The sequence below is a fragment of the Nuphar pumila genome, chromosome 1, assembly GCF_984573655.1.
Source record: "Nuphar pumila chromosome 1, dmNupPumi1.hap1.1, whole genome shotgun sequence".
Lineage (NCBI taxonomy): Eukaryota > Viridiplantae > Streptophyta > Magnoliopsida > Nymphaeales > Nymphaeaceae > Nuphar > Nuphar pumila.
Genome location: NC_143249.1, coordinates 20,313,083 through 20,601,440, shown reverse-complemented (window position 1 = coordinate 20,601,440; position 288,358 = coordinate 20,313,083). Strand labels below are relative to the sequence as shown.

Sequence of the window (288,358 nt, the reverse complement as noted above, 5' to 3'; positions counted from 1 at the left end):
GTTCAGTTCATTCAGCTGGTTTACCAGCCCTAAACATGGCATTGAAACTGTTTAATATATATAGTTTGGTTCTGCCCCTTTAAAATCATGGTTTTTGGTATTTTTTCTCACATCTAACACCGTAGGTGTGATCTATAGGTTTTGTTTAGTGGGAATCAGCTTTTGGATCACCTAAATCTGACCTGTATATAGGTTTTTTCAGTGATCCAAAATCAATGGCTATGAAGGCACATAAAAATATATTTTTTGCAGAAAAACATGATCCAAGAGTCGATTCCCACTAAATTGAGCATGCTAAACACATCTACTGATTCAGATCTATCATAAAACACTTGGCCTAACAGGGCAGAACGAGAAAAATGGTTCTAATATGTTCAATTCTCTCTTTCTCTCTCTCTTTATATATATATATATATATATATATATATATATATATATATAAGCTCATCAATTTGAGCATTTGGGGATGGAGTTCATAAAATTAATCACCTTCTCTTTGTGATGCCATTAATTTTAGAAATAGGTCGCATTTTTCATGATACAAGATGAGGTGAGAGAACTGTCAAGACGTCTACATCTTGGTTACTAAAGGACTCCTCACGTAAAGCTGCCCGTGTACGATGAACCTCCGAGATCATTGTTGACGTCTACTATTGTCCACAATGTAGAATAACAATCACTAGATCTACAAACAATAATAGTTGATTTAGTTGGTCACATTATGCAGGATGATGTGACTTTTGAACTACCAACTTATACAAATGGAAATACAAAGTTTACGCAACCATATTTGGAACTTGTTTTCCAATTCAGATAAGTCATTTCCTATTCTAAACAAACCACGCACTTAAAAGCATCGAGTTTCATAAACTTGGTCACATTCTAAATAGTAATAGCTGAACCTAATTTGATCCCTATCTTCCAAATTACAGCATCTTATAAACTAATTAAACGTTTCATTGTAGTCCTGTTTGATTATAGACAATACCAATTGTTGGGAGGCAGTATCTACGTGATTTTGAAATGCCACACTCGGCATTCTTTTCTTTTTGATATTTGATGATATATGAGAAAACCAGTTCAAGTGGCCCTATGGTCTACCTCTAAACAATTAGAAGTAATGCTCATCCATCAGGGAGCCTGCTGCATTGGCGTTACATGCAGGTACTCTTATTCAAAAAGATACTGAGACATCGCTTCTTTCCATTGTTTAAGGTCCCTTTAGAGGGACACCCTACAAGAGAAATTTCATCACTTTTCTCTTTTGATTGTCTTTATTATTTTACTATATATGCCAATCATATACAAGTTAAAATTTTGCAGATATTGTGCTTGTTTGTGGACGTGGTGGCGGCGGCGGCGATCAACATGGTTGCAACCTGTGGCGGAGCCAGGGGTGGGCATGGGTGGGCGGTCGCCCACCCCAAAAATTCGTATTGGCACGAAAATCCTGAAACTTAGTTGTTGGCAATGACTTGGTGAGTCTATTTGCAAGTTGATTACAAGAGGAGATGAACTAAATTTGAAGATTGCTAGTGCGAACATGATCCTGAACAAAGTAAAAATTAATCTCAACATGTTTCGTGCAAGTATGAAACACTGAATTAGCTGCTAAGAATAATGCGTCAATATTATCACACCATAGAATTGACGGATTGTGCAGAGGAACACCAAGTTCCATGAGTAAGGACTTTAACCATAGCAGGTCAGAGGTGGCACTTGCAAGGGACTTGTACTCGGCTTTAGTGCTGGACCTGGCAATTGTACGTTATTTGCGGGAGGATCAAGAAATAACATTGTTGCCTAAGAAAATGACAAAGCCTCCAGTGGATTTGCGATCATCCGGGCATCCTGCCCAATCAACATAAAAAAGGCACTTAGTGCAACAGATAAAGACGAACAAATAAGGAGACCATATTCAATGGTGTCCTTCAAGTAGCGAAGGATGCGCTTGACAGCAGACCAATGATCCTCTTGAGGCTGGTGCATGTACTGACAAACTTTATTGACTGCGAATACAATATCCAGACGAGTGAGAGACAAATATTGCAGACCTCTCACGATACTGCGATACATCATTGCATCTGAAAAGAACGCAATCCCAGTTTTGGTGAGCTTCAAAGAGGAACTCATCAGAGTGGCAACCGACTTTGCATCAACCATGGAGGCTTTCTTGAGGAGATTAAGAATGTACAACCGTTGAGATAGATGCACAAAATTGTTGAGATAGTGAACTTCAAGACCTAGAAAGTAACTCAAACACCCAAGATCTTTGACTGAGAAGGTAGAGCCAAGATTGTTGTCCATCCGGGTGATGGCCTCTGGAGAGTTACCTGTAATGATAAGATTGTCTACATAGACTAGTAAAAACATAATGAGATGATGATATTTATAAATGAAAAGAGAGGCATCAAATTGAGACATGACAAATCCATGGGACAGTAAGTATATGCTCAGATGTTGGTACCACACTCGGAGAGCTTGCTTGAGCCCATAGATGGCACAATTCAGTTTGCAAACATGGTGAGAAATCTTGGCATCTTTGAAGCCTGGTGGCTAGCTCATGTACATGTCTTCATCGAGATAGCCATTTAGGAAGGTATTGTTGAAGTCAAGTTGATGCATGATCCATTTAGAGGAGACATCAAGAGAGAGAATAACCCGAATAGTAGTTGGCTTTGACAAGACTGAAAGTCTCAAAGAAATCAAGTCCTTCCTTCTGATGAAATTCTTTTGCAACATGACAAGCTTTGTAACGAGTAATATTACCATTCGAGTGTCTTTTGATGCAATAAACCCACTTGCATCCGACCACATTAAGGTGAGATTGTGGGAGAACCAGGTGCGATTGCTTATAAGAGCATCATATTTAGCTTGCATAGCTTTCTGTCAGTGGAAAAGTTGAGACACTTGTTTAAAGGTAGTAGGTTCAGGTTCAATAAGAGAGGCATGAAAACCGATAAGGACAAGTCGATAGAAAGAGGTCATGAATGTTTTTGGTTTTAAGGATCTAGTGATGGACCAAGTGACCATGGGATGGGAATGATCCAGTGGATGATGAACACCAGAGCTAGATGCAGGTACGAGAGGAGCAATAGGTAATATAGAGATAGGGAAACAAGATGGAGAGGAATCAAGGGATGCTAAGGTATCAGGTGAAGGAGTAGGGGTAGGGGTAGGGGTAGGGGTAGGAGAACTAGGCTGGGATGGTGAATCATGCATAGTGTTCACAACAAGGACAGAGGAAGGAGTAGAAGATTCGGGGAGGGACTGACAGAGAGAGAAGACAGACTAGGTTGGACCAGTGAAGGTGAGATGGTGGGGGTAATTGACAGGGAAAGGCCCCATTGGGATAAGTTTGGGTATGGCAGGGAAGACAAAGTCGATATGACTCTGGAACTGTGAAGGGGGAACTCGTTAAAATATACATGTCGATAGATATATGTTCGACCGGTTTGAGGATGAAAACAAATATAACCTTTATGATAAGATGCATAACCAAGAAAAAGACAAGGTAAAGTTTTAGGCTAAAATTTTGATTTGTTGTAGGGTGTGAGTAGAGGGTAGCAAAGGCTGCCAAATATGCGCAAGTGAGAGTAATCAGGCAGGCTTGCAGTGAAAAAGAAGCTCATATGGTGTGCGACATCTCAGGACCATGGTTGGTAGTCGGTTAATGATGTAGGTAGTCGTTTAGAATGCATCAACTCAGTATTTAGAGGCTATACTTGTACCACTTAGCATGCTAAGGCCGATTTTAACAACGTGGCGGTGCTTGTTTTCAACAAGACCATTATGCTCAGGTGTATGCGAACACGAGAGACAATGAAATATACCATGATGTTGAAGATAACTTTTGAATTCAGAACTTGTAAATTCACCACCATTGTCAGACTGAAAAGATTTGATAGCAAAGCCAACTTGGTTTTCAACACTACGATTAAAAATTTTGAAGCATTCAAAAACTTGAGATTTATTTCTCATAGAGAATAACCAACAAAATCTCGAATAATCATCAACTAATAACAAATAGTATAAAAAACCTTCTCGAGAATCCAGATGTACAGGGCCCAGACATCTGCATGTAAGAGTTCTAGAGCACGTAAACTATAAGATTGTGAGTGACCAAAAGGCTGTTTTATGAGCATTTCCAATGAGGCAGTCAATGCAAGTTTTTATTTGCCTATCTTTATTTAGAGAAATACTATTGTTGGATCTAAGGAATGACACAATAGCCTTGTTGGCATGTCCGAGCCGCCGATGCCATATGTCAAAAGATTCATATTTTCTTGCATATGCTGCCAACAATGATGAGTCAGTGCTTGCCTTGATGGGATATAGTCCTGCGCTGGTTTTCAGACCCTGAAACTGAATTTTGCCTGTTTGACGATCCTTAATAATAAAGTGAGATGAGGTAAATTAAAAAATACAATCATTTTCTTGAGTAAAGTGAGATGGGTAAATTAAAAAATATAATCATTTTCTTGAGTAAATTGACTAACATATAATAAGTTCTTTGTAATAACAGAAACATGAAGAACATTCTTTAGTGAGAACTGAGATCCTTTAGATGAGAGAACTATGTCTCCTGTATGACAAATAAGGAGAGTCTTACCATTTCCTATCATGATGGAATCACTCTCAAGATATGGAGATTTATTGGTAAGGTGTTGCATATTCATTGTCAGATGATTAGTAGCTCCTGTGTCAGGGTACCGATAGTCATCCCCTCCTTGTTGCATAGACATCGTTGAAAAAGCTTTTGAAATGTTCTAACAATCCTTTGCAATGTGACTACGCTTGCCACAATATTGGTAGGTCACAGGTACTCGTGGATTAGAGGTGCCTTGATTGAGGTTGTTGTTCAATGCAGAACTGCGTTCGTTCCCCCTTCCTTGATTTCAGCGTCCTCTGTGGGGGGTCATATCCACGTCCCCTACCTCGAGTGGTAGAGAACACAATTTGGCTGGATTCTTGGACTTCAGATGGTTTTGAGTGGAACAAGAGCACTCTCTTTTCTTGATTTATGAGTAAATCATATGAATTAGCAAAATCATGAATAATAGAGTCTGTCGTGATAGACGTTACAAAACTTTCATACTCGTTGGGCAACCTATTGAGCGTTATCTGAATAAGATCTGAGTCATCAACTAGATGACTTGAGGCCACTAATGAATTAGATAAAAATATGATTTTGTCGAGATATGCCAACATGTCCATCGATTTCTTCTTAATAAAGGTTAGTTCTTTCTTCAACATCATGATTCACAAGGGTGATTGCGAACCATAGGCCTTTTCCAACATTGTCCAGGCTTCACATGTAGACTTAGTTCTTATTATTTGCCCAATGACCGCTTCACTGTAGCTTTGATCCAACTCAGAGCAAGTTGATCGACTTTTTGCAAGTGTGGTAGTCAGGGTTGACTACCTGCCTCCCTTCCTTATCAATGACATATTCGATTGGTTGAGAAGATGACCCATCAACGAAACCTAATAAATCTTGGCTCACCATGACAGACTCGATCGCTAGAGAAGATAGTTTTCTTGATTCAATTTGTTCGAGACTAGACTAGCTACTACGTTCCACTGAGTTGTTGATGCAGTCGGTACCATTGAGGCAGACGAGTTGGATACGGTGTACGCCATTCAACTGCTCGTTGGAGTGGAAGGCTCTGATACCATGAAAGTTTGATAAACAATGATTGAAACCAGTAAACTAAACACTCGATGAGAGAGAACAAAAAGTACACTGTCTTACGCACACTGCTGAGACGTTTGTTCTTTGATATTAATAATTATCTTCAGTTGTACACTGTTTACACGATAAGATAAAATTGATTTACAGGATATTCGGTTACCTATCTTATCTCATCTGTACATATACGATAACTAATTTTATCTAAATAGCAACACACAAGATATGCGGTGATCTGTTAGTTGTTACATTTGCCGAGTATTGAGGAGTCCATAGTCAACACACAAGATATGCGGTGATCTGTTAGTTGTTACATTTGCCGAGTATTGAGGAGTGTATAGTCAACACACAAGATATGCGGTGATCGGTTAGCGGTTACATTTGCCGAGTATTGAGGAGTCCACAAAATTGAGATATAACGATTTCTCGTTATCCTCGGTTTGACTATTATCCTTAACAAAACCATCATTTTCCTTTTAGGAAAAGCAGGATGAGGGGACGCCACTTTATGAGTAGTGATCTAAGAGCCCTTTTGCTATATTAGTGAAATTTTGCCAATTCACAATTGCATTCAGCCCCATGAAGTACCTTCTCACATGATTCTTTAGATTAACACTGCACTGTTGGGGTTTTGGAATTATAAGGAGATATACTGTTCACCTGATCACATCTCTATTAGAAAATGGGAGGTTTGATTGGATCAAACTCTAGCAATTGCTGCCCACAATAACTTCTCTTAGGATCTTGTGTCAAGCTGAAGGCCCAGAATCGAATCCACTTGAGAGTTGCCGTCTGGGTGGTCATGTTCTTGATCCAGAGTTTTACCTCACAGGGAACAAGTGACCTGGTCCACGGTGAGGGTTTTCCTTTGTCATAAATCTCTCTCTCTCTCTCTCTCTCTCTCTCTTTGCTGCATTGGGACCTGGTTATATTGCAAGGCTCCCAAACAGAGGCTTCAACAAGATGTGAGTAAAATGAGATTATCTTTTAAGAGTTTTATTTGGGAATCTCAGTCAACTACTCATATAACTTGTTTATGCAGCTATGCAAGGAAGGGCAACCAGTTAAACAATGCCTGCACTACTGTTTCTGTCTGTAGATAGCCTTATTTTTCTTATAGAACTCTTACTTTAAATGGAAGTTTCATTTGTTTAGTGGCACATACTATAGAACCAATGACTAAGGGGCATTGTTAATAATGCACTTAATTCAAGTTAGAAGATGCTTTCAACCAACAATATCTTACAATAAATGATTGACCTAATTCATTAAAACAAGGAAATATCTGCAGTCACATCTTTAAACTCTTAAAGAGCACACACAGTCAGATACCCAAATCTGAATTTGACTTTATTTTCGCGTTGGGATCCATAAAGCGGGATTCCAATGAGCATTTGGATTTGGAGATTGAATCATAGATCAGCATTTTAGTGGATCTAATTTGGATTCAGGTCAAAATCTGATCTGACCCTAGAGGATCAGGTACAGGTCGGGATCAGGTCATACCTGATCCGTTGACACTCCAGATAGATCGGCTTGGAAAAAAAAAGTCTTCATACCCCAGATAGATCCGCTTGGGTCAGGGTTTGGTTACAAAGAAGGGGTTCCGATATTAACTATCTGGGACGGACCCATGAGGTCTATTAATCAAATCTGTCGGGTGTGGTTTATGAAATCTTATACCAAACCCGGTTCAACCTGAGTTCCAATTAAGATCCACAAAATTTCAATGTAAAAACCATTAAAAATCATTATTTTATGGGGTATGGACAGAGCTGGTTTATGTAATTCTTATCAGATCCAGGTATGTTTTTTCTTATGAAAATCGGGGAATTGAAGACCCAAATCCAGATCTGATACCTTAATCACTTAGTCAGATACGGGTTTGGATCCACCCCATTTTAGCGGGGGTCCAACCCATTGACACCCCTACCAACATATATTACTGATCAAAATTTCAACCTACCTCTTCAGATCTGATTTGAATCTAGACTCAGTTTGGGATCTACTGTTTGCATTTTCAATTTGGATTCATATCTGGCATGATTCAGCCCGTATCCTATTGGTTTGTATCCCTGCGATGAGAAGCATGACCAGGTTCATGAAATTTGATCATTCTTTTGCAACAACCACAAATACATTTGGGAACCACCTAAAACATGGCCAAAATCATGCTATTTAGTGTTTCTCTTCTATAAACTGGGGAGCTCACGATCTTGATCATGTTTACCACACAAATGACCTTGAGTTTTTTGATTTTTGATAAACAAGCAGGGCAATAACCTTCATGGGATTGAACCCGAAACCCCTAGGTTATGATAGTATGACCTAACCATCCAACTATCGCATTTGAAACCAATTAGCCATGAGTCTGAACAAGGAATACAAAACTTGCCAATCTCATAAAGCAACCTGAGTAGGCCAATCTCCCCAAGGGGGTTTGGGGTAGTGGGGGTGGGGCCTTGGTTATTAGACAGGCAGTCAAGGTTAGATTCTCATGTGCATTGCCCCTCTGCACAAGCCAACACATAGCATAGGCCCCGGGGGCAGGGGTCCTAGCCTCGGAGTTTTATGCTACCGGTACCATAGGTATGGCAGGCTGAACCAGCGTGACCAGGTCTTCGTGCCGGGTGCGGTTTTTTCGGGTTATAAATAAAAAATAAAAAACCCCAATAGGCCGATCTGTTGGATTAAGTGGGACCCACTGCTCACCTGCAGCCGGGCCAATGTCATGATAGCCATTTGATTATCATTATGAGATTACTGATGCTAGAATCCCTGTCTAATGCATGTTAGAAAAACAGACGACTAGGTTAAACAATGTGATTCCTTGCTGTATATGAGTTGCCAATGGAATCTTCAAACCTTGTGTATGCCCACACGCACTGTAGGCATATAGTAGGGAATAACAGGCAGCCACAGAGTGGAGCTTTGGGGGGTGTCAGAAGATAACTTGCCATAAGGAAGAGTACAACAAACACATGCATCCCTGCACGTTATTGTGCAGACACACACAAAGTAGATAGCTCTATGAAAACCAATGGGCCCGTTTTTCCTTCTAGTTTTAACTGAGGCTTGTTTGTAGCAGATCTCACTGAAAAAAATTAACTATACTTTTTATGTATCTGTCAAGCATGCTGATATGTTGATTTTGAGTCTAGGATCCGTGCAAGTAGGAATAAGATACAAGAGAAAAGCATTGGGATAAGTCAAGAAGAGAGAAAAGAAAGAAAGAAGACAAGCTTGAACCGCAGTTTTTAGTTTTGTCACCTTATTATTATTATTGCATATTATAATAATAATATTAGAAACACCAGAGGGGATGATATTTTGGTAAAATCCATGTATATCTAGCTTGGAACTAGAACAAATGGAACCACACTTGGTAAAATTATGATAACATCCTACTACATTTTCTGTAGGTTTTAACACACATTTATATATTGTAGGAAAAATTAGAGGGGTCTTACGGATCTGGAACAGCTAAATGCATGAGAGAGTCGGATCCAGTCAAATCTGGAAAGCCAAAAATTGCAAAAGCTCCATATCATATCAGACCCATTTGCATCCCTAGGGTTGACCGAGGGCCTTTATCTGCTTGGGGATGAGCTACAAGGTAAAGCATCAATCTCTCCCAGGCCCAAATATTGAGAGAGAGAGAGAGAGAGAGAGAGAGAGAGAGAGAGAGAGAGAGAGAGAGGCTAATCAGTTTAATCATCTAACTGTACTCCTAATTAAGGATGACAGTGGACCGGGGAAAACGGCCCCGCCCTGCCTCGCCCCGTTTGAACTAGGGATGGAGGACATTAAACAGGATGGACGTTAAAATAAAAACTTGTGCGAGGATGGAGGCGGGGATGGACTTACGCTTTTTTCCGCCCCGCCTTGCCAGCCCCACCCCGTCCCCCATCCCCGTTAGTAAACCTTCCTCTGCTTCTTTAAGGATGCCATTGAACAGAGGGGAAACAGAACTCCCTCCACCTTGCCCCATTTGGACCGGGGATGGAGGATGTGAAACAGGGATGTAGGTTAAAATCAAAACCCATGCAGGAATAAAGGCAGGGGTGGAAGGCAGAATTTTGAGACGGGGCGGGGGTGCAGACCTTGTCCCCTGCCCCGGTCCACTGCCATCCCTACTCCTAATCACTACAAAAAGAATAATTGCAACTGTGAATATGGACCTACAGATACATTTATGACTGTTTCCCGATCAATGAGCCATGTCCAATGCATTTGTGAAATTTGGCCAAATAAAACTCATACCTATGATTTCTTTTGTTACATAGTAGTATGGCATACACATATAATTGTGGTAATTTGGCCTACCGTGGTGTTCTCAAACTCATGAATTGACCGAATGGGCTCACCCCTCGGGTTGGGTCACCTACACCTAGGGGTGGCAATCGTGTCGGGTTGGCGGGTCAGCATACCTCAACCCGAACCCGACCCGTTTATTAAACGGGTTGGCTGTGGCAAACACGAACCCAGCCCGTCTAATAAACGGGTAACCTGACACCACCCGCCAACCCATTTAATAAATGGGTTGGGTTGGGTAAACAGGTTCTTAGGTTGGTGGGTTGACCCATCGGCCTAACCCGTTTATTAAACTGGTCAGTCGGATTGGCGGGTCGTGTCAGGTTTTGCCACCCCTACCTACAACCAAGCTCTTATAGAATCCACCAATTAAAGTTACCCCTACACCAGGTAGGAGTCGAACCTGCGATAAAGGTGTCAACACCTTTTCTCCCAAGGCTGACTGCCACTCAGACGGGTGTAAGACGATAGTTATGAATCTTATGATTGTCATTTTCTATAAAGTCATGGGCATGATGTATCGTACAAATTACAACTGTGAAATTATACCTATAAAATTCTCTGGGAACACGATGGGATACCCATCGTAATAGTTTCGAAATTTGGTCCGCATAATAATGAAAATGACCAAGATGCCCATTCTCCGTAACCTTTTCAAGTTTTCAACAGCCATCTGTTTTACCATTTTGGTGTGCCATTTTTCTCAAGTTTCAAGGTTAGTATTGTCAACTTTTGTTGTGAACATGGGCCACTGCTCGTGCTTCGATCCTTTTTTTGCTCACGAGCCCTCGCCGGGACACATTGGCAGGTTGCACTTGTCAATGTTGCCATCACCCAAGCAGGCTCGTGACACAAACTCCAAATTCCTACTTCCAAGAACCAAGACCACTGACCCACATGGGCTCGGTTCGAGCACTGCCCAGATAGGTCCACCCCGATCCCAGTAATTCCATTGCCCATCTCAACTGATCATTAGCTTTCACTGGCTAAGTGAGTCAGCTTAAGGTGTTCAAGTCCAAGGATGTTGTGGGTTCTATAACCTGAGTGTTCATCTCTTATCCCAAACCAAAAACTATCTTTGGTGAGGAGAGGGGGAGAAATTATTAGTGGAGTTTTATACTAAAGATACATTTGAAAGCCAGAAAAACTCTCATAAAAAAAATTTTGCCTATGAGAAGGTTTTCAAAAGAAAAAAATTATCTTGTTTGTGGATCATGAGAAAAACAAAGTGAAAAAAATTGTCGGAGGTGAGATGGGTGGTGGCTGCGATGGTAAGTTGGTGGTGGTGGTGAGATGGGGAGTGTAAAAATAAATTTTTTTTATAGGAAACATTCCTACCTCGTCCCTACCATATGAGTGAAGCTGCTTGTGGGCACCATCCACCCTGAACTGCAGAGTGCTATGTCCATCACAAGGACAGTCAATCGCTCAAAAACCGTCGATTTTCTGTTTGCTGGATGGTAGTTGCTATTTTTGCTTACGATTTTCTGTTGACTACATTGTTATATCTTAGAGTTTAAGACTTAATTACTTGTGAGATCTGGTGGTATCTTCCTTCACTAGTCTCCAATATTGCACCTATTTATCATAGTCATCCTGGGGTTCATCAACTTGTTGGAATGAGTAATTGACTTGGTAAGTTTGGATCCATATTAGAGTTTTTTTCAAAAGTATTTTTTCACGTAAAAATTCATGGTCTAAACTTTTTCATCAAAAATAAATAAATTTTTTCTGCCATTATTCTAAAAAAGATGGAGTTTCATATAGAGTTGGCAGTCGAGAAAACGAAAAGTGAAAGCAGAAAGCGAGGCACTTTCAAAATTTTAAAAAGTGAAAAGCATGAGACGACTTAGAAACGAGCTAAGAATCATCTCAGAAGCGACCTAAAAAGCGAACCTGAAGCGACTTGAAAGCAACCTAAGAAATGAACCAGAAACGACCTAGGAAGCTAGAGAAAAACGAGAGAGAAGCGAAGGGAAAATAAAAAAAAAAGCGAAAAAAATAAAAAAATAAAGAACCCTAAATGGGAAGTGCGCTTCCTCTTTTTTTTGCGCTTTTCAACACATTTCGAAAGCACAACATTTCATGTCTCCGAAACGCATTTCAGAGAAGCGAACTTCTCCATTCCCTATGATGCTTCTGGTAACTCTGGTTTCATCTGTTTTACGGTTTTTAGAGTTTGGTGCACTGGGTCAAGGGGTGCACCCAAGTTTACACTCCTCTGGAGTGATTTTTCGTTCTTATATGAAAAAAAAAAGGTTTTTCTAACTATATATGATTGGTACCTGTGACAATTCTCAACAGGTTTTTGACATTGCATTGGTGCTTCCTAATGAAAACTGGCATCTCAATTTTGTGGACCCCCTTATCATAAAAATGAAATATAACCAACTAAGCAATGAGTGAAACCATACAAGGGCCTGTTTGAAATATGTAGCTGGGATGAGCATTCATGGAGTTTATGCATTTGAAGAAGTTGCAGCTGCCAAATTCACGAAGAATTAGTGTAAATACAAAGGAGAAAGAGCCTCGCTTCTCATCTCAGATGCATAAACACCCATCTCTGCACCGAGATTCCAAAAACACCAAATGCATAATAAACACTCATCCCAGCGCCGAGATTCCAAACAGGCCCTGAAAGAAATTGACTGCAAAACCCATGAAGCATCCCTTGCCGCAAGGTTGAAGCTAGGTGAAATCGGGGACCTTGTCAACTGAGAGCCTGACAATGTACGGTCAAAAATTAACAGCTCCATGCAAACCTTTAATACAATTTATTAACTGGAAATCATTGTTAAGCATTTACACATACACCAATAGAAGTGCAATTTTCACACACATCTAAATTACATTTTAGATCTAATAACTTTACCGATAGACATGGCATGAGTGGGAAGCTCAAATGGATCGATTTGCCAATAGTCCATAAGAGCTTCTGTAGGGTCGAGGAAGTAACACCTGAGACTCTGAAACAACACAATTGGTCTTACATGAAGGGTGGAACAGATCCAAGTTCAGCAACCTGGTCCAAGTTTTGCATGCTTTCGGTGCTTGCCAGCAATTCTCAACCATCTGATCTTTGGAGCACTCCACTAGTGCCTTGAAGAATGGATCATGAGCCCTCCCTGAGGATTTCTTCTTGCAAATCGGGAAAACCGAATCGAGATTGAACCGGTTCGACGAGCCAGTAGGCAGTGAAGAGAGAGGGGGAGGTGGTAGAATGTTGCCAATCACATAGAAGTGCCTTGATCTAGAAGTTGACAAGGAAGGGGAGGTACTCTGTAGGTGTTTGGGAACACCAGGTTGGTGCTCCCATGAGAAGGGGATGCCAGAGGACTGGAGTGCACTTGTAGGAGAATCTCTCACTGATGGGCAGGAACTCAAGGATGAAGAAGAAGAGGACCTTGACCTGTTTTTCGATGTCGAAAGCCGCCTTCCGGTGGTCGGTAAAGGATTCTCTGGTGGGGAATCCTTCTCATGGTTGGGGGAATTCATTGAAGGGAGAAGAAGCTGAAATTTTAAGTGTGGGTAGCAACTAGCAAAACCAAGAGTGTGTGTGGAAGGGAAGGAGATAAGAGTACCAAGGATTTAATGAAGGGAAGATGGAATATGACTTTATAGATAGATACATGGCAGAAAAGGCCTCACAAGTTGAGACTTGTAGTTGTGACTTGTGAGAATAAACTATAGAAAGAGAAGGACAATGTCCCCTATGTCCTCTGTTTAAAGATTGCTTTACATGTCCCAAGTTATTCTACATTTACATTAATGCCCAAGTCAGGGATGTAATCAGATTGGACTCGGGTCGGGTCTAGGCATTACTAAGTCTGACCTTGTCGGTTATCGCATTGGGAGTCGGATGGAATCAGATAAAAGTGAATCCAGATCCGACTAATCAGATTCAGGTTCAATGTCGGGTTACATCCAGCCTGTTGACATCCCTAGCCCAAGATCTGCGAACTTGTGCATCGGATCCGGACCTGACTCTGACCCCAAAATGCTGGGTAGACTTTACCGGCAAGCTGCAGAACCAGCCAACACAGAGTGTCCTCATTACTGGTCGAATTATTTGAGGTCCACTAGTTGGAAAAACATGACCAATTTGTGCCAATTGCTCTCGGATCCTATGTTACAAAGACACGGTATTGGACATGCAGTTTGAATTTTGTTTTTGAAAAACAGGATATGTTAACATGGTTTTTTTTAATTTTTAAATTAATAGAAAACTTTTTATGATGTTCTAATATATAAAAATGAATATTATTGAAATATTATTAAAAATATTAAAATCACATTAAAAATATTAAAATGATGTCTGCACGCTTCAGAGTCATGTCAGCATGTCAATAGTGTGATCGACTTGTGCACCCTCTAAACAGCGTGTCACTGTGACATAGCCTGAATCTGATGATTTAAAAAACCATCATATTGGCTAGAAATATGCACAAACATAAGGAAATGTATTCATAAAGATTTACGATCCACATTAAGCTGTCATATTATGGTAGATCTGGACACAGTTATGCATAAGGATCTAAGAGTACTGAATCTCAGTTGGGGCTTAAGTTGGGCCAACTTAATTTGGCACAGTTTGTTAATAAAACATGTTATATATTTGATATTACTTTTAATCTTTGGATATATAAGTGGTTAAATTTACTGCACGTTTGCTTGCATTATCATCTTCAAAATCATATGTAATTCCATCTCGTGTGATTTGAAACTATCTGATTCTGGATCACAACATGGGCAATGTGATTTGAAATCACATGACAAGTGAGAAAAGTGACCTCAATTGTGATTTTGAATCTCAACACCGTAGTTTCTCGCGTTTGCTTGCACAAGATGAATGAAGTAAATGAGAATCGTTCTCGCGCAACCGCGAGATAAACAACAATATTTAGTTTTTTTTTTCTCGAGACGGCAAATTCGACACCTAAAGAAACATCATGATCTTGTTAAGGACCTCTTGTAACTTTGTGTCATTTTCATTTGACCTAAGCAGAGGGCCCAAAGAGACATCTTGTGATCATGTGGTGCTATGAAGATTGGATGATGCCCCATATTGCATGTGCCGCAAGGTCGAAGCTGGGTGTATTCTTGGGTGGGGGTGGGGACCTCAAGGGTTTTGCCAACCAGAGGTCAGCCAATGTGAGGTCAGTGATGGTTTTTTTTTTCTTGGACTTAAAAAAATGTTAAGGGTATATTTGACATTTTCTAAAATGTTAGGCCATCTTTTTCATTCAATTAATGAACAAAGATAAAATTACAAGTTTTCTTTTTATGAATATATGCCACGCGCCAATAATTTTGATCACATCAATAGCAAACTGTCATTTTTAGCAAGCATGAGCAGATAAGTCTATACGCAGAAGGCTTAAAAAATCAATGGTCCATAATGCACGTGTTCTCATGACTCATAAAATTGTATTTTTTTTTTGGTTGTTGAGTTTTAGTTTTCACCATTTGAATTATGCTGAATACATCTATTTAGTCAAAACAACCTGTACCTATGATTTCCACAAGCCACATGCTATTATCTCTCTCACACATAGAGATGGCAGTGGACCGGGGCAGGGACAAGGTCTTCATCCCTGCCCCGTCTCAAAATTCTGCACTTCATCCCCATCTTCATTCTCTCACGGGTTTTGATTTTAACCTTCATCCCTGTTTCATGTCCTCCATCCAGGTCCAAACGGGGCAAGGCAGGGCAGGGCAGGGCCCCATTTCCTCTCGATCGACTGCCATCTCTAAAGAGTATTTTAGCATTTTACTAACGAAGATCAGGGACATGGCGGGGTGGGGGAAAGTGTAAGTCCATCCCCGCAAGAGTTTTGATTTTAACCTCCATTCCCGCCTCCATCCTCGTTTCATGTCCTCCATCCCCGATCCAAATAGGGGGAGGCAGGGCGAGAACGGTTTCCCCCCTTTCCACTGCCATCCCTACTCTCTCTCTCTCTCTCACACACACACACACACACACACACACATAATTCTCATGACTAGACTCAAAAGCCATTTCCCAACATTTGAACTATGCTAAATACATCTATTCAGTCAAAACAACCTACACCTAAAATAATGTGAACTGTGCATTTTGACACTTTTTAGCAACCCTGATATTGCATATATGTTAGAAAATGTGAATCAACTGTTGGATAATGTTTTTTCAATGAAAAATATGACTTTTGAATGCTTGAATATTTACAAAAAAATTTGGCCATTGATTTCAAGCCCTACATATCCTGCTTACATGGTGTAATTGGACAATCCAAGTGTTGATTCCTATAGAACCAAACATATCACATCCATATGGTGAGATTTTAAGAAAAAAAAAAACTCATGAATTCTCAGCTAACAAGAAAGTTTACATATTTCCAATTTACATGGTTGAGTTACTCTATAAAGTAATGACACGAACTTAAACAGAATGTCCTAAACCATTCTAAACTGTTCTTAAAAACATAGTTGCATGTGATTTTTACTTAATCAAATCCCATAAATATGTTTATCATTGCTTATTCACTAAAAACCATATTTTACATATTAATCTAAAGAGAAACCTTTATTTTTATTTCGCCAAGTTTTTAGTGCAACATGGGGCATTGATTTTTTTATTGTTCTAAAAGCATATCTAAACATGAAAAATGCTTAATCGGATGATAGTTTAAAAGATGAGACTGTTTAGAAACTATTAATTGCTCTCTCTCTCTCTCTCTTGATAGGAATATAGGAGATAATTACACTGGTTGGTCACAAACCTGAGATCCATTACCTTAATTTCAAAAAATTAGCATGCTGACAATATCAAATTGAGATTTCCGTGCTTCAATGGGCAAGATATCATGAAATCAAGTATAGATTTGCGTTTGATATCACTGGAAAGAAGACAGAGTTCATGATCTCAAAAGGTTTCATCTAATAGGCAGGTAGCTTTTTCCAAATTTGATGCTTCAACGAACTAAAACCAGTGCACCATATATTCCACAAGAACCTTGAAATTAGAAGCCTGATTGGAACCACTGGAAAGAAGACCAAGTTCCTGATCTCAAAAGGTTTCTTCTACTAAGACTTGGAGTTTTCCCCCGTCCAAAATTGACTCTTCAGCCACTTAATTATATATAACCAGTGCTCCATGTTCCACACCAACCAGGAAATTAGACTTCCTCTGGGACCCACTTGGGTGCATGAGATAGAGATAACTTGTCTGACTAGTTACCGAGAGCAGATCAGGTGATCTGCCAAATCACTTTAAGGAAAGTGATTTGGCATCCTCACCGTCCACAAATTGCATAAAGACCATGCGGGTCCTTGTAGCTCAAGGACTTAAAGGATGATCACCTTTCCCTACTGACTATTATCTTATCTGTTGTAATTAATTTTTACGTTGTGTCCATGTACATTGGGTAACTCCTAGAGATTACATTTAAGTTCATAATACAACTGCATGCCTTGCACTCACGGTGGACTAGTGAGCAAGCAAGCTTATCTCATTGTGCATCTTTATTACTTTCAGTCCTCACATATGACAATCTCATTAACTAATTAGGTAGAATAAGATTAACTGGACTGGTTAGAGTTACACCATCCTAACCAAAGGGTCTCCAGTTCGAAACCCAATAAAGAATATTTCACAACTTGTTTATCTTAAAAAGAAAAACAGAAAGAAAATCAATAACTAATTTTCCAAAAAATGAGAATCGAAAGTAATTGGATTGCATCCTTTTAGGGATGTGAATGGGTGAAAATTGGGTTAGATATAATTCTGAGCCAAAAGCAATCAATTAAACATGGATGCTGGGAGGACCACTCTAACCTGATCCGATAATTTATTTGATTGGACCTTGTAGGGCCATACCAAATCCAACCAACAGATTCAGGTCGGTGCAATATCTAACCCAGATCTGTACCATTAACATCTCTGATATCCGCCTATGAAAAAAAAACATTTGTATTGGTTTCTCCATTTCCATTACGAATTAGTTTTTATTATATACGTGAAAACAAGTTTCCCCACCTCCTACCAGTCAAAATCTTGCACCATGATGGATAAGTTGATAAGACGTATGACCCTTAAAATAGCGCCAGTGAAATGCTCTTTTACTGATGTGCGCCAGTAAAAGATCTTTGTCTTGTGAAGCTTCACTCAGGAGCGAGTACTCCTAATTCGTTTACTAACCTTCACTGACATGTTTACTTCTCATTGTTCCAGGGATGTTGATATGAATCAGAAACAACTTGAAGAACCTTTGAGTTGCTTGCAGGATTTCATCCTATATATGAGTGTATTCAGGTTTCGATCCTAGGACATGAGACTTTACCATCACAGAAGGGCTGCAATGTAGCCTTTGATGTTGACTAGGTAGGCCTCCAGCCCCGACCTCTCTTCTCTCTCCTGCAGGCGAAACAGAGCCTCTGATATCAACTAGGTGTGCGGTTTCAATGAAACTCAAGTGATTCAAGTTGTTCAAAATAACTTGAAATATGGCATTCCTATGCCATTCAATAAAGCCTAGAAAAGAAAAACTGGTTTGATGTTTGGTGCCATTAAAGGCACAAAACTATTGAGTATAAATCACTTTCTTTTGGCAAGTTTTAGATGTTTTTTTTATAGATCAAACCTTACAATGTGGTCTACAAGGTTCATTTAGTAGAAAATGAGTTTTGAGTAATGTGATTCAAATATATAAGTATATTTTTCAAGGGATTCAAAAATCAATAGTCCACAATGCATCAAAATTTCATGACTCAACAATTCATACTTTTAAATCAAAATAACACAATCCAAAGTTTTATCCTTGGCAAACAAACCATGCTGAACATATCTATGTGCCTTCAATAGTACCAAATATGTGTGCATGTGTGTGTGCGCGCATGCTAGACTAAGTGAAAACGTCCCTCTTTACTCTTCTTCACTGATAACATATTGGTAGACATATGGCTGCTAAACCCTTGGGGTCTCCCTGTTCATTGGGGGTATACTCAGCTTAGATCTTGTGGCAAGGGATGCTCCTCGTGGGTTTTGAACTGTGGTCATTCTAAGGCCACAAACTTTGGTTGCTGCTTGCCTGAAAGCAGAGCCCTCGTGGGCTGATATATTTTGACTGTAGTAGTTATCACTATGATGACGATGTTGATACTTGCAGTATGAGATAGGGAAAAGAAGGGAGGTCGGATGGTCCTGTTGAAGTTGATTGTTAGGCAAAGTGAATTATGGGAGGGGACTGGAAAATTTCTTTCATCCAAAGCAAATAGCATATGACCAACCAACACCATAGGATAAAAAAATATTCAAGCCCCATTAATGACCTAAGTTGATCAAATCTTCTACAGTATCAATGAAATAATCTTTTACAAAACAAAGAAAGAAAGAAAGAAAGAAAAGATTGTGGGGGAACTGAGAATTGCTCAAATCATTTTATCACTTTTTTCCTGTTTCTTCTTTCTCACCAAAATGGATGAGCTATCATTTCTCCTTTGTGATAAGTGGAAAGTGAAGATACTCTTTTTTGTCATCATTCAAGGTGAGGCATTTTTGTGATGCGGTTAGCCTTACCCTCACCTACTCCCACCACTTTTCCCCTCTCACACTATCATTGCCTTATTTATTTTTTTGTTTTTTAAATTGTAATATTTTATTAACAAAAATATGGTGGTCCTTGGAGAACCAGAATGAAATAATGAGGCTTACCCAAAAACTAAATGCTGCAGCCGATGTATTGGACTAGCTGGTTGGACTTGAACCCAAAGGCTATCTGTTTCCAATAGTTGCAAGAATCAGAGTCACATACCAATGGGGGCTCCACTTGTTTGGTAGGAGCTGTTAGTGCACGTTACCTTGTGTTGGGATGTAGCAAGTTCAAATCTCAATGGTATGATGTATAACTGGTGGGGGTCTACCTAACCCCAGCTTGCCATAAAAAAAAAAGAATCAGTCACTTTTCTACTTATCCCTAAAGTCACTGTTAACTTACTGCAATCTCTTATGGATGTACCAGGTAAGGTTGGACATTGGATAGCTACGTACCCAATGGGCCACTGGGTACCCGACATAGGGATGTCAACAATTGGATTCGGATCTGATATATGACCGACTCAGCTTCTAATAAGTTGGATTTAGTAAAGAGAGTTGAACCCGATTAATAGATTCAGATTTGGTTTGGGATTTTAAAAAATCCAAAATATGTGATGTATCCGATTAGCAATTTTAAGCCAGTTGAATCAGGATGTTGTGCTACCCTTTTCCATCTAAATATGAATCCAACTCAGAATCCAGTTGGCTAGTATCTGAATTAGGTCAAATTCAGTAAAAGCTACATCTGAAACAAATCTGACTCATTTACATCCCTGAACCTGGTCCAGCTGCACTCTAAAGGCCTGAGCCAACTCGGTTCTGATTGGGTCCAAATGCGACTAGGCATCAACCGGCTAGTCTCATAAATTTGGTCGGAAAAGGACTTTGGTTATGAATTTTCCTGCAATTACACTGGGGTTATGCTGCAGATCCAATGGGATATATAAAGCCTGATTCCACCGGAGCCACTAAGCCAACCAAACTTCACTAGTGAAACGTCCGTGTCCAGTCTTTGTTGGAGTGACAATTCTTTCTTTCTTTTGCCTCATTAAAACCAGTTATGGGCTTTGCCGGTTGTCCTAAGGAAGATGCATAATCTCAATTATTGGCAAGAATTTGAATTCATTTTAATTATGATCATATGGTCAGAGGGGCTTGTGAATGTCACCAAGTGCTGGGATGTCATGATTTCCATACCCATAGGGCATATAGCTTGTTGTATAACTGGTAGGGTTCCTGCCTAACCCCAGCTTGACTATGAAAAAAAAATGGAATTTGAATTGATCACAATTTTGCAATAATAAATTCATAAAATATGAACTTCCCATTAAATTGCAATAAATTTAATTTATTTTGCTTATGAATATATCATGTTGTTTATTATATTTAGGTAGTCGATAATTTCATTTATTTTTATAGTTTTTTACTTTCTTTTGAATTTCATTAAGTTGTTTATAATATTTTTGCATTTTTTTTTGAAATCTCACAAGGCTTTCTTTTTTGAGAAGATCCCAAAATTGTGGGATTTATGTCTAATGTAAGCGCCATGGAACTCACCCAGGGTTACACAATTTTAGACCCCACCTTGGGTGGTAAACCTTGGGAGTGAGATTGGCTCCACAATCGTGCTCCTAGTAAAGTTGTGGGCAGACTCTCTGGTGGTTCGACCTTGAGACATCTGGGGCGATCCAGACTCGTAACCCTAGCTCCTAGTCAAGAGGACCTCAATTACGGGGGTAAACGTTGGGGATTAACCCCAAATTCTATTAATCATGATCAAGAAGAAACAATTACAAACGATCCCCTATATCAGGAGGTAAACGTTGGACCAAGGCATTGCTTAACTCATGGAAATAGTCTCGTGGTGCCTGTTAGGACCTATATAATGCTTTCTTAAGTTTGCACAAATAATTAGGAATGCTAGTTTTCAAAGCCAGAGGTGGCTGAACCATTTACACCTTTTATTCTAATGTACCATTAAGAAACATATTGTTAACGTCAAGCTATCTGACTTCCCATCCTACACTCAAAGCAAGGGATAAAACAATGCCAATAGTGGTTGGCTTAACTATTGGGTTGAATGTCTCAAAAAAATCAATTTCTTTTTTTTGATGAAAGCCCTTGGCAATTAAACATGCCTTATAACGATCAAAGGGTTCCATGTTGGCGAATCTTGTAAAACAAACATTGACAGGAAGCGTACCTGAATTCGCCATAGTGCGTGTAGGAAATTCGGCGTTCTCCTCAGCCGGTCGACGCCCACAATGAGCAGGACCCTGTTCTGCTGTATCCGAATGCGGAACTGAATTTGGCAGAGTAAATGCTATGAATGTCTCATCATCCTCATAGCCCCTAACCCCTTATGTAATGGGAGATTAAGTAGTTACGTGAATGTGGTTACTCCACATTCACGTAACTCCCACCCACTATCCCCATTAGGTGGCCACTAACGTGACCCACTAATGAGTGTCAATCCGGGTCACACTGTGGGTTGGACCCATAACCCATAATGTCCAACATTCCATCGGTCCACCCTTCCATTGATCTTCGTCAACCTACTTGCATCTTACAAGGTTACTAGACTTATCTAGAGGAACAAGCTGCCATGTGTTATTTCTGAGAAAGGCATCATATTCTTCATTCATGGCTTGGCACCACCTAGGGTCCTTAACAAACTGTTTATAGGTAGAAGGTTCTTCATCTTGGATAAGTTCGCTCAACAAGGCTGCTGTAGAAAGAGAGTATTTGGACAAGTGAAAAACGTTGGGCTTGAGAGTTCCATCTTGAGCATGAGTGATTATGTGATGGGTTCATTGAGGGAGGATATCATGGGTTGACAAGGATACTTCAGATAGGACTCGATCACCTATAAGACCAATCACCTATAAGACTACTGCAATGTGAATTAAGAGTAATATTGGACGACTCAGTCTAAACTCTTGGAGAGGTTGAGAACGGTTCATGTTATAGGGTTTTTTGTGAGGGTGTCATGGTTTCTAGGTCAATAGAGATAATAACAAGGGAATCAATGTGACTAGGTAGGCTATGATTTTCTTGAGTTTCTAGGTCAAGACATTGGCTTGTACCATCAGAGTTAAGCAAGTGTCAACAACATGTCTATGCTTACATTCTGAAACACCATTTTGTTCATATGTATGAGGAAAGGAGACACGATGGCCAATACCGGATTCTTTCGAAAAGGGATCAAGAGCTTTATATTCACCACCACCATTATTGTGTAAATATTTTATTTTCTTTCCAATCAGATTTTCAACCAGCACCTTGCAAAAAATATGAGTAACATCATATTTATAATTCATCAGATATAACCAAGAATACTTTGAGAAAGCATATATACATGAAGACTATATAATATCTGTAGTTGTTTTCACCAATCACCGGAGCTAGACTCCATACATCAGAAAAAACAATCTGTAAATGTTCGAGATTATCATAAGAGATATGAGAAAATGATAATTTATGATGCTTACCCATAGTATCAAAATAAGCATTTTCACCTACATAAACACTTTTATTGTCAAGTTTTCTAAAAGAATCAATAAAATAAAGACCATCCTTCGCTTTTCCACGAAAAAGCTCTTGCCTAGATTTACCGTCATTCACACTGCAGCAGGATGGGTGAAAATTAATGTTATTCCATTGTCTTGAGCGAATCTTTGCACAAAAAGTAATTTCTTAGTTATTAGATAATATTAACAAGAAACATAGATTTTCTAGACTAAAAGGTAGAATTAAAATTGTGAGAGATTTCCAAACCTTTACCTATACCAATCTACATCGAGTCCGAGCCTTGGTACTCTGATATAGACGATAGGGCATTGAGGTTTGGGGAGATGTGATGTGAGACCCCTGAATAAGGATACCATGCATCTTCTTCTAAAACGAAAGGCGTAACGTGGTAGGCATGAGGTGGCATGCTTTGAGTTTCACCTATAATCAGCTTGTAGGTCTTGGCAGTGTCTTGGCTTGTCACAGAACTAACACACAAGGTATTGCTTTCCTTCGTTCCCATGTATAATCATTGCACAAAAAATGCCCTTTAGATTGGTTGGATGGTCTTCTATAAAACCAACAACCTCTTTCATGGCCTCTGAACCTGCCTTGATCGCCTAGGCCTCCACGAAAGTTTCTCCACTTACCTCCTCGACTTCGAACAAAATTTGCCTCATAAAATTATTTTTTTTACCAGTTTCAGAAAAGTGAACTTTTTTGCAAAATAAGAAGATTATGGAGTTCTGTCAATTTCATTGGGGCAAATTCAGCTTAAGTACTAACAGGCACACTAGATGAATCATATTCATGGGGAAGACCCCAAAGAACATTGAGAATGAGATCTTCTTGAATCAGTTTGCCAGCAACAACAAGTTGATGGACAATCAACTTAATTTTCTAGATATATTCATCAATTCTTTTGCCTTCCTTTTTGAAGCACTGAAGTTGCTTTGCTCCTTCAATTGCATAACTTTCTCACGAGAATGCGCAACATATGTTTGTTTGAGAGATTGTCATACCTCGTATGATTAGGGATGACAATGGAACGCGGGAAAATGGGCCCTGCTCTGCCTCGCCCCGTTTGGATTGGGGATGGAGAATATGAAACAGGGAATGGAGTGGGGATTGAGGTTAAAATCAAAACCCGTGTGGGTATGGAGGCAGGGATGGACTTACTCTTGCCCCCGCCTCGCCCTGTCCTCGATTCTTGTTAAAGAAATTATTATTATACCCATATATATATTATAAAATCCTATATATATATTTATAACCCTAACATAAAGCCCTTTTTCTCATCTCTCTTTCCTCTAATGAGTCACATGAGCTCCCATTTCTCTCCTTTCTCTCACTTTGAAAGGCGAAAAGACCAAAAAAATGGGGCCCCACCTCACCTCACCCTGTTTGGACTGGGAATGAAGGACATGAAACATGAAATAGACCGCGGATGGAGGTTAAAATCAAAACTCATACGAGAATGGAGGCGGGGATGGAGGGCACAATTTTGAGAAGGGGCGGGGGTTGAGACCTTGTACCTTGCCCCAGTCCATTGCCTTCCCTACATATGATGTGTTCATGTCCATGATTTTGGTGTGCATGACTTCAGTAAGGGATGAAACAATCTAGCTTAGCAGAAGCTGGTCGTGCCTTTTTCACACTAAAAATTTAGGATTTGGGTCATGCTTTCCATCCTCGCTAATGAATTTAGCTGGTTTGGTCTTCGAACTATCTATGTACCCTTAGGTGTTTGAACTGGGAGGCCCACAACACAGTTATTTGCAATAAGCTTGGTATTGCAAAAATATTGGAATGTGTTTAGAGCAAGAAGGGTTGGAAGAAGAGAGGAGGACAATTTACTGCTTTTACTCTAGTTGCTCTCTATGAGGACTTAAATGCTTAACTTAGGCACACAATAGGAGGCTAGGGGCTATGGTTCAAATACCATGAAAATGCACCAGATTTGCCAAAGCATACCAAACACATGCTCACAAAAATAAAAGAATTTTTAACGTTGTTTGATCATGAGCTTCTACGTCCATGGTTGGTCGTCTCCCTTTTCTCTCTTATTATTTAAGGAGAGAGGATCAAGCTTTATCTATAGAGAGGTAATCAAGGGGGGAATCCCATGTAGAGTCCCACTCGGGATACAACAAGAGCCTTTCTCAGTTACAAATTCTTCTCGAATATTCTTTCTGGAGACTTTTTGAGTCTTCTTGATTATTCTTGTAGGACTCTCAACCTTAAGGAGTCTTCTTATGTCACCAATGTGACTGAATACACGTATGTTGTCAAAATTTTATACTATCATACAGTTTAAGCCGATATCTACATTGTACTTAGATTCATGAAACGATAAATGACCCAAAGATAGTTTTATCGTGTTTGGAATTTAAGTAGGATAGAATAAGGTAAATGTGTCAAGATACATCACACATGTGTATCCAAAGGTACCTTATGTCGATGGTCTAACTTCACAAGAACCTTAGTTTTACTGAATATGGTCGGTAGGTGAAGTGGTTTTGCGTGTTAGAGCTCTTACCGAAGCAGGACTCCGATGACCCCCTTCACTCGCCTGAAAATAAGCATATTAAGGGCCTTTATTCTTTTGCTTTTTCCATTAAAGTTTTAGTCTTATAAGAATGTTTCTTGATACGTGTCTTTTGTCGTGCAGTTTCTAGTTATGTGATTTTAGATGTCTCAAGCTCTATACATTTTCTTGATGGATCTAACTTTAGTGATTGGAAAGAAACTGTTTTTTTTTTACATTAGGTTATATGGATTTAGATCTGGCCCTAAGGATAGATGAACTTACTGCCCTCACTGATCAAAACACTTCTGATTAAAAGATTGCTTTTGAGAAGTGGGGGCGCTCGAATAGGCTTAGCTTGTTGCTTTTGCAATCTAAAGTAGCTAAGAATATTCACAGTACTATCCCACAATGCAGAACAGTGAAAAAATTCCTGAATGCCATTGAGATACAGTTTGTGAGTTCAAACAAGGCCAGAGCCAGTACCTTAATGTCAAAGCTTATAACTATGAAATATTTTGAAGGAGAAAATATTCTCCAACACATTTTGGAGATGAGGAATATAGCGTCTCAACTAAATAACATAAATCTCACCATCTCTGATTCTTTCCTAGTGCATTTAGTTCTAGCGTCCTTACCCTTGGAATACTGACCTTTTAAAATCTCTTACAACACACATAATGATGAATGGACATTTAATGAACTTATGCCCAAGTGTGTTGAAGAAGAAGAGAGGTTGAAAGGAGAGAAGGTGCAGAGTGCACATATGACTTCTCATGCATCCAAGGTAAGACAAAGGAATAATGCATTTAAGAGAAATGCTAGGAAGAAGCCAACTGAGGATAAGTCATCCCAAGGCAAACAATCTGACTCTGGTCCCATAGTGTTTCTTTTGTAAAAAGAAGAAATACATAAAGGCAGATTGCATAAAGTACAAGAAGTGGTTAGAAAAAAGAGGTAATTTATCATTTGTTTCTCATGAATGCAATTTATTATATATTCCTGAAAATAGTTGATGAATTAAATCTTACATGCTTTGGCACCGAAGGATGGGTCATATCTCTGAAAAGAGAATAAAGAGACTCGTAAATGAAGGGATCTTGAAATCTCTGAATTTTATCGACAATAACCCTTGTGTTGACTGCATAAATGCTAAGCATACAAACACATATAAAGAGGGTGTCAAACGCAGTAATGAGATATTAGAGATAGTCCATACGGATGTATGTGGATCGTTTACCTCCTATTACACATGTGAGAAATATTTTATCACTTTTATTGATGACTATTCATGGTATATGTATCTCTACTTGATTTTTGAAAAATCTGATGTTTTTCAGTTATTTAAAAATTTTTAAAAAAAAGTAGAGAAACAAACCAATAAAGTTGTTAAAATAGTCAAATCTGATAGAGGTGGCAAACATTATGGTAGGTTTACTGAGATGGGGAAAATGAAAGGACCATTAGCGTAATTTCTCAAAGAGAAAGGCATTGTGCTTCAATATACCATGTCTGGTAGTGCCTATCAGAATGGTGTAGCTGAAAGGAGAAATCATACACTTAAAGAAATGGTCAGGGCCATGTTGAATTATTCAACACTTTTCGTAAAGTTTTGGGGTGAAGCCTTAAGAACTGTTGTGCATATTTTGAATAAGTTTCTACAAAATCTGTGCCTAAAACTCCTTGTGAGTTATGGACATGTAGAAAACCATCACTGTCTTATATGCACATATGGGGATGTCCTACAAAGGCTAAGTTGTATAACCCCCACATTAAAGCCTTTGATCCAAGAACAACCAATAGATATTTTATTGGTTATCCAGAAAGATCAAAAGGGTACATGTTTTATTGTTCATCTCACTCACCACAGATTGTTGAAACGGATAAGGAAAAATTCTTAGAAGATGGTTCAGTAGGATTAAGTACACTTCAAAGCTTTGGTTTTGAGAAAGTACAGGATCCAGTTTTGTCACTTGTTAAGGAAAATACCGAAAGATACCATATTATTATTCCTAATGATGATATGGTTGATCATTCAGTTGTTGATGCATAAATCCAAAATGAACCTATTGTGGACAATGCAGAAGAGCATGAACATGATGATCAGGTTCAATGTGAACTTGAAGAACGACCTGTTTGGAGATCCACAAGGATTAGGAGATCTGTCATATATCCTGATTATGTGGTGTACCTTCAGGAGCTTGGTGATCTCATAGATATGGATGATGACCTGTTGACTTTTATAGAATCTGTGAAAAGCAAATAATCTACACACTGGATAGAAGCCATGAAAGAAGAGTTAGACTCTATGGCTAAAAATCAAGTGTGAGATCTTGTCGAGTTACCTAAAGGAGTAAATCCCGTAGGGTGTAAATGGGTCTTTAAGACCAAGAAGAACTCCAAAGGTAACATAGAGAGACATAAAACAAGATTGGTTGCTAAAGGATTTACCCAGATGGAGGGCATTGACTACAATGAGACATTTTCTCCTCTCTCAACTAAAGAGTCAATAAGAATAATTTTGGCCCTTATAGTTCATTATGACTTAGAACTACATCAGATGGATGTGAAAACAACGTTCCTCAACGAGGATCTGAATGAAGAGGTATACATGGAACAACCTCTTGGTTTCTTTAAAAATGATCGTCTGATTTGCAAGCTCAACAAATCAATATATGGACTTAAACAGGCCTCCCGATAGTGGTATATTAAATTTTCTCAAGTCATTGTGACTTTTAGGTTTACAGAAAATATTATTGATCAATGTATATACCTTAAGGAAAGTGGGAGTAAGTTCATTATATTGATGTTGTATGCGAATGACATTTTACTTACAACCGACGATTTAAAGTTGCTTTCAGAGACAAAACAGTTTTTTGCATCACATTTTGATATGAAAGATATGGGTGAGTCTGCTTATGTTCTTGGCATTGAGATCCATCAAGACAAAGCAAAAGGTTTTTTAGGCCTCTCCCAAAGATCCTACATAGATAAGGTGTTAAAGCGATATGGGATGGAGAATTGTTCTCCTAGTTCAACACCCATATCAAAGGGTGACAAGCTGAGCCTAAAGGATTGTCCACAGAACAATATTGATAAAGCACATATGAGTGCTTATCCATATGCATCAGTTTTTGGCAGCTTGCAGTTCACGCAGACATGTTCTCGACCAGATATTTTTTTTGCAGTAGGGGTGCTTGGAAGATTTCAGTCTAACCCATGTTTACCCCATTGGAAGGCTGCCAAGAAAGTCTTGCGGTACTTGCAAGGGACAAAAGACTATATGTTGACGTATCATAAAGTTGATCACCTCAAGGTCATTGGCTACTCAGATGCGGACTTAGGAGGATGCCTTGATAGTAGAAAGTCTACTACTGGGTACATCTTTTTACTTGCTGGGGACACGATCTCTTAGAGGAGTGGGAAGCAGACGACCATTGCTGCCCACACCATGGAGGCAGAATTCATAGCATTAGACGAGAATACTCCGCATGCTATATGGTTAAAGAACTTCATATCACAGTTAAATGTGGTTGATTCCATTGGGAAGCCACTGAAGGTCTACTGTGATAATGAAGTTGCAGTGTTCTTTTCGAACAACAACAAAAGTACTACGTCATGTAAGCAAATGAAATTGAAGTATTTTGTTGTTAAAGAAAGGATGAAGAATCATTTAGTGCATATTGTTAATATCGATACTAAAGAAATGATCGTTGATCCTCTTACTAAAAGACTAGCACCGGGATTATATTTCGAACATGTAATGAGGATAGGATTGTTAAACTCTTTTTGACATATGCATATAAATAAAGTGATCACTTACAGTTCATGATTTTCATTATTTTTTGTTGTTAATCTCATAAGGATTAGAGATTCAACTAAGGACCTATAGAATAGATTATAAAGGCCAATCTATTCATCAAGTTATTCCCATAAGGTTTTTTGGTTAAATGGGTTTATCGTCAGAACAAGTGGGAGAATGTTGGGATAAACCACTACATTGGTGGTGGTTACCCACATTGTATAACGCTTCCCCCACGAAAATGTGCTCCTTCCGTTAAACCTGCACAAAATTAAGGGGGAACGGTTACTCAAACTGCTTCCACTTTGTGCTTATAAAAGGGGGTTTCATGAGCAACCCCAATACGGTGAAACAGTGAGAAAAACAAGCATACAGGATTAAGCAGTGAGAATCGGTCTTGCTCACCGACTGCATCCGATAGTCTGCGCTCGTGGAGGGCCGCAGTCCGGTTGAGGAGAAGCCCTTCCCTTTCCTTTATCAACCACCACCACCAGTACGACTTCTGCTCTAGCCGATCTCCACCACCTACAACAAACCGTCAATGGCTGCCTCAGGTACGCAGTCCTTCTGTGTTTTACTGTTTTTGAAAACAGTTTTCTATGTTTTTGCTTTGTCATAGGGGAAACATTGATGGACCAGTCCCAACACTATATGCTTGAAAAATGAGCCCCACGATGGTCTACTTCCATATATAACGGTAACCATTTTCTTCCAAGTGCTGCTCCAACTTTTTGTAAAGATGGCAGCATGCATGGTAGCTTAATTTTTAGATTAATGTTGAATAATAATCCCATCTTTTTGTAACATCTGACATTTTTTTTTCTCTGAAATAAAAGTGAATAAAGATGAACTTTTGTGCAATCATGGCTTGAATGCAATTTTTGAATTTCTTGGAATTCTTGATTTTTATTGATATTCTTGATTTGCTTGAGTTAATGATGAATTTACTCTTAATTGATGTTGAATTGTATTAAATATTCTTGTTTAATGTAATGTTCAATTGAAGTGAGTGAAAATAAATTATATGTTGGTTTGAGAATAAATATAAAGTAAATGATAATTTAGTGATAATGTGAATTTAATTATGGTTTTAATTATAGAACTTGGATCTTTTTTAAAATTAGATCTAATTGGATCTATAATATATCCTATGACACTCTTAGGGTGGGACCCCCTATGTGGGCCCCACTTGGATCCAATTTATCACTTGGCAATTGGATGGTTGTAATGAACTCTAGAACCCAAGAAGGTGGGACGTCCCTACCTCTCTTTGATAATAACTAATAAAGAAAATTAAAAGGGGTGATTATAAATTAAAAATGATATAAATCAAGTTAAGACCATGTGAAAACTGAAACATAGATTAATAAAAAGGTTTTTTAAAAAAAAAGGCTCAAGAAGGTTTTTGAAACTTGAATTTTGTTTCTTTTTAAAAAAAGATGAGGGGTAGTATTCCTAACCCTAATAGGAAACCCACATGGAACATGAGAGAAACCTTTAATAAGGCCTCTCCCATCACACACCTCTCACTTCTCTCTTTTGTTGTTGAGAAAAGGTTTTTGGTTTTCTTCTTTTTTTTTCTTTTATCTTCACGCCCCCCTAGAAACCCTCTTGTTGTGGAGGTTCAACCATTTGGTGCTGCACTTGGGTGGAGGATCATCACTTTCTTCAAAGCATCTTTTTCTCTTTCAATCAAGTTTTCATAGGTAGGGTTTTACATGGCTTGATTGTGTGCATGACCTCAAGGATGCCAAACATATGGGATATTCTAGATCTGATGATGATCTGAACATCAACCATGGAACCACCATGGACGTGTGCAGTTAGTTTTTGAAAGGATTTCCAAGATGTGTGATGTTTATCAAAAACCATTTTGGAGGAAAAACCTCAAAAACCCACTATTTCTTATGTATTATTTTTTGTATGATTCAAGCATGATTTGTGATGGTTTTTGTATGTTAAATCAATGTTTGATCTGAATGATGTGAATCTATAATGATTTTGTAGTGTTTTGATAGATCTACATAGATTTTGAGAAAAACATTTTTGAAGAATCTTAAAAAAATACAAGATTTTGATTTACATGCAAAATATGATGATTTTGGTTTTGGGTTTAATCACAGAGGTTCGTGTTGATTTTAGAAAGCTTATGAAACAATTTATTTATGTAAAAACCAAAATAAAAAGGTTTATAATGGTATTCGATTAAATAAACATGCCCTGTGAAAAATGTTTTTTGTGTTTGATCTTTATTTTGGAAAAAACTTGATATGTATTGCATAAACTATTCAAAAGTTGTATTTATAAAGCATATTTAGCATAATCTATAATTTATTTAGGTCCATAATGTGTTTATGCATGTCTGAAATATTCGGTAGCCAATTAAAAATCCAAATTCGATTAGAAAGTGAATTTGGGTTCGTTATTGAGTTTTTTCTTTGAAACCCAATCAGAATCCAATTAAAATCCAAATCTGAATAAACTCAAACATGATTAAGTGTAAATATAGGGTTTTAGGCTAGTCAGATCTAGATTCGATTTTAACTTTTTCCATCCAACTCCAAATCCGATTAGGTCGAATCTGATTCGGTTTTATCTTTTTTCTTTTTAATTCAACTCGAATCCATAACATCGACACCCCTAGGTGTGGGGGTGGGGAAGGGTGAAATGACATAAAATGATGATGCCAAATGTTTGAGAGGGAGACGGATCAACACGTATCCTTGGAGTTCCATTATGGATTCAAATGTCTCTTAGGAGGTGTTTGAAATGCTTAGAACTTAGATATGAGGATCTCCCCTCGTGTACTCTCTCTTAGATCTGAAGATCTCATAGGCTCAAACATCCCCTTAAGGGTGTTGTTTGACTCATCAAGACATGTGAGCCTCACCCCACTGGTTCCCCTCCTGCCCATGTTAAATACAAAGGGGAGTGAACCAAACTAGTTCCCACATATCAAACATGGGATGACACCTGGCAGGGGCTGGTCAGTCCCCCCTTGAGTGTGTCCCATTTCAAACATGCTCTTAGGGCACATTTGGAAGAGAGAAAAATGTAAGAAAAGTAATAGAAAATGAAAAATGCATGCAAAATTTTTGACCCTTCAAATTGAGAGGGGGTGTAAGCTTTTTTATTAAGGTTTATGAAAGTTTTTTTTTTTCGAGAAATACAGGTTTACATGACTCTTATTTGGGGATTTGATTTCAAAATAGAGATGATCCACTTATGTGGCTTGGATACATGCTTAATCACTGTGCTTAGTATGCATGTATATGCTTTTTTTGAATTTTTACGGAGCCAAATTCATTTAGATGACTTTCTTGATTTGGTTCTTAATTTTAAAAAACCCCTAATTTTTGTTTTTCACTTGTTTGTGATCTGACCAAACTCAATGTAAAATATGTCGCTCTCAAGCTAGGAACTCATAATTTGCCAAAATTTAGTATGTAATTTTAGAAATTATGAAGATCAATGAAGAAAAATCATGTCAAACTAACTTGTGGGTAGGGAGATATGATCTCTTTAATTTCAGCATATTTTCTGCCCTGACAGGGAAGAAAAATGACCTATCAGATTTTGTTAGAATTGTTTCTCTTAATCTGTTCATGATCCATGGTTTACATTTTTATAACTGTTAGTATTGTTATACTGAGCACACACAAAAATTTTGGTGCACTGATTCAATATAGATTAAAAATAAAAAATACAAAAAATTGGCTACAAAACCAGAAATTTTCTGTAACTGTTCTACAAATTTGTAAACAATGGATGATTGAAATATATTTTTGAAATTCTATAGGAATATGTTTTGGACCAAGTTTTTTATGAAATATTTATAATCTTGTAAATCTAATTACTATAAAAATATGAGAATTTGCCTGCATTGGAATAATTCCTGAGTGATTTATTATTTAAGAACCTTTTATGGACATGTATGTTTTTGTGAAAGAAAATAGACATGGGTGTAGGAATTTTAATTTCCTCATCTGAAGTCTAAATGAGGCAAGGTTTTTTTTTTTGTGTTTTTGTAACGTCTTCATAGATCTCTCATAAAATTTTGATGATTTGATCTATTATGTAAAATTCATGGGTAATTTTATATTGACATATTACTTTTTGCAGTTAAAGTTTTTATGCTTAGACTGTTCGGGTGATATGCTTGATATGCTATGTCCGAGATATGATGAAGTTTAATTTATGCATGTTGTTATGATATGATGTTCAATATGTATGAATGTTATAATACCTATGTCCATGATGATTAACATGATGTGAATGTTATGCATATTGTGTGATATTGCCTACAATGCTCAGACACATGCCATTTTGCCTGTGATACATATGGGGTTGTAAGTGCATGCATTTTTTAAATTGTAACATGCATTAGGTTGTGTCACCTTAAATGTAAATTGATGCTATGACTTATGAACTTATGAAAAGATAACCCTATAATTATTTCTAGGTATGCCTTAATGTAAGAAAGGTATAATAGAAATCTTGGGTCCTGGTACTCTGATATAAAAAGGGTATACCCCGATGTAAAGAGGGTATAATTTCAGTCAACCCAAGCTACCCAAAGAGGGTAGGGGTACACACTCCTTGACCACTACTTTTTTAGGACGAAATGTATTACTGATTCATGCAGACTTAGAGTTAGGGAACCTAGACTACCAATACAGTTTGTCCTTGAATCGATCTCCAGTTGTCACCACTTATAGAATCTCTCCCGATCATGGACCACTATAGTGAGAACCTTCCTTTGAGGCCACCCGGTTAAAATTAAGAATTTTGGCATAATAAATGCCACAATCGACCAGACTGGGAAGGTAGACTATCTCTCACGTACCCCGAAAGGTATTAATCTTATATAAAACAATTTATACCTAAGTTAGAACATGGTCTCTGATATCGCAAGTGTAGCTGTGTAATGACATCTGTGTTTGTAAATTTGTTATGGTTATCATTATGATTATGTTATTTTGAATTGATTTGTTGTAATTATTCAGATGTATACATGTTGTTGTGAACCTGTATAATTATTTGATACATGTGTATTCTGGATGTTGTGTATACACTCATTGTCATTATCTTATCCTACTGTGACTAGTGTAGTCTGACGGAATTTTTTCCAATAACTTACATGTGATCAAGAATGAACATAGGAGCGGTTGCGAGAATGCTGCAGAAGGGTTCTATGCGATCCATTTGATTAAGCTTAGTTTGATATTTGTTTTGGGACTGTAATAAAATATTTGCATAATTCATTTTGTTAAAGGATTTATATTGTTGTGAAGTTTAATAATATTGATTCTTTGTTCTCTTTAACCTACTCAAGGTGTATAATGCACACAATGGTTGTATTTTACTGTTTAAAAAAAAAATTACCCATTTTTTTTTATAACTTTGGGGTGTTACACTTTTGCCTTCACTTGTATGAAAAATTTCTATGGTTTGGACTTTCTGCAAAGAAAATATCAAGATATAATTGCAACCTTGGAATCCCTAAATCCCACCCTAAAGCAATAACCACAAACATGAAAGCGACAATCAGAAAGCTGACAAATAGATTTATTCCAACAGTGTAGCATTTCTTCCTCTTACGGATAAAAGAAAAGATTTGTAAATCACATTGATCATGAATCCACTATAATTATTGGCTTGAGATACAGTTAACTACATGCATTCACCAAAATTTCCGGCATGTTATTGGCTTCCCACATTCTATATATGATCATGCCATCAACACAAGCTAGAACTCTATTGTACAAAATGTAGGTCAGCTCAATGGTCAAACAAAGCTGGGTAAATACAACATTATGCTCGTAGGGCATGCCAGCCAATCTGGCAAAGACGAAGTTGAAAGTACACGCTCAATGATGAAGGATGCATTTCACCTACATTACATGATACTGCAAAAGAGATGAGTTAGCAGTTATAGCGTATCATTTGTCTCCATGAAAAGGGAGAGCTTAAGATTACAGATAATAAGGTTCATGAGCCAATGAACAGTACACTAAGCGTAAAAGATAAAGTTGGTTCATCATTTATTCGAGGTGCAAGAGAAGAAACTCAAACAAATAAATATGAATGAAAGAGTACAACATTTTAATATGTGAGAAACTGTTTCCTTGTAAAACCCACCTGACGTAGTCAGGTGAGGAAGATAAGGTTAAAAAAAAGAAAGGAAAGTGGTGAGAGTAGGGAAAACGGTTCCCCAAGTTGAGGAACCTCTTTCCCCTATTGACGGTAGGAGATAATGATAAACCTCATCCCCCCCCCCCCCCCCACCCCAATTAAGGGGAGGGTGAGGCTTATCCTCACCTATCGTGAGGGCTTTATAAATAGCCCTCACAATGAGCCTCTCAGCTCCACCAAAATAAGAGAGTCGAGAGAGAGAGAGTTTGAGAGTGAGAGAGAGAGGAAGGCAGCTGCCGGAGCATCGCCGACGGCCACTGCACAGGTAACAACCGCTCCTCCCCCGTGTTTTGATGCCCCAAAGAGAGACACAACTGCCGGCAAGTTTAGGGAGAGATAGCCCGTAGCCATGGCTGCCGACATTGTTGCAGAAAGAGGGAGAGAGAGAGAGGAAGTTGGCAACCTCGACCCTCCACTAGATCAGTCGGTAGAGCTGACTCAAGTCTAGTGGTAAACCAGAACGAGTCGGGGTCTTTCAGGACTCAAATGAGTCGTTCACCCAAGAAAAAAAAAGTGGGACTCGGCCAGTCGAACCTGTTCGGACCGACTCGGTCTGACCAAATTGGTCTAGGTGTGAACCCAGGGCTAAGACCAACTCGGTCCAGGTCAATCCAGACCGAGTCTGGTCAATGAGTCTTGAACTGGACTTGGTCAACCGAACCAGGCCGAATCAATCTGTCGGGTCAGATAGGGTCTCGGATCTCTGTTTGAGCCTGGATTAAAATGGACCAGACTGAGTTTGGGTTCAATTTGATCCAACTAATCTGCACCGATCCAAGTTGAACCAGATCCAAACAGAACTGGGTCTGAATCCAGTTCAAATTTATATGGATCAGGCATGGATCCAAATCAGAACTAGATCTGAATCTAGTTGGAGACTATTCAGATTAGTTCTGAATCAAGAATGCAATAGGATCTAGATCCAGTCACTAAATGGTTTCAGTAATATATATACAACAAGAGCTTACTTACAATGTTTAATGAATGTTTGTTTCTAAAGCAGTGTTGTGAGAGGCGTACACCTCAGTACTTGAAGCGTACACCTCACAGGCGAGGCGCACACTCAAGGTACTGAGGTGCACACTCAGTACCTAAGTGCTGCCTCCTCAACCGGGATTTTGAGATTTTCTTTTTTTAACAGTCATGGTCAGGTAAAAAATGACTAAGATATCAAGCATTAAATTCAATCCATTAACATCCCTACAAAAATGCCACATATTTTTACGATATTTTAGATATACCACGGATACTTGAGAGTCTCACGGTGTGAGAGGCGAATGCCTCAGTACCTGAGGCGTACGCCTCAGAGGCAAAGCGCAGGCTCAACGCCTCGCTTGGCCTCATCGCATTTAGCAACCTTGCTTGAAAGCATACCATTAGTTAGAGGACTCTTCTAATCACAATAAAAAGTGAGTGCACAATTTATCTAATGATATTGGTCTTATATTCTATAAGATATCCAGCGCGCAGTATGCCACCAATATGCTAGTAATACAGCAAGAACGCCAATGGACCCTTCAGTGAAAATGTACAAGAGGCATTCCCCTGCCCCACCACCAAAACTCTCTCTCTCTCTCTCTCTCTCTCTCTCTCTCTCTCTCTCTCTATATATATATATATATATATATATATATATATATATATATATATATATATATATATATATATATATATATATATATAGTGGAGTACTTCATAGGCCCGTGTCTCTTTGTCTGTTCCTTCCTAGTGCTTATGCATGTGGGGCGCGAGTCATTCAGCAGCCTACTTGTTAAAGAAAAGATCACCCACCTCCATTTCTACTTCCATGTCGTTGCCAGTGGAAGGGTGAATGCGGCTTCCTCTGCAAGTGCACCAAAACCAGGGTTGGGTTCACTTATGGTTGATGACCCCTTAACAGAAGGGCCAGACCCAACCTCAAGGTTGATAGGAAGAGCCCAATGGATGTATGCATTTGCAGGGAAAACGAAAGGACTGAGCTTGTTAATGGTGCTCAACTATGCCTTTTTGGAAGGAAAGCACCAGGGGAGCACTCTTAGCATATTGGGGAGAAATGATGTGTTTAATAGAGTGAGAGAGATGTTTGTGGTTGGGGTACTGGGCAGTTCCGGTTAGCTCGTGGCTATGCACTGGCTAAGACTGTTTGGATTAATGATACAAGTGGTAATGCAATTGTAGAATATGATATCTGTGTAATTCATCGCTGAGAAAGAATACCGCAAGTGTTGTCAGTTTGGCACTTCAATGCTTCAACTGCAATAGATCATTTCTGTAGCTTAACTTTGTGATGATCTAAAGAATGTGTCATATCTGATGGAAGTATAGTAAATGTAATAGGATGACGCTAGGAGGTTGATGATAGGAGTTTAATTAGATGGCATGCTAAATTCTCAAGCTAAGTTATGCGCTTAATTAGATAGTATTCAGTTAGTTGCACCAATTATGCGGTTGGTGTGATTAACTTGATTGGCACCGAGTCTGGGTGACGAGAGAGAGAGAGAGAGAGAGAGAGAGAGAGAGAGAGAGAGAGAGAGAGAGAGAGAGAGAGAGTCTTATAATTTCTCTTTGTTTTTGTCTTGGAAGTAAATAACTAAAACTGGGAAGCTTATTGACTTGGAATGAAAAAAATAAAGATGGTGATGACAATGACACTAAAAAGGCCCCCAAGTTGGGAGAGCTGATCAAGTTTTCGGGCTGAGTACTTTGTCAAGTACTCGGCATACACAAAACACAGAAAATTACAGAACACAATGGGCACATTTGGTACGCAGTGATTTTCTCTGTTTCATGGGGTGATTTTCTGTTTTTTGTAGACCCAATACTAAACAAAGACCTGAGCCCCGAGTACTGGATCTGCTCTCCAAGTTAGAGTTTTTTATCTTTTCATGAAATTTTCCACCCATCTCGTGCAACGATAATAATTCCCTATTGTTGGACGATGAATATTATAAAAATTTGCTGGTTCTATGGCAACCCCACTAGAATGGGCCCCAAAGGGGTTTGACGTAGTGGTATGGGGCCTGAGCTGCTAGGCAGGCTGTCTAGGTTCAAATCCCATTGGCATCACTCCTTGTGCAAGCTGAAGCGTGGCGACTCCTTGAGGGCAAGGGGTAAACCCACACAGTTTTATGCTGTCAGGACAGTGATTGCCAGGCAGAGCCAGGGTGGCTAGGTCTCTGATCCTGAGGGCGGTTTCTCCGTGTAAATATATAAAAAAAAATATTAGAATGGGATCCAGAGCTTGTGCAAACAATTTGCCAACTGATAGAAATTAAGCTAAAGGACCTGTCTAATTAATAAAAAACCAAAGGACCACTTTGCTAATTGGTTTTAATGAAGCTATTTGAGGCTTTGGAAGCTCGTGTACTGCACAGTCTACACCCCAAACAGCGAGCAATCACAGGGACATGCTAGTTGGGGTCACACGTCTCGGGGACATGACAAGACACGTTTGATATCGTTTATACAATTTAATCATTTTTCTTTCATCATAAATATAGTTTTATGCATTAAAACTGTAAAAAGGTACTTTATAAATATTAAAAGGTATATATCCTCGTGTGCTACTTTTAATAAAAAAAACACGTATTCGTGCCTCAAACCCATATTGCATCCGTGTCTACACCCATCTGACATAGTTGCCAACAAGCATTCGAGTATCTCAATCCTCTTATGATGGTTTGGACGCACCAATTTACCAAGATAACTGCAACAAGTTGGGAGCTTGCATTATGAAGCACGACTCCAAGTGGCTTAGTTATACTCATTTTCTGCACAGGTGCGTGACTTGGACACTCTTTAAGGTGTTGGCTACACTACAAAAGCAATTAAGAAAAAAAGTTAAAAACTAGAAGAAATCAACAGTCAACTACAAGATCAAATACATCACCAACAAAACCAATAGATTAAATATGACCCTGTATATGAACAAATAAAATCACCTCCCACCCAAAACAAACACAAACTTCCCCACAGAACCCTTCTTTAAGAGAGACCAAGCAACCCTTTTTATAATACAGATTTCCCACCATCATCTCTACAATTACTTACAAAAATGCCTTCCCCACACCATTCATCCCCCACCTACCCCACCCATCACATACCATTGTTGCCGCCATTTACTTGCAGAGGATTCCTCTCCTCCACACATGAAAACCAGCCATAGATATGAATGAGTCAAAATCAAGTAGAATTGATGCATTAGATCAAGTGCTACCAAATGCGAGAAGTGGACTGCCACACCAAAATTTCATTCATAAGCTTTTGATGGTGTCGACTCTGTCAATGACATCCAAGGCTTTCAACTTGTCAATGTCGAAATCGATAACAGGTAGAGTGGAAGGCCTTCTCAAAGGTGGAAAGAAATCCTTCTTGCCCAGAGGAAAGAACTCCTTACACCCACTACTTGCAGAATGGCTACTGCTTTTAGTCAACTTATAAGACCTACTGCACCTGGTCTTTGAAGGTTCAAACTCTTGGCTTTTACTAATTCCAGGGGTCAACTTTCTTGAAGTGACTTTCCGCAGCATATCCCGATCTTCTTGGGACAGACGAGATGATTTTTCTGTTTTATTTGTCTCTGGCAGCAAGGCTGGAGGTGCCTTTGTGGGAGATCGGATGGGTGATTTGATAGCATTGAGACCAGGTCTAGCACGGCTGACCAGATGATGGAGCCACACAACTAGCTCAAGAATGTATGACTCAGTCTTCTCCTTGTCAGCATGGTATAGAGTCTCTATGCGGGTAAGGTCAGCTTGACCAGCCGGTTTACGGTTCACCTCAGACCTGTTCAAGGATATTATACATAAGCTCACGTGTATGCAAAACAGATAAAGTGAAAGGATAATGCTACCGGTATAATAAGCCCGACTTACCCAGTGCTTGCCCATTCACCAACCCAACCAAAACCATGATGTGCTCTAGTAAGATTAATAATTGAGTCACAAACAAAGAAAAAGATTAGATTATAAAATGATAAGTTTCCGATAAATAAAATATTATGAATTGATATTGCTTAGTATCAGTAAAGATTGAACAGTAAAAAGAAATTTCTTGTGCATTACTTGGTTGTATTAGCAGCAATCGGGACCAGCCACTGCAAAGTTTTCTCCATCTCTGATTTGATCTGAGGAACAGTAAGCTGCCATCATTCATGTACATGGAAACATTAGTTCTTGAACTATAATCAACTGAACTTTCTGACCAACACAGTCTATTAGTAGATTATTATTGAGAAAAAAAATGCATATCTCAACTGATCTCAACAGCCAGCATTCATGTGCATGGAAATATTGAGAACTATAACTAACATTTGCATGATTCCATAAGCAACACATCTGCTTAGAGAACCAAAACAACACAAAACCATGAAACTGTGCATGCCGAATTGCATTGTTGTATCTAAAACATTCAACTGGTTCTGCCAAATAGGGATCTTATAGTTGCTCCATTATACTGGGTACACTAATGGTTTACAAATAGGGATCTGTGTAGAGCTTAAGCAGTTTTTTTATTGTGTTACGAATAAAGGCTGTTCAATTAGGAACTCTTGGATTCAGCTTCGATATGGACAAATACTAAATCAGACTAATCAGATGTGATTTAATCAGATTCAGCTGCATATTTGGAGTCAAATGTGTGATTATTCCAACCAAATACCAAGTCTGAAAACAGTAATAAGATCTGGAGCCTGACTGAAATCCATTACATTAGTCAAATTCTGTCAGATCCAAATTGAACTTGTATCTATCCTTGTTAGTTAGCATTTAAGACACTTATTACAAACTTTAAGGTTGGACGCATGGTTAGTTGGTCTTCGTAGTTGTTTCCACATTCTTCAGTTACAGGTTCTAACTCAAAACAAACACTTTTAAACCTATCTAAGGATCCAATCAGATTCATTCAGAAAACTGAACACAAATCTGAGCCCTCAGATTCAACCATGCAAAACTGAATCCCTACTATGCATTCAGCTGTAATTTTTTTATCAAACCCATCTAGACAGGTTCAAGTCAGTCAGCTATCCGACCCAAACCTGTACAATTGACATCCCCATATTCAATGAGAACCACACCTTCTCAACTTACTGGTCTTTGAAAGGACAAGCAATATGGACACATTGGCAAATCTATGACTAAGCCATGGAGCTCGCATGAAAGAGAAATAATACAATCAAGGATTCATGCCAGTGCATATTCACTAAGAAATGGCCATTCTTTTTTATCTCTCACTGGTATTAGCCTCAATATGCCTAGACAAGTAAAGATGCAGTGTTTCAGAGTTACTAAAATACAGCATTCATAAATCGTAATTGAAGAAAAACAGAACCATTGAAACTTCATGTTTATCATCATCTTTTGTTATCATGAGACTACATGGTATCAGCTTGTAGATGAGACAGGGCATGAATACACGATGGTGATGCTGATGTACCATGCAAGTCAGATCATAGGACTTTTAACTTTTATCAACCGTCTGATTTTTAGGATTTTCATTGACAATGACACTGCATGTAAATAAAACTGGTCTGCTCTATTCATTGCATCCAGAAGCCACAAACGGAATAACTGACATATGCCATGTGTAACTAAGAAAGCTGGAACTTTCCAATATATCCATATGGTGCAGGGAAATAAATGTACAATAAGAATACTAAAGAAGGGGCACTGTCATAGGATTGAGAAAAAATGAAAATAATCATAAATTATGTTTTGTGGGTTAGAGATGCTAAGGGTTTGGAGTGGCATACCTCTTCACTGACATGAAATGATTGTAACTTTGGGCGCAAAGCTGATTTTATGCTGGGTGGCAGTCCTTGATATAATGTATCTCTTGTGTTTGGGGGAATAGAACTTGGCCGTGATACCTGCATATTCACAATTTTCGTCGGCAATATTATATGAAAATATAAAATAACATTATGTTTTTTCTTGAATAAACCTATTTGAAATAAAATGTAGGAAAGTGTCGACTCTGCAGCAAAAAATATTTGAGCACCAACTCGGAAGCAAAAATCCATGCCTTCAAATATTTAGTTGAAGCAAAAATCCATGCTTTAAAAATTTGAGTAGAAAATGACATTGACAAATGCATACTGTTGAAATGAAAACCAAGCAACAAAACAAAATTTAAACATTAAAATAATGTGGAGAAAGAATTTGCCAAGAAAAAAGGAAGCAGCACAAATGTATCAACCATATTTGAATATGTTGGAAATTCGATACAAAAGAAGCAAAAGTTTTGGCCTTTGCAACAAACACATCCTGTCGAAAGTAATCTTCTACGTGGCCTGTAATGGGGCTCATGTTGGCCTCACATTTTCCCGTAGAGTCCCTATTTCGTATGAAAGGTCTTCCCCAAGATTCCCCATAGAGAAGCATTGTCCCTGGCTTCATGGGGGTTGATGGTGTTAAATTATATGTATGTAATTTCTGTTTCGAGTCAGGGGTATTTTGGTCTTTTCCCTTGTAATAAATAATCCACTAGGGATAATAGTTTTTAGCATTTTTATTTTTATTGTTTTAATTTTTGTCTTTTATCAAAAGACTAGGGGCTCTTTGGGCATTGGCCCAAAGAGTCGTTGGTGGTGCCCACAGTTGGGAGCTCCCAACAGCCCCTCCTACTTGGGTCACTTTGTGTATAAATAGGGGTTAAAAACCCCTTGTTCTTTAATGCATGTGTTAATCATTTGGTGAATAATATTCTATATTCTTACACTCTTGTTATTGCCTTATTGGCTTTTGTTTAGTTCCATGGTGAACTTGTGCATATGCACGTGTGTAAGTGTGATCTTGTAAGCCCTTGGTGGCTAGTATTTGTGCTTCCGCATATTTCATTACGGATGGCAGTATTTTGAGGGGAGTAACTTTCCTTTGAAAGGCGCTTCTCAGTTTGCCCATGAAATAAACAGGCCCTAAGATTCCCATCCCCCCTACACCAATTCTGGCACTTTTCCACTCATTTGACTAGGTTCCCACCCAGCCTGTTTGGTAGGATCTTAACCAATTAAGTTCCACTTAACCCCTATGTCATCCCTATTGTTATACTCCATCTTGGGATCTCTTATTGTTGCAAGTTGTTTTGGCCAAATATGACCCATAATCACAAATATTGGTATCGGCTATATCTCGGTGACGCTATTTCTCGCGATATTATAGGTTAGGTGATAAATCTTGGGAAAATCTTGAGGCTTAAAAAATAAAAAAATAATAAAATATCATTTTTAGACAAAAAATACATAAATACTAAAAGAAATAAGTAAAAAATGTAAAAGAAAGAATAAAAACATATTTAAAATGTAAAAAATAAATAAAAACAGTAAAACTAATTGATAATATCAGAAGAATATCAGGATATTCTTGTGATAATACCACAATATTATCAAATTGGTGATATTTTCAAATATTGTGGTATTTTACCTATATTATCGTTTGCTGAATTTACAGTGACAATATCGGCGATATCTGTGACTATGATCTGACCCCATAGACATGATCTACGTGGTCCATTTAGTGAACATTGGAATTTGAATGCTAAAATCCCGCCTATGTGCAGGATTTTGTGGCAATTCAAAGATTGATGATTGTAAAAATATCAAAATTTCTTGATTTAAAGAATCACAGTTATGTCAGAACAATGCAATCCAAGAGTCTATTCCTATCAAATTGACAAGAAAACATATTTTTGTTATAATAGCTCTACCTTTCATTACTATTCCCAAAATGCCCTCAAAGCATTTTATGTCCAATGAAATAAAAAAATTACACACAGTAGTTAACTTGGACACTTGTGTGTAGGGCTGGGAAATAACCCGAGCCGCTCGTGGTTCGACATGGTTTGGCTCGTCATGAACTCGAGTGTGTTCAATTCATGTAGATGGCGAGCCGAGCCACAAGAAGCTCGTTAATAAAAAACAAGCCAAGCGTGAACAAAGGGTGCTCGGCTTGGTTCAGCGCGTGTAAGCTTGTACTAATATAAGATATAGAATTTTTGTTCCATATCTGTCACAAGAAGTGGTTTTGTACTGTTGGTAAGGACATATGTCATGTAACAAAGAGGTCTTCAGTTCAAATCCTATTGTTATCGATGTTAAAATACAAGCTTTTTTTTAAACGAGCCAGCTCTTGATTGAGCTCAGCTCGTCTAGTTATGAACATGAGTTGAGCTCGACCTGAGCTAAATGATAAACGAGCTAAGCCTGAACAAGATGGGCTAGACTCGTTCAGCTCATTTACCAGCCCTACTTGTGTGATTGGTACGCACAACCAAATGACCATGTTTTTGTTTTGGAGAGCATGGCATCTCTGTGGTCCCCAAATCACCAGTCCTAGGAGGCATGTGGCCTAGGTGGTATGTCTAGAATCTCTGCAGAGTACGAATCAATTTCGTGTTGTACTACTAGAAGATTTTCTCTGTCACAGACTGCTCCAGTGGTACGCCAAGGGCGTTTAGACTCTTTAATTCAATCCATTGGATTGAATCAAAGAGTGAATTAATATCAAACTCTAGCATTAATCTAATATCTAACTAATCTAATTACAGAATTGAATCAAAGAAACAACAATTAACTTGCTGGAATTGAAATCTAAAATATGAGAAGGAATGATCTAAAGCTATAATTGAATTGAAATCAATTAAGCATAAATCACTTCTTATTTTTTGGATTTTCTTAAGAACAAAAAGAAAGAAAAATTCAGATTAGATATAGATCCATTGATAATACATCTCAGGAATGCACCTAGGGTGCATTGAGGGATCTCAATGGAGATCCTCAGCTTTGAGATCTGAGGATCCATGGATTTGAGCGGCTTTCAGGCCAAAACATGAGATCCTTTGTTTGAGAGGGAGATAGATCTAGGAATGGGGCACATGCCTTGATCCACATGTCCTTGGATCTCCATCCAAGGCATTCAAATGCGCCCTTAGGGAATCATATACTCTAAATTAGTTCAATAGTGATCATTTTAATGATTCTTGAGCCTCAAACTAATATTTTTAAATACAAACCAAAAATTTGAAATATAAAACTGATAAATTGTTTTGCCTTTTTTAATCAAATCAAATGGTTTTGACCTGTGTTTTCATTGTCTTAGATACTTTTTCCATGTCCTTGTTAAGAGTTTAAAACAAAAAGCCCTTTCCAATCAAGATAATGTAAGAAAATTTTGAAGTGTCAACATATCACCTTCAATATCATTTCCTAATTTGGTGTAAAAGTACCATGATATATTGAACGTATCAACAATACTTATGACAACAATTGCATTATACACATACACATGAGCTATGATGCATCATAGACAGTACACTGATGATTAAACTGAAGTTCTTCTAGCATCTTCTATATGATGGCAAGTAACAGATATACCACTAATACTAGACAAAAGAAGCACATGCACACAAAAACATTAAAAATGGATGCAGTAACTCACAAGAGTATCGATTTGAGTGATAATATTTGCATAGTGCAATGCAAGACCAGCAGAACCTAGTCTTTGATGATTGCTTGAGGATCCCTTAATTTCTGCTTTAAGGCCTCCTACACAGAGCAGAGTGCAACACATGATTAATGATATTATCCAATTGAATAATGCCAACAGTGCCACATGCTTGTAGCCTATATATTTTCTGTTTTTAACACAAAAGGTTGCTTGGTTCTCAAAAAATTAAATCAAAGGGCACATTGCATTCAAAATTGTTCGAGAAAACTTTCAGAAAATATGTGCATGTATACTCAAGCCAAAATGTGTGAAAAAGGTGCACTTAAATTATAACAATCACATAATGCATTCATTAATCAGATAGAATCCACTTCAAAAACTTAGTGTTAACTTTTGGGTTCTCATCTTACCTAGGGTTGGGATTGCACAGGATACCGGTCAAAGATAGACATGGGCCATATAGTTTTAAACTTATTTCCCCACTACAGAAAGTTTGTGATTGTTGATTAAGTGCTTAGTTGCTTGGTAATACTTTTCCCTTGCAACAAGGCTGGATGCAACCAACCATGTAGGCTCTCTTGAAAGTTGTATTGCTGTCCTTAGCATGTGTTCCCTTCTGTAGCTCTGCATGTTCTGCAGAAGACTTTGTGCAAGAGGTGAAGCAGTTAACAGCAGGCAGTTCTGCCCCTCCCCCCACAGACAAATCTCCCACCCCCACAAAGATGGAAAAGATTAAAATAAATAAAAAAGAAGTTATGGGTAAGGTCATCAGGGGGCTTCCTTGGCACCTGGCATTGTTCTCTTTGAGCTAGTGGAGCCATGGTAGAATAGCATGCTTTCAAATGTAAGAAATGAACAGTAGTACACAATGACAGGTCAATTATGGTAGTGTCACAATGACAAAGGTCAATTATGGTAGTGCACTTTATGGAAGTGCTTTGATGCTTGTCGATGTAGAGGAATGTGTACAATGTTGCAGCCATTGAATTTATTGGCAGTGTAATTAAAGTCGTTAGAGCACTGTGTTTCCTTCTTTTCTTTCTGTAGTCATTTACTTTATACTTTCATAGAGTGAAGTTAGTTTCCATTTACTATCAAACAAAATAAAGGATATCAAGAAAACCCCTCATTAAGCTAAAACAAAAGGTTGCAATCATAGTCAAATATCAGTATCGACTCTCAACTATATCTCAGTGAGGAAAAATCTCGGGATATTAATCATTTTTCTGATAAATATCGAGAAAATCTCAGAAATTTAGAAAAAGAAAAATATGTGTGAAGCAAAGAAGCAATAAAACATGAATATATATACAAAAAGAAAAAAAACATTGTTAAGCAAACAAGCAATAAAACATGAACATAAAAAATAAATATAAATTCCTAAGATTTTTCCAATATTATTGCGATAAATTGAAATTCCTGATATTTTCACAATATTGCGAGAATTTTCCTGTAAAATTGTTTTTTTGATTTTACAGTGATAATACCGTAATATTTTAAAATTATCGCTGATATATGTGACTATGGTTGCAATACACTCAAACAACCCATACAGATGGAGAAATATATTTTCTACAATATATGGCCTATGACACATACCATCACCCCCAAAAGCTTCATGGATTTCAAGATGTAAGAAGTGGACAATGTCCACAAGTTTCTCCATAACCTGCAGCAAAGATGATGATAGTCCTTTCTGTTAAATTTCACTTTGTAAATAGGACATCTCAGAAAAGAAGAGAAAAATAAGAAACTTCGGAAATGCAGATTTTAGTGATGAATTTACGCCACTTAATCACCAATGACAGAGAAAGCTGCCATGTATACATGAGCCAAATCAAAATAATCAACTATTGCATTTTAATTTTGCAAGCATATATAGCATAAAAGAAGCAAATGGTAGCATACGGACACCCACACATTCCTATTGCCCAAACAGATTCACATACAACTCATGCAGACTTGCTTATTCATTAGTCACTAAATGTGATGACAAAAAATATGGTGATAATTTTCTTATCAGGTGAGGAACAACACATGTGGGTTGATGGATGGTAGTTTGGATGATCATGTAATGAAGTATGCGGAATTACAAATAACAAAGTGCAAAGCACATACAAGTCCAATAATGGATAATTACAAAAAAGATAGACAAGCACTCAATTGCATAAATAAAAGTCCACTAAGGGACAACGCCAATAGCTAATAAAAAGTTAATATTATTGAAATGAGAAGGGAAAAGTAATAAGCTACATGTCGGGATTACTCCCCTATTTATATACAAAAGAAGAGAGGGAGACCATTGGGAGCTCCCCTTTCATAGAGTCGTTGGGGAGCTCCCAACGGTCATATTTATGACCGTTGGGGCCCCAACGACTCCATGAAATGGGGGCCCCAATGCAAATAAAGGTGAAAAATAAAAATAGTTGTTTCTAATAAACAACTATTATTACATGTAAAAAGACAAAAAAGCCCCTATCGGGCAATTTATTATAATACAGGTTTATATATATAATTGAAGAAATTAAAATTATACTTAAGAAATCTTTTGATATGACTGACCTTGATTTTTTGAGGTATTTTTTAAGTATTGAAGTAGCATATTCACCAAGAGGATACATTTTGTCTCAAATAAAGTTTGCAACTGATATTATTGCACGTTCGGGAATCACAAACACAAAATATGCTGAACACTCCTAGACTGATAAATGTCAAAATGAGAACTGAAGACGGAGTTTTATTAGATGATCCAACTCCTTATAGACAACTTATTGGATCACTAATGTACTTATCTATTACTAGACTAAATACAACGCATACAGTGCAAACTACAAGTCAGTTTCAGCATGCACCTACGTCAGTTCACATGAGTGTCATGTTAAAAATAGTACGATACATCAAGAAGACTATATCTAAAGGGTTATTTTTATCATCTTCTTCATCTTTAAATCTTATTACTTATACTGATTCTGACTGGTGAGGAGATCCCAATAACCGACACTCAACTCAAGGTTTTTGTGAGTTTACAGGTGATTTCCTCATTTTCTGAAAATGCAAAAAACAGCAGAAAGTGTCTTTATCTTCCACAAAAACTGAATATAGAGCGATAACTACAGCAACAACTGAGGTCGTGTGGATGAGATCGTTACTTTCAAATTTGGGTGTTGATGTTTCAGAACCTTCAAAGTTATGCTGCGATAACAAAATTGCCATATACATAGTCAACAATCACACATTTCATGAACGAACAAAATATATCGAAATGGATTGTCACTATGTTTGAGAAGAATACTTGAAAGAGACGAGTACTCTATCATATGTTCAGTCTGAATTTCAGATTGCGGACTTCACCAAAGCTCTTCCTCTACCACGTTTATTGTTTCTTCTTAACAAACTTTCGGTGATCTCATCATACGTTTGAGAGAGTGTGTTAAAATACATTGTATATATATCTATATATATAATATCAAGGGTATTTTGATATTTTTATGAATTGTAATATATACAATCCAATAGGGATTATAGTCTTTTTTGTTTTTTATTTTTCTATTTATTTCAGTATGTAAATCAGTGTTGACTGATTGGGAGCAGTCCAACTAGTCGTTGGACTGCTCCCAACGGTCTTAATTATGACTGTTGGAAGAAGTCCAATGACTATTGGACTGCCTCCCTTTTCTCCTTTTTGAACTACATGTATTTCTCTATAAATAGAGCCTCTTGTAAATGTAGAGATATGCTTTTCTAAGCATATTTGTTGAGAATACAAAGATCATTATTTTTACATTGTGTTCTATTGAAGTTTGTAGTTTAGATATCTCTTTTATGAGATTGTAATCGGTCCATTAGAGACCATATTGTATTTGTGCACTTGTGTAGCCCTTTGTTGGCATTGTGATTATGCACATCTTGTTTTATTTCAGTAGATACTCCTCTCGTATGTAGTTAAATTATATGTTATTGTACATATATATAAATACAACAACAACAACAACAACTATGCCTTCATCCCAAAACAATTGGGGTCAGCGATATGAACCAAAAAAGAAATTCATTTTGGGTCTTCCACATGAATCCTTTTCCTCCAATCATTTCTATCCAACGCCATGTCCTCAGTGAGGTTCAAAGCATTCATATCCTTTCCTATCATCTCCATCCAAGTCTTCCTAGGCCTACCCCGACCTCTTTTAACTAATATATTTTCCCATTTCTCCAACCTTCTAACTGGAGCATCATTAGGCCTTCGCCGAATATGTCCAAACCACCGTAAACGATTCTCTCGCATCTTATTTTCAATGGGTGCAACACCTACCTTCTTACGTATCTCTTCGTTCTGAATCTTATCTTTTATTGTATTTCCACACATCCATCTAAGCATCCGCATCTCAGCTACACTCATTTTTTGAATATGATGTCTCTTGGCAGCCCAACATTCCGTACCATATAGTAAAGCGGGTCTAATAGTCGTCCTATAAAACTTTCCCTTCAACCGCAATGGCATTCTACGATCGCACAGCACTCCAGTAGCACTTTTCCATTTCATCCACCCAACCTTTATCCTATGATTTACATCTCCATCAATTTCTCCATACTTTTGAATGATGGATCCCAAATATTTGAAATAATCATTCACCGGTATATCTTGCTCACCAAGCTTCACTACACTCCCATCACTACTTCGTTGCTTACTAAACCGACATTCCATATATTCAGTCTTACTCTTACTCAACTTAAAACCTCTAGCTTCCAATGTCTGTCTCCATAATTCTAACTTAGCATTAACCCCAGCTCTAGACTCATCAATCAAAACAATATCATCAGCAAACAACATACACCACGGTACATTTTCTTGAATTGATCTCGTAAGCTCATCCATCACTATCGCAAATAGGAAAGGGCTTAAAGCAGATCCTTGATGTAACCCAACCGTTATCGGGAAATTGGTTGTCACCCCTCCACAAGTGCGGACATTGGTTACTACTCCTTCATACATATCTTTAATTATACTAATGTACTTGAGAGAAACACCTTTCTTCATCATTGTCCACCAGAGAACGTCCCTAGGTACTCTATCGTATGCCTTCTCTAAATCAATAAAAACCATATGCAAATCTTTGTTCCTCTCTCTATATCTTTCAATAAGTTGTCTAAGAAGATGTATAGCTTCCATAGTTGATCTTCCAGGCATAAAACCAAATTGATTCTCCGATATCATGACAACCTTCCTCAACCTAGACTCAATCACCCTCTCCCAAAGTTTCATAGTATGACTCATGAGTTTTATACCACGATAGTTTGTGCAATCTTGTATATCACCCTTATTCTTATATAAAGGCACCAAAGTACTCTTCCTCCACTCATTAGGCATCTTATTGTACATATATATAAATATATATATATAATTATGTTCTATGTAAACTGAAATAGACATCAGGAGTATTTCAGTCATTCCACTCATGTAATAAGTACCAGCCTTGTAGAGGCTTTTTTCTTTTTTTCTTTTTGTGAGATATGGCTGATGGCTGCCCCCCTTTCCCTCTCTCTTGTATTACAAATAAGGGTTCTACCCCTTGTATCTTTTAATACATTTCTAAGCATTTGATCAAGAAAACATTTATTTTTTACTTTGTGTTGGCCTTTAGTGTCTCTTGTTGTGCATTTGTATTTGTTCTTTTTTTGTGATTGTAATATCCTTTGGTGGATTAGTGCTTGTGTACTTTTGTATTCTTGTTAACCCATATTAGGCACTCTATTGTATTTTCGAGTGTTTCATTACAATAGTGACAATCCATCTTGATATGTTTGGTGCATTCGTACGTACAATTGTTGGTAATGTAGATTGCACTTTTATTGTCACAACACATTTTTGAGGCTCCTGATAGTTTAATTCTCATATATGTCAGCAATCTCTTTAGCCAGATCACCTCCATCGTGGTAGTAGTCATGACCCGGTATTTAGCTTCTGTTGACGAAAGAGACCTGTTGTTTTTTTATCGTCACAAAATTAAGAATTCACCTAAAAAAACACAAAAACCCATGGTTGAGTGCCTGTTATTGGGATCACCTACCAGTCGGCATCAGTATAATCAATTAAATCAAATGTATACGAAGCATACAAGAAGAGGCCTCGAGAAAGAAAAGTTTTAATATATCTAATAATTCGCAAAACTGCTCCCATATGAACAGAAGTAAGAGCGTGTTGAAATTGACTAGTTATGTATTCAATGTGTGTTATATCAGGTCTAGTAATTAAAGGTAAAAGAGTGTTCTGATAAGTTGTCTGTAAGGAGTTGGTTTTCAATAGGTTCTCTATCATCGATTCTTATCTAAATATTGACAACCTCGGGAGTGTTAACTCTCTTATCATCTGTGATTCCAGACCTGAAAACAATATCGAAAGCAAATTTAGATTGAGCCAACAAATATCTTATAGGGGAATACACAACTTCAATCCCTAGACAGTATCTTAAGAAACCCAAATCAGTCATTTTAAAATTGTTTTTAAGAAATTTGTTGATGTTTTCTACTCCATGTTTGTCTCCTCCAATGATGATCATGTCGTCCATATACAAGAGGATAACAATAATAATACCTGCATGAGTTCTCTTAACAAATAAAGTTGTGTCAGTCAAATAAGATCTAAAACAAATATCAAGCATAACTTTGCTAAACCTGACATATCAAGTTTTTGACGCTTGTCTAAGACTATAAAGTGTTTTATTTAAACGAAAAGTTTTTTCCTTAAGAATGTTAACACCAGACAACTCCTTTATGTACACTTCTTCAACTAAATTCTCGTTAAGAAATGCATTTTTGAGATCCATTTGATATATAGGCCAATTTCTAATAGAGGCTACAGCTACTAAGGTCCTAAAGGTGGTCATCCTAGCGACAGAAGTGAAAATTTCTTTATAATCTATACCATATTCTTGAAAATATCCCATGGCAACTAATTTGGCTTTATATCTCTCTAAGGTCTCATCACTCTTGGTCTTCACCTTATATACCCACCTACAGCTTATAGGTTTCTTGCCCTGTGGAATGTTTTGAAGTGTCCAAGTGTTGGCTTTCTCTAAAGCTTCTAACTCTACCCTCATGGCTTCTACCCACTCAGAATATCCCTTGGCTTGGCATAGGTTGAAGGTTCTACATAAGAATGAATTAACGCAATATAGGCCTTGTACTTTGATGAAAATAATTCATAAGACACTTTTTTGGCGGCTTGGGAGTTCTAGATGATCTTGATTGCACTTCATGTTGATCAGAATATTTTCAAGTGCACATGGAGATTGAGAAACACTATGCCTAGAATATTACAAGTAATTTTTATCACTATGGGATTGCTCTTCACTATTCATGCCATTTTTAATCTCGTTATTGTCAGGATCAAATTCGCAATCACAACCATTCGAAACAAAATCTAACAAAAAGGAATACTCAATTACTTCCTTAGACATTTCAAAATGAAAGAAACTTTCTTTTTCTAAGAAGGATACATTTATTGAAACTATAATTTTTTATTTTTAAAATCAAAACACCTATAACGTTTTTTATTATCTGCATAACCTAAAAAGGCACAAGAAATGGCATGAAGAGAAAGTTTGTCATTTTTGTTAATAAAGACAAAGTATTTGCACCCAAAAACTCTTAGTTTGGAATACTCAAGGACTAGCTTGAAAAGTTTTCAACGGGTGACATATTCTGCAAAGAAGAAGATGGCATTCTGTTAATAAGGTACACATCGGCACATCGGTTAAAGCAACGTCAGCCCAAAAATCTTTTGGTATTGGGTTTGCTATAAGGTCTTTGTGGTTTCGATAACATGCCTGTGTTTTCTTTCAACCAAACTATTTTGTTGTAGTGTGTGTAGACAAGATCTTTGGTGTATAATGCCATGCAAATCAAGGTAATTTTTAAATTCTTTTGATAGAAACTCTTTCCCTAGATCAGTACGAAAAATAGAAATATCATTTTAAAACTTATTTTTGACTAAGTTGTGAAATAATTGAAAATATAAGAAAACCTCAAATTTATGTCTGAGGAAATAGATCAAAGTATACCTAGAAAAATCGTCTATAAAGATTACATAATATGTATATCCACCTTTTGACAAAACCGGTGTCAGACCCCAAACATTCGAATGTACTAACTCAAGTGGTCTAGTAGAAACAAAAGTTATCTCTTGAAATGGTAATCTCTTTATTTTACCAAGATTTATAAGTAAAATTTTCAGTATTACAAAAAAAAAATCAAATTTGAAAAGTATTGAATTTTGGATACATTAAGATGACCAAGCATTTTGTGCCACAAGTCCAAATTCAATTTCTAAACATTACAACAAAATACATTCTTGGGTATTTTCAAAAAATCCATACAGTAGAGCCCTCCTTCTTTATGGCCTTCCCCAATTAGCTTCCTTAACTGACGATCTTTCAACCAACAACTATCAGATGAAAAGGAGATGTTACATTCATGGTCCGATATTTGAAAAACGGAAAAAAGGTATAAATTTAATTTATGAATATATCTAATTTTTTAGAGTTTTGAAGATTATTTTTCAAAATTCCCTATTATTTTATCTCAAGAGATATACCATCGGCAATAACAACATTTGAGTTGGTATGACATTCGAACAAAATATCAATATTGGAGGGGTCATATGGAATGATGCATCGAAATCGAGAAGCCAATGAGACTTACCAGGATCGGAGAAGGATGAGACTGAGGCTCCAATTGAAGATGATGCCCCTTTGAGAAGAGGTTGAAGCGCCTCCATTAATTGAGACAAGGACATGCTTACAATTGATGAATCTTGTAGGTTACTTATGTCATTAATCTCTTGAGGTGGTCCAATTGAAGCCACATTTTTCTCTTCCCTCCTTTTTAATTTAGGACATAGAGGCTTGATGTGTCCCGGTTCATGGCAATAGTGACAAGTGATTTTTTTTTATTGTCATATTCATTGCCTTGTCTCCCAAAGTGAGGTGGATTGTATGTGCATCTTTTTAACTTATTCTCCTCCATGCTTAGCACAAAAGTGGGCACTAAGGGCACACACAAAGAAGGCTCACAATATAAAAATATTATTTTATTGATAGAACACAAGTATGCAAGAAGCATACCTCAAATAAGGGGGGCACCCCTATTTATATACAAGAGGGGGAGAGTGAATGAGAGAGTAAAGTGAGGGAAGAAAGAACCCTTCTAACGACTAATCTAGTCAGCCATGGTTGACTAAAATAAATAATAAAAATAATAAACAAAAAGTAAAATATATATTATATATACATATATGTACACATACGTATGTATATAGTATAATATATATATATACAATGTTTTTACATATTTTAACAATATACACTACTACAATTTCATACGCCTTGAACCCAAAGATGTGTGACGTTAGTGATACAATCTGAAGAGGAATTTGAAAACCAGTCATCACTCATAAGAAAAGATTCAGTAAAGAAGAAGGTGCTAATAATGACACAATATAGGTAAGAAAAATGGCTCTCACTAAATACCCTTGCAAGAAACTGCAGGTACCCCTCAATAAGATTGGTCCTCTCAATGTTCTTTGTAATATTGTTTGATTTTTCTTTTTTACAACATAAGAGAGCACACCCATCAATAGTAACACTAACAATCAATTAAAAAAAAAACTCTGAAATAATGTATCAAAGCCTAAGGCCAATTACATGGTGAACAAGGCAATCCTTTGGACTAAGCCAAGTGAGCCAGTGTCCCCAAGATACAACTCAAATTATTGAAGTCTAAGCTCCACAGGAGAGGAGGACGATTGTCATAATGCTAGTATCATCAATACAAAGAGTTGCAGTCTGTATGTATTGTTTCCACTTGTAAGATGACTAACTTAAACAAATTAAATTTTAGACAAGGAATTGACAAGCAATGGAAGCTTCCATCAATCCATACGCTAACTGTAGGATATGAGAGGAGCTCTATGATGAAAGTGAATTGCCTGTTAAATCTAGTTAGAAATAACTCAATAATTACTGACATTTACATCATCATGAATGATTAGAAGTGAACATATACCTCTTCCAAAATCTTGAACCAAAGCGATTTCTTCTTCAAATTTCTTACATGCTTCTTTTCGCTTTTTAACTCTGCTCTTAAAATTGCAAGGCCATCTCCTACAGATCACAAAAGAGAAAGTTGTTTACACATTTATAAACAGCAGCAAGCAGATGCAATTATATTAATAGACAAACAGACGATACCACATTTAAAAACAGCCGAGAGCAGATGCAATTATATTAATATACAAACAGACGATACCACTTATATTTAATAAACATGAGTTTTAGCTCACACAAAAGCAAAAACGGACAAATAGTTCTCAAGATAAAAAAAAGCAGCATGTTCAACAATTTATGTAAAACCAAAAAAAAAAAAACATTTTTAACAGCAAGCCTTTAGAAAATAAAAACATATCACATATTTGAATGCACCAAAAACTGGTATCAGCAACTTTAAGTGAGAATTAGCAAAACGTTTTCTTTTTTGGGAAAATCTTAGGAAGGTCTAACAATTTTGAACCAAAGAAATGGAAAGCACAAAACCATTGATGCTTCTTGTCATTAATGGAAAATAAGGAATTGAAAAAAAGCGTTTTTATTCAATTTAGAGGATTTTAAAGATCATACCATAATAAAATTTGCTGATATTTTGAAAAGCATCCTGATACACAACCATCAGAACCATTTTATGAAAATATCCTGATAATACATTATTTTGAAAACATCAGTTGTACCTGTAATTCCATTTTTGGTTATGCAAGATAGATGCATCCTCTTAGTATATTAAAAAGATATGGCAAAACCCATTCCATCTGTTTGAGAAGATGCTCTTCAAGTGAAAAAGAAAAAGAAAAAGAAAAAAAGGCAACCTCTCTGAGATGCATTCATATTCTCTTCTTCTTGAAGCTTCCGCCTATAATCCTGGTCAAATCTGTCCAAGGCATGCAATTCATGATACAATTCCTACAAAAAGTAAGGAAACCAGTCTTTACTTATCTATGTAACCAACATTTGAATACATAACAGCAAGGTCCAGCATAAAAGTTAAATTCCAATCAAAGACATGCATGCTAAAAGCCAATAGCAACCTCTAACAGAAACACTAAAGAAAGCCAAAGATTCATTGAAGTGCATTTATGAATTAGAATGCACAAGATATGTGCAAACATCTCTCTAAAAGGAACAATGCAGCGTACACATAATACAATACACATCCACCAAAATGCATCAACAGTGCGCTATAAACGTAGACAAATAACTAAAGGTAACCATCTACCATGGGTTGGCTGTTGAATATGCTATCATCTGATCTAGGACAACAGTGTCTGGACATCATCTACTATCTCTCCAAAGTCAGCCCAACTAAATTGCATCTACAAATACATTGAGACACCTAAGTCTACAGTTACCAGGAGTGACAAGAGCAAAAAATGGGAGCATATGATGCAGAGAGAGAGAGAGAGAGTTTCAGAAAATGGAGTTATATAATGAACATTCTAAAATCATCATGTGTCTACATACATAGATACATACATATATATATATATATAGAGGGCATATCTGAATGCCAAAATTAATGAACTTGCTATCTACTCAATATCACCATATATATGTCAACTATGCTGTATATCCCATAAGCCATATTCACATATATCTTCTACTGTCTACTGTACCACACTATGTAGTCAGAAATCAAAATGAAAGCTTTGTCCCATTAATCTGAAGCGCAAAATGAATTCAGCATGATTCATTTTGTCAGGATTTTGCATTTTGGATCATGTCATTTCAACGTAAAAGCATATTTTTCTGAATCATGCAATTTTAGTGCAATGTGAGCCATTAATTTTTTTAAAACTTGGAAAACCTGCTTACATGGCAGAGACACAAGATCCAAGATTTTTTTCCATTAAACAAACCATGTAGATCACATCTGTAAGGTTAGATTCATAAAAATAAAATAAAATAAATGTAAAAACACGTTTTTTACTAAGTTTTACATATTCTTTATGGTAGCAAATATATGCCATATATATAGCATATATTTGGCACCCTAGAGACCATAGACTCTAGTGACTTCAGGTTCTTTTAATAACACACACGCAAGCCCAGCAGCATCAGGTTATTTTCATAACCCTTGCACTGAGTTTCAAATCCTACTCTTTGTCCTGTTCACTTTCATTCTTTCAGAGGGGGTTGTTACTGTTAAATTATGTAATTAATCATGTAATGTAATATATATATTTTATATATATAAGGTAATACATATACATATATTAATATATATGTATATGTATCTACTTATTATATATATATATATAAAATATATATTTCTTTTTGTTTAGCCGTAGGGGTAGTTTAGTCTTTTCCACTGTTTTGCGCACATTCACTTTTATGAACGTGATTGTAAATTAATTTTATTTTTTCTTTCTTTTTATTTTTTATTTCTTTTCTTAAAGTACCAAAAGGTACCTTGGGGGGCCCACTCAAATAGACGTTGGGCCCCTCCAACGGTCACATTTGTGACCGTTGGAGGGGCTCCAACGTCTATGAGTGGAGCCCCTCCAAGGCTCCTTTTGGTGGTTATAAATAGGAGCTCTCCCCTTTGTATTTTCTTATGGCTTTGAGTCAAAGCCCAAGTGCTCAATAAAGTGATTCCAATATTTTTTATGCCTTTGTGCATTTGTGAGTTTTTGTGAGTTGTGCTTTTGTGCACAAGTGTTCTAAAGTGTTCTTATTGTGCATGTGTGCCGAATTTATTATCAAGAATATTAAGGTCTTGATCTTAGTATCTTGTTTGGAGATACTTTTACAGTTTACATAGCAGGAGGTGGGAAGGTGGTTTCATGTGAAACTCTTCCCTATGCAGGAAAATGTTTTCCCAAGAAGGGAGGTTCAAAACGCCACTTTAATACAGAACAGCATGTTTTGTATGAAAGAGATGGGCCCCATTTCTTTCTCACAGAGTGTTTATTTCACCACCTGTGACAAAAGGGGCCCTCTTTTATGTGAAAGAGGCCTCTTTCCCACTTTTGGGGTGAAAAAAATGCCCCCTCAAGAGAATGAAAAAGAAGCTGGTTTCAGCCAGCCACAAGCTCAAATAATTTAGAGCAAGCAGCCAGATACTTTGCTCAGGTAAGCCCATTTACTCTCCTTGGAATGAACAAATAAGTCACACCAATACTGGTTCATCATGCCTAAAGGCAAGCTAATGGTGTGCCCTGGCTGTTAAAATTCCAAGTATAAAACAATGCCTGGTACTTTCCTAGTTAATGAATTCATAATATATATACTCACAGCTGTATACTGAACCAAAGTCATTAGCTGCTGCATGACAGTTTCTGCCTCTTCCTTCAATTGCTTTTGAGGTGTAAGTTCTGAACCAAGCCTGGTATATCATTGCAAAAACATTAGATAATCAATAAAATTTTAAATTAGATAATTTAATATATGAAATGAAGAAAAATGAAAATAGAAGATATACTATCTGAATTACTTATCAAAATAGCGGTCTAAATTATGCCATTGAGGGTCTTTACAACGATTTCCGAAACGTACTACTTCTCCAGCAAAGATACTCAATTCTTCTCTGCAATGCATCGCAAATTTCCAAATCAGCTGTAAATAGTTATTAGAAGGCAAAGAAGATGGATAGCTCCAAAACTTGTAGGATCTAGTACAAATTAAATAAAATGTAGAGAAACACAATATGTATCTCTGTAACTTATATTCACCTTCTGTCAGCAGCTGCAATTCTTAGTAGCTCATTCATGTCCGAAGAGACTAGATGCTTGACACCCTCTGAACGCAGAACCACTTCTTTCAGGTACTTTATATTTTCCTTTGAAAGAGACTGCATAAGGTTTGCGCCTCTCACTATTGTATTGGCAACCTCAAATGACAAAATAGATATTTTGTTTCCTTTTGATGTAGCCCCTGAGGCAAACCCGCTGCTCAGGTTCAAATTAGTCATGCTACTTCCAAGTGTGTCCAAAACCTCTACTGCCTTGCCAAGTCCAACAGTGCCAGCTCTTCCCAAAAGTGAGCTCACTTCTGATACCTGTGATGGGCTTAAGTGTTAAAAAGGCATCACCATTATTGCATTTGTAGAAAAAAAAAAGAATAATTCATAGTAGGACTGGTACCAGCCAAACCACCATCCAACAAAAAGCAGTACCAATGGAAGTTCATTATAAATATTTTATCACATCCATAAAAAAAGACCACTCTTGATAGTGACATCAAGCTTGTAAAACTAACTGATATCTATGTTACAGAGGCATAGGTGCAGGTACAGGGTACAACACAGGTACGATGGGTATGAGTAGGGCTGCACAACGAGCTCGAGCTCGGCTCAGGCTCGACTCGTTTAAACCCGACTCGGACTTGTCCGAGTAAGTAAATGAGTCGAGATTGATTAGGCATTCAAGCTTGATTAGCCCTATTAAGCTCGTCTAATTGTGTCATATGGCGACTAATTTTAGGATATCTATTATTTTTGTTGACTTATAATCACAAAATCTGCTTTTAGCTAAGTGGGTAACATGTATAGCGTGTATGTGTGAGGTTTTTGTTAATATATATATATATATATATATAATACTTGATAGGGTATTTTTGTCTTTTTACATAGTTGTTTATAGAAACAACTATTTATTAATTAGGTTATTTTATCTTTTTTTATTTTTATTTTTTAATCCTTTTTTTGAACACACATTGGGGGTCCCACATAGAGTCGTTGGGATCTCCAATGGTCGCAAATGTGACCGTTGGGGGCTCCCAACGTCTCTATAGGGAGCCCCCAATGGCTCTCCCTTTTGCTCTTTTTTGTTGTATAAATAGGGGTCATTCCCCCTTGTAATTGTTATGCTTTTTGAGCTCTCATTCAATAAAGATCCTATATTTTTTATGTGTAGCCTTTTAAAGGCCTCTTGTATTGTCCCTTAGTGGACTATTTCTATATTACCTCTTGTGGGTTAGTGCTTGTCCATTATTGAACCTTGTGAATGCATTAAGCATTCTTGTTCTACATTTCCGCATACTTTATTATAGTCTTGGGATCAAATCCCGCCCTCTATGCAATTGATTTTTTTTAAATGTAAGTTAATGCGGCTCAAGCCGAGCTGATCCAGGCTTGAGCCGAGCCGAGTTTGTACACAACTTTTCTTTTTGAGCTTGAGCCCGGCTCGTGTGCATCCCTAGGTATGAGAGAGAATTTCTAAAATATGCATAGAAAAAATGTAAAACTACAGTGCATTTTACAAAATGCTCTACATATGAAGTTGTAGACTGTCAATTACAAAACTTAAAAACTAAAACATGTTAAAGATATACAAGTATAACAGTTAATGATAAAAAAAAGTATACAGTTTACATGGGATGCTTTTAGTCCAGAGTCTCGACTACATGTTGACTGGATGATAAAATGGATAAAGTGGGTTGAGTCCATGCCAAAAGTACTCAAGTACCAATGCCAGTATAACATGCATAAGAAAGGCTGGTAGAAGTACCCATGTTACAAAGACTGATATTTATGATGTAATCCAATAGCACAAAGAAGTGAAGAATAACTTGCAGATGGTCTTAAAAGACAACTTGTTGCAACATATTAGTGCAAGAATAATCAACAAATGAGATCAGTCATCACATCGAGATCATCTTATGAGGAAAACATAAAGCTGTCTTTCAAAAAAGGCACTAAAGTTTTGGATTTTTTCCAAAATTTTACATCTTATTCTTGACAAATGCAAGCCTACTTTTTTCTCACTGTTAGTTACAAATTTGTCCTTCTAACTCAAGCTGCAAAAGATAGTGGTCCAGGATGACAATCCAAGTCCAAGTTGTTGGAATAGGTCCAGCATTTGGCAGCAGATCACAAAATCTTGGTGACCTTTCATTAGTTATATTAGGGCTCCTTCCTTGCCTGAATTTTATCAAGCAAGAACAGACACAAAGTAAAACCCCAGGAGATGAATTGGAAAAAGGATAAATGGAACCAAAACAACTGATCCAATTCCCTCTAATGAAGAACAGAGTTTGAATTCCTATAGCAATTTCCTGGACCAAAAGAAAATAGAGTTTGAAATTTCAACACCAAAGTCGTCAATGTGGTATTCCATTGAATACCAATAAAGCCTCTAATAACTTCACCAATTGAGGCACAAAGCCCGCATACTCAAGGTCTACATTCAAAAAATCATGCTCTCTTTCATCTAGGTCCAATATAAACTATTCCATTTGTGAACCACAGCACATTAAGTCTCGATATTAAGCTCATTTATACATCTAATTCAAGCCTACTCTAACTGGTCATGGCTCATATGACACACAAACCGTACATGTGAGGGACCAATTCATTTCTATGCCACATGGACACAGCTAAAATAATACAGGATATGCTATTTTTGTGCAGTTTTTATTAAGAATAATATATAAGAGGACACAACATGACAGTGAATTGAAATATCCCGGTCTACGTCACACAGATACTCCATTTTGGCTCCCGTTCTATATCCCCTTATATACTAGTCATATTGAAAACTTCATAAAAATGCTGTATCCATGTGACAGATCCCTGTAACATAGGTTCCTTTGCTAGACCGCTTTGGTCACGTTATTTGATGGGCATTAATATTTCTTATTCCTTAGAATCAGCCAAACAGAGAGCAGAACATGGCAAGGAGCATATTCATAGAATTTTGCATAAGGGGATAACTGGATAAGGCACTAGTCTGTAATAAGAAAAAAGATGAACAGTTATAAGATCTTTTTCTACCATTTTGCTCATAAGGATTGCATTAAAGGACCGAGGTACAATTATTACATACTTAACAATACCTGAGAAAATGAACTGCATCCTTGACTACCCGCTGTTTCGATATCTAGAGTCTCCAAAAGGATGGAGTTCTCCATTGTGCAAACAATTGGAAACATATTCAGGCTGAAAAGACATTTCAAGCAACCACAAATAGGCATCAACTTTTTCATCTCTGAATTCTCACAAACTTAGGGCATGTTTGGTTGAGCCTCATGAGATTCAGACTCTCATGCAAATGAGAGTCCAAATCTCATTTGGCTTCGGTTTCTCACGGCAACCAAACCGCATTGAAATTGGGCTGTGAGAAACCAAATCGTTTTGATTCTGTTTCTCACCATCCCATGAGATTTCAAATCTCACAGGGGCAGAAGAAGCACTCTGGAGGATGACAGCAGAAATGAGATTCTGCCTGTGGAGGTTGGAGGCATCCCACTACAACCATGTTGTGTTAAATTGTATCTCATATATATATTTATACATATATATGTATATGTATCTTTCTATATGTATATATATATACTTTTTCTTTTGTAAATACCCACCAGGGGTAAAATGGTCATTTCACCCATTCACGAATATTCACTTTTGAATATGCCTTTTTCTTCTTTTTCTTTTCTTTAATTTTGAAGTTGGAGGGGTCCACCATATAGGCATTGGACCCTCCAACAGTCACAAATGTGACCATTGGAGGGGCTCCAATGTCTATATGAAGCCCCTCCTTGGGTTCAATTTTGTCTATAAATAATGGGGTCTTCCCCCTTGTAAAGTAATCCTTTTGTAACATGTTCTTTCATTCTTCAATAAAGTAATTTATTATTTTTTCATGCCTTTGTGCATGTATGCTCCTTTGTAAGTGTTCATCTTGTCTTTGTGCACATATCGATCCATTGTGAATCTAGTGCCTTCGTGCACGTAGCTCTAGTGTTGAAGATATTTTTACATGGTATCAAAGCTTGGTCTCTAGAATAATAGCTTGTGTATTGTGTCATCATGGTGGTTGCCCCGAAAGTCGTGCCCACACTTCATTCTTGTGTTTTGGTGTGGAGAGCTTGTGCAATCTGCATCTAGTGAAGACATGCTATATCAATTAAGCATAAAGAAGACCCGTTGTGGTAAGTGTTCTATTTGATTAAGGCTCTTTTTGTCTCTCATAAAAAACTTCTCAATGGCCAAAAAAGACTCACATTTTTCCCTTGGTTTCAAACTTAATAGGTCAAACTATCATGTTTGGGCCAGTAATATGGAAGCTCACATCAAGGGTAAGGGATTTTGGGGTTACATCCAAGGTACGATTCTGAAACCCGAGTCTAAAATTACTATAGTGGAAAAAGAAAAAATAAAGGTCCTTGATGGAAAAGAGAGAGCAAAAACATTTGAAAAATATAACAAAAAGCATGAAGAATGGGAGATGAAAAATTACAAAATTCTCTCATGGATCTTTTCTATGGTTGAGACTAGGATCAATGCAAATATTTTGAAGTTCAAGAAAGCGTCTCAAGTATGGGAATATCTTGAGAGGATGTATACCTCAAGAGATTTATCCCACAAATATTATCTTAAAAAAAGGGCTTTGACTCTTCAACAAGGCGAATTGTCTATTAGAGAATATTTCGCCGAATTGTCTTCTATTTGGGATGAGCTTGCAATGTTTGAACCAAAGTGGAGTGGAGAAGCCATTGAGCTTCAACACAAACAATTGGAAGATGATTGGTTCTTTAACTTCTTGAATGGGCTTAGACCCGAATTCGAACAAATAAGATCTTTTTTATCTTCTTTTACTTCTTCACCTCTTGAAGATGTTCTTACTAAGTTAAGTGGAGAAGAAACTCGTATGGGCATGAGTAAAACCATTCCGAGTGTTCTTGCTACACCTTCAAACAAAGATGAAGATGAAGGAGCCTATGTTGTTTCTAGACCAGGGAATAACTTGAAAACATACAAACCTCCGCATTTTAAAAATCAAAATCAAGGAGCAAGAGAAAATTGTGGTCAAAATGAAAGGTATCAAGGAAGAGATTATAGCAAAATTATATCTCATTTTTGTAAAGAACCAGGACACATTAAACCGGTGTGTCCAAAATAGAAGAAGATGATGGTCATGTCTACAACATTTTAACCGCATAAAGAGGAGGGTCCATCTACTTCCACTAATGGAGCTCTATCCCTAAGCCAAATTATGGAAGCTCTTCAACCACTTCTCAAGGAATCTATTTTCGGGGCCGTCAAGTCAACCTTCTCTCCTCCCGATAAGACTTCTTGGCTTTTAGATTTGAGTGCCTCCTTTCACTCTAAATATTTTTTTTCTTTCCGAATATACAAAAAAATCATCTCCTTTTGTTTCAACTGCGGATGAAGCTTCTCTTTAAATCAAAGGGATTGAAAATTTTGAAAAGCAAAGCTTTTCTATTCCCAAAATTAGATTTATACCAAAATTAAATTTAAACTTTCTTTCGATCTCTCAACTCTCGAACCATGGATGTGATATTAAATTCTCATCTAATAAATGTTTGATACAGGATTGTCGGTCCGGAAAGTTGATTGGAGAAAGCTCTAGGAAGGGAGAATTATACTATGTGAAATTTCTTCAAATTTCAAAGAACTATTTTTGTAATGTTGCCCAACATAAAGATATAAATGTTTGGCACAAGAGACTTGGGCATCCCAATGTCATCAAACTTTTTTATTTACATTTTGTTAAAGATCTTTGTAAAAATAACTTCACTTGTAATGATTGTATTCTTGGACAAATGAGAAGCTTGCCTTTTGAACAAAGATCTATGTTTTCAACAAAATCATTTGAACTCATTCATTCGGACGTATGGGGACCGACAACCGTTAGATCAAAAGGAGGGTTTGCATATTATGTTATTTTTGTTGATGATTACTCTAAATATTGTCGGATTTACTTTCTTAAACATAAGCATAAGGTTTTTGCATCATTTAAGGCATATCATATGATGATTAAGAATCAATTCAATGGAAATTTAAAGATTCTTAGGACCGACTCCGAAGGTGAGTATCATTCTAATGAATTCAAAAATTATCTTGAAAATTATGGAATTGTTCATCAAAAGTCTTGTCCTAAAACACTTCAACAAAATGGTTTAGTCGAAAGAAAACATAGGCACATTATTGAAACTACTAAAACCTTACTTATTTCTCAATACATTCCAAAAAGATTTTTGGCCAAGGCGGCTCATGCATCCGTTTATCTTATAAATCATCTTTCATTCAAAAACTTAAATAAAATCTCTCTTTTTGAAATTTTATATAAAAAAGAACCTGACTATAATAGATTGAGAGTTTTTTAATGCAAATGTTTTGTTCTTACGGATAAAAACGACAAACTCTCACCAAAAGTCATCCCTTGTGCATTTCTTGGATAATCCAAAACTCAAAAAAGGGTTTAGATGCTATGATATTAAAAATGATAAATTCTATGTTTCTAGAAATGTAACTTTTTTGAAAAATGTTAGTGGTTTTGAAAAATGTGAACCTCATGAAGAAAATGTAGATTATTCTTTCTTATTTGACTTATTATTTAGAAATAATGATATTTTTAGTGATGAATTCACATATAATGATCTTAGTGATAATGAAGTAGAAGAAAATAACAACTCTTCTCATCAATTTACCGATCATCATATTGAATAAAGAGCATTTAGTGATCCTATCACTTATACACAGAGATAAAAGAATTTTTAGAAGTGCAATTGAAAAATATAGTGAGCCTAGTGAATCTACCTCTTCATATGATGTAAATCTTCGAAGAACCGAAAAGACTATACGAATCTACCTCTATATTTGGGTGAGAAGGAATCATAGGATAATGAACTTAGAGCTCTTAGGAAAGCTAAAACATGAGAATTTCAAAATCTTTCTAGTGGTAAGAAAACTATACGATGTAGATAGATTTTCAAGGTCAAGACCAAGAGTAATGAGTCTCTTGAAAGGTATAAATCTTGTCTAGTTGCCAAAGGGTATAGTCAAGAATATGAAATAGACTATGATTAAACCTTTGCCCCTGTTGCATGTATGGTTACTGTTAGATGTCTTATTACCATTACCTCAATTAAAAAATGAAACATTTATCAAATAGATGTCAAACTATGTCACATGGGTGCGGGTGCGGCACTTTCAAAAAACTTGGGTGCGGGGGTGTGGCAATATATATATATATATATATATATATATAAAAAAAACTCCGCCTGGGTATAACTGTTTAGTTATACAGTGCCGGTCCCAAGCCCGGATAGAGGAGGAGGGTTGCGGTAGGCCTGTGACAGCCAGCATAAAAACTTAGTCATACCCTATGAAAATGAACCAATATGAGAATTTCGTTGGGACGTTCCCTACTGAGCGACGCGCTGTACTCTCAAGGCCCGGAGGCAGTGATAAATGGGCAAGGGTTGCTAGGTCGTCGCCCAGAAGCGACGTGTCACACCGGCGCCCGGGTGTGGTGTCAAATAGGCAAGGGTTCCCTCACTTTGTTGGACGGGTGGGGGTAAAGAAGTTAGTCCAAGACCATAAAATTAGGTTAGCCACTTGGAACATAGGGTCTTTAACTGGTAAGTTGGTAGAGTTAGTAGATGTTATGTGTAGGAGAAAGATTGATATTTTATGTCTACAAGAGACCAAATGGGTAGGTGAGAAAGCAAAAGTGATAGAACCTTGGGGATATAAGATTTGGTATAAAGGAATAAATAGGAATAGGAATGGAGTAGGGATTGTTATGAGTCGTCAGTTTATAGATAATGTAGTTGAGGTCCGTAGGAAGGGTGATAGAATTTTACTTATTAAATTAGTATTAGGTACATATATTATTAATATTATTAGTGTTTATGCACCTCAAGTAGGTTTAGATGATTACATTAAGCATCAATTTTGGGAAGATTTAGATGGAGTAGTACAAGGGATATCTTATGGAGAAAAGTTTTTCATCGGCGGTGACCTTAATGGACATGTAGGCATTAGTAGGGATGGATTTGAGAGTATCCATGGAGGTTATGGTATAGGAGAAAGAAATGAAAGTGGAAAAAGGATTTTAGATTTTTGTTTGTCCTATGATATGATCTTAGCAAACACTTGGTTTAGGAAGAGGGAGTCTCACCTAGTAACATTTAAAAGTGGGGTTAATACGAGTCAGATAGATTTTTTCCTACTTAGAAAGAGAGATAGGGGTTGTTGCATCGATTGTAAGGTTATACCGGGAGAAAGTGTACCTACACAACATAGAGTCTTAATTTTAGATCTTAGAATTAGACAATGCCGCAAAAGGGATAGACATAGGATAGATCCTAGAATTAAGTGATGGGCACTGAAAGGAGCTAAACAAGGAATGTTTGTAGAGCAGGTAGTTAAGGAAGTTGATTGGTGTCTCGAGGAGGATTCAGAATCAATGTGGAATAAGATAGCGGGTGGCATGAGAAAAGTGGCTAAGGAGGTATTGGGTGAGTCTAAAGGCGGTGCACCACTAGGTAAGGATACATCATGGTGGAACGAGGATGTCAAATTAGCTATTAAGGTTAAAAGAGAGTGTTATAGAAATCTAAGTAAGAGTCGTGATAATGAGAATTTGGAGAAGTATATGATAGCAAAGAAGGAAGCTAAAAAAGTAGTTCGAAACGCGAGGGCTAAGGTATATAAGGGGGTTTATGACAAGTTGGATACCAAAGAAGGCGAGAAGGATATTTATAGGCTTGCAAAGATGAGAGATAGGAAATCGAGAGATTTGGGTATGGTTAGATGTATCAAAGATAAAATACAAAGGGTTTTAGTCAAAGATTAGGAGATTAAGGAGAGATCGAAAGATTATTTTGATAAGCTATTTAATGATAGTCATGCTCAAGATCTTTGAGACTTCTCCATTCCTTTTCATGAGATAAATCGTGACTTCATGCGCAAGATTCAAAAGAAAGAAATTGCAGAGGCTTTGAAGAAAATGAAATCAAGAAGGGCACAATACCTATCGAGGCTTGGAAATGCTTGGGAGAGAAAGGTTTAGAATGGTTGACAAATCTTTTTAACTTGATTTGGGGAACAAATAAGATGCCTAATGAGTGGAGGAAGAGTACTTTGGTGCCTTTATATAAGAATAAGGGTGATATACAAGATTGCACAAACTATCGTGGTATAAAACTCATGAGTCATACTATGAAACTTTGGGAGAGGGTGATTGAGTCTAGGTTGAGGAAGATTGTCATGATATCGGAGAATCAATTTGGTTTTATGCCTGGAAGATCAACTATGGAAGCTATACATCTTCTTAGACAACTTATTGAAAGATATAGAGAGAGGAACAAAGATTTGCATATGGTTTTTATTGATTTAGAGAAGGCATACGATAGAGTACCTAGGGAAGTTCTCTGGTGGACAATGATGAAGAAAGGTGTTTCTCTCAAGTACATTAGTATAATTTAAGATATGTATGAAGGAGTAGTAACCAATGTCCGCACTTGTGGAGGGGTGACAACCAATTTTCCGATAACGGTTGGGTTACATCAAGGATCTGCTTTAAGCCCTTTCCTATTTGCGATAGTGATAGATGAGCTTACGAGATCAATTCAAGAAAATGTACCGTGGTGTATGTTGTTTGCTGATGATATTGTTTTGATTGATGAGTCTAGAGCTGGGGTTAATGCTAAGTTAGAATTATGGAGACAGACATTGGAAGCTAGAAGTTTTAAGTTGAGTAAGAGTAAGACTGTATATATGGAATGTCGGTTTAGTAAGCAACGAAGTAGTGATGGGAGTGTAGTGAAGCTTGGTGAGCAAGAAATACCGGTGAATGATTATTTCAAATATTTGGGATCCATCATTCAAAAGTATGGAGAAATTGATGGAGATGTAAATCATAGGATAAAGGTTGGGTGGATGAAATGGAAAAGTGCAACTGGAGTGTTCTGCGATCGTAGAATGCCATTGCGGTTGAAGAGAAAGTTTTATAGGACAACTATTAGACCCGCTTTACTATATGGTACGGAATGTTGGGCTGCCAAGAGACATCATATTCAAAAAATGAGTGTAGCTAAGATGCGGATGCTTAGATGGATGTGTGGAAATACAATAAAAGATAAGATTCAGAACGAGGAGATACGTAAGAAGGTAGGTGTTGCACCCATTGAAAATAAGATGCGAGAGAATCGTTTACGGTGGTTTGGACATATTCGGCGAAGGCCTAATGATGCTCCAGTTAGAAGGTTGGAGAAATGGGAAAATATATTAGTTAAAAGAGGTCGGGGTAGACCTAGGAAGACTAGGATGGAGATGATAGGAAAGGATATGAATGCTTTGAACCTCACCGAGGACATGGCATTGGATATAAATGATTGGAGGAAAAGGATTCATGTGGAAGACCCAAAATGAATTTCTTTTTTGGTTCATATCGTTGACCCCAATTGTTTTGGGATGAAGGCGTAGTTGTTGTTGTTGTTGTTGTTGTATATATATATATAGTCTAAAAGTTGGACATAAATGACCACACCCAAGGCCAGGTTGACCGCATTGGGTGCCGCACCCACATCGACGCGTCGCGTCGTGTCGATGCGGGTGCGACACCCAGTTGGCCGAGTCCCTGTGACATAGATGTCAAAAATGCCTTTTTGAATGGTGATCTTTGTGAGCGATCACGCACCTTCGACCAGTCTTCATCCACTGCATAGGAGAAAGGGATTTGCAAGAGGGAGAGGCAGCAATGATTGGCATCGTGCCCTATATTCAGTATTATATGTGATACAAACTGGATCGGGTCTGTTGGCTCAGATCCGATAACATCAACCTGTAAATATAATACAAGGAAAACGATTTGGGTCTAGAACTAGACCCATACACTTTATTCTCAATACGCTCCTTCAAGTTGTGCATGGTTTTGCACCATGGACAACTTGTTCTTCAAGAACCAAAAACGCATGTTGGTAAGGCCCTTAGTGAACAAATCGGCCACTTGATCAGCCGTAGGAACATAAGCACGATCAATTTATCTATCTTCTATCTTTTGTTGAATAAAGTGTTGATCAATTTCTATATGGTTTGTGCGACCATGATGAATAGGATTAAAAGCAATTTGTATGACACTTTGATTATCACACAAGAGAGTGATGGGTAAAATGGATTCTCCGACTTCAGTCAAAAGATGTCTCAGCCATGTGGCCTCTGTCGTAGCAGCCGCCATAGATCGATACTCAGCTTCAGTACTAGATCGTGCAACTGCACGTTGTTTCTTGCTACTCCACACTATCAAGTTCCCATCAAGAAAGACACAATATCTAGAAATCAACCGCCTGTCATCTGGATCTCCAACCCAATCTACATCTGTGTATACATCCAGGCGATGTTGTTCCCCTTTGGACTTGGACCGATGAAAAACTAGACCATCTCCAAGGGTTCCTTTTAAGTATTGAAGAATTCTCTTGACAGCATTCATATGCTCTGTTCCTGGGTCATGCATGAATTGAGAGACTTGATTCACTGCATATACAATGTCTGGTCTAGTGAAGGTGAGATATTGAAGCATACCCACAAGGCTCCGATATTGCTTGAAATCTTCGTATGCTTCCCCACCCTGGGAACTGAGTTTATGGTTGAGGACACTAGGAGTGGATAGTGGTTTACAATCTTTCATGTCTGCCTTATCCAATAGGTCTAAAGTATATTTGTGTTGGGTTAGTGAAAGAGCTTCATCCTCTCGATCCACCTCAACCCCCAAGAAATAACGCAAAACCCTCAAATCTTTCATTTTGAACTGGCGACTCAGTAAAATCTTAGTAGCTTTTATATGTTCATCAGAGTTCCCAGTAATAATAATATTGTCCACATATATTAGAATCAAGATGCATACTTGACGATCGCGAAAAATAAAAAGCGAATGATCAAGATGAGATCGAACGAATCCATGTCTCTGAACTTCCACAGAGAAACTATCAAACCATGAATGGGAGGCTTGTTTTAGCCCATAGATGGCTCTTCGTAGCTTGCAAACATGTGTGTTGGGGCTATGTTCTGTATAACCAGAGGGTTGCTCCATATACACCTCTTCTTTGAGCCTGCCATGCAAAAAAGCATTTTTGACATCAAGTTGGCTTAGAGTCTATCCATACTGAACTGATAAGGACAAAACTAATCGAATAGTTTCCATCTTGATCACAGGACTGAAAGTTTCGTCATAATCTTGCCCATATTCTTGAGTGAACCGTTTCGCTACTAGTCTCGCCTTATAGCATTCAATGGATCCATCGGGTTTATACTTAATTTTATAGACCCATTTAGATCCTACAACATTCTTATTTGATGGTCTGTGAACAATCTCCCAAGTCCCACACTCATGTAAAGCTTTTATTTCCTCATTCATGGCCTCAACCCATTTGATTGACATGGATGCTTGTGAGAAACTGATAGGTTCATCATGCTTTTCAATCTGGGAGATGAACAACTATAAGTTTGTAGAGAAGTTGTCATAACTTACCCATCTTTCAATGGGATGGCAAATTCTCTCAGGCCTCCTGGATTGCACAATAGGTCGCTGAACATTGTCGTTGTTTCACCGCACATAGGTAATCCCTTGAAACTTTGTGACATCTGAAACGACAGGCATAGTACTATCTTGTGTGCTTGCCGACTTTTCCTTTTCTGGATATACATTCGTACTATGTTGTTATACAGATAGTGTGTGACATGAGAGTACGCCATGCGTCGCCATTTGATCAAGCACCTCAGCAACAAGCCATGGCTGATAACTTTCAGCATCCTTACTTTGTCCCTCTGCACTTCCGGAATCATCAGTATGAGTCTCGTCAAATACGACATTCTGTAAAACTCTGATGCAACTGGTAGTGGTGTCATAGCACCGATATCCTCTATATTGATTGGCATATCCAATAAACTTGCACTTGCATGCCTTGTTTTGAAACTTATCATGTTGAGAACTATCAATGTGAACATAACATATGCAACCAAACACACGCAACTCATTATATTTAGGATGAACCCCAAAGAGTGTAAAATAAGTGAATTGGTCTGCTAGCAATTTCATTGGTAGTCGATTTATGACATAGACAACTGAATGAAAGGCTTCCATCCATAAATTTAAAGGAATATGAGTGGCATGTAACATACTCAGCGCACTTTCTACAATGTGCCGGTGTTTTCTTTCCGCCACACCATTTTGTTGTGGTGTGTGTGGACAAGATATTCGTTGACCTATTCCATTATCTTGGAGAAATTCAACAAATTCCTTCGATGAGTACTCTCATCCACCGTCACAATGAAAATATTGAATTTTAGTTGAAAATTGATTACCAACTAAAGCACAAAACAAGCAGAAAAGCTTGAAAACTTCATATTTATGTTTCATAAAGTAAATTCAGGTGTATCTGGAATAACTATTAATGAAGGTAACATAATAACGATTGTCCGATAAAGAAGGTTGCGGAACAGGTCCCCAGACATCAGAATAAACAATTTCAAAAGGCACAGAAGCTCTTTGATTTATTGAGTGAAATGAAAGAACATGAATCTTACATAATTAACAACTGGAACAAAGATGAAGATCAACTTCAACATTCAAACTAGATTGTGGAACAAGTCCTCTGGACACAAGCTTCTCAATAAATGAATGATTATAAATGATTATAATGACCAAGACAACGATGCTAAATTTCTGGCTTATTACATTAAGATAGACTAAAACAATTTTTGAATGACACTGAACGAACTGGCTGTGAATTTATTGATGCATCACGAACTGAAAGAGACTCCTTGAAGACAAACATGTTTCCATGTCGTTCTCCTTCAACGAGTGTCTTCTTCGTGAGAAGATCCTTGACACATACAGAAAAAGAAGTAAATTCGACAAAAGAATTAGTATCATCGACAAGTTTAGAAACAGAAACAATGTTTTTAACAATGCTAGGAGAATGGTAAACATCAGATAAAGGTAATAAGGAATCGAGAAGTGGAAGAAAAATATTTCCAACATGGGAGATAGGATGAAGAGCATCATCTCCAGTTTTAATACTAGATTTACCACGATAAGGTATGGGTTTCAAAATCTTACCAACATCACCTGTCACATGTGCAGCAGCCCCGGAGTCAATGTACCAAGTCCCCTGCTCAGTTTGTTTGAAGCTCAACTCTGAAAGAGCAGAATCAGGAGATTCTTCACATTTTCCTTTTCATCACCTTTAGGACCACCCCCTACTTGTCCTCTAGTAGAAGACCCGACACCATTAAATCTGCCTCTGTTTTGCGGATTATGCCAGCAATTTGCTTTAATATGCCCCCTTTTATTATACTGAAAACATGTCGGTATATTTTTAGAGTATTGGTTCCCTGGATACGAGTTAGGTGACATGTTGGGTGTGGGAAGTAACCCACGACCTCCTTGGTTACCTCTTTCGCATCCACGTCCGCCTCGAAAACCCGCACGTCCTCGCCCTGACGCTATCCCTGTGACAAGTACCTCATGATTGTTGGAATTCAGGGCCATCTCCTCACCTCTAATGGTAACCTCATATTGCAGTAGCTTAGCCCGTAGATCTTCAAAACAGGGCAATGAAGGAAGACATAGAAGAGAGGTGACTAACATGTGGTAGTCAGATCCCAAACCATTCAGTGCCTGTTGAACCTTTTCTTTGTCAGGAATTACGCAACCCACCATGGCTAGTTGATCTGTAATACTCTTGACTTTGTTCATGTACTCTGTAACTGATACACTCTCTTTCTTCAAGAGCTGAAAATCTCTCTTTAAATGCAAAATCCTAGCTTCTAAAATCTGTGAATAAGTCTGAGCCAATATCTGCCACAACTCTCTGGCTGAACATTCATCTAGAATGGCCACTAGTACCTCTTGGGAAAGCGTAGAGGTAATGTAAGCTACAACCGCTTGATATTTTCTTCTCCATGTTGCAAACTCTGAATTACAAACCAGTTTATTGGAAACCTCCCCTTTATCATCTTGTTCTTCCTGCAAGACAAATTCTGGTGGTGCATGAATCATTCCATCAAGATATCCAGAGAGATCCAAACTCTTAATAAAAGGCAAAATTTGTCGCTTCCAGGTCAAGTAGTTTGAGTTGTTTAATTTCTCAGATATGAGTTGTCCAAGGAAACTGGAAGGAAGGGAAGGAGAATCCATGTGAAAGATAAGAAGAAAAGATAACAAGGAAACACTCTGACCAGCAGTTAGATTTTTCAGCAATGTAAATTTGTATTTCCTTTTTTTTTGCTGCAAAAAATTAAATTGCTGCAAATAGTCAAAAGTAATCAATAGAACAAGACAAGATAATGATTTGAAATTTTTGTTGAATCAAAACTTTGATTAGGTTTTAGGAGTAACAAATGTGAAGATGAGAGGAAATTTCACGTTAAAGCAGAGAACTAGAACAGGTCGGATTTCACTATGGGGCGTTGAAATCTTATTTAGATTTGATTCAACGTTCTGAACAAGGAAGAATAATTAGATAAAAAAAATTGAAGAACAAGGTTTGACTGATATAATCAGATTTGATAAAAGACAAGAGAGATTTAGATTTAAATGGAAACCCAAATCTAATCTGATACGATCAAATTCAATTTAACTCTACTGAAGAAAGAAAAATCAATTTGTCACGACCAGATTTAATTTAATCTGGCTTGGAATGAAAGCACTAGATCGGAAACGATCCAATCCAGCGCTAGAGAAGAAAAGAATAACCGAGTTCTAAGTTTTTTTTGCAAGGAAACACGTGACCAGGTTGTTAGGCGTGAACAGATTCAATATTGAGAGACTGAAAACTTGAAAAAGAAAGAGGGAAGTTTCAGCCTGATACGATGAAATCGATTTTTCAGAACAGCAAAAGGATGAAATCTAATCTGACGAGATCAGATTTAGAATCAAAGAAAAGAAGAAGAGAATCTCGATCTGGAACTTACTTCTCAACCCGCTCTGATACCATGTGAGCGATCACGCACCTTCGACCAGTCTTCATCCACTATAGAGGAGAAAGGGATTTGCAAGAGGGAGAGGCGGCAATGACGGGCACAATTCACTTATGATGAATCGTGCCCTATATTCAGTATTATATGTGATACAAACTGGATCAGGTCTGTTGGCCCAAATCCGATAACATCAACCTGTAAATATAATACAAGAAAAACGATTTAGGTAATTTGGGTCTAGAACCAGACCCGTACACTTCATTCTCAATAATCTTAACGAATAAGTCTATATGGATGCTCCTCCAGGTACGAAGATTCTTAAAGGGAAAGTACTTCGCCTACGAAAAGCTCTTTATGGTTTGAAACAAGCTTCCAAGGCTTGGTATGATAATTTAATAATATAATGTTGAAAAATGGATTTTCTTCATGTTTCACTGACCCAACCTTGTTTGTCAGGAAATTCAATGCAGGGATAGTGATTTTATTGTTGTATGTTGAAGATATGTTAATAACAGGTGACGATACTAAGGGTATTAAGAGATAAATTTAAAATGTCCGACTTAGGATTTCTAACGTATTTTTTAAGCATTGAAGTTGCCTATTCTCATAGAGGTTATTTTTTATCTCAAACTAAACTTGTATTTGAGATTATTGACATGTCAGGAATTACAGATGATAAAATTTGTTTAACTCCTGAAGTAGTAGAAACAAAGATGAAAATCAATGATGGGATTCTTATAAAAGACCTCACTCCTTATAGGCAACTTGTTGGATCTCTAATGTATCTTAGTATCACTACACCTGATATTTCACATGATGTTCATATTGCAAGCCAATTCCAACATGCGCTTACATCAGTTCATATGAGTGCAATTCTCCGGATCATCAGATATATAAAGGGATCTTTAAATAAGGGAGTATTTCTATCTTCTTCTTCTGAATTAAATTTAATAGCTTATACAGACTCTGATTGGGGAGGTGATCTAAATAATCGTCACTCCACCACTGTTTTTTGTGTGTTTTTAGGAGAATCATTGTTTTTTTGAAGATGCAAGAAGCAACAAAAGGTGTCACTATCATCTACTGAAGCCAAATACCGAGCCATGACAACTACTACTATGGAGATTATCTGGATTCGCCAACTACTGAAAATATGAAGATTCATATTCAAAGGTCTACGAAGTTGTGTTGTGATAACAAGAGTTCAATCTATATTGCCAAAAATCACATATTTCATGAGCGCACAAAGCATATTGAGATGGACTGTCACTATATTAGAGAAGAATATATGAAGAGAGTTATAGATCTTCCTTATGTAACGTCAGAATATCAATTGACGGACTTCTTCACCAAGGCGCGTTGTTCCCCTAGATTTAACTTTGTCCTTGGCAAACTTTCGGTCATTATGCCCTAAGTTTGAGTGGGGGTGTTAAATTGTATATCATATATATATATATATATATATATATATATATATATATATATATATATATATATACTTTTCCTTTTGTAAATACCCACCAGGGGTAAAATGGTCATTTCACTCATTCACGAATATTCACTTTTGAATATGCCTTTTTCTTCTTTTTCTTTTCTTTATTTTTGAAGTTGAAGGGGTCCACTATATAGGCGTTGGACCCTCCAACGATCACAAATGTGACCATTGGAGGGGCTCCAATGTCTATATGGAGCCTCTCCTTGGGTTCCATTTTGTCTATAAATAATGGGGTCTTCCTCCTTGTAAAGTAATCCTTTTGTAACAGGTTCTTTCATTCTTCAATAAAGTAATTTATTAATTTTTCATGCCTTTGTGCATGTATGCTCCTTTGTGAGTGTTCATCTTGTCTTTGTGCACATATCGATCCATTGTGAATCTAGTGCCTTCGTGCACATAGCTCTAGTGTTGAAGATATTTTTACAATCTATGCTGTGAAGGATACCCCGGCAGTCAGGTCGTGGCAACAGGCAGCATCTTCGCAGAGCGGAAGTTCATGCATGGTTGTTGGAGCTTGCTGGATCCCACCTCCGGCATGTTCTACCGGCCTCTCTGTGACCCAAACAGGGGCTCACGAGCTAGCGAGCGAGCCCTTGTTTGCCTTTTTTTGTTAGGTTTCCTTTTTTTATGCATCCATCCAAAGGAATGGCAGCAGGGGAGTAGAGCTTGCCGGAGTCCCACCTACGGCGAGTTCCACTGGCCTCTTTGCGACACAAACAGGGACTCGCTGGCGAGCCCTTGTTTGCCCTTTTTTGTTTTGGGTTTTGATGCAGCCATCCAAAGGAATGGCAGCAGGGGAATGGAGCTCGCCGGAGTCCTACTTCCAACGAGTTCCACTGGCCTCTTTGTGACTCAAACAGGGAAAATGAGATTTGCTTGCTCACACTAAACAAACATGAGAAATGAAATCTCATAAGATTCAAAATCACATGATTTTAAATTTGATGAGATTCCAAATCGCATGTGATTTCTTTTGACTTTTGAAAAGAAAAACCAAACATACCCTTAATGTCTATATTGCACAATTGATTGGATAAAACTGTATCAAATAATGTAAGCACAAGTATCTCAAACTCTATAGCACTGAATGCAAAATCTAGCAAAAACATAAAATTTTGAATTATAAGGTTGGCTCTATTCTTCCTCAAAAGGCAAACAAAAATGAAGGAAGAAAGGATACCAAGAAAAGAAGTACCTTGGTTGCACCGATTTTGGCTGCTGTTGCTGGCCTCAACTTAGACTTCTGAGACTGTGACCTAGTCAACTGTGGTTCCTTCACCTCTTCCTCAAACTGATTATTGCCATACTCAGGCATGTCAGGGAAGGCAAAAGGATCTCGCAACTGTTTCTGCATGTTATTCGCCGTCATGGGAGAGGCTGCATTGTTCTGTCCAGGTAAGCTGGTGTGAAAACTAATGCCGTCAGGATCATTCAATAGAGCATGGCCATTGGAACGCAGGAAGGACCCTCCAATCGAACTATCATCAGAGGATCTCCTAGAGCAAATTCCTCCCATTTTTCTTCCAATATATTCCTAACTGATCCTAGTTATTTGAATAAGCACAAACACCACCACCCTTCAAATTGTACGTATATGTTTACTATAGCCAGATGATGACTTGAGGCTAGAACCAAATTTTCCAACAAGGCATCAAGCTCACTTTTATGTCGATCTGGACTGGTTCGATTTCAACCTCCCAATTTTTTTATGCAAAGTGGTTGGATGTTTCTCACGACTGCAGGCGGTATCGAATTTTGATTAGCATCTATGCTAGAGAAACAGAAACTTCACCAAACTTATACTTCAGAAGGACTTATTCTTGAATCGACTTGATTTATCACTAATTTGTCTATGAGACAGTTATTATCCAAATAACACAAACGAGAGTTTTCCCACATCTGATTCAACAGCAGCAGAAATAGTTCTTTCAGTTAACAACCATCAACCCAGAACTCCAAAAACCAAACAAAAAAATCACAATCCTGCAAACAATAACGAAAAAAAAAGAAACATGGTTGATTTCCTAAGGCAAATTAAACGCTAAAACAACTCAACTTTGATTGCAGGAGAACAAAAGCCTGATCAATAAAACAAAAGAAGATCACATAATAGATCTCCAAGGAAAACGACTATCATTCCTTTGAAGAGAAGAAAGAATCATAAAGACTGCAGAAGACGAAGATCAGAAATTCCCGATTAGCACAGGGAAAACCAAATTTCACCATGAACACAAGGACTTCAGAAGATCCATCTCCCGCACCAAACAGAGAAACCAACACAACAAAATCAAAAATTTCCAAAGACCCAGAAAATCACACGCAGATCCATCATCAAAACAAAAAACAAACGCTCACCAACCAGATTTTCCCGCACAGAATCATGAACCCATAAAAATAGAGAGGCAGAATTGCAACCAAGCTTAGATTTTCCTCAGATAGATCAAAGCCCGAAAAAAAAAATTGGCAAACAAAATATCACCCAATAAAATATGAGAGAGAGAGAGAGAGAGCTGACGATCTTTAAGGTAAAACCCAAAGAAGAGGAGCAGCAGCAGCCCCCAAGTCCACCCACCAAATAGCCAGCGTGACGCCAAAGAGAGCTCAGTCAAACACCCCCACCATGGTTAAATGCTAACCATGGTTAACCCCTTAACCCCTCTCCAGTTTCCACAAAGAGCCATTTTTAATTTTTTACAATATATATATATGGGGAATATATTTACTCTTTTTTCTATATGGTGAGTATATTTATTACAAAAGTTTGAATGCACAATCGAGTGACAGATGCAAATTTTCTTTTTCCGCAAACCCAACGATTTAGATATAATCTACATAGTTAATATAATGTGATAGGTGCTTTGATCGCCTTTAAAATTCTACGGCCATAAAAACACGCCAAAATCTTTTAATTTATCAAATCATGTTTTTCATTAAAAAACATATTATCCAATTCGCAACAAATCAACCACGCTAAGCACACCTGCAATGAGAGACCGAGTAAAAACAACTTGCAACTATGATTTCCCAAGTCTCAACTAGCTTTGCACATACAAAACTTCGGTAGTAAATATATTCTCTTTAAGTAGGGAAACGCGTCTCTCATACATTTGTTGGTGTTCCCTACACTGTTTGGAAACACGCTCGGTTCCTAAATTATTTTCCAAGAAATGCATTTTCCATCCTCCTGTAGCGTTTCGGATAACCCTGCCCCCAAACTAAGCTCAGAATTGGAACTCCACTAACCAAGAACGAACTAAAAGAAAATTTTGAGAAAAATGACAACGAAAACAGTCATTTTTTTTTATGACGAGGAATCCTCTCACCAAAGTGAGAAAAAACCCTGGTGAAGCCCCACTACCACTTTGCTTTACGTGGCTTAACTTTGAAAGTTATGGACACAGCCATGCGCCAGCAGGGTTTGATAGGTGGGGTGCCTTCATCTCAGCACACTGACAAGAGTCACCAACCACCCTTCTGTGGGTATGGTGGTTTATTTCAGTCCTTGGTTGGCTGAGTTTTACTTACTTTTCTTTTTCTTTTTTGTTGGTCTTTTATGAGGAAGCTGGGGTTGGACAGACCCTACCAGTTATACAACAAGCTATATACTCGTGAGCACAGACAAACGTTAAAAATGGTAAAAATCTTGTTTTTCAAAAACTCGTGAGAATTTGAAATTTTTTCATAAATCTTTGCATTTTTTCAGCAAAATCTCAGAAATAAAAAAATAATCAAAATTACAAAAATTATTTTTTATAAAAAAATATTAATAAAATTTAATTAAAATAAAAATACATGGTTTTTCATGATAAATAGCCATTTAAAACGTAAATATCGCGTTTAAATCATAGTATTTATTTTTTCATAAATCTCGTGATATTTTGAAAATCTCGCAAGAAATTGCGAGTTTTAAGCTGGATTTTTTCATAAATCTCAAATGAGTGAAACGCCGATCCCTCGTAGGTAGTTGACCCTACCTATTTTGCTTACTATACCCCCCACCTAAATTTAGTTCTAAGCATGTAAGATAACCTAAGTAGAGGAGTGGCGTGTTCATTTGAAGGGTTTGGAAAGTTTAGAATTGTTTAAGCACGCTAAATACCTTTGATAATTGACCTGGTCTAGTCCTCTTAAAATATGTTGTTTTTTTATAAAAAATGATTAAGGACGTCTTATTGGAGATTCATTTTATCGCCCAATACCTAATGGCCTATAAGAAGAAAAGGGGTTGTTTATATCTAGCACAATTATGCAACTGCATTAAATGATAGTCCTGACAATTAAACAAAGAGGACATGAAATTTGCTCTTATTAGAAGCCACCCCTATTTGCAAATTTTATATCTTTTAAAGTAGTGTGGAGTTATAGGGCAGTTCCCTTCTTGATTGTGGGAGGTTGCAAGTTCTATATTTGAAGTGTGTGCTTTTTTTTTAAAGGCAATCTCGGTTAGGCAGACCCCTACCAGTACCATTGGGATTTGATTTTGCAATAGCTCCTGTTGGTGAAGTGTGTGTTTCTTGCCACCAGTAGGGATGGCAGTGGACGGGGGAAACAAGCAGAGCCGTACCTGTGTTTTATGGGGCTTGAGGCGAGGGAAAAAATGGCCCCCCTATTAATAGTAGGAGTTCGGTGGCAGTGCCTCCGATTTTTTTTTTAAAGAATCAAAATATCAATAAATTTGCATTCACATTAAACAAATATAATATTCCAAATATGTATATTATATTAAATAAAAATGTATAAAATATTTATATAAACTACCCGGGCCCCTAAAATCTTTTTGGGCCCAGGGGCCCTGAGGCTCAAGCCTCATTGGCCTCTTTACAGGTCCGGCTCTGGAAACAAGGCCCCACCCCGCCTTGCCCCTTGAGGTTAAAATCAAAACCCATGCGGAGATAGAAGCGGGGATGGACTTATGCTTTTCCTTGCCTTGTCGCACCCCACTCCGTCCTTATCATTCTTTAAGGATGACAGTGGATAGAGGAGAAATGAGGTCCTGCCTTGTTCCATTTGGACCGGGGATGGAAGACATGAAAGAGGGGACGGAGGTTAAAATCAAGACCCGTGTCGAGATAAAGGTGGGGATGGAGGAAAGGATTTTGAGACGAAGCAAGGGTAGAAACCTTGTCCTCCGCCCCCATCACGGTCCACTGTCGTCCCTAGCCACAAAGCTGAAGCCAAAAGAATACTAACTTCAGTGTGTAAGCGTAGTAGTACACATCGAGTTTTATACACATATTAGGGATGCAAATGGGTCGGATCCAGGATGAAGGTTTTGCAATTTTTGGCTGTCCCCGATCCGAGAGATGAGTCTCCCCGCGTGTTTAGCTGTTTTGGATCGGATCCGTTTGCATCTCCATTACATGATGTACCAAAACAAGATCGTGGTCAACATGGCACCTGTATTGGGACATCCAAACTAGAACGGTGGTTTCTCCCCGTTGTTGGGAAAAAAAAGGTAATGTGATGGCAAAACAAGCAGCAGGGCGCAAGGTTTTGACTATTCTTCGGGATATTTAAGCAGACATCGAATGGTTTCAACATTATTGAAATTTTGTACAAAGTCAAATGTATTAATAATATGTGGAATCATGAAAAGTATAAATTAGCTATAGAACGTGTGATCCTTTGAAACCATGACCGGGGACAATCATCTATCCAATTCATGCAGAAAAAGGCAGTGACCGGAAGTACGGCTGGCAGAGCCAGACCGGCCAAGTCTTTGTTCCTGGGGCGGTTTCTCTGTGTAAATATAAAAAAAAATATGCAGAAATGAGCATCTTCCGCTTGAGATTGGTTATGTTGCTCCCAATACGCAGCAATGCCATTGGATGAGAGTCACATATCTCCGTGTCGGGAGAATATCAATGAAGAAGAATCTTGTGGTATTTTAAAATTTTTTGAGAAAATATCAATATATGCAAAATTATAAAATGTATATAAAATATAAGTAAGAATGTGAGTAATATAAAAAACTTCTGCAAAATATGTTTTTGCCTATACTTCTAGTTTTCATATATATATATATATATATATATATATATATATATATATATATATATATATATATATATATATATATATATATATATATATATATATATATAGGGTTACTTAAATTTGTTTACCAACCAAATATGTTTACTGGTATGAACCAAGATTTTCATTAGTTTTTTAAGTCTCTAGAAAATTTCACCGTTCAATTATGATGTATAAAAATGATCTTTTAAGGGTTGAAAATCAATGGCTTAAAAATTTTTTAAATATTAAACATAAAAATCACATTTCTTGATCAAAATTAGGATGATTCAAGAGTTGATGTTTTGCAAATGGATCACACTGAATGCATATCTAGGGTTAGATTTGCAAAAAAACTATGAAAATCTTGATTAATGCCACCAAACATATTTGGTTGGCAAACATATATATATATATATATATATATATGTGTGTGTGTGGGGGGGGGGGGTGAATGATGCATTTTCAATATGTTTTTGCAAATTCAACCTTGTAGATGCATTTGGCATGGTCCATTTGTTAGGAATTGACTGTTGAATTATGTATTTTTTATAAAAAATATAATTTTGAATGCTTGAATATTTATGAAAATTTTGAGCTGTTGATTTTCAAGCCTTAAAATATCTTTCTTATGCATCGTACTTGGATAATCCAAGAATCTGCTTTTATAAAACAAAGCATCTAAATCACATCTGTATGGTGAAATTTAAGAAAACAAAACAAACCATAAAAATCTTAGTTCATACTTCAGTTCACATATTTCCAATTAACATATTCTAGTGGTGTGTGTATATATATATATATATATATATATATAGAGAGAGAGAGAGAGAGAGCAACGTCGAACGATGTTACTCCATCGAACAAGTGGAGACATGGTCACATGATGCACGTCTGCTCATAAAGGCTTTAGTGACAGTCTTTTCTGCCACTAAAGGTCCCATAGTTATAATAGATTACAACTATGGGCGAAAAAATGTGCATCGTTGATCGTGCATGCAATCAACTGCTCACGCTCGTATGAATTGGGCATCCAAGTGTTACTCTTATATATATAGTAAGGGGTAGGTGGCTGACATTTTTTGTGCCTATCGCCTGCCTACTGAGCTTTGAAAAAATTGTTTCTATTTTTTCTAAAATCTTATTAGACAGATGTGATTTACATGCTTGATTTTGTGGGAATCGAATTTTGGATCATCTGATTCCAACACCAAGTTAAGTTTTTATAAGATTAAAAAATCAATGGTTTATAATTTCCAAAAATAATAAATGCTTAAAAAATATTTTTTTCTTCAAAAAAACATGATCCAAGTGTAATTTCCTAGTAAAACAATCATGCAGAACACATTTGTAGGGTCAGATTTTAAAAAAACAATATGAAAACCTGTATCCAAACTTGATAAGCACAAAAAAGGTCAGACACCTACCCTTTTTCACACACACACACACACACACACATATATATATATATATATTGTCATAAAAATAGCTAGCCAAATACAAAAGGGTTCTCTCTTGTAAATTCTAACTGAGAGTTATGGATATTTGAAGGATTTTTCTCCATCACATGCGTTTTGTGAACTGAACGATGCTTTGCAACAAGAAATTGATGGGTACTAACTAGTTTTCTATGAACAAAACCATAAAAAAGTTATTTTTTTGACACTCGAGCTTTGCCGATGCTATTCACACTTTATCTTTTTAAAGTTGAAAAATTACACATCTTAATCAAAACTTGGGTTGGGCCAGGTCTGGCATGAAATTTCACAAACCATACTTGGATGCATATATTAATCTGATTCTTCAGGTCCGACCCAGATTTTAATTGGACCTTCTTGTTTATCACCAAACCATGACCCTAAAGGGTATGGTATGGGTCAAGTCGGGTCAAATCGGCCTGATCATGCATACATATTTGCATTTTATTCATCTTATTTATGCATGATACATGATAAAATTGCTTTAAAACCCCATATTTATCGTTAGTTTTGAGAAATTGCATTGGAATTAAAAATATCGAAAAAATCATGAATTTTAATCCATGTCCTGCATTTTTAGTGTTTTTATTAGTTTAGGAATTTTCTTAGTTATATTTTAATTAGATTAGGTTTTAATTAGTTTAGGAAGTCTGAATTTTGAGAAACACGTTTTTCTAAAATAAGGCCTTTATGAGAAATTATGGAAAATTCTTGGACTTGTTTTAAAAAATTGGTTTAAACTAATTATAATATTATAAATAGTAGGTGAGAAAGGTAGAACACATTTTTCCCCAGCAGCTCCCGCCCCCCCCCCCCCCCTCCGGGTTCTCTCACTCATCTCTCTCTCTTGCTCCCTCTCTGTGAAAGCCAATTTTCTCTTCTTCTTCTTCTTCTTCTTCTTCTTCTTCTTCTTTCTCTTCTTCTTCTTGCTTCTAGCCTCTTTCATCATCGGCAATCTCATCTTCTTCATCAGGGAGGTGCATCTACAGCATGTGAATAACCATTTTTCTTCTCATCCAATTTGTCGAAAGCGGATCGTCAGGTTCGTTTCTTTCTTCCTCGTTTCACGTAGTTTTAGATTTTTGCATTGCATAAAGCATATCATTACACCATCAACATATTTAGATTAGTTTTTTGCACTACAAGAAATCTATAGATTAGCGACGGTCGTAATCCATCGTTAATCCGTCACTGAACAGTTTAGCGACAGATAACTTTTATCACAATTTTCTAGTCGCTAATTAGCGATGAAACATATTTGTCACTACTTTCGTTGCTAATTTACGATGGATTAGCGAATGCCATGATTCATCGCAAGGTCGTCGCTAATCCACAAAGATTTGGTTTTGCAACATATATACATTTGTCGCTAATTCCGTCGCTGATTCCGTCGCTATTGTAGCGACAAATTTATGATGAATTACAATCCGTCTCAAAACATCGGTCGATTCAATTTTGCAATGGATAAATATTCATCTCTAATCCATTGCTAAATTGGAGGCCGATACTAATTAGTGTCAGATATTATCTGTCACTAATCCATCACAAAAAAAAAAATGAAATATAAATATCAAGAAAAATTTTCTCGTTACCTGTGTATAAAAAATAAAGTACACATACAAAATACAAATAAAAAGCAGTTGAAACAAATTTAACACAAGATACAAGGTAAACAAAATTATCGATCTACTATAATTCTCGTCAAGTTCTAATCATTTACAAGTGAACATATACAAAGAGTTTCTTTTGAAACAACAAGAAAGTGCAACAAATTCAACACATGAATCTAATCATCACTAAGATTCTGAGCATCATTCTCTTCATTGTCTCGATCTGCCCCTTCATCCATGCTTCCATCAGCTCCTCTACGCTGATTATCTTCAGTGTCCTACAAGAGAACCAAAATGTTAGTATTGATAAACAAAATATAATGAAATAAATTATATGCAATGCACCTAATCAAAGGCAATCAAAGTAATATGAATAAATTACACATAGACTAGCTAGCAATAAAGTGAAGGACATTAACTGAATTCAAATATGTGTTCTAAGGCTGACAAAAAAAAATCATAGTGATTCAATCATGCAGATGTGTATTCTAAGGTTGTCAAAAAAATGTCATAGTGATTTAAGCATGCATATATGTGTTATAAGGCTGTCAAATAAATGTGTTTTGTATCACAATCATGCATATGTATGTTATAAGGCAGTAAAAAAAAATCATAGTGATTCAATCATGCAGATATGTGTTCTAAGGTTGTCAAAAAACATTCACAGTGATTCAATAATGCATATATGTGTTATAAGGTAGTCAAACAATTTTATATTGATGAAATCATGCTTATATATGTGTTCTAAGGTTGTAAAAAAACTTTCATAGTGATGAGATCATGCTTATATATGTGTTCTAAGGTCGTCAAAAAACCTTTATAGTGATTCAATCATGCATATATGTGTTATAAAGCAGTAAAAAAACTTTCATGGTGATGAAATCATGCTTATATGTGTTCTAATGTTGTCAAAAAACCTTCATAGTGATTCAATCATACATATATGTGTTATAAAGAAGTCAAAAAACTTTCATAGTGATGAAATCATGCTTATATATTTCTAATGTTGTCAAAAAACTCTCATAGTGATTCAATCATGCATATATATGTTCTAAAGTTGTCAAAAAACTTTCATAGTGATTCAATCATGCATATATGTGTTCTAAGGCAGTAAAAAACTTTTATAATGATGAAATCATGCTAATGTGTGTTCTAAGGTTGTCAAAAAACTTTTATAGTGATTCAATCATGCATATATGTGTTATAAGGCAGTAAAAAAACTTTCATAATGATGAAATCATGCATATACTAGCTTGAAATATAACGACATGAAACAAATGACATGAAACTTTCATACCTAACATGCATCTGCAAACGAAGTTTCCCTATCCCAAAAAAAGTTTCACAACTCATTACGGACAATGTCGGAAATGACTTCATGTAAATAGTCACGCATTGTGTCCTTAACAAGCTGGCGGACACCATCCCAAGAATTAGCAGGGTCAATCGGACGTTGGGAGTTGATGCTGGCGGGAGAACTCTGAGAGCCCTGTCTAGAGGAGGCAACGACTGGTGTGGTGTTCATATTACTCCCAAACCCAAACACATGATCCTTTTTTGGTTCACCGGTTGCAGTCACCCAAGCTGTAGGTTCAAAAGGCGGATGCTGAGTGGAGTCATCACCATATCGCTCTACCATCTGTTGCTCGTATGACTTCTACAAAGTAACGATTACAGTATGAATTAATAATTAAGAATTACAATGTTCATGGTAACTTGTCTATTACAATGTTTATTAATACAATAAATACATACCATTGTCGCTCTTGCCTTCTCTGATACGAACTCTTCTGTGCTCTTACATTTATGTGTTTCAACAAACACATCCTTGTAAGGCACAATGCCTCCTTTTTCTGCTTCCTGCGAGGTTAAATGGTAACTTATTTTCATATTCTTTTTGTACTTCTAAATCAGTGAGATGTGGAAGTTCTCTTCGCAACTCCAGATCAAATCGTCTATACTTAACAAATATTTATATTACTGAACCATGTACACACGTATAGAACTTAGTGTTACATATTAAGTATACTTACTTGATGTAGGGGTCGATCGCTGAGCAATTGAAAATGTTATAGATTTGTGTTGCGTCATGCTCTCGATCTTTCAAGAGTCTTGACCGATAACTGTCAAAGGCATGCCCAAGTGATTGAAATATCGACAGTTTATCAGCTATAGTAAATTGTTCTCCATCATCATTATAAGGTGGGCAAGTGTAACGTGTTGGAATGTGAGATTCAAAGTAAATAGATGAGAAATTTGAAATCTCTTGTAAAGTGTATGCCTCACAAATAGAACCCTTCACTCTTGCTTTATTTTGAACCTTTTTTTGAGGTCAAACATGCATCTGTCAACAATATATATCTCATAATACAATAAATTTTAATAACATTGAAGAGCAAAATATTAAAAAAATATGTCTTTCAAATGGGTACATCCATCGATATTACACAGAACCATCAACCCTAAGTTCATATGGCAAATGTATGATCATATGTTTCATAACATCGAAAAATGCTGGCGAAATTATCTTATATAGCTGAAAAATAGTAGTAACGGAAAAATCCTCAAGATTCTTTACCTCAGTTAGTACAACTTTTGATGCAACAATGTTCTAAAAAATCTACTTAACTCAGATAATACTCCCCATATAGGTTTGTCTAACATATCATGGAATACTAGAGGAATCAACCGTTGCATAATGACACGACACACGATATATGGTGGCACACGATGATGTCAGTGCTCAGGGGTCGTCGGGAGGCGGCACACAGTGGTGAGAGATAGAGTGAGGGAAGGAGAGTGCGACGATCTACATGCAACGAGAGAAGGAGGAGGTGAAAGATAGTGCGACGGGCAGCAAGAGAAGGAGGAGGTGAAGGAGAGTGCGGTGGGCGAGGGACGGCGAGAGAAGGAGGAGATGAAGGAGAATGCGGTGGGCGATGGTCGGTGAGAGAAGGAGAATGTGATGGGTGACGGGCGACGAGAGAAGGAGGAGGTGAAGGAGAGTGCGGAGGGTGACGGGTGGCGGCCGACGGGAGACGGGCGACGGGTGATGGGCGACAGGCAGTGGATGATGGGCGACAGACGGTGGGCGAAGGGTGATTGTCGGTGTGCGACGAGCAACAAAATCAAACAGAAAGAGAAAAGAAAGGGGCTCGCATTAGGGTTTTACGGGAAATTTAGCGACAGAAAAATTCCATCGCAAACGCCATCGCAAATTTGTGATGGAGTAGCAAAAAAAAAAATGGTGTCGCTCATCCGTCGTGAAGTTGCGACGGAGTGTGAAACAGAATTTGTTCATCGCTAATCTGTCGTAAATTAGCGATAACATTGGCGATAAAATTTTTTCGTCATAAATTCTACAACTAATTCCAATTTTAGGGACAAATAGTTTCTGCTCTTTAATCTGTCGCAACGTTGCGACAGATTATTTTCGTCGCTAAATAACATTTTTCTTGTAGTGTTGCATCAAAAAATTAAAAAGAAAAAAATATTTTGTTTTGATAGTTTCAACGTTTCTTGATTTAAATATTAGATAATCTGGATTTCATTGGATCGTTAGTTTTAGCATAGAGTTTCATATATTTTTGTGTTTCTTGATTAAGTTTTGGATTAGTTTAGTTTAGATCTAGTTTAGAATAACCTGTTTCATTTTTTTATTTTGGTGTTTTTTTAGATCTAGTAAATAATAATTTTTTTCTTAGCCGATAGGCTTTATTTTGTCAAGTTATCATTTTTTTAGAATAACTTAGATTAAATTCTATTTTGTTTTTTTTCAACAGTCAAATAGTTAGTTTTATTTTACTTCCAGAAAATTTTCTTTTCATAGATTAGAGTAGAAATAATCATTTTTTATTATCATTTTTAATTAGTTGGATTTCATTTAGCTGATTTTGAATAGTTGTGTTTTTCTTGTTGATTCAATTCACATTTTTTCCAGCTTAGATTAGGAATAACTTTAGTCAGTGTACATTAATAGCAATTCACGTATTTATTTAGGATAGTGTTTTATTTATCATGCACATGTAGTTGAATTAGGATAGTCGGTTTTGCTTTACTGTTTCATTTGAATTTCTTTTGCACAGCTATGTGATTTTCATTGTGTTTTGGCTGTAGCTTAGGATAGTTTTTATTTCGTTAGTTTACATCATATTAGTTTACATCATATTGAATTCATGTGAGTTGCTTTAGAGTTATAATGGTTATTAAGCATGCATATGTAGTTGAATTAGGGTAGTCGATTTTTATGTTATCATTGCATTTGTTTTTTTTTAGTATAGTTTAGGCTAATTTTATGTTTTCAGTTTTATTCAGTAGTTTACCTTCATATTCCGTACAACATAGAGTTTTAGCAGGTTCAGTTAGTTTATTTTGTCATGAGTTAGTTGTTTTAATCTTGCATAAAGTCTAATAACTAGATTTAATTAATTCTTGTTAGTTGATTAGTATTAGTTAATTAATTAATTTTCTTGCTTTAGTTCTTGTTAATTTTATTATTTGTTGATGCTAGATTGATTAGTTAGTCAGTTTATCATGTTAGTTTGTGAGTTCTTGACCATTAAGTTTAGTTAAGTTATTGATTTCTTGAATTAGTTAAACTTAGTTTATTACATTTGCTTTCTTGAATTATAGTTAGTTAGGTTGTTTTGCTATTTTGTCTTTTAGTGTTAGTTGTTACATGAATTGATTTATAGTTAGTTCTTATTTTAGTTTGTTTTTAGTTAGTTTAATTCTTATTTTGCTGAAATTTTTTTAGTCATTAATTAGTAAATTCTTATTTAGATCTATTCGTACTGCTTTGTTTCTTGCATGAAAGCATTTGGGCGTATGGTGAAGCTATTTTCGTGCCCTCAAAATACCCTCTGAGGTCCTCTCAAGCCCTCAGAAGTGTCCTCAGAAAGCTCTTTAGCAAATCATACAAAAGTGTTCAACCTAGTTACCCAAAAGATACACAAAGGGAATGGTAAAAGGAAGCAAATCAATCAAGAAGGGACAAAAAGACTCAAGCACTGAAGCTTTTCTTTCATTTTAGATTAGGATTTTATTTCTTTAATTCATTAAATTCATTATTTGTTTAAACCCTTTCTAGGAGCAGCACTCTTTTGTTTATTTAGTTAATTAATATTTTATTTTTTAATGCAATAAAACGTACTTTAGATTGTGTGCTTGAATACAAAGTATTTTTCGTTCCCGGAGTTCGACCCGGACTCCACCACTCGTATGAGCCGGTTTTTATTATTTGGTGTTTGGCTTTCATTTAGTTTGCATTAAAAATATTATTTTAAAAATTATTTTTTAAAACTCACACCAGGCCCATTGACATCTTTAGGTCTGATTGAGAAGGTGCAGTCTGCACTTGCTCACACATGCTGACAAGGACATCGATGCATAGGAAAATGTTTTAAATAATATTTAATACTTCTGATATTTTTAATAAAAATACAATTTGTTACTAAAATATCAAAAACAGTTTTTTATTGATTAAAAAATTACAAAAACTTTGTGCGTCTGTGTCCTGTTTTCAGAAAAAAAAAGTTGAACTTGCGAGTTGAAGTACATGTCCTTATATGAACTAATCTTTGTGACATATGTATGGACCCATGATTTTTACTAGGTGAGTTGGGCCCGATTTCGGTATAAAATTTCATAAACCATACCCGGCCCATTTAATAATCGGACCTCATGGGTCTGACCCCGATAATTAATTGGACACCTCTTTTGTAACCAAACCCTGACCATATAGGATCTGGTACAGTTCGAATTTGGGTCATACCCAATCCATTAGCATCCCTAATTACAGCCAACTAAAAAATTTTAAATAATATGTACACATGAACAATTATTGTTCTTGTTATGCCTTCTGTATTGATTTGCATGAGGAATTCTGTAGGATCCGGGTTTGTTCTCAGTGCAGAGGGTCCGATTAGTTTCTTGGGTCTAAACAGAGTTCCATTAAAATCCAAAAAATATAGTATAAATATAATATAATATAAAAAAAAATCTTACCAGTTCAAGGTTTTGGCTATCTAAATAGTGATCCAAATTCTTGTTTCTTAAGCCAAGTCCAATTGGGCACGGATTTGATGCAGACTAAGGTCATAAATCCCTTTAACAAAATTTTCTTGGCGAGGGATAATATTGCAATAAATCAAAAAAATCATTTTCTTGGAAAAGTTTCGGAAAATGACAACATATATAGGAATGCATTTAAAATGGTAAAAAATTAAGAAAGTATAGAAGTTTAACAGAGTTTTTAACATTGGCTTAATAGCACAACATCTAGCATATGAGACATATGAATAATATACCTTTTTTTTTTAAAAAAAATCTCTGCTTTCGAAAATGTAATCGGAAAATCTTGAGATTTTTTTCAAAATATTGCCAATATTTATGACTGACCCAGAGTCCACATCCACGTTCAATGCCAGTGCCACTTGTGAAATTGGAACATGAGCAGGTTCATGTGCTGCAATTAATTCTTCCTAAGGACAGGTTGGAATTCATGAACTTAGTCATACTACATGCCCCAAGGCCCCAAACAAGTCCTTGTACGACTCTCTCTCTCTCTCTCTCTCTCAAAAACTACTAGAGGCTAGCACCAGCCCAGTAGGCTCACGGGTTGGCCCGACTCAGCCTGCTGTGGGCCGGACTTGGGCCTTCATTTTTTACCTAGCCTAGGCCTGAACCAGGCTTTTGTCCCAACCTGGCCCAAAGCGAGCTGACACTGGCTGGGACGCGGGCTGACTCGGCCCACCCTGAATATATATGTGTGAGTGTGTGTGAATATATTTGCATATATGAAAAAATACATTATATATTAATTTCATAACTTACATGGAGTAATGTGTATCTTCCACCCCATTTATCTTTCAAACCGTTTTGAATCCTTTTAGAACATATGCACGTGTTTTTTCTTAATATAAACCGTGATCTTTATGCTTTATTTAAAAGAAATACACCAAAAAACTTGATTAATTAAAAATCAAGAATTCTTCTTAAATTGAAGCATAGTTTGATAAAACACATTAAGGGAAAAACGTATACATGTTTTTTAAAAGAGTATGAGACGGTTTTGGAGACAAATGGTTTGGAAAATATACATTGCTCAAAACACACATTTATATTCACAAGCTAGCCAAGCCCAGGCCATGGGCCTAACGGGTGGGCCATGGGCGAAACACTCGGCAATCGGCCAGCTCATCAATTAAGGGGCCGAGCTTGACAGCCCGGTCAACAACTTGATCTGCCTGTTCATTAGCGAGCTGAGCCAAGCAGGCTGGCCCATTGCCTACTTTCAAAAACCCATTCCTGTGCTTAAACCAAGAAACCATGTGCAAAATAGTCAATTTGCCTTGAGTCCTACCATCATCTTAGAAGATGGTTGTTTCCTATTTACTAAAATATCTTTAAAATAATAACATTTTTTAAAATACAAAATTATTAGGTTAAAAAGGTAACTTTGATAGTTTGATAAAGTTACTTTTTTGAAAAAATTGTTGTTTGACAACAACCAAAATACAAGAATGGTATTTTTATAAAATGTATGGTTTTAATTTTTGGCATTATAAGTCTTTTGAACTTATTTAATGTAAGATTAGACCCGCGCGTGTATATATATATATATATATATATATATATATATATATATATATATATATATATATATATATATATATATATATATATATGGGTCGTGCTAAATGAGTACATATATATATATATATGTAAGGATCTCGTTAAGATCTAACGGCATGAACACAATATACTTAAAGCATTGCATTTTGGGATTTGGAATCATTATCTCTTCTCCTGCTCTCCTCTCCGTCGAATCCTCCGCCTTCTCCTCTCTATCCCTCTCCTTCTCCCGCTCTCCTCTTCGACCAATCCCTCTCCTCTCCTCTCTTGCTCTCCTTTTGGTCAAATCCCTCTCCCTCTCTCTCGCTGTCGCTGCGCTACAGCTATGTGGGTTCCTCTCTTGCCTTCTACAACAAAAGGAAGGCTTCCCATTGATCAAAAAGAGGTTCCTCTCTCTCTCTCTCTCTTTTGGGTCTGTTGTTTTTTTTGTTTTTGTGGGCTCAACTTTTTGTTGATCCCCTGCTTTAGTAATGATGATGTTTCTTTGGGCTCTCTCTCTCTCTCTCTCTCTTCCCTAGCTGCGCCCAGAGAGTCATTAAACCTCTCTGTCCCCCTCGCTGCGCCCAGAGACGGTTCTATCGTCTTAGGTCATCATTCTTTTTTTTCTGTCTGGTTTCTTTGGTTCCAATCACTCCATTATCCTTTTAAAGCTTAAGCTTGTCCGTTTAGACATGTCATTAACTCAGTCATCCACAAAAACAAAATAAGTGAGGCTTGGATTGGACTGAGATGGACCCTGGACACCATAAAATGTTATTTCTATTGCTAAAATGAATTTCAGGTTACTTATCAAATTGGATTCTAGTGAATAAGATTTCATAGCTTTGTTTGTAGAACATGAAACCAATGAAGTTGACTGTTCAAAAACTATAAAAAAAAGATGTCAGTCAAGCTGATCTCCCATATTGTCCGGCCCCAAGTGTTTTCTTTTGATAAAAGCCATCACAAATGAATATAAATAAAATTTGTCTAATCTCCTTTTCGCTTCATCTCAAGTGCAATTTGTTAGGTTTTAGGAACAAGAAAAAGGAACTGTTGCAAGATGATACCAGAGTAATTTGGGAAGAAGCCAATCAAGAGTCCTGTTTTAACCCTGTCGAATGATATAAGGACTCAAGAAGGAGAGTTTAATTGTCTCTAAGATTATCTCTTTATATATGATACATGTTCGAAATTGGTATTTGTCAGGTGGGGTTGAGATAACGTAGATTTAGAAATAAGTATGGGCATGAGCTACTTGAAATTTTAGATTATTGCTATAAAAGATTCAGGGAGCAGTTTGCTCTCCTATTTTCCCCTGATGGCGTAAAGTCCGCAAATTTTGTGGGCTTTTCATAAATGATTCAGAATTATTCTCAGTAATTTTTTATGAGAAACTCATCAAATGGGGATGAACTTTTGGATGTTAAAAAGGTATCTAGATTATACTAACTTTTTATGGATCTGGATTTCAGTAGAAGATTCACAAGGATCATCCTCCCTAAACCCATTTCCAACTATACATTTAAAAATATGAAGCACCCGCTGGATTTCCTGAGATAGACAGATTTGGATAGACCCGATCTGGGTACATAATAATTCAGTAATAGATCACTGGAGAGATCGGGATCACTCAAAACCTGAGAGACATAATATTGGATCCATTAGAGGGATCCAACCTCAAACCTGAATTTGGATCCAAATGAGATCCATATTAAACATTACGAGTCTTGAAATTGATTCAGAAAGTTGAATAAGTTATCAAATATGAATATATATATATATTATGGAGTTGGGTCTAATCAGATCCAACCCAATCCAGAATGAACACACACACACACACACACACACATATATATATATATATATATATATATATATATATATATATATATATATATATATATATATATATATATATATTGGATCAAGTTGGGTCCAATTGGACCCAACCTGATCCAATCCTCACTAACCGGGTTGGATCCAATCGAATCACCGACCAACCCTCCCTCTGATTCTCTTTCTATAAAACCCCCTTAAGGGGTTCTCCTCAGGCTCATTTCTCTTCTTCTTATGTTTTTTTTTTCTCTCTCCCCCCGCCCCTCGGTTCTTGCCAGCGCCAGCAATAGCAAATTGCTGCCACTGGCCAGGCGGAAGGGGGCTGGTCGGAGGCCCCAAGCTCGGGTTCCTCCGCTGCCATACCTCCCTCTCAGAAGGGTCTTCCGGCTGAGCCCAGTGGCAGCAACCCAAGGCTATTGCCGATCTGAGTTGGCCCAAGTGGAGCTCGGGTTCTCATCCCCTTGTCACGTCACTTGTGGCATACAGGGCCTTTGCCCATGGAAGAGGAGCCATGACGACACCCTCCCCCGCCACCTTTCCCGTTAGGCTTCTCAAGGAGGCCGATAGCAGCAGCATGGTTGCTGCTACTGCGAGGGTCAAATGATTGGGGCTGGCAAGAGGCCACCCAAGTTTGGGTGCCTCTGACCCCCCCCCCCCCCCCCCCCCCCCCCGTTGTGCCTTCCTTCCCTCTCTGATCTTCCTCCCAGGCAGATCAACTGAGCTGAGCTCAGTTCCTTTCATAGTGGGGACCGAGCCTACCTCAGTCGAAGCTGCCCCCACGCCCTTGTGCCCCGTAATCGAGCTCAGCTCGGTTTGATCTAACCGGACCGCCTCAGTCAAGCCCCCCCTAACCGAGACACGACTTGGTTAAATACAACCGAGCCCAACTCGGTCATGGACCCTTGGGATCCCTTTGTCTTGTTGGACCGAGCCCACTCAGCCATTGGGCCACAACCCCTCCTTTTCTGTTAGGCTCGACTCGGGCTCAACCAAGCTCAGCTCAGTTGAGTCCAGGCCCCTCCCCTTCTTGTTTCGGGTTTGGCTCGGTAAAGACTGAGCTGGTTTCGTCATGAAATTTATTGCACATTAACCAAGCTTGACTCAGTTTCCCTAAACTTAGCCAAGTTCGAGGTTTTTTTTGCACAAACTCGACTTAAATAAGTCCTAGTCAAGCCGTGTATGGGCTTACAAATGCTTCAGAGCCAACTCAGTAATAACCAAGTCACTCGGATTAGTCACAAAAATACAATCAAGGGAAGAACCATTTTGATGAGAGTTGAATCCGTTTTAAGAGAAATCCCTGTTCTTTAATGAGTAATGCAATGATATGCTTAGCATTATAATGGAGTTTTGTCATCTTCCTATGACTATGAGAGTCAAGATAAAATGGACTGTCAATACTATTGTGGGTCTTACCAAACGAGGTTGGATCAGTTCAAGGACAACTGAGGCATCAAGACCGTTTGCGGTCTCGCTAAACAAGGTCAAGCCAGTGTCTGAGACAACTAGGATGTAGAGACCGTTATGAGTCCGTCCGAACGAGGTCGGGCCGTCTAAAGGTAAACCAGGCCTTCAAGACCATTTGGGTCTCGTCGAACAAGGTCAAGCCGATTTGGTATTAGATGTTTTGATGCTTAGTTGTTAGAGGTTCTTTTTTGAATGAGAGGTTTGAACTTTGGATGACTTTGCAATATCATATCTCTGGGTTCTCGATAGGTTCGAAATCTTTTGAATTTACCCCACATGATTTTGTCAAAAAGATATCATTAGAAATGGTCTGAAAACATAAGCTTCTTTAGTCTCACCGACATGAATAACATGCCCCTACAACGAAGGGGGTAGCTTGGAGCTTGAAAATTTTTTTAATTTTTTTTGGATTTTTGAGAATTTATATATAGATTTTTTTCTTTTTTATTTATTTTTCTTTTTTTCAATTTTTTTTAGAAACTATTTACTAAGTACAGGTTTTGGAGACTTACCTGGGTTGTGGGATGGTGATTCATGTTGAAGATCCTTCCTTCTCCAGACCATTGTAGTTCTGCCCTGGGTCTTATTTTGAGTACACTCACCCTTTTCAGATAGAGACAAAAGAGTAAAAGTTGCCTTGAAGCTTTTTCTGTCCTTGTGGAGAGAGAGTTCATCTCGTGTTTTCTGATGTGATCTTTTTTTTGGAATAGTCCTTCCAGACCTAAGAGAGTTTTTCTTTTTTGGTTTTTTTCTACATTTTAGACCATTTATGATTGAGACCCTAGGTTTTTATTTTGGGTGCAGCTGAAAGAGGTTCTCTCATGACCTTGGACCTTCTAGAGAATAAAAATGCACAGGGAGGCCATCCTTTTCTGTAATGGACTTCGAGAGAGAAACCTTGGTGTGATTGTCGACTAGTGGATTCAGATAGATCACATTTATTTGACTGACTTTTTTATTTTCTCATGGCATTCCTTTTCCTTGAACCCTTATCCCCCATTGATAATAGTCTTAGGGTACTAGAGTCATCAACATGAACAATTACTATAGATGAGGGGTCGTGGAATGCAAATCATTGTGTTGCCAGATGACTCTTATCCCGTATTGTTCCCTGAAAACCCGTTCTCATTCACTTCATATGTCTGAACCATTTTGTATGATCATTGTTGCTAGTCTCGAGTTGTTCCTCATTCAGAAACAGTTCTCCACTATCTATGTTGTCCTAGATAATGTGCTTTAAGATAAAACAATCCTCAGTGTCGTGCCCCACAACTTTGTGATATCAACAATACTTAGCTGGGTTGTTTTCTTTCATCTGTGGTGGGTTAGACACTTCAAGTAGCTTGAGTAGGCCATTTTATAGCAGCAAATCCATGACCTGTAACTGAGACTATTCAAACTTGGCGAATGTCCGATCCCTAGTCCACTTAGGATTGCCTTTGTATCTGTTTTTGTTATGCTTTTTAAGGCCTTCTCATTACCTGCCTTCTGCCCCTTTTTGTTGGAGTTCTATCCCGAGGTCTTTATGGCATCGACCTGGCCTTTAAACGGGTTTGTCTTCTTGTAGATGTTATTCTTTTTACTGTTCTTCAAAAACTCGTCGTACACTCCTCTTTTTATGCCTACCTCAAAGGTTGAAACCTTCTTGATGAGTCTGACATACATTTCAACCTGAGCCGTGTTGATAATGCTTTGTAGAGGTTGAGAGAAGTTGTCTATCAAGATGACCAATGCATGAAAGTTCACTATAGACTCTTTCATCATATTGGTCGTAGACCGCCACCAATTGATGAGCTCTTAAGTGTCTTCCTCCTTTTGTTTCAAATCATACAATTGGTTTATAGTAGAAAGGGCCTCAACATTGATTCTAAACCTCTCCATGAACAAATTGATTATCTGTTTGAACTCTATGATGTTATGAAGGGTTTGGATGAAAAACCATTTGAAAGCTTCTCCTTTCAAGCTTCGGGGGAACCAATTGATCAACCTTTTATTGTTGTTTCGATATTTGACCATACTGCTCATGAACAAGGACAAGTGAGTCCTTGTGTCCTCTTTCCCACTAAACTTTAGGAACTTGAAAGATGTATCATCGTTATCGTCACATCCCTCAAGTAAAAAGTTGTTCATTGAGTATTCTCTCATGTCCATGTCTATATATGTCGTTCTGGACATTAAGCTCTAGACCATGTCTTCTAAGGATTTAATTTTTTTGTCTGAATCAGACGACATGGTTTGGATTGGACTTATCAACCTAGATATGTGAACTCTCCTCTACAGATCAAATACTTAAGACTCTCCCCACTAACTGTACTTCTCTTGTGACTCTAAAGTTTGTCTGTTTCTTCTTTTGGCCTCTCTATCTGATCGAGCCATCTCATATTCTGACTCCTAAGCTCTCCTCTCGACTCTGATCTGCTCTTGTCCCAACTATTCTTAGATCTCTCTCATTTGTTTCTTCATTCTCTTCATATTTTATTTTCTTAAACCGAGCTTTGAAATGCAGGGTCCTAAGGGTTCGTATCTTGGTGAACTCACTTATGCTAGATTTATTTATCTCGTAACTAGTGTGAAGGACTTTACAAGACTGATAGGGGTGTCATTTTTCAGACCAAACTTTAAAATATAAGGTCTTGTTGACTCATCTTTTGGTAGACTTGTTCGTGCTAGAACTACCTGTCTCGTAATCTGCATAAAAAAAACTTTACAAGATTGACAGGGGTAATGAGTGAGTTGAACTGATGAAGCATCATGGCCTTTTCCCCTTTTTCGATCATCCATAAACTCAACAAGAGCGTTTGTGTGAGTCCTTTCATCTGGATCCTCATCAAATATGATATTTTGTATCATATGGGGTGACATCTCATAGATAGGATTCTCTAGAGGTGGTTCTTTTGAGATGAATTAGATTTTAAGTTAGTGAGCTTTGGATCGGGTAAGCATTATACTCAAAACAATTGTTCACATAAGCCCAAACAATTAATGAAAGATTTTAAAAACACTTACAACAATTTTATCTGCGAGGTCTCTTCGAGTTTTAGGGTTTTTAGCTCCCTTCCGAGTTCACACCGATATACTTGAACTAACAACAAAAAGATACTAGTGTTGAGAATCAGGCTCCAATGGTACCACCACCGATATATCCCAATTAACAACTGAAAGGTACAGGTGAGGGATCCAAATTATAGGACAAAAGATTTTTTAAAATTCGTAATAAACAAAATAATTCTTTCCCTAAGAGAGAAGAGAGATAAAACGAGCACACAATAAGAATCATGTAATGTCTCACACAAAGCCCTAACTTGTTGGAGGTTGAGTTTTCGTATTTTCTACATAAGCATGCAAGTCTCCAGCAATGGTTTTTAAATGTGATATAGCCTAACCTTAAATAGAATGCATGTAACTAATGTAAAACCAATATACTCATAGGAAAAGACAAGTTATACCGACCAAAAAAGAGTCAAAAGAAGGCTATAAGCACAAGATTCTAAAAGCGACTTTGATTGTCAATGGATGACAGACCGATTCGAGGAATCTATGAACAACAGAGTCTGCAGATGCAAGGATCTGCAGATGACCAAACATGCAGAAACAAGGTTTGTTGGACGACCAAAGGTTACCAGACGATGCTCTCAGAGAACGACACTATATGGGAAAATCTATCAAAAAGGGTTGTCTAACGACAAATATTGGATGGCAAATGCTAGACGGCTAAAGGTCGAGGAACGACCAAACGTGCCGAATGACCAAACAAGTATTTTGCATATTCGTGAATAATGCAAGCAGTGACCAGTAAACGACGCTATCACTAGATGGTCAATCCGTAGCAAAGAGCCAAACAGATAGATGGTCAAAGTTGAGGTTTTGCAAAAACGCAGCTCTGCGAGCAGTGGCCAACAGACAGTGTTATCAATGAACGACCAAAGTTAGGCGAACAACCAAACAGACGAACGGTCAAACCTAAGGTTTTGCAGAAACACAATTCTACAAGCAGTGGCCAACAGACGACGCTATCACTGACAACCACAAACTGGCGAACGACCAAGACCTAAGGTATTACAAAAACACAGTTCTTCAGGCAGTGACCAACAAACGACATTGCCAATGGACGACCACACAGATAGACAATCAAACTTGAGGTTTTACATAAATGCATTTTTGCAAACAATGGCCAGCAGACGACACTGTCACTAACGACCAAAGCATAGCGAATGATAAAACAAGCCAAACAAAAAACCCAAAAATCAAAGTTTTCAAAAATTTTCTACAATACAAATCTAGCTATAAAAACTCAAGAAAATATACAGGGTCCCACCGTAATTGCAAAAAAAAGTTGATGATTAAATTAGTACACGGGAAGATGAAACTTACTTGGATTATTCTTTAAAACATAAGGATGCGTTACAAGTCTCGACCATCGTTTACCTTGCAAAAAGGTAAAGACCAAAATATTTTCTCAATCCTCCTAGCTCGAATTGCTTTGTCATGGATTGCAATATGCAAAACAAAAATAAAATTATGCATAAATACCTAATAGAAGATTAAATAAGGTTGAAATAACTGAATTAAGGATTTGGAGAAAGTACTCAGACTTATCAGCATCTGTTGGGTATATTGGACAACGATCTGGTTGTGTCATCTCTCTATCGAAGGATACCCGTTCTGCTGTCTACAGTGGATGACCATACTGTTCTGTCATCCATCACTAAACGGCTAAATTGGTTATGTAGTTCATCTGATTTTTGTACCTGCACACTTAAAAAAAAAACATTAGAGATTGAATATCATACAAATTTTGATGTCTAAATAACCTTTCATTAGACTCCACAAAATCCTCCTTTAAGATCACAGGCTCAATTATAGATCTCAATATAGGGACTATTGATGACTATGCTGAACTAGTGAAATACCTGCAGGTATGAAAAACACTTGCAAACAGTTTTGATTCAAAGCAACACAAGTGAAATGAATGGAATAACAGAAAACATAAAGCAGCTCTGTAGTGATGATGATGCGAAACATCATCTTGGCAGTAGATAAGCTCACCATCCAAATGGCCGAATTGGGCAATTCATGTTTGAAGATATTCAATACATTTGCAGTCCCTAGCTCTAACAATAAATTTTCCGCAAGTTATCAAATTGTGCATATCATGTTTGAAGAATAACACAAATAATGACATTGCAATACCGTTTAGCATGAAATGTATTGACACTCAGATGACATAGGTACCACATCACTCTTGTAGGTTTTGACAAGTGTGTTCAAGATATGCAAAAAAAACAAAGAAAACAGATTAAACTTTTGGGTTTTGAGAAGACCAATATAAATGCTCAGATACAACTAATGGACATTATTTAGGATGCGAATCATATAAAACGAAGATGAGTACCCTTCATTATCCCTTGGAAGAGACCGCATCCAAGATTCCCTACTTGCTTATTGAAGATTTGCTCTTGGCTGAAGCATTCTCCTACATCGTTGAACCCCATAACCAAAAGCTTCCCTCTCCCTTTCTGTAGCCCTATCCCCAGAAAATCCATCATCTGATTCTTTCTCAAAAGACCTGCCACGTTTTTTGTCTATCTCCTTCAGTATCTTGATCTCTTTCCCTCTTCCTGTCTTTGGAATCCCTTTCACCATCTTTCCATATGTCAAATACTTTTGTTCGACGAAGAGGGGAGAAGAGGGACGGTCGACGGAGAGGGGGATCTGGGGAAACGCTCAGGTGCTGAGCAGAAGAGGGACGCACGCTGAGGCTCAGGGGAGACGCTCCTCCGACATGCTAAACTTGTGTTCGGCAGGGGGGTGCGGGACGAAGAGGGGAGTGGGAGAGGGAGACGAGAGGGATTCGACCGAGAGGTGAGCGAGAGAAGGAGAGGGAGAGAGGAGAAGAGGGAAGATTCGACAGATGAGAGGGATTCAAAATCCCCATATATGCGATGCTTAAAGTACATTGTGTTATCACCGTTGGATCTAAACGAGATCCAACGATATACATCATTTAGCACAGACCCATTACAATATATATATATATATATATATATATATATATATATATATATATATATATATATATATATATATATATATATATAGTAAATCTTCCTGTTTTAGTATCCAATGCCATTGTAACAAACAGTCCAAATTTGAGTTTTCATTTTTGGATTGGCATCTAAAGAAACATTGGTGCTAGCCTATGTCACAAGGATTCTTTAACTTGCCCTCGTGTCATGTCACTCTATATAAATCGCACAAAAATATCATGTCTCATGTCCTTTTACGAGTGTTCTTGTGACATAGGTGATAGTCAACTATGCTCTAAGGTGTGAGTGGGGCCCAACTAAACCTTGTGAGTGGAGGTCCAATTAAATGCCTTATTATTTTCTTTTAAAAAAAATTAGATGCCTCATTATAAAAGCTTTGAGTTTTTTTTTAAATAAAATTTATTTAAAAAAGATTAAAAACATGGGGTGAACAAACACCCTATTTACATAAGAAAAAACATGAGAAGGCAGGATACACAAATCTCACACTAATATGGAATGGCTAGTGGGATATATCTCAAGCCCAATTAGTATGACACCAAAACGGGGTTTTTTCATGGAAATGTGTACTGGCCCATGCCATTTTCATGGGTTCCATTGTAAAACCCGTAATTTTTAAAGATTATTAATAAATAAAGAACTCATTTTTTTATCTCCAAATTAGAAATGTGTTTCTAGCTTTTGAATTTCATTTATTTATTTATTACATATTCATTTGTTCATTTAAGCCAATCAGGGTATAATTTACATTTATAGAACTATTTTAGGCTATAAATCACTATATATATATTATATTTAAATATATTTTTGATGAAGTTTGTAATTTATTGGAGTGTATTTGTGTGTTATTTGGCTTTTGGTAATGATTTATAGGGTAATTTACTATTTTTGGCTAATCTTGTTATAATTGGCAATTTTTTAGTTTTTGGCATTTGCGATCGCACACAAAGGGTTCATTGTAGTGCTTGGATAGCGGTCTTTGCAGACTTCAAAACTTCCCGATCTTTTAAATTTTGATTCATTGTTCTTCACATTATTAAGGTAAGATACCTTAACTGAACTTATAAAGAGCATGTTTAGGCACTAATTGTGTCGGCATGATGTTGCACTGAATATCTAAATGAATTGCAAATACAAGTTATGCTCACACACTTCACTTAGTTGTGAATATCTAAGACTCTTGTTATTGTAGTTCGGAGATCATGCTTGTCATGATTGTAATTAGCAGAATATGAAGTGTGTTTGCTTTACGTACACTTGTGTGTGTGTTTGAATGCATATGCATTTATGAATGCATATGCATTTATGAATGCATAATATGTACACAATGTGTGTCATCATACTTTGGTTTGCGCATACTATGTTGTTTTGTGTGTTTGTATGAATTTGATACATGGTACACATATAACTACTATGGATATGTATAAGTCGTGTTCGATGCATATTGTGAATGTTATATATATTGTCTTATCATATGATGGACTCATTTATTCTTGTATAGAAGAAAACATGTGAATGTTATAAATTATTTTGAACTTGTATGTCTTGTTTGCTTGAGAAATATATGCGTATGATGTACGGTAGGATGGTCAATGAGATTTTAGCCAACCCTTACACAATTATATCTAAGGTAATATATCAATTCATGTGGTGAAAAATGCATATGACTTTTATCATGTGTGCAAATCTCGAACTACGTAAGAGTTATGTATATTGAGGTTTAGTTGCTTTGTATTATGAAATATGCATATTCACGTATACATGCATAGAACTCATGTTTTGTTTACGCATGCTTCAAAGTTCAATTTATGAAGTGCAATGTTCGTTGTAGCGATGATATGATGCGCAGGATAATATGCTTATGTATGATATGAATTAAATGCCATGTGAAATGAAATTATGAATGCATGCGATAAATGTTTAAGTTCAATAGTGAACTTTGGTTCATGAAGCCTTATTGGTTAAATGTGTGATTTTATAATTTTAATGCCATATGAAGTGATGTATGGTGTGATGCTTTGATTGTATACATCTTATGCCCGTTTTGATGACTGTCGACCCTAAGAGTGGTCAATTGTATTGATGCATGTATCACAATAGTTTTCACTGGACATGGTACCCATTGAGGAACTGTTCCCAAAGGATTCTCTGTGAGGGTGTGCATGACCAGATCAGGTAATCCGGCTAGAGCGGTAAGTCTCTATGAGAAAGTGCATTGTCCAAGAGCGGATAGTCCGCGAAGATGGTATATTCCTGTGAAAAAGTGCATTGTCAAAGATCAGGCAAACCATCCGTCTAGGGCAGTAACTGCTTGTGAGGTTGTACATTTTTCAGACTAGGTGATCTGACGTGGATTTTGTAAATCTTTATTATGAATAAATGAAATGTTATGATGAATTATGATGATCTTCTGAGTTGATTGAGATAGTCAGTTATGAATCTATAGATTTGACTTTTCTATTATAGCATGATTATATATTGAACTCAGATATGATAATCAGATCTTTATTGATTTTAGGTCATGATATGAGGTTATGATTGTGACACTTATGTTAGCGTATAGGTGAATAACACATCACGCCTACAAATGACTAATTTTGACTTATTAGGTAAATGATACATCACACCTACATAGTTTCATTTCAAATGATTGCATTATGATTGTTTGAGTAAATATATCACACCTATGTATCATGATTGATGTGTATCATGAATATCTAACTAAATTACTTATAAGGTATGTGCGTGTGTTTCACGTTGAAATGGTCAAATGTGATTTGACTTATTATTTATAAGAATTATGAATGCATATGAAAATGATGCAATGATCTGAATGTCTTATATATATATATTTATTTATTTATGCGATGACTTGTATGACTTGAATGCATATAGATTATGCTTTATTACGTGAGTCAAGGTTGAATAGAATATTAAGTGATGAAATACTTTTAAATGTTTTATGTTCGAATGCTTGAAATGAATGACTCATAGGACGTTGTTCCCTTGTCTATCACATGACTAATATATCTTTACATTTAAATGCTTGATATGTTTTTTTTAAGTTTGAGTTTTGGTTGCTTTACCAGAACTTTAGCGAGTCTGACCCCGTTTTATGGGGGACAAGTAATATAGGTAAAGTATGATGAGTAGTTGGAGCGAAGAGCTAGTCGAGCTGCATCTTCGAGGGTCAACTCTTACCTTGCGATCTTGGTATTCATGATCTTTTCATTTTAAGTACTTGATCATCTAGAGACTGAAGTATTGTTTTCATACACTGATTTGAATATATTGTACGTGGTTTGAAATGTGTATATCCCATACATTTTGATTTGATTGTTATCTTTAGTATAACCGCGCCCAAAGTCTTAACCATTTTTAAAAAACGTTTCCGCATTATAAGATCTGATTTACTTATACTTATAAAAAAAATGGTCTCGAAATTTAAATATTTACACTATAATTAAGGTTAAAATTTTTAAGAAGTTACATCCACAATGCAATACAAACATGAGAGCTACTTTCCACTATTTTTACATGCTGAACCTCCCTTTCTATGGATTCCATTATCGTGGGAGGGGCACAACACCTTCCTAGACAAGCAAATGCACTCCTAGAGCCCATTTGCATGTCATAAAAAATGAAGGCTTTTGGTGAAAATGCCCCATTTCTGTGGGCCTCACCACCATGATGCAACTACGAGCTCTTTTTTCACCGTGGAAAGAGGAGCTTGTTTTCAACATTTCATCCCCCTTTCTGCGGTAATTAATGGTTCCCGTGAAGTAGTGGTAAGACTCATGGAAAGGAGAGGGTTGTGTATGTTCGCCCCCGATGATTCACTGAATCCCACGTCTGTGTTTGGGGCTTTGAATGAGCACCACGTATACAAGCACATGGGGCTCGTATTCCCGTGTATGTTGACATAACTTTGCATCGGACTCTGGTGTTGTTGCAAAGACTTAAGTACCCTTTCTTGCTATTCTTCTCATAAAGTGATGGTTTGAGAAAATAACAAAAATGCCCTTCATTTAAAAAAGAAAAAACAAACAGTTCAAAAAAAGGACAAACATGTCCTCCATCCAGAAAGTCGAGGATGATGTTGACTCTTCAAAGTCTTCTTCTTTTTCTGTTCAAAAAAAGGACAAACATGTCTTCTTCTTCTTTCTCCGTAAAACACTGTAAAACCCTCTCTCTCTCTAGAGAAGAAATCAAGGGAAACAAATAGTTCTTCCTGGAGAAGGCCATGAACATCAACCCTCTCACTCTCTCTCCCTTCTCTCTCTACTTCTGTGCACATCCAACAGACGATCCTACATTGCTCCATCGTCATCTTCTTATTCTTCATTCTTCGTAAAACACTGTAAAACTCTCTCTCTCTCTCTAGAGAAGAAATCAAGGGAGGTAAAGAGTTCCTCCTGGAGAAGGCCATGAACACCAACCCTCTCACTCTCTCTCCCTTCTCTCTCTACTTATGTGCCCTTACAGGAGGGGGGTCCGGGGGCTCCCCCCCGGCGCGGATCCCGGACCAAAATTTTTTTGGGCCTTCCAACAATGATTTGTAGTATTATCGGGCTTTCCTACAGCAATTTGTAGTATTTTCGGGTCTCCAACGAAACGCTATAGTGATTTGCAGAAGACACTACAAATCGCTATAGCGATTTGCGGAAGACACTACAAATTGCTATAGCGATTTGCGGAAGACACTACAAATCGCAAATCGCTATAGCGATTTGTAGTGTCTTCCGTGAATCGCTATAGCGATTTGTAGATTCTTCCGCAAATCGCTATAGCGATTTGTAGTGTTTTCCGTGAATCGCTATAGCGATTTGTAGATTCTTCCGCAAATCGCTATAGCGATTTGTAGTGTTTTCCGTAAATCGCTATAGCGATTTGTAGTGTTATTCAGTAAGCAAATCACTGTAAATCGCTACCTGAATTAGGACCAACTTGTCAGGGCCATATCTCTCTAACCGGAGGTCATATTCCAAATCCGTAAAAAGTGGTGTCTTCGTTATTGAGTCTAGTTTATTTTTGTAAATTTTCAGCAATTTCTATTGTCATTTCATTCCCCATTTTAACTTCAACGATACATTACAACCACAATCATCAAAAGAAAGATTGCCCAAGCTAAGAGTCACCGTTCTCGCCCTCCTCCTCGACAGCAACTCAGTCGGTGCAGTCGCGCTGAGGATGGCCAGCAGAAGCTCCACCACGTCGTCTTCCTCTCCCTAGCGAGGAGGTCTCAGCGGAGCCGTCGTTCCGGTGACGGGTGTTTATCTCGTTCCGGTGATGGGTGTTCTACGAAATGTAAATCCCCCCTCTTGTAAGGGCAAAAGACCATGAACACGCTGGGAGGAGCCCTCAGACCCCCCTTCTGTAAGGGTAAAAGCTCTGAATCAGACTCCATAACTCTTCAAGTTGAATGATGCTACCCACACTGGTGATGCTACCCACGCTGGGAGGAGCCCCCAGACCCTCCTCCTGTAAGGGTAAAAACTTTGAATCAGCCTCCACAACAGTCAATGTGCAGGTCAGTCGGTGCTTGATGGAGCAATGTATGATCTTCTAATGGATGTGCACAGAAGCAGAAATAGAAGGGAGAGAGAGAGAGTAAGAGGGTTGATGTTCATGACCTCCTCCAGGAGAGATTTCTTTCTCGGATAATCCTGCAGTGCAGAGACTGGGTCTTAAATAATCATCTTCGGGGCACTTAAGTCTTTACAACCACTCCTTTTCAAGAACCGTTATTTTTTTTGCACCAATGGAGGAGAGGGTACTTAAGTCTTTGCAATCGCATCAAACTCCAACGCTAATTAATGCTGACAAACATGGGGATACAAGACGCACATGCTTACATACGTGGTGCTCTTTGGGACCCCGATCATGAGATGTAGCTAACTGCCCTGTTCGGAGGGGGAACATATAACCTGCTTCGCATGGAAAGGCTTCCTTGGAGTTGTCTTCCATGACACACAAACGACCCCTTAGAGTATGTTTGATGCACCATTTCCAGTGGAATTTAGACAGAAATCTCGCTGGGAACAACGATTTCCAACAAAGTTTGGATGCGGCAGATGGTGTTCTAAGTGTCTGCCGCATCCATAATAGTATGTAATTTTTTATCCACCTCCTCTCCTGTTACAAAATGAACAGGAACTAAGGAGACAAAAAAAAATGCATCGACTGGCGCTTCGTTTTCCTAATTTCAATCCTCCCCTCCAAAATTTTGCTGGAATCCAATGCCGATCTGGTCGCCGACCTCCTCACGCTGCAGCAATGGTCCCCTTCAGGCGTCATCCATCTCGATGACCACATCCACTGCAACATGCCCATGTGCATCATCGATCGCAACGACCCCTCAAAGTTTATCTTTTTCTACTAGGGCTCCGAAATGCAGCTCGGGGCTGAAGGATTTTTGGTCGGGTTCCTTTACACCATCGTGGGGGTGCTCTTGGCGCTAGTCGTTAATGCGAAGAATGCAAATTTGCAGAGGGCATTAATGTTCGTTGCGATGTTGGTGTCGTTCTGGGCAGTGAAGAAGGTGATTTATCTGGACAATTGGAAGACGGGGTACAAGATTCATGCTTTCTAGCCTTCTCTGAGGCATTAAAGGTTATTTTTGCTTGCTTTCAAAATCCTTGTTTCTTGTTTCATCTTTGGATTCAGAATGATGACTGAGTTTCAAAACAATGTTATGAAGGATTCGGTGAGACAATTTTGTGAGATTTAGTAGCCTCAAAGTTGTAATTTTTATATTTGATGTGCCTTTGTTTGATGAGGGTGGTTTCTCCTGTTGAGATATTGAAATAGAATATACTTTGTCTAGATGGTGTTTGATATTGAATTAATTCTTAACGGCATAGTCACTTAAACATAGTTCTGATCAACGATTTGATTGTCTACTTGTTTCAGCAAGATTTGTGGCATCACAATCTTTTCTGACCATGCAGTTGGATCGGAGCGTCATGTTGTGATTCATTCTCTCTTTTTTCCTGTAGATTCTTTAGTCTACACTGCTTTCTGAATCTGATCCAATTCTCTCTGTAGTTCAGTTAATAAATTTTTAAATACCCATATCTGGTGGTCAAGTGTTGTTACACTATATATTCAGGTTGTAATCTCCTGATGATGAGAATCAAATTGCCAAAGAGGTGGACGCAGCTCTTTGTGATATTGATTAAAGGGAATGAACAAGATTAGATATAGGATCCACAGGAGCAGAGGCCTTTGCTGGGAGCGCTGGGATAATTAAGCATGGTAACCCTTAATTATTTTTACCATGAGTTTATTCCTTATCCAATTGGTGCAGTTCAGATCAGTAAAGAAATAATTATACAATATAACCAGTAAATTAATCAAAATATATGCAAACAAAGGAATAGCCACTATAAAATTTTGAGATGTGTATTTAGGTGAGGAATTTCTCTTTTATCAAAGGATTTTGACTTTGGATGTTGAAAATAGTTGCCTTTTTCTTTTATTTTGATGCTTCCTTATTTGATGAAAATATCATTGCTCTTGTCTAGTGAGCCTAGTATCAATTAGTGAAAAAAAAATTATGCGTATAGCTATATACCATAGGCTAGCATTATCAATGTGAAAAGGATTGTTTGAGAAATGTCACCATCTCTAATTTGTAGTTGGGACATTGATTTTTTTAGTTTTGTAATATGAGAATTGCATCATAAAAAAGAGAAAAAAAGTTGAGAATTAGAGAGATGGAAACTCAAATGTTGAGAATTACATACTGTAAGTTTCTCATATTCTGTAACTTTCTCTCTCTCTTTATATATATATATATATATATATATATATATATATATATATATATATATATATATATATATATATATATATATATATATGTGTGTGTGTGTGTGTGTGTGTGTGTGTGTGTGTGTGTGGAGAGTTTGGTGATTTAGCAGGCCAGACCTTTGACCGAAGGATCACTAACTAATGCAACTGACTTTTTCTACTTGACTCGGTAAGATCCACTACTCAAAAATGGATTTTGGAGAGAAATGCCCTTAATTTTAAGAGGTAGGCACGTGCAACTCTAAGTCGTCCATCTGTAGATCTAATGACCAGGAGGGTGATGCATCTACAAGTGACATGAGGGTCTTTGAAAGCGTCCTTGTGAAGCTTCGTTCCTGCAGGCGTATCCGTCCGCTACCAGCCTACCACTCCTTGCTGACTAGGTAAGTCAAAGAAGTTTTTAGAAGAAACAGAAAAACAAAAAAATTCCATAACTCACTACAGGTGTTAGACCTGCCAACTGATCGCACCTGCACCGGACCAGGTCTTGCTCGCCCCACAGGGAGCCACCAGCTTCGGCTAGTGCAACGAGAGTGACTCTCATAAGATTTAAACCTAAATCATCGAACTAGGGGCCCAAGTCCCATCCCACCCCTTGAGGCTAGCTGCAGACAGTTGCAGCTCAGCTGCATATAGGGTGAAGAATGTGAGGAATGCATTATCTTTTGAATAAATGTTTTACCTGCACCCACTGAGATACGACCAACTCACAAGGCTAGTTGGGCAAATGGCCCAAGTGTATGGTCATGGGCTGCTTTTGATTATCGAATCCACTAAAAACTAGACAAAAGCCCCGACCCATATTAATAATGGGCTAGGTCCGGGTCACATACGAAATTGTAAGGGCCAAAGGCAAATGGGTTAAATCGGGCCACATCAGGTACCCATAGTTGTGTACACATAGTGTCAAACGTTGAAAACGGCAAAATCTAGTTTTTCAAAAACTCCCAAGAATTTGAAATTTTTTCATAAATGTTACATTTTTTGGCAAAATCTCGGCAATAAAAAAATAAAAAATAAAAAAATTATAAGAAAATATTAATACAAGTCATTTAAAAAGAAAAATACATGCCTTTTTTCACGATAAATAGTTGTTTAAAATGTAATTACTGCATTTAAATAGCGGTATTTATGTTTTTCATAAATCTCCTAATATTTTGAAAATCTCGCGAGAAATTGTCGTTTTAAACTTTTAGACAATTTTTTGAGATATTTGTCACTATGGTTGTACAAAATGAATTGCACTCCACCAGTCAGAGACCTTTCCCTCAATTTGGTCTAAGCCTTGAGCCAGTTGACTTTACAAAGTCAAGTCTTCATGTTCATATCATTGCATTCTAACCCTACGTTGGATCTTGATTCTTAAAATAACAACCCCAACTCATACCCAAGAAAAAATATAATTTTTTTTTACCATTACAAAAGTATTCTCAGAGACCCGGGGGGAGGGGGCTTTATAGTTTCACTCACAATTGGATAACTCAACCAACCATAAGAAATCTTACACTTATCATTCAAACCATAGTAAACCAAATTTTATTAATTAAGAAATAATAGTCATACGATAATTGCATAAGAAATCAGAGTGCATAGACAATTAAATGTAAAAAAAAAATAGAGCCACATTGTCCATCTGTGAAGCTGTCTAGCAACCGTGTAGCGGTCGTAGCTCTCCCAGAAGTAAGTCACTTCACTGATTCTCTGCGGCTGCAAAAACCACAAAAGTAAGGGTGTCAGGAATTCGAGAAATTATGTGTACGAATCTCTCTAATGAAACAAATGAGCATAAAAAATACATATAAGAATTCATGCAATTTTTTAGAGAAAATGCATTTATGACAGATTCATAATTTAGGCAAGCATGTAATTAACATTGAGCAACTGCTAAACAAGAGGAAACATCTTATATCAATAGGAAACATTAACCAAGCATTAAAGACATGCTATTATGCGAAAGAAAATACATATCATGCATTCATCCATATATCATATATAAATATGCATGATCTAATATATAGAAGAAATATGCATAACTTTAGTGCAATGCATAAGTAAATTATTATATTTTATTAGAGTTTTTTTTCATATGCATATCCCTATTAAATGCACACAATTAAGTTTCTCTTTTTAATTACTGTTGCCCGCAGATACACCAAACGGGTAAAATATTCTGAGGTCAAGTATGGTTCTCAGGACAACTTAGCACACAAGTTGTATTTTATTACTAGGTCTCATTTAGATTCAAAAGAAGAGACCCGTACTTTTGCGTAAAATAAAAATAAAAATAATGAAAATAATGGTGGAAAGACCGGATGGGCTGGAGAAGAAGGTCTTCATTTTTTCTCTTTTTTCCTCTTCCTCTCTTTCCCTCTTTCCTCTCTCTTTCTTTTCCTTTCTCTCTATTTCTTCCTTTTTCTTTCTTTCCCAATCTTCCTTTTTTTTATATATATAAAGCGGGTGTACAACCTCTTCTCCAGCCCTTTCTAAATGGGTTGGAGAAGGCGAGTTTCTAAAATTTTGAAACTCCCTCTCTTGTTGCCAAAATTTTTTCAACTCCTCTATGTTGACTTTTCTAAAACTTTTAAATTCTTTTAAAACTCTCTCTTAACCTCTACTAGGTAAGAATAAGGACTCTTTTAAGAAGTTCTACTCAGCCCTAAAATAAAATTCGTAATGAATACAATTTAATTAATTAATTAATTATTAGATATTAATTAATTAATTATTAAATATTAATTAATTAAAAATTATCTAAAAGCTTTCAAAAATAGCCAAATTAACTCAGAAGGCTTATTAACCTTATTAAACTCCAAATTAAAGCTTTTTATTGAATTTAAAGCTAGAAAAATGTTGGGCTTGGATTTGGATCCGGATTTGGATCCATGATCCAAACCCATCTTTAGAAATCCAAATAGATTTTGGATTGGACCAAATCCAGATTAATATGGGTCATAAATATGATCCAAATCCATAATAATTTGGATCATATGCATTAGATCCAATCCGATCCACTTCGGATCCAGTTCCACAAACTTCTCAATTTTTGAAAAAATATGATCTTCGGGCCAACCAGAACTCGAATTCAGAAAAGTAAAATATCATTGCTTTCAAAATTCTAAGACTTATCCAACGACATATTACATGAATATTGAATTCTGAATTTTACCAAAAAATAACCTGAATTTTGCTCGAATTTTGCTTGAATTTAAAGGTCGAAAATACAACTCTTTCTTACCCTTCGATTGGTCCGCCTTGACCTTTCGATGAGACCTAGGTCAACCCTAGACTTAAAAGCATTGGTAAAAAATCAAGGTTCAATTGTTTTTTCTCCTAAACTTAGCCATTTTTTTGGTAAAATCAGAAAATAACTAAGTATAAAAATACGTGATATTGCATCCCTACCCCCTTAAAAGAATTTCGTCCCCAAAATTAGAATCTACCAAAACGGTTTAGGTAGCTCAAGAATCAAATATCACACAAGCCTAATGATTGGTAACTAAGACGATACCTTCGATCAGACGAGTCTGATCTTCCTGCGTGGTAGTTGTAATGACATAAACTCTCTCGTTGATTATTCGCTAACCCTGTTGCTCCTGATGCCTCTGATGTTGTTGATGTCCTCTCAGAGACGCTGGCTTGTTTGGACAGTAGGGAGCAATGTGCCAAGGCTGCTGGCACTGGAAGCAAACTCTCTTGAACATCGGACAAAAGCCCAAAGGATGGCTCTTGCCGCACTTATGACATACTAACTGGGCCTCTCCTTGCTGTCGCCCCTCACGGGTCCGCTCCCTCTTGCCACCTTGCATCTTTTCGCCTGAAGGTGGAATCTTCCTTGCTCCGCCCGGAGAACTATCATTGTTGCCACTGCCCTTCTGAAATACATTCTTGGACCTCTCTTAGTCCTTCGTCAGGACTGTAGCGAACTCTATCACGTCAGCTCATCAGTCATGGGGCCCACAACCCATCTTTCAGCTCGCGCACAAACTTGGTCACCCTTGCTTTCTCACCAGCGAACAAGTTCGGACAGTACTGCTCTAAGCTTCTGAATTTAGTGGTGTAGTCCACCAAACTCATGCTTCCCTGAGCAAGCCCAAGGAAATGTTGTTGCATCTGCTCCCTAGCATAGGAAGGGAAGTAGGTATCGAGGAACTCCTCCCTAAACACCTCCTAGGGAACCATGTCCAACTCAGCATACTTTACCCTTTGTAAGGTGTCCCACCACTTTTTGGCATTGCCCTTCAGATGGCACATGCCAAAAGGAATCTTCCTGTCCTCGGGGACAGGTAGGACGTCAAACGCCCGCTCAATCTCCTCGACCCAGCTCTCAGTTGTCTCTGGGTCGACCTTTCTTGAAAAAGTTGGTGGGTTCATCTTCAAGAATCTCTCAAAAGAAATGCCGCATGTGTTTAGAACAACCTCGGTGGGGTAGACACAGGTAGCTGCCTGCATCGCCTGTGTCGCCTACACCGTCATCGTCTCGGTTAGAGTGTTGAGGGCATTCATCATAAAATCTCTCTGCTTCTGCCAATCCTCGGAAGCACAAGCAGAAGTCAAAGCACCTCTGCATCAATACATCTACAATATGCAAAATTTTGAAAAATTACATCCTGACCGATCCTACCCTCTTAAGATTGATCCTTAACCAAAACATTCATACAATCACACCAATGATATTAATTCACACCAGAAGAAAATTAAACTATGAATGCAATCAAGCATAAGAAATTTACATACTTAGATAAAAGTATTAAATAACATTACCAGTGAAGGAGACTGCTCTGGAGCACTAGGCACGACTTGTTGGCACTTCAGAACAGGGCTCACTTACTAAAATTTAAAAACTTAATGCTAATAAGATAATAAAAGTGTAAGATTTTATGGTGGTTCTGATACCAAACCTGTAATGACCCCAACTCATACGCAAGAAAAAATCTATTTTTTTTTTGTCATTGAGAAAGTATTACAAGAGACCCGAGACCTTTACAGTTTCACTCATAATTGGATAACTCAACCAACCATAAGGGATCTTACACTTATCATCCAAACCATAGCAAACCAAATTTTATTAATTAAGAAATAATAGTCATGAGACAATTGCATAAGAAATCAGAGTGCATAGACAATTAAATGTAAAGAAAAAGAAAAGAAAAACAGAGCCACACTGTCCATCTGTGAAGCTATCTAGCAACCGTGTAGCGGTCATAACTTTCTTAAAAAGCAGTCACTTCATTGATCTCCTATGGCTACAAAACCCACAAAAGTAGGGGTGTCAGAAATCCGAAGAATTTTGTGTACAAATTTCTTTAATGAAACAAATGAGCATTAATAATAAAGATAATAATTCATGTAATTTTTTAGAGAAAATGCATTTATGACAGATTTATAATTTAGGCATACATGTAATTAACATTGAGCAATTGCTAAACAAGAGGAAACATCTTATATCAATAGAAAATATTAACCAAGCATTAAAGACATGCTATTATGCGAAAGAAAATACATATCATGCATTCATCCATATATCATACGTAAACATGCATGATCTAGTGTATAGCAGAAATATGCATGACTTCAATGTAATGCATGAGTAAATTATTATCTTTTATTAAGTTTTTTTTCATATGTGTGTCTATATTAAATGTATAGAATTAAGTTCTTTTTAAATGCCGTTGCTCGCGGTAGATACACCAAACGGGTAAAATTTCTTGAGGTTATGTATGGTTCTCAGGGTAACTTAGTACACAAGTTGTATTTTATTACTGGGTTTCAAACTTAGCCCTCGACCGAATCACCTTCCAAATATTAGACCTTCACATCTAATGTCGGGACACTAAAGACTTACACATCCAATAGTGTCACTTTCTTGGTATACAAAAATAATAGTTGTGTCTACACACCGCCCTCAGGTAAAGTGTTGGACTCTTCCTAAAACCATGGTTAGGAGAAAGAACCTCAATATCGGGTTCAGGGGTAATCAATAACACACAGAGTTTTTGTATCCTCGTGGTCTCCCAAAACCAAAACTCTAAGATTCTCATTCTAATGACGGGAGACCTCAAAACGTATATTACACTATTCTTTTCATTATCCTTTTATCAAAAGTCGATTATTAAGTTTTACAATTCAGCATGCAAAAGCAAAGACAAACAACTCACATATCCCTCGACGAGAACCATCACAGAACCAACGCCTACAGAAAAGCGTAGAACAGTGCAATACAAATGCAACAGTAATAATATAATTTTTGTGATGCATTATACCCAAGTAAAGAAAAAGCAACCAAATGCTCAAGTCTCTCCAGGCCTGCGATAATTCATTTAGATCATCGATGCACCACATGCAAAAACCTTATAAATATGTCATATATGAAATAAATTACATGCCTTTCAAATGCACATTCATATATGAAAATCTTTAACTATGCACATGATACAAATATATTCATAAGCATGTTTTATTTCATTTCATATGCTAGTGACAAATATAAGCTTTCATTTAATGCTCATCTTTAAATCAACTACATACTTTCATTCATTACACTTACTCATGTCAATTGCATACTTGCATTGTATACATATATTCACATCAAGGCATAATTTCTGTAAGTATACATACACATGTCAATACATGATTCCTTTTGAATATGCATATACATATCAATGCATAATTTCATCAAGTGTATACATAATTTTTCTTTTGTATATGCATATACCTGTAAATGCATGTTTTCATTAAGTTTGCATATACCGAAAAAATACATGTTTTCATTTATAAATTTTACATGGAAACACTCAACGGTTCTACACATGTAAGCCCATAAAAGTCTCATATACACTCATGCAATGTGCACCCACTTTGTGCTTATCATAATGCTTAGGCATGTCACCTTCCTCCTAGTTACATGCACAATTATGCTCATACTGTAAATCACAATTCAATGTATATGTTCGCTCAACTTCTATGATTAAAAACACACACACCCAACTGTTTTTATTCATTATATATATATATAAACCCGTGACCCAGTCGATTGGGTCTGGCATGCAGCCAAACCCACCCAATCGACTGGATCAGTCACTCAGCCCAACCGACCTAGTTGGCTGGGGCTGACTGCCCAAAGGCTCAGCCGACTGCAGGTCGGATGCAACCCAACAATTTTAAAAACAAAATTTTTCTTTCTCTTTTTTAACCTGGGCCTGCTCAGCAAGCTTGTCAGACTTGTCAAAACAATGATAGGTCTGGCCCCAGTTTGGCCAAACTGTGAGGTCCCAAAACAAAATTTTATGGGTCCTCTAATGACCCGATTGCTTCAAGTTTATAACTGTGCATGAACTACGAATTTAAATTTGAGTAAAAACGTATATGAAAACATCAATCAGATGTGTGCATGCATGCATCTATGGATTTATGTCCCAAACACGCAGATTTAATATGATCACATTCACATTTGATAATAATCAGCTCAATCTATAGGCATGTTTAAAAATCAACATGAACAATAAACCCTATTTGTGAATACTTATTCATCAATGCATATTTATTCGATGTTTTTAATAAACACACCATTACATATACTTTTTCTGAAAAATATATGCATACAACATGATTTCAACGCATATTTGCATGCATATACTTAACCCATATCAAAATCCACCATTGGAACTCGATATCTAGCAAAAAGGTTCCTAAAAGAACCACTCCCGCCATGAATAAAAATTTTGTTATACAAGTACAAAGTTTTTATTTCATGGAAAGGGTAAAATACAATCATGGAGGATGATCCATGGATTATCTTCCATGTGGTCTGAAGGAACAATACCCTACACATTTTTTTTTCATGAAATTCCCAACCAAAATATTGCATAGAATCAAACCGACATTCGATTTCTCACTTGGATTCAAAAGAGAAGGCTTGTACCTTTGCGTGAAATAAAAAAAAATAATGAAAATAATGGTGGAAAGACCGAATGGGCTGGAGAAGAAGGTGCTCCTTCTTCCTTCTTCCTTCTTCCTTCTTCCTCCTTCCTCTCCCTCTCTTTCCCTCTTTCTCGCTCTTTCTTCATTTTTCTTTCTTTCCCTTTCTTTTTTTTTTTTTATATAAATAGGGTGAGCTCCACCTCTTTCTAAATGGGCTAGAGAATGTGAGTTTATAAAATTTTGAAACTCCCTCTCTTGTTGACAAAAATTTTCCAACTCCTCTATCTGGACTCTTCTAAAACTTTTCAATTCTTTTAAAACTCTCTCTTAACCTCTCTTAGGTAAGAATAAGGAATCTTTTAAGAAGTCCTACTCAGCCCTAAAATAAAATTCGTAATTAATATAATTTAATCAATTAATTAATATAATATAATATAATTAATTAATTTAAAATTATCTAAAAACTTCTAAAAATAGCCAAATTAACCCAAAAGTCTTCTTAACCTTATTAAACTCTAAATTAAAGTTTTTTATTAAATTTAAAGCTAGAAAATGGTTGACCTTAGATTTGCATCTGGATCCGGATCCATGAACCAAACCCATCTTCAGAAATCCAAATAGATTTTGGACTGAACCAAATCCAAATTAATATGGGTCTTAAATAAGATCCAAATTCATAATAATTCAGATCATATATATGGGATCTAATCCGATACACTTCGAATCCAGTTCGATAAACTACTCAATTTTTAAAAAAATATGATTTTCGGGCCAATAGGAACTCAAATTTACAAAAGTAAAATACCGTTGCGCTCAGAATTCTGAGACGCATCCAATGACATATTACACAAATATCAAATTTTAAATTTCTCCCGAAAATAACCTAAATTTTGCTCAAATTTTACTTGAATTTAAAGGTCGCAAATATAATTCTTTCTTATCCTTTGATTGGCCCGTCTCGACCTTGTCGATGAGACCTGGGTTAAGCCCAGACTCAAAAGCATCGGTGAGAAATCAAGGTTCAAACGATTTTTCTTCCAGACAGCCAAATTTTTGGCAAAATCAAAAAATGACTGAGTACAAAAATAGGTGATATTACTCTTCACTTGCTTAGTCCACTAGTCCTGCTCTACTCTACATTGAACTCATTAGTGATCCCATTTTTTCAGTCCATTGTCAGTTTGGGATTATTTTAACCCGTTTCATATCTGTGCTCTATAGGTATAAAGTCTTGAGAATACTAATTGATTTACATTTGTTTTCTTCCTTTGGTTTTAGATTCGGTAGTTACTTTGAGTTTGACCATGGATTTTCATGTGGACTAGCTTATAATCTGTATTATTTTACTAGTTTTTTTTTTTGAGGAAGGAGGAAACTTAGTTTTATTTAAAGAAAAGTTAAAGAAAAAGCCTAAGGTGATGAGGTAATCACCCTCAACTTTACAAGAAGATCAAGGCAACTAGATGAAGGTCTATCACCAACCATTTCTGTCTAGTCATATGAAAAACATGTGATACAAGAAAGAGCAAAGAAAATGCAGGGTGAGCGCCCCATTAAAGATCCTAGTGTTTATTTTCCCTCTAAACAACCCATGAAGTAGAGAATAACTAGCAGCAACACACTAAATACCAGTTGCTTATCCGAGATTGTAGTGTCTGCTCGAGGAGGAAGTCTGAAAGTAAGAACAAAACCGCAACAAGTGCAGGGTAGATTTGATATCAACACCACATACACCATATATATTGACCAAGAAGAAGCCCCTCCTAGATAGGTTCTTGTGTGTGAGTACCCCATCTATGAGCACCAATTAGGCAAAAAATCTAAACCTCGATGTTGGCCCCCCGCCCACACACAGATCCTACTCATGTCCCCCTGTTCGAAGTTCAGTAGTATGAGGCACCTTGTAGGGCGTATTTTTCATGAAAGCATGGTGTTAGGTCACCCTCCTTGTGAAAAATAATCCACCACCACTTGGACAACAACACCATTTTTTATATGTGAGATGGGGGATCCCCAACCCCCCCATCAGTCGGCCTAACCATATGGGACCAAGCGACCAGAGAAATCTTTGAATGCTCAGTATCACTTTCCCGTAAGAAAGCTTGAACATGCCTCTTGATGTGCTTTTAATCTTAATAGGCATCTTAATGAGAGTGAGCTTACCTGTCCCAGAGATATTTGCCTAGCCATGAAAACATCCCTGCCTTAAAATGTTTTTGCAGGTTGGTTTTTAGCTTTTCTGCTATTAGCTCAATAGTTAGGTTAACCATGGTCAAATGTGATGGTTAAGTGGTCACATGAAATAGTAATTATATCCCCAATTAAAGGAACCAAAAGTTAGTGTATTTTGCAAGTAGGTTATTTAGCTCCAAATTAAAGACAAGATAAAATAGTTAGATCTCGAACCTAAACCCAACCATGTCTAATTATGGTCCGACTCGTTAACACCACTAGCTTTCAGGGACCATATTAAAGAGTATTCCTTCCTACTCTCAGCTAGTGAACACTCGTCACCACATTTTTCAAACAAGGATCTCTACGATCCTCGTGATTTTCAAGAAAGGCAACCCGAGTTGTGTTGTTCATGTCTGGTTCATGTTGGGCTCGGCTCCACCGGGCCACCAGTTTGGTTTTGTTTTGTTTTTAAACCTTAGTTGGGCTTGTTTATTTCATCTAATTTCTGTAAAATTACATTTCTCTATTTTGGATCATAAGTGTTGTGTGCTGAAACAAGTGAGCTTGGGTTCATCCTTCTTTTTCTACATAAAAAAAAAAGCCTTTCATGGCGCAGCACAATTGAGCTTCAGTTTTTTCACCATCTTTCTTTTTTTACGAGGTTATTTGTTTCATCACCAGCAATAAGAAAAGATTTCATAGGAAAGGCATCTAGTGATGGGAAGGCCAATAGGCCATCCTATGTATGAAAAAATGCATATGTAAATCCCTTCATGAGGTGGTGTGTATAAATTTACATAATAATTAGTAAACGCATTATCGACGTGAAAAGAAATTCATGATTAAGAGTAGCATGTTTGTTTCATCTGCCTACCAAAAATTAAAGGTTTCATATGTAAACCAAAATTTCTTCTAGAAGCAAGGAAAGACCTGCTGAATTTTCTTGGAAAGACCTGCTGAATTTTCTTGGAAAGAATGTCCCCCCCCCCCCCCCTTCTCTCTCTCTCTCTCTCTCTCTCTCTCTTTCTTGAGTCGATTGGCTATGGTGGAGATCTCTCAAACATAGCAGGGATGAGGAGAATTGAAAGAGGAACCAGAAGAAAAAAAAAGCAGAAGGTGGTGCAAAGAGAGGGAGAGGGAGAGGGAGATCCGTGCCTCCCTCATGAAATCCTGCTAGACATCCTCAGCAGACTGCCCACAAAGGATTTGCTGAAATTCAGGCGCGTTTGCAAGCTATGGAAGTCCTTCCTCACCAAAGACACCCATTTCATCGGCACCCACCTCAATCGGTGGGCGAAGACCGCCCCTCCACGCCTTGTGGTGTGGCATGTTTCCAAGGATTGCCCTTCTCTTCAACAGCTAGACCACGGTTTAGCAGGAGAAGAGCTCCCCCTCACGTGTCTGCTCACCTCCGTCGGAAGCAAGCTCGATTTCTTCGCTTTCTCCTTGGCGATGGTGTCTTCGGTGAATGGTCTGCTCTCTTTTTCGGAACGTTTCCGAGACAGAACTTTCGGGCGCTATGTCTTTGTGTGCAACCCCATCACAGGAGAATTGATGGCAGCTCCTAATTCTCCCTCGGCCGCCCGAGAATTCGGCCCTTGCAGCTTGGCCTTCTCCCCATCAACGAAACAGTACAAACTCTTTCGAGTTTATGCACCCCAACAGCGGACCCCTCCGCATGATGAACAGAGGTGTGAGGTATTGACCCTCGGAATTGAGTCTTGGAGGGACCTTGGCCCTCTTCCGTTCCGTGTAGACAAGAATGCGCCTGCTTTCGCTCGTGGAGCTCTGCATTGGTTCGCCAACGACGGGCTCGCTGTCCTCTCAATCGATGTCGAAGGCGAGAAGATGCGGGTTATAGAATCGCCTCGTCCACAAGAATGGAGTTATGATCGCATTCTCGTCGAACTCGGGGGCTGCGTATCGATCGTGCATTTCTACATTGACGGTTTTGAGATATGGATGCTGAAGGACTGTGATAGGAGCCTCTGGTGTAAAGAATACTTCATCCCTTTCTACGACGCTATGGGCATAACTCCCATAGCCATTCGTGGTGCTGTAATCATACTTAAAGTTGGAGAGCAATTAGCTTATTATGACTTAAGGATGATGATTCCACGGAGATCTCGACGAATCCAACGGTTGAGCAACATCCTGCCTTTCACAGAAAGCCTTGTTTCTTTGAGATCTCTTGGTGACCGCTGGCAATTAGAATTTTGATTCAGGGAACATTTATCTTGTCCTTCTTGCACAGAATTATGGATGGATATAATTAGAGCTGTGTTTCAGGGAATGTTTATTTTAGATATATTGTTGCATCATTATGGTGTAATTTCTACTATGTTTTATTAAAAAAACAATACAGAGTGTAATTGGCAGTGTTCTGCTTGTTCTAATGTCTTGTGGAAATTTTGAGAGTCATAATGGATGTTAGTCTTATCTTTGCTTGCCTGTTTCTCTGGTCCACCCACATTGAGTTGAAATGCCTATCTAGCAAAGGCTTCCGGAGTCACCTATCAATCGCAAAAGTGTGCATGTAATTATGATAAAATTGCCATAGTGTTGCCTTCAAATGATTGTGTAGACAAGAAACTGCTTTCTTGCATATCCCCAAAAGTACTTGCTTGTTTGCTTAGGATGATCAGATGATTAGACATGCAAATTTCCAAGAGATTTCTTGTTTTCTGACTCTGCTTCATCTGTAGCACAATTCCATTTTCAGGATCAACTTCCATTAATCCTTGACAGATTGTAGCACCCATGGTTTTGAAACCACAGGCTCAACCCAGGACCAGAATGCACAAGCGCTTTTCCTATGAAGGTTTGCGATCTTTGCAGTTTAAATAATTGGCTTGAGCTTTATCAGTGCATTTTTTTTTAAATGTCAAGATCCTGTATCCTAGAATCAGTTTTCTTCAAGAAGGAAAAAAAAGAAAGATCAAGCGAGCAAATTAATTGGTGATTGATGATAGCTGCTAAAATGCAAGTTTATTTTATGAAAGACCATCTGTTCCATTTCATATGCTTAAGTGTGGCTCATCTTTGAGGAACAACTCGATTTAACAAATGATGAGCTGAAGAATTAATATAGAAGCGGCCTTGGTTTTATCTTTGTCGATAGGAGAAAATAGCAAATGATGAAATGACGACATACCAATGTTCTGCTTATTTATCCAGTAAATAATTTTCAAATTCTTTCCTCCTAGTGTAACAATTAAATAATTGCAAAATCTAATACTGTTCCTATTTGCTTTGTTTTTAGGAAAATCAAATAAAAGAAAAAGGTCAAGTAAATGTGACTAAATAAATCATCCTTCATGTAGATCTTTCTTAGTCTAATTACTTTCCAAAATATGTCTGAGCATGGTGATTGGTTGAGTCTGCATGTCAATGATAATGGTGCTTGTTCCATTTGGAGAATGTGGATTTTGGCCAATTGATAGGAGGATTTGAATGGGATGGGAGTTGAAAGCCATTGTCCTGATAGATGTAGTTATGCAATTGCAGGTATGTGTATAAAATTTTTCATAGAGATTTGTTCAAAGACGTCAGCCATTGGTCCAACTAGTTTGGTTTCATGTCTTCGGCTAAATCCATGCTCTCAAGATTGAGATAGTTTACTGGTACTAAAATTGTGTCCAAGTACAGATTTAGTGACTTGCAAAACTAGATATTTATTGATTGGAAAACATTGCAGATGTCCAATGTACACTTCATGGCTTGAAGTTTGGCAATATGTCACTTCTTGGACGACAACATTACTGATCAGATAGATTCCCAATTGTTTCTTACACGTAGAATATGTCACTTCTTGGATGACAACATTACTGATCAGATAGATTCCCAATTGTTTCTTACACATGTAGAACTGATGTTGCAAATTTATTGAATAAATTCCATCAAAAATGAAATTTTCTTGAAACCGCCAAACATTGAGGGAGGAAAGGGTGCAAAAGATAGTGTGATCCTCATCTAATTTCAAAGTAATGAGGACAGTGTGATCCTCACTTCCGAGTACCTTTCCTGGAAGACACTTTAGGAGTTACAAAAATGGGCTTGGAATCCTCCCATTGAAGGCTTTTTAAGACAGTGATATGCAATAAGGCATGATGTAAGATGGTTCCAAGGGAGAATAAATTGCATCCTGGTAACCAGATACAAGGGCCAATCTTCACATGCCCTCTTCCTGATGCTGCCTATCTGCAGCTGACTGATAAGTAGAACAGGCTGAAGTTGCTTACCTTAGACAGCCCAAGGAGGATTATCCAACTTGGAAGGATTTTCCTTCAATGAAATAAGAACAAATGCAAACAAGCGCCTCTTATGGGCTTACAAGAACACAACCAACCCCATAAAGAACACCTTATGGATCAATCCACACTACCCACACAAGTGTCAAAAAGCGTAAAAATAAATGCTTTTGTATTACACAAATGCTTAAGAAAGCATTAGAAGATATCTCACAATTTTGCCTTCATCTACCAAAACTACCATGATTGCAATTTTAGAGAGATTTTATTCTTTTCGGCCCATTTTGCTAACCACATTTTCTACAGGTCCCTCTTATCTCCAGTGGAGGCAGCCTAACTAGCTGTTGGGCTAGCCTCAATGGTCTCATTCATTTGGGGGAAGCTCCAACAACTAGTAGGAGTTGTCACGTAGACACCTAATTTTAAGACAAAAATAAAATACAAAAAGAACAAAAATAAAAGGACAAAGTCAACCTCTAATGGGCTGACTATTATTATAATGTGAAAAGATCAAAATACCCCTAATGGGTATTTCGGTTTACATCTCACACACATATATATGTACATATATATTCAGTACATAATGTTAACACCCCTTCTCAAACGCATGGTATAACAACGGAGAGTTTGCTAAGTATGTAGTGAAATCTAGGTGACGAGAGCGCTTTAGTAAAGAAACATATGGCAACATGATGGTCTTCTTTAGAAATAACTCACAAACATAGTGGCAATCCATTTCAATGTATTTGGTCATTTTATTGTATGTATGATTGCTTGTAATGTATACTTGTCACAACATAATTTCAAGGGTTCTGCAATGAAAACTTCTAAGTCTTTTAAAAATTATCTCAACTACGCTAATTTAAAAGTAGTTGTGGTCATGGCACGATACTTTGCTCCAGTAGAAGAAATGAACACATTTTGTTATTTCTTGTATCTCCATAAAATTAAAGAATCACCTACAAAAACACAAGAACTAGTGGTTGAACGTCTATCATTAACACCCCTTCCCAATCAGAATCAGAATATGCAATAACTTCTAAGTGGAAAGAGAATGAAAAAAATAACCCATAATTAATAGAATTTTTAATATATTCAATAGTTCTTATTACAACACTCATATATATTGTACTGAGACTATGTTGAAATTGACTAACAGAATGTATAGCATGAGAAATATCAGGACGAGTAATAGAGAGATAAGATAAAGCCCCAATCATTTGTTTATATAGAGTTGGATCCTTCATAGGTTTTCATCATCTTTCTTCATCTTTGCATTGATAACCTCTAGAGTATCAACTCGTTTTTCATCTACGAGTCATGATTGTTCAATGATCTTTGTTGCATACTTAGTCTGCGATAACAAGTAACCATGAGGTCAGTAAGCCACTCATATTCTAAAAAAGTATCATAAAAATTCAAGGCATGTCATATCAAAATTGGTTTTGAGCATATATTTAATATGATTAACTCCTTTTGTAACGCCCCGACTTTTTATAGTAAAAATTTTAGAGTAATTTTTTTTTTTTTGAAATAGCGGAAGTGCGAAAACACAAGTCGGGTGCATTACAGGGTAAAACAGAGAAGTACTAAACATACCATTCATTAATTGAAACATTAATGTCATTAATTACATCTCATAACAGAAATGTAAATCTACTAATCAGAGTTCAAACAGTAAACACTGAAAAACTGAGATTTCTTGACTACTTCCATACGCGACGCCAACGATGCTCCGATTTAATTACTACCTGAAAAACATTTAAAGCAGAAGGGTCAGACTCCCCTGTCTGCGTAAGAAGCATTATATTTATATATGGTGCTCAGTGTCATGTGTACAAATATGTGCAACAACTATAGATATAACCAGCATGAAAATTTATATCATTCTAAGAAAATGATTATGCTTTCTAATCGTTGATACAGTGCAACAGATAACTGAACTAAAGTTACATTTATTCACATTAGCATAAGCTGTAGATTCTACAAGTTTTGCAAAAGTAATAACGATAATTCCCGATTCTTCAAGAATGAGTATTTCATTTAACTTAAATTATTTAATGTTTATCTTACTCTTACCCTGTGGGTACGCACAAGCATAGACCTCGTAGCGGACCGAGATCATACGGGCGTCTATTGTTTAATAACCTGTATGACTAGCCGTACGGATATCCAAAGGGGACGGTCAATGACCGAGAGAGAACTTCCCAGTGGCTAGAACAAGAATTAGGATGCACCCTGTACTTCTGCAGAAGACTTGGATCTACCACCTAGGACATACTGGTAGTCCTGGTCCCCTAACTTCGTGGACTGGGGACCTGGTGAGACGCCTAGCTCTCACGAAAACAAGAATGTCCACGAAGCTTGTACCACCTACCCTCTCTGAGATAGATCATGGGTCCAATAACATACACCATCTTTCAGGTGTACCCAGAGCCCGAAGAATCCGGTAACATATACCGTCTTTCAGGTATACCCAGAGTCTCAAAGGTTTTATATTTCATTTTATATTTTTCTTTATAACCAAGTGCGAGCTATCACACTACGAGGGGTCCGGTAACATATACCTTCTGCCAGGTATACCCAAAACCATGTGATTTGATGTTTTACTTAAGTCCATGAATAGGGATATGCGTTTTATTTTTTTACCATTATTTGAAAACTGGAAAAAAAATATATATGCGTGGTCTTTTCCTCATTGAATCAATATTATTTTTTTTGTTTATTGCATCTCAAGCATATTAGTTTATGACTGTATTCTTTGTTTACCCATGGTTAAAAAAAAAAAATTCTGTCATGCATGTATTATTATTCTGTATGTATTTTATAGGCCCCTAACAGAAATTTGCATAAAGTGCTTACATATTATAATATGAACAAGAGGAATGAGATTTTTACTTAGAAATCCTTTAGGATTACGTGGTTTTAATTTTTACAACAGTCATTAGTTGATAATCAGACTGTGTGCAATTTTTTTTTAAAACAACTCAGGTCTTCACGCATGACCCTTTTCATAACAGTTTTAAAGTTTGAAAAAAAAAATTCAGGTCTTCACGCATGACCTATTACATACCAGCATTAATGTTTGTAAAAAAAACAAATTCAGGTCTTCACGCATGACCCTTTACATAACAACATTAATGTTTGTGAAAAAAAAACAAACTCAGGTATTCACATAACAGATTTAACGTTTTGTGCATAAAACTCAGGTCTTTCATGCATGACCATTCACATAACAGATTTAACATTTTGTAAAGAAAACTCAGGTCTTTCATGACCATTCTCATAACAGATTTAACGTTTTATAAAGAAACTCAAGTCTTCACCAATGACCATTCACACCGGAGAAAATCGAGAACTTATCTTTGTATATCCTTACAAAATAGACACAATGCACTAATCACAGAACCAATATAATAAATATTATACAACCTTAATTAACCGAAAGAGAGAGCATTTAATAACTATCCAGATACATATATAAAGATACCTATATAGGTATATCTATATACGTCTGTGCATAACTTTATATGTGTTATATAGCACCTGTGTTCAACCGCGCTGGGTTGGGAACTCATAACTAACCACGGTGGGTATGGTTTGATACTGGGTTTTGGTGAACACCAACCTCATAATCGTACCACACGACAAGGAATACAACATATAAGCATAACACCCCTTACCTCGTTCGAAGCTTTGACCGGCAACGATGGTGGTTTCTTCTTCACGTTGGAGCCCACTACGATGCCAATGGAGTCCAGTCGTACAACAATAGAGATTCACACTAACAACAGCAATGGAGGTTGACCCTCACAATGGAAGAGAAGGAGGAATAAGAAATGTTGAGAGAGAGAGAGAGATGGGTAGTCTCGTATGGCTCCCCATCATAACTTTCTCATTTAATCCCCCCCCTTCTTAGGGGAGTTTAGGTTTTTCAAAAACTCAACTTCTAGCCCACCTTTTTAGTGGGTGCTTGGAATTTCCAAAATTGCCCCCTTCCTCTCTTTAGAAAATTTATCTCAACCACCTATACTTGTTGCTTTAGTGGTACCCTTCTCCCTTATTGGTGGGATTCCACTACAAATGTGAAAACGTGGAATGAAGAAGCCTAAGTAGTAGGATTGGCTAAGATCCCACGTTTTTACACTCTTCTTTATTTATTTATTATTTTTTCCACTAAAGTAAAAATTATCACTTTTCTTGTGCAAAAAGGAAAAATCCATGCTCAGGGGGTTTTGAATTGGGGTCTCCAACCTAAGGGGTAATGAGCCCCACCACTTGTGCTATGTTGTTTTTCATTGCAAAGGGTGTGAATTAAATTGTATATAACCCATTCAATTTTGTTCCGGATTTCATAAAAAAAATAATGTTTTTCACTTCTGTGTGGACGCACCGTGAGTTTTGAATTTGAGATGTGACTCCAAACAACCATGTGCCCTACCACTACACCACACCATCACTTGGTGTTTACTTTTGCAAGAAAATTTCTTTTATGTCATATTTGGACGTTTTTCCTTGTTGATGTATTTCTTTCATTTTCAAGTGAATTTTTCACCCGTTGGTTCTAAACTTGTACTCTCTCACCATAAATGTGCTTTGGATCTTACGCTATTATCTCAAAAACATCGGATTTCTCCACTTGGCCTCGTGAACCGGGTCGGATCATCGAATCTCGCTAAAGTTCGGATCCAAAAACCACCTTTAAGAGTTTGTTACAGGTTTCATTCTAGAAACCACAAGTCATAAAAATTGTACTGCCTAACTTAAAATCTTACTATTTCACATAACTGCTCCCTTTTTTTCATTTAAAATTTTGTAAATTTCACGGGTTTTACACCTTTCTTATCAACTCATGTGATTATCATATCATTAACATAGATAAGTAATATCACCGTTCGAAGATTTAACAAATAATGTAGTGTTCATATAACAAAATTTAATACCAAATTGATCCAAAGGTAATGATTGTTATTAAATTCACCATGCTGAATCCATTTATAAAGGTCATATTTGATCAAAAACAACTTACATCATAAGATTCAAGAGGGGTATAAAGGTGGGGGATGACATAGGGGATGAGTGAAATAGGATTCAAAAAGTGAGTCCATGGTGTTTCAAGAAGCTTATGATAACTATGATGCAAAAGCTAGTAAGGAGCACACTTCTGATTAAATTAGTTGTTTCATTAACAAGAGAAAGGGATGGTTGGTGTCTATTTCATCGCCTTTGTGAAGAACTAATTCCCACCTACTGACATAATGTTGCACAGGCCATAAGCTGCATTGAAGAGGGATGCGACTTCCAGTCTTCCCTACCTAAAACATGTACGACTCCTCTAGAACAATGAAAACACGTGAGGCAGTGAAAGCAAATGGAATGTGAGGAACCAACAGGGGATCTGCTTGTTTGGTAGGAGCTGTTAGTGCACATCACCATGTGTTGGGGACGTTGCAAGTTCAAAACCCAATGGTATGTTGTGTAACTGGTGGGGGTCTGCTTTACCCCAGTTTGCCTATGAAAAAAGGGAATGTGGGGAGTGGAAAAAGGAGAAGAGTAATTTACAAAATGTAGTTAACATTTTATCAAGTTGTTTTTAAATTTTTTTTTAATGAAAACATGATTTACATCATTTGGTTAGTGTGAATCAGCTCTTAGATCATCCGATTATGACAAACACCTACAAATTTTATAGATTTGAAAAAATCCATGACTTATGATGTGCAATATTTCTTTTGGCTCATAAAATCATGTTTTTTCATAAAAAAACATGACTCAAGAGTGAGTTTCTAGCATTTGGACCATGTTGGATACACCTAAGAGGTACAATTGTATCAACACGTTTAGCCTATAATTTCTAGCTCATTTGAAGGTCAGGTCAACATGACTAAATAATACGAAAAATGATCGTGTTGTGTTTGTAAAATAGCACGATCTTCGAAATGCCTCACAATTTGTCAAAATCTTTTTCATGTTCAAATTTTTTATTTCCGACTTTTGTTGGATAATTTTATCCTTCATACAAGCGAACCTAGGTACGTCGTCTGAAGCTCACAACCTCTCAATAAAAAGGAGTTTCACATAAACAATTTGTAGACCTGATGATATTCGAATAAACAAATTTGTGATCCTAGCTATCTTGAATCCCAGCAAAGGAGATTCACATATTAAATGTGTGCATCTTTTCAGGTTCGCAACCCCTATGCAAACTTTTTGTAATTGAAAGGTTATAGTTCGATAGGTTTGCCTAACGTCAAGCAAACCTCTTTTAACTGAAAACTCAGTTAAAGTTAAGACGTACGTTTGCAATTATAGTACAACCTTCGCAAATCATTTTTGCGAATATCCTCAAACTTCATACATTTTCTAAATGGAGCTCGACAGATTTGCTTTCTACATTTATAGACCTCATGACCTTTGCTAATCTGTGATGATTGTATGTGAACCTCCTTTAAGTTCAAGAATGAGGTATGTAAATATGTTTTTGAACTTCACAAACATATATTGTGAATGTCCTTACCTTCATGCGGTTGATTAATTTTATGATTAGCTGATGTTTGCATGTCAATGTGTATGAATGTACTCAAGTTTGCACACTCTGATTTGCGTACGTTATTTTATTATATTCCTAATATTTAAGTGTGAATGTTCATAATGTCCGTAAATGATGTGAAGTTTCGCATATATAGAGGATGTTTGTGAATCACCCAACGAATGTCAAGAGGAAATTCATAAATGTGTAAAGATATTCGCATGCGAAGGTAAGGACATTCACATCTTAATTATATATTTTTTGCATTAACAAGATATTCACATATAACACTTGAAAATGTGGGACTTTTATGAATGTATGTTCAGACCTTATGTGATTTTAGTTAAAAAGGAATTTAAGGGTATCTACGTGAAATGGGTCATTCGCAAATGTGTGACACAAACTTATCAAGCTTGAATTAGGCGTGCGAAGGTAAGGAAATTCAGAACATGTATTTGTGAATGTCAGGACACGTTTGTGAAGACACATAATGAGTATTTAGTTAAAGGAGATTCACACAGTATCCACACAAAGGTCGTGAGGTCTGCAAATATAAAACGCGAAATTGCTGAGCTCAAATTAAAAAACATGCAAAAATTGAGGACATTCAAAAAAATGATTTACAGTGATCGCACCATATTTGCAAACATATAGAGAGAGTTTTCAATTAAATGAGGTTTGCATAACGTTTACATAAATGGCATCACTAGCAAAATATATGGAGCAAACCTACCGAACTAGAACCTTTCATTTACACAAAGTTTGCACAGGGGTTGCAAACTTGAGAAGATTCATATATTTAATATGTGAATCTCTTTTGTTGGGATTCAATATAGTCAAGTTTGCAAATTTTTTTATGATAATATCATTTGCCTCTTTAAAGGAAGGACAAAAATATCGTTAAAAAGTCAAGAATAGAACATGTTGGATATGAAGAGGATTTAAGCAAATTGTGAGGCATTTCCAAAATTGTGTTGTTTTACAAAAAAAAACTACCATATTCCATAAATATTAATCCTTTACAAAAAATATCCAACTTATCAGCTGTCTACAAGATGACACTCATTGTTTGGGTTATTACATGGGACTGCCTACTTTTCTGGAATACATTCCATATACTTGCTTTGAGGCATAAAATAACAATTTTATTTTTCTTCTTAGCACAACTCTTTTTGTGTTGTTGTGTCTTTTGTTGAGCAAATCAATAATGAGGGTAGTTTAGTGGTTTTGTTTGACTAAACAAAAAGCAACTAACGCTGTTAGGACTAAGGTGCCATTGAAAATTGGAACATTGGAGTCTTTGGTCAGCACTCGAGAAATCACAAGTTTTTCATGCAACCACCTTTTCAAATGCTTGCAAACTTATGAAAGTGTGTCCTAAGAAAGAAATGGATACTTACCAATGGGGCCTCTGTTGTTGGTCATACATGATAGAGAATGGTTATGTTTCATGCATGGGTTCATGTGTTGATGAGAGAGGTGGGCTCACTCTCTTTACAATGCATGAACCACACAGTAGTGGGGTTTATCCAAATGAAGCACATTTGAACGTATTTCATTTGGATAAACATGACATGAGACAATTACCATTTTTTTCTCATTAGAGAGAAAATCGGTAGATCCCTTGATGTTGGGTAATAGATACTCAGAGGGTGTAAAATACCACTAGCACGCTCTCCTTTATTAAGAGAAAGGATCTTACAGAAGAATCAATCTATATAAGGCAGAAGTGAGACCCCCCCCCCCCCAAAGAAGGTCTGTTACAATCATATACTTCATATTTTCATTTGTTCACATCAAAGTCTCCACATACCTTCAGTGGTATCAGAGCATAGGTTCGTGGTATACATAGTTCTATCCTCAAATCGTTGTTTGAAGTCATCGTTTGTCGCTTGAAGCCGCAAAATACTGATCGCCGAAAATAGATACAAGGAACAATGATTAAGGTCACTGAATTTTGCGTAGGGGTTGTTGAATTCAGAGGGGCGTAATCGAGTCTGAATCAGTGACCCCTCACTCTCTGTTATCAAATTTTCAACCGTAGTCAGTGGAAATCTGACCACCGAAGAATATATATATATATATATATATATATATATATATATATATATATATATATATATATATATATATATATATATATATATATATATAAAGGTGTTGGTTTTTTTATTAACAGATAGGTTTCTGGATTCTGGCGACCTACCTCACTGAAGCTAAACACACAAAAAAAGAAAGTAATAAAAGAAAGGAAAGGGAGGAGCAAAAACCCCTCAAATATATATACATATAAGGGGGAACCTTGAATTGGGCATGTTTGTAAAAATAAAAAAATTTGGGAGGAAATTGTTTTTTTCGGTTTTTGATTTGGGAAAAACCTCTCCAAGGAAAACCCAACTTTACTTTTTGGGGATCTATTTATTAAAGAAAAAAATAGACCTCAAATCGGGTTTTGCATCCATTCACAAGAAGGTCGTCGATTTTCTAGTGACCTCTAAACTTAAAAAAAAGAAACATTTTTGTTTTGTTGTCGCCTGAAGAAAAACAAAAAAAACCATTCACTGTATTTTTTTCTTAAGAAGCAACTAGTGCACCTCACTTTGTGTTGGGACGTTGAATGTTCAAAACCCAATGATATAGTTGTATAACTGGTAGGTGCAGGGCAGGAACAAGGAATCTAAACTAGGGTGGGCACAAATGTACACTAAAAAATAAATCAAAACCCTGAATTCTAACATAATTCATAGATATGTTGATTGAAAACGAAACATAAGACCCTTAAAATTCTAAGAAATCATGTTTAATGTTGATTGAAATAAAAAAGACAAAAATACTTAATTAAATATTCATGGCATTTAAGAAACCGAATAAAAAACTTAAATTCTAAAAAAAATCAAAGATTTAAGGGTTTAATAAGTAATAACCGAAATCAAGCATTCATTAATAGAATCTTGCTTAATGATATATATAAAAAAAATCACAAAAAACAAAAAATTGTTAATAAACCTTTGCAACATTTGAAAAAATGCTAATCAATACCCTAATCTCTAAAAATTTCATGGATTTTTGTTCATTAAAAAGAAACCCCTAATATTCTAACTAAAATCATGTATTCATTACATGCCTAAGTGCTAATTAAAAAATATATAAAATAACTGTAAAACCCTATTTGGGTCCAGCACAAGTGGTGCCCACCCTCTGATCGAGGGCAATGACCCATTTGGGTTTGACTCAGACGAATTTGCCAACTATGCCCTAACCCATTTGGGTCAAGCACGAGTGGTGCCCACCCCAACCCAGGGCAATGCCCACCTGTAGTACGGGTTAGGGTAAGCACTACCCACCTACACTTCGAGTTAGGGTGTGCATTGCCCACCTTGACCCATTACTGTTTGAGCATTTTTTCTGAGTGAGGGTGGGCATGTGCCTTGCCCTACCCTATCCACTGGGTAGGTGTTTGCTTAACCCCACCTTTTCTTTCAAAAAAAAAAAGTGGATAATTGAAAGAATTGATGCCCACTGACCAAAGAGAAAGTAAGACATGAGGCGTGTGTGACCCAATGGCTTTCCCAAGAAATGACTCGCTCATACTTTCTTTCTTCCATGAGTACTTGAGATTGTTGTTACCATACCTAATATAGATTACAAAAGTGTCGGGTAGATGTAATTACAACAATGTTGGGCAGTTTTATTATAAAAAAGTTGATGACAGTTTTTGTAAATTACTCGTAAGATGAAAAATAAACAAACAAGAGGTCTTGCGAAATGGAGGAACTAAATAGTAAATACAGGAGGAGGCTGAAATGCCACGCAAGAGGATTTTTTTTTTTCCTTTTCTTTTTAACAAGGTCAGTGGTGCAGGACGGCCACATCATAAGGCACAGTGGCATCTCTCATCTTTGGGTCGAGCTTGTGAGTCCTGAGAAGCATGCACGTAGCCGCGAGCCATTTGAAAGGTGCCGGTTTGAAAGAGAATTTCGAGACTAAGAAAGACAAGGAATATTACTTTAAATCTATTTTCATTCATAGCATTTGATACACTTTTATTTAAACATGTAAGCGTTAACAACCTAATCATACAGTGATAGAATTATCAATAGCGATAATGCATTCGACTTTCACAAAATAGGGAGGGTGGCGTGTGCTCTCCCTGAAACATAAATTCACGTGTTTCAGTGTGTACGGAGGAATATCTTGGGACCCACGATAATTCATATGCCAATGTTGCCCACGATGACTTTATAATAAAATAACATATAAAAAAGGTAGATATCCTTTTGACGGAAATGTCCTCCGATAAGATAGATATGCGTTGGATGAAAATGTCCTCCCGCTCCCTGTAAATAGATTTGCATGTTTCGCCTTTTTTTAGCTTGTGTTACAACACATGGCCGCCTTCTCGTTCTTGCCTGATGAGTTGTGGAGCTTGATTCAAAGTTTTTGCCTTTACAGGAAGGGGGGTTCAGAGGCTCCCCCTGGTGCGGGTCCCGTTGTGCGGTTAGCGGGTGGGGGTCCAAGGGGGCAATGCCCCCGGGAAGAATTTTTTTTTGGCTTATGTTTGAGACTCGGTTTCTTATGGATCAGACCCAACTTGTTTAGGTTTAGGGTTGTCGCCCTTGCCTTGTATAAATTCTTTCTTTTCTTTCTCTCTTGTAATTGTTGAAAATAGCAATAAGATTTCTCTCTGAGCGGTCGTGGTTTTTTTATTATCTCTCTATTGAGAAAAGCAATTTACAGTAGAAATCAAATCAGAGAGTAGCGATTTACAGTAGAAATCAAATCAGAGAGTAGCGATTTACAGTAAAAATCAGATATAAGAGTAGCGATTTATAATAAAAATCAGGTAAGCGAGTAGCGATTTATAATAGAAATCAGATCAGAGAGTAGCGATTTACAATAAAAATCAAATCAAAGAGTAGCGATTTACAGTAGAAATCAGATTAGAGAGTATCGATTTACATTATAAATCAAATTAGAGAATAGCGATTTACAGTAAAAATCTGAACATTTTTTGTGACATATTGTGAGGAGTTCCTGTTAAAGCAAAGGAGTTTACTCCTTAGGGCGAAAACAATGATGATTTTAACCCTTTCTGGCGGGAGAACATTTTTGTCTTTTACTCGAAACATCGTTTTATAGCACTAATGGCAGGAAAGGGTACTTAAGTCCTTGCAAACGCACCAGACTCCGATGCCAAGTGATGTTGACACACATGGGGAAATGAGCCCCACGTGCTTACATACGTGGTGCTCATTCAGACCCGAGAACATGCACCTGCGTGTTCTGGGGGGGAACATATAACCTGCTTCACACAAAATATGGTAATCGTAGCATATTGTCACCACAATAGATAATATTATCCAATGCTCATACGTGGTACATGGCGCATTTGATATTATCCAGCACCATATATGGTAACCGTTGTGGCGTACGGTTACCACATTTGATATTATCTAACGCCAATGGTTCTTATCATATCCAGTTACAGTAACCGTCTGGATATGGTAAGATAAGAATAATTCTAACACTCCCCCTAAGGTTGGGCATGTGGGTTCAACAACCCCAACTTGCTCTTGAGTCAATGAAAAAGATCATGCGTCAATGGTTTGGTGAAGATATTCGTACATTATGTAACAGACAAAACAAACTGGGTACATAATTTACCAAATTGGATTGTCACGAATAACGTGACAGTCAATCTCAATGTGTTGTGTTCGCTCATGAAGTACGGGATTGACAACAATATGTAAGGCAGCTTGATTATCACAATATAACATCATAGGTTATGAATGATTAATGCTGAGATTAGTGAGAAACAATTTTAGCCTCGTTAATTCACAACAAGCCAATGCCATGGCCCAGTACTCTGCTTCAGCCGAGGATCGAGCAACTGTGGTCTGCTTCTTCATTTTTCATGAGATGGACTTTCGTTAAGAAGGATTAAACAACTTTAGGTAGAGCGTCAGGTTATCGGGCAGAAGGCTCAATCTGAATCACAATAACCAATCAACTGAATCTTTGAAGCGAAAGAAAATAGGATACCGTGACCAGGTGTTCCTTTAAGGTATTTTAACACACAGAGAGTTGCTTGCATATGGGGAACTCTGAGCTGATGCATGAACTGGCTGAGAATATGCACAAAATAAACAATTTCGAGCATGTTGATGGTGAAATAAATGAGTTGCCCAACGAGCCGCCGATATATGGTGGCTAGTGGTTTTGCCATTATCAGCGAGGATATCCAAAAGATATTTTCATTAAGAAAGAAAAATACTTTGTTTGGATTGTACCACCTCAAGTCCCAGAAAGTATTTTACTCTCCCATAATCCTTAATGCAGAATAAATTATTCAATGTTGCTTTGAGGTTCTCAATATATGCAATATCATTCCCGAAAATAATGATGTTGTTGACATAAACATAGATGAACACACAACCAAATGAGTAGTCTGCCTTAGACTGTGTAAAACCAAGATTTTTAAGGGATGATGAAAACTTCGCAAATCAATTGCGTGAAGATTGCTTGAGTTCATAAATGGACTTGTTAAAGCGACAAACTTGCAGTTCTCCTTGACTCGAAAATCCTGAAAGAAGACTCATACATACTTCTTAAAAAATAACGAGCACACGAAGTAAGAGTTTGGTGTTCTCCCAACAAATCACAATGCATCATTTGGAAAGGAGCACTAGTTAAAATTTATGGAAAATGGTAAATAGGACTGTTTGGCAAAGTGGCAAATGTTCTAATGATCATCAAATGAGCAAGCATCTATTTTATTGAAATTAACAAGAGTTTGCAACTATTTAATAAAAATGTGGCCTAGTCTAGAATGTCAAATGTGAGTAGGTGTTAGGGCGGTCAAGGTTATCTCACTGGTATTCTAAAAAATATAAAGACCATTTCACCTCATACCAGCTCCAATCGTCAGTTTTGAGACAGTCTTGCAACAAACAATGGTCATTATAAAAAATCGTTATACAATCTAAATCTTATGTTAATCTACTTATGGAAATTAGGTTAAACTTACATTCAGGAATATGCATGACATTTGAAAGACTTATTTTGCAAGATATTGTGACATTTTCAATATAAGAGACATGGGTTAGGATCCTAATTGGAAGGTTAACATGAGGGTAAGATGTTGGTATTGGTGAGCCAAGATTATAGAAAAAATAGGTCATATGCTCCAGTGTCAAGGATCCATTATTGCGAAAGAGGGACGGCGACAGTGAAGTTCAAAACATTACCTGCCAAATGCACTTGTGGACTTGCTCGATTACCTTGGTTGATGAAAGTAAAAAATTGTTCAACCTGATCCTTCGTGAATGACGTGTTTGGTGTGGAATCATTGATTATGAAAGGATTTATGTCTTGCATTGAGCGTCCCACACTTGTTTTAAATTGATTCGTGCTCCTTTCATTTTGCTGATTAAGAAAGTCGTGTAATTGAAAGTATTTAGCCTTGATGTGACTAACTTTTCTACAGTGATCGCAGTGTGGTCGAGATCGGCTTTGACATGATTTTCGTTGTGTCTCGACTATCACAGCAAGAGGGGTTTCAATCATGGCATTAGGAGTGATACACATTCCATGTTGTCGATCTTCCTGCATGACTAGGAAGTAAGCCTTCGACACGGTTGGCGGTGGCTGCATGAGAAGTACTTGACTATGAATTGTGTCATAGTTGACATTCAGTTTGATTAGGAACTGGATGTGATGATCCAATTATTGACAGTCATACATGGTCTTCATGGCTCCTTAAGCGCATTCAAGAAAAGGGATGTGTAAATCAAGTTCATCCCATAGTCCCTTCATTTTTGTGAAGTACTCTGCCACTGGAGATTGTATTTGCTTTGTGTTGATTATTTGATTATGGATTTGATAGATCCTTAGAGCGTTTGATTGAGAGAATTGATCTTTGAAGTTCTTCCATACCTGGGTGGCACTTTGAACATATATAACACCTTTCGATAAATTTTTATGAATGGCAGTGAGAATCCAAGAGACGAACATATCATTACACCTCTCTCAGATGGCTACCATTTTTTGTGGGTTTGTGTGTTTTTTGATGATGCCATTGATGAAGCACATCTCGTTCTTGGCACTGAGCATCATAGACATCACCTGCTTCCATATATAATAATTTTCTTCAGTAAGAACTTACAATACAAGCAACACTCTTGGATTATCGGAATAATGTATATAGAAGGGATTGGATCTGCTGCATCTTCATCCTTCTGCAATTGATCACTAGAAGTGGATCAGACTTGAAGCTCTCGTACCATGAAAGACAATTCCGAGACTAAGAAAGAAAAGGAATATTATTTTTACTCTATTTTCATTCATATAGCATTCGATACACTTTTATACAAACATTTAAGCGGTAACAACCTTATCATACAGTAACTGCATTATCAACAGTGATAATGCATTCAACTTGCACAAAATGTGTCCATCGTGGCATATCCAACACCATATGTGGTAACCGTGGCGCATTTGATATTATCCAGCACCATATATGGTAACTGTGGCATATGGTTACCACATCTGATAAATTTATCCAGCGCCATATGTGGTAACCGTGGCATACTGTTACCACATTTGATATTATCCAGCGTCAATGGCTCTTATCATATCTAGTTACGGTAACCGTCTGATAAGATAAGAATAATTTTAACACGGTCCTACAGACGACGGGCATCAACGTGAGCTTCCTGAACACGCGGTTCCTCCCCATGATGGTGATGGTGATGGTGATGCCCTTGTACTTGCCTCCCACTTACACGAAGTTCATAGTCATGAGCAGCACAAGCTCCTGCTGCGAGGCTCACGTGTATAAACCCTGAGCCCTGCCTATGAACTTGGATCTTATCTTCCGCTTCTCCCTCAGGGTGTTGTCCATCATGTTCACGGTTCGGAAGCCCGTCGACAACGACTTGGTTGACGCAGCCTGTGCTACTGCGATGCTCGTGGGGTTCTTTCCGCTCACCACGTCCTGCCAGTAGAAGCAAAGGCTAGTTACCTTCTCTCTTCCTAATTTTGGTGCCGGAGTTTTGGCATTGACGGTGGTGGTGATGAAGAGGAAGATGGCTAAGAAGAGGAATGGTTTGGGAAAGAGGTTATGGTCCATGCGGATGGAGAAGAGTGGCTTCTTCTTTGGTTCGGAGGATGGGAGTGCTTCATTTGTTTCTCAACATAGGTTTATATATATATATATATGTATATATATATATATATATATATATATATATATATATATATATATATATATATATATATATAGAGAGAGAGAGAGAGAGAGAGAGCCGAAACAAGATTTCAACGCAGCCACAAAAAGGGTCAACAGAAAACAAAAGCATAACAAAACAAACAAAAACAAGCAGAAGCAAAACAAACAAAAAACAAGCAGCAGAAGTAGCAAAACCAAAATGTTTGGGGGAACAACACCAGCAGTAAAAGTAAGATCGGAAAAATAAATACGCAGAATCGCGTAAACGTCCACTAGGATTTTGTGTGCAAGAAGATTAATGTGAACCAGAGATTCTCAAAAAATGGCATCGTTCCAAATGATGCCATTTTTGGTTTTGTGAAGCGTAGTAGATACGCTCTTGACAATCATGTCCCAGTGCAGATTGAGAAAAGTTAACAATAATTGAAAAAGAAAAGAGAGGGTGCAAGGCGACATGATTGTAATGTTAAAAATCGGTTCAAGGTGAATCGGTTTCTTAAAAAAAACCTAATAATGGAATCAAATCGTTACTTTTTCTTTGAAAAGCAAGCTGGGGTAGGCAGACCCCTACCAATTATACAACTATACCATTGGGTTTTGAACCTGCAACCTCCCAACACAAGGTGGCGCTCACTAGCTGCTCCTGCTCCTATCATAGATAGAAGCAGAGCCCCCATTGGTGGCAGACTGACTTCCATAAAAAGAGACACTACTTTAAACATGTGCTTGCATCTCTCTGACTGGGCTGGGAAAAGTAACAAGAGCCCCCATTCGTGATTTTGCTTTCAAACTCGTAGAATCCGATTCAACAAGCCTAATACAAATGACAGGTGTTTGGCTCGATTGGATCACCTTACCCTCGTTAAATAGCAATCGATATATGTTGAATGATAAGGTGGTAGCTGCTAATCACTTTCTTAGCTAACGACCGTGCTAACTCAGTTTTTTAAATCTGACCATACAGATGTATTCAGCAGGGTTGATTAACTTGATTTACTAGGAAACAATACTTGGATTGTGTTGGCTATGAAAAATATTATTTTTTAAGCCTTTAATATTTAAAAAAAACTAAGACTGCCCAGTTTTTAAACCTTATAAAAACCTACCAAAGTATCGAAATCAGATGATTCAGAGTAGATTATTATAAAATCAAGTATGTAGAACGCATCTATAATTTATGAAAAATATGAAAAAAAACTTGAGTCCGGTTGACATCACGGTTAGCAAGAAAAGTGGTTGGCAGCTACCACCTTCCCTATGATGAATATTTTTGCATCGAGTTAGTGTATAATAAATTGTTGAAAGTGTTGGCCTCACATGTAATAAATTTAAAATTCATATCGTATCGCTTCCAGCCTTGAAACAATGTATTTGATTTCTAAGTGCTAACTGAAGGTCCACTCAATAGGTCTAGATTTCAAATCCTATAAGCTCTAAAATAACATTTTTTCTTAACGAGTCAGCTCAAGGTGGTTCATATTTAGCTCAGGCTCATCACGAGATCAAGGTTGGCTTGATTCACCACAAGCATCACACATGCTTGAACATCTCGAAATCAGCTTGCATACCTACCCAGATATGTATGGTAATTGTCTCTATGATATCTGGCACCGGCGGGTGCATTTAAATCCAGGATTTCAAACAAAAAAAATCCGTCGATCTGCGACCCCAAGATGTCTAATCCAAAACATGTCCTCTTTAATCAAACTAAAGATCCGTAAAGGTCCATGGATTGGTAGGGGGCGTCAAAAAGGAGGTGTGGGTAGGGATGTTAACGGGTTGGATGTAACCCAACATCCGACCCAAATCCAATTAGTCTGATTCGGTAGCCAAATCCGAATTTGATTAGAAATCGAATTTTGGGTCCGTTATTGAGCTTTTTTCATTAAAACACGATCAGAATCCAATTAAAATCCAAATCCGAATAAACTCAAACATGATTAAGTGTAAATATAGGGTTTTAGGCTAGTCGGATCTAGATTTGGTTTTAACTTTTTTTATCCAACTCCAAATCTGATTAGGTCGGATCTGATTCAGTTTTATCTTTTTTCTTCTGAATTCAACCTAAACCCATCCCATCGACACCCCCTAGGTGAGGGGGGGAAGGGTGAAATGACCTAAATTGGTGATGTCAAATGTTTGAGAGGGAGTCAGAATGGTTATCCTTAGAGTTTGATGTTGGCATTCAAATGTCTCTTAGAGGGTGTTTGAAATGCTTAGAGCTTAGATGTGAGGATCTCCCCTAGTGTACTCTCTCTTTGATCTGAAGATCTCATGGACTCAAACATCCCCTTAAGGGGGAGTGTTTGACTCACCAGAACATGTGAGCTGCACCCCCACAGGTTCCCTCCCACCCATATTAAATAAGAAGGGGAGTGAACCAACTGGTCCCCGCCAGACCAACAGGTTCCCACGTATCAAACACAGGATGGCACCCGGGCAGGGACAGGTCAGTCCCCGCTCGAGTGCATCCCATGATTCAAACACGCTCTTAGGGCACGGTTGAAAGAGAAAGATGTAAGAAAAATGATGCAAAATGGAAAATTAGTACCTACCCTTCCAAACGAGAGACTTTTTTGCTGAAAGAGTTTTTCTAAAAAGTACACTTTTTGATAGGAAACATTCCTCAATGGGGGTGGTGGAAGAATGTTTCCTACCAACAGAAAATTTATTTTTACGCTCACCACCACCCATCTCACCACCACTACCACCACCCACCACCATCACCACCACCCTCTTTCTCTTCTCTTTCATTTCTTCACAGTTACTCACTCTGTTTTTCTCATGCCAAACAGCAAGAGAGTATGAGGGCATGGCAAAAGCTACAACACAACTTCAAGGCTCCCAAACATAGCCTTATTGTAATCAGATCTACTTCATTAGGCAAACCAACTTCAATCATCATACTGTAGAAATTAGATGACAAAAAAATTTCAGTGGGGCAGCCAATGCGTCTGATTTTGTTGGCCAAAAACTTGGATCCGGATATGGTGCATGTGGCATATGGTCAGGTTAAGATCTGGATATGAAGGTCAAACCTCTAACTTCAAAATAACAATAAAGTCACATAAATTTCAACACCGAGAAGTATTTGTAAACAAATGAGGCAATGTGATTGGGTAATATCAAACCAATATCGACCATAAGTCCTATCGTGGATGTGCATACTGAATCAATGAGAGAAATTTCATCTAATGAATGTTTTTTTTTATCTGTGAGAAATTTCATATACATATATATAAGATGATAGCTGCTAATCACTTTTCTAGCTAACTGGGTTTCTGAAAGAGACCATATTTTTCTTAAATCTGACCGTATAGATGTTTTACATGCTTGTATTTATAAGAATCTAACTCTTGGATCATCCGATTCCAATAAGCAGATATGCTTTTATAAGATTTAAAAAATCATCGGTCTAAGAATTTTCTAAATATTTAAAGCTTAAAAAATCATAGCTTTTATCAAAAAACATGATTCAAATATCATTTCCTAATAAATCGACCATGTCAGATTTACGTAAAACATGAGAAAAAACTCTTCAAGAGACCAGTTAGCTAGAAACGTGGCTAGCATCTCTCGCTCTCTCTTCTATGTTTTTTTAGCACACTCGGATAATGTATTTTCAATGAAAAATGCCATATTTTGAGTCAAGATAGGATCTTGTTATTTTCAAAATAAAGATGCCACTCAGGACATAGTTTGAAATCATGTGCGAACAACTACAACATGAAATAAACCACTCACCCTAACCACAAAACAACACCGTAGATCTCAGCTAACAGCCACTTTGTTTTCATGAGTCTGGAAGCACAAAGCCGTTCGTCTTATGGATCAGCAAATCTAGGCATCTGAGCTTCAATGAACAACAAAGATATTGCCCTTCTTGATCCGGTAGATGTAGAACCACAAGAACCAGCCAACCATCTAGTTCCAGAACAAAATTGCCCCATTTATTGTACATTGCTTCAGTGGTACTTTGGTCCTTCGCCAATACATCAATACCAAGGCCCAATTGATTAAGCTATTACTTCCACCATATATTTGGAAATCACTAAGACAGTGATAGTAGATCATATGGAACCATGATCCGAGACACAACCAATGATATAAAATCAACTTTGCATATAAGAATGGAATTCAAGTATTCAACAAATAAAAAGATCAGTGCTAAGACTCCAAAACACATCCATCTCGAAATGGGCAGCCATTTTTATTGCGAAGCAATGCATAGAAGGTATACCTGACCACCATTTATTCCAAAAACTTGGGAACTGGCAAGTCAGGCAGAGTTTATGCATTTGGAAAAGTGAAAGCTGCATTTTACTGGATTAGACAGCTCGCATAATCGCACTTCTACGAGGTGGCAAATACCAAATCCAGTTTTTAGTGCAAATACAAAAGAAGACGGTTGTGCATCTTTTCCCAAATGCACAAACTGCCTTTTCATCGTAGTTCTCCCAAACAGCGACCACCAAGGTAGTTTGACCCAAGTTCTTACCAAATGCATAAACTCCCATCCCAGTGATCAGTTCCCCAACCGAGCCTCCTTAAGGGCAATGGCGTCATCATAACAGAGCTCATTAGTCACAACTCAAAGCAGACAAATTTCTCTAATTAAACATAATCTCTAATTGAATAAAAAAACATAGAGTTAAACTAGCTTAAAAAAGGAAGTGCTCAATTGCCCATTACAGCTTGGAAAGGAAGCAACAAGCCAACCATATGAAGGGGTTGACAAAAAATTTATTGTGAACAGTAACACGGAATCAGGTCATTTTTGCAGATCAAATTGTTTATATAAAAATCCGTAAAGCTTTGCAAGATGTCATCGGCAGAACGGTAACAGTGCACCAGCAACATTTCAGACAACTGCAACTCAGTACCTGTGTGCTAATTTTTCCTTCTCTTGGTAGTACTGCACATATCTGCAAGATTCACAACAGAAGGCATAAGCAAAAAGATTTTGACACTTCAGACACAACCCATGTACATGAGTGCCTTCCCACCTGCAACATCTACTAAACATCTTAAAACTAAAATCTCATGCTCAAACAGTCTTCTGTGCCTTATGTGCATATATGTCTCCTACACACCCACATGCCAATGTGGACATGTGCACGCGCACGCACACAACAACAACAACAAAGATGCATAAATTATAACAGTTTTTGAAAATTTCAGTTTACATGTGTGCACATACGTGGATGCAATGCATACATTGCAATTCTCAACATATAACAATGGTAGAATAGCAAGATCGATCAGGTCAAAAGCAAAAATTCATTGGGATTCACCTAAAAAACGATGCATACATAACAGCAATGGATGAAAGAAGGCCTTCCAAATCCAAATTGTTAGATTAAAAACATGATTTGTACTAAATAAACAATCATAAGCCAATTGACATGGTCTGATCTACTCGAAATCGACTTAACTCACTGATACCGTATGTGCATCTGTACCACAGACACGTGTGTTCCAATTTCCATAGTAGAGATTTGCACCAGAATCCTTTTTGAGGAATCAGGATTTCCATGACGAAAGAATCAGAATTCCTGTATCATGGGAATAGCAACTCCTATACATAGTAATTGGGATTCCTGTCTCATGGGAATAGCAACTCCTATACATAGTAATTGGGATTTCTGTCTTATGGAAATTGTGATCCCTATATACAGGATTGGGATTCCTGTGCACAGGAGTCGGAATTCCTTCTTGCCTCTTATTCACGGATTCCTAAGAAGCACGATTCTTAGTGGTTTGGGGCCAATGTTGTGAAAAGCATTCAGGTGTATCAAGGTGCAACCACTGCCCATGAAGGGAGGCGTGAGCCTCGAAGCATAAAGCATAAGCTTCATGAAAAAAAAAGAATAAATAATGCATTATTTATGAACCAATAATGAATAACAAGTAGAGAATCTAAAATAAGTCACAAACCCAATTTCCAGCAACAACTATAATGCAACAATTTTAATGATCTAACAATTCATGACAAGAAAAACTTTTTTTAAATTGGATAAAGAAAACAAAAAGAGTACAATGATTTCCAAAATCGAAATACTTCCATTCCATTAGAATGCTTTACAATAAAAAAGTAACATAGTCTGCAGCATGTATTCACAGAAACGCCAGTTCCAAATTGTATTTTCATGTTACACTTGCTTGACTTCTTCATGCTTTAATTCTATGCTAACGAACCAAAATTTCTGTTAATGGCTTAATTAAAACATAGTTAATGCAGAAGCCATATCAGAACTGCAAGCAAAAAAACTAGAGGTCTAAAAGAAATCCCAGATTAATGGTTTTTTAAAGTTTAAACCATACTCTCCCTACACAATGTTCCAAAACCACAATCAGATTCCACATCCTATGGCAATGCAATTAACCTTATCACTCTACCTAATGATCTATAGCCCTTAACCAAGTTCCAGATACATGGCTTTTACGCGACTGTCTAAAATCTGCACAGAGCTACAACCTGTAGATAATAGTCAGATTTTGGAACCTATCATAATTCATTACCTGTGTTCATTTAGCTGTAACTCAATTTCTAAACCAAAAGAAATTTAAGTGACATGATTTCTGGAATACACTTAAGCACTTACAATATGGTCACTTTCAGGAAAAACTAGAAGGAAATGATATCTCCCTTGTTTTCAGTTTAGGTGATCAACAAGCCAAGCTCACAAAGAGGCTCCACAATGGCTCCATAAAAGGTTGGCACAAGCCAAGTAAGGCCATTTAATACACAAGCTAGAGGATGAACTTGAACGTAGACGTTTTAAGAGCTTGCTAAGCCTGTTAAGGGGTTTATAGTTTTATCTAATGTAATACTATTCTGTTCGACATTTTTCTACAGAATTATTGTTCCAAGAAGAAGTCACCACTTCAGATTGCATTTCTTCTCTATTTACCATCTTCAATGAAAAGAAATTAAAAGATAATAATAAATGGCCAGACCAAGCTTTAATCAAATTGAGGTTAAGCTTAGCAAGCTGAGGCTGAGCAACCTAGTCAGACATCAATTTGAGCAGAAACTTGGCATGTGAAGCATCCCTTATAGAAAGTCAGCTCCTTGATACAAAAAATCTCTAGAAAAAAAATCCTAGGGCGCCAGTCACTTAATGGACCCCCGCGTCCTAACAAAGTAAACCACGGGAAGTCCACCAACCCCAATTCATTACAGGGACTGATCAGTGCAAGTGATGAGATGCATCCTGGCAGCAGTGGGGTTTGATCCAGAGATCTTCATCTCGAGTGCCTTCACACACACCTTGCTGGCCAGGTGCACTCAACCCATGGGGGCTGGAAAAGTACACCTCCTTAGTTTTGACTATAAATACACGTGTGTGTGTGTGTGTGTGTGTGTGTGTGTGTGTGTGTGTGTGTGTGTGTGTGTGTGTGTGTGTGTGTGTTTATCTAACTTTAAGCCTTTTATATCAATGTTAGCAGCATTCAACTGAAATGACCATAATATCCTGAAAGGTGGCTGCATTTTTTAAACATATATTAATCATAGGAGTAGCTTATGTTTTTCTTGAAGGAAAAAGGAGAAAGTAATGCAATTTTGAAAAAAGTAAGAAAAAGGTTTATTAGAAATTTTAGTAAAGTGAAAGTGACTTTTTATCACTAAGTAAGAAGTAGCAACATACTTTTACTTACGGCATTTTGATCATATCAATCAGCTGAATGTTGCTAATAATAATGCAAATGGTTTAATACATACATACATACATACATACATACATACATACATACATACATACATACATACATACATACATATTATGTGTGTGTATTGGAAATATAGTCAATCACATACTATGGTACATTCTTAAATAAACATCAAGGGTTTGCCAATGAAAGCACAAAAGTGTGAGGTAGACCCAGCATTTGTAAAGAAATCAGTAATCTGATTTGCACATAGGGCTGTGAAATGGTCCATTAAGATATTCTTGATACACTTCTTTTGGAAAAAGATACTCTTGGCACACATAATGACTAATTATCCCTGTATGTTTGGTTTGCTTATGAAATTTGAGATTTTTTGCAATATGGATGGCACTCTGATTGTCAAAATGAATTGGAGTGGTCTCTACAAGTATTAACCGATATCTTTTGAGTACCTATCAAGGTTATACAATCATTGCACTGGTTTGTTCCATAATTTGATATTCAGCTTTGCAATGGATAGGATCCTTTTTTGTTGAGATTAAGAATTCCTAAGGAACACACAAATCTCATGGTGGTGCATCGACATGTAGCAAAACCTTTAAATATCTGAATCACAATATGCATGAACTCGAAGGCAAATATTGGAGAAAAGAAAAAGGTATAATGCATGGCCTCACAAACATATTAAATAATGTGCAGACTTGCTGCCATTTTTACTAATCTAGGTGCTCTCATGAATTGACTTATGCAATGCAGTCCAGAAATGGTCAAATAAATGACACTCTCTGATGTACCCTCGAATCCGAGGATGCAAAAAAAATTCTATGTTATCCTAGTCCTATGCAGATTAGACTACAGAAGACAAGAATAATGAAAATCCAATAACAAAATAATTCATAAAATTAAAGAAATAACTGAAATCTCAATCAAGCCTCTCTCTAACAATCCCTATAATTAGTATTTATAGGAAAACACGAGAAACCCTAAGCCTATTTTGGATTTGAGATAGATCCATTACATTAAAAAAATCCAAATCTAAATAAACCCAAATACAAAAGCCTAAACTAAACTGGATCAAAATGGACCTTTATGAACACTGTCCTTCTATTTCGCTCCTGCATCACTCTCCTAGTTAACTAGAGATAAGTTGTGGATCTTTGAGTTGTTCTCCAATAGATACAACAACAACAACAACAACAACAACTACGCCTTCATCCCAAAACAATTGGGGTTGGCGATATGAACCAACAAAGAAAATCATTCTGGGTCTTCCACATGAATCCTTCTCCTCCAATCATTTCTATCCAATGCCATGTCCTCAGTGAGGTTCAAAGCATTTTGGGTCTTCCACATGTTCTCCAATAGATAGAAGTACAAAATTAAACTTAAATGGTGTATTGAATCAAATCAAATGTGAGAGGTAACCCAAAATTAGGGTCCAAGTCTAACTCATAGGATTCATTTTTTTCATTCAAATGTTGCATCTAAATTTGGTTCGTGTTTAAAACTAAGATTTTCTATGGTTTCTTTTTCAATAAATAGGGCTAAAAGAGCTTTAGAAGGGGGATTAGTTATTTGCTTATTTGTTTTGTTGCTATTTTGCTTTGAGTTTCAATTGAATTCTTATTTAATTTATGTGTATCTTAGATTCTTTACCTCGTTTTAATCTACATCAAAGTAGGGTTTTATCATTATCGGATTTGTTCAAGATGCCAAAGAGTTTGAGGGATGATCTATGTGCATGTCCACAGAAATCAGGTAAATCATCATTCAAGAATTGCTTATGGCCAATAGAAAAGCAAATCCAGGTGTCACCCTGGCAAAAATACAGAACCCAATCAGTAAGGCTTACCCTATAGACGCCAGAATTTCCATAATCTAACCAGTGCAAATAAGATGAAGGCAGGAGATCGAATCAGCCTATGTAAACAAGTGAATAAACAATCTATAATTTTATTATAATTTTTTTCTCGTATACTCAGTATCGTATAAGAACAAAAATATCATATACGAGCTTCTCTGAGAAACCGAAAAGCGACCATCCGCATCCATAACAATTTTCACCATTGAATAATAATAATGATGACGGTGACGGCTTCCATAGCCAAGACCCTAACTTTCCAAACACAAGAGACTAAACTTCCAGGAAACCCCAAAAACATAAAGAGAATCCCAATAAGCAAACGAAAAATGCCATTTTTTTCTCGCCACCATCAATAAAACCCTAAAATCAGACCAGAGAGCGCGACGACGAACGGGAGATCAACCCTAGATTCGCAACCGTGAAGCGAAAAAGAAACGCGAAACGGATTCGAATATCGTAAAACATAGCGACACCAATTTCATCCCAAAAGCGGGAGAGAACCAGGCAAATAGAACAGACACGAAAGGCAACTGCAAAGAGGAGGAGAAAGGAAGCCCTAGATCAAAGAGATCAGGGCAAACGAGAAAACGATAGAGAGGGAAGGAGAGGACATACGAGTAGGTGCCCACGAGAGGGGCGAGGAGGAGGGTGGCGCTGATCCAATTCTCAGAGACCTTCTTCTCAATCTTGTGGGGGATGTCCTTCCAGAGCCCGCTCATCACCTTCTGCTGGAACGGCGACAGCGCGTATACCACCGCCTTCATCCGCACCGGCGTCTTCCCCATCTCTCTCTCTCTCTCTCTCTCTCTCTCTCTCTCTCTCTCTCGTGGGTATGTGGGTCAATCTCTTTCTCTAGTGCTGAGAAATTTTTACCTCTGGGAACCTTCTAGACTCCGGCTTGAGCTAATGGGCCGGGTCTGACCCAAGATAGACCCGCTAAATCCAGGATCAAAAGTTTTTCCCATGTTGCAAATCCTTTGTTTTGTTTGGCTAAGCCACGGAAAACCTGATTGTGGACTTTCATGGGAACACTGGTAAAACCCTCGAGGTCCTCTTGACCTCAGAAGGTACACCCAACTTCAGCTTGGTGCGTGCCGTTTTGTTTGAACTCAGCTGCTTTTATCAAATGACGTATCCGTGTTATCAACATGAAGTTCTACTTTGCATGAAAGTAGGCACATTAAGGGCACGTTTGGAAGAGAGAAAGATGTAGAAAAAATGATGAAAAATGAAAAAAAAAATCTTTACCGATTTTCCAACTCTTCCAAACCATAACTTTTTCACTGAAAGTGCTTTTTTAAAAAGTACATTTTTTGATAGGAAAAATTCCATGGGAGTGGTGGAGGAATATTTCCTACCCAAGAAAATTTTATTTTTTACACTCACCACCACCACCATCATGACCACCATTCATCTCACCACCACCCTCTTTTCTCTGCTCTCTTATTTTTTCACATTTTCTCACTATGTTTTTCTCATGCTACACAAACAAGGGAAAAACTTTTTTTTTGAGCTTCTGATATAAAAAACTCTCACAAAATTTCCTTTTTCTACAAGAGTTTTTCTTTCTTCCAAACGTACTCTAAGGCATGTTTGGAAGTGAAAAGATATAGGAAAAGTGATACAAATAGAAAATCCGATCAATTTTTTTGACCTTTTCAAATGAAAGAAAGAAGCTTTTCTAAAAAGTACATTTTTTTATAATAAAATTCCTCTATGAAAAAGGTATAAGAATGTTTTCTACCAAAAGAAGACGATGAGGTTTACTCCCCACCACATCTCACCACCCACCATCACCCACTTCTCAGAAGTACTCTCCATGATGATTTTTCACTATCTCCTCCATCCCACCACTACCACTACCACTCACCATCACCTATCTCATAGAAAATGGCATTGGAAAAGCTCTACAACCAACGCTCACAATGATTTTTCACCATCACCCACCATTCTGAAAACCACCATTTCTACCATCAATCATGACTGCTCAAGAGCCTAATCTAGACAATTGTCAATCTTGCACTCCTCTAAGGTTATATTAAAGGTTGGATGCATTACTCTAATTCTTGTTTTGGGTAAATTGAGCATTTTACAAGTTTATCATGTGCTTTCTCTTACAATGAATATTATTTTTGTTAGTTGGCCATAAGAGAGGTGTCTTCTACCACCTAGTTTGACTAGATATGAGTTTTCAAAGGAATATTTGAATTGATACAGGAGGTGCAATAATAGACGAGTCATCCTATGGCATCAATGATTGGGGCATATATCTTGTTAAGGGCATCAAAGTTGTCATGATTTGCCATTTGGTTCTAGGGAAGTAGAGTCTAGTAAACCCTTTGATCTTGTACATTATGATGTGTAGGGTCCTTCACCTATTTTGTCTAAGGCGGTTATGCTTATTTTGTTATGTTTATCAATGATTGTATAATATATTTCATAAAGAATAGAAGTAAACTCTTTTATATCTTTAAGCATTTTTGTGCTACCGTTGAAAATCAATTTTCAGTGATGATTAATTTTTTTTTGTTAGAATGTAGGAGAATACATTGGTAATGTATTTCAATGCTTCTCTAAAGAGAGAGATTTTGCATCAGAAATTTTCCTTATAAACTTGAGCAAAATGAAATTGTTGAAAAAAAGAATAACCATATTTTGGAAACAACTAGAGCAATTCTATTTTCAGAGAATGTACCAAGAACTTATTGGGCTGACATAATTAATATGATCATATATCAAATCAATTGTATTTCTTCTGGAGTGCTTAAAGGTGTTTCTCCTCATCAAAGGTTGTATGATGTTCTTCTTAACTATAAGTTGATGAAAGTTTTGGGATGTCTAATATGTTTTGTTGTCGAAAAGATACACGAATAAACTCTCTCCTTGTGCTATAAAATGTTGCTTCTTACAATTTACTAAAGGTCGGAATGGATAAATGTTATGTTGCGCCCAATTCCTATGCATCTGCCTTGAAAGATGAATAACAACATGCTATCAAAGAATGCATGCATAGGATTTTGTAAAGCTCCCACTTGAAAAGTATGTTTTTGGGTGCAAATGGGTATTCAAAATAAATACTAGAGTTGATGAGACAATTGAAAGGTATAAAGGAAGGTTTGAGCATAATCAGCAGCTTGATATTGATTTTGATGAGACCTTTGCACCTGTTTCACATAGGACTAGCATTAAATCTTTACTTAAGGAATGTGTTTCTAAATAGTGATTTGAAAGATAAAGTCTACATGCAACTACCTCAATGGTACTTAGATTCATAAAAAAGAGTATATAGACTAAGAAAAGCTTTGTATGAGCTTAAACAAGCACCATGTGCTTGGTTTGAAAAGTTTAGCTCAACAATCAAGTCTCTTAGATTTAAGCAAAGTTTTTATGACCGACTTTGTTTGTATCCTCCTCTGCTTAAGAAAGATGTGTTTTTGCTCTTATATATAGATGACAAGAGATGGCTTTTAGAAAGTAGAATATACTAAGAAGAGATTGGCTAATATCTTTGAAATGAAAGGTTTGGACATTTTGAAGTATTTCCTTGGCTAAAAGTTGTGAACTAAAAAAAGGACTTCATTTATCATAACATAAGTATGCAACTGATCTAACGGTTAAAGCAAGGTTGGCTGACGATCTTAAAAGAGTGGAATCTCCTATGAAAGGAAATGTTAGGTTGCGGGCCTCAGATAGTGTAGAGTTAGAAGATCCGGTTTTATATAGACAACTGGTTGAAAGTTTGATATACTTGACTATTACTCAACTTGGCATTGCGTATGTTGTTCATGTTGTCTGTCATGAGCTCTCCTAGATCAATTTATTTGGCTGCAGTTATTTGGATCATTAGATATATGAGAGACACCATGCACTTATGATTTTTTCTTATCTCCCTCCTCCACAAAGCTCAGAGCCTATTGTGTTGTAGATTTTGGAGGTTCTAATAAGGATCATTACTCTATGTTATAATTCTGTATTTTTATTGGGGCCCTTCATTGATCTCTTAAAAGAGTAAAAAGTAACAAAGAGTTGCTCTATCTACAACTAAAGCAGATTATATAGCAATGATACAAGCTACAATAATGACCACACCAATTAGGTGGCTTTTGAGCAAACTTGGGATTTTGATATGTGGGAGAATTACCTTATATTGTGACAATATAGTTTTATTCATATTGCAAAAAATTAAGAGTTTCATGAGAAAACCAAGCATATTGAAATAGATTGTCACTTTAAAAGAAAAGCATTTGAAAATGGAATAATCTCGCTTGAGCATGTTGGCTAGAAGAATCAAATTACAAATGTATTTACCAAGGGTCTTCTTCCTATGCATTTCAAGACATTTCTCTCCAAACTTGGTATGAACCCTCTAACATCATCCCAAGTTTGAAGGGTGAGTGTTGAGAAATGAATTTGTGTATACTATACTTTGTATTTGATCCCCTTTTAAATATATTGTTTATAGGGGTAGTTCTGTGGGGGTCTTTTCAGTCTATTATAAGTATTCAATGTAATGAGTCTATTCTTGTCCAATATTCAGTCAGTTTGTTAGAGAGAAGGGGGTCGACCCCTTATATGGATGTATTCTCGTTCCTTCTATCTAATGAAGTTCTTTGAGGATTCTTTCTTCAGCTTTCTCCTTTCTTGATTTTCATCTATGTTACATGGATACTTCTCTCAGGCTGAAGTGTCGTGTCGAGCACTTCCCAACACTAACATTGACACCGATACTCCTGGACACAATGCCGACATGTTTTTAAAATCATGTGTCCAAAATTTTGGACATGCGTGTCTAGTGTCCGACACCTTACAATGCGTTTGGACACGCCGTGTTCGTACGAGTGTCTTGTTTTGTGCATCATGGACATGGGTGTCCAACTTTGTGGATGTTGATTAGTCTTGATGATTTGTTTTTATTCATAGAGTCTTACATTGTACTAGGTCATTGACATTTGTATAAATCATCAAGGATCATATTACAAATGAGAAAATAATGTACATTTTATATTTTATGGTTTTGTTAGTATAATTTTTAAAATCTCTCTTTTTTCTCTTATATATATAGCAATGTCCAAGTGTCTAGGTTTTTAAGACCCACCGTGTCAGTGTCCAAGTAACATAGATTTCCTTTCTTGCATGATATTGGGGAGCTTGTTGATTTGTCGGATCATTATCAAATCTGGAACTGAAAAAATTGGTGTAAATCGGGAATTTGGTGGTTGAAGGAGAATAATAAGTGCGGGGGGCAGTAATTGCATGTTTGCCAAAAGTATCTTGTACTTGTCTACTGTTTTCTTGGATCATTATGAAACATGGAACTGGAACCATATTGAGTGTAAAATTGGAACTTAATTGTTTATAAGACTGACGAGCGTGGGTTGGTGGTGTATTTCTTCCAAAATCGGATATTTGTGTTGTCAATCCTGTACTCATGGATTGTTTGCTGTCTCTACTCCTTGTATCAGTCACTCTTTCAATCTGTCAGGAGTCATTTATTGTAGTCTCAGTTCTTCTTTCCAGCAGAATATCCAATCTTCGAAAGTTCCTATGATTTCATTTCTTTGAAGGTTGGATTTGTGGTTCACTTTTAGTCTTGTATGTGGTCATGGTTTACTTGATTTTGATGAAAAGCCTGTTTTTTTTTTCTTGCAAATGGAAAAGTTTTACATTCTATGTGAGTTTATTATTTAAATAATGCTATCAGAATCCTGGATTACACAATAGCGTCTATATTTTTGTTAAATAATGCTAAAAAGATTTTAGGGAAGGAACTAGGAGCCAACGATACTTTTTAACTTCTGAAAACTTATCATACTTGCAGCTTCATTAACTCTTATCAAATCTATTTTTCTGATTTTTCTCATTCATTTCATGCTCTGGTTCCCAAAAAGAAGAAAGCTTGAATGAAAACCCTAACATGTCTGGTACACCGATCTTTGTGATGGATAGAAATGATTAATGGGGAACAAATGAAACATAGGAATCTAAAAAACTTTATTTTAATAAAGTTCACGAAACGAACTGGGTCTTATATTAAAAAAAACGTTTTTCAATATAAAAGTCTTGCACAAAGGATGACAGAGTGTAAACAAGCATATCTTAATAACTAGTGAGTAGAACACCTCTAGAGCTTAAAAGTTTCAAGCTCTTCCAAAGGCAACTGGTTGGCACTATTTCTGGTAAACCTCATTATCCCATGAAAAGCCACCAGAGTGCACCACTTAAACATTCAAATTGAATGCAATGACCAACAAAGGATTCACTCCGTTTTTTCCAGGAAAAGTTTTAAAATCTAAATCACATTATTGATCAAAAGCACTTCTGAGGGAAAACAGGAAATATATATTTGCTACAACCGTTTGTATGTACAATCTAGTTGGGATTTGATGATCCAAGTTGTTTTCAGCAATGTCATAGATGTGTTCAGCATGCTCATCAGTTTAGTAGGAATTGATCCTTAGGATCATTTTTCTTGGAAAATTTTATGTGTTTATGGCCATTGATTTTTCAATCACCGGAAAACCTGTTTTAGTGTTGGGATCAGACTAGTCAAATGCTGAATGGAGCACGTAGATCATATTCATGGGAGTCAGATTTACAGAAAAAAGCTGGAGAAGGGGTGAGGGAAAGTTTGTTAAGTTGTTTGTACATAAAAGAATAGGAAAATGACCATGCTACACGGCAAAATGACATGTTTTTTGAAAAAACCTATAAATTTAAAAAATATGCTCGATATCCAAAATCACAAATGTTCAGCATTAAAAAGACCATTTTAACATTCGCATGAGCAAATTTTCTCCAAATATGTGAATTTCCTCCCAAATATGAGACCAAGTATTACATCAAAGATCCGTAAAAGACTTTGCTACTGATTTTTGATAGAGAAAAATGAAGGATTATGGAAAAACAACGAAAAAACAAAGAAACTTGACAAAAATATCTTTCCAACAATACTTATTTCATTGGAAAATGATGAATGAGTGTTGAGATACAACCCCAAAAGTGTTACTAAAACAGGTGATAAACAAGTGTGGTTGCGTTTATCCCGATTATTCTATACTATTTTTTGGCTACCTACACCAAAAATACGAAAAACAATAAAAAAGATAGAGCCGGATTGGGGTGTTAGCTTTTTAACGCCATCAAGATCACCTTAATGTGATGAGTGGTTGAGGAGAAACATCTTATGAAAGATAGATTGTTCAATTGTTTCAGTCTATGGAGCATGTTTCAATTCCATTTTTTAAACTTTGAAATGAAAATCCTAAAGGGGTTTCGATTTTGACTCAAAACAAAAAGATACAGGGATGTTTCTCAGCTTTCTAATCACTATAAAAATATAGGTTTTTGACGTCGAATAAAAAAGATACAGATCTGAGAACACAAACAGTTCTATAAAAAATATGCAATATATGAATTTTCTCCTAAATATTCAAATTTCCTAATAAATATGTGATTTTTCTCCCAAATATATGGATTTCCTCCTAAATAAGTTATTTTCCTCCCAAATATGTGATTCTCCTTTCAAATATGTGAATTTTCTCTTAAATATGTGTCTAAATATTGCATCCAAGATCTGTAACAAACTTTGCCACTGATTTTTAGCCTAGAAAATAAAGGATTCTAAAAAAACACAAAAAAAATAGACAAATACATTTTCAACGATACCTGATTAGCTGAAAAAGGATAAATGGGTATTATGATATAGCCCCGACAACATTTCTAAAATAGGAGATAACAAGCACAACTGCACTTACCCCAATTATTTTATGCTATTTTTTTGTTACTTCCGCCAAAATTTTAGAAAATTAATAAAAGGGACAGACAGATCTGTTGTTAGTTTTTCAACACCACCAAAATCACTTTAATTTGATTAGTTGGGGAGAAAACATTCTTTGGAAGATAGAATGTTCAATCATTCCTATCTTTACAACATATTTATGTTTCAATTTTGGAACTCAAAAACGAAAATAATAGAGGGTTTTTTTTATCTAACTCAAAACAGGAAAGTTGTGGGCATGTGTCTCAGTCTTCTAACGACTATAAAAATACAAGTTTTTGATATCGGATCAGAAAGATAAAGATCAGAGAATAGAGATTTTTCTATAAAAAATATATGAATATGTGAATTTTCTCATATGTAATTTTTCTACCAAACAACTTTATGTGATTTTTTAGTTAAAAGAGATTCACATATTATCTGTGTGAAGGTCATGACGTTCACAAATATGTGATACAAACCTATGCTCAATCAGTAAAAATACAAAGGTAAGAATGTTGCAATATATGTTTGGAAATGTCAGGACATACATTTGTGGACATACGTCCACACTTTCTGTGAGTTTTTAGTAAAAGAAAGTTTGCATGGTATCTGTACAAAGGTCATGACATTCGTAAATGGTGACGCAAATCTACAATTAATCAGTAAAAATGTGAAGGTAAGGACGTTCACAACATATGTTTACAAATGGTATAGCATATATTTGTGGTTGTATGTCCACACTTTATGGATATTTTAGTTAAAGGAGGTTTGCATGTTATCTGCGTGAAGGTTGTAATGTTCAAAAATGTATTATGCGAACCTATAATCAGTCAGTAAAAACGCAAAGGTAAGGACATTTGCAATATATATTTGTAGACATACGTCCACACTTTATGTGAGCTTTTAGTTAATTAAAGGAGGTTTACATAGTATCTGCGCAAATGTCATGACGTTTTCAAATATGTGATACGAACCTTCAATCAGTCAGTAAACATGCGAAGGTAAAGACATTCACAATAGACATTTGTGAAGGTCAATTATACATTTGCGGACATACGTCTTAATTTTAAGTGAGTTTTTAGTTAAAAGAGTTTTGCATGGTGTCTGCATGAATGTCATGATTGCCCCAAATGTATGAAGTGAATGTTTAGGAGAAAATTCACATATTTAGAAAGAAATATGCATATTTGAGAGAGAAAAAAATATTTAGAGAAACATTTGCATATTTAAAAGAAAAAACACATATATATGAGAAAATTCGCATGTTTAGAAAAAAATTAGCATATTTTCTGCAGAATAATCTATGTTCTCATATCTATATATCCCTAATCTGATGTCAGAAATCTACATTTTTATAGTCGTTGAAAAGCGAAGACACAGACCTTTAACTTTCCTATTTTAAGTCAGAACCGAAAACCTCTTCAGAGTTCTCATTTTAGAGTTCCAAAGCTAAAACTAAAACATGCTCTAGAGACTGAACAACCAAACAATCTATCTTTCATAAGACGTTTCTCCCAACCACTCATCAGATCAAGGTAATCTTGATGGCATTGAAAAGCAAACACCATGATCCGCCTTTATCATTTTTATTATTTTTTTATATTTCCAACACAAGTGGCCATAAAATAGCATAGAATAATCGGCATAGGCCCAATTGTTTATCTCATATTTTAAGAATGTTGTTGGGGTTATATCTCAGCACCCATTTGTGGTTTACGTTTAGTTTCTTTGTTCTTTTCTATATTTTTTTAAAATCCTTCGTTTTCTGAATAAAAAAATATGTGAAAATTTATTACAAATCTTTGATGCAATACTTAGACACATTTGGGAGGAAATTCTCACATGTGAAGGTTAAAATGGCCATTTTAATGTTTGAAGTTTTGGATATCGAGCAGATTTTTAAAATTGTAGGATTTTTCGAAAAACACATCATTTTTGTCGTACTGTGTGATCATTTTTCTTAAAACAAATGTAGCAAATATATATCCACAAAGAAGGTACATAGTTGTGGCAAATCACAGACAACTAGAAGATTGAAAAAAAAAAGAAATTTAGAACCTTAAAAAATGAGAAGCATCAAGCATGCACCAACAGTTGCATCAATGCATATTCCCTCGATAAAGAAACTAAAATTATCTCAAGGCACCCAACCTGCACTTACTAAAACATTCTCAAGAAATGACAGTTAAAAGCGTTCTATTTTAATTATCACCGCCTCTCTTAACCCTTGCAAGATTCTCGAAATGATCTAATGCAACCTAAAACAATATCTTTCTTTGTCTCAAATCCCATATTCCTTAGTAATCCTTAGATTTTAGAGTACTTGAAGGAATCTTGCTAATTCAATCCGGTCAATGCAACTGAAATAAAATCACTCTGTCACATGCACACAGCTGCATCTAATAGCCAGTGAAGTAGGCCATTCAGGCCATCACTGGAAATAATAGCCTACTAAGTGGTTCAGTACACCCAAATTAGTGAAATTAAATATGAACTAATTAAATATAATAATGGTATGGCCAATGGCATTACACTGGATAAAGCCATAGACCATGGTGGAAGCAGACTACTTGTACGTGCAGACAATTGCTATATAGGATGAGTACCCCCATAATATACAAGCTTCTGAAGTTGGCAGTGCCTATGATCGTTTCAAGTTAATCACTCTTAGTGTTCTGTCACCATTTATTTGGCTGCATGAGAAAGGAAAATTAGAGCATGATTTTTATATAAGACCGGAATTCAACCAACAATCATCCATTAAAAGCATTTGAAATCCAAATATAGAAGTTACTGTTAGGATTCATGAATATATATAGCTTACTGATAATAGGTTGGCACTGGCAGTTGACCTAATCAATCTCATCAAGCCCACTCAGCTCAATAAATGAAAAAGGTCATGTAGAGTATCAAACCTTGAAACAATGGACTAAATTATCACAGCAATAAGAGAACTTCTTTGAGTGCACTTTGTTGTTTATGTCAGAGTTTTAAGAATTTCATAAGATTTTTGACTTCTGGATAATGGAAGCTTAAGCAGATGCAGACTTCATTTATCAAAATCAAACGCACAACAGTAATAGCTAATGAGAAAAGTTGCATATTTTCAAGTAATATATTATAAAAATTATGAATAACATTTTATATTTACAATCAAAATTTATCAGTACACATTGATACAATATTGAGATGTGGTACACAGTGAAAACTGCACAGTCGGTTACAATAACAGCCTGCCATCCATGAAACCTTTTTATACATGATCAACATTTCGCTACATATAACATCCAGCTACTACACATCACGACATTAATGTCACTGGCCTTCCACAGATTATGGATTGAATCATTTATTCTGAATCCTTTTGAAACACTCCACTTCCACCTATAATGGCACGAGCACAGGCAGGAAACACTCAAAATAACTTCGCTGTACAGCAATGCATATAATTCGGCCAATGGATTCAAACAGCCAACCTACCTCCAAATCTAGTCATAACGATTGCAGCTTGCAGGTTATAAATTGACAGGTGCCTAGAGACCTGTAGAGTGGCCAGTGGGTCATAAGACACCACAAAATATAACCGCTATGTCTCAGATGCAAACCCATGTTTTCCATGCAGTTACTGCGATTAACAGGACCAACTGTTTGTAGATGCATTGCTAATTTACTGACAAGAAAGAGCATCTGCAGTATGTTTATCAGATTAGCATCCACTGCCTGTAAAATGCAGTGAGTTCGAGACTCAGCATCAAATTGGAGATGCATTGTTTTGTCACCAACTAATCATGACCAGAAGAGCACCTGCAAAAGTTTGTCAGGTCAACTGCAACCAATAGCCCATGAAATGCATCAAAAATCTATGATGTGCACCATCATAATCACACCCCAAGATCAAATGAAGGAGAGCACAGGACTTCTAAATCATATTCTTCCTTTTTATTCAAAGAAGGATCCAGTTTAGTAGGTTGTTCAATTGGTAACTCCGATTTATCTTGCAGCGATTTTGTAGCTTTGGCCTCTAATTCATCAAGATCAATGCCCTCATAGAACTGATCATCAAAAAATGCATCATTGTCAGGCTCAACATATTTGTCTTGATTAAGGGAAGCACTACTAATAGTTCTGAATTGCAGTCGGTCTTCCTGACAACTATCTACTGCATGAAAAGAAGGAACTTGCTGATAATTCAGTTTTCTTTTTCTTGTATCCATCTTCCCTTCTGTTTGCATCCTTGAAACTGTCTGGGCCTCACTAGCTAGTGCATTTACTGGCATTCTGCCTCGTTCCAGTTCACATGAGAATGGGATGCGGCTGGTTGACTGTTCTACTGATCTTGGGCTTGCTCCTAAAGATTTTTCATAGCCATCTGTTCCCACTGAACGGTATTCATTTTCAGTAACTATGGGGGAGCAAGTGTCGGTAGATTCAGTACTGAAATTTAGGTGGTTCTCCAGTGGTGACTGTGTGAGAAGGGATCGTCTGTTCATACAAAATTATTCAGTACATTTCTAGTGCCATGTGAAGACAAGTAACAGGCAAGACATGAACAATCTAAAAAACTCATAGCCAAAACAGGTAAGGTAAGGCTTACAATGGAAGCCCACTTAATATTGCTCACAAACAGATGATGCTCAAAATACCAATTATGGAATTATTGAAGGATATCTTCTCTTGAAAAAAAACTATTGAAGGTACCCAGTGGAGATGCTTCCTACCTCTCTTTCCATGAATAAAATCATAACAATATCATGGTAGACATGCATGAAAGGGTGCAAATATCCTAAAGTGTGCATGAATGTGAACATTGTACTGATGCATGCACCAATGCCCATGACACATCTTGATGCATATGCATAGATATTATGGTGTTTTCATGTGTCATGCATGTTCTGTACAAGAAATAGAGATGTCTATCCATCTCTTAAAAAATCATTGATCTGCACATGTGCAAATATCTTAGAAGTTTGCACGTTGCAAACAAAATCCATTAAAGATAACCGAAAACTTTATGCAGGACTTTAAGGGTAAAGAATACATAAAAGGGGCACTCAATATACACCCATTTCATTTAGAAAATCTATAAGTAGAAAACAATAAATAATCCAGACCTGTAAATTGCCATCATATCAATTTCACTAGCTTCTGCCTGAGTAGTCGCTGCCGTGGAGTTCACTCTATCATCTATGAAACTACTACTCCCAGGGTCTTCACCATCCTCTTCTTCGTCTTCTGACACATCCACATCTGAAGATACTCTGGAAAAAAGAAACCATTTTAATTGTCAAGTCAAGCATAAGATAAAGAGAAATAAAATGAAGTGGTGATCGATGGGGAGTGTACTCATATGGTTCCAATTAATAAAGACGATTATTGGAAAAGAGAAGGTAGGAAACATACTCTGCTTCTTCATCAATAAAGTTATTGATACAAGACTTTGAATTCATTTTACCTGAAACAGAACATGACACTACGGTTAAAAAAAATTCTTTTGCAGATGAAATAATTTAGCACAGAAAAATCATGTCTAGGGCATATAAGTTTCCAAGTATAATCATAAGAGAAAGATGAATTTGGGCAGGAACAGCACAATTAAATGATGTATAACTTTGATTTTCAGTTCATGAAGCTTATGGAATTTCTCTAATAAGTCATAGAACAAAAACTTTGCAAAGAGAGAATGATCCATAGCCACCTGCAGGGAGCTTAACAGCAGAAGATTTTGATCTGTTGAAATCTCCACGAAGGCTTGCTCCAACTTTATTACATTTTCTTCTCATGGTTTGAACAGGTGTCCTTTTTCCAATATCCCCATACCTACGCAACCTTTTTAATCTATATGGTTGCTGCACAGAATTTGATGCATCCCCAATAGCCAGTTGCCATTCCTCACTACAGCTGTTGGTACTGTGTTTCTTTGTTGATGTAGGAGTGATATTACAACCAGACGGGCAACACACGTTCACATTTTGAACCTCAGTTACACCTCCACTATCTCTTGCATTCAAAGTTTCCACTGTTCTAGAACCCAAACCCATCACAGTTCTAAAGGTACATGGTTCAGGATTATCTGATGAAAGAGAAGCTGCAGCTGGATATTGGATCTCTGTGTTATTGAATAACTTTGCAGAACATTTTGGAACAATAGGACTTGGGTTTGGATGATCCGTACTAAAGCTACAGCCTTTTTTCTTAAATCTGATACTTATATCAAACACATCCAATGTCGCAAAAGCCTTCTGAACAGAATCAACTACAGGAGTCTCAGGAACAATACCTTTCTCTATAAAATTAGTTAATCTTGGGCTTAGCTCTAAATCTTTTATGTCACTGACAGGTGGAACTGGCTGTGATTCCACAAGGCCATGCTTATCAACAGCATTCTCAACCAGAGTTGTTGGAGGTTCGCTTTCAGAAATGGGTGTTTGGGGCACAATTTCCTTGATGGCAACAAGGCATTCCTGTTGGTGAGCATCAGGATTAGATGAATTTGGAGTATTGCAAATAAAATTGGGATCATCAATTGCATTTTCTACATGCCTTGTATCCCTATTTTGACTGTTCTCCAATGATGGTGCCCTAAATGGAGAGTCTTGTTGCTTCAAGGTCTTCAGTTCCAAGTCTTTTTCTGGCAATGGACCCTCAAAGCTTGTTGCCTCTTTTGAAAAAGGAAGCGAGGGGACATATGAGATATAAATACTTCCAACAGTGGTGAGTGACACAAAATTGGTGCCAAAGAGCAATCGATGAACAGTAAAATTCTGGCTTGAGATGCTTGGCTTGCACTGCTGAAGATTACATGGCAAGCCTTTGCTCTGAGATGTTTGAACATCAACCTTGGTTTCTGAAAATGTTGCTGGACTGTCATGACTCAAAATTTCATCTGCATGGGAGAAAGCATTTTTAGCAATTTGTTCTGCACTTATGTGGATGATATATTGTAATGCTTGTGATTAAAAGGGACACACATTATAAGATGGAAATCACTTGCATCCAAAACAGATGGTCCTTTTGTGGACTTTTCAACTTGGATAACTAGGACACTATCATCACATTGAAAAGGCATATGGGTCAAAAGAATCAGAAAGATCATGAAGAAAAGGTATATAACATAACATTCATTGCCCAGATTAATCATGATGTTGGATTTAACTACAAATTGATTTCACTCAAAGAGTTGACAACAGAAACATAAACAGAAGAGACTAGAAAAACCAATTTAATCATGGTCTGGTCCAAAGTGGTTGCCTTATATTCTAGCAAACAAATTTGAAAAAAATCCCATCATGGAAAACTGTAGTTTTAAGAAATTACATGAAAAAAGAACCACAATGACGATTCAACTATCAGCACAAAACTTTGAAATTAGTTATTCTAGATGGTCGGCCATTGCAGATAAAAGTTCTTGAAAGTTGGCCATTCATACGGGGATGACATATATATTTTAAATCTACATCGACAAAGCAGAAGGCAGACCATCAGAGAAAGAGAGCCAAGTTTGTGTTATCCTCTAGGTAATATGAACCATTGAAGTAGAAAGGATGTAGCGAAAAGAAGAATAATGGAATTGAAAAAATGATAATTAGATTAAGAATAGAATTTTATCGAGTAGAGCTCCAGAAAGTAACCTAGGCCATCCAAAGTTACAGGTGAATTCTTGTTTTACAGTCTCTAGACTACAACAAAACTTTATTGGCTCATACATTATTGATATGGGGGACATTATCCTTCATTTTTATTAAATAAAATATTATAAACACACTAGCATTATCTCACCTATAAGGATTGTATAGCTATGTTTTGCAAGTGGACTATGAATAAAGTATTAAAGTTATAGCCAAATACAACTAATTTATATATGAATGCTAGTCAAGTTTGAACATATAATTGTAATAACTGAAAACAACAACAACAATGGGGCATACTCAGGCACAGAAACAAAACCTACTCTGTTCCATAGGCATGCTGCCAATGTTGGAATCAGGTACAAAGAGGTGGAGATGACCTTGTCTGAACCTAAACTGAGTTCCACGCTACCTGACACCTTGAAAAAGGGTCAGGATGTGAGTGACAACTGGCCACTAAGAGGTACTTTGGTCACCCCAAACCTGTCCACGTTCTGGCCTTTTTCTCTACTAGTTTAGGATGAAACTTGGCGGATGACTTCAACTGTTAACAAAAACCTGTGTCACAAAGATACAGGGTATGACCAGACACCTGACATGAGTTCCACAGGTCAGTTCGATTTTTTTATAGGACACAAGGACACATTTTTTTATTTTTGTCAATAAAAAACGTTTTTGACATTTTAATATATAAAAATGCATTCTTATCGAAACATTATTAGAAATTATTAGAAAACATAAAAACAAATAGTGTTCATACGTGTTTGAGTTGTGTTAGCATGTCCAGATAGTGTCACGAGGGACACATGGCCAAAATGGTGTGTCCATGTGATAGACAAAAACCTACTGGAATATGAGGTTGAGGTTTCTATATAGGATATTTGCAAGATAGCTCCTATTTGCTATAAAAGCAGATTTTTGCATGTCTTTCAAGTGACACAAAATGATCCTGTCAGCATGAAAAATTTAGTTTGCTTCAATATATAATAGTAAATACCTGGTTGATATGCATTAAGCTGACTGGCACTTAACAGCAGGCAAACAGGCTTGATACAACAAAAATAGATGAGCTTATAAATGTTAGGGAATTACAATATAATTGGTCTAAGCAATATGATATGTTGCATTGAAGCACTAGATTTTGGACAGCTGCATATGCAGGTGAAACTGTTGTACAGAGGCCATTTTGCTTGATTCGATGAAAGTTCATCGCCTCTTGCAATTTCAAATATTGGATGTTTAAAACTAGAATTTCATAGAAAAAACAAAGGCCTTCATGGACATTGAGAATTTCATATTTGCAATAACAAAATATATCCACTAAAATCAAATTATTGTAGCAGGTTTGGAAAGAGCTTATCCAATCCAATAATCAAGTCCTGATTCTCCTGAACTACAGTAATTTGACATAAAAAATTAAGAAGTTTAAAGTAATGCCGAACATGATGAAAATCAGAAATTTGATCGGAATTTCTGGTTAAATGCACAAACCAGCTGTCCAAGTTTGAAAATGCTAAGACTTCAAGCCAGGTGTTTATACTGTAATGTACTGTATGCTCCTTAGTGAAAAGAATAATCAAGATCAATACAAACTGTTAAACTGGTCCAGATTGCTCAAAAGCTATGTCACAGGGACTCGGCAAAACAGGTGCCGCACCCGCGTCGACGCGACGCGACGCGGGATCGCGTGCGGGTGCGGCACCGGGTGCGGTCAACACGACCCTGGGTGCGGTCAACGCACCCAGGATCATTTTTGTCCAAATTTTTGGGCGAAAAAAAATTCCCCCCCCCCCCCCCCGATGAAAAGGAGGAGGATTAGGGCAAAAAAAATTTTTGCCCTAATCTCTCCTCTCTCTCCCCCTGAGCTCGAGCTCTCCCATCGCCGCCCCAGCTCCGCCGCCCCCAGCTCCGCCGCCCCCAGCGTCGCCGCCCCCAGCTCCGCCTCCCAGACTCCTCCTCTCGGCTCCTCCTCTCGGCTGGCAGGTATGTCTCTCGTCTTCTTGGGTCGGCTGGGGAGGGGCCGAGCACCCCCCCCTCTCTCTCGGTCTCTTGTTGGGTCGGCAGGGGAGGGGCTGAGCCTCCCCTGTGTGAGAAATCAGATGTGGGAGTCACCTTACTATCGTAGCAAGAGATAGAGAGAGAGGTAAGAGGGAAGAGAGAAAAAAAAAATGTTGGGCGGCAATAGGAGGATCTTCTCCCCTTTCCATTGATATTTATATGTTGTACAAGTGGTACAATACAGTACAGTGGTACAATACAGTACATGAAATATATCCATTTACATATACATATTTAACAGCCTCCCTCAAGTTGAGGATGATCTTCAATCATGCTCAACTTGCCCTTAAGTAACCAAAATTGATGACTAACCAATCCTTTGGTGAAGATGTCTGCCACTTGGTCTTCTGATCTGACATACGAAGCCTCAATTTCTTCTGTTTCAATCTTTTGTCTAACAAAATGCTGATCAATCTCAATGTGCTTCGTGCGACAATGATGAATAGGGTTAAAAGAAATATTAATGGCACTTTGATTATCACATAAAAGCAGAGAGGAAGAGATGGGTTCATTCAACTCTTGAAGAAGATGCCGTACCCAAGTGACATCAGCTGTCCCTGCTGCCATTGCCCTGTACTCTGCCTCAATGCTGGATTTAGCAATGGCCTTTTGTTTCTTACTACTCCAAGTGACAATATTTGGGCCAATGAAAACACAATATCCTGAAACCGACCTACGCTCATCAGGGTCCCCACCCCAATCTGCATCACAATATGTAAGTAAACGGTGTCTTGTAGTGAAGCTTTCATCTTTGAGATAGAGCAATCCATCTCCAATAGTCCCTTTCAGATATCTAAGAATACGCTAAATACATTCCATATGACAATCAGTGGGAGCATGCATAAACTGAGATGCTTGATTTACAGCATAAGCAATGTCAGGTCTTGTAAATGTAAGATATTGCAACATACGAACAATGCGGCGATATAAAGTGGAATCATGATATAATTGGCCTTCTTTTGCACTAAACTTATGATTTAAGACAGATGGGGTGCTGAGAGGTTTATAATTAATCATACCAGTGGTGTGAAGAATGTCAAGAGTATACTTGTGTTGACTTAGAGTGAGTCGATCATCTTGCCTATTGACTTCAACTCCCAAGAAGTATCGCAATGGGCCTAAGTCCTTCATCTTAAATTTGGCCATGAGTAAAGACTTGACCAAGGCAATATGTGCATCATCACTCCCAGTGATAATGATGTCATCAACATATATAAGAACCCAAGTAGTAACATGATCATTCTTATACATAAATAAAGAATGATCAAGTATACTCTTAGAAAAGCCATGCTGCTGAATTTCCATGAAGAAACTCTCAAACCAAGACCGAGATGCCTGTTTTAAACCATAAAGAAACCTTCTCAATTTACAAACCCATGTAGCCGCATCATGTTCACTATATCCAGGAGGTTGCTCCATATATACCTCTTCCTTCAAGTCCCCATGTAGGAACGCATTCTTGACATCCAACTGGCTAAGAGACCAACCATGCTGAAGTGCCAAAGTGAGGATCACACGAATGGTGCCAATTTTGACAACAGGGCTAAAAGTTTCCTCATAATCTTGCCCATATTGTTGTGTGAATCCGCGTGCAACAAGGCGAGCTTTATATCTTTCAATGCTACCATCTGGTTTACGCTTGATCTTGTAAACCCATTTGGAACCAACAACATTTCTATCAACAGGTCGAGGAACAATATCCCATGTATGACATTCATGAAGTGCTGCCATTTCTTCGTTCATAGCTTCAACCCAAGCTCGAGAATGGGCTGCCTGATGGAAAGTAGACGGCTCTTTCTCTTTGGCCACATTGGTTAGAAACAACTGAAAGTCAAGAGAAAAATTGTTGTAACTAACCCAACGATGGATAGGATGCCTTTCACGTGTGGATCGTCGAAGAGGGGGAGCCTCGTGAGATGGAGTTGGAGGGGCTCCTCGACGGGCATAAACCAAACCTGAAAATCGTGAAGGTGCATCCTGGATGATGGTGTTGTCTGCTTCAAACTGAATTGGTTCATCAACAACAGGATCTCTGATAGAGTCATATAGCAAAGTATCACAAAGCCATGGATCATAAGTAGTTTGCTCATATACCTGAGAAGTATCACAAGTGTTGAAATGGTCATCATCAAAAACAACATTTCTAGACACCTTAATCTTACCCAAAATAGGATCATAACATCTATATCCTTTATACCCATCGGCATATCCCAGAAATCTGCACTGAACTGCTCTGTCCTGAAACTTGTTACGTAAAGAATGATCCACATGGGCATAACAAATGCATCTGAAAGCATGCAAATCATCATAAGAAGGGTGAGAACCGTGAAGCAAATAATAAGGAGACTGATCTCCTAATAATTCCATAGGCAACCTGTTAATGATATGCACTGCAGTGTGAAAGGCCTCAGTCCAAAGAGAGAAAGAAATATCAATATTGTGCATCATACTTAACGCGGTTTCAACAATATGCCGATGCTTACGTTCTGCTACTCCATTCTGTTGTGGAGTGTAAGGACAAGAGGAGTTACGTGTGATGCCATGGTCCTTTAAATATTCACTAAAATCATGAGATATGTATTCTCCACCACCATCACACTGGAAATAAGTGATATTTGAATTGAAAAGGTTCTGAACAAGAGCATGGAATTGTTTGAAAAGTTTGAACACTTCAGATTTAGATTTCATAAAGTAAATCCAAGTGTAACGAGTGAAAGAGTCAAGAAATAACACATAATAACGAGAGCCAGATAGAGATGAAACAGGAGCTGGGCCCCAAACATCAGAGTGAATAATTTCAAATGGCTTGGAAGCTCTTTTATTGATACTTTGAAAGGGAAGTACATGACTCTTGCAGACATTACAACTAGGACACTTATGATCTAATTTGACTTTGGGAATAAAACCCTGAGAAGACAATTTGTCAAGGAACCCTTGACTACAATGACCTAACTGACGATGCCAAGAAACTGGCTTATTACATTGCATAACAGAAGAAGACTGACTCAAATAAGCAGGAAAAGATGGAGTCACGGTAGATGACGTCTTCAAAGTCCCGGGGGCTGCTTCGAAGACGTACATGTTTCCGCGTCGTTCACCCTTAGCGAGCATCTTCTTGGTTCGAAGGTCCTTAAGACAAACAGAAGACAGAGTAAATTCCATGGATGAATTTGTTTCATCAACCAATTTAGAAACAGATAAAATGTTTTTCTCAATGACAGGAGTGAGTAAGACATTTTTCAATGGTAGTGTAGATTGTGACAAAGAGAGAGATGCATTTCCAGTATGAGAAATAGGGTGGTGAGAACCATCTCCCGTGACAATAGTGCCAGTGCCAATATAAGGAACCATGTTGGAAAGTTTACCTGCATCAGAAGTAACATGTGCGGCTGCTCCAGAATCAATATACCAAACTCCATCATCATTCTGACGCAAATTCATGTTGTTAAATGCAGTCATCAGAATTTGTTGCACATCATGTGGCAACCCTGCACTCTGTCCCTGATCAGTACCCTGATGTGCTCGAAAATTTCCCTGCGGCTGCCCCTGAAACTGTCTAACATTCATCTGTCCAGCTCTTGGTCCTGGCCTCCCTGCCTTGTTGCGATTCTATGGGTTGTGCCAACAATCTGCTTTCACATGGCCACGCTTGTTGCAATGGAAGCAAGTAGGGACACGGGTACCTCTAGTGGCAAGTGGAGCAGTAGGAGTAGGAAGGAGTCCTCCACGGCCCATATGAGCAGCAGGTGGACGAAATGAGGTAGACCCAGATGTAAACATGACAGGCCGAGGATCATCAATAAGATGATCTTGAGTCAAACTAACTTCATACTGTAGGAGTTTGGCATGTAAATCCTCAAAGCATGGAAGTGTAGAGGCAACCTGTAATGCAGTGCAAAACATACGATATTGGGGCCCAAGGCTTCCCAATACCTGTTGAACAACATCTCTGTCAGAAACAGGATATCCAATAGCGGCCAACTGATCAATGATAATTTTGATATCCCCTAGAAATTCAGTAATGGTCTTAGTTCCCTTTCGCATAGATTGGAACTGCCATTTCAGTTGAAGTGCACGTGATTCAGAAACCTGTGAATAAGAGTGAGCAAGATGTCTCCATAGTTCTGCAGCAGTAAAATGGTCAGAGATAGTTTGTAATATACGATCAGATAACGTGGCAGTCAAATAGGCAACCACAGATTGGTCCTTCTGAAACCAAACATCATACGCAGGATTTGGAATAGCAATGCAACTCACCTTCCCATCATTACCAGTTACCTCTTGCGTAATAGTCATAGGTGGGGCGGGTGATCCCCCATCCAGATGCCCGGAAAGACCATGACTTCGGATAAACGGCAGAATTTGGCGTTTCCAAAGTAAGTAGTTATCATGAGTTAATTTGTGAGAAACAAGTTGAGAAAGAAATCCGGGGCTGATTTTAGAATCCATAAGGAAGAAGATCAAGGATGAATCAAACAGCACGACAGAAATTCGCAGGTTGTACGGACAGAACCGTACGGACAGAAATTTTTGAGTTTTGGAAATCACGATTTTTCAGTTAATCGTGCAGAATGTACGATTTATCAACTATATTGCAAGAAATAGATAAGAAATCACAAGTTTGAGAAAAGAGGCACTTTTGAGAAATGAGAGTTCCCAAATTTGGGGAAAACAGAAATTAGGGTTGATAAAATTGGGGATAACAAAATATGTAAGAAGGAAAAGATGCACGATATGAGGAAATGAAGAAACGACGTCGAAATATAGTGATTCAACGGAGAAACAACAGAGAAAAGATGGAAAAAAACACTTTCCTTGAGAACGCCCAAAAACGCACGTCAAGGTCCTTAGGGGCCTTCCAGATGATCGTGATTACCACGCCCTTGGCTTTGATACCATGTGAGAAATCAGATGTGGGAGTCACCTTACTATCGTAGCAAGAGATAGAGAGAGAGGGAAGAGGGAAGAGAGAAAAAAAAAATGTTGGGCGGCAATAGGAGGATCTTCTCCCCTTTCCATTGATATTTATATGTTGTACAAGTGGTACAATACAGTACAGTGGTACAATACAGTACATGAAATATATCCATTTACATATACATATTTAACACCCTGCTCCCTCATTTTTCGGCACAGGAGGGGCCGAGCCCCTCCCCCATCTACCTCTTTTTTTTGGGTCGACAGGGGAGGGGCCGAGCCCCTCCCCCATCTTTTTTTTTTTGGGTCGACAGGGGAGGGGCCGAGCCCCTCCCCCATCTTTTTTTTTTTGGGGTCGACAGGGGAGGGGCCGAGCCCCTCCCCCATCAGTTTTTTTTTTTTTTGTCGACAGGGGAGGGGCCGAGCCCCTCCCCCATCTGTTTTTTTTTTTTTGGGGGCGACAGGGGAGGGGCCGAGCCCCTCCCCCATCAGTTTTTTTTTTGGGTCGACAGGGGAGGGGCCGAGCCCCTCCCCCATCAGTTTTTTTTTTTTGGGTCGACAGGGGAGGGGCCGAGCCCCTCCCCCATCTTTTTTTTTTTTAGGTCGACAAGGGAGGGGCCGAGCCCCTCCCCCATCAGTTTTTTTATTTTTGGGTCGACAGGGGAGGGGCCTAGCCCCTCCCCCATCTTTTTTTTTTTGGGTCGACAGGGGAGGGGCCGAGCCCCTCCCCCATCAGTTTTTTTTTTGGGTCGACAGGGGAGGGGCCGAGCCCCTCCCCCATCTTTTTTTTTTTTGGGTCGACAGGGGAGGGGACGAGCCCCTCCCCCATCAGTTTTTTTTTTGGGTCGACAGGGGAGGGGCTGAGCCCCTCCCCCATCTGTTTTTTTTTTTTTGGGGGGGTCGACAGGGGAGGGGCCGAGCCCCCCTCGCTCTCGCTCTCTTGTTGGGTTGGCAGGGGAGGGGCTGAGCCCCCCCTTCTCCCTGTATTTTCGAATTGATTTGAAAATTGTAATGTATTTTTTTTTGTGTTTTCAGGATAAAAATGACGGATAAAGGGAAAGGACTTGCGTCATCCTCATCCCAACATGTGAGTTCTGCTGCTAGTTTTGCTGATAGTTGCAGTGGGATTGATGATGTGGGGCCACTATGGGTACATGTAGATAAACTTGCAAAAACTGTAGAAGGAGGTGGTGGAAACAAAAGATTTCGATGCAAGCTCTGCGAAAAAGATTTTGTTGGGTCTTACACAAGAGTGAAGGCTCATTTGTTGAAGATACCAGGACATGGCATTTCAGCTTGCAGAAAAGTTGATGAGGCAATGCGAAGGCAATACAAGAAAATACAAGAAGAATATGAGAAGAGAAAGGCAATGGCCGATTCTTCTGCACTCAGTGTGCCATTTGCAAGCCACCAAGAAGATGCTGAAAAAAAAAGAAAAGTCAATCTAGGAGGTAGAGGAACGATACAAGCAGCATTCAATACATATGGAAAAGAAGAATTGGATAGAAAAGTTGGGAGGTACTTTTATTCTGGTTCACTCCCATTTAATGCGGCTAGAAATCCTTATTGGAAGGATTTAGTAACATCCTTGGGAAATTGTAATTTGAGTGGTTATGTGCCTCCAAGTTCAGAAAAAATACGAACCACACTTCTTGCAGAAGAGAGGGCAAACGTGGAGAGGTTGCTAGAAATTAAAAAATATTCATGGGAGCAAAATGGAGTTTCCATTGTGTCTGATGGATGGACAGATATTCAAAGGCGTCCATTAATCAATTTCATTGCTTGTTCGCTTAGTGGCCCAATATTCTTGAAAGCAGTTGATGCATCTGGGGAATATAAAAATGCAGAGTATTTGAAGGGATTGTTTATAGAAGTGATAAAAGAAGTGGGTGATCAGAAAGTGGTACAAATCATTACAGACAACGCTCCGGTTTGTAAAAGTGCAGCGTTGAGTTTGGAGAGTGAGTACCCTCATATTTTTTGGACTCCCTGTGTAGCACACAGCTTAAATCTAGCCCTAAAGAGCATATGCAACCCCAAAGAAGAAGAAAATTCACAAGCATATGCTTTATGTTCATGGATTGAAGATTTAGAAAGAAATGTCAAAAGCATTAAGAATTTTGTTGTTAACCACCATCGTGCTAATGCTATATTTAATAGGCATTCTGATTTGAAATTGTTGAAGGTCGCTGAAACACGTTTTGCGTCCATCATTGTGATGATGAAGAGGATTAAAAGAGTGAAGAATGCTTTGATTAACATGGTGACTGATGAAAATTGGACATTCTATCGTGTTGATGATGATATGAAGGCTCAAGAAATTAAGAAATTCATTCTTGATGATGAGTTTTGGGACAGAGTGGTATACTTCCTTCAATTTACGCAACCTATTTGGGAAATGTTAAGAGAAGTTGATAAGGATGAGCCCATGCTTCATAGAGTTTATGAAATGTGGGATAATATGATTGAAAAAATACAAGCTATAGTTTTCATGCATGAAGAAAAAAATCCTGCATTGGATGATTCAGATTTTTTTAATCATATTCATTCAATTTTAGTCAGAAGATGGGATAAGAGCAACACTCCTTTGCATTGCATGGCACATTCTCTTAATCCAAAATATTATGCAAATAAGTGGCGGGCTGGTGGTATTGGTCGTGTCCCTCCAAATTTAGACCCAGAGCTATCAAGACATAGAAATATGTGTATGACAAGACTTTTTCCAGAAGCACATCTTCTACATCAAGTCACACAAGAGTTTGGAAAATTTTCATCTTCGAGATTATATGCACCGGCATTATTCGCGAGAGAAGAAGATAATATAGATCCTATCACATGGTGGTCAACATTTGGATCGGAAACACCTCTTCTGCAACGTCTTGCATTAAGATTGCTATCGCAGCCTGCTAGTTCATCTTGTTGTGAAAGAAATTGGAGCACATATTCTCAAATCCACAACATGAAGAGAAATAAACTCACCAGCAAGCGTGCAGAGGATTTAGTATATGTTCATTCAAATCTTCGATTACTTTCGCGAAGCAATGATGAATACAGGTACTAATTTGCTCTCTTAGTTATTTGATTATTTCTTAGTTTTCATTTAAATATACTTGTATTGTATTTATCATTTTCAAATTGGGTTTATAATGCAGACAAGGAACATCCAAATTTTGGGATGTAAACCCAGAAGAGTGTGACTTCGAGGGAGAACATGAATTCAACGTAACAAACATGGATTTAGCTGAGCCCAGTATTCCTTCTAATGATGCATTTGATGATGAAGAAGAAAATTATTAGCATCCATTACTTCATCAGGATATACTTTGGTATGTAATTTAGTTCTTTTATGCATACTTATTTGATTGATATTTAGGTCGATTTATGTAATTGCTTTACTTATTTGAATGATAATTTGATATTTAGGTTGATATACTGCATGCATGATGAATCATATTATGAGTTTATGACAATGTTTACTGTTAAATGTTAAACTGTTAAAACTTCAAAATTTTATATATATATATAATTTTTTTTTACATTTTTGCCCCTGCCGCACCCCCGCACTCGGGTTTTTTGGAAGTGCCGAATCCCCGCACCCGCACCCGCTCCCGCACCCGCACCCATGTGACATAGCTCAAAAGTTGAAACAACAGTTAAATGATACCCCTAAACAACTTTAACACAGACTGTCCACTCTCTCAACCAGATTATTTCAGTAGCTTGAAAAAATCCTTATGATGACAGGACAAATTAATTGAACCAAGAAATTAGAAACAAAAAAGAACTCGCTGTCCAAATACCTATAACTCCAAAATAATGTTGGCAACAATATGAATACCAAGTCAAATATACAACGGTGATGAAACATCAGCAGAATACCCCAAAAATCATGTCTAGATAAGCATTAGAATATCACATTTGGAAACTCTCCATGGTCGCTTTTCTTCTCGACAGACAAGCTGGGGGATAACCCCGTAGGGTTTGAAACTGAAACCCATTGGGTAATGATAGTGAGACCTTATCATCCAGCTATCTCGTTTGATCCCTTGGACCCAGTTGCAACTTAAAAAGAGCTAAGGGAAACACAAATAGAATGCTGAAAGCATGGTGAAGAGAAATAAGCTGAAAACATCATACAGGAGGCTTACATAAATTTGAGTTGCAAAATAGAATGGAAGCAAACTTGGGCTCTCACACCATGGAAACAAAACACACTTCCTCAAAAAAACCATGGCCAACTAGTGACGACCTTACAAGAAAAAGTATTTACAATAAAGAGTTGTAACAAAAACAAACATAACCTCAGAGTGCATGAACGACAAAACTACATTTAGCCACTACAGAAAAGAATATGTAGGTGACATAAGATGCAGTACTTTTTTTTCTTTTGAGAGAAGATGCATCACATGTATAAACTCATTTTCCCAACTAGCTACTGCTACTGCTTGTGATTTATCTTCTCCGACAGTTGTTTATGGTGAGGTAACATACACCATAATGAGTCAAACTCAGAAAATATCCTCAGGTTCGTCTACCTAATGCTTTTTCATTTCATTTTCATCCATTTATTATTTGAATTTGCTCCTTGTTGGTCAAATTACTTAATCTAATTGTGCTGCATTTATTTATAAATGTTATTTTCAAGATCAGAATTCAAGGAAGAGGATTAGGAACACAAAACAAAACAGGTGATTTCCATTTTCATGATTTCTTGGAGTAGCAACCAGAACTGTTGGCACCAGTCCTAATTTTCTCTGTGAACCGAGGAGAAAGGGGGCCTCAGCTGTATGCCCATCCAATTTACTATGCATTATAAATCTAGACATGTCCCAAGCTCAAATTATAATAATCTACACAAGTGCTACTTAGAGAAGTCTGAGCTGAAAAGATAGCATTCCTTACCTTCAAGTTGAAGCACCACTTTCTCATGTGACCTTATTTAGGCGATGCTGATTTTTGGGGCATCTCCTAATTTATTAAAAGATCCCATCATTCTGTGGCCTTTACATATAACTATTCATACAATAGATGAATATGCTTTATGATAGCATGTTTGGAAGAAATATTTTGTTGTTTGTATGCTTGTGTTCTATGTCACAGGGATTCGGCCAACCAGGTGCCGCACCCGCGTTGACACGGTGCGACGCGGGTGCGCGTGCGGGTGCGGCACCCGGTGCGGTCAACCTGACCCTGGGTGCGGTCAACGCACCCAGGGTCATATTCATCCAAATTTTAGACTTAAAAAAAAAAGAAACCCATTTGTTTAAGGGATTTACTATCAGAAAAGGGAATCGGAAGAGGGATAGGCATCAAAGCCGCTATGGGCGTCATCTCTGCCGCCTCTGGTAGATCGAAGGCGGTCAAACGATTCAAACCCCTCGACCACAACTACCGAAAACCCAAGACAGCGCCCAACAAACCCCCGGCACCGAACCACAGTAGGATCGATGGTAGATTTAAAAAAAATAGGGGGGGTTAAGGGTTAGAGGATAAAGGAAAAAATAGAGGGTTTTAGTCATCTTTTGCGCACCTCACACCGGGCGGTGGTGGTTGGGCTGGATCCAGAGGCGAGAGGGTGTGATTCCCCTCTTCTCTTTGTCGGCGGGCTCCCTTGAAGGACTAAGGGAAACAAGGCTTAGTTTCCTCTTTCCTTTCTCTGTCTTTCCTCTTACCATTGGCCACGGCTTGGTGGACGCTCCATAGCTGTGCGAGAGAGCTCATCCCCTCTAGCGAGTTGTTACCAGAAAACCGAAAGAAGCAGAGGTCTTCGACAGGAACTCTCGATGGGTGGCGCTGCTCGGTGGTGGCAGAGGACGTCATCGGTGGGAACTCTCGTCGAGCGCCACTGCTCGGTGGCGGAGACGAAGGAGGTCACCGACGGAAACCCTGAGGTCTAGGGTTTCAGTAAAGAGAAGGAATAAGGGTCGAGACCCTTCTTTCGTTTACTTAAAACAAGTTTTTTTTTAATATTTTTTAAGTTGATTTTTTCTATTAAAGCCCATTTTATTATCAAATATTACTTTTAGGACCCTATGCTATTTATTGTTTTGAGGTTTGGTTTTTAAATTTTCATTAAAAAATCGTTGTACTTTTATAAAATTACATAAAGGTGGTTTATACTTTCTGTTTAACTCAGAAAATTGTAAAAACAGGTTTTTGTGTTTTTATTTCATTAGTGTTACTGTTGTTTACTATTAAAACTTAAAAATTATATATATATATATTATATATTATATATATTTAATTTTTTATACTTTTGCCCTCCCGCACCCAAGTTTTTTTAAACTACCGCATCCCCGCACCCGCACCCATGTGACATAGCTTGTGTTCCAATTTAGTTTTTGAATATTTTCTACATCTATGGATTTGTCAGTTGTTAATTTCAAGACTTCTTAATGGATAAGGGATATTAGTTTTGAAAAAACAATCTTGCCCTTATACCTGGAAATAGAATGGTATTGTAAATGGAAGAAAAAATACATAAAGGGTACTGAGCACTTCTCTTAGCCAGGTTAGTGGGGAAGGAGATTTAGGCAAAAAGCTACTCCTGTGTGCCCATCCAGTTACTGTTAAAATAGGTTATATATATATATATATATATATATATATATGTCTTTAAATTGTTTTTATAGTCAGGGGCATTTTGGTTATTTTTTCCTTTGTAATAGGTACTGTTCATTAGGAACAGTTTTTACACTTTTTATTTTTTATTATTTTTTGTCTTTTAGAATTAGAGCATGGGCTTTATGGGCTTTAGTAGAACCAGACTTGGGCCAGATTTTCAGGTATGGTATCAGGTCTGAACCTGGGTTTAATCGGGTCTACTAATAAGAGAAACCATATCCGGATCTGATAAGAACTACATGAACCATACCCGGTAAAATAATATTTTTTATCATTTTTACATTGAAAATTTGTGGGTCTTCATCGGAACTCGGATCGGGTCTAGGTCTGGTATAAAATTTTACAAACTATACCCAGGTCCATGTATTAATCATACCTTCGTGTCTGGACCCAGGTATTAATCGGGTCTTCTTATTTGTCACAATACCCGGACACTATAGGGTTTGGTCTGGGTAAACCAGACCCGTTGACACCCTTAGTCTTTAGACCATAGAGTCGTTGGAGGCTACCCAACGGTCATAAATATGATGGTTGGGAGTTCCCAACGACTCTATTGGGGGCACCCCAATGGCCTCTTCAAGTGTATATATAGGGGTGTTTGCCCAGTTTTGTTCTCGATGCTTTTACTTAAGCATTTCATCAATAAAGCCTTTATTTTTTATATTTTATTCTCTTGTTATAGCCATTGTTGGCTTTTGTATTGTCCCATAGTGGACTTGTGCATGTGCACTTTGTGTTTATGATCTTGTAAGCCCTTAAGAGGCTCTTGTATTGTGTTTTCACATATCTCATTACAGTTACACCAACAAATACAGAATTTTTAACATTTTAATTATATGGATTAATATGCCAATAGTTAAATTCAAGACTTTTTGATGGATAAGACATACAATATCTGAAAAAACTAATCTTGCCCTTAAACCTGGAAATAGAATGGTATAAATAAATGGAAGAAATAATACACAAAGAATACTGTGTACTTCCCTTAGCCAGCTTTGAGCCAAAGGAGATTTAGGCAAAAAGCTATTAGAACAATACATTTAAGTATTTAACAAATATGATGTCCTCATCTAATTTTACCAATAAAGATACAAACACAATTTCTCTATGCATTTCCTGAGTTAAGTTGATTCTCCAGGCCTTGAATGACATAATTCAACTAGCATAAAATAGTTATTACCCACTCACATTGTATGTTTTAGTGACTACTGGGGTTAAAAGGAAACTCATTTAGAGGAACAAGGACCAAAAAGAGCACTATCAAAGGGACCTTGATATGTTGCAAAAGAGGCCTTGATATATTTGTATCAAGCAGTCATCACCTGCTGAAATTGTTTTGTATGTCTTAAAGTCTGTTGGGTTAAAAGAAAAAGGAAGTTGATCTAGAAGAATGGGGACCAATTGCAAAATGGCCATAAAGGGTTCTGGATTACAGGTTGCATGTGACCAGCTATACTGGGTAGGATTGACTTGAAAAGAAGCTGATGCATGGATTTCAGGTCACAATTCAAAGTAGTGGAGCACTCAGCATCTATTAAATATACCTCCAATAATATCTTGAGCAACCGATTCAGCGTGTTCACATGGAATTGAGGTGCTGACCTGGACAAGAGTAAAAAAGGTCCCTTAGTTTTTTGTGGTCTGTCTAATTAACATCAACTAAATGCATGTAGGTTACCTCATTATCAGAAATCTGTTTGGTTGTGTTAAGTGGGACAAGCTCTTGAAGAAGTTGAATACTATCAATCAGCATTCTTGTTCTATATGAATGTCGGACATGGTAAACTCCAGAAGGAAATACTTGAAAGTGGGGAAAAGCAATAAGAGATGGCTTCCAGTTTTCTTCTTTCGGAGAATGGAAGTACTTTGCTAACAACTCAGTCTCAGTAACTGACATGTTCAAGCAAGGAACTTTTGCTGCAGAATCCTCTTTGACTTTCCTTCCACGAGGAACAAATTTTTCAATTGACAACTCAACAAACTGAACATCAGGTTTGTACACATGGGGCACCTGGTGCAAAGAGACTGGAGAACAATAAAAATAGGGAAGCTAGGCCATCAATTTGAGGGAGCAAAAAGAAAAAGGAAATAATATCTAGATACTGCCTCACCATCCTAGGACTTGAGTGGAAATTGAAGCTGCTTGTTCCTCCATTATACATGTGCTTTCCCACTGCCTTGGCTTTTGCTTGCTTGTTCAAATAACCCTTTAATTCATTTCCTTCGCATGCTAGAATAAGTACTCAGAGTCAAGGAGGCATTTAACTTGGAAAAGGAAAATCAGAAATAAAGTTCATCTCAATTACAGGAGGCAACTACATATGCACCGAAGCAAAATATTGTAGAACCCAAATATAAATGTATCTATATAGAAATAGGATATCAACTCGGCCATGATGCTTTCTTCCCGTCCTTCCCATGCGCTGAATCATTCTGAGAGGTGAAATATTGGCATCAAAGCATATTACAAGATCAACTTCCATAATGTCCAGGCCTTCCTCTCCTATTGATGTAGCAACAATAACATTATATCCACCAGTACGGAACTTCTGCAAAAGAGCAGTTGGTAGATCAGCCTCTGATGCATAGAACTCCAAACACAAACTCCCTAAAAGCATCAAACCTGCAAAACAGCCTGTTGAACTTTCTGGCTTTGTCCTTTCAAAGATTTTCCTGCAATTATTTGGAATTTTACAGGTTATAAAAGTACAATCTAAGAACTACAAAGAGTTGAAACTCCACAAATGATCTGCTTTCAAATTTGTACCTTGAATGAGCAAACTTAGACCTATCAAGTTCAAGTCTAACAGTGCCATTCCTAAAACCAACTTATTGGAAGAAGCATCATTTAGTAACTTTAGTCCTGATTTTCACCTTAACCTACTGTACTTTAGTCTTTACCCACTCCATATTTGTGCTTTGCACTTGATGATTAATCAGCATCCCATCAAATTTTAGTTTTGATTATTTCTTGTTTCAAGCTAATGCTATGAGATCATTGAATTTAAAAAAAAAAAGTAACAGAATTTATTGGATCTGTCAAATCAGTAAGACCCAAAATGGAGCAGCTTTAGAATTTTAGCAAGGTATTAAACCCACAATAAGGGATGGGAGGTCCCTATAGCAAACAACCACATACTTTGTGCACAAAATTTCTAGGATCTTGAAGCTACTGATTTACACAATAGAGATAGAAAAGAACATTGTAGAAACCTAATTTACCAGTAAACTCCATTTTGGTTTCCACCAGTCTCAAAAAAAAATTTGAAAACTTAAAAAGTAAAATAATTAAAAATAAATAAAATAAACTTCTTCTTCAGGCTGGCGCACTTCAATGCGTGTTTTTTATAACACTGCACACTGGTATTGCAACCACACCCAACACTAAACAAGATACAACACCACACATGTAGGGCACGTTCAAACGTCATGAAGTACACACTTTATGTGTCCAGCTGTGTAATAGTCCAATTTTGGATACTAAAATTACCTTCAACCCAGTCCCATAACAAAGCATAAACGTTGAATTGAAGGCCATATCCAATATATATATATATATATATATATATATATATATATATATATATATAAGTTTAATATTTTCTACCCTCAACTGTGCCAAATACTCTCTAGTAGATAATAGTCATTTTTCCGTATTTTTGTACTTTTTGGCAAATGAAGCCCTGCAGATATGATCTACATGGTTTGTTTAGTTAAAAACATGTTTTAGTTAGATGGTATGATTGCATTCTATAAGCATGTTTTTTTAAGAGCTTCACAAATCAACGGGAAATACTGCATTAAATTTTACAATAAAAAATTTATGTTTTTAGTCTAAACCACTTGATCTAAAGTGTGAGACCTAATAAATGAACTATGCAAAATACATCTGTGGGGTCAGGTTCAGCAAATAAAACTTGTGATTTTTTGCTGGATAGTAAGGCACCATAAAGAGTAGCCAATATATACCCTATATATAGTCAGGGAAAATATTCATTACACTCGACTGTAGCATCCTCTCTAGCATGAACTCATAGGCAAGGTTTTTAAAGGTGAAAGGCGTATCGAGGCATTTTTTAAAAACTTGAGAGAAGCGTAAGCCTCGAGGCGTAGTGAGGTGTAAGCCTCCATGTTTCTCAAAGTTAAATTAAAAAAATATTAAAAAATCTACAGCTAATAAAATAGAGCAGTTATTCATTAAACATAAAGCATAAACAAATAACAATCAGTGCAAATGCAAAAAAAAAATCATTATTGCAAGATGTGACTAAATAAAAGAACATAAGTTGGCACCCATTTTAACTATTCTAGCATCTTCTTTTTCATTTCATTTCTTCAAAAAATTTCATAGTTCTTCTTTTGAACGAATCACCTCTGCATACTCAGGAATATGACATGCTATAACAGAATCTAATGTATTTTTGCTTCTTTCTTTCCATCATATTTCCCTGCATCCTTCAACATTTTCACTATTTGAGTGCATACTCTGGATTTTGGTTTGTATGTCTTTTTATTAGCTGCACTTGATTCTTGATCGACTTCAATTTTATCCAGTAACTTCAGTGAAAATCTTGGTTTTTCTTCTATTGTTGTATTCAATTGTCACCTTACTTCCCTAGACTCCTCTTTGTTGTCACCTTCTATTGCTAACTCTCCTTTCAGTTTTCTCTTTACTCCTGCCATTTCTTTTTCAATTTCAAACACACAGTGGATAATTATAAGTGAAGACAATGGTTAATTCATATTGATTAGTTAAAACTTAAAAGAATGCTAATAATCAAAAGTTGAAAATTAAATAACAATTAACAATAGACAAATATAAGAAAAAGAAACAAGTACCAAAATAATCTAAAATAACAAAAAGTGTCAAATTACCTAATCAAAATAACAAAAAAGGTGATTATTAAAAAAAATAACAAAAAAGTGCAAATGAACCTATCCTAAAAGAAAAAATACGTAAATGTTAAAAGAAAGAGGTTTAACTTTGCCTTGGGTAGATCATTAGGGTAGGCCGTAAAATCCCATAAAAAAAATCTGTTTGGACCCGGGCCGGGTCGGGTCCGGACCAGACCCGGGCCCCTTTTTATTTTAGGGTTTTTAAAAAAAACCCGAGCAGTCGGGCGCCGCAACCCCCCTTCTCCCCCCTGCGTTTTCGGGCTGGATAGGGAAACCCATCGAGGGTTTCCCCATTCAGGTGCCCCCCCTGCGCCTTTAAGAGAGAGGTTGGAGGGCGAGGGGAGTCTCGCCTCCCTCTCGCAGCCCTCGTCCCTCCCCCTCCACGTCGGTCTTCTCCTTGCTGCGCACGCCGCCGACGCCGGCCACCACTCCCAGGTACGTCGTTCTCTTCTCTTCTCCTCCCTCTTCTTTTCCTCACCCCCCTCTCTGTCACCTCGTCGGGAGGCCGGCAGGCTGCGCACAGCCCCTGTCGTGCCCTCCTGCCTCTCCGGTAATCACCGGAGGGCCGACAGGTGGCCTGCAAGGCCCCTGTCATCCCCTCTTCCCTCTGGGGGTGCGCCGGAGTGCCGGCAGGGGACCAATGGCCCCTGCGACACTCCCTCACCTCTGTGGGTGACAGGGAAACTGACGGGAGGTCGGTTTCCCTCCCTGTCACCCCCACCCCGGTCTCTCTTTCGGCAGGGGTCAGTTCCCCTGCCACCTTTCGACCACCTTTAGGCAGGGGCAATGCCCCTGCCGCTTCTTGTTTTTTCGGCAGGCGGGGGCTCACCCCGCTGCCTCTTGTGTTCTGGCGCGCAGGGGTAGTGCCCCTGCCACCTTCCTGTTTAGGCTGGCAGGGGCAATGCCCCTGTCACCCTTTATTTTGTTGGGCTGGCAGGGGCTCACCCCCCTGCCGCCCTCTGGCTTCTAGGAGGGCAGGGAATACCCCCCTGCCGCTCTTGACCCTCGGCACGCAGGGGGGGCGGACACCCCCCTGCGGCTCCGCGATTTTTGACTGGCAGGGGTCGAGGCCCCTGCCATTTGTAGGTGTTTCTGGCAGGGGCCGAGGCCCCTGCCGTCTCTTAATTCGTCAGGCAGGGGCTGGGGCCCCTGCCATTCCTCATTTTCGACAGGCAGGGGCTGGGGCCCTTGCCATTTCTTCATTTTTGTCAGGCAAGGGCCAGGGCCCTTGCCATTCTGTTTGTACCAGGCAGAGGCCGAGGCCCTGCCTTTCCCTGTTCTTGGGGTAGGGGCCGAGACCCCTGCCATGCGTCACCTGTTTGGCTGGGGCAAGGGCCCTGCCCTTCGCGTTTTGTCATGCAGGGGCCAAGGCCCTTGCCATTCGCTATTATTGTCAGTCAGGGGCCGAGGCCCCTGCCATTCCCTATTTCGTCAGGCAAGGGCCGAGGGCCCTGCCTTTTATTGTTCTGTCTGGAAGGGGCCGGTATCCCCGGTCACTTAATCCTACCCTTGCTCCCGTCGCACCATTTAATTAAATTATCATTATTGAATACTCACCCTGTTGCAGACCTCGCATCGGAAACCCCCCGCTCTGGCTCCGCGGCCCGAGCCTCGTATCATCTACACGCGTAGACGCACGCAGCTGCACGACATCCCGAGGTGGGGGAAAGTCGCACGATGGATTTGTAAGAATGAAATAAAATTATAAGGATTTTGTGATAGAATAGTTTATTTGGCATGCATTCTCACTCGTAGAATTTCCAAACTGGTGATTGTCTGTGTTGTGTTTCTGCATCTGTATTCTTTTGAAATTTCATACTTATTGTTGAAGCTCTACGAGTAAACTCATTGCTAGAAAGACCTTATTCCTGTATGTTCGCCTGGCTCATTGTTATAAATTACTATAAATGCCTTATTGATTATTGCCTGATGAATCTTGGAGGTGACTTCTTGATTCTTAGTATTCGAGCATGCCAAGCATAATACAGACATTTATAAAACCTCGTGATAGGCTATCTATCGAGAACCCACAAAGTTACTTTGGTAATTAGACCTGAAGAAAAGTATGATACAATAGTACGGGAGGTCATTCAGTACCTCAAAGTGATTAAGAAATTCCTTATTGATATCCATGAGATGATACCGGCCTCCGCAGGCCCCTCTGCTCAGAGAGCAATTCAGGTTATGTATGAACCAAAAGAATCATAAACCATTATGCTGCCCTCTCATCGTAGTTGTACCTCTGGGAAGGTACGATCGTACTTTTGGACAAGTACATCCCATGTGGGTTACGATGGTGGGATGATGAGGTTGTGGCAACCTCGATGAGTGCAATTAGCAAAAGGTTGAGATCACATAAAAAGGTGATCATTCGCCTTCACAGGCAAGATGCTCGAATGGGTCTAATAGACCAGAGCATGTAGGATGGGGCGGCGGTTAAGAAACCCCCGTCGTACCCATCCGATCTTCACGGTTCATCAAGGGAGAGGATGGATGGTACAAAGACTCCGATGGACAGGTTGTTAACAACCACCCCACGAGCAAAAGACTCGGTTTTCCCCAGTCATCGGAGTTAGGGGAATTGGGATTACCATAAATTATCCTAGGTGGTAACTCCCAGGCACTTCTGCAGAAGTTGGATGCATCCATGGGCCACGAATGCCTTTGGAGATTTACTCTCTTGGTCACTGACCGTCCCCTTAGGAGCGGACTCAGTCAGCCATCCGGGTTAATGAAAACACCTGACATAATAAACCCCCGGATCGGTCTCGGCTGTTTCTACGTTTCGCGTCTGTGCGTACCCACAGGCCAGTTAATATCAGAACTTAAAGAATATATTCAGGAATAGATATAGATGACTGAGACTTACACTGCTTCTCTTTGCACTTATTACATTTGCTAGAATAGACTACAACTGCTTTAATTGCTTAAATATCATAACTGCTTATCTCATGAATGTCCTGTTTTATTTTCATTCTACTTATCTGTTCGTGCACCTACTGGTTTGTTATGAAGCTGACCCATTTCATAGGCAGGTGAGGAGTAGGACTTCACTGGCAGCCGATGGCGTGGTGCAACGTGGATCAAGATTCATTTTCTTTCTGCTGGCGGCTTGGCTCTGGGACTTTTTGGAGTTTTTCTTAGATTTATTGAACTTTGGAATAAAAGGCTCATTTTGTAATAAACTGCAGATTTTAATCGATTGCCTTATTTCTTAAATTCCTTTAAGATGTTGTACATGTGAATGATGGTTTTTCAGCTAACGTACCCATGATTGTTGACTTGTGTTCCTTTCTAAATGTCTTCCGCTGTTGTTTTTAAATATTAAACTTTAAATCTTTGAAAGGTTTTTCGAAATCACAAGTCGAAATTTTGGGGCGTTACAACTTGGTATCAGAGCCAGATCAGAAAGAAGTGAATCTTGACTATTGAGCATCCCATCGCGCTGTAAGTAAGTCTTTGATATTTCATAACATGTTTAGACTAAATTATATTCTTGTTTTATTCGTAGTACCGTTGGATATATGGATCCGGTTACTGGTTCTAATGGTAGTCGCGGTAGGAGCACGCGTAGTGTACGTGGCCGTTCCGTAAGGGAGAGGGACGGACGTGAGATGTTCGGGGCTGATTACTGGGCTAACCGCCCTCCTCTACCCATTTTTACGGACGAGCAAGGCTTCTCACTACCGATCGCCTACCAGATACCCTTGGCAGCAGCATGGGCTGAAGTGCATGCTCGAGAAGATGGTTTCGTGCCTTCGCACATTCGGGTGCACCATCAGACACCACAGGAGTCATCGGGAGATTTTGTTCCCCCTGAGTTAGCAGAGGAGTGCGGTTTCTGCGGAGAAACTGGGCACACCGTAGATGCTTGCCTCCTCAAGGCCAAGCATGACGACAAGACCGCATATTCGACTGCAGGCGAGCAACCACTACCTCCGGCTGACCCAGTTGGCGGTGTGTCACCCACATATACACCTGCGACGGATTCTTCAGATTATAGCCTTGGCTCACCGGAATATACTCCGGCGACGCCCCTTTACGGGCAGGAGCCCTCCTACGATGAGTCACTTCCCTTCACCCCTAAGCGCAGATTCAGGCGCACAGGCAATAGAAGGGAATATCTTAGGAAGTATTCTAGTCGTCCCTAAGGGGAGGTAGCACGCACCCAGTTTTGTTGGAGTCTGTGAACTCATTTATAACTGCGGAATATAACTTTTGCTTATGTACCAGCACAGCTGGATTCTAAATATTTGACTCTCAGAATAAAGATTTATGTTCTTGCCTTTGTTTTTATACTTATGCCTACTGGTACGTCTTCAGTGTTTTTGATTTTTATCTTGGTTGCTTTTTAAGGATGGCGGGAAACTCAAGCCACAGCATGGCCGATGAGTTGCGTGAACAGAGGGGATTCATGATGGATACCCTCAACTCCTTAGCTGAGGCGATTCGTAACCAGGGTCGCCCCCATCAGGATCCAGGTTCCCTTGTTGGGAATGCACCAACCGCCACATATGAAAAATTTCTAAAGTTGGACCCTCCTACTTTCTCGGGCAAGGTTGATCCTGACTTGGCGGAGAGTTGGGTTAAAGAGGTGGAACGGGTGTTCCAAGTGTTGTCCGTTCCTGATGATAAGAAGACGATGTTCGGGTCCTTTCGTTTGAAGGACGATGCTCGCGAATGGTGGGACACTACGCGGGAGATGCAGTTTCCGGGTGCTGAGGTGATTCCGTGGGAGGCCTTCCGAAGGGTTTTTCTCGGAAACTATTTCCCTCCTCATGCGAGGGAAAAGAAGAAGGTGGAATTTCTGGAGCTGTGCCAAGGAAGCTTAAGTTTGAACGAATATATCGCCAAATTTCAACGGTTGGAGGGCTATTGTCCTCACCTATTCGAGGATGATCATGAGCGGGCCGGGAAGTTTATTCACGGACTGAAGGAAGGACTCAGGCATAGGGTTCTCACCAGCATACCCGTGACTTTTTCTGCGGCAGTAGCAGCAGCCACCCTACTGAACGAGGATTGGGAGCGTTCAAAAAGTGTGCAAGCCAAGAAGTCAACCGCGTCAGGTGGTGAGCAAAAGAAGACATTTTCCGGCGGCCCAGGGCAACGACCACCTTTTCCAGTGAAGACTGAAGCAGGGAAGAAACAGTTTCCTCCAGCAAAACGCCAGCGACAACAGGGCCCTCCACCGCCCAGGCAACCGTCGAGTGATAACTGCCCCAGGTGCAAGAGGCCTCATGTGGGACAATCTTGTCCGCGGGACACTGGCGGATGCCTGTACTGTGGCAAGATTGGTCATTTCATACGCGACTGCCGAAAGAAAGCAGCAGATGACCTCAAGCGAACCGACAACGTATCTCAGACTCCTCGACCACCTCATCAGCAACAACAGCGAGCACAACCAAGCAGTGGCAGAGAGCCGGGTCGAGTTTATGCAGCCACGATCGATCAATTGACCAAAGGGGATCTCGTTCAAGGTACCATTCTTGTTGTTGATCAAGCAGCTTTTGCACTCTTTGATTGTGGTGCCACACATTCGTTTGTTTCAGAAAAAATCGTAAAACAATTGCATATAACGGTAAAAACGCTTGATAATGCATTAGACGTGTATAACCCCGTTGGGAAGAACACGGTTTGCACCACTTTCATACCTGAATTGGACGTAGTTGTGGCAGAGCGGCACTTGCCTGCTTGTGCTATCCTGCTGGAGATGACTGAATTTGACGTCATCCTAGGCATGGATTGGTTGCACAAGTATCATGCCAAGATCTTTTGCCGTGATGGCAAGATCGTTTTATCACCTCCAGGCTCTTCGAAAGTAGAATTCAGAATTCTCAGACCTGTTCGAGCAAGCCGAATGATCTCGGCGCTTAAGGCACAGAACTTCTTGCGGAAGGGATGCACTGCCTTTTTGGTTAGTGTTATCCAGTCAGATCCAATGCCCATTCCCATCAGAGAGCTAGATGTTGTTCGCGATTACCCCGACGTTTTTCCTAAAGAGCTGTCGGGACTTCCACCGTCTCGTGAGGTAGAATTCAATATTGAATTGCTACCAGGTACGACACCAATCTCCAAAGCACCCTACAGAATGGCGCCAGCTGAGCTTGAGGAGCTGAAGAAGCAGTTGCAGGAGTTGTTGGATCAGGGATTCATTCGCCCCAGCGTTTCTCCTTGGAGAGCTCCTGTGCTCTTCGTGAAGAAGAAGGACGGGACTTTGCGATTGTGCATCGACTATCGAATGCTCAACCAGGCCACAATAAAAAACAAGTACCCATTGCCGCGTATTGAAGACTTGTTCGATCAGTTGCAGAAGGCCAAGGTTTTCTCGAAAATCGATCTTAGGTCCGGATACCATCAACTCAGAATTAGGAATGAGGATATTCCTAAGACGGCCTTTCGGACGAGATACGGACATTACGAGTTCACAGTCATGCCGTTCGGAGTGACCAATGCCCCCGCAGCTTTCATGGACTTGATGAATAGGGTGTTCAAGCCATTTTTGGACACCTTCGTGATCGTGTTCATCGACGACATCTTGGTGTACTCAGAAAGTCGAGAGCAACATCGAGAGCACCTAACAGTTGTGTTGAAGACCTTGCGAAAGGAACGTTTGTATGCCAAGTTCTCTAAATGTGAATTCTGGCTCGAGGAAGTCATGTTTTTGGGACACGTTATTTCTAAGGAAGGAGTGTCCGTGGACCCTGCAAAGGTGGAGGCTGTACTTGGTTGGTAGCAACCAAAGAACGCGCGTGATATCAGAAGTTTCCTTGGACTAGCGGGTTACTACAGAAGATTCATTCAGGATTTTTCTAAAATTGCGTTACCCTTGACGAAGTTGCTGAAGAAAGAGACTAAATTCTTATGGGACGAGAAGTGCGAGGCGAGTTTTCAGTTGTTGAAGGAACGACTTACCAGTGCTCCTATTTTGACCTTACCTTCTGGTAAGGGCGGGTTCGTGATTTATACCGATGCCTCTGGGTCAGGCATAGGGGTCGTGCTGATGCAGAATGGGAAGGTGATCGCTTACGCTTCTCGACAACTTAAAATCCACGAGAAGAACTACCCAACTCACGATTTAGAGTTAGCGGCAGTGGTGTTCGCACTGAAGATATGGAGACATTACTTGTACGAGGAGCAGTTTGAAGCATTCACCGATCATAAGAGCCTTAAGTACCTATTTTCGCAGAAGGAATTGAACATGAGACAACGACGTTGGCTTGAATTCCTCAAGGATTACGACTTCACCCTCTCCTACCACCCAGGAAAGGCGAACGTTGTGGCTGACGCCCTCAGCCGCAAAGCACCGGAAAGTTCGATAAATGCTTTATTTGCTGGATGGAGGTTGGTCGAAGACCTAGCCTCATGGGAACCTTTCGCAATCACTCAAGGTTCAATCGGTTTATCCCACCTTGTTGCTCAACCTGAGCTACTAGCGAGAATCATCAATGGGCAGAAGACTGATGCGCGCTACGAGAAGTTGAAGGCTCAAGCGGTATTGGCAGATACACATTTTCGTCTGAAGGAGGATGGAAGTATATGGTTGAGGGAGCGCCTTTGGGTTCCTGACGACCCGATTCTTCGAGATGAAATTTTGGCGGAGGCCCACAAGTCTAGATACACCATTCACCCGGGTAGCACGAAGATGTTCAAAGACCTACAACGCAGTTATTGGTGGAGCGGTATGAAGCAAGACGTGGCTGAGTATGTCTCGAAGTGTTTAACGTGTCAGCAAATCAAGATCGAGCACCAGAGACCCGGTGGGGTCATGCAGCAGATAGAGATCCCTCTATGGAAGTGGGAAGATGTTACCATGGACTTTATAGTCGGTCTTCCGAGAACGCGAAGGAAGCATGACGCGATTTGGGTGATCATTGATAGACTCACCAAGTCGGCTCATTTCCTACCTATCCGTCTCAACCAATCGTTAGATAGTCTCGTTGATCTCTATGTTAGAGAGATTGTGAGATTGCATGGTGTTCCAGTCTCGATTATCTCCGATCGTGATCCTAGATTCACTTCAAGGTTTTGGGGTCAACTTCAGTTGGCGTTGGGCACAAAGTTGAAGTTCAGCACTGCGTTTCACCCTCAGACTGACGAGCAGTCGGAACGTACGATTCAAACCTTGGAAGACATGCTTCGAGCCTGTATGATGGACTGGAAGGGAGAGTGGGATTCTCACATCAGTCTGGCGGAGTTCGCGTATAACAACAGCTATCATGCGAGCATCGGGATGGCCCCATACGAAGCTTTATATGGGAGGCCATGTCGATCACCTGTTTACTGGGACGAGGTTGGCGAACGAAGTTTGGAGGCACCTATAGTCTTGCAACACTATACTCAACAAGTGCAGATGATTCGAGAACGACTCTGTACCGCTCAGAGTCGGCAAAAAAGCTATGCAGATAGACGCCGACGAGAGCTTGTCTTCGATATTGGCGAGATGGTTTTTGTTAAGGTATCTCCGACGAAGAGCGTATTTCGGTTCGGGAAAAGGGGAAAGCTGAGTCCTAGATACGTCGGACCGTTCGAAATCCTGGAGCGAATTGGAGAAGCAGCTTATCGCGTGGCGTTACCTCCGCAGTATGCTCAGATCCATAATGTTTTTCACGTATCCATGTTGAGGAAGTATGTTCACGATCCATCGCATATCATTCATTATGATCATGTGGACATTAGAGGGGACTTGACGTTCGAAGAAAGACCAGTGGAGATCGTCGACCGTCGTGACCAAGTGCTTAGATCAAAAACCTTTTCCTTTGTAAAGGTTCGGTGGCAACATCATGGAATTGACGAATGTACTTGGGAAACTGAGAACGATATCAGGGAAAAATATCCTGACCTATATTTTGATTCTTCAAGGTAATAGATATTTCGCGGACGAAATTCTTTTAAGAGGGGTAGGATGTAAAATCCCATAAAAAAAATATGTTTGGACCCGGGCCGGGTCGGGTCCGGACCCGACCCGGGCCCCTTTTTATTTTAGGGTTTTTAAAAAAAACCCGAGCAGTCGGGCGCCGCAACCCCCCTTCTCCCCCCTGCGTTTTCGGGCAGGATAGGGAAACCCATCGAGGGTTTCCCCATTCAGGTGCCCCCCCTGCGCCTTTAAGAGAGAGGTTGGAGGGCGAGGGGAGTCTCGCCTCCCTCTCGCAGCCCTCGTCCCTCCCCCTCCACGCCGGTCTTCTCCTTGTTGCGCACGCCGCCAACGCCGGCCACCACTCCCAGGTACGCCGTTCTCTTCTCTTCTCCTCCCTCTTCTTTTCCTCACCCCCCTCTCTGTCACCTCGTCGGGAGGCCGGCAGGCTGCGCACAGCCCCTGCCGTGCCCTCCTGCCTCTCCGGTAATCACCGGAGGGCCGACAGGTGGCCTGCAAGGCCCCTGTCGTCCCCTCTTCCGTCTGGGGGTGCGCCGGAGTGCCGGCAGGGGACCAATGGCCCCTGCGACACTCCCTCACCTCTGTGGGTGACAGGGAAACTGACGGGAGCTCGGTTTCCCTCCCTGTCACCCCCACCCCGGTCTCTCTTTCGGCAGGGGTCAGTTCCCCTGCCACCTTTCGACCACCTTTAGGCAAAGGCAATGCCCCTGCCGCTTCTTGTTTTTTCGGCAGGCGGGGGCTCGCCCCGCTGCCTCTTGTGTTCTGGCGCGCAGGGGTAGTGCCCCTGCCGCCTTCCTGTTTAGGCTGGCAGGGGCAATGCCCCTGACGCCCTTTATTTTGTTGGGCTGGCAGGGGCTCACCCCACTGCCGCCCTCTGGCTTCTGGGAGGGCAGGGAATACCCCCCTGCCGCTCTTGACCCTCGGCACGCAGGGGGGCCGGACACCCCCCTGCGGCTCCGCGATTTTTGACTGGCAGGGGTCGAGGCCCCTGCCATTTGTAGGTGTTTCTAACAGGGGCCGAGGCCCCTGCCGTCTCTTGATTCGTCAGGCAGGGGCTGGGGCCCCTGCCATTCCTCATTTTCGACAGGCAGGGGCTGGGGCCCTTGCCATTTCTTCATTTTTGTCAGGCAAGGGCCAGGGCCCTTGCCATTCTGTTTGTACCAGGCAGGGGCCGAGGCCCTGCCTTTCCCTGTTCTTGGGGTAGGGGCCGAGACCCCTGCCATGCGTGACCTGTTTGGCTGGGGCAAGGGCCCTGCCCTTCGCGTTTTGTCATGCAGTGGCCAAGGCCCTTGCCATTCGCTATTATTGTCAGTCAGGGGCCGAGGCCCCTGCCATTCCCTATTTCGTCAGGCAAGGGCCGAGGGCCCTGCCTTTTATTGTTCTGTCTGGAAGGGGCCGGTATCCCCGGTCACTTAATCCTACCCTTGCTCCCGTCGCACCATTTAATTAAATTATCATTATTGAATACTCACCCTGTTGCAGACCTCGCATCGGAAACCCCCCGCTCTGGCTCCGCGGCCCGAGCCTCGTATCATCTACACGCGTAGACGCACGCAGCTGCACGACATCCCGAGGTGGGGGAAAGTCGCACGATGGATTTGTAAGAATGAAATAAAATTATAAGGATTTTGTGATAGAATAGTTTATTTGGCATGCATTCTCACTCGTAGAATTTCCAAACTGGTGATTGTCTGTGTTGTGTTTCTGCATCTGTATTCTTTTGAAATTTCATACTTATTGTTGAAGCTCTACGAGTAAACTCATTGCTAGAAAGACCTTATTCCTGTATGTTCGCCTGGCTCATTGTTATAAATTACTATAAATGCCTTATTGATTATTGCCTGATGAATCTTGGAGGTGACTTCTTGATTCTTAGTATTCGAGCATGCCAAGCATAATACAGACATTTATAAAACCTTGTGATAGGCTATCTATCGAGAACCCACAAAGTTACTTTGGTAATTAGACCTGAAGAAAAGTATGATACAATAGTACGGGAGGTCATTCAGTACCTCGAAGTGATTAAGAAATTCCTTATTGATATCCATGAGATGATACCGGCCTCCGCAGGCCCCTCTGCTCAGAGAGCAATTCAGGTTATGTATGAACCAAAAGAATCATAAACCATTATGCTGCCCTCTCATCGTAGTTGTACCTCTGGGAAGGTACGATCGTACTTTTGGACAAGTACATCCCATGTGGGTTACGATGGTGGGATGATGAGGTTGTGGCAACCTCGATGAGTGCAATTAGCAAAAGGTTGAGATCACATAAAAAGGTGATCATTCGCCTTCACAGGCAAGATGCTCGAATGGGTCTAATAGACCAGAGCATGTAGGATGGGGCGGCGGTTAAGAAACCCCCGTCGTACCCATCCGATCTTCACGGTTCATCAAGGGAGAGGATGGATGGTACAAAGACTCCGATGGACAGGTTGTTAACAACCACCCCACGAGCAAAAGACTCGGTTTTCCCCAGTCATCGGAGTTAGGGGAATTGGGATTACCATAAATTATCCTAGGTGGTAACTCCCAGGCACTTCTGCAGAAGTTGGATGCATCCATGGGCCACGAATGCCTTTGGAGATTTACTCTCTTGGTCACTGACCGTCCCCTTAGGAGCGGACTCAGTCAGCCATCCGGGTTAATGAAAACACCTGACATAATAAACCCCCGGATCGGTCTCGGCTGTTTCTACGTTTCGCGTCTGTGCGTACCCACAGGCCAGTTAATATCAGAACTTAAAGAATATATTCAGGAATAGATATAGATGACTGAGACTTACACTGCTTCTCTTTGCACTTATTACATTTGCTAGAATAGACTACAACTGCTTTAATTGCTTAAATATCATAATTGCTTATCTCATGAATGTCCTGTTTTATTTTCATTTTACTTATCTGTTCGTGCACCTACTGATTTGTTATGAAGCTGACTCATTTCATAGGCAGGTGAGGAGTAGGACTTCACTGGCGGCCGATGGCGTGGTGCAACGTGGATCAAGATTTATTTTCTTTCTGCTGGCGGCTTGGCTCTGGGACTTTTTGGAGTTTTTCTTAGATTTATTGAACTTTGGAATAAAAGGCTCATTTTGTAATAAACTGCAGATTTTAATCGATTGCCTTATTTCTTAAATTTCTTTAAGATGTTGTACATGTGAATGATGGTTTTTCAGCTAACGTACCCAGGATTGTTGACTTGTGTTCTTTTCTAAATGTCTTCCGCTGTTGTTTTTAAATATTAAACTTTAAATCTTTGAAAGGTTTTTCGATAAGGTTTTCGAAATCACAAGAAACAAGTACCAAAATAATCTAAAATAACAAAAAAGTGTCAAATTACCTAATCAAAATAACAAAAAAGGTGATTATTAAAAAAAATAACAAAAAAGTGCAAATGAACCTATCCTAAAAGAAAAAATACGTAAATGTTAAAAGAAAGAGGTTTAACTTTGCCTTGGGTAGATCATTAGGGTAGGCACCTTTTCTGTACCTACCACAGTAAAAACAAATGAGGCCTTGCCTTAGGTAGGCACCTTTTTTATGCCTACCACAGTAAAAACTAAAAACAAAAGAGGTGTGGGCCTCACATAGAGGCCCACACCTCATGCAAAAGGCTAAGCCTCTTTGCTGGGAAGGCATAAGCCTCACCACCCAGCAAAGAGGCTTAAGCCTCAAGAAGTTGGATAGTGTGAAGCATAAAAGGCATACACCTTTAACGCCTCAGAAAACGCCCTTAAAAACATGCTCATAGGTATGGGTATCTAATCAATCTAAACCCACAAGAGCGTTTGGCATGATATTTTAAGAAGTGCACTTTGGATCAACTGTTGATGTAAAAAACATGATTTTTTTAATCATGAAATCTCGACACATTGCAGACTGCTGATTTTTTAAGCTCTCAAAATACCAGCTTACAAATGAATTTTCATTTTTATTTTTTTGTTGTTTTTCATGAAATTAACCATACATGTGTGATCTATATGTTTAGGTTAGTGACAATCAGCTCTTAGATCGTTCAATCACAGACGTGTAAGCACGATTTTGAGAATTGAATGTGTGATATTTTCTCAGTTCATAAAATAGTGTTTTTTCATCGAGAAAACACGATCCAACAGCCGATCTCTAGCAGTTGGACATGCTGAATCCATCTATGAGGTCTGATTGGGTCAACACGACCCACACCTATGAGTTTCAGCTCATTCGGACGATCAATATATATATATATATATATATATATATATATATATATATAGTGTGTGTGTGTGTGTGTGTGGAGGATGGGGGGGAGTGCATGTGTGTGTATGTCCTACCTTAACAAAATTCCAGGGTGCATTGCTACATCTGTGTTGTGCCATGTCCGGATATGATGCCCTCATATCAAAGATAGGAAAAGAATTGTGATCATGATGATGATGGCAATAATAAATGGCCAACAAGGATAAGTAATGGGCAAAATAATACTTCATATATACGATTTAAACAGAGAAACTATAGTAACAGGTGGAGACAACAGAAGCAAAAGCATGATCACAACATCTGAACTAAAAACATGCTTGGTAACGCCTCATGAGATTCATTGGCATGTTAACCAAACATCAAAAAGTGAGTAGTGAGAAACCAAATCTCATTTGCAAAGGAAAAATGAGCCATTTTCTCATTTAATTGAGAATCAAAATCACAAGGGACCTCTTGTGATTCTGATTCATATGGATCCAAATTAAATTCAATTTGGAATCTCATGTAGACCAGCAAACCAAACTTACTCTAAATCTTGCAAAAAGTAAAGCAAGCTTCAGAGAGTAGATGCCTGTCTTTGAGAAAAAACACAGGTGATCAGAAGAGATAGCAAACCTGAACTTTGGCCAATAAACTCAGTTGCTTTTACAAACTCCCCAACGTTGGACAATGATTCCATTATGTCTCTGCACAAGTTGCAAATTATACATGAATGTAGCATGAAATTAGACCCAAGGCACCAGCAATTTTCCAAGACAAGGATTACATTTATGTGAATGAAAATAAGCACTTTAAGATGGATAAGACCATACTATGTACAATACCAAAAGGATTACATTTGTTCATCATGAATTTACAAAGTGAAATCAAATAACTTTGATCATCAACTTTTGTAGGTGAATAGTCAAATTGGAACAACATAAGTAAAAAAAATGGATAAATATAGAAAGAAAATGCCAAAATTATTTGATGTTTTAGGATACTTGTTACATGGACATGGTCAAATTATTTGTTTATTTCTTTTTTTTCATTAAAACAAATGTTAACTGCTCTGACCTTCCAAACCTCTTTATCGTACAGTGGTCATATGGGCTAAATATATGCAACTAACGGATTATTACCATGCTGCACTTATCGAAATGCTAAAATCATGACCATGTATTACTATCTTTCCTTGGAGTAAAATGAGCTCCATGCCTTATATGCAACTAACAGATTATTACCATGCTGCACTTATCGAAATGCTAAAAACATGACCATGTATTATTATCTTTCCTTGGAGCAAAATGAGCTCCAAGACTACCCACGCACGTGGTACTTCAATTGGTGTGGAAGAAATACAAGGGAAGGTGCTATTTATCATTGATTCAAAGAAAACTCTAACTCATCCTTAGATATACCAATATTATTCCACTTTCACAATTAGAGTCAAGGATGAACCAACTTGAGGGAGGCAATGTATTCACTTCTATTAGCAGTAGACAGCATTTGGGCTTGAGGTATGCAAGGATAGGTGTCTGTCATGGACTGTCACAAAGGTATGTCTGCAGTGCAGGTACGTTGGGTATGACATGGGAGTTTCTAAAAGTGTGGGCTTGGGATATGGCTATACATGCATATATATATATATATATATATATATAGAGAGAGAGAGAGAGAGAGAGACTATTTTTAGGAAAAGTACATATATATGCATACATATGCATGTGTCTTGTGTATAGAATGGATGAAAGCAATACTTTACGCATCTTCAAAATAGATGAAAATGATCCCACATAGTAGGTAATGTGTTGGGTTTGGATCAGGTCATATCCGAAACTGATTTGATCCATACCTATGAAGTACCAGTACTAGTGCTGAGACGGGTAAAACATGCCTCCAGAAGTACCCATGGTACATGGGTCATGGATAAGTTTAGAAATCCATCAAAAATCCTGGAGATCACTTTCGCATATAAAGAGAACATGTGTGGCAAGATTGGCCATTGAAAGATATTTTACCCATATATTTATTTTGAGTTGAAACATGTACATCTGAAAACTCATACATATTTAAATTGTGTCGCCACCTTCATCTACTACCACTTATGTCTCATGAACAATAAGTTATAGTACATGTGTCATGGGCATAGAATTTTTCGCAAACCCACGACGTGTCAGACTACCCAGTCTGGTCAGCCTAACGACCAAAGGCCGTGCACCAACACTTTTTCATGTGTTGAATCATTTCATTGGCCCTGCGCACCACTTCATGCACAGCTGTCTAGCGAAAGTTGATCAAGTACATCTTATTTGGTTCATGCCACTTATGTGCATAACCGTCTCATACCTGCTAGCAAGAGCACGAATGCTTTAGCCTTACGTGCCATGGAGCGTATCGCAACTCTATGGGCACGCCCAAGCATAATCTCGCCATAGAAGGGACAAGGTCTTGCGACCCCCAATCTAAAGACCCGTTGATGATTGTATGACATAGCGAAGAGCACCACCCAAACTCGTAAACCGGCTCCTACACATTCACTCGCCTAGCCCCGAGTCATCATACTCGGTTGAAACCACCTAAGGTGATTCCTAGGAGAATTAGCCATAACACACACGCACCCCCATGCATCCAAACGCTACGCGTGGGAAACTCATCCAAGTCAAAAGGTCCTTAACTAAATCCCTAGAGGCAACATCCTTTGATCCGCTGGCACTGTTTAACCAAACACTCAACGTCTGAGTCGCCACACATCGTCGCACCAACGGCGATATTGTTTCTTATCGCATGTCATGCTACCACCTCACGTCACCGATCAAGCGAACACATACCACATGTTCCTACACTTGATGCATTTTTCACTCAGTAGAGCTCCGCACTGCACATACTTCATTCTGAATGCTCGATCCAGGACATTCTTCCCCACCCAAACCATTGTCGTCCTCGACAATATCGATGGAGGTAAGAACACAGCCTTTACTTATGTCGGTTTCCCTTTGCACTTATCTTTGGTTTTCTTTTCTTCACCCTACTCAACTTGTTCTAGTTTTTATCCGCCATCGCCACAACATTTAGCACGCCAAGTCTCATTCCTCAACGCGCCTCAAATCACCTCCTAGACAACGATCTTCCACTCCAACATCATCGAGCATTTTTCACTCGTGGGACCCCAGTGTAGTCCCATACACAAGCAGGTCATCTTCGCCCGCACGGCAAACTTGTCGTCATCACGCTCATGGTTGGAGAGCCTTTCGACCCCAGTAAGGGCAATTTCAAGCCCTTCGTGGTCCTCGTAGAGAAGAGCGACCACCAACGTGTGCTGCAGGGATATCAACTCCCTTAAAGCACCAACTTGCGGTTTTTCAATGGTTCAACCTAGTCCTCAAGTGAGGGACACCTACTTGCGTATCACCCCAAAGCAGTCCTTCAAAACGTCTTCCTGAACACTCGTCCACATAAGAGGCAACTCACAGTACAACGTTACAACTCACATCCGAAGCTGCAACTCTCATCCGGAGTCAGCAAACACGTTTTCGTAGGAACCAAACCGACGAACCACGAACAATGACTTTTTCCACATACACAATCCACAAAAGAACTATCAAACTCAAGAGACCAAAACAATGAGCATTCTACTCAAGATGAGCACTCCGCTAACCCAAAATTTTGGGAGAGAACATATAAGCTATGTCACACGGACTCCGCTCCAAGGTCGCCGCACCCGCGTCGACACGCACCGACACGGGTGCGGACACGGGTGCGGCTCGGACTCGGTCAACCCGACCCTGGGTGCGGTCAACGCACCCAGGGTCATTTTGGTCCATTTTTTGGAATTTTTTTTTTGAAATTTTTTTTTTTAAATTTTCTGGGCTACAGCTGTAAGGAAAAAACCCCATCACAACTAAAAAACCTGTACACTTTCAAGTTTTAAGTACAGAATGGGCACAACTCAAGTTTTTGTGGTTTTTTCCTGTATGAAGAAAGTGAATTATTACAGTGTATGAAGAAAGTGCCCAAAAGTGAATTATTCCTGTATGAAGAAAGTGTACAGAATGCCTTCACAACTCATCACCTGTCCCCTAATGGGCACAACTTTGACCGAGTCTTATATATATATATATATATATATATATATATATTTTATTTTTTTTTAATATATATATAGCCGAGTCCCCGTGTCCAAAATTTTTGAAATTGCGCCGCACCCGTGTCGCACCCGCACCCGCACCCGCACCCATGTGACATAGCATATAAGTTTAATTAAGTCTCTCATACTCAAATATGCAAATCCATCCAGTCGAATCTAACGTGCATTCTCTGCATGCACAAGGCAAACGCCATGTCCCACCTGTGAGCCTGACGCACAACTTCCTCCACGTAGCAACACACCACCAACAATTGTCCAATGACGAAGGGAGGTAGTGCAGTTCGACCTGGATGGTGGTGAAGCAGGTGGGTCGTCCACCAAGATTAGAAAGAAGATGAGAGAATAAGTGTAAAAAGTGAGTGTAAGGGTGAAAGGGTTCAACAAGAGAAAGAAAGACAGATGCATAACCTTAAAGGGGTTTAAATAGGGTCCCACATGAAAGGGTATGGGCCTAGGCAAACTAGATCCCAAAAAGTCTAGATCTGGTTGGGTTCCAACTAGATCCCAACTAACCAAAATCGTGGGCTCCTAGTTGGCCCACAAGTTGGGTTAACTAGGTCACAACCTAGTTGACCTAACCAACTAGAAGACAGCCCAAAAAGAGAGCTAGCCAAGTGGCATGGTCCAGCTGACCCTGTCAAGTCTGACCTACTCAGGTTGACTAAGTTGGGCGACAATCGCAACTGCTACCTCTGCCAAAATAGCCAAATTGTCCTCTAAAAGCAATCATAGCCAAAAGATGCTCATTTTATCCTTTTCTCAAACTCAAATCACAAGAATGTCATCCAACATATTCAAATAATACCAGATATGTCCACTTACGAAGTTGACTGACCCGGTCAACTCTAGGTTGAACAACTATGTCTTTCGAGATGAAAATGCTCTCAAAACAACTCAAAATTGATTGAAATACTCCTGAAACTTGTCAGACACTTTTTGAACTCATTTCAACTCCGATTTTAGCGAAACGAAGACCATTCTTCTTGAAATTTTGATATGAACGCAACCACAACTCAAAAATCATAAAATATACCTCAAAAATTCTATTATCCTGCTATTATAAAAATTAAGAAAATACCAAAAAATGTCAGATAGTACAATGCCTTTCGTACCCAAATTTTGAATGACAAAAATTGCTAGGAAAGGTTTAGTTGCATCACTTGAATAATTTGGTGGTGTTTGTGACCTTTATGGTGTGTTTGCAAGCCTGTGCAAGATGGGGGCTGCCTTCTGCAATAAAAGCAACTCTCATGTTGCATTGCATGGTGGGGTCCATGGAATGGCACTATCGTCCATGCGTTTATACAAAAGTGGCATGTGGTTGGTAGGAGCTGTCAGTGCAGGTCTCCTTGTGGTGGGACGTTGCAAGTTCAAACCCCAGTGATATGTTGAATAGTAACTTGTGGAGGACCGCCTAGCCCCAACTTGCCTTTAAAAAAAAGCGGCCTAATTTCCTAGGGCCTCAGTTGAATGCTTCAATTCTTAGATCCCCTAAATTTGAGAAATATGTATGATCCAAGAATCTCAAGATTTCGTGCCAAACCGGCATCAAGAAAGGCAACCAGCTCAAAAGGAGGTCCTCTATATAGGTGTTTTGGGAGCTGACCCCTCGTTGGTAGGAGGAACCCGAAAAAACCTTGGGGAAACATAAAATTTTCAACTTCTGAATTTTTCAAATCTGACTTCACCAATGTGTTCCCCATTGTCCATTTACACGATGTAATTTCAATCTTGGCCCCAAACAATGCCAAATGCACATATGAATTTCAACTTGAAGTTTTGTGCACGTAGATGCGCGTGTCGCACCACACGCACACGACAAGCTGCAGCGCCTAGTGTTGTCACACTACGTGTGTGGCAATGTGCGGCACGCGCGTGGGCAGTTGTGTGTGCCCAGTTGTGGCACGCTTGCAACTGCACATTGTAGAGCAAATATGGGTAAGCCCAAATTGGGCCTGCTAGCTACGGGGCTGGCCCAACTTCCCCATGAACACCACGGCTAGCCTATCCATTACTCCAAGGGGCATTTCCACCACACTCCACACACACCCAAGCTTCCTTTGTTGCCTCCGCACTACGCTACGTCTGTGCACATGCCACATACTTTGCACAGCCCAGTGCCGAACCTAGGCACAAGGCACACTTTGTGGCATGCACACACTTCTTCCGCAAGTCACACCACGCCACGTCCCATACTATGGCACGCTACAAGGCTCTCCAAGGCTTTGCATGCACACATATAGTGCTTCATCTTGTATAGTACCTTCAAGTGTATACAACTACTCTTTTAGTCAAGATCCACTAGTCCTGAAAGCGTAAAGGTCACTATATATATAGGTATTTTTCTTAAGTTCACAACAATAACCATAGTAGTGTTATCCAACATAAAGCAATATAACCAAATTCATAATTTTTACTGTATGTTACAATATAGAAAAATTCTATAATTATGGTGCGAGGTACAATGAGCATCTTGCAACATAGAGCAAAAAAGCTATAAACCCATGGAATAAATTTAGAAGTACCTGAAGAAAATGTTCCTACCTCACGCTGCCCCTATAGTTTGAAAAAATGATCACTCTTGATTCCTTGGGATCCTTGGTATCTACATCCAAATAAACTCAAAATTAGATAATTACAAGCACCAAGCTAAATATGAGACATGCATCCAAAAGTAAAACAACAAATTATAAAACTCAAAGGAAAACGTGAAGTGAAAATTTATCACTGGTAAATAGATAATTTAGTTTAGTTAAAAAAAAATGAACCAAGCAACAAGGAACTAAAAGTGTGAGACGATTTTACTTCTAAGAACCTATTGTAGACTCAAGTTCTAAGATTCTAGAGTTATTGGATTCCGTGTTTGTCATTTATAAGGCATCTTCACTATCATAGTTATTTCTTATTTCATTATAGCCAAATCCTGAATAATAGTCAAATACCATTGTGTTCCCTTTAGCATCTTATTTTCACTAGACTTGCCATTGCCATGGATTAAGTTCAGCAATAAATTAATAATCATAGAAAGGAGCCGGATGTTCAAGTACATAAAAGGATGTCCAAGAAAACCTTAAAGTACATAAAAGGATGTTCAAGTTATAGTAACTCTTATTAACATATTTTATAGTTTGGCCCATAGTTACCAGAAGCATGCTTTGGAAGCACCAAATGAGTTGCTTCCCCAACAATAAGGGAAGTGAGACAAGAGACACTTCCAAAATAGGAGAAGCATGTTTCTTTGAAATAGAGAAACACACTTCTCTCATTTCAAGAATCACACTTTATCATATGAGAACAACACTTCTTGTTCAAGGAAGCATGTTTCCCTCTTATTTTCAGGTTGTCTGCCCATTTTTAAGGGTATTTCAGTAAGTATTTTATGGGGCTCTTTTGCTTTCTCAGGGACATTCTAGAAAGAAGAAAATTGGGACAGGATTACCTCTTTGTTCCTTACCCTACCTTTGTTCTTCCCTAAGTTGGAATCAAGGGTTTTATTTCTGACCTCTTACCTTTGAAGCATGAGTCCAGTTAGCTGGTAAAGCGGCTAGGGATGACAAGACAATAATCATCTCCAAGCACGCCCTTAGGTGGTGAGGAGCTTGGGAGATTGCTGTCTGCCATAACGATAGCAAGTGGTAGCATCCTGTCTAAAATTCACTCAATGCTACTGCAAAAGAGGACCAAAAAGGCATCCTTGGAGCACAAATCAGCCAGAAAGGCTGGAATGGCTTTGTTCTTCCATTCATATGCCTCTGTTTTTTTCAATGTGTACCTCTCTCTCTCTCTCTCTCTCTCTCTCTCTCTCTCTCTCTCTCTCTCTCTCTCTCTCTCTCTCACGCCAAGAAGAAGGAAGTTTTTGTGACCTGTCATCTTTTGGTTTCATCTTTACTCTCATCAAGGACAGATGGAAATTGAAAGCTGGCCCCATCTTCATGTGTCCCCAGAACCAAGAGGAAAGTTTTTGTAACCAGTCATCTTTTGGTTTCATCTTTACTCTCATCTAGGACAGATGGGAATTGAAAGCTGGCCCCATCTTCATGTGTCCCCAGAACATACCCTAACCAACCAAAAAACAAAACCTTAACTCACTGTTATGACCACCACAATATCATATTTATTTAACTAATGCACACCAATGGGGTGAAATGTGAAGCACGAATGTTATTTCATTTTATACTTGTCAACTACTTTTTAGGCTTTTCATTTTCTTAATGATGATTACATATGGATGAATAGAATGAAATATACATAAAGTATTCTTTTTTCTTTGTTTGTATTTTTAAAATTTATATATCTATAACCCTTATGACTTGGTAAATAAATTAATGCTAATTTGCTTGAATATGTTAAAATGACAGGTAGAGTCCATATACCAATGCTTTTTTTATTTATTTCTTATATATTTATTCACTTCAACTTTACTTCATCTTGCCTCCTATTTTGCTTCCTTGTCAATTCCATGGTGCTTCACCTTTCGCATCCTAGTTGATTCCATGGCACCTTCTTTTTCACTTCCTTGGTGTTTCCATGTTGCTCCCTAATCGCTTCATGCTTCACACTTCATACATTTTTTAGTTGCTCGCTTCCCTGCTTCTGCTTTGTGAATCGCTTCCTGTGTCCATTTTGTATCCTAGTAACTATGATTTGGCCCTTTTGTTGGTGTATCTAGGTGCAATAAACTTCTTTTGGATATAGTTTAATTTTGTGTATCTCTTGACATATAGTAGCATTCTTGTCTTTTGCCTACTCTAGTTAAATTATGATGTATGCATTTAGGCAGCAACTACCTCTTTTCATAAAGAATGAACAGGAGTTTCTCATGTTTATGTTTTGATTCTACGTAACATGATATGAGAACAATAGACATCAATGCAATTGATTAAGTTCACTAGTCAATCATGATTCCTTTGTCACAGCATGTGTAGTCATCCAATTTGTCTGCGATATTTTGGTTCTGAACTCATTTATTCATATCAGCAGCTGACATCATCTACTAATCAGTAATCAGTAAAATTTCCGGAAAAGAAAGAAAATCTCTATCTTGAACAACTTTTGTTCTTGGGTGAAATGATTTTGACCAATCCACTGGTTGAATCAAGTGGTTTTCACTATATGGTTTGTTAACAGTTCTCTCAAAATTTGAGTGATTTGGTTGCTTTCTTTTGTTCAATTTTCTTGGAGTTTCTGGTGGGCTTTATTTGGCTGACGTCTGGAATGTTTCAAACTGATCCAAGATCCTGCTGTGTGACATGAATCATGAAATTTGACATTTTCAGAAACAAACTGCTTTCTGTTTGATTGGCACTTACACCTATTGATTTGGCTTCATTTCATCTGATCCGGATGACTGAAGTTTTTCTTGATTTCGGTCTCCCATCATTGTGATTTAGCCAACTATATTTTTTATTTGACTTTTGCAAGCCGTTATCCTTTCTAAGGTTGTTTTCAGTACATTCCTAACTTTTCTTCAGTTTGGATGATCTGCTGAAAGTACTTTTGGTTATAGTCTTGTTGGTGGCTAGTTTTAAACCATTTTACATCTATTGGGTTTACTGCTCACCCTGTGGCAGCAATGTGCACTTTATAGAGCTTTCATGTTCAGTTGTTTATTACATCATTTCATCATTATTACTGGCCTGTGTGACTTCATCTTTGAAGATTTTGCCATAAAATGGGATTATCATGTTCATATCTATGTCCAGATATTGGGAGAGTAGGGTGTATGCTAACTCTGTTGAAAATACTAAGAAATCTGCAATTGAGCCATTGTTAAGTGAAGAACTTGCTGCATTGTGCACTTCTGTAATCTGATTGATTTTATGGTCTTTTTATGGTCTTATAGATTTTCAGAATTCAACAATTGAGTTACAGCTGTTAAAAGCTTCCAAGAGGGCTAAGAAACTCACTTGACCAAAAGCACATTTTTTCTTCAGAAACTTGTAGAACTATGATTTTTCCTCAACACATCATTCCCCACCCTTCCAAAGTCGAGGGCACAAGTACAAAAAAGGAATATAAACAGGAGAAAAAAAAGTGAGTGCACATGCGACAGACAAACCAATGATATTGAGACAAGGGCTAGTTTAAAAACTCCTTGAGTCAACCCAGTGACTCGGTTCCAGTCGGTCATGTACAGGGTCAACCCAGCGAATGACCCGGAAGTGAACAAAACTCAGCCAAGTCAGTCCATAACTTGTCCGAGTCATAGGCTGACATGGCCGAGTCACCCGAGTGTAGGCATGAATCATCGGAGACCTATATACGTATGACATATTTTATAATATGCATCTATATTATATATAAATACATAAATGTACAAATAAATATAACATATAATATGCATATTATACAACATATATTAGTAATAAATATGTAAATAACATATTTATATGCTTATTTTACAGTCTTGATATAAAATAAAAAGTTGACATGACTCGGCCGAGTCACCGAGTTGACCAGCCGAGTCATGGGTCAACCCATGCCAGGTCGAGTCACAGCTCACTAAGTTTTAAAACTATGAGGGTTAGTTTGCTAGGAGAAACACCAGCAGCTCATTGAGGCAAAAGAGAACCCTAACAGATTTGCAAAAACAAATATACAAAACAAATGAAAATAATGAGCCCAGTTCACATACTGAAATGATCAGTCAGTACTTCCAACATCTTCAATAGTTTGGGATTTGGGGCACCATGAGATAAGCTTTGTTGCATCAGCAATTTCGCTTTCCACAGAGCCTCATTTTTACCCATGAACTTAGCAAATGTCCTGCAGCAAAAAAATGAAACATCATTCTGTATCTTCTCTATCCTAAATGAACAATGGAGTTGTCCACAAAATTCCAAAAAAGAATCAACACACATAAGCATCACAAAATTTATGTTACAAATAACAGAAATGTTTTGAAAATAAATTTATTTTACCACAGTAAATTGAAAAAAAAAAGATAAAACCCTGACAAAATCAGGAAAACTCAAAATATCCTTACTTTCAAAATATTGCAATTTTAATGAGATTTCAACACAATCTTAACACGACTTAAGATTGTTTTAACATATTTTCATATGCATGTCCTTTGTGTTCTAATACATTTCCGAGAATTTTCTTGATATTTTTCCAGAAAAAAAAATTTAAATCTCCCATGTTTTTTCCTTCCTGGGGAAATACCAAAAATGGTATTTGTGGCACTGCTTGAAACACAATAGGACTGTAAAGTACTTGTCAAAAGTTCTCAGAATTTCCTAGTAGAGTAGATGAATGTTGACAATATTAAGCAGCTTGTACCAAAAATGTACTTATTTGAGAAACCCACTCACCTCTGCTATGATCCTCTTTCCTGACTACAAAAGAAGTTAAAAGCACATGTCACATACTTTCTGCAGTCATGGACCTCAGAATAGAGTGTATTCGCCAAAAGGAAGCTTCAATTTCATCAAGTACTCAAATACTCTTTATGGCACTTTTTGTTTCATAACATATTTGTGGCACTTTTTGTTTCAAATGTGCAACACACATATTACACAACCACATGATACACAAATGTAAACACACACACACACATGTATGAGGACACATTGCTTAAACTCCTTCTAAGTCCAGGAATCAGTGGGAGCAACATAATGAAAGCCACTATCAAGGGCCATTAGCAATGGAGCTTCAGTTCAAAGTACAACAGAAGCATGGTTTTTGATCTTGTCATAAGCAGATTAGTATCTGTTGGAGGTTAAAGGAAATCGACAGATGTTGGTGTCAGCACAAAATTATGGTCTTACAAAATTCATAGCAATGAAACATAGGAAACATAAGATGATCATTTTCAATATACCAGGATTTTCTTTTTGAAATGCAAATTGGATGTCCTAACTATGTTCAGGCTTCAAACATTTCAATTCTATAATGAGAACCAATTTGATTCATGTGCTAAAAACTTTAGGAATGATGAAGGAGATCAATATATCCCTCGCCTTTTAAAGATTTTCTTAGGTAGTGGAATGAACCAGGAAATTTTTTGCCCAAACACACATTAATAGAATCATGTGTCAGACAGAATGCAAGGGCACATTGTTAAGACAGGGTTTACTCTCATGCATGCAGTGAGCTAAGGAAAGGTTTCTGGTCAAAAGTACTTCACACAGCATGTTTTTGAACAATTGTATGTCATCAAAAGCTCTTAAAAAAAGTTACCTTAACAAATACTTTTTGGGAAAAAACCATGGTTATTCCTTCATGATGGTGTTTGTTTGCGTACATTATGTGTATGTGGACAATTCTACCTGTCAAAAAAATTCACTTCAAGCTGAAGTGTAAAGATTGGCAGATTCTTATGATCATTACAAAGCCTATTGATACAACAGTCATAGACTCAGACAGGTGTTGATCTCAAAATGTGTAGTCTTTGATGGGAACAAGTTCAAGAATGAAAACTTAAAAGAAGGTAGAGATGCTGAATTAATCATACATGCTGGTCATTTTCCTTTAACCAGTGTTATTGAACTTGGCATGTTTTCTTCTAACCAAAACAAGCAGAGGGCAGTGTAGATGGCGGTGATTTCTTTCAGAATAATGCTTCAGTTAGTGCAGCTACAGAAAGAGAGAAAGATTCATCACATGTTGAAAAGCACAATAGACATTATGTTGTACCTCTCCAACTGTATAAAAGAAAAGGAATCTTAGTTATGGTCCTAACACGAATGGCGAACAAACCACAGGTGAATAAGGTACTCCCGATGAAGAGGCTTCAGAAATTGTAGCAACAAATAATAATGAAGGTACAACTCATGTCTCTTCACAAGGTGAATCCTCAAATGCGGCCAGTGATACGCAAAAAGGACAAGCATGTCATTCAATTAGAGTAAAACAACATATTGAATGTTTTGTTAGCTATGAGACTTTCTCATGTAAATTTCAAAGCTTCTTTTGTGTTCTTGAACACTCTTGAGAGCCTGTAATAAAGTGAAGCATCATCCTCGCTAGATAGCAGGAATGAATGAAGAGATGGCTGTATTACACATGTGGAACGTGAGAGACTGAATAGACCAACTGATAAGAATGTAAGGTCCAAACGGGTATACAAAATTGAACAGCAGTCCAATGATAATATTGAGTGATATAAGGCCCAATTAGTGACTAAGGGTACACATAAGTGTATGGTCTCAACTCTCAACTCTCAACTATGAAGAAGCATTTAATTTTAGTCTTGCTGGTGAAGATGAAAACTATGCAAAGAGTACTTTCATTTGCCACTACTTATAGATGGAATATGGAGTTGCTAGATGCCAAGTGTCACACCCCAAAACAGGCCCATAATTGGTCATGTCTCAGTATGTGACTATCGAACTGTTCATTTTTGTCTATAACCCAACTTTCATTAAAATCTCCAATACACAAGGTGAAAAAACATTGTGAGATGATTATAATGTCTTCCAAAAGATGAAAGTAATAATTTCACTCCATTGTTAAGATGCTTGACTTCCTCATCGAAGTATCCTATGAGCATCTCTCTAATTTCTTGCTATTTCTATCAAGTTCTCACTGTGAATCAATAATAACATTTAATAAATTACATGATGAACAACTAATTACAGCTTTAATAATTAGGCTTCTATGGTTTAAAAAAAAGTTGAAAAGACATTTACAAAAAGTCAACATAATAAATCATCAATCATTTTTGCAAATTCAGTTTGAAACACAAAAACCGTTTTTCAAATGAGATATATATAAAAGACAATAAAATAGATCTTAAAACACTTTGTAAATCACTTTGAGAATCTATGAAATAATTATACAATTTCTTATCTTATTAAACTTTTAGAAAATATTTTCTTTTAAATCCGATTCACATTCCCACCAAAGTCCCGAAAAGGCTGATAAACCTCAATTTTATTTGGGCTGATAAAATCCTCTGACACTTCAAATGGGCCGATAAATAATAGTTAGTGGCAGCTTCCATCACCCATTACATATCCGAAAAGTGCCAAAGATCTCATATCCTCTCAGAAACTCCCGTTAGAAGTCATGCACCTTCGACACACCTTCGACCAGAGTTTCATACGCTGCAGAGGAGAAAGAGATTTACAAGAGGGAGAGGCAGCAATGACTGGCACGATTCTCTTATGAGAGATCGTGCCCTATATTTAGTGTTATATAAGGTACAAGCTGGATCGGGCTGGTCGGCCCATATCCGATAACATCAACCTGTAAATATAATACAAAGAAAACATTTTGGGTCTAGAACCAGACCCGTTACACTTCATTCTCAATACTCTCCCTCAAGTTGTCAATGGTTTTGTACCATGGACAACTTGTTCTTCAAGAACAAAAAATGCATACTGGTAACACCCTTAGTGAACAAATCTGCCACTTGATCAGTGGCAGGAACATAAGCAGGATCAACTTCTCTATCTTCTATCTTTTGTCGAATGAAGTGTTGATCAATCTCTACATGCTTTGTGCGGCTATGGTGAATAGGATTAAAAGCAATCTGTATGGCACTCTGATTATCACACAAGAGAGTGTGGGTAGAATAGATTATCCGACTTCAGTCAAAAGATGTCTCAGTCATGTGGCCTCTGCTGTAGCAGCTGCCATAGATCGATACTCAGCTTCAGTACTAGATCGAGCAATTGCACGTTGTTTCTTGCTACTCCACGGTATCAAGTTCTCATCAAGAAAGACACAATATCCAGAAAATGACCGCCTGTCCATCCGGATCTCTAGCCCGATCTGCATCTTTGTATACATCCAGTCGATGTTGTTCTCCTTTGGACTTGGACTGATAATAAACTAGACCATCTCCACAAGTTCCTTTAAAATATCGAAGGATTCTCTTGACAGCATTCATATGCTCTGTTTGTGGGTCATGCATGAATTGTGAGACTTGAATCACTGCATATACAATGTCTGGTCTAGTGAAGGTGAGATATTGAAGCATACCCACAAGACTCCGATAGTGTTTGGAATCTTCATATACTTCCCCATCCTCAGAACCGAGTTTATGATTAAGGACACTAGGAGTGGATAGTGGTTTACAATCTTTCATGCCTGCCTTGTCCAATAGGTCTAAATTATATTTGTGTTGGGTTAGTGACAGGGCTTCATCTTGTCGATCCACCTCAACCCCCAAGAAATAACGCAAAACCTCCAAATCTTTCATTTTAAACTAGCGACTTAGTAAAATCTTGGTAGCTTCTATGTGTTCATCAGAGTTCCCAGTAATAATAATATTGTCCACATATATAAGAATCAAGGTACGTACCTGATGATCTCGAAAAATAAAAAGTGAATGATCAAGATGAGATCGAACGAATCCATGCCTCTGAACTTCAATAGAGAAACTATCAAACCATGAGCGGGAGGCCTGTTTTAGCATATAGATGGCTCTTCGTAGCTTGCAAACATGTGTGTTGGGGCTATGTTCTGTATAACCAGAGGGTTGCTTCATATACACCTCTTCTTTGAGACTACCATGCAAAATTGCATTTTTGACATCAAGTTGGCTTAGAGACCATCCATACTGAACTGATAAGGACAGAACTAATCGAATAGTTTTCATCTTAATCACAGGACTAAAAGTTTCGTCATAATCTTGCCTGCATTCTTGAGTGAACCCTTTCGCTACTAGCCTCGCCTTATAGCGTTTAATGGATCCATCGGGTTTATACTTGATTTTATATACCCATTTAGATCCTACAACATTCTTGTTCGATGGTCTAGGAACAATCTCCCAAGTTTCACACTCATGTAAAGCTTTCATTTCCTCATTCATAGCCTCAACCCATTTGATTGACATGGATGCTTGTGAGAAACTGATAGGTTCATCATGCTTTTCAATATGAGAGATGAACAGTTGTAAGTATGTAGAGAAGTTGTTATAACTTACCCATCTTTCAATAGGATGGTGAATCCTCTCAGGCCTCCTGGGTTGCACAATAGGTCGTTGAATATTGTTTTTGTTGCGCCGCACATAGGTAATTCCTTGAAACTTTGTAACATCTGAAACGACAGGCATAGTAATATCTTGTGTGTTTGACAGCCTTTCCTTTTCTAGGTATACATTTGTACTATGTCGTTCTGCAGATAGTGTGTGACATGAGGGTTCGTCATGCGTCGCCATTTGATCAAGCACCTCAACACCAAGCAATGGCTGATAACTTTCAGCATCCTTACTGTGCCCCTCTGTACTTCCTGAATCATCAATATGAGTCTCGTCAAACACGACATTCCGTGAAACTTTGATGCGACTGGTAGTGGGGTCATTATTGAGACTATTAATTACGTTTATACTCATATTAAATTGAATCGGGTTTTGGGCTCTTGATTATATGTTTTGTATTGTGTTTTATATTTTGGGTTTGGGTCCAATGTATTTAACGTGATCCATTTACTTCCTTTATAATGAAATAGGGCACGATCTTCTTAATTAATTGAAGACGTTCCCCTTGCTACAGTAGCCTCCCAATTGCTCTCTCTCATCCCTCTCTTCCTCTACGCACAGATAAGATCTGATGAAGCTTTCTAACATGGTATCAGAGCAGGCAAAAATCTGATCATGGTTTCTGCACAGCGAATCAATTCCAAAAGGTGTCTTGTGAGATCTTCTCTTGTTGGGTCATCTCCTCTCCTCCTCATCCTCTCTTCTTCTTTCTTCTATCTTGAAGTCTCTTTTCACCTTAGGGCAGATATGATCAGACTCTGTTGTGCCCTAAATTTGGGCGACGGATCTGCCCCTCTCCATTTCACTCCACTCCTTTGGTCTTTATCAGATCGTCAGGATAAGGGTCTGCTACTGACGACTGTTCTGTCGGCCGATCTCTAATCAGATCTGAGATCTGTCTCCAATCGATTTCAACATCTACTTATGTTGTTCCCTATGCTCCTGTCGTTACCTAATCCATTTTCAGCCAAAAATCATATTCAAAATTTATTGTATTGGTTCTGATCAGATCTGCAACTGAGATCAGATCTGACACTATTTTTTTGACATTACCTTCGGAAATTTCTTCTTCTGAATCGCCCTTTTTTGTTTCAGACTTCCTTTCTTGAATATTTGGCAGCAAAAAAAGGGGGTTGAATCTGATCCGGTTACAAAAAAAAAGGGGGGGAGACTTACAACTAGACTTGACGTCACCAGATTTGACGTGATCTCTCAAAAAAAACAAAAACAGTTCACAGAAATTTTCAAACCAGGACCTTACACTTTCTGCATGTGTTTAGCTGGGTTGTCAGGGCTTGTTCATTTTCTATTTTTTGTCTAATCACTACCTTCATGGATTCTCCTACGTTGCCATCCAGCTTTTTAGGGCAACTCATCTCTGAAAAACTGAATAACATCAACTATTTGACCTGGAAGAGGCAGATATTGCCTTTCATCAAGAGTCTAGATCTCTATGGACATTTCGATGGAACGATTTTTTTGCCATCAGAATTTATCGTGCAGGAAGACAAGGATGATAAAAGGGAGGCTTCCAACAGGTTGATTCAAAATCCTGAATATACGACTTGAAGAAAAAGGGATCAAGCAGTTGTCGCCTACATTACCTCCACTCTTTCACAAGAGGTTCTTGTAGGCATTCAAGATGAGTGCTCAGCAATAGAGTTGTGGAAACAACTTGCCAAGACCTATTCACAGGTCTCAGAAGCTAGAGTACTGCACCTAAAGCGGGAGTTTCAACTTCTAAGGAAGGAGAATATGAATGTCACAACATACATGAACAGAGTAAAGACCGTCACTGACCAGTTGGCTATGGTGGGTTGTGTGGTTTCTGATAAGGACAAGGTACAACAAACACTGAATGGACTCGGGCCAGATTACCATATGTTGGTAACATCTCTTTTGTGCCTTCCTTCGCTTCCCAACTTTGAGGATCTTCTTGCCAAGCTACTACAATATGAAATAACCATCAAAGGAGACGAAGTCGGTCACAATTCAGGAGGTCAAGACGTGTTGATCACAGGAATGTCTATAGGGAGAGGCTATGGGAGTTTTCGAGGAGGACGTGGACAAATGAGAAATAACCAAGGGGGCGTGGTTTGTTGCCCATGCCTAACACACTGCCAGGCTTGCCTTCGGGAAACCAGAGTTTCAAAAATGTTCCAACGTGTTACTTATGCAACAAAAGAGGACACATTAAGGCGAATTGTTGGCACAATCCCCAAAATAAAGGAAAAGCGAATGTCACAGGATTGTTAAGCAAGGGAAAAGCAACAGAAAATCCAAGGGATGAAGAAAATGTTAAAAACCTTTTAACATCAGCCTTATCGGGATTGAATCTTAAACAGAATGATCAAGGAACTTGGTACATCGATTCTGGAGCCGCTGCCCACGTAACAGGTGATATTGATAAAATTTTGAAACCTATCTCTTATCTTGGAAAAGCAAGTATCAAAACTGGAGATGGAGTTCTCCATCCAATATCTTATACCGGAAATGTGAACATTCCTCTTGGTAATGGTTCCTTAAAACTAGCCAATGATTTTCATTCTCCTAATATTGTCAAGAATATTAATTTTGTCTCTAAACTTGTTGATGATACTCATTCTAGCGTTGAATTTACCCCCTCTTCTGTCTGTGTCAAGGATCCACTCACGAAGAAGACGCTCGTTGAGGGTGAGCGGAAGGGAAACATGTATGTCCTCAAAGAGGCTTCTTCATCAGTTCGAGGGACTACATCAGAGTTATCTGTTAATAAGCCAGTCACATTAGAATCATCTAAGGATTGTTTAAGTTTGTCTTTATGTAATAAACCAGATATTTGGCATCGCCGTTTGGGTCATTGTAGTAATTCCTTTCTAGAGAAACTAGCGTCGAGTGGTTTTATTTCAAAGTCAAGTCAATGTCACAAGGCAGATAACCCTCTTTGTTCTAGTTGTCAATTGTGTAAGAGTCATGTACTCTTGTTAGATTCAATAAATGAAAGAGCCTCTTTTCCTTTCAAACTTGTTTATTTCGATGTTTGGGACCTGCTCTACAATCCTCTCTAGTAGTCGATACTATGTCACATTCATTGATAGTTACTCCAGGTACACTTGGATTTATTTTATGAAATATAAATATGAAGTGTTCAAATTCTTCCAAGAGTTTCATGCCTTTGTCGTCAATCAATTCAATACTAAAAGTCAACATTTCCAGTGCGATGGAGGGGGGGGGTATCTATCGAAAGAATTTACTAAATTTCTCCAAAGTAATGGGATAAGGCGTAAAATATTTTGTCCTCACACGCCACAACAAAATGGAGTGGCAGATGGAAAACATTGACATATTATAGAAAGTGCCCTCAGTATGTTGCATGATACTCATATTCCTTTAAGTCTTTGGACGGAAGCTTTTCACTCTGCAGTCTATGTTATAAATCGCTTACCGATGAAGTTGTTAGATAATTTGTCTCCTTATTTTGTGTTGTTTGGTACTCAGCCTGATTATAGTAAATTATGAATATTTGGATGTGTATGCTATGTTCATATTGATATCTCTCAACGTAACAAGTTTCAAAAGAAGGCGTGTAGATGCAGATTTGTTGGATATGCAGATGAACATAGAGGGTCCAGTGCTATGATCCTGACACCAGGCACATTAAAGTCTCAAGAAATGTTGTATTCGATGAGAATAATGTTCAGGATTTGAACAAAGGAAATGAAAATGTCAAAGAGACAGAAAGCTATCAGCCATGGCTTGCGAGTGAATTGTTTGAGCAGTTGGGGATACATGATACTACCTGATGTCGTACAGTAACAAATGAATCCATGGAAGCCAGTAGAGAGCCTCATGAAGACGCGTTGACAGATGTTCAGGAATCTATCGTGTCATCTGATGTAGAGGAACCTCCGACATCTCTCACGACCTGTTTAAATGACAGAAAGATTAAGGGAGCAATATATGTTAGGCAGAACAGAAAGGGGACTCCTCACCTGACTGATCAAGTCAGGCGTTCAGAGAGGATCAGACATCCTATTGAAAGATGGGTAAGCTACAAAAACTTTTCTACAGAGATGCAATTATTTATTGCACAAGTTGACAAACAGGAAGAACCCATTCATTTCTCCCAGGCATCTTTGTCTTCAAAATGGGTTGATGCTATAAATGAAGAAATTGGAGCCTTGCATGAATGTGGGACTTGGGAAATAATTCATAGACCTACAGGTAAGAATGTTGTAGGATCTAAGTGGGTATATAAGATCAAGTATAAGCCTGACGGGTCTATTGAAAGACATAAAGCAAGACTCGTAGCTAAAGGGTTCACGCAGGCATATGGAGAAGACTACGATGAGACGTTTAGTCCCGTTGTGAAAATGGGGACCATTCGACTTGTATTATCCTTGGCGATTCAACATGGATGGCCTTTCAGTCAGCTTGATGTTAAAAAAGCCTTTCTGCACAGAGATTTGAAGGAAGAAGTTTACATGGAGCAGCCTCTTGGCTATGCAGAAAATGATCCTAAAACACATGTTTGCATATTGCGACGGGCTATCTATGGGCTGAAACAAGCATCTCGCTCATGGTTTGACAGCTTTTCTTTGAAAGTTCAATGGCATGGTTTTGTTCGTTCTCAACTTGATCACCCGTTCATTTTTCGAGAGCACCAGGTCAGTACTTTACTTCTCATATATGTAGATGACATCATCATTACAGGGAAATTCTCGTGAGCATATAGAGGCGACGAAGATCTTGCTGAGTCAGAATTTTAAAATGAAGGACTTGGGTGACCTGCGGTACTTCTTAGGGGTTGAAGTGGATCGATAGAATACTAGTCTCTTCTTGACTCAACAGAAGTATACTTTGGATCTTTTGGAGAAGTCGGGAATGAAAAACTGCAAGCCATTGAATACTCTCAGCATGTTAAATCACAAGCTCCGTGCTCAAGATGGAGAAATATATGAAGATCCAAAGCATTATCGTAGCTTAGTTGGAATGCTTCAGTACCTTACCTTTACAAGACCAGATATTGTGTATGCAATGAATCAGGATTCTTCGATATTTAAAGGGAACCCTTGGAGATAGACTTGCTTATCATCAATCAAAGACAAAGGAAGACTCCAGACAACTTGAAGTGTATGCAAATGCGGACTGAGCAGGAGATCCAGACGATAGAAAATCAGTTTCTGGGTATTGTGTTTCTGGATGAGAACTTAATAGCATGGAGTAGTCGGAAACAACGTGTTGTTGCACGTTCCAACACAGAAGCCGAATATCGATCCATGGCGTCTGCCACTGCTGAAGTCACATGGTTAAGGCATCTATTAGTTGAGATAGGAGAAGAAGTGAAAGCTACTAATCTTTTCTGTGATAATCAAAGTGTCATTCAAATTGCCTTCAATCTTATCCATCATGGTCGAACGAAACATATAGAGATTGATCAACATTTCGTTCGACAAAAGGTAGAGGACAAAGAGATCATTCCAGCCTATGTGAGAACAGGAGATCAAGTTGTTGATTTATTCACCAAGGGCCTTACAAATGCTCGTTTTTGGTATCTTAAAGGCAAGTTGTCCATGGTGCAAGACCATGCACAACTTGAGGGAGGGTATTGAGACTGTTAATTACATTTATACTCATATTAAACTGAATCGAGTTTTGGGCTCTTGATTGTATGTTTTATATTGTGTTTTATATTTTAGGTCTGGGTCCAATGTATTTAACCCGATCCATTTACTTCCTTTATAATGAAATAGGACACGATCTTCTTAATTAATTGAAGACGTTTCCCTTGCTATAGCAGCCTCCCAATTGCTCTCTCTCATCCCTCTCTTCCTCTACGCATAGATAAGATCTGATGAAGCTTTCTAACAGTCATAGCACTGATATCCTCTATACTGATCAGCATACCCAACAAACCTGCACCTGCATGCCTTGTTCTAAAACTTATCACGTTGAGAATTGTCAATATGAACATAGCATATGCAGCCAAACACACACGAACCCCAAAGAGTGTAAAATAAGGGGATTGGTCGGCTAGCAACTTCATTGGCAGTCGATTTATGACATAAACAGTTGAATGAAAAGCTTCTGTCCATAAATTTAAAGGAATATGAGTGTCATGTAACATTCTCAGCACACTTTCTATAATGTGCCGGTGTTTTCTTTCTGCCACACCATTTTGTTGTGGTGTGTGTGGACAAGATATTCGACGACCTATTCCATTATCTTGGAGAAATTTAGTAAATTCCTTCGATAAGTATTCTCCTTTATCGTCACAATGAAAATATTGAATTTTAGTTAAAATTGATTACCAACTAAAGCACAGAACGAGCTGAAAAGCTTGAAAACTTCAGATTTATGTTTCATAAAATAAATCCAGGTGTATCTGGAGTAACTATCAATGAAGGTAACATAATAATGACTGCCCAATAAAGAAAGTTGTGGGGCAGGTCTCCAGACATCAGAATAAACAATTTCAAAAGGCATAGAAGCTCTTTGATTTATTGAATGAAATAGAATAACATGACTCTTGCATAATTGACAACTGGAACAAAGATGAAAATCAGCCTCAACATTCAAACTAGACTGCGGAACAAGTCCTCTGGACACAAGCTTCTCAATAAATGAATGATTACAATGACCAAGACGACGATGCCAAAACTTTGGCTTATTACATTGAGATACACTAAAACAATTTTTGAATGACATTGGACGAACTGGCTGTGAATTTATTGATGCATCACAAACTGGAAGAGACTCCTTAAAGACATACATGTTTCCCTATAGTTCTCCTTCAACGAGCGTCTTCTTCGTGAGAAGATCCTCGACACATACAGAAAAAGTAAATTCGACAGAAGAATTAGTATCATCGACAAGTTTAGAAATATAAACAATGTTTTTAACAATACTATGAGAATGATAAACATCAGATAAAGGTAATGAGGAATCGAGGAGTGGAAGGGAAATGTTTCCAACATAAGAGATAGGATGAAGGGCACCATCTCCAGTTTTAATACTAAATTTACCACGATAAGGTATGGGTTTCGAAATCTTACCAACATCACCTGTCACATGTGCAGTAGCCCCGAAGTCAATGTACCAAGTCCCCTGCTCAGTTTGTTTGAAGCTCAACTCTGAAAGAGCAGAAATCAAGACACATTTTCCTTTTCATCATCTTTAGGGTCGTCCCCTGCTTGTCCTCTAGTAGAGAGCCCAGCACCACTAAATTTGCCTTTGTTTTGCAGATTATGCCAGCAATTTGCTTTAATGTGCCCCTTTTTTTACGCTGAAAACATGTTAGTATATTTCTAAAATATTGGTTCCCTAGATACGAGTTAGGTGACATGTTGGGTGTGGGAAGGAACCCATGGCCTCCTTGGTTACCTCTTCTGTGTCCACGTCTGCCTCGAAAACCCACACATCCTCGCCCTGACGCTATTCCTGTGACAAGTACCTCATGATTATTGGAATTAAGGGCAATCTCCTCACCTCTAATGGTAACTTCATATTGCAGTAACTTAGCCCGTAGATCTTCAAAACTGGGCAATGAAGGAAGGCATAGAAGAGAGGTGACTAACATGTGGTAGTCAGATCCCAAACCATTCAGTGTCTGTTGAACCTTTTCTTTGTCAGGAATTACGCAACCCACCATGGCTAGTTGATCTGTAATACTCTTGACTTTGTTCATGTAACTGATAAACTTTCTTTCTTCAAAAGCTGAAATTCTCTCTTTAAATGCAAAATTCTGGCTTCTAAAATCTGTGAATAAGTTTAAGCCAATATCTGCCACAACTCTCTGGCCGAACATGAACATTCATCTGGAATGGCCACTAATACCTCTTGGGAAAGCGTAGAGGTAATGTAAGCCACAACCGCCTGATCTTTTCTTCTCCATGTTGCAAACTCTGGATTACAAACCAATTTATTGTAAACCTCCCCTTTATCATCCCGCTCTTCCTGCAGGACAAATTCTGGTGGTGCATGAATCATTCCATCAAGATATCCAGAGAGATCCAAACTCTTAATAAAAGGCAAAATTTGCAGCTTCCAGGTCAAGTAGTTTGAGTTGTTTAATTTCTCAGATATGAGTTGTCCAAGAAAACTGGAAGGAAGGGAAGGAGAATCCATGTGGAAAGATAACAAGAGAACATTCTGACCAGCAGTTTGATTTTCCAGCAATGTAAATCTGTTTTTCCTCCTTTTTTTTCTTTTTTTTTTTGCTGCAAATAGTCAGAAGTAATCAGTAGAACAAGACAAGGTAATGATCTAAAATTTTCGTTGGATCGAAACTTTGATTAGTTTTTTTTTTAAATAACAAACATGAAGATAAGAAACGAAATGTCACGTTAGGACAAAGAACTAGATCAGGTCAGATTCCACTTTGAGGCGTTGAAATCTTATTCAGATCTGATTCAACAAGCTGAACAAGAAGGAATAATTAGATAAAAGATTTTGATCAAGAATTGATTTGAAAGACGAGAAATTTAGATTTAAATGGAAACACAAGTCTAATACGATCAGATTCGATTTAACCCTGCTGAAGAGAAAAATCAATCTGTCACGACCAGATTTAATTTAATCTGGCTTGAACAAAAGCATTAGATATGGAACGATCCAATCCAGCGTTACAGAAGAAAATAATAACCGAGTTTTAAGTTTTAAAAGAAACAGATCTGGTTTGACGTGACCAGACTGTTTGGTGTGACCAGATTTAATATTGAGAGACTGAAATCTTGAGAAGGAAGGAAGATGTGTAAGGATTTAAGAAAGAAAGAAGTTTTAGCCTAATACGATGAAATCTGATCTGACGAGATTAGATTTAGAATCAAGGAAAGGAAAAAGAGAATATCGACCTGGTACTTACTTCTCGACCCGCTCTGATACCATGTTAGAAGTCACGCACCTTCGACCAGACTTTCATACGCTGCAGAGGGGAAAGAGATTTATGAGAGGGAGAGGCGGCAATGACTGGCATGATTCTCTTATGAGAGATTGTGCCCTATATTTAGTGTTATATAAGGTACAAGCTGGATTGGGTCTGTCAGCCCAGATCCGATAACATCAACCTGTAAATATAATACAAAGAAAACACTTTGGGTCTAGAACCATACCCATTACACTTCATTCTCAATAACTCCAATGGGATGATAACTAGTGGGGGATTCGACCTTTGCCATGGGCTACATCGAAGGGCCAATTGATTTCTCAAGATAGTCGATTGGGCTAATAAACCCCAATGACAAGCAAGTGGGTTGATTACCTTATTCAATAAGGGGCCCATACCCCGATAAGGTTGTTGGGGTTTGATATATCATCTGGCTAACAGTCCACTTGCATTTATGTGAATGGATGTTTAAATTTAAATACTTAAAATTCAATAAGAATAAACTATCTAACCCTTCAACACCATGGAACCTCTTCACTACAGCCCTTCTTCCTTCCATGACAATTGTGTGCCCTCTAGACTATTATTGTGCTTTATAATGTTGATCCTTTCATCGACCACTAATCTTTATCCCTTGCCACTACCACCATCTCTTCATGAACATTGCCTTGTTTGCTAGTTGTTGCATGCATATACCTAATCCCTCTCTTTGAATTAAGAGGGCGATTAGATTATAGTCCGCTAGATATACTCCGTTTCTAGAGTGCCAACCTTCAAAAACAATGCCCTAAAATCTACAGATAACCCATCTTTCACTTTGCTGGCCTATGAAAGATAGAAGAAAGGTATAGTCATTAGCTTGTAAAAACCAGCTTTATTAGAGTGATCTAGGTTGAGAAAGAAATGCAACAGAGATTAAACTTACCAGAAACAACCTAACAGTTGCCATCCTACAATAATCATGTTTGCTTTGGAAGATCTACTAACTGCACTCTGACCACTTAAATCTCACCAACTGGCCATGGCCACTGGAAATTAGGGCAGCACAACAAGCCGAGCTAGCTCGGGCTTAGCCTGTTTAAGCCCAACTTGAACTCGCCCTAAAAAATAAATGAGTTGAGCTTGAGCAAGGATTCAGGCTCAGTACACATAAACAGGCCGAGCTTGAACAGGAAAGCGAGCTCGGATAAGCTCGACAAGTTTGATTAAGCTCAGCACACATAGTTTGTGAAGATGAAGTTTTCATATACATAATTTAATTTTTTTTGTTCATTAAGTGAACAAAAAGAGGTCTTATCCTATTGGGTAAGATATTGGTCACTTGTGGAGGAGGTGGGGAGTTTGAATCCTACGCCTCCTCTATTAATTTCAAAACCCTTTTCGCATTGTTTTCAAAGCTTTTAAAATACAAAAGATGGTCGGCTCAAGCCGAGCTGAGCTCAGCTCAAGCTCAACTTGAGTTGATCACAAACACAGGTTGTTCAAGCTCGAGCTGAACTTGAACAACCTGTCTTTCCTAACAAGCCAAGCCTAGCCAGCCCAAGCATGGCTCAAACTCGGCTCATGTGCAGCCCTGCTGGAAATCACATATCTTATTTCACCGCACATCTGAATAGCTTTATCAAATATATTGAAACAGCAACTTACCTGCTCATTTGGTACAGAGTAGGTATGCATATCAAATCAATACCCTTAAATGACAAAAAGAAATGCAACAAAACAATATTTCATTTCACAAATGAAAAGGACCATAATTAGGAGAGCAGCTGAAAAATCTAACGTTATTCACAAAACTTCATTTTAGATAATTGTGGCTATACAGTACTATAATCTGAATCAAACATTAGATATGGATGATGGGCCATATCTAGTGATTCCAATGCCTATCCTGATTGATACGAAGAGAAAAGAAAACAAACATAGATCACAAGGTTACACTCTTAACATCTTTACAAAAAGCATCATTAAGCATATCAAGCATCTTTAGAAAAAAAAAATACTGGAAGAAACAATCAAAGCCAAAAACTAAAAAAAAATTATTTTGCAAATAATCACCCAAATTATTTCACAGTAAGTACATTATCAAAAGTTACAACCTATGTCACATAGGTGCGGGTGCGGGTGCGGGTGCGGGTGCGGGTGCGGGTGCGGGTGCGGATGCGGGTGCGGGTATGGATGCGGGTACGGGTACAGGTGCTGGGGAAAAAAAACGGGCGCGAGGTACAGGGTGCGGGAGGGTATATATAATCTCAAACAGACCTGGCACTGTATATCCAGACTGATTCAAACCTGGGTTTACTTTGACTCAGGTCTGAATAAGACTGAGTCAAAGCAAACCCAGGTCCAATTCAGACCTAGGTCTGCTTTGACACAACACTGAGTCTAACTTGGGTCAGAGTCCAAGTCCAATTCAGACCTGGGATGCTTTGACCTAAGTCTGAATCACACTTGGGTATAAACAGATCCAGGTCAGACCTGAGTCTGACCCAGTTAACACCTGGCTGATTGCTTGTGTCAGGTGTTGTAAAACTATAAAAAAATAAGGAAAAGGGGAAAAGGGGAGAGAGAGAGAGAGAGAGACTTGATGTGTATGCAACAGAGGAGGAAGAAGAGGAGGAGATGGAGGAGGTGGGGGTGGAAAAAGAGCAAAAGCAAAAGGGAGCAGGAGAGGAGGAAGAAATGGAGGAACAAAAGGAGAGCGAGAAAGAAGAGAAATGGAGAGAGAGAGAGAGGTACGTACTTGAAGGTGGGGCTCGCTAAAAAGGACGCAGGAGGAGAGAGGTATGTACTTGAAGGTGCAATGGAGTTATGGAGGAGGAGTTAACCTCCTGCCCCCTCTTTTCTTCTTTTTTTTTCTAACTTGAAAGTCAGAAATTGGACTCAGTCAACACTGATCGAGTCCAATTTCGGACATTTTTGAGTTTGGGTGTGGTTGACGAAGCACCCAAAAAGTTTGACCGCACCCGGTGCAACGAGTCCCGCACCCACGACGCGTCGCATCGACACGTGTGCGAGGGTTGCTTGGCTGAGTCTATGTGACATAGGCTACAACCCATCAACGTGAATAATACTTTAAGAAAAAAGTGTATACCTTGGTGAGGAAAATATAGCTCAGAAACTGTCACAAGGATTCGGCCAACAGGGTGTCGCACCCGCGTCGACGCGATGCGATGCGACTCGACTCGGGTGTTGGTGCGGCACTCGGTGCGGTCAAGCCGACCCTGGGTGCGGTCAATGCACCCAGGGTCATAATTGTTCATTTTGGACCCACAATAAAAAAAATATGAAAGGTGGTGATACGAGTGTATATCTGTTAAAAATTATATATATAATTATATAATATATATACCCTCCCGCACCCAAGTTTTTTTAAAGTGCCGCATCGCCGCACCAGCACCTATGTGACATAGCTCTCAGAAAGTATTAATGCATATGGGCACTAAGATCATTAACCTCACACACTAACATATTGAAGAAAATGTCACAATAAGTTAAGATAAAGCACCACACCCTTGCTGCATTTTCTCATGCAACATTTCATATGATGGTCTTATGCCATGACTTGAAAGCAACTTCCGAATGTAGTAGAGAGTGATGAGAACTCCAAAGCATCCCTCCACCTCCCCATAATTTGCTTGATGAAGACTTGCAGGAGGAAATTGACGAAATTTGTCCCTTGAATTAAGCAATGCACAAGGGCTAAACTGACAACAATCAAAGAGAAAAAAAGACATCATGTTAATCCACAAGCTTCCTCAGTTCAGCAGTACAGCATTACTTCTTTACAGTAAGGCAAAACATATTGGCAATCTCAAGAAACAATGGCATCACCACACGGAACGAGGCTACTATTGGTCAATATGGTTAACCTCCACAGCTTGTGATAAAAGCAATTCTGAGTGCAGATGTTCTTTATCGGCTTGTTTATTACAGGAAGTGAAATAAGTTAAATAACTGATTGACAAATTTTAAGAAAATAATTTCATTAATTTCATGAAAATAGAAAGTGCAAAATTAATTGAATAATTCTATTAAAAAATTTTACACACAAATACATGAAACCGCCCCTATTTAAGCATTGTGACAACAAGGCATTTTAATAATTTCACATAAGGATGTCCGCTCATTTGGTATTTTTGTAATTTGCTTCTAGTTAATTGTGTACTAACTCTTTGTTTGTATTGGTAGATGTAATTTAATTGTAAGTTTATAACCCAGTGTATTGTAATTTGTCCCTTTAGGGCTCTTCACATAAATAAAATTTTATGGAGTTGGCTTCCCACCATCAAGAACTTTTGGAGGTCACGACTGGTTAGTTCCTATCTTTCACCTTGGTTTGCATGCAGGAGCAGGTCTGTATGATTTTCATGGTATCAAAGCCAATAAAATCATCCTTTCTGATTTGGGTCCACTCGTTAGCATCTGAAGTTGAGATTTGTGTCTTCTTACCTAAGTTCTTCACCTCTTAATCTTCATCACTTTCTTGATTCCTCTCTTCTCTTCTTCAATCAACTTTCTTCATCTTCATCATTTTCTTGATTCCTCTGTTCTTTCCAATTTTCTTTCCAATTTTTCTCTCTTTCTTTCTCTTCTTCTCTTCTTTCTTCTTCCTTTTTTGCTTCGCTCTTTTCTTCTTTCTTCTTTGTTCTATCCTTTCTTTCTACCTGCCGTGGCTAACACCATTGTCAGCACTAATCGCCGAACCTTGCTAGCAGCCAACTTGCTGGCATCAAAAGGCCATAGAATCTGACATCAGCAACTGCATAGTGTTGAAGTCAGATTTTCTCCCTTTCTCCTTATTGTGTGGCTTGTCCTTTTTTGCTTGATTTATTTGGTTTATCGGTTTCTATGTCATGGACCCAAATACATCTTCAAACCAGTAGGTCCCTGAAGTGAGAATCAAATTAAACCTATCAAACCACTTTGTGTGGAAAGAGATTGTTGCCCCTTACATTTAGTGCATGAAGCTTTGGGATCAAACAGAAGGATCAGATCATCTACCTTAGTTCATAGCAAAGGAAGAGACAGCTTAAGGAGGGAAGCAGGCCAAAGTAATGCATGTGCAAAATCCAACCTATGAAGATTTGATAGCAAAAGATCAAGGCCTTATTGGCTGGATCAACTCAACCATGTTAAAAAGGATACTCACCCAAGTTATTGATCTCACCACGGCAGCGGATCTTTGGAATGAGCTAAAGAGTTCTTACGCCAAAGTCTCCTAGGTAAGCTTGATGAACTTAATGAAAAAGGTGTATAGTGTTTTGGGTCTGGATCCTATACCAGACCCGAGTTCATTCCATTTTATGTATTAGTGTAAAATTTAAATGTATTTCTTTTTCTGGGTTGGGTTCGGATATTATATAAGACCCGACCTGACCCATGTACACTTAAGTGCCTTTATACAATGCATTAGGTCACGATTTCTGAGACACAGAAATCGTGACAGCCGCAGAGGCCCCTTTTGGTTTTCTCTTCTCGTCTCTCTCCCTCTCTTTCTCTGTTTTCTCTCTTAATGCAGGTGCAGATGAAATGCTAACATGGTATCAAAGCGTAGATCCTTCTAGAGGCAAAAAGGAACTCTGGCTCGTGACAATGATCAAAAATTTTGAGGTTTTTCGCTTCTCATTTTCTTTCTGTTCTTCTTTCTCCTTCGCCTCTTTTCTTTCCCCCTTTCTGAATCTTCCTGTGTACTCACACCTCACGTGAGTTACATTTTTGTGAATCTGTGATTCACGGGCACTCTATTCACGTGAATCCAGATCGTGGATTGACTGCATTTCACGTGAACTGGTTCACGTGAAGCATCGGACTTCTCCCAGATCGTGGGTTAACGTCTCTTCACGTGAATTCGTGAACTGATTCACGTGAGATATTAAACTTGTTCCTATTAATCGTTTGATTCCCTTTTCATTCTGTCTTTTCCAAAATCTCTCTGTTATAGTGCTTCCCTTTGATTTCCTGTGCTCTGCTGCACATTATCATTCTTGATTTCCCTTTGCTGAAACAGTCAAATGAGGGGTTTCTTAACGTGTGATTTCCTTTTCGCGCAAGCCCCTTTTTGGTGCACAGAAAGGCCCAAGTTTCTTCATTTTCTGATTTTAACAATCTACGATTCTCTGACAGCAAAAAAAAAAAAGAGTGTTGGGAGAAGGTTGAACTTTTTGTCTGTTGATTCTTATTCTCTATCTGTTGATTCTTATTCTCTATGGATCCCTACCACCCTCAATCAAATCTTTCTTCAAGTTTTCTCAACCAACTTGTTTCTGAGAAGTTGAATACCTCAAATTTCTTGATCTGGAAGAGGCAGATTATTCCTTTCATAAGAAGTCAAGGCCTCTTAGGTCACCTGGATGGAACCACTTCAGTTCCACCAGAATTTAGCCCGAGAGAAGAAAAAGATGACAAAGGGGCGAGTTCAATCTTGTATGTTAAAAATGCTGAATTCCTCAATTGGGAAAGAAAAGACCAGTCAGTTGTTGCATACATCACATCCACCCTGTCTCAAGAGATCCTTCTTGCCATTCCTAACAATTGTACAGCTCTACAACTCTGGGAAGGACTGGTTCAGATGTATTCGCAGGTTTCTCAAGCAAGAGTAGTTTTTTTAAAAAGAGAATTTCAGTTGTTAAGGAAAGATTCCATGACCATCATGGAATATTTGAACAAGATGAAGACCATCACAGATCAACTTGCAGTTATAGGGTGTGCTGTTAGTGACAGTGACATGGTGCAACAAACCCTGAGTGGATTGGGCTCTGACTACAACATGATAGTCACTTCACTATTGTGTCTCCTTGTTCTTCCTACCTTTGATGAGCTACGAGCCAAATTGATCCAATATGAAATGACTCTAAAGGGATTCTCTGAAGAAACTTATAATCATTCAAATTCTCAAGAAGTTTTTGCTACAGGAGTGACCTATGGTGGAGGACGAGGAGGACAAGGGCGAAGTGGACACGGAGGGCGTGGTTTGCTTCTCACTCCAAACACGTTTACTTATGCGCAGGGAACAAGATCCATCCCTACTTGCTTCTTTTGTAACAAAAAGGGACATATCAAGGCGAATTGTTGGCATAATCCAGAGAATAAAGGAAAGAGTCCACAGATAGAAATCAAGAGAAAGTTCACAAATACCAGAGACAGTGGAGAGATTAAAGATTTGCTGATATTTGCCTTGTCAGAGTTAAAAATGAAGCAGAATGATGAAGGCACTTGGTTTGTCGATTCCGGGGCAGCGACTCATGTGACAGGAGATGCAGGTAAAATTTCTAATCCTATTCCATATTTTGGAAAAAGTAAGATTGTCACTGGAGATGGATCCCACCATCCTGTTTCCCATGTTGGAAAAACTGTTATCCCCATGTCACATTCCACTCTTACTCTTTCTGACGTTCTTCATGCCCCTGACATTAAGAAAAATATTGTCTTCGTCTCTAAACTTATTGATGATAACAATGCTTCAGTTGAATTCACTCACTTCTCTGTGCAGGTCAAGGACCTACGCACGAGGGAAACATTCGCTGAAGGAAAGAGACGAGGCAACATGTATGTCTTTAAAGAAGCTCCATGTCGTGATGTTCGCCCTTCTCACCTGATTTCGAAGCCTTCATCAGAGTCATGTTCCTCCTCTTCTGCTAGTGTTTTTAGTATCTCTGAATGCAATAAGTCATCCTTATGGCATAGTAGGTTAGGACATTGTGGGAGTCATTTTATTGAGAAACTTGTTTCTAATAATCTCATTCCAAAAGAAAGTCTTAAAGGGAATTAGAGTAGTCATAAATGTTCCAGTTGCCTTTTGTGCAAGAGTCATGTATTGCCTTTCCAAATTAATAAGAGAGCTTCAAAACCTTTTGAGATCATTTGTTCTGATGTGTGGGGACCCGCCCCAATTTTCTCTGGGTCTGGAAGCAGATATTATCTAATCTTTGTTAATAGCTATTCTCGATACACTTGGATATATTTCATAAAAAATAAGTCAGAAGTCTTCTCTTTGTTTAAAATTTCTTTTCCTTGGTCAAAAACCAATTTTCTGAGTCCATTCAGTTTTTTCAATGTGATGGAGGTGGGGAATTTTCATCCCATGATTTTATTTCTTTTCTTCGAGATAACGGAATAGGAAGAAGAGTGTCTTGCCCTCACACTCCTCAACAAAATGGGATTGCTGAACGAAAACATAGACATATCGTTGAAAGTGCCATGAGTATGCTTCATGACAGCAATCTTCCCACCAACCTATAGACAGAAGCCTTTCATTCTGCCGTGCATGTGATAAATAGATTGCCAATGATCATTCTGGAAAACAAGTCTCCTTATCACTGTCTCTTTTGAGCTCATCCTAGTTATCATGATCTGCGTGTTTTTGGATGTGTTTGCTATGTGCATGTTGATTGGTCCCTGAGAAACAAGTTTCAAGACAAGGCCCAGAAGTGTAGGTTTGTGGGATACGCAGATGACTACAAAGGATATAGGTGCTATGATCCTACCAACAAACGTATCAGAATCTCAAGAAATGTTGTCTTTGATGAGCAAAATTTCGATGACAAAGCTGATGCAACCAATATACCAACTGAAGTTTACTATCTTTGGTTGAGTTCAGAACTTTTTGCTAGCTCCAACGAAGCATGTTCACCAGATTGCGTGCAGCAAGAAGAAGAGATGTTTGAAAACACTGAGACGTCGGGGTCACAGAATTCAGAAAAAAATACCTGGCAGATACAAAGGCATTGTCTATTCCAGACAGAGACCGATGACATCAAGCCATTCAGATCATGCTTCAGTCAGCAATCTGACCCCTTCTCACACTCCTGAGATCAGAAAATCAAGCCGCATACGACATCCCATTGACAGGTGGGTCAGCTATAACAACTTCTCCTTGGATCTTCAATTGTTTTTAACTGCTCTCAATAAAGAAGATGAGCCCACTATGTAATACCAGGCAGCCACTTCTACCAAGTGGGTAGAAGCTATGAATGATGAAATGCAAGCTTTGCATGAATGTGGAACTTGGGAAGTCGTTCCCAGACCGCCTGACAAAAATGTTGTTGGATGTAAATGGGTCTACAAGATAAAGTACAAGCCAGATGGAACTATTGAGCGATACAAGGCAAGGCTTGTAGCAAAAGGATTCACTCAAGAAGTAGGGCAAGACTATGATGAGACTTTTAGTCCGGTTGTAAGAATGGGAACAATTCGGATTATTATCTCTCTGACTATTGAACATGGGTGAAAGTTGAGTCAGCTTGATGTAAAGAATGCCTTCTTGCATGGGGACTTGAATGAGGAAGTGTATATGGAGCAACCCCCTAGATATCAAGAACAAAATTGTAAAACCCATGTGTGCAGGTTAAAGAGAGCTATCTATGGTCTGAAACAAGCATCTCGCTCTTGGTTTGATAGCTTCTCACTAGAGATTCAGAAACATGGATTTTCGCGTTCCATGCTGGACCACTCATTGTTCTTTTTTAGAAGCCAGACTGTGACCACTCTGCTATTAATTTATGTTGATGATATTGTTATCACAGGAAACTCTGTGGTTCACATCCAAGAAGTGAAAGACTTACTAGGTCAGAGGTTCAAAATGAAAGATCTTGGAACTCTACGCTATTTTCTTGGTGTAGAAGTTGATAATCAAACTCATGGCTTGACACTCACACAGCACAAGTACACCGTAGATGTTCTCCGCAAGGCAGGTATGAAAGACTGCAACACTCTGGGAACTCCGAGTGTACTGCATCAAAAACTTAGTGCCCATGATGGAGATTTGTGTGATGATCCCACCAGGTATCGAAGCATAATAAAAATGTTACAGTATCTGACCTTCACTAGACCAGATATTGTTTATTCAGTCAATCAAGTATCTCAATTTATGCATGCGCCACGTACTAGACATATGGAAGCTGTTAAGAAGATTCTTAGATATCTGAAAGGGACTATTGGGGATGGATTGACATACTCACCACAGTCATATGGCAAAGATGAGCATGGACTCACTGTATATTGTGATGCAGACTAGGCTGGGGATCCTGATGAACGAAGATCTACATCAGGATATTGTGTCTTCATTGGAAGAAATTTAGTCTCTTGGAGCAGTAGAAAACAAAAAGCTATCGCTAGATCAAGTACTGAGGCTGAATATAGATCTATGGCTGTTGCCACTGCCAAAGTCACATGGATCAGACATCTACTGACTGAAGTAGGAGAAAAGATCTCTCACACTACCTTGCTATGTGACAACTAAAGTGCTATTAACATGTCATTCAATCCAGTACATCACAGTCGTGCTAAACACATTGAGATTGACCAACACTTTGTGAGACAGAAAGTTGAAGAAAAAGAGATTGAGCCTGAGTTCGTCAATACTGAACAACAAGTTGCGGACCTATTTATGAAAGGATTAACAAAGGATCGTTTTTGGACGCTTAAAGGCAAGTTGTGCATGGTTCATAAAGATGATCAACTTGAGGGGGGTGAAAAAGGTGTATAGTGTTTCGGGTCTGGATCCTATACCAGACCCGAGTTCATTCCATTTTATGTATTAGTGTAAAATTTAAATGTATTTCTTTTTCTGGGTTGGGTTCGGATATTATATAAGACCCGACCCGACCCATGTACACTTAAGTGCCTTTATACAATGCATTAGGTCACGATTTCTGAGACACAGAAATCGTGACAGCCGCAGAGGCCCCTTTTGGTTTTCTCTTCTCGTCTCTCTCCCTCTCTTTCTCTGTTTTCTCTCTTAATGCAGGTGCAGATGAAATTCTAACACTTAAGAGAAGGGTTACTTGATTGTAAGAAGGAAGAAAAATCAGTCTCAATATCTTAAAAAATCAAGAGTATTTTTTATCAATTAGATCTTAATCAACACGTAGCCTCTGAAGGAGAAAGTATATTGCCCTTTGTGAGGTTTGGGTGATAGGTATGAGAACTTTGTTACTAGTGTGACATCAAAGCCCTCAGACCTGCCAAACTATGCCTTCACAATTTAAAAGCATATCTGGTCATTAAGAAAAGGTCAGTTTCAATTCCTTAATAATCCTTATGACATTGATTACAATAACCAATATGAACCAAAATAATGGGTATTTTAGCTGAGGAAGAAGAACAGGTACAAATAACTATGCTGGCTCAAGGTCATTTTGAGAAACAATAACTTCAATTCCTTAGGTGGAAAAGGTGCTAGTTATGGCTATCCTAATTCTAGCCACAGGATAGGCAGCAATACATACTGTTTTGGAAGAACCTATAATGGAAATTTTGTCATGGGTTTCTCCTTAAGCTGGGAGGACCTGGAGATAATACGAGACGGTTCCTTGTGAGTGAGAATGTTTAGCATGTAGCCTTTTCTTCTCAACCCAGAAATGTTCCAAACATGGGAAACTAGGAACATATTGTACCCCTAAATACTTCTATAGATGATATGGTAATGATATACATTGACAATAGAGCAAGCAAATCACATAAACAGGAATCCAGGTATATTCTCGTCCCTTGTCATTTATCATGGTAGTGCAATAATTACCAGAGTCTGACATGAGTAAAATTTGTTAGAGGTATTGAACTTTGGAAAATTAAATACATGGACATGACACTATCTATATATATATGTGTGTGTAAAAGAAAAAATATTACAAGCCCTCATTTTATAGTCAAAAAAAGAAAAAAGAGAGAGAAAAGAAGTGTGGCAAGAAAGAACGAGAAAAGAGAGAAAAAGATAAAATAAGTTGCAATTCTCAACTAAAGGATTGAGCAACGTTCTTATCATGGCATGAAGTGGTATGATAGAGAGAGAGGATGAAGAAGCTACACTGAATCTCAAGAAAATGAAAAAAATTTGCACAATAAAAGATAAAACATAGTCAATTTTTAAAACCATTGAAGTTTAAATGGAAAATTGTTAGGATCTACTAAAAAATGAGATTTGAAAGGCTATTTGATGCTAGAGATAATCACTGTTCATTATATAGACTATACTTGAGAAAATAGAATGTAGTTTATGAAATGCCAAACACTTCTTCACTTTTAAAATGTCTATACACCACACATGGAGTGTTCAACATTTGACACACCATGTATACCATGTCCTATAGTTTTTAGACATTTAAAAGTTTGAAAATATCCATGTTCAAGCCATCCCAAGAATTGTCAGTGTGTGTTGCGCCTGACACTACCAAACACGGACATGCTGGACCTCTAGGAGTGTTAAGATCAAGGTTGCCAGACTAGGAAGCAGAAGCGGGAAGCGATACGGGAAGCGGAAGCGAGAAGCTATGCATTTAAAAATGTATAGAAGAAGAAAGCGAGGAATAAAAAAAGAAATATAAGAATTGAATGGGAATCAAAATGAAACACAAATAAAAACTAAAATAAAATTGATTGATATTAAATTTCATGATTTTTTAGTGTAAGAATTAAAGTTTTAATAAAATCTAAAAATGATAACTACCAATTTAAAGAAAGCACATGGAAGTGAGTGAGAAGCATGAGAGAAAACACAAAAAACATGAAAAGTTGAGCAAGAGAACACATAAGAAGAATAGATGAAGTGTGTGGGAAGCATAGGAGAAGAGTGGGGGAATCAAGGTTTTCATCATGTTTCGGAAGCAAGGAGCATCACGCTTCCGAAGCGAGCTTCCCACTTATCTAAGAAGCTTTCGGTAACTCTGGTCTAGATAACAAGGTGATGGTCTGTTTGCTCTGTGCCACTTATTGGAAAAGCTGATTTGCAATTTCTTGAAGGTCTTGTTACTCATTAAGAATGTCTTTCAGTACCTAATTTTCACAAGAATCTTATATCAATGTCTCTGATGTTCATGGAGAATAATATGCCTTTTATCCCCGATCATGTTTTCATGAAGGATATTTTAACAGCGCCATGCACGCTAGTGGTTTGCATCGTGGATGACTCTACGTGGTATTTCAAAGAAGCTTAAGGCTTTTGTCACTTCACTACTTAGTTCCATTGGTAGAGTTGATACTTTTCCACATAGCATCATAAGTTGGATTACAGTCATAAGTCCTAAAATCTTTATGTAATAAATTATCTGTATCTTGTTCTGTGTATCCCATGAGCAGCATGGTTTGTTATGGTTGTCAACTTTGTAAATATACCCAGTTACCTTTTGTTTTGAATAATAAATGAGCTTCTATATTTTAATCGATTCATGCTATAGCATGTACGGACCTTCTTGTGTTCCTTCTTTATCATGCACTAGATACTATGTGTTGTTTGTGGAGAACTATTCTCGGTATCCCTAGATTTATTTCTTGAAAAATAAAAGTGATGTGTTTGAGACCTTTGCAGCTTTCAATAATTTTATGAAAAGCATTATAACAAGCCTATACTTTTTCTACAAAGCAATGGTGAAGAAGAATATTTATCTTATGCTTTTTGAAACTTTCTAAGAGGTTATGCTTAACTAGCAATTAAAAATTTTTGGATCAGGTCCTTTCATAGATATTCAAAAATTAAAAAGAAGAGAAAAATCGAAGAAAAAAAGAGGACCAAGAAACATCTAAAATCAGAAAACATTTTTTTCTTAAAAATATCTAAACTAGCCAAGTTCCCCAAGCTTGTTGGATGCACCTTTACCAAGAATAAGAATGTGCACTGAATATATGCAAGAGAAGTCAAGGATGACATCTTGAAACTGAAATTTATCGTACAAATTTGAATTTATTGTCATGTTTATTTCATCTTGACTATAATAATACATGTAAAATAAAGGGGAAGGATGTTTTTTAAGAGAAAATAAAGGGGAAGGATAACATATCCTTGACAAAGAATGTATAACACAAATATATCTAAAAATTAGAATGTGATTCGAATATATGCATGTAAAATCTGAACAAGCAATTAGATCTTAAAGACCTAACTTGCTAATGCTTGCAAAGAAGCCAATTTCCTTCATAAATGAAATTATTGACTTGATTCTACACGAATAAATCATATGTGAGGTACTTTAACCTGGATTAGTATGGCAGCTTAACATACACTCATCAAATCATATTTCAAAAGCATAATAGATTTGGAAAACTAGAATTTGAGGATATTAGATGAAACATTTTATATTTCCTGTGACATGAACATTGATCTTTCTTAGTTTCAGGCGTGTGAAGAAAATAAATAACTAGAACAAAAGGTGTCACATTGTTAAAAGATCTCCACTTTTAGCAACATATTTGCATTGCACCATGTATCGGACGCATATTAATCTAGTAGAAGGCATGTGAAAAATTAATGGCTCATGTGAAAGGTACATACTTTTGAAAGATCTCTATGTTGTAGCACCCCAAGCACACAAAGTCTAGCGACAAATGGTTGTATAGCTTCCAGAAGCAAATCACTTATTTTAGCTGCATCATTACCCACAGCGACCTGATTAAAGGTCAATTTATAATTAGAAATAGAGAACAAGAAACAGTAAAAATAAGAGATGGTGAATGGTTAGAGAAAATAACTTGTAACTAAATACAGACCTCAATTAGTTCCAACTGCCTGTTATGCATATATTTTCTTACATCAGTGTCACTTTCATTCCGGTACTCAAGAACAGAAATATGCAAGTTATCAATGACATTCTGAATGGTGTGCGGCTTTGCTGGAAACAGTAAAGGGCAAGTTGTAAAAGCACTGAACTTGGGAGGAAAGAAAGGGGGAAAATTATGGATCACTATGAACATAAAAGAGATCTTACAGCCTGGTGTTGCTGTTAATGCCAATATCCTTACTTGAACAGGCACAGCCATCAACTACAATGTGAGCATAGTTAAAATCTATGTTGTATAATTGAAATCTTGCAAAAATCAACAAGAAAACTAGTGATTCTCTACCTGGCGAACTGCAGTACAATAAGAATAGTTTCCCATGGCACGATGTGCTTCATCAATCACCAAGCATACAAATTGCTTTACAGGGCACCTTCCTGAAAGCAAACACAGATTACAACCTGAAAAAGTTAACCATCTAGGAAGGAGAAAAAAAAAGGACTGATGCATCATGCACAAGCGTGCATGACATCTAAATCTTAACAAACAAATGGATTAGTCACATTAAGAGCAACTACATTGATATTTTTAGAAAGTACAGAACAAGAAGTGGAAGGAATTTCTTCCAGGAAAAAAGAATCAAGAACCATCTGTCACAAACTTAAGATATTATGCTTGCACACACACACACACAAGACACAGACACATATTCTACAATTGTTTGGTTTATTATAAGCATTCAATTAATTACACCATGCAAAATGGATCTTCTAAGGTTTTAATTTCTTTTTCATGCTGCTTGTTCCTTTCAATGTCAGTGGATCTTCTAATTCACTTATGAAGGGGGAAATGGGAGCAAAAAAAACCACAAAAAAGGCTCCCTATGCATACAAGTAAGAGACATGTAAATACTCCTTTAATCACCATGACCAACCAAAAAAGGATTCAACACACACCAGATTGAATGTCTTTCTCAAGCACTTGAGGAGTAACAAAAAATACTCTTTTCGTCTCCCAGAAGCTAGATCTTTTTGAAGGGTTCATCTGACCTGTCATATCAATTGTCCATTCCTACAAGCAGTTTGTTGACAATATTTAAATACAGGCCAGACAGAAAATTGCATTTGACAAAATGAAGAACTTCGTGATAAGACACTAAGCACCTTACGATATTGGTTCTCTTTTTACTAACAAATTAAAAGCAAAGGTTTATAGAAAACCAGAAAACATACTTGAGGAATTCCAACAATATTATGACATGCTTCAATCTGTTGCATAACTAGAGGTCGTGATGGAGCAGCAAAAACAATTTTCCCTGTCATAGAATATGACTATGAATAAAGAATTACTCCAACATAAAAAATTAACATACCAAAGCAAAACTTAAGAGAATTTCTTATTGTCAATTAAAGTAAAAAGAGAAAAGAAATATATTAACTAGAATTTTAGTTCAACAATTTATCAAATTCTTAAGGAAAAACAAAAAATACATAAACTGTTCATCCAAGAGAAGATTAAATATAAAGAAACCGAAGCTGAATTAACAAAAAAGATGAGCAATAAGAATGAAATATAAAGAGGACACAGTGATGCCTAAATTTGTTTTAGAGATTTTCTCTGTCTCTGTTTTCTGGCATTTTTCCTATTTTCCCAATATATTGATGAGGTGGAATATGACACAGAACCATCTTTTTGAAAGTAACGTTATTATACCATGGTGATTGGACTACAAATGTTCCCTCCATTCCCAAGGCTTATTGCAGATCCTAGTACAGTGCCCAGACTTCTATTCCATCCATCTCTCTACATGCGGCATGAAGATCCAGTAAACATATCTCTCTCCAACCAGATTTCTTTTCTGTGAGTCCTTTCCAGGATGAATTAGCTTCTATTAACAATTTCTAACCTTAGCTTTATAGCTAAATTATGGGTGAAACATATATCTCTCCATTCACAAGAGGCCATGATGTTATCTATGTTAGAAAGGACAGACTTAGGGCATTGCTACTCCACAAAATTGATATTTAATCTTTGCTTAGCTCCTGTATTAAGAAGGCATTCCATAGCCTAAAGCGGGTTCCTAGGGCTTGGTATAAAAAAGTTAAGTTTTAATGGTTAAGTATGCATTCTTCTCTATGTACTCAAATACAGATTTCTGCATTCAATTGGTAAGATACTATCATTACTAAAGATGAGATCAATGTGACAATACTACAGCTGCAAAACCAGTGTGAAGTAATAGATATTCAATTTCTTAGACACTTTATAGGGACTGACTTAATTTACTATCCGCTTACCTACCTACCTATCAATATGCATATGTGTGTGTCTACGTACATAGGTACAAATATATAAAAAAATGTCACAGGGACACATCATGTTGGTGGCATGTCCTATGACACAAGTTGACATGCCAACTCTGACACGTACAGACATATTTTAATATTATTCAAAAATATAATAGTTTTCAATAATATTTCAATAAAACGCATTTATATATAACATATCAAACAGTTTTTTATTGACCAAAAATTTTAAAAATTCCAATATTCAAATAGGCATTTGTTTAATGTCCTTGGAAATATTCAAATACGAATGCATTGGAGTTTTTTGTTGCTATCCAATTGTTTTATCATGTTTTCATACATTAAAGGGAAAAAAGGATACTCTTTGCAGGCATAAGATTTAACTTAATTCTAGATTATCAACACAAACTCCAAAACAATAACATGCTCTATAGTATATGCACTCAATCAAACATCATTGATTTCATGGCATATGTTCTCACACACAATTCATTCAAATCCCACAACCCCCACGCTGCATGAGTAACGATGTTTATCAGGAAATGCCAAAGGGAAAGAAGTCAAACACTTTGATTGGAAGAGAGCAACACCACATAGATATTACGGACCCTGAGTTCCATATTCAAAATAAGGAATTACAATTGACTACAGAAATTTGTGAAAAGAATACAATATATTTTTGTACATTACAGCAACAGGGTTACTATTGACAACAGAACATGAACGAAGAATACCTTTTGGAAACCATCTGAAATAGTTGTACATTACAACAGCAGCAATAAGTGTTTTTCCCAGGCCTGTGGGTAACGCAACCAAAGTATTTGAAAACAATGCCGTCTTGACGATTGAAAATTGATAATCACGAAGCGGGACATTAACTGCAAAACAAAGTGAATTAAATTACAGCCACTGATCAGAAAAATAGATGATCCTGCCACGATAAAACTGGACTGGATGCAGTTGAGCTCCAGAATACAAACAAAAAGTTAACGAACGAAACCTAAATGGCAATAATCTCATCTGATTTACTAAAGGAGCGTCAGAAGAAGGTGCCAACCTGGATAAATCCATGTTTTGGTCGCCTCAGGATCAATTCCAGCATACAGATTTTCGCTAACATCAGCAACCATGGCAGTGGTGCTGCTGGATTCACCAGCATTTCCAAATTTCTTGGTGGTACCAACGAATTCTTCGAGAGTGGATTGACGAGCACCACTGCTTGATTTTGGCTCAGGAAAAAATGGGAATTTCTTTTTGCTAAAATCGCTATTCCGAATCCTGTTCGCATTGGTGTGGACGGGCTCCGCAGCAGTAGAAGCCAAAGCTACCCGTTCGCAAGCATCATCGATCTCTTTAACGGCTGCCTCCCAATCAAACTCCTAAATCGGGAAAATAAAAACATGGGGTTGTCGCTAAAAGTCTAAAAAATGTGGGAAATCTACATGCCAACAAGGAAAATTTATGCTAGAAAATCAATTGCGCATGGGGATATACGTTTTTGGATGTATTCTATATACCCAATGATAACTATCGCTTGTTACCACTCTTTTTGTTTTACTTCAACGAGACACAAAGGAAAGGGTACACCGATATTGAAGGGGAGAACAACACCAAGATGAAAATCATAAAAGGAGAAGATGAAGAATAAGAAGACAGAATGAAATCATCATTTGATAACTAAAACAAGATGACGAGTGCTTTGCAATGCAAATAAGAATGAAGGAGAAAGGATTGTGATGAGACCACTTACATCGTCGCGAGATGATGCCATGAGAGAGAGAGAGAGAGGGTTTCCCGCTCGAGAACTAGGAAGCAAGCGCGTAGGAAAGGAGAGGAAAGGGAAAAAACCACGTCATTGGCGCTAAATAACCAAAATACCTCGTGACCGTATCAATTGGCCCTGTGTGAACCGATCCCGACCCGTGACCGTGCATTCAGGTTTGGTAATAAAGAAATGGACCCAATCAAGAATTCTGGTTGGGCCTGGTAAACGAGCCGAACGAATCGAACAGGCATGTTCCAGCTCGGCTCGTTTACTAGTGGATTGAACTCGTGGCTCGGCTCCTGTTCGTTTTTAGCTAAACCAAGCTTGAGCTCAGCTGAATGAGAGGAGCGGGCTCGTGTAAAAACATTCCATGTTATTTGAACATGGAATATATGTGGTGTTTCTATGATGGTATACATTTGATTTACATAAATCTAACAGAAAATGGCGGTATTGTCCTCAAAATGACATGTTTTTCCAAATGCCCTGTAATTTGCGAAATATGCCCGGTGTCCATAATCACAAATGTTTGACTTTTTTAGGACCTTTTTTACACTTCGCATGAGCGAACCTCTTGAGGTTTGCATGATATATTGGTACGTTGTCCCGACCTCGCAACCTCTCAATAAAAAGTACATACACAATGTTTTTGTGAACCTCGTGAATATCGCATAACCAAAATTGTGAATCTCTTTTAACTGAAACATGTGAAACTACGCAAATATCATACTATAATTGCACGTATAGTATGACATTTGCGAGATACTGTGTAAAACTACTTTGAGTAACTTATCCTCAAGGAGGTTCACAAGTATATAGCGGCATTCGCATATTAGTGTTTTGAATGACCTATACCTTTGGACTTTGGTCGAGCTCTGCATATAAGGTACTACCATCACATATATAGTATGGCATTCACGATATGCCATGTCAATCTCCTTTTAAATAAATGATCATTATGTTTATCCGCAAATGTGGGGGCTCATTTGCATATTAGTGTTTGCAAATGTCCTCGACCTTTATTCGCATATATATATATATATATATATATATATATATATATATATGTGTGTGTGTGTGTGTGTGTGTGTGTGTGTGTGTGTGTTGAATAACCATGTGAATCTCCTTTAACTAAATGATACTGAAGGAGGTTTGCAAATGTGTGGAGATATCCACATATCACTGTTGTGAATATCCTCGAACTTCGCACTTTGGTCATTTTCTCCTCAAATGAAGCATTGTTTTCGCAAAAATTGTGGAATGACTTTCCTATGAATATCCTATTATTTTGTGAATGTTTGTATGAACATTAAATGTGACCATCGTTAATATAAAGCGATGGTTCACATTCTAGGGCTAGTTTTGTATAAACTAGGGTTTTGTTGTGGTCCCTAGTGATGTCGAACATTCTTCTCAAACAAAAAAAAATGGTGAATATTACCGGCAATTTTCTAGCCACTATTTTCAGCTATTTATCAACAACTTTTTAGAATCATCGATGGTGATTTTTTTTAGCAAGCACATCTTTGATGGTTGAATCAATTATTTTTTGAAACAGCAGCATTAATCAATTATTTTATTGAATAATTGCATGATTTTCAAGTTATCTTGACATGTTCAATAGTATATTTTTTTCAAGCTATCTTGTCATGGTTTTTAATGTATATCATGTTCTGTCATTATAGACAATTATGAATTTGTCTATTACAAAATGGCTATTTAAGATACTACATCAAAGAGGGGCACCCACACCTTGTGCTACTATTGGAACATGGTAGGAAAATCCAGAAAAGAAAAATTACACATTGGGTGCTACTTCCTACTATGAAGACCATAGTGGGCTTGACAACGTGGGTAGAGAGAGACTTTGTTTTGTGGTCAAAAGCCTCAGTGTCTGACGTTTACCATAAAAAAATGCAACCACTCTCAACAGAAACACATCAATTTATGCTCAAACAAACATTAGCCAACATCGATTATGAGTCGTAAACCAACGATTGGAGTTGAAAAAAAAGGTTGATGAGTGTCTGATCATATTCATGTCTTTCAACCCAAAAGCATCAAAGGAAGGAAAAGGGGACACATATGTGCAGTTGATAGTGAAGAAGTTGAAGTCATTGGCTCTGTCTGAGGTTGATGCTAACCTCAATGTCTGGCTAGAGAAAGTCAAAGACATGATCACTTGCAATGCTAGTGGTGGAACAAAGAGGGAGAGTGTAGACACTGTGAAGGTGGAAAGGACGATGAAGATACCTAAGCAATGAGAGAATGTGAAGGTTAAGGTTGAAGTGATTGTGGAGAATATATAAGTTGGAGATGTTGAGGTGAAGATTGATATTGATGGTCTTGAGGACATGCAGAAGAGTGAGTGTTCGCACGGGGGCAGAAGTTTGAGGTAGAGATTGCAAAGAAGGAAGTGGTTGACCAGCCCTTGAAGGAGCAACTGCATGCTCCGAGGAAGAGTTTGCATCGACAAACAAGGTTTGGTGTTAGTGGATAGATACTTTCTTGCAAAAAATTGTTATGTATATACAAGTATGTGTGTGCATGTGAAGCATGTTTTTAGGATAATTATTTGATTATTATGGTTTAATGTTTAAAATGTTACATGTCGGGATGAATCTGAAACATGTTTGTAAGATAATTATGATGAGTATTGCAATTCATTAATTAATTTGTTACGTATGTTTGAAATATGTTTTTAAGATGACTAGTTTGAATATATATATATATATATATATATATATATATATATATATATATATATATATATATATATACATATGTGTGTGTGTGTATAAAGCATGTTTTTAGGATAATTAGTTTGACTCTTGCAATTTATTTATTAGTTTGTCGTGTATGTGTGAAGCATATTTTTAGGATAATTAGATTGATTCTTACAATTCAATTTAAAATATCATATTTGTATGTGTTTAGGCATATTTGTTGGACAAGCTTTTTGAATATTACAATTCAATGATTAATTTGTCATATATGTGTGTGTTTTGAATTTGAGTCTTATATTTAATTATTTAACTATGATATTTGATTGATTCCAACAAAATTAATTGTGATCGCATGATTTGCATCTACAAAATTCAAAACATCCAACATCCTGCATGCACCAGTTATACTAGTTTTAGGCACACTTGTGGTTCTTAATACTAATAGAAGAAGCGAAGGATTTATTGGATTGGGTGCATTTTTTAAAATTCATGGAGGTCACACCATGAAACATCAGTCACAATATCTTAGAGTCGATTGTGTTGTTTTTTAATTTGGCAACCAACATATTTCAGTCCGGAGAGATGACCATCATATTGGAATATGTGACACAAACCACCATATTTAAATGTTATGGGGAGCCGGTGAATGCACATAGATAGAAAGATTTCAAGCGCATGTGTGATCTTTATTTGGAAGCAAAAGAAAATGCATTTGAAGGCTAAAGGCAGAAGTTATTGTAACGAAGGAGCCACTTGGACTCTAACGATATGAGAAAAATAAAGGAGAAGCTATCGTGTGTTGGAGAAAAGAGTTATACTATGGTGGATAAGGAGGTGAGAGCATTTTTTATATACTTTTTGGTACATGCATATTCATCGACACTGGTGGAAAGGTGATCCATGAATTATACATGCAACTGTTGTAAGACCTATATCGCATCGATAAATCCGTATGAAGTGTAGTCACACTTGCATGCCTATATGCAAGTTTGAGTAATATGAGGATTGAACAAAAAAACATCATTTTCATCTTGGTGGTGTTGGATATATTTATTCCTTTATTGTACCATAACTTTTGATTTATACTGAAACATATTTAACATTGTTGTTGTATTATATTGTGTATTAATTTGTGAATTGATGCTTGCATATTTAGATATGGAAGCACACATACATTAGAAGGCCCCTGAGATATGAATGTATCCTTGCATTTTCATGTGTTGCAATGTGGAGTCGGTCATGTAATGAAAAATAGGAAGACAATCAAAGAATATTGATTATTTAGATGTGAAGTGTCGTATGCACTGCAAAGTTGCATGGGTTGACAATGAAAAATAATTTTCTACATTGTTATCAATAATGCGACATAAGACTAACCATGATTGAAACTTTGATTTGAAAGTAACATGGTATTCGTATAAAGACGCAAACGAGAATGAGAAGGAGAATGTGGATGTGCAAGGCATAGACATCATGATGAGGGATATTTGGTTGTACAACATAAATAAAGTTGAGCTCCAAATGGCCAACCGAGTGTTCCAACAATTTGGTTTTGTTCAATATCCACCATGTCTTCCTCTCGCAACATATGCATGTTCTTCTGTGAACTTGAAGACTAGTACGAAAAAGAATATGGCATTGGCTTGTCATCCATGATATGTACCAATGACAACGAGGATGTAGCTTCTGACAACCTGCAGTTTACAAGCATTCTTTGCAAATAGATTGCGAATAACACATGAAATCCACTTGAAAGATATTTTTTCAATCCAAGATTACCCAATGATCTACCATATATATACTATGCGTCATACTTATTTACTTAAAATAACATTGCTCCCCGAATCTTTGTACAATGAATCTTTCAATGACAATCATTCATAGATTACAGGTTGTTTTTTATGCATATGACAATGACTCTGTTACTGCAACTTTTCATGAATTTGCTTTATAATTATTCTCAATCACATAATCTTTCAAAACTTATGACAAGGTTGAAAACCATTAAACCTTTGGCCGACAATAATGTATCACTCGTTTACGATTATTGTTAATCACTAGAAAGCTTCTCAATCGTTATTTTTTTAGTTATGCAACTTGTTATACAATTGAGATACCTTAGCTTCAATCATTTTTAATTGATCTTCATTGTATAATAATTTATTGAATGACAACACATTCAACTATGTCTCGTTAGTGTAAAAATATAAACCAGTTATAATGCCCAATAAATGTTCATATAGCTCATACAACATACCAATATTTTAACTTCTCGATTGTCATTTGTGCATCATTTTCATCCACTATTATTTGTCTCATGTTATATGTGTTTTGATCATCTTCTATCATTTTTGAGTCATTATTGACAAACATTTATAGTCATCATCATTATGATCATTCGATCATCCACTGTCAACATGATCACTGCTACCACTAATTGACGTATGCACAAACTAAATAGTTTTTATGCATTATTCTCTCTCTCTCTCTCTCTCTCTCTCTCTCTATATATATATATATATATATATATATATATATATGGTGGGGGCAACTTATGAATGCCACCAAGTTGATGGGACATCACAAGTTGAAAACCTACATGTGGTGTCCCTTGCTGCAGGGTCGAAGATGGGTATACTCCCCGGCTCTTGTTGCTCTGCTCCTACAACCAGGCAACACTCTCTAATCTACGTCATTCGCAGGTCGAAGGGCAACTGCAGAGCCAATACACCTATTGTACCCCTGGAGAAGTGCGGGACATTCATGGAGTCTGTGCCTTTCGTACCACCGCAAGACTGGTCGTTCTTGGGCGGATCCCGCTCCGCTTTATACCCCTCCATCGACCCATCTCATAATCGGGAGCCAGATCTTGATGGTACCCCCAAAGCGAAGGTGGGCATTAAGAGATAAGGCAAAAATGAATGAGCTGACCAGGTGGAATGGTCCTGTCCCCAATCCTTGATTTTTTCCCTAGCTTTATGTCTCTCTTGCTGGGATGAGGATGTTCACCTTTGTAACAAGTTGCTTAAGTCATTTGTGGGTCTGGACGTTTATTATGCCAAGCCAATTTCAAGCAAAAATTTCTATCTAATTGTACGTGAAGGGCCCATTTACCGAAATCACCCCCGCTATTCCACTTCTTTCTATACAAGCTTTGCCCCTAGGGTGGGCGTTTATTATGCCAAGCCAATTTCAAGCTTTGTTAGTGGGCAGGGGGGCCTGGAGGCCAGCCAATGTGCAATCGGTGATATTGGAGTTTTTCCATTTAGATTATCCAAAAAAAGGAATACTCACTCTCTCAAACCGAGCCAAAGACCCTATGTTCAGGCTCGACTTGTTTAAGCTAAACTAGCTGCTCGTGGCTTGGCTCGCCAGCTATACAAACCGATCACGAACAAGTTTGTGACAACCCGAACCGAGCCGTTCACCAGTCCTATTGAATCGGCCCAAAGACGATTCAAAAGGGTTGATTCAATTCTTCTTTTTAATATTTGTAAGGGGGTTAACAATTTTTTTAGTAATTTTTAATTTCCAATGACGTGTGTTACTGTTAATCTTATGGTGAAAGTTGATCTGAGGTGCTGGTATCGGATCCTAGTCCAGGTCTGACCGACCTCAATTATAGCAATTTAAAATGACACCTAACGGCAAAGCAGTCAATGGATCTAACCTACCAGGACCCTGATCCGACTCTGAGGTGCTGGCATCTTGAGTTTGACTATGACCAAAACTAACACAAGTAGGACGAGAGATCTAGTGAAACCTTGACTCTTTAAATATTTTCTACTTTGAAAAATAGTGGAACTTAATCGAAACGTGGGTCCAGCCTCAAGTCTGGTGGCCTACACAACAAATCGTTTGTGGTTATGTTATAAAAAACAAAACAAAATCACTACCTATTTTCAAACTCAAGATACCATACCCATGTGAATGATATTGATGCCCCCCCAGGTATTATATAAACTGGGGTTATTTACAAAACAATTCCGGACTTCTTTTGATAACTCGGATTCAGGCCTAAAAATACTTGAGATTCAAAATCATACCTCGTTTTATGTTCAGTCATTCAAATTCACACAGTTAATAATTAATAAATTCAAAACTATACCAATTTACCCTCATTAATTATGGTTTCCTTTCACCCTCTCTCTCTCCATAAAGGTAAAATTGACTTATTTAAAGGATAAATGATGAATTTGAGTCAAAATAAGGAGCAACGTATGAATTGATCATAGGTATGCTTTTGATTAACCATAAAATAAATGAAGTACGAATGATGGATAATTCATTTGCATATGAATTTCAATTATAAAGAAAGTTTATGTATGTTTTTGCAAATAACCCTATAGACTATGTTTCCCTGCAATAAAATTGGTGTACAGGCCAATAGGCCATAGGTTGAGTTATATAAGAATCAACAAATTATTTTCCCCCTTACAACCATAAGCCACCAAAACAGCTTGCAAATCAAAAAGGTTTTTTGATATTTTACTCCGAGAAACTGCCCCAGGCGCAGGAACCTAGTCACACTGGCTCAACCTGAATGTAGGGTTGCATTCCTGTCAGTGTAAAACTCCGAGGGCTTACCCCTCGATCCCAGGGAGTTGCCAAGCTTCCACTTAAGCAGTTGCAAATAAAAAAGGTATGCTGAAGAAAATACCCAAAAGCACAAACAATCACAAGTGTTGAAGCATTGCATAAACTACAACTTTGGAATAAAAAATCAAGCAGAAGACAGCTTTTTGCAGCATGCAACATTTAGAGCTTTCTTCACGCCGACGACAGCTTGGGGCTGTACTTCATCACCAAGAATACAGTACCATATCGATTCAAACAGGAGCTCAAGTTTTCTTCCCCGCTAGCTTCAGCACAGGGCCCGATCTCCCCACCACAGAACATTCCTGCTAATGGTGCACCAGGGAAGATCTCCAAAAATGTGGAGCTATCGACACACGGTTTGCCGAAAAAGAGTTCTCCACGCCCAACACATGCTAAGATAAGCCCACCAAACACCTCCACCCCCTTGTCATCCTCTCTAGAGGAGTGACCAATGGACCCTTCCTCTTTTAAGTGCCTGAATTTCTCAAGAACGATTCTACGTGATGCATATGCAGTCTCAACATCTGGTGCATAAAACTGAAATACATCCCCAGTTCTGATCCCACCACTGTCGACAAAGAGGTACTCATCATCAGCTCTGAAAGTTATAACAAGTAATCAATTTGTCAGGAAATTTTAGAGTTTGCACTTGGAAGTACGCATCAATGTGAACAAGAAACCGTTGAGCTTGCACTTGTATGCAAACAGAATATGGATAGAAGATGAAAACAATTTGCATATTGATTGACTAATGGAAAGAAAACAGACAGCACATAAGCAGCAGAAGCAACTGTATAGTAGTAATTAATCAGAGGCAGTAGAGATAGTGAGATACTATTACTAGTAAAATTTTCAACGAGAAAATCATGTTCATGGAATGCCCCTTCTGCATAGACCATGGCTGTATCTTCAAATTGATGAACAATGTGATAAAAGAACCACCAGCAGCCATATCAGAATTATATATCAAAGTCCATCCCAACAATGATGGGTGGAGATTGCACCAATATCTAATGGTCAAATAACCTATGCTATCATTCAAATCACTCTCTGTCAGGAATGATATGTCAAAAAATAAAACAATAAAAAAAGGCATCTATGCAGTCTTATATGCTGCATGAGTTCTACTCGTGTGCAAAATAAACTATATCCATAACAAAGACAGTCCTACATGAACAGAAAAGCATGCATGCACACAGTAGTCAAAAGTGCTGGACATCACCTAGATGTTGGACCCCTTCACTCTAGGCATCACCTAGCAACCCATAAAATAATAACAATTTTTTTTTTTCAAATCATTAAAATATGAAAAAAAACTTACAAATCTTGAATATTCAGAAAACACCACTAAAACATTGGCTTCCATTCCATATCCCCTTATATACTAGTTATACTGGCAACTTCATAAAATGGTCATATCCCTGTATCCGCAGTCATATCCATGTGACATAGCACACTGTTTTAGGTGCCTTCCACATAGCGCTGCTAGGCATAGGCCAAGGCCTTTGTAGGCTAGGCATGCTTTCGACTGCCAAGCACACACTCGTGAACACACACACACAATTTGCCTTAGAAGATAAACATTTCCCCTCCATATTTTGGGTTTATCCTATTACCTCCTTAATCATTTTTCCAACGGGGTTGACCATGACATTGTAATGAAGTATGCGGAAAAATAAAGAATGCTAAAAGCATTCACAATGACCAACAATGGTCCAATACACAAGAGAGATAATAGCCAAGTCCACTACTGGACAACATAAACAAGCCATGAGAAAGGCACAAACTAAAAATAAATACTCTTTATTGAAGGAGAGAGCTCTCAAGCATGAAGAATACAAAGGGGTTCACCCCTATTTATACACCCCAAAAGGGGTCTCAAAAGGAGAGCCAAAAGGGGGCTCCCATGGAGTCGTTGGGAGTCCCCAACGGTCAACGACTCTATGTGGAGCCCCTTTTGGGTTGGATTTGAGACAAGAAATAAAAAAGAAAAAGAAAATAAAAAGTTAAAAAGAAAAATAAAACAACTATGTGAAAAGTTGATAATACCCCTATCGGGTATTTTATATATATATATATATAGTTACATATATTTTAACACTCCCTCAAACTTTACGAGGAGATGACCGAAAGTTTGCCCAGAAGAAATGTGAAGCGGGGAGCAGGAAGAGTTTTAGTGAAAAAATCCGCTAACTGATATTTTGATGCGACATATGGCAGATTAACTGTTCCTCGTAGGTACTCATCACGAACATAATGACAGTCTATCTCTATATGTTTGGTGCGCTCATAGAAGGTGTGATTACTGGCAATGTAAATGACACTTTTGTTGTCACAACATAACTTTGAAGCAACAGTAATGTCAACCCCCATATCTTTGAGAAGGCTTTGAAACCAAACAAGTTTCATTGTAGTAGTTGTCATAGCTCGGTATTCAACTTCAGTAGAGGATAGCGAGACTTTCTGTTGCTTCTTGCATCTCCAAGCAATTAAGGAATCTCCTAAAAAGACACATAATCCAGTAGTTCTAACATTAGGGTTACCTCCCCAATCTGCATCAGTATAAGCAGGTAAATCCAAAGAAGAAGATGAGGATAAAAATAACCCTTTAGTTAAGGTGTTTTTGATGTATCAAACGACCCGGAGCACGACACTCATGTGCACAGTTGTAGGAGCATGCTGAAATTGGCTAGCAGAGTGAACAACATGAGCGATGTCTGGTCTGATGATAGTCAGATATGTGAGAGATCCAATGAGTTGTTTGTAGGGTGTAAGATCTTCTAGAAGAACCACATCCTTCAACCTTAATTTTGTGTTAATTACTTCCGGAGTCTCCACCTTTTTATCATCTGAAATTTCAGATTTAGTACATATATCTGCAACAAGCTTCATTTGTGACAGTATATATCATCAGGGAGAACATGTAACTTCAATGCCGAGAAAATATCTAAGGAAACCTAAATAAGACATGTCAAAACTATCTTTTAACATATTTTTAACATTAATAATACTAATTTGATCATTTCCTGTGATAATCATGTCATCTATATAAAGTAATAAAATAACAATACTACTGCGCTCTTGACAAATAGAGCAATGTCAGTATAACATGAACGAAATCCTAATTTAATCATGATAGCACTAAAACGATCATACCAAGAATTGGGGGCTTGTTTAAGACCATATAAGGCTTTTAAAAGTTTAAGAGTTTGACCTTGTCCAATATTAACTCCGGGCGGTGGATCCATGTATACTTCTTCATTTAGATTTTCATTTAGGAATGCATTTTTCATATCTAATTGATATATAGGACATTTTTTGGTTGATGTGACAACTATTAAGGTTTTAACACTTGTCATTCTAGCTACAGGGGCAAATGTTTCCTCGTAGTCAATTCCATATTCTTACGAATATCCCTTAGCTACTAATTTGACTTTATATATTTCTAAGGATCATCGCTTTTGGTTTTAACCTTAAAGACCCAGCGACATCCAATAGGTTTTTTTATGTGGAGGAAGCTTGACTATTTCCCAAGTATTAGCCTTTTTTAGAGCATCTAATTCTATCTTCATTGCTTCAATCCAGTGAGGTAGAGTTTTGGCGTGATTATAATGAGTGAGTTCATAATATGTGTAAGGCTATTAGGCATGCCCGATAATTTGGTGCAAGAGGCTCATATAACACAAACCTATTGGGTGGAATGGATTCTCTAGAAGATCGCCTAACGGGGGTTTCTTCCAAGGATTCAGTAAGTTGAGAAAATTTCTCCGAGGCACTAATAGGCCTTTCTTGTTCTCTTCGAGTATAAACATGAATATTTTCATTATTAGTATCACCGTTATGTGGTGATATTTCAATATTGGATACTTCACAAGTATCATCTATACTTTCAAGATGATTCATAGAATCATCACATATATCATCTATAAGATCATGTAGTCATTTTCATTTGGTTTATCTAGCTTTTCAAATCCATTTTCATCTTCCAAAAAAGTCACGTCTTTTGAAACATATAATTTGTTATTCTTGAAATCAAAACACCTATAACCTTTTTTATTTTCCCCATAACCTAGAAAAACATATTCAATTGCCTTTGGAGACAACTTATCTCTCTTATGTGAGAGAACAAAGCATTTACAACCAAATATGCGAAGGCGATTGAAGTCGGGGAAAATTTTAAAAAGTTTTTCATAAGGAGAAACAATCTTTAATTTAGAAGGCATTCGATTAATTAAGTATGTTGAAGTTAAGACGGTTTCGACCCAAAAGTAATGTTCTAGCGGTTTCTATAATGTCTATGTTTTCTTTCCGCTAGTCCATTTTGTTGTGGAGTTCTAAGGCATAATCTTTGATGACAAATTTCATTTTGTTTTAAATAATTTTGAAATTCGTTAGACAAATATTCTCCACCGGAATCAGATCTAAAAATGGATATATTACTTTGAAATTGATTTTGTATTTTCATATGAAAGTCTTTAAAGGAAAATACTTCTGATTTATGATTGAGGAAATAAATCCAAACATAACGAGTAAAGTCATCAATAAAAGTGACATAGTATGAGTAACCACCTTTAGACATGACCAGAGATGGACCCCAAACATCCAAGTGCACCAATTCAAAAGGTCTCGTGGAAAAAAATGTTCTAGTTGAAAATGGAATAGACTTCATTTTTCCAAAAATGCAATCTTTGCAATTAATATCCTTTTCTTTACAAAATTTGTTTTCAAATGAAAAAAAATACATTTTTGAATAACTTGAATGTCCAAGTCTTTTATGCCAAATTTCAATGCTTTTATCTTGGACATAAGTACAAAAAGAGTTTGTAGGAAGGTTTAGATGATCCATATAGTAGATGTCTCCCTTCCTATGGCCTTGCCCAATTTGCTTCCCGGACTAGAGATCATTCACAAAGCAACTATTATATAAAAAAGATATTTCACATCCATGGTCAGAAATTTGGGAAACCAAAAAGAGATTCAAATTTAACTTTGAAACTACTCTTACTTTTGGGACAAAAAGGTTTTGAGAATTTTTAGAATTAAGTGTTCAAATACTTATGATTTTTAAAAAGGTTCTATTGGCCGTACAAACACATGGACTTTTTGAATTGGTGCATACATCGGTTAATGCATTTTCATCTGGGGTCATATGAAAGGATGCTCCAGAGTCTAAAATCCAAGAATACGTACCGGGTGATGATGTAGACGCAATGGCCGCACCCGATGTGGAGGAAGTAGCTTTGAGAATTTGTTGTAGAGCCATAAATATTTGACCAAGTGTTTCTTTGAGGTTGCCACTCTTGCCCTCCTCTTCTTTGGTGGTAGATTCTTTAAGGGACGCCACCTTAGGCTTGAATGTTCCATTTAGCTTTGGGCAAGCGAGTTTAATGTGACCCGGCTCATAGCAATGATGACATATAATCATCTTTCTTCCTCCACTATTGTTTTCATGTTTTTCAAAATGGGGTGGTTTTTAGGTTTTAACATTATTACCGGGTTTGGATACGGCAAGAACTTCATCAATGTTCTTGCTCATGCCAAGCTTAGTTTCCTCTTGTGTGATTTTGGCAATAGCGTCTTCTATTGGTGGAAAAATAGATCTATGGAGGAGTGATGACCTCACTTGCTCAAATTCGGGACGTAGCCCAAACAAAAATTGGAACAATCGATCTTGTTCCATTTGTTTTTGCCTTAGTTCAATATCCTCCATAGCTACCCATTTTGGCTCTAAAAGAGCCAACTCATCCCATAGTGGATTTAATGCACTATAGTAATCTTGTATACTTGAATCACCTTGTTTAGTGGTTCTAATTTTTTTTTGCAAAAAATATGTACCCTTCATAAAGAACTAAGCCTTATTGGCTCGACGAAATTTAGCTATATTAGCACATACCTTGAGTTCAACATTGTTCATGAACTAAGCAAGGATTTTGGCGTGGTTGCTTTCCCAATTTTCAACTTTCTTTTGGTGGTCTTCAATGGCTTAGAGACGAGCATCTCCCTCAAGAGCTTTTTCATGACCTCCTTCCATCTTGGTGAGCTCCAATTGGGGTTTCGGAATAGAACCCATAACATAACCCCACAGTTTCTTACCTTTGAGGTTGTTCTCCAATGCCAATGCCCACATCATGTAGTTCTTTCCATTGAGCTTGAAGGATAAGTCGATTTTGGATTCCATGATGTCACCAAAGAGTGTGAAGAATATAGACAATATATGTGAAAATGAATATCACGCCTCTTCCTCTATGAACCGAATGGCTCTGATACCATGTAATAAAGTATGCGAAAAAATAAAAAATGCTAAAAGCATTCATAATGACCAACAATGGTCCAATACACAAAGAGAGATAATAACCAAGTCCACTATGGGACAACATAAACAAGCCTTGAGAAAGGCACAAACTAAAAATAAATACTCTTTATTGAAGGAGAGAGCTCACAAGCATGAAGAATACAAAAAGGTTCACCCCTATTTATACACCCCAAAAGGGATCTCAAAAGGAGAGCCAAAAGGGGGCTCCCATAGAGTCGTTGGGAGCCCACAACGGTCACAAATGTGACTGTTGGGGGGCCCAACGACTCTATGTGGGGCCCGTTTTGGGTTGGATTTGAGACAAGAAATAAAAAAGGAAAAAGAAAAAGAAAAAGAAAATAAAAAGTTAAAAAGAAAAAGAAATAGTTGTTTGCTAAAACAACTACGTGAAAAGTCGATAATAGCCCTATCAGGTATTATATATATATATATTTTTTTTAACAGACATACCGTTCACAGATAACTTGACAGTCCATCTAGCAACCTAAAATCACAACTGGAAAAAAAAGGATGAGGAAAACAAGGAAAGTTAGTCAAGTTAATACAGTAGTTCACTCTCGACCTATGTCACAGGGACACACCATTTTGGGTGCAGGTCCCTGGTGACACGAGCAGACATACCGACATAGAAACTGACAGTATTTAAATATTTTTAAATAATATTTTATTACATTTTATTTCGATTTCAATAAAAACCATTTTTAATGTTAAATATTCAAAAATAGTTTTTTATTGATTAAAAATTAAAAATGTCCATGTTCATGTGCCCCATTTTTGTTTTTTGTTTACAACTTTTGAGTGGAATCTGAATCCTGCGTCCTCTAGTCCACAAATCATTGTGACATAGCTCTTGACATAAGTTCTCTTAGGTGCTTGACGGTTAAAACCTTACAGATTTGTTTCACAATCCTCAAATTTGAAAACCTCAAGGGGTTTAAAGAATTACTAGGAAATGGCCCGTCCTTACAGACGGATCACACTGTCAAAGTGATAATCAATTTAAAAAGAAAAAAAAACTTTTACTTTTTTAACTCCAACTCATTTTAAAAACCTGCATCCCTGAAAATCAATTTAAAAGCATATTTTCATCAATTTCCATTTTACCACCATCTGACCCATTTATGTGATATGATCCTAATTTTTCCTTTTTATCTGCATTTAAGAAAAAGGTTATAGATTCAGGTTGGAGGCCAAAATGAACTTAATTCATTTTCACCCTTATTTTCCACCTCCACTTCACTTTTATTTTATAAAGCGAAATGTTTGGATGAATATCTTTTTAGCATTTATATATGGGTCCAAGCAGTTTTTAGAACACCTAAAACAGGTGGTATGTCAGTTTGGACTCAGCGTAAGTGGGTAGAATCATGTTTGAGACTAGGTACCTTTGATCCTAATTTTAAATTGGGTTTGAACCCAAACCCAATTCAATATGAATCATGTTGGGTACAGGTCAATAACTTAAATAATCCAACCATGTTCATTGGGTTTGGGTTTGCATCAAGACACACAGACATCAGCCTTCAATCATTCAATTGGTATAGATTTGGGATGCACAGGTCGGATCCGAAACAGCTAAAATACATTGGGAGTCAGATCTGGAACATCCAAAAATTACAAAATCTTTATCCTGGATCCGACCAATTTACAACCCTAGTATAGATTATCTAATAAGTTCACATTGGTAACTTTTAAAAAACTTATAAAAGGATTGATCATTTTAAAATCTTTTTGTAGGAATCCAACATCTCCCTCTCTCTCTCTCTTCCCTAGTTTTAAAGAGATAATAGTTGTTAATATATTGATAATTCTTCCTTATCTTCACCCCCCTCTCTCTACGTTTCCTGTTTTACTTTCTCTCATATGTGCATGAGGGGGGCATTTCGACACAACTTACAAACAATTTTAAAAAGACAGTTACACCTAGTATAATCTTTATGCCATTTTTGAAAAGTTTGTAAAGCAACATATTTTGGACCATTGCCCCTTTATTAGTTTAATATTTGGTGCTATTGAAGCCACAAAATTATACAGAACTATTGAGCTGGAAATCATGGGTTCAAGCTTTTCTACTGAATCTTACCACATAGATGCGTTCAGGATGGTTTGTTTGCTAAGGATCAAACCTTGGATTGTGTTATTTTGATCCAACAATATGATTTTTTCAGACACGAAATTTAGTGCATTGTGGACCATTAATTTTTTAATCCCTGGAAAACCTGCTTATGTGTCACAATTATAGATCACATCCATTGGATTTAATCTCCAAAAGAAATCTAAAACATATGATTTCCAGCTCAATAGTTTCATATAATTTGGTGCCTTTAATAGCACCAAATATTAACCCTATATTATATACATAGTGACAAAAGTTTAAAACGACGGAAGTCAAAAAACTCGGGAGATTTTGAATTTTTTCATAAATCTCACATTTTTTTGGCAAAATCTCGGCAATAAAAAATATAAAAAATAATTTTTATAAGAAAATATAAACAAAACACATTTTAAAATAAAAATCTCGCAATAAATATCTGATAAACCATAAATATCGCGATATTTGTCACGGTTTGAAAATCTCGCGAGATTTTTATAAATCTCACGATACTTGTTACAGAGATTATATATATATATATATATATATATATATATATATATATATAGAGAGAGAGAGAGAGAGAGAGAGAGAGAGAGAGAGAGAGAGAGAGAGAGAGAGAGAGAGAGAGTAGTTGCCTACACCGATCTGTGCCAATTGCTGCCTACGGGGCTTTTGAAGGGTACTTTTCCATGTTTTTCTCGAATCTGGTTGTACAAATGTATTCTAAGTGTTTGATTTTCTAGGAATGGACTCTTGCATTATTCGATTCCGACAGGTAGGTAGGTTTTTATAAGGTTTGAAAATCGATAGTGTAAAATTTGTAAATATCATAAATATTTAATGCTTAAAAAACAGTTTTTTTATTGAAAAACACGATCCAAGTGTCATTTCCTAGCAAATCAACCACGCTGAATGCATCTGTGTGGTCAGATTTGGGAAAAACAATTCGGAAACCCCCCTTTCGCTCGTGGTAGGCTGTCATAGATAGCTACTCCCTATATATATATATATATATATATATATATATATATATATATATATAAAGAAAAGTGGTAGCTGCCTACTGCCAGCCTACCATGAGTGGAAAGGCATTTTCAGGTTGTTTTTTGCAAATCTGACCCTATATATGTGTTTGGATCATGCTTTTTCGATAAAAAACATGGTTTTTTAAGCCTTGAATATTTATGAAAATCTTAGACTGTAGATTTTTAAACCTTATAAAAACCTACCTGCATGTTGGAATAGGATGATCCAAGAGTTTATTCTTATCAAATCAAGCATGTAGAACACATCTGCATTGTCAGATTTAAGGAAAACATGGAAAAGATCATTCAAAAGCTCGGTAGGCTACAAAAGTAGTAGTCAGCTACCACCTACTTTATACTTGGCACATTATGGGCCGTTGATTATTGAAGTCCTTGAAAAACCTGCTTATACGTTGCAATCACGTGATTCAAAACCTATTTCCTACTGAAAAAACATGTAGACCACAACTGTAGAGTCTGATCTATGAACAAATACATGAAATATGAAAAGGAGGTGATTTCTACTCAATGTTTATGTTATATATATATATGTGTGTGTGTGTGTGTGTGTGTGTGTGTGTCCCCATGTCCTAATTCTACAAAATTTGTGCCCTACCAAACATGTCTGTGTCGTGTTCCCTACCCATGTCCGTCTCTATGTGACATAAGGTAGCAATGTTATCCATGTAGAAGCAGATGTGTCCTAAAATTCCAGATAAACTCCCCTAATTAGAAGAAAAAATGGCACTCTAAGATCTAACAATAAGATGCTGACATCACTTAATTTTCTTATAAAGCAAATGCACTTTGCACCAAACATACATGCATACATATGCATATATGCAGCATTTCATCACAAGTTCATTGCATATTTTTCGACATCACAGAACTTCCAAATCCACTTTATGCATGCTGCACTTAGTTTATCTTTAATGCTAAGGTATTTTGTGTGTGGTCTGTGTGTAGATGAATGAACCATACCTTAAAAGGGATACAACTTTACGATGTTGCAACAACTTTGACAATTGTAGGCTTGCAGTGCAAAACATCCATGAGCAGAATTAAGTATGATCACAACAATATCCAAAATAGTAGAATGTATAATTAAACTGATAATTTTTTTATTTTACAGTAGATGAATCTTAGTTTCAGCAAATAACATGTATGTACAAAAATGAAACAGTTGCTCACAATGCACCAAGTAAATCAATGGTCTTTATCTATTCAGGCAAGAATCATGGAAGAACTATAATAAAATGTAAAGTAAGTTTTTATCTCAGACTTCACCCTGTAACTTCGTGCAACGCAAAAAATGTAAGAAGCTTCCCTTTCCCAGATGAAACAGCAGGTTTCCTCCTCTTGTGGACTCCAATGTAAAATGCATTACTTGCTTTCTCATTCCCAACCTATGCACAGCAATTTTTCATTTCAGGTGAAAGAAAAGAAATAAAAAAGGATCCTTAGGAATATCACTTTAGTTCCTCAACCATCAAAGAATTGCCAACGGAATTCCAATTCTAGAACAACAAAGGAATATTTAAAACAATAATTGCACATTGAAGAGCCATATAGATACCACAAATTCCAAAGCAAGAAGCAAGAAATAAATATAGACAAGCCATACATCCTGTAACAGTTCCTGTGCTAGATAATACAACAAAAAACAATCATGCTTGACTTGTGACATAGAGGTCCAAGTAAGTAAAAATATAAGCCTTTGAATAAATTGTTGGAAGATGATAAGGCAACCAAGATTTAGTCCGCTTGGCAGATTCAAAGGAATAATGTTCTTAATCACGGGAAGTGTTGTGTTTGCATGTAGAAAATTTCCATGAATAAAACTGCCTAGAACCTATGTCACATGGGTGCGGGTGCGGGCGCGGGTGCGGGTGCGGGTGCAGGTGCAGGGGTGCGGCAGGGGCAAAAATGTAATATATATATATATTACATTTATGTAAAAATGTAATATATAAAGGGGGTCAGGGGAATATGCGGGTTTTTTTTTTTTTTCAGCTGTCAGCTGCTGTCAGCAGCTGTCAGCACAGCTGCTGACAGACAGCTGCTGTCAGCTGCTGACAGCATTAATGGACCTTAATGATCCTGTCAGCTGCATAATTTTTTTTTAAAAAAAAATCGTAAGCCCATTTGGGCAAATTTTTTTTTTTTAAAAAATGGACCTTAATGATCCTGGGTGCGGTCAACGCACCCAGGATCGGGTTGACCGCACCCGGTGCGGCACCCGCACCCGCGTCGAGTCGCGTCGACGTGGGTGCGGTACCCTCCTAGCCGAATCCCTGTGACATAGCCTAGAACAATTAAAACAATATGCATATTGATTATGCATATATTTTGCATTTTATTCATACTATTTTATGCATGACCGAGTGAAAAATCGTGTTAAAAACCCATTCTTATCAACATTTTTGAGAAACTGCTTTGAAATTGAAAATATCGAAAAATAGCATATTTTAGAACTTGCCCTGCGTTGTTCAGTGTTTTGTTTAGTTTAGAAGTTTTTAATTTGTAGTTTAATTAGATTAGGAGTTAATTAACTGATTGTAATTAGTTTAGAAGAGCTTCTTTTGAAAAACACGTTTTTGAGGAAGACCCTTTTTGGAATTGGTGAAAAAATTTTAGACTTCCATAGAAAAGCGTGTTTTGAACTAATGCTTAGTATAAATAATATTTTCCAGCAAGAACCCACGTTTTGCCTTCAGAGAAAACGCAGGCCTCTGTCGCCCTCCCCCTCTTCTCTTCTTCTCCCATTTCACTTTCGGTCGGTTCCTCCCTCAGTTCTTCGTTTCCTTCTTGTTTCATCTTGCTTCTAATCCCTCTATCACAGGCTTCTCCTTGTCCCCATCGTCAGAGGCACGTGCAGCTGGAAGGTAAGACCACTTTCTTTTTCTCAACCCCTTCATCGAAAACGGATCGGAAGGTACATTTCTTCTCTCCCGTTTCTCCTTAGTTTTGTAGTTTTATTTTCTACATAGCATACATCATATCATAGCATGTGGTTTTTTTTAGTGATGGCATATTCATCACATCTAGTTTAGATTAGTTCAAGGTTTTAAAACTCGCCGAGTCAACTCGGTGACTCGACTCGGCTCGGCCCTCCAACGAGTCAACCCGACAAGGCAAACTCGGTTTGCCAAGACTCGGGCTTGACTGGGCTGAGTCACGAGTCATGGTGGACTCGGACGAGTGTTGGGCACTTTCGGCTTGACAAAACTCGCTGGAGGGATCGCTTGGACTCGCGCGACTCGGATCGAGTCACTCAAGACCCGTTGGTTCGTGATAATGGCAATTTTGAAATTGTTATTGCTTTACCTTTCAACGAAAACCCTTAAAGGTCTTTAGGGTCTTCGACTCTTCACTGTTCAAGCCTCGACGAAAGAGAGGAGAAGCCGACAAGGTGCGGTGCGGCTGCAGCTCCAGCCATCCGACGAGAACTCCGGCGTGAACAACGACGCCAACAAGGAGTTTCCGGCGTGAACAGTAACTCCGATGAAGACACATAGTGTTTTTTTGCGTTTTGTATTTCCGGCGCGAACAATAACTTCGGCGTGAACAGTAACTCCGATGAAGGCACATCGACGGTGAACAGTAAGGCATCGTCGCAGATCCGACGCATCTTCTCCAGCAAAAACAGTGCGTCGCCGCACGATTTTCAGGCGAGATTTGTGAAGGTATGTATGTTGTATGCACACACAAATTAGGTTAGTGGTGTGTACTGTGCACATACACGCAAATCTGATTTCTTTTGGTGTGTGTCATACGCACACAATCTAAGGAATACCTTAACGGGTACAGGCAGTGTTATTAAAAATGCGCCTCAAGGCGCAAAAAGCGTGCCTCGCCTCAAGGCGAGGGCCTTTGTGCCTTGAGGCGCTGGTATAAAGCGTAAAAGCCTTGAGGCGTACGCCTCAGGGCAAAATGCGCCTCAATGTGAGGCGTATGCGCCTCTTTTTGTTGGTCAAATGGGGGTCAAAGCCCCCATTTGACCAAAAAATAGATGTTATTAAACCAGGGCCCCAACCCTAATTAGGGTCAGGGGCCCTAATTTCTCATTTTTTTTCAGTCTGTCTCTCGTCTCTGGCCGTCTCTCTCTCTCTCTCTCTCTCGCATGCAGTCCCTCACTCGCCTCTCTCATCCCTCACTCGTCTCCTACTTCTCGTCTCGGTGTCTCCCACGGTGGAGCCCACGATCCCATTTTCGATGCCGCTTATGACCTGATGATGCTCAAGGACGCCAAGAATCCGGCTGCCATGAATTTTCCGGCGAGGCGAAGCCGAGCAGCAGAGCTCCAGGAAGAAAATGGGCCGGATTCCAAGCCTTCAAAGAAGAAGAGGAAGAAGAAGAAGATCAGGGCTCTCATGGATCGATCAGAGAAGTACTGATGCAATCCTTGCCACAAGGTGTTCTCTTCCCACCAAGCTCTTGAGGGCCACAGAGCCAGCCACAAGAAGACCAAAGAAGAGCTCCTCAATGCAGAAGCTGCGGAGAAGGAGGTCGTTGAACCTCTCTATGAGCTCCCCTCGCCGGAATTCGACACCGACGAGCTGTCGGCCCACCAGTGTAAGATCTGTCACAAGTCCTCATCTGGACAGGAGCTCAGTGGGCACAAGAGGTGCCATTGGAACGAAGATAGGGCTGCCGCAGCCATCATGTTGGAGGCTGCCCACTGCTCGTCCATGGCCACCATCAGTACTGAACAGAAGAGAATTCTGATCTGGTCGGGTTTCGACCTTAATGAGGTGGCGCCACTGGAAGAAGCTGGTCTTGATGCTCTATACAGTATGATCGATGTGGTTCCTGCAGCTGCAAAGCTGCTCAGGGTCGATGCTGCGACTGACAATGCCGTGTTTCTAATTCATGATCCATCTGCTTGAGTTTTTACAGTGTTTCTGGTGCACAAATCTACTGAATATGAGCTCGGATTTTGGTGTCTGGTTTCTTTCTTCTAACAGAGTAAAGCAATTTTGGGGTGCCTGGAGATGGCTTGAGCTTGAAGCAGGAGAAAACAGAGGAAATGTTGGTGTTTCCCTCACTGTTTTTTTTTTCCTTATTTTTTTCTTTTCTTTTACTGTTTAGTTCTTTTCATTTTCTCTGCTGCAGCAAAGCACAGGTATGAAGGATAACAATTTGTTTTCTGATCCTGAAAGTCACTGTAAACACCTTTTTTTTTCTGTACAGCAAAGCACAGGTATGGATGTGACTTGTAGGAGCAGAAAATGCATCAAATATTGTGTAGTGTGTAGCTTTTACTCAATAAAGAAGCTTAAAGATGTGCAGGGGGCTGGCTTTATGCCACTGACTTGCACCATTTCAAATATAGCGTGACTAAACTGTATGATCGATGGTGGTGGCATGGATCCGGATAAAATGAGGCAATGCATGCCACTTGGATATTCAGTAAAGAGCAGGTTAGCAAATACAATTGGACAATGTGAGCTATTATTTTTTCTGTATTACTCATACTATGCATACTGTTAAAAGAGGAATGTTCTTAGACAGCATTTCTGGATGTAGACTACTTATCTATCTGTTATCCAATGGAGCATATAGCATTGACTATCGAGTGATGAACAATTTTCATTTGATGAATGCTCATATAGAGAGATACTTATATTTTTTAATATGCATTTTGTTGTTAATGTTAATTTTTTATTGAATAAATGCTCATATTTTATTTCTTAGATACTTACATAGATCAAGTTGTTGCATTAATGTTACTTTTACATGTTAATCTCATATTTTTTCCGTATTTATTTGATATGTTTTATTTCTTGTAGGTTGTTGCTTCATCAATAAACCATTTCTTATTTATTTATAATTTTAGATAATTTTTATAATTTTTTTAAGTTAAATTTTTTTTTGAGGCTTACGCTTTGCGCCTCGAGGCTTACGCCTCGCCTCAGATTTTGGTGGGGCGCCTCGCTACGCCTCAACGCTTTTCACAACACTGGGTACAGGTTTTAGGATTCTGATTTGGTTTCGATTTTGGGTTCTGCCTGTATCGTTTATTTTTTTTGGGAACGAAGCAGACACTAATGGTTTTTTATTGTTGTTGTTCATGCATTGATCTTCAGTTGAAGATTCATATGTAGATTGGTTTTTAGCGTGCTTGTGTTAATAGTAAAAAAAATGATAACTTGCTTATGCTGATGAGCATATACAGTGTTCAGTTTGTGTGCATTATGTACCATGTATAGTTTTATGTGTGCATCGATTTTTGGGATCAGGTGCAGTTTTGACCCACTTGTAAATCTGTTTGCAAGGTTCAAGTGGACTCAACCTCAATCGATTTGAGGATTCATGTGGACCGAACCTCAATCGATTTCAGGGTACAGTTCACTGATTTTCTTTGATAGGTTTGGACTGATCCATAATAAAAATTGGGCTGACCAACTTTCCTTGGTGGGTTTGGACTGCTCTACAACGAAAATCAAGAGTGGCTGGACCAAATAAATCATGGCATTTTTTTAGTTCTTTCAATCATTACTTTGTGCATAATCTACTAACCGTATCTATGTTTTTAACTTTTTAAATTTAACAGTTCTAGATTTATCAAATCATCAAAGAAATGTCAGAAGAAGGATCTTCAAGGACTCCAACAACATTCACTAAAGGAAAGGACCCTGTGTGGGATTTTGGGTTCCCTCTTGATAAGAAAAAGAAGAGGGTACAATGTACTTCGTGTACAAAACAAATGAGTGGTGGAATTAATAAACTTAAGTATCATCTTGCTGGTATTAAAGGAGAGGTGGAACCATGCGCCAAAGTCGAAGAATCTGTAAGAAAAAAAAATCGTAAGAATTTGGAGTCATTTAAGGAACACAAATTATATAAGAAAAATATTGTAAATGAGATTGGTTCTTTGTTGAAGTAAATGATAATGATATGGACTTGTCAGATGAAAGTGATGAGTCTAATGAGAAAAGATATATAAAAGAAAAAAAATTGATGAATGATGCCCAAAAGCATAATCTTGATGCTTTTGTTCAAGTGAAGGAGCCAATTCTCCTTACTTTACGAAGATGATTGAAGTTTGTTCCTCAGTAGAAATGAGATTGAAGCCGCCTTTTCATCTGAAATTTCTGGAAGATTATTACAAGAAGAAATTAAAAAAATTGATGATTATTTCAAAGAATACGAGGAGTCTTGAGCTGAAATGGGTTATTCTATTATGGCTGATGGTTGGAAAGATGCAACACAAAGGACATTGATAAATTTTTTTGTTCATTGTCCAAGGGGCATTTACTTCTTGAAATCAGTTGATGCAACAAGTATCGTGAAGAATCGAGAAAATTTATTTAAATTATTTGACGAAGTAGTGGAAACAGTAGGTGCAAAGAATGTTGTTCAGGTATATCATTTTGTTCTTTTGTAATTTTCTATTGAACACTGATATTTATAATTTATCTAGTATGTTAATAATGTTTTGAAATTGAAAAATGACAGATAATCACAGATAATGCAACCAACTATCAAGCAGTTGGAAAGATGTTGGAGGATAGGAGAAAAACCATATTTTGGACTCCTTGTGCAACTCATTGCATAGATCTCATGCTTGAAGATTTGTCTAAGATAAAAAGCATAGCTGGATGCGAGGAAAAAGGAAAAAGGATCACGAAGTTCATTTACAATCATACTTTTGTTTTGAACCTAATGATGACTCAATTTTCCAATAAGAAAGAAATTCTAAGACCGGTTACTACAAGATTTGCCACTAATTTTATCATGCTTCAATCTTTGCTAGAACATCGAAGTGGTCTTAGAAAAATGATGGCATCAGATGAATGAAACAATTCAAAATATTCATCATATGCTGAGGGGAAAGAGATGGAGGATATTATATTGAATAGTAATTTTTGGAGAGTCGTAGAATCAACTGTTAAAACTATAGAACCTCTAGTCAAAGTTTTGAGAGTGGTCGATGGAGAAGAAAATCCTACAATGAGTTATCTTTATGAAGCTATGGATAGAGCCAAAGAGGCTATAAAAGAAATTCAAGACAATCAGAAAAAAAAGTATAAACCTTATTGGAAAATAATTGACAATCGTTGGGAAAATCAACTTCATCACCCTCTTCATGCAGCAACATACTATCTCAATCCCAAATACCATTATAGTCCACAATTTTCTAAGGTATGTATTTGTTTATATCTTTTTATTAATTATTTTAACTTTTGAATATGAACTTTCTTTTAGCAATTATCATTTTAATGTATTTGACTATTTGCACTATTTCATGCAATTCACAAAACATCTTGAAGTAAGGCGTGGTTTAATTAAATGTATTGAGAAGTTGGAGCCAAATATTTCAGCTAGAGTAAGAGCATGCAAGCAATTTGAGTTATTTGAAGACGCAAGTGCAAATTTTGGTACTTCTATAGCTGTTATGACTAGATATGAGCACAAGCCAAGTGATCTATCTTTAACATTATTGTTGTGTTGTGCAAAAGAATATTTCTTTAATCAACTTCACATTTTTGTGTCTTTTGGCTTTATGCAACAATGTGGTGGAAAATGCATGAAATATGTGCCCCCGATCTCCAAAAAATTGCTATTCGTATACTTAGTCAAACATGTTCTTCATCTGGATGTGAACGAAATTAGAGTACCTTTGATCAAATTCACACTAAGAGAAGAAATAAATTGGCTCAAAAGAAACTTAATGACTTAGTGTTTGTCCATTATAATTTACGTTTGAGAGAAAAACAATTAAAGAGAGCATGTCTTGACCCAATTTCTTTGGACAATATATATTTGCAAACACCAATGGATGAATGGGTCATGCAAGAAAGAGTTTTAGATGGAGATGAGGTAAAACCGTAACAGTTTGTTTGATATTTTAACTTGATTAAAATTCTTTTAATTTAATTTTTGTCTTTCTCTATTGCAAGCTAACTCAAATGTGTCATATTTTATTGAATGAAGGATTTCTTAAGGGACTTGGAGATGGAAGTTGAAAACATTGAAGAAGCTAATCTTATTGACGATGAAGGTGGTGATGGACTTGAAGATGAAGATGCAAGGGAAAATGCAACCATTAGTACTCCAATTCAGCCATTAATTTCTACTTCTAACTCAAGAATTGATTCAAATGAAGTTCCAAATAATAGCACTTCGCCTCTATTTGAGATTTGACTCTTGACTTGAGATATCATATTTTGTAAAAGTGGATGAATTTTGGATATTTGAAATTTGATTTTTTGGGTATCAATTTGGTGATAGACTTTGTCATTGTGTTATGATCATTAACTTTATACTTATGAACTTTGTAATTTTGTTATATGGCCATGGGCCTTATGCTTTATACTTTATATTTCTTATTTGTACAAATGTACTAGATTGTGGTGAATGGTTTACAACTTTACTCCACATATTTAGCTTATCATGTGATGATTTCTAAATTTTCAATATATTAAGAGTTGATACATAAATTTGCAGAATTGTTGTCACTCATTAAATTTATAGATTACATATGATATAATACGAGTACAAATTGAAGTGAAAACTGAAAAGCGAAAGTTGATTGTTGAGATGCATTGCAGATTGCTCAAGTATCGTTATCTTTACTTTAGTTTTTACTCTTACCCTTGTAAGTTTTTAACTTAACTTTACTTTAGGGTTTGTTTCTATTGAAATATTGAATTATTGTTTTGCTTGGTTGTTCGATTTCTTGCTATTAGATGAGTAATTATAAGTTAGATATAGTTTTACTTGATATTATTTTACTTATTAATTAATTAAACTAGTAATTAAGTCATTCTACAGACCTTTATATGTTTAATGGACAATTTATATATTGTTTTTCTTTTAAAATCAAAAGTTAACAAAACTCGGTCCGAGTCACCGAGTTGACCCGCCGAGTCACGAGTCAATAAAGAACGAGTCGAATCCCGAGTCACGGGTTTTAAAACCTTGGATTAGTTTTATTTTTTTCATCATCTAAAAAAAATAAAATAACTTAATCTAGTTTAGTTGATTTTCTTGATTTGCGCGTAGAATAATAATATTTTATTCAAATTGGTAAATTTAGCATAGAGTTTTTTGATATTTTCATGATTTTTAATTCAGTTTATGTTAGATCTAGGTTGGAATTAGTCCAGATCACGTTTTTAATACTCGGTATTTACTAGATTAATTAATTAGTTTTTTTTATCATTAGTCGGTTTAGTCTTTTGTAGTTTTTTTCTTAATCTTTTTAGATTGCGTCAAGTAGATCGTATTTTTTATTTAAACCCAGTTCTAGGTTAGTTAATTACTGTTCAATGCATACAGTTAAACTTTCATTTATAGTAAATTAGTTTTTAGTTAGATTATTTATTAGACTAGGAAAAATCGGTAAAACGTAGATTAGCATTTTTTTTTAGTTTTTTTTACTCAGCCACATAACGTAGATTTAATTTCTGTCAGTTAGATAACTATTTTGTTTAGTTCAAGAAGTTTTTACTTCACTGCTTAGATTAGATTAAAATATTTTTTTGTGGTTAGCCGAGTTATGCATTCTTTCAATTAGCAAGTTTTATTTAATTAATATAGTTGACGTTAATGATCTAAGCTGTAGGTTAAATTCAGTTTTTAATTTATTTAGTCAGCTATAATTTTATTTAATTTACGTTAAGTTTGTTTAGTGTTATTTCAATCTGCAATTTAGAATTAAGCTAGTCATTAAATAATAATAGTCAAGTTTTGTTTTGTTTTTTTGTTCTTTTGTTCATTGTTTTTTTAATTAGATTAAATAGCTTGGTTAAATATTACATTATTTCCAAGTTTGTTAATTAGATTAGTTCAATCTTGAATTTTGTACATGTTTTCTTATTTGTCATTTGTTAGTTAGTTAGTTATTAATCTTATATATCTAGTTTTTATTTTTGTGATTCTTGCAATTTAGTTAATGTTTTTGTTAGTCAACATTCTTGTGTGTTAGTTCTTGTTAGTCTTGCTACTTATTAATGTTAGATTAGTTAATTAGTTAGTCATTCATATTAGTTTAATCCCTTTCATGATTTTCAGCTAGCTTAGTTTCTTGATTTCTTAGTTAATTTGTAGTTAGTTGTTACAAATTAGTTTCGTTTGTTTGGATATTTTGTCATTTAGTGCTTTAGGTTGTTAGATGTAGTTAGTTTGTTCTTAGTAGTTAGATTCTTGTTTTTGTGATTTTTTCTTTAAACTAACCTTGATTTTGTGTCTAGTTTTTCGTTGTTTTGTCCTTATTTTGTGTTTTTGTTTTGCAGGGAAGCAATTAAACGTGCGGTGAGCCCTCAAAAGGCCCGTGGAGCCCTCAGAGGGGGCCTCTGAATAAAATATTAATAACTCTTATAAGCCTGCTTATATAAAGGAAAGCAGTGAAGATCAAAGAGAATACAAGCTCAAGCAAGACCTTTTTTCTTTTCTTTTATATTAGGGTTATTTAATTCATTAATTTGGGTCTGTAATAAAACCATTTATTATTATTTTTGAGCCCTCTGCAAGAGTATAACACATTGTAATAGTTATTTTCATATATTTTTATTTTCAAGGCAATAAAGAGTAGATTAGTTTTACGTGGAATCCCGTTCCCTGAGATCAACCCGGACTCCACCACTCGTGCGAGTGTGAATACCCCAAATTTTTCAAAAAGTTTGTAAATATTTCCTTTTTGCCCTTTATCTTCATTTTCTGGGTAATTGAGTCACTTTTAAATCTAAATTCCATTTTATTTCTCAAGTTTTCTGAAATTAAATTCATTTTGTATATCTGACTCAATTTCGGATCCGGATCCAGATAAAAGATCCAAATCTGAGCTTCGTTGTCCAATTTTTAAATCAAATTCTCAAAATTATTAAAATAACCTTTTAACAGGCTCGGACAGTTTCTCCGGTGTCCGTTTGGATCCATCGCGTATATTCCTCAATATCGAGGTTTAAAACTCGAATATTTTCTCAAAACTTGGGTCCAAAACCCATTTTCTGAAGAAATTTTCCCAAAATAGCCTGGAAAACCTTCTTTTGTAAATATTTCTCAAAAATACAAAAAAATTAGTTTAAATCCTTGTTTTCCGTAAATTTTAGGATTTTATTCCAAAAATATCAAAAAAAAATGTAGAAAATGAAGAAAAGAACAAAAAAATAAAAAAATATATAGAAAAAGAAAAAAAATAAGTTGTTGAAAACTTTCTTTTTGAAAACATTTTCTAAAAAACCTTTTTTTGAAGAACTTTTAAAAAGGGGGAGCGCTTTTGAAAATCTTTAAAAACCGAAGTTCATCTTTTCATAAAGGCTTTTAATGAAAACCTGAGGGTTTCGAGAACCCTCTCGAATCCTCTCTCTGGCCATCGCCCTCTCTGGCCCAAAACCCTCTTCACGAAGCTTCCATCGCCCGGCCATCGCCCTTCTTTTTGCCTACCCTCTCCCTCCTTCGTCCATCTCTAACAAAATCCCCATTCACGAAGCCTCCATCGCATTTCACCTCCCCATTTCCTCCTTCCTTCTTCTCCAACCGCTTCTTCACCCCTCCATTACTCTGATCAACAATCACCTCTTCTCCCCTTTTTTTGCGTCACTGAAGAGAGATCTGCCCTGCAGCAAAGCCGACTTCATCTATACCGAAAGAGGCGGATCATCCCTGCAGTAGTAATCTGAATCCCTGGTCTTTTTTTTTCTCGATCGACTGAAGCAAATCCATTCACCATCGGGCATCAGAAGGAACATTGCCCCTCTTGAATCACCGAAGAGCATCCATTGCTCTGGTGCCTTCATCAGGACCCATCTGAACTCCTCATTTTCAAAACCCCTGCAAACCACGGTAAGTATCCTCCTTCTTCCCTTTATTTTTGATTTTTTTTCATTTTCCTACGTTTATTCCATTGATTTGCCTATAGCAAACCGAGCTGCCTCCGTGCGATATTAACGGAACGCCCAGTTCCAACAGTTGCCCCCTGTGTTATCATTCACTTGTGTTGATGTAAGCGTGAATCTCTGTCTAGGCAGTTTAGATCCAATGCCCCTTTTGTGATTCATCATCGGCCACATCCGATTCTCCTAGAATATTATAAAATTTTGTAAGGAATTCATAAGGATGTCGTCTCTTCTATATGGCTGATGCAAGAATTTCAGTGGTTCCACGGTAAGACTATAACCAGTAAGTAGATTATTACATCTTCCGCAACACACCGGAAATGCCCCACTGAGAGATCAATGGCTCTGGTTTTCACCCTGATAATTCCTTCTGAAATTAGTCCTGGATCCATTGGTAAGGTCACCTGATGCTACAATTCCTGTTACAGCGTTTGTATATCAATAGATTTCAAATATCAAAATCCATCTCTGCATTTTGCGTTTTCAGAAGCACTGGCACTAATTCTAGCTTTTTCGTTCACAGTAGTTTAGTTTACAGCACAAATCACCCATTCTGCATAATCTTTCTTTTGTTATATTACTGCTTGTTTACGTTTTTCCCTGTCTACATACCGTATATGTATGTCTGTTCATTTGTTACATTTAAGCATTTGCACTTCTGCGTCAAGTATCGTGATCCCCAAATGCATCTCATTTGTTGTTCCATTGCATCATGCTTACCAGCGATCACCTCTATTTGTTGGTAGTTCCAAAGGAAAAAAAAAGAAATGCAGGTGAAGTATCATTGTTTGTTAAGAAAAAGAAAAGGGGGAAGGTAATGCTTTCACTAGTTTTGAGTTACTTTTCAGCATTGGATAGGAATAAATTCACTTGAAGTGTTATTTGCCTTTGATTTTGGGGTATTGTGTTTTCTAATCCATAGTTCCAGGTTTCATGTTGTCATCCCTTGTATTTGTAATGGCATCACGTGAGGCTCCATTGTAAGTAGTGGTATCGTCTCTATCAGTCCTTCCAAGCAAACATTAAGCAGAGAAATTTCCCTTGCTCATGATGAAATGAAAGAGAAGCTAATATCATATCCCCAGTCGCTTGCGGCATCCAAACATAGTGCAGTACTATGGATCTGAAATAGTAGATGACAAATTGTATATATACCTGGAATATGTTTCTGGTGGTTCTATACACAAGCTGCTGCAAGAGTATGGAGCATTCGGTGAACCTGTAATTCGGAGTTATACTCAACAAATTCTCTCTGGCCTTGCATATCTGCATGCGAAAAATACTGTCCACAGGGACATCAAAGGTGCAAATATACTTATGGATCCAAATGGCCGTGTAAAGCTGGCAGATTTTTGGAATGGCAAAGCATATTACTGGCCACTCATTACCATTGTCATTTAAAGGGAGCCCATACAGGATGGCCCTTGAGGTTATTAGAAATTCAAATGGTTATAATCTTGCTGTGGGTACATGGAGTCTTGGATGTACTGTGTTGGAGATGACTACGACAAAACCACCATGGAGCCAGTATAAAGGGGTTGCTGCACTATTTAAAATTGGAAACAGTAGGGAGCTTCCTGCAATTCCTAACAGCCTATCAGATGAAGGAAAGGACTTTGTGAAGCTGTGTTTGCAACAAAATCCATCAGATCGACCTACAGCAGCTCAACTACTGGAGCACTCTTTTGTTAAAAATACTGCGCCATTGGCTAGGCTTGATTTCAATGGGGAGCCTCCTGAATTGGATAATAATGTTACAAACATGATGAGACATATGGGTGTTGGATATGGTAGACAGCTTTCCCCACTTGATATGGAAGCCACAAACTGTCCAACAACGTCAAGGAGCAAAATCTTTTCAGACATCCAGTGATACCACAGAACATGTCATTGCCCGTATCTCCCACTAGAAGTCCTCTCCAGGCCAGATCCCCGAGCCATATGAATGGACGGATATCTCCGACATCACTCTCAAGCACTACTTCTGGCTCATCCACACCGCTTACCGGTGGTAATGAAGCAATCCCATTTCATTTGAGACATTCATCAACTTATGCAAATGGAGGTTACTGTGGCGTGCAACCAGAATGTCCTGTTTTTCGGGAAAGAATGACTACAGAAGGTAGTATTCTTGAACTCTCTTATAGACATGTACCGCAAGTTACATGGGTCTGCTGAGAAGATGTAGAGTTGCTCTTGAAGATGAAAATTTGAAGAAGAACCATTATGAAGATGTCTTACCATTTGACAATTCAAGAGTTGTTCTTGACTCGAGTAAGGATGACAAGTTGTTGGGAAATGGCTATATCAATGCTAGCTTCATCATGGTATGCATTTATATGGTTTTCATGTGTGTGTATAGCATTGCAGAACTTAGTTTGATTCAGAGTATATTATTCCTTCACACAATATGCATAAGGTATCTGGTTCTGTATATTCCTTTTAACCACTTCAGTCATGACTTCATATAGCCTGCTTCTGTTGGAAATGTTTCTTGGTTTATAGCTACACAAGGTCCATTGCCTGAGGCTTTTGAGGACTTCTGGAAGATGGTAATCCAATGCCACTATCCCATGGTTGTCATGCTTACTCGGCTGGTTGATAATTACAAGGTGTTTCATTGTCTGAGTTTCAAGGTAATTACATAATTGTTATGATACTTCATGATAGGCTTTCTATTTTAGTACTTACATTTTGTATGCAAAATCTCCTGTGTTGGCGCATTGCTATTTGCATAATCCATGTAGTTTTGACCTATGGACTTTAGCAGAACTCTCCTATTTTGGTCTCTTTCAATCTCTTTGGTCCTGCACCCTGTTAGCATTCAGGGAACATTTGCTCTGCAAACGTTCTTTGTTAACAATTGTTGAAAGCTACCCCGCAAAGGTAGGTTGTTTACTGACTGTAAATCAGGATGCGTACACTTGCAAAGAATCGAGAGAATCCACCAGATGGGTTCATGTACCCAGGTGGATGGAAGGTGTTGGTTGAGTACTATGACACTCTTGCTCCTGCAGATAGCAGTGGCAAAAAAACGTGAACCTGTCCCTGCTTAGTATCAACTTTACTGTTGGACAGTTCCAGATTTGGAACAAACAGAATTCTTCATGTATAATTGTAGCCCAAAGCTTTATGCAATCTCTCTATCAAACCCAAGTTAGTGTCTTGGGCAACATTATAGAGATCAATGGTGTGATAATTGTGCTTGTAAATGGATAGCTGCCCATTAATCCCTGATGGGTGATAACGTTTGTGATTGAGCAACTTGGAGAAATTCCTCTTTCCCACTAGAAGTTGCTGGCTCCAATTCTTTGCTTGTTGAAGTTCTAACTCTTATATGAATAAAACTGCAGGCACTTGTGTTTGGCGCCTTTTAATAATACTATGCATTGGTTATTTAACATTAGATGGGTTCAGCTATATCTCATTTATATCCAATATATCTCTTGCAACTCCAGCCACCACCAATAACCCGTTCTCTCTCTCTCTCTCTCTCTCTCTATATATATATATATGTATACATGTACATTGCTTACATAGATGTATATCAGTTCTTAATATAACATTTGTCTATTATATGTCCTGTGCTAACTCTGTTTTGCAGGAAGATATAAGAAGCTCGAATTTCTCTCTTGGACTAGAAATTCTTGATATTTGCAATTCCAAGTTGTAATAAATTAGGTATAAATGAGAAATTTAAATTTCCAGCTTTTAGATAGAATGAATGAGCATTATAAATATCATGAATTACTTGTTCTCATATTTTCTCCTTTATTTTCAAAAAATCTCACAAATGAGAATACGAATGGCACGTACACCATTTCATAAAAGGTAATTAATCTTAAGTTGATGATTTACATCAATAGCCATAGTCAGGATGTAAACAAAACTTAGGATTTTTATCTTTTATAAAATAACACTTGATCTACACTAGGTCATTTTCAAAATTCATCATATTTTCCTTAAATATTTTCCTCTTTTATCAGAGTTTAGTCTAAAATTGATTCAATATATATATATCAATGGTCATAGTCAGGATATATTGGGGATCAATTTCATTTTAAACTCTATAAAAGCACCAAAAATGTATTTTATTCTTCATTTGAATTTAAATATGATCATCATATAATACATTCAATGACCATAGTCAGGAGTGTATTATATCATTAATCTTATTTGCATTTATTTAAAGAATGAAATATGATTTTCAAATCCAATTTCAAGATTATTTTAATTCATTCATCATTTAAGATAGAACAACATCATATTTTTAAAATTCTTTTCCAAAATTCAAGTGATCTCAAATATCTTTCTTCAATCTCTATTTTAATTCATTCTTCTATCTTATTTCAAAGATTTAAATTTCAATTTCGAAGTCCAATTTGACTTTGAAATTCATTTGTATATCCAAAATTCAAATTCTAATTCAAATCAAATTTCAAAGATCGATTTAACTTTGAAATTTCTGATTCCCAATTCAAACTTTAAATTCAAAAGTCCAATTTGACTTTGAAATTCATTTGTATACTCAAAATTCAATTTTCAAATCAAATTCCAAATTCATTATCAAGATTCAAATTCAAATTCAATTTAATATATCAAAAAATCTATTTTCAAAGTTCAATTTAACTTTGAAACCTCTGATTCATCTTCTGATTTCAAATCAAGTTTATTTTCTTATCTTCAAAATCCAAGTTTTGAGATTGATTCCAAATTCAAGTCTTTTTTCTAAGTTTTAAATTCAATCCGGGCTTTCAAAACCCAGATCCATCTTCAAAAGTCCCATTTGGACTTTCAAAAATCCAAATCCAAAGTTAGATCCAAATTACATCTCGGATTCCAGATTTCGGATCCAATTCCCATTTAGGATTCAAGATCCAGAACTCAACTTTATCTTGGATCTCAAACTTCAAATCCACAATCCATTTAGGATCCAGAATTCAACTTCCCCTTTGGATCTCAGACTCAGATCCAAAATCCATCTTAGGATCCAGAATCCAACTCTATCTGGGATCTCAGATTTCAGATCCTAAACCCATTTTAAGATCCAAAATCCATTTTTAGGATTAAGAATCTAATCCCATCTTAGATTCCAGATCTTGGATCCAATTCTATTCAGGATCCAGAATCCAATTCCATTTCCAATTCTGGATTTCAAATCCAATTCCATTTTCAGATCTCATCTGAACTTCCTAAATCCATTTCTATTTTTAAATACCATTTGAATTTCTCAAATCCATCATGATTTCAAATTTTGAATTCAATTCCATTTCAAATTTTATCTCTTCTCCTAAATCTAAGTTCAAAGTCCATTTTTCTGACTTTGAAATTTCCTTCCTTTTCCCTTTTATCTCAGCTTCAAAAATCATTCTTTTCGAATCAAGATTTATTTTCCCAACTCTGATTATTTCAAAGACTTAGAACTTCTCTGATCTATCTCAAGTTCTAAGTTAGATTCTACCATTCAAAACCCTTCTCTTCACTCCATTATCAAGTTCATCTCAGAACACTTGGAGATTTCCAAAACCATTTTTTTTAAAGAGCGCACATCCTTGCATTGCACAAGCATGATTCTTTGTGCATTTTTTTTAGACTTAAGATAAATTCTTAGATAATATTTAGGCAAAGCAAAAGACATAAATTCGATCCTTGGTTCGATTACCCTTGGTAAAGGCGCCAGGAACGGTCGAACCTCGTACCGACGAGCGAATCCCGTCTCTCCATTTTTCCGCAATATATTTCAAAACGGAGGCGAGTTATTTTCTTAAATATTTTCAAATCAAGGTCAAGTGAGACCCCGCAAAAGAGTTTCTCTTCTTTTCTTCTCTTCTCTTCTTTTTGTCTTTTATTTTTCTCCCTTCAAAAAGGAGAAAAATAGAGGTTAGAAAAGGAAGAGAGAGAAACCACAAGAGAGGAAAAATTTTGCGATGATCACAGCGAGCCAATTTTTATTATTTGGTGTCTGGCTTGCATAAACCGTTTTTATCAAAAATATCTTTTAAAAATCTATTTCATAAAACTTACACTCAATATAAATAAAATTTGGATAAGATGGAAGATGACAATGCAGATGTGGCGTGGTATTCTCAACTGTTCTGCAAAAAATAAAAACAATGATCTAAAGGAATTTTATGATCATCATCTAATTCGTAAAACATTCACCAAAAGAGAACATGTAGAACTCTAATTAGATACATACGATAAAGATGAGTTGAATTAATCTTCATATGCCAGTCTATACATGAAACTCAAAATAGTGACCCAAATAATACATTTTTATGTTGGACATGTAATTGTGATTCCAAGAGGGGGCATTGCTTGGTGCAATTGCAAATTGCTCAGGCTGTCAAAATGGAACAGGTTTGAGTCCCGAGGGCAGCCACTTCACACAAAAGGCAGAAAGTTAGGACTGTCTCCAGTCTGCGCATTGCCAGCACTTGGGAATATGAGAAGACATTGGGTGTGGACCTTTTTAAATGTGATTTCAGCTTAAACTCAAGACTATCATGAACAATAATCTTACAATAACAACCTTTATTATTTCTTAAGAAATAAAGCGCCAGCAACCAGGAAATCATCTCAAGGAGCATGTTTTCCTCCGACGGCAATATCTGAACCAAGAATTAAGAATATGGTATCCTTGCAGAACAAGTAATGGACACCAGTAAAATATAGCACATGTTAAGAAAGGAAAAAAAGAAAAATCCCTGGATGATCAACCAATTCAGGAAGTTCTGTTATATCAGTAGTAAGCTTCCCTGCTATCTCTATTAAATACTACCTCAATTGAGCAAAATTCCTTTATCTTCTAAATCAAAGTAAAAGGAAATGACCAAGAATAGGATGTTTAAGCCTAAAAGTCACAATTGTTATTATACCTCACTCTCAAGGTCATTTAGTAATGATTGACCATCAAGGTTTGCGAACCCATCCCTTCTTGCAGTCATCCATGTAGAACAACCAGATATTTTATCTTCTATGGACCTTACAGAGGCTGCCTTGTAAGTGGGGCCCACAGGTGAAAGGCCAGCTGATAGAGCTAAACTGAACTGTATTTCCCCCATCTCTGCAGAACATATTCAAGGGTGAAAAATACTAACAAGCATGCTATGCACATAGAATATTAGAAGATGCATTGTCATATAAAAAACCATGCAACCACATTAATGCAACTGCAAAAATGAGCCTTTCAATGCATAAAACTGCTCTACAGAGATACTACATTGGGAAATCAGATACAAAATGGGAAATGCATGTGCAAGAAGGTATTATTGGCCCTCAGAAAGGCTACATACACACATTGATCTGTTACAAGAAAACAAAAACTTATATTGGGAAAGGTAGTTGTATTATGAAAGCAAGAGAAATAGCTTAAGTAAATAAACAAATATAAAAATACTTCTTTGTATATTTGAAAGCCATAGTGACCATGAAACCACAAAATAATCAGACTGTGAATGATGGTATAGTGCTCTTTGCTCTCGTTGGTGGGACCCACTCTATTAAAATTGGTTATGGAATTAATTCCTCTCATAAAACCATTGATATGTTCATTGTTCTAAGCAAAGAAGAGGTGTATCCCCAAAGAAAAATTAAGAACAAAAAAACAAAGATTAGCAAGCAAGTCGAAAAGAAAAAAAACATAACAAAATAGTAGACAATATAAAGTTATAAACATGAAGGAATATATAGCAGGTTATCAGAATAGCGCATGCAAAACTTACATTATGTTCAAATAGATCTGGATTTCTAGTTCAAAGAGTGCACTTAGTTTGATATCTTATTTTCCAAAAGCAATATAAATATTTCTTTTCAACGGATTGATTCAGTATAACTATCAACTACTTCTAGCAGCAATGCATTACCATGAGATTTTTCTCTGTCCTTTGCAAACACCAATGCTACAACATCATATATGATACTTTGATTAACATGTGCTTTGTTACGACTGCCTTGAGTTGCTGAAGTTGATGATTGAGAAGAACACGATTTATGGCATCCACTTCCAAAACTGAGATAATCTCCATTAGACAAAAAACACCCTTCAGTGTTCCTACTCAATAGGCAACCAGCGACAGGAGTTTTATAATTTTTATCACATAGGCTCTCATCTGAAAAATTACCAACAAATACGAATCAAGAACCTTGATATTTATTTGCCATTGAATAGGAGTAAACACCAAACCCACACTGTCTACATAGGATTCAACATGCTAAATGACATAAAAAAGAAATGGCATGTTATGCTCTCCAAAACTCATGACCAATAAATATAGACAATTAAAGAAAAAAACAAATTGGCCATTGATCTATGAGTAGCTTTTCCAAGAAAAGATGCACCAAAAGACCTACGGGCCCTATATAAATTGATACAAAATGAACGTGAATGGAATGCTATGCATGAAAAATGATGCATGTCTTTCCAGTTTCTAGTTTCCAACCTCCTGCATAAACATTTTACTCTATTTTCCAAAAGGAATTCCATCATCAACATAAATCTACAACCTACACCAATCTGAATTGCTGTACAGGTTTCCAAATGCACTCATTTAAAAAACATTCACATTTCTACATGTTGAAACTTGGCATTGCTTCAGCATCTCATATGACGTTGGGGTTACTATAACATGTACTATAATGATCATGCCTTTGCATAAATAACTCTGTCCAACTATAAAATAATAAAAGATCTAACCAACAAGTAGAGATGCATATAAGCCGAGCAGAGCAGAGCAGAGGGCTCTTTGAGTTTGGCTCAATAATCGCAGTAACAGGCTTGAGCTTGAAGATGAGAGGGTGAGGTCAAACCAATGACCTCTTTTCAAAATAAACCATACAACCATTACACCAAATGTACATATTCTCTCAAAATGTAATTGAATGCAAACATGTATAGTCTAGTCAAAGCTCAAACCATATTTGAGCTAGAGCCCATCTAAATGACTGAGAAAACTAAGCACCAGCTCAGCTTGATATTTAAGTGAATAAGCCAAGCCAAGCCAAGCCCGAGCAGAGAACAGCTCGCCTCATTGCACAGCCTATCAAAACCAATGTTTTGAGTTAGCAAAGGGGGTAAAGAGATTTTGTCTCACAATTAAGAGAGAGAGAGAGAGCACATGATGGAGCAAATATTACTGCTCAAACTGCCAAAAGGAAAACTGTTAGAAAACCAATATCCACAGACTCCATTCTTACCCATCTTCTCAAGAAAGTATGTCATGTCAGAACCTGCATCCTGAAAATCCATCATAGAGCACTTCAAATAAATAGCCTTACTCATTCAGACTAATTTCAAATTTGTTTCTTAAGCAGAACACAAGTAATCCACAAAAGGAAGAGACAGTGATCCCTTACAACAAACATGACGATTCCAGTTGGATACGAACTGCCAGACACTGATTCGACATAGTTCTTGATATTTGTTAAGTATAAGTCAACCAGTAACTGAGGATCACATTCCTGTTCACGGATTATTATTAGATAGTTGGAGAATGCATGTCAAAATTTGCTACAATGTTAAAGATATGAACATATGAAAGCAAAGCATAATAAACACGAGAACTTGAAGGTGAACCTAAATTAGCATGCTGTCTGTCTAAACACAACCAGTAAGAATGCTGCTAATATTCTAACACAAAAATAATGTAAGACCACTATACAAAAACAGGAAAGTTCTAATAAATAGGTTAGTTCTATTAAACATATTATGAATAGACAATAGCTAACGTACTAGTCATTAAAACATATTGCCTCCACTGTATGCAATTTAGAACTTAACATGTCTACTTGTAGAGGCTAACCTAACATGACTATTACAAGTAGATGCAGGTTCTTGCAAACAAACAGGTCAAGTAGGAGGATATATTTAAGAGAGGTAATATAAATGAAAGTGTGGAAAAAAGGAAATGACTCATGAAAGGCATTATCACAGCTATCTTTGAGACTTGTGCCTTGGTTTTGGTAGATGTCAAAATAAACTTAAGGCTTATGCCTCATTCAGTTAAAGAGAGTTCAACCATCTGGAATCCATTATCAGATTACAAAAACATTCAAAGTCAAGGTCTCTCTCTCTCCCTTCTTCTTCCACCAACTTCTTGTCTTTCTCTCTTCCTCCCTCCCTTATTCCGAGATATAGATGGTTTATTAGTCTAATTTTTCACATTTTCATATAAAATATTCATTGGTTTGAGTCTTTTGAGTTAGATCTATCAATAAGAGGAATAGACTCACACAAAAATGACCCAACATGTTGATATTGTGAACTTGTTGAGCATGCAAATAAATTATTTAAGTGTTGTTTTAGTATGCCTGTAACTTATGGCGGGCTATATCAATTCAAATGCATGTTCTAGGTCAAGGCAACTTTGTATAACGATGCAACTATCTTGATATTACAGCCAATATTCATGTTGAGATTGTTGCTAGCTTAAGAGAAATTGACAGAAGAAGAGCACAAGCTGCACAACCAATGTCAGAGGTCATCCAAGATTTTGAAGACGAAATGCTACGTAAATACGATCCATCATCATCAGAGTCGAGACATTGAAGAAATTTCATAAACCTATGAAGAAGCAATTGTGCCATGGCTGCAATTACAACTGAAGTGATGTACAATCAGCATTTACTGTCCGTTTTTTGTCAACCCCTTAGTAGATCTTTGTTATACTATGATAACAGAAGTGCAGTGACTATATCAGTCCATCATGGGAAGATGAAGCATGTAGAATTAGATCAGCATTTTGCGAGAGAAAAGGTAGAACCCCTCTTTATTTGAGGAGATCATGTTGCTGATTTCTCACTAAGCCATTAACAACTTATCGTCATTGGATGTTAAAGAACACATTGTCCATGGTTTTTACCATGCACAGTTTGAGGAAGCATGTTAACAATTTGATATTGGGTCCACACACAACGAATCTAAATCCAGATTCAGATCCAAATCCAGATATGTAGTTTCTCAGTTGTGATAGTTTCCTAATTGCTTTTATTTGTATAACAAATCTGCCCCCTTATTGTACAATGTACATGCATTTTGAGCTTCACATATAAGGGCACTGTGGTCAATATATATATATACATCCCTTAACAGAGATCATCCATCTCTACTAAAAAATTTGAGATGTTTTCGCAGCCAAAGAACCCTCTCTCTTTTTGTTTCTTTGTGTTCTCTTCTATTGTTTCAGGTCCAAGCACAAACATCTAGACAGTTCTGACAGTTACAACTCAAAGGAATTTCCTATGAACAAAATCCCCTATACAATGCTCTATTTGGCAGAAAACAAAAACTGCTGTATAACAGGAACACCCCTATATATAATGAAGATGAAAATGCTCCTACTTATGTCACACACACACACACTTCACTTAGCATGTGTATCCTGTGTCAACACAGCACGACAGTCAAACACAGCAGGACACTTCATGGACACTGTCAAACCAGAGTCTGACATAGAAAACATTGCGTCATTAACTTGATCTATTTCCTTGATTACTTATTTCATATTCATTTGTGTTCACTTTCTTTGTAATTTGCCATCAATTACACTACATTTCAATTTCAACATTGGTTTTAACATTTGATGCTTTTAATTATAGTGGACTACAAATTACTGATATGTACATACATACATACATACATATACATACACATTCATTTATGTGTGTATGGTCCTAGACCTGCGTCCTAATTTTTGAGAATTATAATGTCCTACCTAGCGTATTCACATTGTGTGCCGTTTCTGCATTTATATCCATGTGACACAGGCTCCACTAAATTTACATGCATATACAATAATATGTAGTATACACAATATACTTTCACATTTTTAACATCAAAAGATAGCTTGTTAAAAATTAAAGCAAACAAAGGTGACAAGAGATCACGCATATGAAAAAGGCAACATGAGTTGAGGGAATAAAGGAATACGAAGGAAACATAAAACAAATGGTATGGAGAAGCCTGTTCCTGAGGAACAATTCTAACCAATTAAGTTTGACAATATCCCATTTGATGTTAGCTGAAATTCTATTCTCATGTTGAATGAAACCAAGGAACTGAAGGAGATGAATTACTCCGTAGTGGACTTCTTTCTTATCTCTCTATTGTGCCTTTGAGCTTGTCCATTATTGGACTTTGTGAATGCATTAACATTCTTGTATTACATTTTCGCATACTTCATTACACATGTTCCATTAGAAATTAAGGGAATATTACTCCTAACTACAAACTAATATTTCACTTTTATTAATTTGTGCAATATGGATTCCAGATTTCATGTAATTTCTGGAACATAGTTTAATCTTTGAACTCCACAAACCCAATGTGCTATCTTTGTTTTCATTCTTGGGATCTACTCAATCATCATTTCTATTTTGATCATTTTCCAAAGAAGAAAAGCTAAGGTAGCGTTAGGATGATTTATGGGCTAAAACCATGTTTTGCACTGTTTGGGTGACATAAACTGGGTTTACAAACACTGGTTTTGCTTCACAAAACCAGGTTTTGTAAAATGTGCCCCCCACCTTTCAAAACTTGGTTCAACACCTTCATATGTCCTGCCATTTCTGGCAGGAAAATGGCCGGGATGGTTCCAGCCGACCGGAGTGACACTATCCCAACCATTTTCTGGCCAGAAAACAGCCGGAGTTTTTCCTCCTTTTCGAAAAAAAACTAACGTCTAGCCATTTTCCGGCCAGCCACCGCCCAGAAAATGGTCGGGCTGGTACCACCCTGTGAGAGTTTACTAGTCCCGCCATTTTTTTCTTTTTCACTTTGTTTTTTTTTATTTTTTTCATTTTCCGGCCCTGGTAGGAAAATGGCTAGAATTTTTTTTTATATTTTTCATGTTTTTAAATTTTTTTGCTTTCCAGCCATTTCCTGGCCAGCCGCAGAAAATGGCCGGACTACTACCCACCTTGCTGGGTGGTATCAGTTCCTCGATTTTCTGGCATTTTTCGGTCAGTGCTGGCCAGAAAACGGCTGACCAATCTTTTTTCTATTTTTCACTTTCCGGCCGTTTTCTGGCCAGACACCGGATGGAGAATGGCCGGATTGGTACCCACCTCACCGTGTGGTACCAGTATGGCCTTTTCGATCAGTGGCTAGCCAGAAAATGGCCTGCCAATATTTTTTTCAATTTTTCTTTCCACTATTTTTTTCATTTTTGGCTATTTTCTGGCCAGCCACCGGCCGGAAAATGGTTGGATTGGTGCTGTCTGACACAGGCGGTAATAGCTAACCATTTTTCAGTTGGTGGCGGGTCTGAAAATGGTCATCCATTAATTTTCTTTTTTGTTTGGTTAATTTTTTGAATTTTAAAAATCTAAAACTTGGTTTTTAAGGTTTTGGGTCATCCAAACACAATGAAAACCTGGGTTTTGTCGAACCATGTTTGCTAAAACCCAGGTTTACAAGGAAACCAGGTATTCAAAAAACCTGGTTTTGCCTCTTGTCATCCAAACGGGGGCCTAAAATGGCAAACTAGCTTGTCATCCACCAATTTACAATTCCACTCGTAACATTTTCTGACTCCATAGAACAGATACCACAAACAATAGCCCTTGAGCCCAAGCTGCCACAATATAATGATCAATAGAACACCCGTTTTCAAATACAACCTTAATGCATGCGGGATACAAAAGAGAAAAAGAGAAGACCTGAAACTGAACCATCCAATTCAAACTTCAAATATTAAGCACAACGAATCCATTCATGCAAGTTTTCTGTGATAGTTCATGACTAATCATGTCTGCATAATTAATAGCACAAAGTGGTGAATAGGCACAAGAATAAAACCTCGTTAATGTGCCTAACCGGCATGGCTGCAACTTTAAGCCCCGGAACGAAGCCAACTATCAACACAAGTCCGCGATCCTCCTCAATCCATGTATCAAAACCATATTTTTGCAAATCAGGATCCATTTCCACCCATTGAACCTAAACAAACAATGACCACAACCATCTCACAAAAAAAGTCACAAACCAATTACAGCAATCACTGAAAGAGAAACAAAGAACACCTCTTTAAATTCCTTGGTTTGAGCATCTCTTCCGATTATCCCAGGAGCATAACACGTGATGATGGGTATCGAAGAGCTCAATTTCCCTTTTAACTTCAAAACCAACAAAAAAAGAAAATCAAATTCCCCAACGAAAAAGGAAAAAAATACAGAATTCCTATCAACGACAAACAGAGACGCAAGAGCATACAAGTCGGAGGGTCTCCTCCAAACTGAACTTCCTCCCAATGCATGCAATCGCGAAATGTGGCCGAATCGGCTCCGACAGGACCGATTCGCACGCCTCCTCGACCGCGGCCTACAAAACCCCAAAAACCGGCAATTCTTCAGAAGATGGGGGCTTTCTTTACCGACAGAAGAAGAAGAGATCCATATGATAACCACCGGAAGCCTGGGGTTGGAGGACAACGCCGAGAGGAGCTTAGGGCGGAAGAGGACGCGAGCGCAGAGGCGCTTCCACGAGCGGCAGGTGCAGGCGGCGGCAGCGAACGACCTCGCCGGTAATCTGGAGAGGACCTTCTCCATCACGTCCGGCGGGAGGACGACGTTGTGGTCGCCGTCTTCATCTTCTGCTGCTGCTTCTGCGGCTCTCTGCATCTTTGTCGTGCCTTCTTCGGAAGAATCCATCAGAGCGACCAGAAGAGAACTGTAAGGAACTTGACTCGCTCTTATAGTCGTAGGCCTCTGGCCCTTTTGAAAGGGATGACTACCGTCAACTGTACCATACTCTCTAGCAGACACGGCCCATTTCATGAACTTTTTGTGGACCAAGCCTTTTGAACATGATGAGCCCAGGGGGTTGGCAAAGTAGGGTGGGGCTTGGCCCTAGACAGTCAAGGTTCGATTCAAATGGGTGTCCCTCTATGCACAAGGCAGGGATCCTAATCTTGAAGTTTTAGGTTACTATCATGGTGACTATAGGTATGACAGGCTGAGCCAGCGCGACTAGGTCTTCCTGTTAAGTGCAGTTTTTTCGGGTTATAAAAAAAAAGTCTTATGGATATGTAATTTGTTCTGCTAATTGTCATCCGATCGTGGTAATAAATCATCCAACCATGCAATATAAATAGATTTTTTAAGAGCTTCGAATTTCAACAGTTCGGCATGCATCAAAATTTCACGATTAACAAAATCGTGCTTTTATTTCAGAACCACTCAATTCAAAGTGCATTTCCTAGCAAATAGGCCTAGGGTCAAATTAGTCAAATAAAGCTTGAATCTATGTGTTTCATCTAGAGAGTACGGTACTCTCGAGTTAGCCGATATTTTCCCTTTCTGAGATACCATTTTCATACATGCATTTGTTTTCTTACCATGTAATAAAAGTGATGATATTTCGAAAATGTCAAAAGCCAAGATAATGGCAAAACTGCACTGTTTTCAAATCGTGCCTATTTTTCAAGTATTGCATTTTTATTGTGATATTAACTCGATAAAATAGTTTTCCAGTTTTTATGCCATTTATGTATATTTTTAAATTCTAATATATATTTATTTTTAAGTTTCTATATATCTCGATACTTTTGAGATTTTTTTTTAAAACTCATAAAAAATAAGAGTGAATCCTTCTTGAAAATTGAAAGAATCGCCTGCTGCGTGAGAGCGAGATTCACGTCTAAGATGTTGATCTGCTCAAACACACAAACGATAATATCCATGACCCTCAATCTCTCTGCATTTTCTCACGCTTAGACGAGGATAAAAGCTCCACTATATAAAACATTGCAAACAGGTTATCAACCTGTTTTCTTTTTTTAAGCAGTCTTGATTACAGGGAGAGATCTTATCGTTATCAACCAAAATTTGTTTCTTAATGGGAAACCTGTCTTTAACAGAGGAGTCCTTGCTGGGTAAGAAAAGTTGCACTTCATTGTGGATCGCCTGAATTGGATAAGAACAAGGGTCTTAAACTTTCTTCCGCAAGCGTAACAGGTTAGAAAACACGTTAAGCTTGGACTTCAGAAAGTTGAACGAACCAAGTTATAGCAAGAGGTTTGGTCAGAGCGTCGGTAAGCTGGTCTGTTGAAGACATGCTGAACCTGAAGAGCCTCAGTGGCAACCTTGTCGCGGACAAAATGTACAGTGAGCTCAATATGCTTGTTGCGGTTATGAAAGGTATGGTGAGCAGTGAGGTATGTGACAAACACATTATCACAGTAAATGACCGGAGAACTTGAAATATGATGGCCGAGTTCACCGAGATTCAGAGACAGCATTGACAACAGAAAAATACTTAGTTTTTGTGATAGATCGGGCGACTACATACTGTTTCTTAGAGCTCCAGGAAATTAAATTATAACCAAGATACGAGACATAGGCAGACAAGGACTTGCGATCATCAGGGGAGCCAACCCAGTCAGCATCAGCACAAAGGGATAGACTAGACGAAGAGCTCGGAGAAAAATAGACCATGCTGCATTGTGAACTTGAGGTACCGCATAATGCGTTTGACAGCCACCACACGAACTGACACACCCTGTTAACTAGGAAGGAGACGTCTGAGCGGATAAGTGTCACATATTGAAGAGCATCAACCACACTGTGATAGAGAGTAGGGTTGTCTATCGGTGTATCGAAGAATGCAGAGCCTGCTAAAAGAAGCCATTGGCATTGACATCTAGCATGTTGGTGTGCGAGAGAAGCTCAAAAATATATTTCTCTTAGGACAAATGTAGACCAGCAGCTGAACAAACAACTTGAATACTCAAAAAATAATGTAAATTACCAAGATCCTTGAGGGCGAACTGAGCACCAAGATACTGAATGAAGGAGTGTAGGAGAGCTGCCTCTAACAAGAATATCAACAACGTATACAAGGACATATAACCGTAGAAGTCCCCGAAGAATAATGAATCAAGAAGGATCGATACGCGACCCGTGAAAACCATATGCAAAAAGAGTCTGACTAAGCTTATGGAACCAAGCACGAGGTGCTTGATGCAAACCATACAAGGCATTATGTAAACAACAAACACGTCAGGATGGTGAGGGTCCTGAAAGGTGGGAGGTTGAGCCATATACACAGTCACCTAAAAATTAGGTTTGAGGAAGACATTGTTAACATAAAGTTGGCGAATGAGCTCTTTAGAACTTATTGCAATGGCAACAATAAAACAGATGGTGGATGGTTTGACAACCGGACTCAAGGACTCAAGGAAATCGATACACTCTTCTTGATGAAAACTTTTCGCAACAAGGCGAGTTTTAAACCACTCAAGAGAACTGTCCACTCTTTGTTTGATCTTGTAAACTCATCGGCAACCAACAACGTTCTGACCTGGGCGGGGAGGAACTAATGTCCAAGTGTAGTTCTAAAGAAGGGCATCATATTCAGCGAGCATTTCTTTCTACTAAGTAGGGTGGGAAGAGGTTTGGTTGAACGAACGAGGTTCAAGGTTCGTGGACAACTGAACACAAAGATAGCGATAGCGATTAATA

General features: G+C 37.8%; 6 protein-coding genes across 13 annotated transcripts; 2 read left to right on the top strand and 4 right to left on the bottom strand.

The window, feature by feature from the left end:
* Positions 1–39,118: 39,118 nt before the first annotated feature.
* Positions 39,119–79,864, bottom strand: LOC149848270 (protein PSK SIMULATOR 1-like). Of its 7 annotated transcripts, none has more exons than XR_016427681.1 (14): positions 79,673–79,828; positions 78,513–79,300; positions 59,828–60,153; positions 59,590–59,682; positions 59,391–59,481; positions 56,966–57,059; positions 56,113–56,210; positions 47,653–47,722; positions 46,045–46,151; positions 42,363–42,479; positions 40,678–40,754; positions 40,489–40,533; positions 39,718–40,399; positions 39,119–39,429 (listed from the first exon to the last, which is right to left on the bottom strand). XR_016427681.1 is itself a non-coding variant. In XM_089987569.1 (14 exons), the coding sequence occupies exons 3-14, from the start codon at positions 78,831–78,833 to the stop codon at positions 39,868–39,870; spliced, it is 1,971 nt and encodes a 656-aa protein (XP_089843695.1). In that variant the 5' UTR covers positions 78,834–79,216; positions 79,374–79,484; positions 79,673–79,820; the 3' UTR covers positions 39,474–39,867. The 7 variants fall into 7 exon arrangements, 5 of the variants coding, with proteins under 5 accessions (XP_089843695.1, XP_089843773.1, XP_089843488.1 ...); XR_016427688.1 differs by having other exon boundaries at positions 39,119–39,424; XM_089987569.1 differs by lacking the exon at positions 39,119–39,429 and adding an exon at positions 79,374–79,484 and having other exon boundaries at positions 39,474–40,399; positions 78,513–79,216; positions 79,673–79,820.
* A 42,501-nt stretch (positions 79,865–122,365) lies between these two features.
* Positions 122,366–123,514, top strand: LOC149848269 (F-box protein At3g07870-like). Its single transcript, XM_090003827.1, has one exon. The coding sequence runs from the start codon at positions 122,366–122,368 to the stop codon at positions 123,512–123,514; it is 1,149 nt and encodes a 382-aa protein (XP_089859953.1).
* Positions 123,515–145,933: 22,419 nt separating this feature from the next.
* LOC149848268 (cytochrome b-c1 complex subunit 8-like) lies at positions 145,934–151,697 on the bottom strand. Its single transcript, XM_089987071.1, has 2 exons — positions 151,456–151,697; positions 145,934–146,227 (listed from the first exon to the last, which is right to left on the bottom strand). Exons 1-2 carry the CDS (start codon positions 151,623–151,625, stop codon positions 146,179–146,181), a joined length of 219 nt encoding a protein of 72 aa, XP_089843197.1. The 5' UTR covers positions 151,626–151,697; the 3' UTR covers positions 145,934–146,178.
* Positions 151,698–162,368: 10,671 nt separating this feature from the next.
* Positions 162,369–241,316, bottom strand: FANCM (DEAD/DEAH box RNA helicase family protein). The gene is made up of 22 exons (XM_089987014.1): positions 241,284–241,316; positions 240,591–240,912; positions 240,268–240,411; positions 238,460–238,542; positions 238,184–238,298; positions 237,573–237,664; positions 237,437–237,491; positions 237,219–237,340; positions 237,004–237,117; positions 226,254–226,447; positions 208,586–208,716; positions 204,496–204,556; positions 198,441–198,511; positions 182,447–182,496; positions 182,207–182,372; positions 181,935–182,062; positions 181,502–181,834; positions 181,368–181,425; positions 164,295–165,482; positions 164,000–164,051; positions 163,711–163,857; positions 162,369–163,081 (listed from the first exon to the last, which is right to left on the bottom strand). Exons 1-22 carry the CDS (start codon positions 241,302–241,304, stop codon positions 162,481–162,483), a joined length of 4,248 nt encoding a protein of 1,415 aa, XP_089843140.1. The 5' UTR covers positions 241,305–241,316; the 3' UTR covers positions 162,369–162,480.
* Positions 174,117–176,593, top strand: LOC149848267 (putative transcriptional regulator tpeD). Its single transcript, XM_089986974.1, has 2 exons — positions 174,117–176,253; positions 176,352–176,593. Exons 1-2 carry the CDS (start codon positions 174,242–174,244, stop codon positions 176,494–176,496), a joined length of 2,157 nt encoding a protein of 718 aa, XP_089843100.1. The 5' UTR covers positions 174,117–174,241; the 3' UTR covers positions 176,497–176,593.
* Positions 241,317–248,292: 6,976 nt separating the features above from the next.
* Positions 248,293–285,551, bottom strand: LOC149848265 (F-box/LRR protein). Of its 2 annotated transcripts, none has more exons than XM_089987183.1 (10): positions 285,305–285,551; positions 285,111–285,218; positions 284,921–285,013; positions 284,697–284,837; positions 280,256–280,360; positions 280,097–280,136; positions 278,767–279,012; positions 277,780–277,967; positions 259,344–259,462; positions 248,293–249,221 (listed from the first exon to the last, which is right to left on the bottom strand). In XM_089987183.1, exons 1-10 carry the CDS (start codon positions 285,545–285,547, stop codon positions 248,795–248,797), a joined length of 1,710 nt encoding a protein of 569 aa, XP_089843309.1. In that variant the 5' UTR covers positions 285,548–285,551; the 3' UTR covers positions 248,293–248,794. The 2 variants fall into 2 exon arrangements, with proteins under 2 accessions (XP_089843309.1, XP_089843375.1); XM_089987249.1 differs by having other exon boundaries at positions 248,293–249,191.
* Positions 285,552–288,358: the final 2,807 nt, after the last annotated feature.

Excerpts from the sequence above, each read along its gene's own strand:
- LOC149848270 (XM_089987647.1), bottom strand. The coding sequence starts at position 78,833 with ATGGGAGGAATTTGCTCTAGGAGATCCTCTGATGATAGTTCGATTGGA. Across the intron at positions 46,152-47,652 it reads TGAAGCTTTTGGGGGTGATG|GAGGCCTTAAAGCAGAAATT; the intron begins GTATGTGTCATA and ends TGCTCTGTGTAG. Across the intron at positions 40,400-40,488 it reads GGTGAATGGGCAAGCACTGG|GTCTGAGGTGAACCGTAAAC; the intron begins GTAAGTCGGGCT and ends ATCCTTGAACAG.
- LOC149848269 (XM_090003827.1), top strand. The coding sequence starts at position 122,366 with ATGAGGAGAATTGAAAGAGGAACCAGAAGAAAAAAAAAGCAGAAGGTG.
- LOC149848268 (XM_089987071.1), bottom strand. The coding sequence starts at position 151,625 with ATGGGGAAGACGCCGGTGCGGATGAAGGCGGTGGTATACGCGCTGTCG. Across the intron at positions 146,228-151,455 it reads CCTCTCGTGGGCACCTACTC|ATATGTGCAGTACTACCAAG; the intron begins GTATGTCCTCTC and ends TGAATCTTGCAG.
- LOC149848267 (XM_089986974.1), top strand. The coding sequence starts at position 174,242 with ATGACGGATAAAGGGAAAGGACTTGCGTCATCCTCATCCCAACATGTG. Across the intron at positions 176,254-176,351 it reads CGAAGCAATGATGAATACAG|ACAAGGAACATCCAAATTTT; the intron begins GTACTAATTTGC and ends TTTATAATGCAG.
- FANCM (XM_089987014.1), bottom strand. The coding sequence starts at position 241,304 with ATGGCATCATCTCGCGACGAT. Across the intron at positions 240,412-240,590 it reads CAAAACATGGATTTATCCAG|TTAATGTCCCGCTTCGTGAT; the intron begins GTTGGCACCTTC and ends TTTGTTTTGCAG. Across the intron at positions 182,063-182,206 it reads AAAGCATCATGGCCGAGTTG|TTATTCTAGCATGCGAAGGA; the intron begins ATATCCTATTTC and ends GACTCTGAGTAC.
- LOC149848265 (XM_089987183.1), bottom strand. The coding sequence starts at position 285,547 with ATGGATTCTTCCGAAGAAGGCACGACAAAGATGCAGAGAGCCGCAGAA. Across the intron at positions 277,968-278,766 it reads GGACAGAGAAAAATCTCATG|AGATGGGGGAAATACAGTTC; the intron begins GTAATGCATTGC and ends TATGTTCTGCAG. Across the intron at positions 259,463-277,779 it reads TAAATGACCTTGAGAGTGAG|GTTGGGAATGAGAAAGCAAG; the intron begins GTATAATAACAA and ends TGCTGTGCATAG.